The sequence below is a fragment of the Bufo bufo genome, chromosome 8 (genome assembly GCF_905171765.1).
Source record: "Bufo bufo chromosome 8, aBufBuf1.1, whole genome shotgun sequence".
Taxonomy (NCBI): Eukaryota; Metazoa; Chordata; class Amphibia; order Anura; family Bufonidae; genus Bufo; species Bufo bufo.
The window spans coordinates 40,514,256-40,802,613 of NC_053396.1; the positions used below are offsets into that span (position 1 = coordinate 40,514,256).

Consider the following 288,358-nt stretch of genomic DNA (forward strand, 5'->3'; position numbering starts at 1 on the left):
CCTGTCGAGATTACTGTCTGCTCCTCTCCTTGCTGTTAGGCCTGCAGGAGACTCCGGTTTATCCGTGTTGTGGATGAACTAGTCATCTCCTTTTCCTGACCTTTATCCCAGGGATCATCAGGGCTAGTTAGGGCCTGAGGCTTCGGTGCATGAGCCCTCCTACCATCTGGGTTCGCTCATGCGGTTAGGAGGTAAGGGCTAGGATTAGGGTTGCAGTAGGAGGTGATCAGCTCCCTTTTCCCGGAATCCAGACTTACTTGCTACCCCGTCTACCCCTCACTGTACGGTGGGGAGGTTCCCCCACTCCCCACAGTGACACTCAGCTACTACTCTGATGCCACACATCTGATGCCAAGTGCTCCTTATTCCACCCACCTTCGTCAGCGGGTACTGGTATTGCCACCCACCGCCCCCACTCTGTTACCGGGTCACTTTGTGGTCTCCTGATGCAGCTGCTGCTGCCATCTCCAAAATATGTCACCTTGCCACTCTGTGGTCTCCTGATGCTGCTGCTACTGCTACTGCCATCTCCACACTATGTCACTTTGCCACTCTGTGGTATTCTCCTGATGCTGCTGCTACTGCCATCTCCACACTATGTCACCTTGCCACTCTGTGGCCTCCTGCTGCTACAGCCATCTCCACACTATGTCACCTTTCCACTCTGTGGTATCCTCCTGATGCTGCTGCTACTGCCATCTCCACACTATGTCACCTTGCCACTCTGTGGTCTCCTGATGCTGCTGCTACTGCCATCTCCACACTATGTAACCTTGCCACTCTGTGGCCTCCTGATGCTGCCACCACCTCCAAACTATGTCACCTTGCCACTCTGTGGTCTCCTCATGCTGCTGTCAACTCCACAATATGTCACCTTGCCCCTCTGTGGCATCCTCATGATGCTGCTGCTGCATCTACACATTATGTCATCTTGCCACTATGTGGTCTCCTGATGCTGCTACTGCCATCTCCACACTATGTCACCTTGCCACTTTGTGGTTTCCTGATGCTGCTGTTGCTGCTACTGCCATCTCCACACTATGTCACCTTGCCACTCTGTGGTGTCCTCATGCTGCTGCCAGCTCCACACTATGTCACCTTGGCACTCTGAGGTATCCTCCTGATGTTGCTGTTACTGCCATCTACACATTATGTCATCTTGCCACTATGTGGCCTCCTGATGCTGCTGCCATATCCACACTGTCACCTTGCCACTCTGTGGCCCCCTGATGCTGCCGCCACCTCCAAACTACACTATGTAACCTTGCCACTCTGTTGTGTCCTCATGCTGCTGCCAACTCCACACTATGTCACCTTGCTACTCTGTGGTATCCTCCTGATGCTGCTACTGCCATCTACACATTATGCCATCTTGCCACTTTGCGGTCTTCTGATGCTGCTGTTGCTGCTACTGCCATTTCCACACTATGTCACCTTGCCACTCTGTGGTGTCCACATGCTGCTGCCAACTCCACACTATGTCACCTTGGCACTCTGTGGTATCCTCCTGATACTGCTGTTACTGCCATCTACACATTATGTCATCTTGCCACTATGTGGTCTCCTGATGCTGCCGCCACCTCCAAACTATGTCACCTTGCCATTCTGTGGTATCCTCCTGATGCTGCTGCTGCAACTGCCATCTACACATTATGTCATCTTGCTACTATGTGGTCTCCTGATGCTGCTGCTGCCATCTCCATAAAATGTCACCTTGCCACTCTGTGGAATTCTCCTGATGCTGCTACTGCCATCTTCACAATATGTCACCTTGCCACTCTGTGGCCTCCTGCTGCTACAGCCATTTCCACACTATGTCACCTTGCCACTCTGTGGACTCCTGATGCTGCTGCTGCTACTGCCATCTCCACACTATGTAACCTTGCCACTCTGTTGTGTCCTCATGCTGCTGCCATCTCCACACTATGTCACCTTGCCACTCTGTGGACTCCTGATGCTGCTACTGCTACTGCCATCTCCACACTATGTCACTTTGCCACTCTGTGGTATTCTTCTGATGCTGCTGCTACTGCCATCTCCACACTATGTCACCTTGCCACTCTGTGGCCTCCTGCTGCTACAGCCATCTCCACACTATGTCACCTTGCCACTCTGTGGTATCCTCCTGATGCTGCTGCTACTGCCATCTCCACACTATGTCACTGTTACACTGAGCGCTCCGGGTCCCCTGCTGGCCTCGGAGCGCTCACAGCGTATGCCCCAGGCAGCACTCCAGCGTCTCGGCATGTGCGTCCTCGCTCTCTAGGGCGCGGGCGCGCCGGGACTCTTAGATTCAAAGGACCAGTGCACCAGTGATTGGTGCCTGGTCCAAAGGGGTTATTAAGGGTTAAGGTTGTGAGAGGCAGTGCTGACTTAATTAGGCTGCACCTGTGCACTGCCCATTTATACCTTCTCCTCCCACAGCTTTCTGCCGGATCTTTGTGCCTTGTGCCTCAGAGAAAGCGTTCCCTACGATGTTAGTTTGCCTTACCTGTTGCCGTACCCGTTGCTACCGTCCACTCGCCTTTGAACCTTTGCCGCCTGCCCTGACCGCTGCTACGTCCGACTACGCTCTTACCTTCTCCCTGTGTACCACGCCTTATCAGCTGCCAGAGAGGTCGAGTTGTTACTAGGGGACACAACCTGGTAGTTACCGCCGCGGCAAATCCACCCCGCCTTGCGGCGGGCTCTGGTGAAGACCAGTAACTGCTTAGAACCGGTCCTCTAGTACTACCCGCGCCATCGCCTCTCTGGACCAGAGGATTCACTACCTGTCCTGCCGGTTCGTGACAGTAAGATCCGGCCATGAATCCCGCTGATGTTCCACTCCCAAGCCTGGAGGACCTCACCGCCATTGTGGCCCAGCAGGGTCAACAGCTGGCCCAGTTGACCGCTATGTTGCAGCAGCTCCTGCCTTCTCTGCAACAGCCAGCTCCTCCGTCTGCTCCTGCTGCATCACCTCCGCCTGCAGTTACCACCGGTTCCAGAATCCGTTTGTCCTTACCAGACAAATATGACGGAGATCCTAAGCAGTGCCGTGGGTTTTTGTCGCGGTGCTCTCTCCACCTCGAGCTTCTGTCCAACCAGTTTCCTTCTGAGCGAGCCAAGGTAGCCTTTATACTCAGTTTACTGTCCGGGAAGGCCCTGGCCTGGGCTACACCACTATGGGACCGCGCAGATCCTGCCACCGCTTCCGTCCAGAGCTTCTGCCTAGAGTTCCGGAAGGTTTTTGAGGAGCCTGCCCGGGGTACCTCCGCAGAGACTGCCTTACTAAATTTGACCCAAGGAGGTTCTTCCGTGGGTGACTATGCCATTCAGTTCCGCACCCTGGCCTCTGAGCTGAACTGGAACAATGAAGCCCTTTGCACCACCTTCAAGAAAGGACTTAACAGTGAAATAAAGGACATTCTGGCTGCACGTGAGCTTCCTTCCACTCTTAGTGACCTCATCTTGCTGGCCACTAGGATAGACAAACATTTCGCCGAAAGACAAGAGGAACTCCTCCTTGAAAAGGAAAAAGCTCGTCCTAGACGCTTTCCTCGTCTGGCTCCCGTTTTTACGCATCCACCTCAACCCGCTACTGGGTTTTCCGCCATGGAAGCCATGCAGGTGGATCGGTCACGCTTGACTCCGCAAGAACGAAGCCGCCGCAGAAACGAGAACCTGTGTCTGTACTGTGCCAGTACCGAGAACTTCCTTAGAGATTGTCCTCTCCGTCCACCGCGTTCGGGAAACGCTCGCACCTAGTAAGCGTGGGAGAGGCGTTGCTAGGTGTGGATTCTTCCTCTCCACGTCTCATCATACCCGTGCAGTTGATCATCTCTTCCAAGTCCTCTTTCTCCGCAGCCGCCTTCTTGGATTCCGGTTCAGCTGGCAACTTCATTCACGCCTCCTTGGTTGACAAGTACCGTATTCCAGTAATCCATCTACCCAAGCCGTTTTTTATCTCTACTGTTAACGGTGAGAGACTCTCAGCCACCGTGCAGTTTCGTACCCAGCCTCTGCAGATGAACATCGGAATATTTCATACCGAGACTTTAGAGTTCTTTGTCCTTCCCTTCTGTTCCTCCGAACTCCTCCTGGGTCTGCCGTGGCTTCAACGTCATAGCTCTGTCCTGAATTGGTCCACCGGTGAGATCCTGCGTTGGGGCTCCTCCTGTTCGGACCGCTGTCTCAAGCCTGCTCTGGTCAAACAGAACCCGCAAGTTTCTCTGCCTTCTGGGCTGCCCAAGCCATACCATTCCTTCACGGATGTCTTCTGCAAGAAACAAGCAGAGGTTCTTCCTCCTCACCGATCCTATGATTGCCTGATCGACCTGATACTCGGTTCTACTCCACCTCGTGCAGAATTTATCCTCTCTCACCTCCTGAGACTCTTGCCATGTCTGACTATATACGTGAGAACCTACAGAGAGGATTCATAAGAAAATCTTCTTCTCCTGCTGGGGCCGGTTTTTTCTTCATGACTAAAAAAGACGGCTCCCTCCGCCCCTGCATTGACTACAGAGGTCTTAATAAAATTACCATCAAGAACCGTTACCCTCTGCCTCTAATCTCTGAGCTATTTGATCGTCTCCGAGGGGCTAAGATCTTCACTAAATTGGACCTTCAAGGAGGCTATAATCTGATCCGTATCCGTGAGGGAGACGAATGGAAGACCGCCTTTAACACAAGGGACGGCCATTTTGAGTATTTGGTGATGCCCTTCGGCCTCTGCAATGCACCTGCTGTCTTCCAGGAATTCGTCAATGATATTTTCAGGGACTTACTTTACACCTGCGTGGTCGTATACCTGGATGATATCCTCATCTTTTCCTCCAATTTGGATCAACACCGGGTCCATGTGCAACAAGTTCTTACTCGTCTTAGGAGAAATCGCCTGTACGCTAAACTTGAAAAATGTCTTTTTGAACTGACCTCCCTGCCTTTCCTGGGATACATTATCTCAGCCCAAGGACTTCAAATGGACCCAGCCAAACTCTCGGCGGTTCTGGATTGGCCACTTCCCTCTGGTCTCCGAGCCATACAAAGATTTCTGGGCTTTGCGAATTACTACAGGCAATTCATCCCTCACTATTCCACTCTGGTAGCTCCTATCGTGGCCCTCACTAGAAAAGGAGCTAACCCCAAATCCTGGCCTTCCCAAGCCGAGGAAGCCTTCCAGTCCCTGAAATCCGCCTTTGCCTCTGCACCCGTTCTCTCTAGACCAGATTCCACCAAGCCCTTCTCTCTTGAAGTGGATGCCTCCTCGGTGGGAGCCGGAGCTGTCCTCACCCAGAAGTCTTCCCGGGGCAAGACTTCAACTTGTGGCTTCTTTTCTAAAACATTCTCTTCCGCAGAGAGAAATTACTCCATTGGGGACAGGGAACTGCTGGCTATTAAATTGGCACTGGAGGAATGGAGACATTTACTCGAGGGCGCTACACATCCTGTGTACATCTTCACGGACCACAAGAACCTGGCTTATCTCCAGTCTGCTCAGAGATTAAATCCCCGTCAGGCTCGTTGGTCTCTGTTCTTCGCCCGCTTTAACTTTGAGATTCATTTCCGTCCGGCTTGTAAGAACATTAGGGCAGATGCTCTGTCTCGCTCCTCTGATGTGGTGGGCGACGAGTTAACACCTCGATATATTATCCCTCCAGAACGCCTTATTACAGTCGCTCCTGTGGACCTGCGCCTTCTTCCTCCTGGCAAATCCTACGTACCTCCACGTCAGCGGCTGCGAATTCTCCAGTGGGGCCACGCCTCCCCTTTTGCCGGTCATCCAGGGGTGCTAAAGTCTCTCCAACTAATCTCCCAAATGTACTGGTGGTCTTCTCTGGAGAAAGATGTCTCGGACTTCGTCCAGGCCTGTACGATTTGCGCCCAGGATAAATCGCCTCGCCAGAAACCAGCGGGTCTCCTCTTGCCTCTACCTGTTCCTGAAGTTCCCTGGTCTCACATCGCCATGGACTTTATTACAGATCTTCCCTCCTCCCATGGCAAGTCCGTTATTTGGGTCGTGGTGGATCGCTTCTCCAAGATGGCTCACTTTGTACCCCTGCCCGGTCTACCCTCTGCACCCATGTTGGCCAAACAATTTTTCCAACACATCTTCCGTCTCCATGGCCTTCCCAAACATATTGTCTCGGATCGTGGGGTGCAATTCGTCTCCAAATTCTGGAGGGCTCTATGTGCTCAGCTCGGGATCAAATTGGACTTTTCTTCTTCGTACCATCCTCAGTCTAACGGCCAAGTAGAACGGGTGAACCAGATTTTGGGTGACTATTTGCGTCACTTTGTATCCTCACGCCATGACGACTTGGTTGATCTACTTCCCTGGGCGGAGTTCTCCTACAACTACAAACAATCCTCTGCCTCTAACAAGTCTCCTTTCCTTGTAGTTTTTGGCCGTCATTCTCTTCCACCGTCTCCCACTCCTTCTTCTGTACCTGCCGTTGACAGTCTTGTACAGGATTTTTCCTCCATCTGGCGAGAAACCCACGCTGCTCTCCTCAGGGCTTCCGCCCGTATGAAGGTTCAAGCTGACAAGAGACGCAGATCTCCACCGGAATTTCGTCCGGGTGACAAGGTGTGGCTCTCCTCTAGGTACATCCGATTTAGGGTCCCAAGTTACAAGTTGGGCCCTTGTTTCTTGGGACACTATAAAATCAAGAGTCGTATCAATCAAGTTTCTTATCAGCTCCATCTTCCTCCCTCCCTCCGAATCCATAACTCCTTCCATGTCTCCCTTCTTAAACCTGCTGTCTTTAACCGTTTTTCTCCCAAGCTTGTTTCTCCCACCCCTGTCGCCGGTACCTCCGATATATTCTCTGTCAAGGAGATCTTGGCGACCAAGATCTCCCGGGGGAAAAGATTTTTTGGGGTCGACTGGGAGGGCTGCGGTCCTGAGGAGAGGTCATGGGAGCCGGAGGAGAACATCCTGGACCGCAGTCTCATCCGCAAGTTCTTCGGTACCAAAAAGGGAGGGAGACCAAAGGGGGGGGGTACTGTTACGCTGAGCGCTCCGGGTCCCCTGCTGGCCTCGGAGCGCTCACAGTGTATGCCCTCAGGCAGCACTCCAGCGTCTCGGCGTGTGCGTCTTCGCTCTCTAGGGCGCGCGCGCGCCGGGACTCTTAGATTCAAAGGACCAGTGCACCAGTGATTGGTGCCTGGTCCAAAGGGGTTATTAAGGGTTAAGGTTGTGAGAGGCAGTGCTGACTTAATTAGGCTGCACCTGTGCACTGCCCATTTATACCTTCTCCTCCCACAGCTTTCTGCCGGATCTTTGTGCCTTGTGCCTCAGAGAAAGCGTTCCCTACGATGTTAGTTTGCCTTACCTGTTGCCGTACCCGTTGATACCGTCCACTCGCCTTTGAACCTTTGCCGCCTGCCCTGACCGCTGCTACTTCCGACTACGCTCTTACCTTCTCCCTGTGTACCACGCCTTATCAGCTGCCAGAGAGGTCGAGTTGTTACTAGGGGACACGACCTGGTAGTTACCGCCGCGGCAAATCCACCCCGCCTTGCGGCGGGCTCTGGTGAAGACCGGTAACTGCTTAGAACCGGTCCTCTAGTACTACCCACGCCATCGCCTCTCTGGTCCAGAGGATTCACTACCTGTCCTGCCGGTTCGTGACAGTCACCTTGCCACTCTGTGGTCTCCTGAGGCTGCTGCTGCTGCCGCCATCTCCACACTATGTAACCTTGCCACTCTGTGGCTTCCTGATGCTGCCACCACCTCCAAACTATGTCACCTTGCCACTCTGTGGTCTCCTCATGCTGCTGTCAACTCCACAATATGTCACCTTGCCACTCTGTGGTATCCTCGTGATGCTGCTGCTGCATCTACACATTATGTCATCTTGCCATTATGTGGTCTCCTCATGCTGCTACTGCCATCTCCACACTATGTCACCTTGCCACGTTGTGGTCTCCTGATGCTGCTGTTGCTGCTACTGCCATCTCCACACTATGTCACCTTGCCACTCTGTGGTGTCCTCATGCTGCTGCCAACTCCACACTATGTCACCTTGCCATTCTGTGGTATCCTCCTGATGCTGCTGCTGCAACTGCCATCTACACATTATGTCATCTTGCTACTATGTGGTCTCCTGATGCTGCTGCTGCCATCTCCATAAAATGTCACCTTGCCACTCTGTGGAATTCTCCTGATGCTGCTACTGCCATCTCCACAATATGTCACCTTGCCACTCTGTGGCCCTCCTGCTGCTACAGCCATCTCCACACTATGTCACCTTGCCACTCTGTGGACTCCTGATGCTGCTGCTGCTACTGCCAACTCCACACTATGTAACCTTGCCACTCTGTTGTGTCCTCATGCTGCTGCCAACTCCACACTATGTCACCTTGCTACTCTGTGGTATCCTCCTGATGCTGCTACTGCCATCTACACATTATGCCATCTTGCCACTATGTGGTCTCCTGATGCTGCTGCTGCTACTGCCATCTCCACACTATGTCACCTTGCCACTTTGTGGTCTCCTAATGCTGCTGTTGCTGCTACTGTGTCAGGATTCGAACCCGTGACCAGCCATGTCACAGGCAGTAGCTCTAGCCACTAGGCTACCAACCCTTCTGGACTTTTCCTTCTACTGAACTCTTTGATCTACCTTGTTCCAGCCTTGCCTTGTTAATCTCTGTGATTCCTTGCACCTGCTACTTCCTCTTTATAAGCCCAGCCTCTTGCACCTGACCCCTGCTGGTTATTGTTCTTCTGAACTTGATCCTGCTGTACCTACCGCTGTTCCTCTGTTGCTACTACTACCAACTCGATTGCTGCCAACCTCGGAATTGTCCCTGACTACTCTCTTGCCTGATCCTCTACTACCGTCTACCTGTCTGCTGCCAACCTCGGAATCGTCCCTGACTACTCTCTTGCCTGATCCTCTACTACCGTCTACCTGTCTGCTGTCGACCCGGACGCCTCCACCCCGCCTCTCTCCTTGCGGTCTCCCGCTACTGGACTCCACCCGGTACACTGCCCGGTGCCCTCCCCGCAGGTGAGCTAGCACCCTTAACAGAATAACCAGCCCTTAAAATGTGGTCCGCGATGGCCACCCTGCGCATACAAATCTCCGAACTTCAGGAGTTTGGCGCCACTGCCCAAAAGGAAATGGCTCAACTTCAAGGCGCAATCCAGAGCCAACAGAGGGAAATTATCGACTTGCAGCGTCAACTACTGGACGTACGTGGCGGTACAGACACCCGCATGCCTCTCCTGTCAAAGTTTAACGGCGATCGGCGCCAATTTCGGGGGTTCCTCAACCAGTGCCGTATCTACTTTCAGATGCAGCTGGGCTCCTTTTCCTCGGACAGAAAGAAGATCCTGTTTATCATCAACCTTCTAACTGACGAGGCCCTGGCATGGGCATCCCCATATGTGGAATCCCACAGTCCCTTATTGAATAACCTAGACAACTTCACTGCAGCCATGAGCCAAGTCTTCGACGACCCTAACCGCTGCGCGACTGCCGAGGCTAGGCTGCACAGTCTACGGCAGGGAAGACGCTCTGTACCCGAGTATACATCGGAGTTCCGCCGCTGGGTCACCGACACCACCTGGAACCCAGCTGCCCAGAAAAGTCAATTTCGCCGCGGACTCTCCGAACTTATAAAGGATGAGCTCGCCAGGGTAGACGCCCCAGACGATCTGGATGATTTCGTCCAACTGTGCATCCGTATTGACCGGAGACTCGCGGAAAGGAGGAGAGAAATACTCTGGTCCTTAGATAACAGGCCCGCGTACCCTTTCACTCCAATGACTCAGCCGGCTCACCAACCCTCCACCGAGCCGATGCAGGTCGACTCACTGCGCAAGACTTTATCGGCTGCTGAAAAGGAGAGATGACTGGCCGCAGGCCTCTGCCTTTACTGTGGCGAGCCAGGGCACTTCGCTATTAGGTGCCCCAATAAGACTCGCCGAACCATTGCTGTCACTAGATTACGGGAATTACAACAAGCCACAATCTCACCTTTGGCCTCTGAAACCATGGACACTACAGGTACCGGGTCCCACTTCATTATATCCATCCTTATCACCATTGGGGAACGACAGCTTCCCTGCTCTGCAATGCTTGACTCGGGGGCCGGCGGAAATTTCATGGACTTGACCTTCGCCCATGAGAACAATATACCACTGGTAACCAGGGCAGCCCCCATCGATCTGGAAACCATCTATGGGACCCCACTCTCTTCTGGGCCGGTTACGCACCAGACCGCTGACCTTCAACTCCTCGTCAAACCCGATCATCAGGAGACCATTCACTTCTCCCTGATCGCCTCCCCTAAGTTTCCGGTGATCCTAGGCATCCCTTGGTTGGCCACCCACAACCCCTCGGTGGACTGGGACGCCCGCTGCATATTGTTCCGCTCTGACTTTTGTTCTCAGAACTGTTTACGTGAATCCGTCCCTCCTCCGCCCGAAGAACCTACCATATTTGGACTATCCACCAAGGAACTTTTACCCCCTCAATATCGGGAGTTCCAGGATGTCTGTGACAAGAGAAATGCAGACAAACTGCCCCTGCATCGGCCTTATGACTGCCCGATTGAGCTGCTACCTGGAGCCGAAATACCCTTCGGCAGTATATACTCCCTCTCCGAGCCGGAACTCAAGGCCCTGAATGAGTACTTAGACGAAAATCTAAAAAAGGGTTTTATCCAACCTTCCACATCTCCTGCCGGGGCCCCCTTCTTTTTCGTGGAGAAAAAAGACTCTTCTCTACGCCCTTGCATAGATTATCAAAAGCTCAACAACGTTACTGTGAAGAACTGGTACCCTCTCCCCCTGATTTCTGAACTCCTCGAGAGACTTCGGGCGGCAAAAGTCTTCACTAAGCTCGATCTCCTAGGAGCCTACAACCTGGTCCGAATTCGCCCGGGAGACGAGTGGAAAACCGCCTTCCGAACCCGCTACCGTCACTTCGAGTATCTTGTCATGCCTTTCGGCCTCTGCAATGCCCCTGCTACCTTCTAACATTTTATCAACGACGTCCTCAGGGACATGCTTGACCAATTTGTGGTAGCATATCTGGACGATTTTCTCAGAAGACCTTGAACAACATCATGTCCACAGGGTGCTACAGAAACTCCGTGAACAGTTTCTCTATATTAAATTGGAGAAGTGTGAATTTGAACAGACTTCCACCCAATTCCTCGGCTATATTATTTCCCCGGAGGGCTTAAGTATGGATCCCCGGAAGATCCAGGCGGTGACTGAGTGACCCGCCCCGAAGAACGAAAAAGAGGTCCAGAGGTTTGTAGGTTTCGCAAACTTTTATCGGAAGTTCATCAGGAACTTTTTGAAAATCATCGCCCCAATCACTCAACTCACAAAAAAGACTGTCCCCTTCGTGTGGACTCCGGAGGCACAGGAGGCCTTTGCTAAACTGAAGTCCCTCTTAACCTCTGCCCCGATCCTGGCCCACCCAAACCCTGAATTACCATTTACGGTCGAGGTGGACGCCTCCGACGCTGCGGTGGGCGCAATTCTGTCTCAACGTTCCGGAGAAAAGATGCTCCTACACCCTCGCGCTTTCTTCTCCCGCCAGATGTCCCCCGCTGAATGGAATTACGACATCGGAAATAAGGAACTGCTGGCAATCAAGGACGCTTTCACCAAGTGGAGACACTTGCTGGAAGGGGCCCACCATCCCATCTCTGTATACACCGACCACCGGAACCTAGAGTTTATCCGCAGCGCCAAGAGACTCACCGCCAGACAAGCCAGGTGAAGTCTGTTTTTCTCCAGATTCAATTTTGTTATCTCCTATCGCCCTGGGTCGAAGAACGGCAAAGCGGATGCTCTCTCAAGGATGTTCTCTGAACCCTCTCGGATCAATGAGGCTCCAGCTATCACACCACCAGTATAGTATACAGCTATGCACATGGCCTCACTATAGACATTCTGTTTCAGCCACAGTAGTGCACGTCCATTACTTAGTCCCTCTCTGTCATATCACAGCCTCACATGGCGTATCATACATGGCACACTTAATTGCAAAACAATATAATGAAGTAGTGTGTCATTATAGTAATCACATATCAGGTGCAAAATGATGCATTTTGCAGTGGTCGGTCGAATAACAATTCAGCTGGGGTGGCATTGCCACCTTAATAGAAGCAACAGGGTGGACAATGGAAGTAGAGGGCCCCTGTGCAAAAATAGTATGTAGGCCACTTACAAAGTTAAAGTAAGAGTTAGTTTATTAGGACTGAGGGGCCCAGCGTATTGCTTCTTGTCCCCTATCATGACACTCTAGTCTATCCTTCATCTATGGGATCAGAATCTATCAGTAATTTTGAGCCAAGGGAACCTTACTTTCCTTTCCATAGTGTTATGGGCTCTCTTTGTGCAGTTCCCCAGTACAACTGTAATTGTTTTTTTTGCTGTACGTAATGTAATTATAAAACACCTTGTACTCAGTATGTTCCATTTAGGATTGCCAACCAGAATTTTTATTTTTTCTGGACAACTTTTTTTACAGACATATTTACTGAAACCGATTATAAGAAATACAGGTCTATAGCTCAATATACCGATAAGATCTCATTACCAGCATTTACTGTGATCTGTAAAATGATGATGATTACTACTAAAGTAATCTAGTCAAGTACCACCAGCCTCAATAAAATTGCAGACACATCAATTGTTTTTTTACAGAAACAGGATAAAGTCACCTATTTTTATAAGCTGTCCAGAAATTTCTGGACGGTTAGCAATCCTGGTTCCAGCATGTGACCAGAACTAATAATCCTGGTCCAGCCCTCTATGGAGCTTAGGATGGGGGCTGGTGCCTTTCTCTTGTTACAGAAGGGTGGAGGTAAGGAGCAGACATGATATGCTCCTCAACTCCAGAATCCAGCTTTAAGCCCTGAAGCTTTCTACATCACCAAGACCCCTAGGAGATCAAACAGACAAAGTTTTGAAAAAGGATCTGCATGGCTACAGAGTCAGGAAGGTAACCCAGCTTTATGTGTTCCAGACCTTGCTTCTGCAAAGGGATAACATGTTAAGACACCCTATACATCCCAGAATAGAGCCACGGTTGCAAGATTGTACTTGCCAGCCTGATTTCCCAGACACAGAGACTTTAGCCAGAGAAGGAGTAATTAGAGCTCAGTGCACAGATAATTGCTGGGTGTGCTACAACTCCTATTTGGTGCACAGTAAAGCAAGACTTTTGTTAAGTTCAATCTGGCCTGATTATTGACTCTTCTAACACCACATGCTGGCGATTGCACCCATGGAAGTCCCCCGAGGAAACAAAGTGTGCCCTTTTACTGCAACGATCGCTAGGAGCGACTGCCTGAGGGAGTATATACCATGAGACATCATTAGGGCCACTATCACTTCCATCTTCTGTTCTGGCTACTCAGGGTCTCTCTGCATTTGCCTATAGGGCCCCTGGGCAGCTGCACAAGCAGCACCAATGCAATGTCCACCCCTGCATAGCAACATGATTTTATTGGATTAACTTCTGAAAGAATACTGTATGTGTTCTATGGATATAGCCACATGCAAAGTCTGCCACCTTTCCATTAAAGACTGTGTCAACCGGATATGAGATAGAGGGCATTAATGGAATAACTTGTCGACACATGCAGCTATAACACATGTTTTAATGACATGCTAGTCCTTGAATACAATTTACTGACTTTTTTAGGCCACCTCTAAAGCTGTGAATATACAGTATTTTATCTCGGTAATATTGTTTTTACTAATCTATTTCCTGTTTATGACTTCGCTGTTTACTGCAACTCATACATTTATCAAACCTCCTGGGTCTCCGAGTAGATGGTGAATAAATATATAACACAGATAATGCACTCGGACCATGGTACAGTGCACATATATGAAGTGGATCTGGCAGCGCACGTACTAATACTTTGCTTCTATAAACAAGAGTCTGGCTGGAGACTTGTATCATGATATAATAGGCTTACACTAAATCAAGTAGGTCAGGTGAATCTAGCTTTTATGCTTCGAAAACTCTCCCATTCATTTGAATAAAAGATTAAATTGAAATTAAAGGGGTTTTCCAAGACTTACGGTATATACTGATGAGTGATGACCTATGCTTTGTATAGGTCATCGGCTGTTTGAGAAGATAGAAGCACTCGCAGTAGCGCCGCAGCCTTCTCTCAGCGTTCCTTAGGCCAGTGACGACACGTTCATCAGTCACATGGCCTAGGCACAGCTCAGCCCTATTGAAGTGAATGGGGCTGAGCTGTGATACCAAGCACAACTGCTATACAACGGCACTGTGCTTGGTGAGAAAGTTAAAGGTCGTGGTGCTCACAGGAGTGCCGCTACCTTCTCAAACAGCTGATCGGTGGATATGTCATCAGTCTTGGAAAACCCTTTTAAAGTCAGGAACAGTCTAAAAGAGTTGTTCACCCCACATGTGGTGGATCATCCTGCAGATAATCCTGTTACTTTTCAGGCAATACTTAATAGAACCACTGTTTTCATCCCTTACACTGATGAGTATTAAAAAGTTTGGGACAGTTGAATGAAATTTGGGATTGCTGGATGTTTAGCAGGGTTCATACTATTTATAGCAAGCCCCTGAGGATGTGGTGCAGAGGATGGAAGTGGTAGTGGCCCTGATGAGATGTTGCATCATGGTGTACTCCTTCAGGCTGTTGGTCCCTGGGGATCGGTGCAGTGGAAATGTAGTTTGTGGAATCAGGTCAAAAGTAAAAGAATAAAAGTCTCCCTTTAATTAGTGCAAGATAGGAGTTGTAGCACATCCAACAGTAGTTAAATACAGTGCAGTTTCTCTGCCCTGATGATGAGGTATGGTGGCTGGCAAAGCGGCAGATAATGGCACCTCTGGTATGCAATGTTTCTGTTGTTTCTCTCCTGAATTCCTGACTAAAAGCTGAAAACTGGCTGTGGGTGTCCACTGTAACAAACGCAGGCTTTTATTAGTTTGCCTGGCCAGAATATGATCTAAGGTGATGGGTGTCTGATCCATAGTCCCTTGCCTGCAGCAAGATCTGGATAGCTGTGGTTGCTGGCCACACTGTTGACTGTAAACACCGTACAGTAGCTTTGAAGATATCTGTTGTTCTGTATTCTTGCAGTCTTTCTGGAGTAGTGGTCTCACAGAAGAGTTAGTACAAGAACTGGTCCTTAAGACCCTTGGAGCAGGAGCAAATAGACATACTTCCACACTTCTCACTAGTCTAGCTAGAGCTCCCCTTCCTGACCAGCCCACTCCTACAAGGAGAGGAAGAATGGGATGGTTAGTCTGATTCCTAATGCCAACCAATGCCAACTGTATCTTGTCTACTGGTGTACAGGGTATATATGAACATGGAAAAAACAAACTAAAACATTGCAGGTACCGCATGTCTGGGGTACTGCATATTTTCCAATGAAAAATAATAGAACAATTTCGGCACCATTTCCACACATTACACCACAATATGAATTAATGTTGTTTTTTGTATACATAGTTGTTTGAAGCTATGCAAATAGGACCTTGCTGTGTTTTTACAGGGTTGAAAGCAGTCCTGTGTTTTTACAGGGTTGAAAGCAGAGTTGACAGCAGAGTGCTGCCTTTTATATTATTATTAGTGTTGATCGAGCACCAAAGTGCTCGGGTGCTTGAGTAGAACACCTCGGGATGCTCAGGGCACCTGAGTACAGTGGAAGTCAATGGGAGAACACGAGCATTAAACCAGGCACCCCCTGCTCTGAAGAGTGGAGGGTGTCTCTTTTTCACAGGAAAAGGTCAGAAATTGATGGAAGCACTACTGAAATGGTTTGGGAATAGCATGCGGAGGATGTCTGGATGCATGTCGGACTCCCAGGTCGCTGGGAACGATGTTGTCTGAGTAGTACGCCACTTTTACAGACTGACAATAATACGCACAAAACCAAAGATAAAATCTATTTTAGAGGAAAAATTGTTAGGAAACATTCTTTCCTATATATTTACTTGTATATAAGTGCAAGGCACTCTGATACAACCTGTATATCACATAAAGGAAGGCCTCATTCACATTGTGGTACAATTGTTCAGGTAGTGGGACTCCTACACTCATAAAGCCTATGCACTAAGTGAAAGGGCTGCCAAAAATTACAAGGAACCGGCACTACAATACACCCTTTATTGCACATAAAGGAGGGCATCATACATACCCTTAAAAAAATTATGATTGATGGCCTGCTGGTGACCCTCAAAAACATTAGGGGCGAGGGCCTGCTGCTGATCTGACCATCTAAAACATTAGGGGCGAGGGCCTGCTGCTAAGCTGACCAGTTAAAACATTTTGTGGGCGAGGGCCTGCTGCCGAGCTGACCATCTAAAGAATTATGTGGGCGAGGGCCTGCTGCCGAGCTGACCATCTAAAAAATGTTGTGGGCGAAGGCCTGCTGCCAAGCTGACCAGTTAAAAAATTGTGTGGATGAGGGCCTGCTGCCGAGCTGACCAGCTAAAGAATTTTGTGGGCGAGGGCCTGCTGCCGAGCCGACCATCTAAAGAATTATGTGGGCGAAGACCTGCTGCCGAGCTGACCAGTTAATAAATTGTGTGGACGAGGGCCTGCGGCCGAGCTGACCATTTAAAAAATTGTGTGGATGAGGAATTGCTGCCGAGCCGACCATTTTAAAAATTGTGTGGACAAGGGCCTATTGCCGAGCTGACCATTTTAAAAATTGTGTTGACGAGGGCCTGCTGCCGAGCTGACCATTTTAAAAATTGTGTGGACGAGGGTCTGCTGCCGAGCTGACCATTTTAAAAATTGTATGGACGAGGGCCTGCTGCCGAGCTGACCATTTTAAAAATTGTGTGGACGAGGGCCTACTGCCTAGGCGACCATTTTAAAAATTGTGTGGATGAGGACCTGCTGCCAAGCTGACCATTTTAAAAATTTTGTGGACGAGAGCCACAGCTCAGTCTGATCCCTTATCCCCTACCACAGCCCTGCGGCGGTGTGCTGTTTGTCACCTAAGCAAATAAGTTTCAGCACGGCCTGTTGCCGCTTCCCCACTGCAGTGCTACACTGCTTCCAGCTACTGACAGATGGCTGACTGGTGCTGCAAGATGATAATTCAGAGGTGGAAGTGGAGGAGGAGGCAGAGGAGGGGAAGGGGGGGGGGGGGTTGCAGCCACTAATGTAGGTGGCGGCGGAAACCAGATGGAAGTAGGGCCCGCAATCTTTGGCGTCGGTAGCACCTGTCCATCCCAGGGTACGACTCGCTCCCGGCCTCCACAACGTTCACCCAGTGTGCCATCAGGGAAATGTAGTGTCCCTGGCCAAAAGCGCTTGTAATGTTGCTGCCACCACCGCCTAATAAACAATTACACTAAATGAATGTCACTGATATTTAGGATGCGCACACGTTATACATGAGGTATAGCGCAAGTAATGTCGCTGCCACCACCACCTAATAAAAAATGACACTGAATGAATGTCACTGATATTTAGGATGCGCACATGTTATACTGGAGATTTGGCGCTGGTAATGTTGCTGTCCCCACCGACTAATCAAAAATTACACTGAATTAATGTCACTGATATTTAGGATGGGCAAACGTTATACTGGAGATGTAGCGCAGGTAATGTCACTGCCATCAGCAGCAAAAAAATTAGACTGAATGTCACTGATATTTCGGATACGCAAACGTTATACAGGAGAAGTAGCGCAGGTAATTTAACTGTCTGCAGCGGACACCATCTACAGAAAAAGTACACTGGATGTCACAGATATTTTTAGGCTGCACACACGTTACACAGGAGATGTAGCGCAGATAATGTCACTGTCACCAGCGGCAAAAGAAATTACACTGAATGTCACTGATATTTCGGATGCGTTAACGTTATACTGGAGATGTAGCGCAGGTAATGTCGCTGCCACCAGCAGCAAAAAAATTTGACTGAATGTCACTGATATTTCGGATACGCAAACGTTATATAGGAGATGTAGCGCAGGTAATGTAACTGTCCGCAGCGGACACCGTCTACAGAAAAAGTACACTGGATGTCACAGATATTTTTGATGCGCTAACGTTATACTGGAGATGTAGCGCAGGTAATGTCACTGCCACTACCAGCAAAAAAATTTGACTGTCACTGATATTTCGGATAAGCAAACGTTATATGGGAGATGTAGCGCAGGTAATTTAACTGTCCGCAGCGGACACCGTCTGCAGAAAAAGTACACTGGATGTCACAGATATTTTTAGGCTGAGCACACGTTACACAGGAGATGTAGCGCAGATAATGACGCTGTCACCAGCGGCGAAAAAAATTACACTGAATGTCACTGATATTTTGGATGCGCTAATGTTATACTGGACATGTAGCGCAGGTAATGCCGCTGCCACCAGCAGCAAAATATTTGACTGAATGTCACTGATATTTAAGATGCGCTAACGGTATGCTGGAGTTGTAGCGCAGGTAATGTCGCTGTCCGCAGCGGACACCGTCTACGGAAAAAGTACACTAGAGGTCACAGATATTTTTAGGCTGCGCACACGTTAGACAGGAAATGTAGCGCAGATAATGTCACTGTCTGCAGCAGCCAAACAATTGCAATCTATTTAGCGCAGGTTGCGCTAAAAATATATATTGCTGCCAGATACAACTATAGTCCTTAAAAGGACTTTTGTGTCTCTAACAAGTTCTAGCAATTTAGTGCAGATTGCACAAAAAATATATATTGCTGCCACACACACTAGTCCTTAAAAGGACATTTGGGTCTATAAGAAGTATAAAAAATAAAATATTGATATTTTAATCCCTACACTATCTCTCACTTCTGTTCTCCAGCTCTCCCTGACTAATACTGTACCGAACATGTGTCATCGGGTGCTATATACCAGCCAATCACTGTAATGCCAGTAACCAACATAGCTGGGGCATTACAGTGAAGGGCAGTACTTACGTGCATGTTTGTTGGCTGCATTGCAGCCAACAAACGTGCGGGTAGGAGACTCGAGCATCGCGCTTGAGCACACGCGGTATTCGGCCCAAATGCTCGCCCAACACTAATTATTATCACAGGAAAAATCACGTCCTGCGCATTATTAATATTCCTAGAACTGCATCCAAAATATTCTTCACGAAGATTTACATCAATGGAGTTCTCTTATGTTCCAGTGGCTGGAGAGGAAGATTTGTCTTGTAAAACATTCTGCAGTGTTCTAAAGATAAAAGGACATTTCCCTGAAAAAAAAATAATGTGTAGTTATATTCACTACATGGCGAAAAGTATGTGAAGATCCCTCCTAATTATTGAGTTCAGGTGCTTCAGCTTTACATAGACCAACTCTTGTGGTAGTATTGGTTGTACTGAAGAGCTCAGCGACTTAGCACATGGCACTCTTATAGGATGCCAGCTTTGCCAGTCAGAAGCAAAGTTTTTGTCAACTTGTGCTATTATAGTGAAGTGGAGGCATCTAGGTGGAAAAACAGCTCAGCCGCTAATTGGGAGACACACAAACTCACAGAGCAGGGCTGCCAAGTTCTGAACTGGGTGACATATAAAAATCACCTATCCTCTGTTGCGACTACAGCAAGCCCAGAAGGAGTAAGAGGAGGATGGGAGTGACTCTGGCAATGATAGTTGGGGACATGGAACGATCCTCACACTGATGCTCCCTAGAGCCCTGACAGGTATACTGAATCAAAATACTGATCAGGATATGAACTTTTTACAAACAAAACTCAGGTTGAGTTCACATCGTGTTTTTGACATCTGTTTAAAGGGGTTGTGTCATAGTCTCTAACGTGACAGGTGTTAGAAGATCTAAGAGACTGGCTGCATGTGATGTGATCTGACAGCCTCATTTGCTTTCTCTTGTTTCATTTTTGTTGCTGGTAATGACCACATCTCTTGTCTCAGGTGTAGCTTAGTGGTCATTCCAACTCCCCTATTTATTCTGGCTTCACCCATCATGCTATGCAGTTGATAGCTACAGTTAGGTTTTGGAAGTCTGTTGTCCTCTTTTGAGTTCCTGCTCGTCCATTACTTTCAGAAGTTAAGTGTTTCTTCCCTTTTATATTTTGTTGTTTCCCCTCTCTCTTTTGTCACTAGGCATCAGAGAGACGCTGGTTCTTTCATATGGGAAGGAACAGGTCATCTCAAGCCCTGACTCTATTCCAGGGCAATTCAAGGTTTCCAGGGTCATAGGTTACAGTGTATGAACATTCCTACCCTCAAGGTCTGTTCATATGGATAGGAGTCAGGGCTAGGATTAGGGTTTCTATAGGTGGTGTCTGTTCCCTTTCCCTAGCTTTGAGGCCTAGTTCCTTTTCCATTCCCTCCTGTTGTCGGTGTGGTGTTCCCTCCCACACCACTAACGTGACAGGTTGTGTCACTTCAGCAAATGGCATTTATTATGTAGAGGATGTTAGTACATGATAAGAATGAAAATTAATAAAAATTTGTAAAATATTAATATATTGGATATGGAGGTAAAAGAGAATAATAAATATATTTGGCAAAATATAAGATGACCTATGATGTATAAATATTAAACAGATTAAAAAAACGTAATGATAATATAATGCAGTGGGGTTCACTAGAACATGACTGTGGACATCACGGGATCACTGGCACCGGTAGGTATGCACATGGTAATTATAAAGAACTGTTCATAATCCCACGAGAAGCAATGAGAATATAGGTGGGTGCACCCTAGTGAAACAAAATAAGTTTTTTTAAATTTACTAATAGCAGGACACTTGTCATTCACTAAAATAAAGAGCCAGGAGGGAAAGGTGGGTGTTTAAATGATAATTAAGGACATGATTAGTACCATGTTAGAGAAGATACAGACTTATAGCAAATCATCCTTTAAACCATATGGAGTCAGGCTGTTTCTAAATCCTGAACATCTCTCTCCTTTTCAAGGACTGTATTCTGCTACGTAGATGTTCTGGTGTTTTTGTTCGGAATGGTTGTAAAACCACTAAACAAGCCCCCATGACATTCTGCTGCATGCCTGAACACACTAAGTTTCAAAGATGTTTTCTTAATATTGTATTTGTGTTTGTTCAATCTCTTACATAGGGTCTGGATGGCCTACGTATTGGAGGCCTCAAGGGCACTTCAAATACGTACACGACTAAAGTGGAACTTCAATCTAGATCATTATTGATTGTGAATGATTCATCAGTTTCATTATTGTAAAGTGGTTTCTCCAATGGTCTTGCGACATTAGTATTTAGACTTTTTGCAAGTAAAGGTCCCTTTTAAGGAGGTTCAAGGAAAATTCCTCAGGGTTTTCACTTATCTAAAAGTTAAACGAGGCCTGGCCGAAACAATTTTCTTTAAAACAGGATTCTGTGTTAAAATGTGCCGATGTTTTAATATAATGTTTTTGATGGCATTATGGTGATGAAACTTAAACCAGAATTGGATTCCTCTTCATCTGGTTGTTTCTTTGGCATTAAACATTCTGCTTGCATTAGATTGCTTGCCTTTGTGTAGGCTGCATCCACTACTTTCAGAGGATTGTCCATCAGTCTTAATAAATGTGCCCCATTGTGTTTTAAAGGGTAAAGAACACCAGATATCAAGAACACCAGTATTTTGCCTTTTTTTTTCAGCCAAATTTGTATTACATAAAACATACGAAAAATCACATTCCAGAAAATGTATTCAAATAACTAATTTCTTTTGCAGTGTGTTTCAACTTTGTACAGATGTCATGTCTGGTGTCATGTTGGTTTTACTTTACTGAAAAACTGTCTAATAGTGCATAGTACAAACCATATTTTGCTTCTTCCAGACAAATGTGTTTCTAATTTCTTGATCAAAGACAGTAATTCACTGGTTAGGGCAGTGGAGACGAAAGAGCCTCACCATAAAAGCTTCAATGTAAGAGACAAATATTGTTTTTTCACCGTCACTAAAATTAAACTATGGTATGCATACCTGATGGTAATTTCATCCAGCGGCGGAGAAGCTGAACATGCTCCTGACCAAGTTGCTGCTACTACAGTCCCTCCTTTTCCATGTGGTGGATTCTGCACCTTTCAGAGAACTGATGGCTTGTGCTGAGCCAAGGTAGAGAGTCCAAAGCTGTCATTACTCCTCCAAAAAGGCTGTACCATCCCTGCACACGTATGTTGAGCAGAAGGTGAGCCTGTCGGTGTCAGCTAAAGTTCACGGTAGCGTCGATGTATGGAGCTGTAACTACGGTCAAGGACAATATATGTCCTTTACAGGCCACTGGGTAAAGGTGGTTTCTGTCCAGGCACACCAGCAACTTGGCCAGGTGACGGCACTGCTGCCTCCACATTCTCAAGTTGTGAGTCCTGTGCCAATGTCCTCCTCTGCCTCCTCATCCTCAACCTTGTCCTCAGCCTCCACTGCAGGCAGAATTCGGAGTGCTCCTCCAGCATACCACCTATGCAGAGCATGGTGGTGTCACGCTGTTCTGCACCTTGTTTGCCTGGGCAAACAGAGTCACACCGGGGAGTAGCTGCTCTGTGTTCTTCAAGAGCAAATCATATCCTGGCTATCTCTGCAGCACCTGAAGACCGGTGTTCTGTCAGAAATTCTTACCTCGTCAGATTCCCATACCCAACGTGACTTCCGGGGGTGTGCGCCTCCACGCAAGCGCAGTACCACAGCACGGCACCTCTGCGCAAGAGCAGTACCAGGGCATTGGTAAGGTAAAATTACAGTGAGCGTTGACTCATGGACACGCGCAAGGACACCACGCGTGCGCTCTCAGGGGTAAGGAGATCTGACGGTCTTTTGTCTTGTTAAATCTCCTTACCCTCACACTGCGCAAGCGCTGATTGAGCGATGAATCTGAAGCGCTCTCTGTAGTGAGGGTGAGGAGATTTTACAATTCGCGCGTGCGCAGTGTGAGGGTAATGAGATTTAAAAAGACGAAAGACCGCCAGATCTCCTTAACCCTGAGAGCGCACGGGCAGTTTGGCGCACGCGCGTCCATGAGTTAACGCTCACTGTAATTTTACCTTACCCATGCCCTGGTACTGCCCTTGCGCAGAGGCGCCGTGCCATGATACTGCGCTTGCGCGGAGGCGCACACATCACGTGGGGTAAGGGAATCTGACGAGGTAAGGTTTTCTGACAGAACACCGGAACCATCGTCACCGCTAACGGGAAGAACATCGTGTTGGTGCTGTGTGAAGGAGGGCTGACCTCCCTGCATAGCGCCTTTCTTTAATCTGGTTGTAAAGCGGTTCCTGAAGTCTTCCATCCAACTGAAAGATACCTTGAAAATATCAAGAAAACTGTGCATGCACTTCAGCCACTCTTACCCTGCAAAACACGCCCTCCTTGAGCTGCAAAGGCAGAATAGTGTTCCCCTCATATGCAATGTTTCCACCCGTTGGAACTCCATCCTTCACATGCTGGACCCACTATATGAGCAAAGGAAGGCCGTAAACAATTTCTTGCTGATGCCAGCAGACAGGAGCAGTCCCTTGTGTAACTTCGACGTTAGCCAGTTGCAGCTCATGCGTGACACCTGCCGTTTGCTTCGGCCCTGTTAGGAGGCCACTTTATTTTTCAGTTGCCAGGACTACGGGATGAACAACGTCATTCCACTCCTTCACTTCCTGGAGCAGATGTGGATAAATCTGGCTGGCCAGAGCACAGAAGAGAAGGCGCCTACATCTCCCAGCCACCTGAGACCTGTAGGGGCTGAATTGAAAGAGGAGGAAAAGGACATTCACACACAAGCAATGTATACAGACATGGGTGGTTTATCTGCACAAGTGACAGGAGAGGAGCAGGTGGAGCTGAAGGGCGATGAGGAAGGCCAGGCAGATGACCCAACACACCTTGGGTCATCTGCAGTAGAGAAAGAGGCAGGGAGTCCCTTTGAGTTCCTTGCGCAAATGGCCAGATGCATGCTGAGTTGTAGTACTGGCTCTCCACTATATTAGACCCTCGCTACTGGTCAAAAATGGGGGCCTTTTTCCACCTGCTTAGAGGGAGGATAAACTCAACTACTATTGAGACAGCTGGCCGCTGCTTATGTGCGCCATCGCCCATTCTCATTGAGGTCTGACGGGGGGGGCCTCTGCACTCATGCTCCCCGGCCATCACTGCTGGAGGGGGGTGGGGGTGCAGAAGCAGCACTATGTTGACGACTCATGCGGTTGCCACTCTCCCCACTCTGTGATGGAGCCACTATTTTGACTCCTTATGTGGTTGCCACTCTCACTACTCTGTCACTGGGCCACTATGTTGATTCCTCATGTGGTTGCTACCCTCTCCACTTTTTGACTGTGCCACTATGTTGTCTTCTCATGCGGTTGCCACTCTCCCAAATCTGATGAGGCAACTATGTTGACTCTTCTCACTGTTGCCACCCTCACCACACTGTGACAGGGTCACTATGTTGGCTCCTCATGTGGTTGCCACCCTCCCCACTCTGAGACTGAGCCACTAGTGTCCCTGTTTAGCCTTGTTAACATCACCATTTATTTTACCCTTGTTCTGATCTGTCAGAAGGATAGAAAAATGAAAAACACAACGGATCTTGTCTTTGGCGCATCCATAAGGCCTCTATCACCCGAACAGTATTTTGCATCAGGATTTGCTCATGATTTGGAAGCCAAAAGCAGGAGCGGGTACAAAACACAGAAGATATGCAAATATTCCAATCATGTGTCATCTCTGTTTTAGATCCACTCCTGGTCTTTTTTTGGCCTTAGCAATACTGATGGATTACTGACGAAATGCTGACCGTGTGAAGGCGGATTCCCAAAAGACAGGATCTGTCTTTTGGGGGTTGTTCTAGTGACGGATTAGAAGGGATAAATAAACATTGACGTCAACACAAACTTACTGCTGACACCCTCTCCACTCTGTCGGGGGGCTCTACTTGTATCAGCGTGTAACAGAACAGGTTCTGTAGAAATCTATGTGGAATCAGCTGACGACGGTGTAAAAGGAGTGCACTTTTTCACTCTATAGTACAATCTTGGGGCACTGCACGGTTCTTTATACCTGACGCCAACATTGTGTCACGGTGGGGAGAGGGTAAAACCCCCCCACTGTATAATGAAGGGAATATAGGAAGTAACCAGGCCAGTAAGCAAGGATAGGGAAGATGAAAACCTCGAATTCAACCCTCATCCTAGCCCTGATCTCCTGACCGTATGAGCGCCCCTAATGGCGGGAGGACTCATACACTGTAACCTGGGCCCTACTGACCCTAACAATCTCTAGCATAGGAATAAGAGACAACCAGGTTCATCCACGACACGGATGAACCGGAATCTCCCACAGGCCTAGCAACAGAGGAAAAGGAGAGACCATACACAGCAAGAGGATCGGCAGGTAAGAACACAAGATAACACACTTACCTGCCGAAGTCTCCACAATTGGAACCCGTGCATATGTACAGGAGTCCTAACAGCAAACAGGACGCCATACCAGCAACACACACAGGTATCCAGCACACCAAACTCTGCCAGGACCCCCATGCCGCAAGGTGCATGGCAGCCCCAGGCAGCGCTGCATACAGGCTTGTGGTTCACCCCTCCGGGAAACCAACCCCCTTCCGGAGGATACCACACACAGGGAAAATGGCTTACATACACATCCCGAACATAAACCCACACCTAACATACAACAAGTGAGGTAGGGTATGAGGAGCATACAAAAGAAAGACAATTTGTGTCCAACAAGGTGGCCCTCAAGGATTGGGCAGAATCACCCAGGAAAGGAGCAGAGCTCCAACACCAAACAAAGCTGGAGTACCACTGCCCCCAGCAAGGAAGCCACAGATAAAGTCAAGCTAGTGGACACACCCAGGACACACCTAAATCCCCACTAGCTAGAGGATTAACCCCTTGCTCACCAAACCACAGGGAGACACACCTTAAAGGGGAAATGCAGGTGCAAACCGACATCAACACGTTTCCAACGGCAACCAGTCTGCACAGCAACCGCGTCATGGTCAAACAACAATATGACCGTGACACAATGACCTGTATGGCTGAGTTCACACTTGAGTAATTTGGTCAGTTTTAGACCAGTTACTGCCCAAATAAGTAAAGTGTGAACTGATTCTAAGAGTGACGCCAGTCAACTGCCTGTCATACTGACGCACAGTAACTGTTTCACTACCACAGAGGGCTAACTATGCATGTTTCTGCAATGCACAATAATATACAACGATATATAGGCTCCCTCAAGCTGGGAAATAGCAGATTTTTACCACGCTTCGTCACAAATGAATTGGAATAGAATCAAATTTTTGGGGAAAATTCGGCAAAGCTTCCAAATAGAATTTTTTAGAACTTCGCTCATCGCTATTTATCACATCCTTGGGTGAACTGGTAACAGACCCTCCTACCTGGATGGTTTCTGATAATTTTAAACCAGCTCCAGAAGAGGAGCTCAGCTTCATCGTTTTGCAAGGGAACATCTTCCTGGATGTTTGTTTTTCATGTATGTTCTTAGGAACCAAATATACATTTTCTATAATATTCTTCTCTCTCTGTTTTAGGAAATTCACCTGATTGTCTCCATTTTTTCATGCAGCTATCCATATGATTTAACATAGAAAGATGTCAGGAGCTTCCACACATCTATGAAGGGCTCCATAGCAAAACTTAGAATGGCCTCCCCTTCCCCTTTCAGTTTCCCAGTGCAATTGTATCAGTCAAGCAATGCACAATGCAAAGGGCAACACCCTAAACTTCTGAAGAATTTAGGGGTTGGTTTTATTAAGTAGGCAAAATCATGTGTATTCACACAGATAACGGACATAAATACATTGATAAATCTCTTGATTCCCATCTATTATAATTCTAGCTGTCTGCAGCCACCACTAGGGGGAGCTCAGTAAATAAGAATTTATGCAGTTACAATTGATTGAAATGGAAACTACAGTCATCTGCACTGAGTTCCCCCTATTGGTTGTTGCATGAAAATGCAGTGTTTTCACATCAGAAAGAGAAATTCCGAAACCAGGCCCCCCTCCCCCCAGCCCCTATAGCATTGGTCTGCTTCCATTGAATCTAAGTCACTGAAAGGTGCCCTCATTAAAGCCAACACACTAGTACTGTCTTTATCTGATTTTCTTTTACAAAGTGTATTTGGACAACACTGGTAACTACAGCGGCGAGTGGCTATGGTTAATATATCTTACAACTTTATCAATTAACATCATATAGCAGATCCACTGGAAGCAGGCCATAAGATTTGTAAGATATACAATGTTTCTGCTTCTAATGTTGAGGAATGTAAACCGGTTTTGAAAATAAATTGTAGTTTCACTTTTTCTGACCAGTACAATTATTCTAAGCTTTAAAAAAAATTCCTTTTTCACTATGAAAAAGTATAGTTAACCCATGACTTTCTGCCACCTTTTTTACAGTAGGTAATGAGAGGCGGGTCAGAGCTAGTCTTTTCTTTACCTGGTAAATGCCTGTCGATGTTCCTGAGGAGAATTGCCAATTGTCACGAACCAGTGGGTGTGAACCCACTGTGCTACACGTCCTACCTCCTCTAAGGATGTTGTCTAAGTGAACCCCTCGTTCTTCACAGTACCCCTGGTGGTGGGGATAAGCTTTCCCGAGAGGAACACCAGGTTGCTACCTCTTGAGGAGGATTGGCATACGAGGCAGCTGGTCCAGGCGGACCAGTAGGTACCTGAGCAAGGTACCAGAGGTGCAGACGTAGTCAGCAGACCAAATCGTAACCAGGAGCAACAGTTTAGGACCGAAGGATGAAGCAGTGGTGAAGTCAAACAAGCAATAGGTCAGGGCAGGCGGCACAGGTACAGGTCAGACAGTCCAGGTCGGCAACAGGAGAGACAAGGCAAGCAAGCAGGGATTAAACTGGTAGTGGAGTACACAGAAACACAAGCAGATACATCAGTAACCTTTGCAGGACACAAGGACCTTGACACTAAGGCATCTGGGAAAGGGGCTGAGCCACTTATATACATGCAGGAGGGCTAGGATTGGTCATGATCTGAACCATAAAGCACAGGAAGTGATGTGCGCCGGCCCCTAAGGAAGTGCTGCAGGGAAGAAGCAGCAAGCATGCTGTGGCTAGGGCTGAAAGGAAACTGTGGAGTGGATCCCAGAACAACAGTACCTGCAAGGACAGAGCCCAGGACTGCAGCGGTGAATGAGGAAGCACAGGCAGCAGATCATTGCTGAACACGTCGCCCAGGACCACGGTGGTAAGTAGGAGAACAGTGGTGCACAGCAGCCACTGTTACACCAATGTTGGAACCATCCACAAGGAGGGTGGTGGAAAACAAACCTGTGACTACATGGGCGGGTTCACATCAACGTTATGAATTCTGTTATTGCTTGGGGCACTGCACGGTGAATTCGTAAGACGGACTGTGGACAGGATTTTCTTTTCCGTCCTGCATAACGGAAACCAGACGGATCCGTTATGCTTACCCATAGACCTCTATTATGATGGATCAAAACAGAATGCTTAGAAGTTTCCATTTTGAATTTCGTCTTAAGAATTGAATTATTTTCTGTTATAACCATGTTATAATGGAAAGCAATAATGGAATTCATAACATTGATGTGAAGCCATCCTAAAAGGGGTTGTGCAGTGCTAAGATATTGATGACCTATCCTCTGGATAATTCATCAATATCAGGTTTGCAGGAGTCCAACTCTCAGCACCCCCACCAATCAGCTGTTTGAAGGGGTAGTAGCGCTAATGTAATTGCTACTTCCTCTTTAAAATTACCTGTGCTCACATGCAGTGGCTACGCAGTGTAATTATAACTGCTCACTCCATTCACGTGAATGGGAAGAGCGGTTGTAATGACACTGCACCGCCTCAACAAGACCGATGATGTGCAGGTAATTTTAAAGAGAAAGCAGTGCTCGCATGAGAACCGCTACCCCTTCAAACAACTGATCGGTGGAAGTCCTGCGAGTCAGATCCCTGCCAACTTGATATTGAGGACCTATCCTACATCTTTGCATTACACAACCCCTTTAAATAAAATGATTGGTGGTGCACCCCTGATTGTACATGCTGTTAAAATGTGCTCACCAAGTGTTTGGAGCCATGTATTGTATGTACACAGGTATATGAGAGAATGTTAGCTCTCCATGTTATCTACTATAAGGTGTTAAGAGGTGAGTGCCATTTCCAAAAATATACTGATCAGCCTCCCAACAGTCTGCAGCTGGACTACGACCATGTAGAAAGTCTTAAAGAGTGCAGGTTACACAACTAAGGATGTTCTGACTTTCCATTGCATGGATTCAGATGTACACTTGGTTTCTGTTCTAGGCTACATCATGCAACGTACAGTAATTCCCTAATGACTGCACAGGACAGTGTTTAGTTTCATTCTCAGAAAGAAGGAAATGAGAGGTGAAGAGGAGGTATGTGGAGATTGTTGTGGAGATACGGCTGGGTGGGTGGCGGAAAGTCTGCTCTAAAGTGACTGTTCTGCTGTCTCTATGATGGAGGGATAAACATCTAAGTTTAGGAACATTTTCGTTTAGTTTTGTAATAGTGATGATTAATATTTGGACTTCATCCATGACATTTATGTGCATGCTTTACCTATCTGTCATTTCCAGTCAGGGATTAGGTAAATTGTCAAGTAAACTCTGTATTCTTTTTTTTTTTCTTCATAAAAATTCTTAAAGGGGCATTTATGGCATATCTACATGATAAGCCACCACTTTCAGATAGGTGGGGGTCCTATCTCTAGAACGTGGCCTCGTCTTGAAGTTGGGTTGCCATGCATGCACAGTTTTGAAACGTAGCTGACTAAGCGTGCTCGGGTAATTTTGGAACTCCAACAGAAGTGAATGGAGAGAGCAATACATTTATGGCTACCTCTCCATTCACAGTGGGCTGCAAGACAGGGTTGGGGGACCCTTGTTCTCGAGACACGTGTGAAACCTGTACCTATCAGACATTAATGGGGTTGTCCATGTTCAGTGGGCTTTTGGCCTGACACCCCCTGCCCTTCATGGCAGCCACACACCGTGAGGAACACAGGCAACAGCTTGATAAAGGGTCATCTATACCCGAAACGTTGCCAATGTTTTGATTGCACCTCGTGTTAATGTTTTACTGCCCTTCATATGGCTGAACAAAAAGGAAATGAAGAAAAGTAAATGTAAAATGCAAAGTTGGAGTGCCGTCTCGAGTTGAGGTTTAGACCCTCTCCCGTTCCCCACGTCTTAAACCTGCAGAGGGAAGCAACCTTACCTACTCCCCACCACTGGGTTTCTGCTCCTTCAATCCCCCACTGACATATCCCCAATGTGTCACAGCAATGCGTCAGTGGTAGTGAGAGACCGAAGGAGCCAGAACCCAGCAGTGGGGAGCAGGTAAGTATGCTTCCCTCTGCAAGTCCAGCAATATGGAGAGGTCAGGCTGAAATGATTCCAATGTGGACAACCCCTTTAACGGCATATTCAGGGCATAATATATAAATGTTGAGATGGAAATGCCCCTTTAATCTTGGATTATGCCATCTACGTGCTATTATGCACATCTCGCCGTGCTCTGGTCTTACTATATAACTAGAATAGTCAATTTTGTCTGCATGTGGTGTTCTACAGTGTTTAAAGGGGACCTGCCACCCCACCTGACTTGTCTGCTTTAGTAACTACCGTTTGTGCATCCCCCATGAAATATCAGTTCTGGAGCGTCTTGTAACTGTTTTGTAGTGTTCCTCTGTTATTTCTTCCAGAAATGTAGGAATAAATAAACAGATGGGTAGAAGATTACGAGCAGAGACAATCTGCGTACAGCTCTGTGGAGTATGTGCAACGTAAACAGCAGGAAATAATAAAAGTACTTTTTCCTATGTAATATATGTCACATGCAAACCAAATCTGATTGAAAGCATTCTGCAAAACTGAGCCTAGGAGATTACTAGATGCATACAAAGGGGGTCATTTATTATGCAAAGTATGCCACCTTTTGGCGTACTTTTGTCACAGATTCGGTCGCAAAGGGGATTTGCAGCCGAATCTGCGACTTTTCCCGGCTCACGCTACCTTTCCTAGGTGGTGGAAAAAGGGGGTGTGGCGTTGGTGTTAATTCATTTATCATTTTCTACTCTTGTTTTTGGCGTAGAAAATGACTACAATCTACACCAGCAAGTGGGCTGGCGTAGATTTAAGCAAGTCGCATGGGCAGTGCCTAAATTATGTAGAGACCAGCGCCCCTACATAACTTTAGGCGCATCAATATGAGTGTTGAGTGAAGCGAGCTTTGGATGCTTCATCTGAAGTATCTTCATTCAAAACTTCGAAATAATACTGTATGGAGATTCGTCTCCGTACAGTATTAGAATGTATGGGCTCCGATGTGCCGAAATTAGTTATTCAGGGAGTCGAGGTACTAGTCGGAACTGAAGCCAAGTTTGGTTTTAAGTTTTAAAGTGGTTTTCCACTTTAAAAATCAACCACCAAAATTATTCTACTAAGTCACGCGCGACTTCCTGAATAACTAAACTCACGCGCGACTGAATAACTAAATTCTAGTACAGTATTACAGTATTATTCTGAAGTTTTGAAAGAAGCGACTGCGGATGAAGCATCCAAAGCTCACTTCGCTCAACACCAGTGAATATTCTATGTAATCAATTCTTTTTTTTTCTTACCAAAATGGATGGTTTTCTGGACGTTATTTTTTGAAGTCACTCCATTTATTCTCTTTTATGTCCTGTCTAATTTCCTCCTTCGTCTGGAGAAAACTTACCGTAACTTTCTCGTTCTCTGTGCTGCTGTAAAGCTTAATTTACACGTCAATGTTTCACGGATGTGTGCTGTACGTGTTCTCCATGGACAGCACACGTCCCCATTGATTTTAATGTGTGTTTTAGCACGGTCCGTGGGTCAGTGTTTTTACCACGGAAGCATGCTCTATTTTGTCCGTTCAAGGATCCATCACGTCCATTATAGTCCATGGGTCCGTGAAAACCACACATGCAACACGGATGCCATCCGTGTTTCACGGATCATTAAGAAGAGATGCTTTGAAAATTATTTTTCAGCTGTTCAGTGTCAGTGAAACACGGATGGCACACAGACAGCAAAAAAGAGACCCGTGGACCCAACACGGACAACTTCACGGATGCATCACTGACCACCTGAGCATGGACATGGACGTGTGAATGAGGCTTTAGTAAAGTGAATTGAACAGCACTCCTCTAGAGAAAAGGTGGTGCTCAGTAGTAAAACGGATTTCAATACATTCAAAGACCACGGCACTCAATAGTTACATTGCATAAACTATTGAGTGCCGGGGTCTTTGAATATATTGAATCAGGCTTTACACTGTGAACTTCCCTATGGTGGGACTATTAAAGGATTATCTTATCTTATTGACTGCATCCCTGATTACTGCTATTATATAAAACAGCCATCACTCTTCTAGTCTAATTACTAGATTGTAGAAAATTGCTGCAAAGACTGATGTTGAATGATAAAGCCTAGCTCCCAGATACCATTCCTCTTAATCTCAAAGGTGGTCAGTGGGGTCAGGGCTCTGCTCAGGTCGACCGATTTCTTACATACCAAACCATTTTTAGTGGATTCTTGTGTTGTGCATGGAACATATTTATGCTGAAACAGAAAGAGGCCCAAACTTTTGTAAAAAGGTGGAAGGATACGGTTCTCTAGGTCAGAGACAATCTTGCAGAAGGTATGCAAAAGATTGTTTTCTCACTCCCCTGACACAGGTGCACAATGGGGCATATTTTTACCTTATTTGCATCATATCTATCATGTGTTGATGGTAACTATCCAGTTTTTGCCTATTATATTATTATGTGTGTACCTGCTTGTCTAGTTGCATTATCTTTGGGGAATGTGAGAGGGAGGTTGTGAATTGTACAACTCCCAGTTGGGGTTTTTAATTGTTTTTATGGGTCTTTGTCATACTGGGTATGAATTTTTGGGATATTTCAATAAGGCCTCATTCACACGGCCGTTGCCCGGCCGTGGCTGCATTGCGGCCCGCAAACAGCGGGTCCGCAATATGCAGGCACCGGCTGTGTGCTCCCCGCATCACGAATACAGACCCATCCACTTGAATGGGTCCGCAATCCGGAGCTGCGGTGCGGATCCCCACGGAAGCACTACGGAGTGCTTTCTGTCTGTGCCTCCGCACCACAAAAAAATAGAACATGTTCTGTTTTTTAGCGGTGCAGACGGATCACGGACCCATTCGAGTTGAATGGGTCTCGATCCATCCCAGCCGCTGCACGGACGTTGCCCGTGCATTGGGGACCGCAAATTGCGGTCCCCAATGCACGGAACGGCCGCACAACGGCCGTGTGCATGAGGCCTAAAGCTAATTATTGTATACTGTTGGTGCGCCCACAATATTTTTCCACCTCAAGAAGGTGGAATCTACTGGTGTAAGATGGAAGGCTCAATATATCCTCTATATATAAATGAACATGCATGTCACACTGTGACGCATACTACTGTTTGGCCATGATAATGTTGTACCTTCTTTACTAAACAATTTTGAACAGTCTAAAAATGTGCATACATCTTTTCTTTTTGGTGCAGGGCTTCAGTCCACACTAAACTAATTCTTCTGACTGGTATAGAACTCCGACTTTGTCAGTTTTTTTGCAGCACAACTGAAACGAAGTTAAAAGGGTTTTTCCATTAATTTGATATTGATGATCTATCCTCATGATAGGTCATCAATATCAGATCAGTGGCGATCTGAGTTCTGGCACTGCCACCGATCAGCTGTTTGAAAAGCCGCCTGTGCTCACCAGAGCTCCAGTGAGCACTGCAGTCTCTTCACAGTTTACCAAGTACAGTGTCATACATTGTATAGTGGTTGTCCTTGTTATAGCAGCTCAGTCCCATTTACTTGAATAGTTTTTACCTAAATTGGCATGGTTGATTCCCTACAATTCAGTTCAGTGACAAACATTTTGTATCATTGGAAGCAACATCAGGATATGCATTTTATTCCCTATTTTTACTCCTGAACCATTCGTTACAATTGGCACTACACAGTTGAGGAGGTAACCTTCTTGTCTCCACCAATGCCAGGTTCATCAATCCACAAAAGCCCAATAGTGGGATGTTTTCTTCTCTGAAACCAATGCTGTGGACTATACTTGGTGATCTCAGGCTTAGGGCTCATGCACACTAATAGTATTTTCTTTCCGCTTCCGTTCAGTTTTTTTTTTGCGGACCGTATGCGGAACCATTCACTTCAATGGATCAGCAAAAACAACGGAAGGTACTCTGTGTGCATTCCGTTTCCGTATTTCCTTTCCGCAAAAAAGTAGTGCATGTCCTATTATTGTCCGCATCACGGACAAGGATAGCACTGTTCTATTAGGGGCCAGCTGTTTCAATCTGCAAAATACAGAATGCACACAGATGTCATCTGTATTTTTTGCGGACCGCAAAATACATACGGTCGTGTGCATGAGTCCTAAAGGAGTTTTAGATTGCCAGATTTTTTGACAGATGATCTCTAACGAGCGTTCCTATGAACACTCTTAGCGATCATCTGGCTGTCTAATACTGCCTCCAAATGCCCGATGAATGAGCAAACTCATCGTTCATCGGGCAAGTGTGATTTTTAAGCATGCTTAAAAATCACAATGATGCCGGTGGCAGATCATGCTGTGTAGTGATCTGCTGTCGGCACACTGCTCCCCATGCCATGGAGGACATCGCTGCATGTAATAACAGTGGTGTCCTCTGCTAGATATCTGATGATTGTCGGGGGGGGGGGGGGGGGCGGGGGGACACTTCCCTCTCCGACAATTGTCTGCAGCATTGTGGTGTCTAATACACCCTTTAGTCTTCCATTTGCAGACATGCTAGTCTCAGCCGAGTATACAGTGGTGGCCAAAAGTTTTGAGAATGACACAAATATTAGTTTTCGCAAAGTTTGCAACTAAACTGCTTTTAGATCTTTGTTTCAGTTGTTTCTGTGATGTAGTGAAATATAATTACACGCACTTCATACATTTCAAAGGCTTTTATCGACAATTACATGACATTTATGCAAAGAGTCAGTATTTGCAGTGTTGGCCCTTCTTTTTCAGGACCTCTGCAATTCGACTGGGCATGCTCTCAATCAACTTCTGGGCCAATTCCTGACTGATAGCAACCCATTCTTTCATAATCACTTCTTGGAGTTTGTCAGAATTAGTGGGTTTTTGTTTGTCCACCCGCCTCTTGAGGATTGACCACAAGTTCTCAATGGGATTAAGATCTGGGGAGTTTCCAGACCATGGACCCAAAATGTCAATGTTTTGGTCCCCGAGCCATTTAGTTATCACTTTTGCCTTATGGCACGATGCTCCATCGTGCTGGAAAATGCATTGTTCTTCACCAAACTGTTGTTGGATTGTTGGAAGAAGTTGCTGTTGGAGGGTGTTTTGGTACCATTCTTTATTCATGGCTGTGTTTTGGGGCAATATTGTGAGTGAGCCCACTCCCTTGGATGAGAAGCAACCCCACACATGAATGGTCTCAGGATGCTTTACTGTTGGCATGACACAGGACTGATGGTAGCGCTCACCTTTTCTTCTCCGGACAAGCCTTTTTCCAGATGCCCCAAACAATCGGAAAAAGGCTTCATCAGAGAATATGACTTTGCCCCAGTCCTCAGCAGTCCATTCACCATACTTTCTGCAGAAGATCAATCTGTCCCTGATGTTTTTTTTTGAGAGAAGTGGCTTCTTTGCTGCCCTTCTTGACACAAGGCCATCTTCCAAAAGTCTTCTCCTCACTGTGCGTGCAGATGCGCTCACACCTGCCTGCTGCCATTCCTGAGCAAGCTCTGCACTGATGGCACTCCGATCCTGCAGCTGAATCCTCTTTAGGAGACGATCCTGGCGCTTGCTGGACTTTCTTGGACGCCCTGAAGCCTTCTTAACAAGAATTGAACCTCTTTCCTTGAAGTTCTTGATGATCCTATAAATTGTTGATTGAGGTGCAATCTTAGTAGCCACAATATCCTTGCCTGTGAAGCCATTTTTATGCAACGCAATGATGGCTGCACGCGTTTCTTTGCAGGTCACCATGGTTAACAATGGAAGAACAATGATTTCAAGCATCACCCTCCTTTTAACATGTCAAGTCTGCCATTTTAACCCAATCAGCATGACATAATGATCTCCAGCCTTGTGCTCATCAACATTCTCACCTGAGTTAACAAGACAATTACTGAAATGATCTCAGCAGGTCCTTTAATGACAGCAATGAAATGCAGTGGAAAGGTTTTTTTGGGATTAAGTTAATTTCCATGGCAAAGAAGGACTATGCAATACATCTGATCACTCTTCATAACATTCTGGAGTATATGCAAATTGCTATTATAAAAACTTAAGCAGCAACTTTTCCAATTTCCAATATTTATGTAATTCTCAAAACTTTTGGCCACGACTGTTCATGTGTTTTCAATGTGGATAAATGAGAAAGCTCCTTCCAGACACCTCTCATGGTGGCTTATCTCCAGGTAGATCAGGTGTTGTAATTCAATGCACCCAATCCTTCTCTCTCTGAACATCATCTAAAGATCAAGGGCTTCCCATACACATTATATTGTTGGGCAGGTCCTCTGAAAATGGGTCCTTTACAGTCCTTCAGTACAATTTATATTGGTACAGTTTTTATGAAGATTACTTACTACTGAACAGCAATGATGGTGGATAATAGCTGGTGCAGGTGTCCATATACTCCTTTAATATGCAGTTCTGGTCATTGAAAGCAATCTTCAGTCTCAAGTTCAGAAAATAAATCACTGATACATGCTTATGTTGGTTTTTGTGTTCTACCGTAACTCCAGTTTATTCTCTTGCATGTGTGTTATCATTTTTAACTTGATTTATGATATGTTTTCAAAGTGATCATGTGTACATTTTCGAAACTTCAAACCGCAAACACGGAACAGAAACACACTATTCCAAGACCTAATGAAGGATAATCATCATGTGTTAGATCTTGGGTGATATGCTACAGCTGGTTCCAGATCGTAGGTCTGTTTGGGAACCCACAACGTTATTTGCCTTAGTTAGACCACATCCAGTGGGATTTTTATTACCATGTATTGAGGTCACTGCTGCACACAAGAATCTGATATTGTAAACTGTTTTTTAGCTAATGTTAGGATTGGATAGCAAATGGAGAGGAAGTGTATAGGAAAGATTCTACGTTTGTTTTTTAAATTCACTCCTAGTTTTAGCTTCAAATCTACACCATTAAGCTATGCGTGCATATGCACACACATATCTCTATATACAGGGATCAGGCATAACATTAAAACCACCTGCTTAATATTTTTTATTATGTTGATGCCTTGACTTTTTCCGTAAAATGTGCTGCAGTAGTAATTTTGTGGGAATGGACCAGACAACCTCTCCCCATGTGCATGAATAGGCCTTGGGCACCTATGACCCTGTTGCTGGTTCAGTGGTTGTCTTTCCTAACTACCGCATACCAGGAACACCCCACTTGGCCTGCCATGTTGGAGATGCTTTGGGTAACAGCGGCTGCTGTCCGCTGATGTTCCCCTGCTTACAGCTGCAGTCCCGGGCTCAGTGTTCAGCAGTGATCTGCTGCTGGTGTTTTCATTCACCGCTGCAGTCTTAGGCTCTGTCGTTGCTTGCATTGTGTGTTCTGGAGTCCGCTCCATGGCTTCCTTCCAGCCCTAGCCACAGCATGCTTGCTGCTTGCTCCCTGTAGCACTTCCTTAAGGGCCAGCGTGCATCACTTCCTGTGTTTTATAGGTTAGTTCATGTGACCTTGCTGACCGACCCTTACCCTGGCGCACACATTTTAGTGGCTCAGCCCACTTCCCAGGAGCCTGAGTGTCAAGGTCCTTGTGTCCTGCAAAGGTTGCTGATATCTCAGCTCATGTTCCTGACCCGTGCTTGTGTTTCTGGACTCCGCTACCTGTTTGATCCTGTTGCCGACCTGGATTGCCTGACCTATTGCTTGTTTGACTTTGCCTCATCCTTTGGTCCTGCACTGTTGCTCCTGGTTACGACTCGGCCTGCTGACTATGTCTGTACCTCTGGTACCTTGCTCAGGTACCTCCTGGTCCGCCTGGACCATCTGCCTTGTGTACCAATACTCCTCAAGAGGTAGCGACCTGGTGTTCCCCTCAGGAAAGTCTATACCCACCATCAAGGGTACTGCGAAGAACGAGGGGCTCACTTAGACAACACCCTTAGGCTTCATTCTCACAGTCAGTGTTTGGTCAGTGATTGTGAGCCAAAACCAGGAGTGGATCCTACACACACATAAGGTAGAAGGGAAAAATCTGCACCTGTTCTGTGTTTTGGACCCGCACTTGGTTTTGGCTCAAAATCACTGACCAAACACTGACTGTGCGAATAAGGCCTTAGAGGAGGGAGGACACATGGCACAGTGGGTTCCCACCCGCAGATTCGTGACACTCTGTCCCAGTCGTCTAACCATCACAATTTGGTCCTTTGTCAAAGTCACTCAGATCCTTGTTTTCTCATTTTCAGCATCCAGCACATCAAGAGATGACTGTTCACTTGCTGCCTGATAGATCTCTTTCGGGCTGCTTGGTTCTCCTCCTGCGCATCAGGTTGCTGCAACATCCTGGTGCACTCCGTTGATATCATCCAGCCGGGTCATATAAACCCAGGTCAGGCAATAGGATGCCAGCCAATTTTCATTAGTAGAGCTTGCATCCTGCTATTCAGCCCTCAGTTCAATTCTGTTACAGCGGCCCTCAGTACAGCTCTGCTACATCATCCCTCAGTTCAACTCTGCCATGATGGCCCTCAGTACAATACAGCTATGCTACATTGTGTTACACCAACACCACCAATCTGTGCTGCTTCCAGATCTGCTCTACCGGATAAACAACTTAATGAACCAACCCCAACTGGTCAGCACATAACAATATCCTCTGTACTGTATTTCAACCTCCTCATTCTATTTAGGCTTAGCAGAATTTGCAGTGGTCAATGCTGCATCTCACTGCTGTAAACTGCAGAAAATGCAATATACCTGTATTTTTGCACCCTCAGTGGAGAAATTGCTATTTGAGGAATTGTATCAAAAGAAAACAGCATTGCTGCAATTAGAAGACGTTGAAATGTGGTAAATCTAGCTCCAGCTCAGGTAGACCATTGTTGTGAAACTACCTTGCATGACTGTATACCTTCATCTTGTGTTCAGCAACTTGCTATCAAGTATAGAAACCATTTGTTACATGTTCAACTCCATCTCGTTCTTCCGACTACCATTTCGCACAATGGGCATCCACACCTTGCACCAACCAGAAGACCCTTACACAGGGTGAGCCCCAGGAGAACTACTTTCACCTTCATCCTAACTCCAACCCCCTCATCCCTGGACCAATTCTAGGAGTGAGGAAGGTTTGGTGGACAAGGGCCCTGCCGCCGTGACCAGATCAAGGACTAGCACCTCCATCCTGTCTGCTACAACTCTCATTCCTTCCCCACACTATCTATGTCTTGTTGTAAACCAACCCACCAACCAACGGTACAGATTTATGAAGCCGTCTAAAATAAAAACTGTCTTTGCTTCCCATGGCAGCCAACCCCAGCCTGGATATTTCATATGGTGGCCCTCGTGCCAACTCTTACAGATTGTAGATAATAAAGTGTGGTCCTGAGCGCGGGACATACTCTATTATGCCAATATGCTCTGTGTGATGAGGGTCAATGTTTAAATAGGAAATGTGAATACAAGTTTTATTACTATTATAAGTGGATCAACTTGCAGGATACCAGGCTGAACTGGATGGATGGATGGATGTCTTTGTTTCAGCCTTACAAATTTTGTAACTATGTTAAGTGCAGTGTTGTCGGTTAATAAAAACTCAAGGGAATAAAGTGCAGTAAAACCAGATTAAATTATTTTTGGCGGAAATTGGCTGCTCTAGGAGCGCACTGAAAGAGGTGTGTGAGACACCAGGAGTTTATTGGTGGGACAAGGTTCAAGTAATTTTCCAGATGATTATATGGCTTTTTGCCCAACATAGTTTAGGATTACCAAATTTCCTACCTTTTCCCGGACATTCATTCCTCTAGCATTATAAACAGTATAATATATATATCTCATGTTTTAAAATTACCACACAGATAAATGCATCCATTTGAAATTATTTTTCGGCTATTAGGCTGTAAAGATTTCTCTTTTCTCTATCAGCTTTTGATATGTTTTCATTTAATTTTTTTATTATTGCAAAAATATTTTCATACAGTTATACACTTTAGAAAATGTAAAAATTGGCCAATAGTACAGTAAAATGTAATGTGTGAACGCAGGAGCAAAATGACCATAGACCCTAAAGGGAAATTTCCTTTTTTACGAACAGGGGGCCACCGGCTGGGTACATAATGATTAGGGATGAGCGAATAGACTTCGGATGAAACATCCGAAGTCGATTGGCATAACGGAGCGAGCGTTCCCTACAGTATTAGAATGTATTGGCTCCGATGATTTATACTGTAAAAAAACTATTTCCCGAACTTTGGTTCGGTTACAAGGTACCACTTGGAACCGAACCCAAGTTCGGGAAATGTTTTTTTTTACAGTAGAAATCGATTCATGCTTGATGAGCTTCACGAGTAATGTAGGATTGTGGTGGGATGATTATCATCCATAAGCGCTCACACTGCCCAAAGAGCTGGCAGTCTAATACGGTCCAGGTGCACTCTCCCCACATAGACAAGACCTGCTTGTGAATCTGCCAGGAGCTGTAAATCTCTAGCACATACAGTTCCATCTCATTTTTAGAGAAGATAAGGCTGTTCATATGTGTATACTGCAATCAGGTTGTAAATACAAGTGATTTACAACTTCTCTTTACAGATACACAGGAAGATCTTGTGTATGTGGGGAGGAGGGAGAGGCAGCTCCATACAGTATGAACCTGTCAGGCTCCACTTAGTGGGCTTCATAAATGAATGTTGAGATTTCATATTTTTTCCATAACATGCAGTTTTTACAGTATGCACTAAACGTGTTTGTTAGGGTTAGGGTGTCTGCCCGATATTGAATAATAGACTATGTAATGTGCATGATGGTGTAGCTGCCCACCTCAATATGGCAATGACGCACTTGTCCCCTATCTGCTGGTAGATAGGGTCTATTCACACTACATTATAGGTTGAGAGCATTATCGGACGTATAGCCCTGAAAGAAGCCTATAGACTGAGAGTTAAAGAAACAGCCTAGTGTAGTGCAATAACTCCTACAGAGACCTTGGTCCCTCTCTGATCTAACATCACCAGGAGAGTTTAGCCCCAAGTTTAAATAGCACAATTCTCAGTTAGTTTGTGCAAAATATGACAGTATTTTAATAAAAATAATAACTTTAATGGGAGTCTAAAAGGGAAAATATTTATCATGTGCAGTGAATGCCAGAACGGAAAAAAATGATAAAAGTGCTCGATTCGCCATGTTTGGTCACCTTGGCCCTCAAAAAATATTGACCAAAATGCGATCAAAGAGTCATATGTACCTCAAAATGGTACAAATAAAAACTACAGCTCGCCCTAAAAAAACAAGCTGTCACTGAAGAAGATAGAAAAGTTATGGGTGTTTAGCTTTACAATAAAACGTGATGACAAATTTTAAAAGATTGAAGGCAATACCATCGCCCCCCAAAATGCCTGAAGACAACAGTAATCAGTAAAACATGGAACATGCAAACAAGTGTATAAATGGAGATCAGTAGTTACCAGTCCTGATACAACTGATATATTATCAAAGGTCTCTTCCCTGTGCTGTTTGAAGCAGTGCAGGAAAATACACTGCTTCTGTCTCTCACTTCTGGCTCTTGTGGGGTCTCTCCATTAACATGGATTAACAAGTTCAGCCAGCAAACCAAGTTTATGCTTTACTGCATGAATGCTTTAAGGTTGCAACCTATTATCTGGAATCACTCCTTTGTCTGTCGAGTATCACCCCAATCTGTTCGTTTTCTAGCTAACCTACTGTGTTGTTTGAAGTTGTTCAGATGTTTTCTCAGTTGAATTTAATGAGTAGCAAAAAGGGGTTTTCCAGGACCCAACTGCCCACCTTTATAACTTGCCTGCAGAAGAAAGATTTCAATATACTGGATGAATGGATGGGCCATTCTGGAACCCGGTCATGTGATGTTCCTTTTCAGAAAATCCTACACCTGCCAAAATCACATCCTTTATAAACTTGCCAGTCTGGTCTATGGATGGGGATGCCATTTCTGCAGTGCAGGATGGTGGTCAGAATCATTTATCTCCTATGTAAACTCCTGAATCCATCTCATCTGCGTGTGTGCGCCAGGGAGACTAGCAGGTCTGGCCCTATCTACAGCACCTCCCCTGCCCAACAGCCCAGACTGGAACCCTGGTTAATGATGTGACATTGGCGGATGTAGGATTTTCTGAAGAGGAGCACCACATGAGCGGGTTTCAGAGTGGCCAATCCTCACAACACTGAGACTATTTCAGTTTCTTGTACAGGCAAGATATGATTAGGATGGGTTGCTGGGTCCTGGAAAATTCCTTTTGATTAAAAGTAAGGGCTCTTTCACAACGTTGTTAATTCCATTGTTCAAGGAGCAGAACAATGAAAATAATGGAATTCCTGGATTCCGCACATAAATGAGATGAACGGAGCTGAACTGACTCTGTTGACTACAATGGATTCCGTTCTGTTTCAGTTTTGGATTCTATTTTTTACCAGACGAAAAGGTCCTGCATGCATTACTTTCTTTTGGTCTGGTCTTTTTGCCCTTACCCTTTAGTATTAGATGCGCCTCAACTGTTGCAGATTTCCATCAGATACACTGCAGAAAATTCACAACGGACCCGTCCCATGTGGGATGTACTGTAAAGCAGCGTTCAACTCCAGTCCTCAGGGCCCATCTGCCGGTCATGATATGAGAATATCTCACAGAATGAATACCTGTGGTAAGTCTTGACACATGGACACTAATTATGTTACCTACTCAATACTAAAGAAATCATAAAAACATGACTAGCAGGTGGGTCCTGAGAACTGGAGTTAAGGAACAAGCTTCTAATTCTAACAGAATGTCTCCTGTATACCACTTATGGCATTGGGAAGGTAAGAGTAATTTTCTTAATAAAAACACATCAGTAAATGTAAAGTTCTTCCTTTTACTCAGTTAAATGGCCACATATTAAATCGGTTAACTTGTTATTGCATAAATAATCTATTTTTATTGCTCATTCATAAGAAAATGCCATTTTCTGGGTTCAATCATGTGAATTAAACGGTTGTAAAATGGCAGGAAACCTGAAAAAAAAGTTTTTCTACAAAGCTACTTTATCATCCCGAACAATGTGTTTCTGGTCTTTCAGGAAACTGTGGAAATCGTGATAACTGTTGATGCTTTTGACATAGCAAACGGACATTAATTGGCCTGGGACTGTAAAACATCAAACTCAAGGGTTTCTTAGAGACCTTATAATTACGATCTTGAGTATTCATATTAAAGTTTTATTGGTTGGATAAAATAATTTGCATTCCATATTTTTAATAGCGTTTGTTTTTCATATGCTATTGATGTGAAAAGGGCTTGTGTTTGGTCAGCTGTTAGGTTGGTAACCATAGACAATACATAAAAACATTAATGTTTTTGTATTATTGTGGACAAACATATTGCTCTTCTTTTTCCTGTCCTAGGAATAACCCTGGGAAAGTCATGCTATGACTATTCACGATACAGGGTTAAGGTACATTGATGACTTTGATCCAGCAAGGTTGTCACATGTCAGACTATAACTTATTTTGTGCAGTCACTTTTTTCTTTAATAGTTTAGAAAGCATCATAAAATGCACACAGGTTTCAAAATTTAAAGTGCATACAGGTTTTAAAATTTGTATATGTAAATGGCAACCTAGAAAGTTGTGCCAAATTTATGAAGCCACATCTGCCATTTAGATAAATTTGTTACAATTAGCTTAATTTTTTATCAATGGTTCCAGCGGATTAGCCTTTTAAAGGGGTTTTCTGGGACTACAAAACTGATGTCTTATCCTTAGCATAGGCCTTCAATATCAGATCTGTGGGAATCTGACTGCCGATACAAAGACAATCATTACACCAATGGGCAGTGGGCTGCAGGGGCAGAGCGGTGAGGACTCGGTAGCAAAAGCCTGTGGCCTGCATTGGAGCACCTGGGAGCTAGGCCCCATTCGCGCAACCATGTCTGTTTTGCGGAATGCACAGTGCAGATCTGTAAAACGAGGACATCGGTCAAGTGCACCCCACAATGGTTCTGTGGGTCCATTAAAGTCAGAGTCCGCACCTCGATGCGGGGTGCACATTGTCGGTGTCCGTGTTTTGCGTATCTGCGGTTTGTGATTGCCTTAGGTGAATATAATTGTTTTTTATTTTTGGTATTTTAGAGGTCATTATGTACAGTCAGGTCCATAAATATTGGGACATCGAAACAATTTTAACATTTTTGGCTCTATACACAACCATAATGAATTTGAAATGAAACAAACAAGATGTGCTTTAACTGCAGACTGTCAGCTTTAATTTGAGGGTATTTACATCCAAAGCAGGTGAACGGTGTAGGAATTACAACAGTTTGCATATGTGCCTCCCACTTGTTAAGGAACCAAAAGTAATTGGACAATTGGCTTCTCAGCTGTTCCATGGCCAGGTGTGTGTTATTCCCTCATTATCCCAATTACAATGAGCAGATAAAAGGTCCAGAGTTCATTTCAAGTCTGCTATTTGGTTTTGGAATCTGTTGCTGTCAAATCTCAAGATGAGATCCAAAGAGCTGTCACTATCAGTGAAGCAAGCCATCATTAGGCTGAAAAAACAACACAAACCCATCAGAGAGATAGCAAAAACATTAGGCGTGGCCAAAACAACAGTTTGGAACATTCTTAAAAAGAAGGAACGCACTGGTGAGCTCAGCAACACCAAAAGACGTGGAAGACCACGGAAAACAACTGTGGTGGATGAACGAAGAATTATTTTCTTGGTGAAGAAAACACCCTTCACAACAGTTGGCTAGATCAAGACCACTCTCCAGCAGGTAGATGTATGTGTGTCAAAGTCAACAATCAAGAGAAGACTTACAGAGGGTTCACCACAAGATGTAAACCATTGGTGAGCCTCAAAAACAGGAAGACCAGATTAGAGTTTGCCAAACAACATCTAAAAAAGCCTTCACAGTTCTGGAAAAACATCCTATGGACAGATAAGACCAAGATCAACTTGTACCAGAGTGATGTGAAGAGAAGAGTATGGAGAAGGAAAGGTACTGCTTATCCTAAGCATACCACCTCATCAGTGAAACATGGTGGTGGTAGTGTCATGGCGTGGGCATGTATGGCTGCCAATGGAACAGGTTCTCTTGTATTTATTGATGATGTGACTGCTGACAAAAGCAGCAGGATGAATTCTGAAGTGTTTCGGGCAATATTATCTGCTCATATTCAGCCAAATGCTTCAGAACTCATTGGATGGCACTTTACAGTGCAGATGGACAATGACCCAAAGCATACTGCAAAAGCAACCAAAGAGTTTTTTAAGGGAAAGAAGTGGAATGTTATGCAATGGCCAAGTCAATCACCTGACCTGAATCCGATTGAGCATGCATTTCACTTGCTGAAGACAAAACTGAAGGGAAAATGCCCCAAGAACAAGCAGGAACTGAAGACAGTTGCAGTAGAGGCCTGGCAGAGCATCACCAGGGATGAAACCCAGCATCTGGTGATGTCTATGCGTTCCACACTTCAGGCTGTAATTGACTGCAAAGGATTTGCAACCAAGTATTAAAAAGTAAAAGTTTGATTTATGATTATTATTATGTCCCATTACTTTTGGTCCCTTAACAAGTGGGAGGCACATATGCAAACTGTTGTAATTCCTACACCGTTCACCTGATTTGGATGTAAATACCCTCAAATTAAAGCTGTCAGTCTGCAGTTAAAGCACATCTAGTTTGTTTCATTTCAAAGCCATAGTGGTGGTGTATAGAGCCAAAAAATTTAGAATTGTGTTGATGTTCCAATATTTATGGACCTGACTGTATATATGTGAATATTTTGTGAACAGTAAGCGTGCCACTGTTATTTTGGAGGGTGGCAGTATTGTTTAATTATTTGAGACAGTTATTTTTGGGACATTGTGTGACACTTATACTGAAATACGCCTATATTAGGTGTATTTCAGGCACAGATCTGCGACTTCTCCCTGCTCACGCCAGGTCTAAAATTGTGCGCACGGCTTTGGCGGGGTCAGGCCGGAAGGCCCGTCTCATTTACCTCTTTTAGGCATAGAAAATGGTCTAAATGTAAGACAGGTTGGAAGCTGTCTTACGTTTAGAACTGGCAGAGGATCCGCCAAAGTTATGGAGAGGCCTGCCCCTCTTCATAACTTCGGAGAATCCTCCGCCGGCTACGGGACCTTAATAAGACCGGCGTCTAAAATGCCAGTCTTAATAAATGTGCCCCTTAGTTGCTTAGAATTTCAAGTGCAGTGTAGGTTAATTTCTGCTGATTAATATCGTCAAGGACAGGGTCTCTACTTCATAGCATTTTGGCCGAGGTCTAGTTTACTTAGTCTTTTTGAAAAATAGTTAACATTTTCCCTGTGCTGAGGCGAGGTAAGTCTGCAGAGTTCGCTCCTGTAAGTTAGAGGATGAATTTACAATGCAAACTGCTAGAGGTGTAGATCCTGGCCAAAATTGTAAGCATTCTAGAGCCAAAGATTTTTGGAAAGTTTCTTCTAAAAATAATTTTGTTAAAAAAAAGAATTACCCTTTTATAAAACTCTTTAGGCCCCTTTCACACGGGCAAGTATTCCGCGCGCGTGCAATGCGTGAGGTGAACGCATTGCACCCGCACTGAATCCTGACCCATTCATTTCAATAGGGCTATTTACATGAGTGATGTTTTTCATGCATCACTTGTGCGTTGCGTGAAAATCGCAGCATGTTCTATATTCAGCGTTTTTCACGCAACGCAGGCCCCATAGAAATGAATGGGGCTGCGTAAAAAACGCATAGCATCCGCAAGCAAGTGCGGATGCGATGCGATTTTCACAGATGGTTGCTAAGGAGACGAGGGATAAGCGACCCGGGACCCCATTTACTTTATTATTTTCCATTATAACATGGTTATAATGGAACATAATAGCATTCTTTAATACAGAATGCAAAGTTAAATGTCAATTGAGGGTTAAAAAATAATAAAAACATTACTCATCTCATCCACTTGATCGCGCAGCCGGCATCGTCTTCTTTCAGGACCTGCAAAAGGACCTTCGCTGACGTCATCGCTCTCACCACGTGGTGAGCGGGGTGACAACAGCACAGGTCCTGCTGAATGAAGATAGAAGGACCTTCTATCTTCATCCAGCAGGACCTGCGCTGACTTTACCGCGTTCACCACGTGATGACGTCAGTGAAGGTCCTTTTGCAGGTCCTGAAAGAAGAACAAAGAAGAGAATCGCGGCTGCGCGATCAAGTGGATGAGGTAAGTAATGTTTTTATTATTTTTTAACCCTCAAATGATATTTGACTTTGCATTCTGTATTAACCACTTAAGGACCACAGGTTTATACCCCCCTAAAGACCAGTCCCTTTTTTACAAATCGGCACTCCACAACTTTAGCGGTTTATTGCTCGGTCATGCAACTTACCACCCAAATGAATTTTACCTCCTTTTCTTCTCACTAATAGAGCTTTCATTTGGTGGTATTTCATTGCTGCTGACATTTTAACTTTTTTTGTTATTAATCGAAATTTAACGATTTTTTTGCAAAAAAATGACATTTTTCACTTTCAGTTGTAAAATTTTGCAAAAAAAACGAGATCCATATATAAATTTTGCTCTAAATTTATTGTTCTACATGTCTTTGATAAAAAAAAAATGTTTGGGTAAAAAAAAAAATGGTTTGGGTAAAAGTTATAGCGTTTACAAACTATGGTACAAAAATGTGAATTTCCGCTTTTTGAAGCAGCTCTGACTTTCTGAGCACCTGTCATGTTTCCTGAGGTTCTACAATGCCCAGACAGTACAAACACCCCACAAATGACCCCATTTCGGAAAGTAGACACCCTAAGGTATTCGCTGATGGGCATAGTGAGTTCATAGAACTTTTTATTTTTTGTCACAAGTTAGCGGAAAATGATGATTTTTTATTTTATTTTTTTTCTTACAAAGTCTCATATTCCACTAACTTCTGACAAAAAATAAAAGCTTCCATGAACTCGCTATGCCCATCAGCGAATACCTTGGGATGTCTTCTTTCCAAAATGGGGTCACTTGTGGGGTAGTTATACTGCCCTGGCATTCTAGGGGCCCAAATGTGTGTTAAGGAGTTTTGAAATCAAATTCTGTAAAAAATGGCTGGTGAAATCCGAAAGGTGCTCTTTGGAATGTGGGCCCCTTTGCCCACCTAGGCTGCAAAAAAGTGTCACACATCTGGTATCTCTGTATTCAGGAGAAGTTGGGGAATGTGTTTTGGGGTGTCATTTTACATATACCCATGCTGGGTGAGAGAAATATCTTGGCAAAAAACAATTTTGTATAAAAAAATTGTAAAAGTTGTCTTTTGCCAAGATATTTCTTTCACCCAGCATGGGAATATGTAAAATGACACCCCAAAACACATTCCCCAACTTCTCCTGAATACGGAGATACCACATGTGTGAGACTTTTTTGCAGCCTAGGTGGGCAAAGGGGCCCATATTCCAAAGAGCACCTTTCGGATTTCACTGGTCATTTTTTACAGAATTTGATTTCAAACTCCTTACCACACATTTGGGCCCCTAGAATGCCAGGGCAGTATAACTACCCCACAAGTGACCCCATTTTGGAAAGAAGACACCCCAAGGTATTCGCTGATGGGCATAGTGAGTTCGTGGAAGTTTTTATTTTTTGTCACAAGTTAGTGGAATATGAGACTTTGTAAGAAAAAAATAAAAATAAAAAAATCATCATTTTCCACTAACTTGTGACAAAAAAAAAAAAATTCGAGAAACTCGCCATGCCCCTCACGGAATACCTTGGGGTGTCTTCTTTCCAAAATGGGGTCACTTGTGGGGTAGTTATACTGCATTTTCCAGGGGCCCTAATGTGTGGTAAGTAGGTAAATGACCTGTGAAATCCTAAAGGTGCTCTTTGGAATATGGGCCCCTTTGCCCACCTAGGCTGCAAAAAAGTGTCACACATGTGGTATCGCCGTATTCAGGAGAAGTTGGGGAATGTGTTTTGGGGTGTCATTTTACATATACCCATGCTGGGTGAGAGAAATATCTTGGCAAAAGACAACTTTTCCCATTTTTTTATACAAAGTTGGCATTTGACCAAGATATTTCTCTCACCCAGCATGGGTATATGTAAAATGACACCCCAAAACACATTTCCCAACTTCTCCTGAGTACGGCGATACCAGATGTGTGACACTTTTTTTGCAGCCTAGATGCGCAAAGGTGCCCAAATTCCTTTTAGGAGGGCATTTTTAGACATTTGGATACCAGACTTCTTCTCACGCTTTGGGGCCCCTAGAATGCCAGGGCAGTATAAATACCCCACATGTGACCCCATTTTGGAAAGAAGACACCCCAAGGTATTCAATGGGGGGCATGGCGAGTTCATAGAATTTTTTTTTTTTTGGCACAAGTTAGCGGAAATTGATATTTTTTATTTTTTTCTCACAAAGTCTCCCTTTCCGCTAACTTGGGACAAAAATTTCAATCTTTCATGGACTCAATATGCCCCTCACGGAATACCTGGGGGTGTCTTCTTTCCGAAATGGGGTCACATGTGGGGTATTTATACTGCCCTGGCATTCTAGGGGCCCTAAAGCGTGAGAAGAAGTCTGGAATATAAATGTCTAAAAAAATTTACGCATTTGGATTCCTTGAGGGGTATGGTGAGTTCATGTGAGATTTAATTTTTTGACACAAGTTAGTGGAATATGAGACTTTGTAAGGAAAAAAAAAATAATTTCGGCTAACTTGGGCCAAAAAATGTCTGAATGGAGCCTGACAGGGGGGTGATCAATGACAGGGGGGTGATCAATGACAGGGGGGGTGATCAGGGAGTCTATATGGGGTGATCACCCCCTGTCATTGATCACCCCCCTATAAGGCTCCATTCAGATGTCCGTATGTGTTTTGCGGATCCGATCCATGTATCCGTGGATCCGTAAAAATCATACGGACATCTGAATGCAGCCTGACAGGGGGGGGTGATCAATGACAGGGGGGTAATCAATGACAGGGGGGTGATCAGGGAGTCTATATGGGGTGATCACCACAGTCATTGATCATGCCCCTGTAAGGCTCCATTCAGACGTCCGTATGCGTTTTGCGGATCCGATCCATCTATCAGTGGATCCGTAAAAATCATGCGGACGTCTGAATGGAGCTTTACAGGGGTGTGATCAATGACAGGGGGGTAATCAATGACAGGGGGGTGATCAATGACAGGGGGGTGATCAGGGAGTCTATATGGGGTGATCACCCCCCTATAAGGCTCCATTCAGATGTCTGTATGTGTTTTGCGGATCCGATCCATCTATCAGTGGATCCGTAAAAATCATGCGGACGTCTGAATGGAGCTTTACAGGGGTGTGATCAATGACAGGGGGGTAATCAATGACAGGGGGGTGATCAGGGAGTCTATATGGGGTGATCACCACAGTCATTGATCACGCCCCTGTAAGGCTCCATTCAGACGTCCGTGTGCGTTTTGCAGATCCGATCCATCTATCAGTGGATCCGTAAAAATCATGCGGACGTCTGAATGGAGCTTTACAGGGGTGTGATCAATGACAGGGGGGTGATGAGGAAGTCTATATGGGGTGATCACCACAGTCATTGATCACGCCCCTGTAAGGCTCCATTCAGACGTCCGTATGCGTTTTGCGGATCCGATCCATCTATCAGTGGATCCGTAAAAATCATGCGGACGTCTGAATGGAGCTTTACAGGGGTGTGATCAATGACAGGGGGGTAATCAATGACAGGGGGGTGATCAGGGAGTCTATATGGGGTGATCACCAGAGTCATTGATCACGCCCCTGTAAGGCTCCATTCAGACGTCCGTGTGCGTTTTGCGGATCCGATCCATCTATCAGTGGATCCGTAAAAATCATGCGGACGTCTGAATGGAACTTTACAGGGGTGTGATCAATGACAGGGGGGTGATGAGGGAGTCTATATGGGGTGATCACCACAGTCATTGATCACGCCCCTGTAAGGCTCCATTCAGACGTCCGTGTGCGTTTTGCGGATCCGATCCATCTATCAGTGGATCCGTAAAAATCATGCGGACGTCTGAATGGAGCTTTACAGCGGTGTGATCAATGACAGGGGGGTAATCAATGACAGGGGGGTGATCAGGGAGTCTATATGGGGTGATCAGGGGCTAATAAGGGGTTAATAAGTGACGGGGGGGGGGGTGTAGTATAGTGTAGTGGTGCTTGGTGCTACTTTACTGAGCTACCTGTGTCCTCTGGTGGTCGATCCAAACAAAGGGGACCACCAGAGGACCAGGTAGCAGGTATATTAGACGCTGTTATCAAAACAGCGTCTAATATACCTGTTAGGGGTTAAAAAAAACACATCTCCAGCCTGCCAGCGAACGATCGCCGCTGGCAGGCTGGAGATCAACTCTCTTACCTTCCGTTCCTGTGAGCGCGCGCGCCTGTGTGCGCGCGTTCACAGGAAATCTCGGCTCACGCGGGATGACGCCAATTGGCGTTAGCGTAGCCTGGGGGAGCCGCCACAATGACGCCTTTCGGCGTTAGCGTGGCGGCAAGCGGTTAAAGAACGCTATTATTTTCCATTATAACCATGTTATAATGGAAAATAATAAAATCTACAGAACACCTAAGGGTACTTTCACACTTGCGCTGTTTGATTCCGGCAGGCAGTTCCGTTGCCTGAACTGCCTGCCTGATCAGGCAAACTGTATGCAAACGCATGTCATTTTTTCTGACTGATCAGGCACTTTTCAGTCTGAAAAATGCATTGCAATACCGGATCAGTTTTTCCAGTGTCATCAGGCAAAACGGATCCGGTATTTCTTTTTTTTCTCATTTTTAAAGGTCTGCACATGCGCAGACTGGAAGGACGGATCTGGCATTTTGAATGCGTGCCTACTCGTGCGGGTTTCCCGCAATGCACCCTGAACGCATCCGGCCCTTACCTGCGACGCCCTTGTGAAAGAGGCCTTAAAAATGAGCACAGTAAAGCAAAATATTAAAAAAACTACTACTTTGACAGGATATTTGCCTGAAGTTGCAGCAAAGGGTGTAAAAAAATTAAACTGGCAATTTTCAATATGCTCTTGGCAAGCAGCCCGAGGAAACAAAACACAAATGTGTCAAAAATAAATTTTATGAACTGACACTTGGCAGAAATTGACAGTGAAATGTCAGGAAATAAGAGTAAACTGGAGTTGGTCATAATGAAATGCCCAAGTCTCTGGAGTCATATTATCTACTACACAAAGAACAAGGATTTATTTTTAACTTCCTTGAAAATGGTCCTTACTCCTTTACAGTGACATTCCCACATATAACTGTGGTAATTCAAAGAATCATACAGTTGTGTTCAAAATTATTCAACCTCCACTGAAATTGAGTGTTTTGGCCAGTTTGACATTGATTTTGATCATTTCAGTCATCTTGTTTACAATTAAATCAAAGAGGCCCTTGTAAGTCTGACAAATATAACATAACATTTATAATGAAATAACCACAAATGTCTTTTCTGTGCTCACATCATTATCAGTTTCATTCAACCCCCAAGTGACATTCAATCTTAGTACTTAGTACAACATCCTTTTCCATTTATAACAGCTTTTAAACGTGAAGCATAGCTTGACACAAGTGTCTTGCAGCGATCTACGAGTATCTTCGCCCATTCTTCATGGGCAAAAGCCTCCAGTTCAGTCACATTCTTAGGCTTGCGCGCTGCAACTGCTTTCTTTAAGTGCCACCAGAGGTTCTCAATCGGATTTAAGTCTGGTGACTGCAATGGCCACTTCAAAATGTTCCAGCCTTTAATCTGCAACCATGCTCTAGTGGACTTGGAGGTATGCTTGGGATCATTGTCCTGTTGAAAGGTCCAACGTCTCCCAAGCCTCAGGTTTGTGACGGACTGCATCACATTTTCATCCAATATCTCCTGGTACTGAAGAGAATTCATGGTACCTTGCACACGCTGAAGCTTCCCTGTACCTGTAGAAGCAAAACAGCCCCAAAGCCTGATTGACCCCCCACCATGCTTCACAGTAGGAAAGGTGTTCTTTTCTTCATAGGCCTTGTTCTTCCTCCTCCAAACATAGCGCTGATCCATGGGCCCAAACTGTTCTAATTTTGTTTCATCAGTCCACAGAACACTATCCCAAATCTTTTGTGGTTTGTCCACATGACTTTTGGCATACTCCAGTCTTATTCTTTGGAGACAGCAAGGGGGTTGCGCCTGGGAGTTCTGGCATGGAGGCCTTCATTACGCAGTGTGCGCCTTATTGTCTGAGCTGAAACTTCAGTACCCACATCTGACAAATCTTTTTTCAGTTCCTCAGCAGTCACACGGGGACTTTTCTCCACTTTGCGCTTCAGGTAGCGCACAGCAGTCGAAGTCAGCATCTTCTTTCTGCCACGACCAGGTAGCGTTTCAACAGTGCCCTTTGCCTTGAATTTGCGAATGATGCTTCCTATGGTGTCTCTTGGTATGTTTAACATCTTTGCAATCTTCTTATAGCCATTGCCCTTCCTGTGAAGAGAAATCACCTCTTCTCTTGTCTTCCTGGACCATTCTCTTGACTTCACCATGTTTGTAAACACACCAGTAAATGTCTAGAAGGAGCTGAGTATCACAGTCCTTTTAAATCTGCCTAAGGCTACTTTCACACTAGCGTTCGGGGCTCCGCTTGTGAGTTCCGTTTGAAGGGTCTCACAAGCGGCCCCGAACGGATCCGTCCAGCCCTAATGCATTCTGAATGGATGCGGATCCGCTCAGAATGCATCAGTCTGGCTCCGTTTGTCCTCCGCTCAGCAGGCGGACACCTGAACGCAGCTTGCAGCGTTCAGGTGTCCGCCTGGCCGTGCGGAGGGCAAACGGATCCGTCCAGACTTACAATGTAAGTCAATGGGAACGGATCCATTTGAAGTTGACACAGTATGGCTCAATTTTCAAACGGATCCGTCTCCCATTGACTTTCAATGTAAAGTCAAAACGGATCCGTTTGCATTATCATGAACAAAAAACAAAACAAAAAAAAAAAAAATTTTTTTTTGTTTTTTTTTGTTCATGGTAATGCAAACGGATCCGTTCTGAACGGATCTAAACGTTTGCATTATAGGTGCGGATCCGTCTGGGCACATACCAGACGGATTCGACCTAAACGCAGGTGTGAAAGTAGCCTAATTGGTGCTTATTATGCTTGATTGCTGCTCCTTGACATCCACAGGTGTTTTCAATACCTGATCGAAAACACTTGAATGAACCTCTGTTCTTAAGAGTGGTAGTCTTTAAGGGGTTGAATAATTGTGTCACAAAAAAAAACATTTAATACTGTATTACAAAAACAATTGATGTCATTTTAGTTGCATTTGGTTCTTTAAAAAGTCCTTGTAAGATTTCATTCTGAACACAATTACAAATGTACACTAAATTCCCTAAAACCCTTTACAGCATTGGGGGTTGAATAATTTTGAACACAACTGTATGTGCTACCAAAGTTTTATTTTCTCAGAACGTGATCTCTATACATTAGGGCGTCTTTAATTTAACAGAACATGAAATGGGGCAACCAGGCCAAACTGTGGGAGAGCAGGTTGTACCCTGGATTTCAAGCGACCTGAAAAGGAATGAAGAGTGCAACTCTTTAACGCAAGGTAACCACTAAGAGATGTAAAGTTTTTTTTTTTTTTTTAAGTTAAATGTGTCCATAGACTTTAAAGGGAGCCTTTCATCCTGAAAATGCAGGCAGTGTGTTATAAATCAGGAGGAGCTAAGTAAATAGATTTGAATTTAACGTGACAGGTTCCTTTAAAAGCGTGCCTATAACTTCAGGTGACTTTTAGAATAAGCTGTTGTGTGTTTACATGAGGAGCAGCGCTTCTGTACAGTATATGTCATTTTCACCTGTTTCTGTAACTTAAGACTATCTATTTCTCAGTTGTCCCCTGAGCTTGTGATTGGACAGTGAGGTCTCCTATACACTGCACACGAATGAAAGCTTCTGCCCCCTACACAATTATGTCTAATATACAGAGAAACAGTGGCATGCAGTGACGTGCTGAGCAATGTAGATGTAAATCTAATAAATATGAAAACACCAATGGCCCGCAGCAGCACATCTGTATGTTTCTCTCCTTCCTCACTTAAAGCGTACCTGTGTTTAACAAACCCAAAAAATAATAAAAAATAAAAATGCATGACTGATGGGATAGGTCATTTTTTGGGCTTCCCTAATGTTTTCTTCAGCTGCACAGATAGATGCATTTCTCTCAGAAGAATAGGGTGACCCCCTTCTCCAAAATCTGCTGTGACATCCTTCCCACTGTGTTTGTTTTCAGATAAGGAGAGGGACATCACAAGTACAGAAAGGCAGGAGGCTCCTGTGATCTTCACAAGCAGTTCTCTTATCAGGCTCAGGATCTCAGCTAGCTCTGACACGCCCCCACTTCTTCTCTGTCATGTTCTGTGTCTGTTACTTATAGATTGATCTTGCCTGACAACAGGCAGTGGACTGCAATTTAGGTGAAAGTGAGACTCCTAGTGGCCATGAAAGCTTTTTTCTTAGATGGATGCAGGCAGATTTTTGAAATGAAGTAATTTAGAAATTTGCCATTTACACCATTTTATATTAAATGAAATTGTGTGATTCTAACAGCTCGTCCCTCCTCCACAGACTTCTATGGCCAGTATATAATAAATTTGTAAGTCCATCTTTTTTCTCAACATAAACAGTTGAGGGAGAAGAGAAATGAATCCTGATAAGTGATCAACAAGCCATTTTCTCTTGTAAGATACGGTATCTCACAAAAGTGAGTACACCTCACATTTTTGTAAATATTTTATTATATATTTTCTTGGGACAACACTGAAGATATGACACTTTGATAAAATGGAAAGTAGTCAGTGAACAGCTTGTATAACTGTGTAAATTTGGTGTGCCCTTAAATAACTCAACACACGCCATTTACGTCTAAACCACTGGCAACAAAAGGGAGTACACCCCTAAGGACTCATCTCAGGTTAATTTGCATATGTATTAAATCGTTTTTTTTCACACAATAAAAGCACACAGAGCTATGGGGACTGGGTATTGCATGCAGATGTGCTAGCGGCCATCTAGCAGCCCATGTCCTCAGCTCTATTGCAAATTTCAAGGTGACAGGTTTCCTTTAAAACTATTAGCCTACATTTAGATGACTGTATTAATTTGCGGTCTGCAAAACACAGATACCGGCCTGTGTGCATTCCACAATTTTCAGACCGCACATGGCTGGCAGTATGATAGAAAATGCCTATTTCTTACCCGCAATCTTTTTTGTGGAGCTGCGGTACAGAACAACGGATGCGGACAGCACATGGTGTGTTGTCCGCAAAATTACGGAACGGATGAGGACTCATTCACATGGTCATCTGAATATGCTCTTACTAACATATCTGGAGGACTTTCTTTTCTTTCTGTGGCTGGACAGAAGTGCATCTCTCAGGATGTATTGCAATTAGCTCTTATTAACCCCTCCTCCCCTGCATACAATCTAGTCGCTCACATATAGCCCCAGAGATATATATGGTACATATGTAATGATCACACAATTTCCTCTTCCACTGCCTAGAGTCACAATACAGCTACTTATTTCTATGAACGTCAAAGTAAGGATGAAATGAATGAAAGGTGTCTGGACCATGTGCTTCTTTGAGATCAATGTGCCAGGAAAGAGAGGAGGGGAAGGAGCAGTGAAACTACTGAGCATGATAGTCCACCACTAAATACAGAAGATGAATCAGAAGTAAACTGCAGGGGGCACTACCAGATAGGAAAAGGTATTGAATATAAAAAAAACTGAATAATATTTTTACTGCATGTATATTGCTATAATACTCTATTTGAAATGCCCTATTATCTACATACTAATACTGTTCGTGGGATAACCCCTTTATACAAATCCACTGAAATCACACGTTTGGTTCTACAAGTATTTGCAAAATTGTTCACACCAATATAATGTTTGCTTTCGTTCACAGAAAAGTCACAGTAGCTGCTCTTGGCTATAAAAGTTATGGCTTTTGATACGATTTCAATGTCTAGACAAAAGGGTATTATGCATTTGGCGGTGTTCGCAGCTGTGTTGTGTTCACAGCTGTATCCCCTCTTCCTGCATTGCTTCTGTCGTGTCACCCGCCCTCAGTAATGTTGGCCTTTTAATAATTTCGTAATACAGTATAATTGCAACCAGTCTATTTTGTTCTTATTCAGTGCCGAATGCAATAAAAGGGAATTTATCCCATATCACAAGTTAATATCTTTTTAAATTTATTTGAACATTTTGGTTTATTTTAATGTTAATTTTCCACATCACTATCTATATTATTCAATCTCATTGTCATGAGAGTGCAGGATTACAATGAGGTGAAGACAGCTCAGCTCCTCCTCCCATCCTGCACGTTGACTACTGTGCAGAAAACAGCCCATCCCAAAGAGTATGGAAAGCCATAAATATGCATTCATATGCATTGCCCCACGTAGTTTTGCACACGACCATATGTATTTTGCGGTTCCCAAAAATAAACAGATGACATCCTTGTGACGTCCATGCTGCATTCGTTTCTTTTTTGCGTATCCATTGTAAAAATGTCTGTCCTTGACCGCAAAACGAAGAATAGGACATGTTCTATATTTTTTTTTTTTTGTGGAACGGGCTTGCAGACATACGGAAACTAGCGTTGTTTGGATACCAAAATTTTGATTCGGTTTCAATACCATAAGAAAGAATTGCGATACTCGTTACCATGCGAAAAAATAAAAACGCCAAAAAAGCAGCGTGCATTCCGCATTTTATGGAACGTTCGGCCCATAATAGAAAAGAGATTTTTTTATATTTTGGACTTTTCGTGGCGATATGTAATATATTATTTATTGTTTATATATAAAATTGGGAAAGGGGGTGTTTTATACTATTTTGGTGTATTTTTTGAATTTTTTTTTTTTTTACAGTTTATTTAATAACCGTTTCCCCCCTTAGGGGTAGAACATGGGATCTTTTACTTCCTTGTCCTATTCACCCTAATAGAGCTCTATTAGGGTGAATAGGATCTTACACTGTCCCTGCTGCCCCGTGCTCTTTGCACAGGGCAGCAGGGAGCTTGCCAGGGCTTCAGTAGCGTCCTGGCTGCCATGGTAACCAATCGGAGCCCCAGGATTACACTGCTAGGGCTCCGATCACAACAGCCACTGCCACCAATAAGAGTAGGTGAGGGGACTCTGTGGATTTTGCCACCAATTTTTTTAATACAGGGGACAATGGGGGGGGGGGGGGACATTAGGGGGCGCACTGCACCACCAATGATAATTAACGTTTAATATACAAATACAGCTGGCGGCAGAAACACATTGCCGGCACCCAACCTCTGACAGCGTGCTGCGATCAGCAGCAGTTAACCCCCACAGGTGCGGCACCTTAGGGGTTAATTGCCGCGGATTGCAGCACCCTGCACATTAGTTATCATTGGTGGCGCAGTGCGCCCCCCCCCCTCCCTTCCTCCACCCCTCTGCTCTCTCATTGGTGGCAGCGGCAACACAGGGGTAGGGAGAGACTGCTTCCTTCTCCCCGTGCTGCTGAGGGAACATGGCCGCGCTGAGAGCAGCGCTCATGTTCTCCGATACTAGGCTGTGCAGTAGCACCGCCTAGTATCGATAAAAGGCAAATCCCGGTATCGTGTCGATACTTTTGTCCCGGTATCGAAAGTTCGATACCCGAAACAATCCTAACGGAAACAGAATGCACACAGAGTAATTTTGCGGACCTGGCTCCCCGCGCCGCCGCAGCTGCTTCTCCCCATGCGCAGATGAAAACATCCGGTGGGGGGAGGCAATGGGAGCAGCCAATGGCAGGCGGTGACGAGCCTCCTTAGCTTAGGGGGTGCATCGTCACCATTACCACCTGCCATTGGCTGCTCCCCCGGACACCGTATGTTTTCATCCGCGCACGGGGAGAAGCAGCAGCGGCGATGTGGGGACCAGGAGCGGCGCAGCGAGTGAGGAGCCAGGTAAGTAGATTCAGTGTGAGGGGCCTGGGCATATGGGGGGCATTTTTTTGTCTCGGACAACCCCTTTAATTATATATTTACTGATTTCGCAAAGTAAAATTATAAGATGAAGGATTTGATTTCTGGTTTCAACTGAGGATTTGCTGCAATTCTGTATCAAAGTCTAAGTGTTACCTGCACATTTGTCGCAGAATACAACTTATGCACTGAAAGGGGTGAAATCTGCAGCATACCTTGACAAGTTTTCGATTGAAAATCTACAATTTCTACTGCAGATCTTTCCACAGTGGGAATAACATGGTGGAATCTCATCCACTTTACTGGTACCGGAAAACGCTGCCAATTTTTCCACTTTGCTGGTACTGCCATGCTCTGCAGAGATTTCACCTGCAATTCATATGCAGCATATCTGCCCTGTGGGAACATAGCCTAAAAGACCTGAATAAAAATAACTTGCCGTTTTGTCTGTAAAGCAAATGGAGTCCGATTGTGATCATAAATACATTTTGTTTAATAATGTACAGAAAATGTAAAAGTAAAAAATACATTAAATAACACAATAAGTATACAGGAGCCTCCGAGCCATTTCTGTGTTACCACTGGCCTGGTAAATAAGAGATAAATTGAAGGCAATATCTCTCCGAAGATCAACTTGGTCCTCATCAATTCCCTAAAATATGTAAAAAAATAAATAAAAAAAATAATTAATAAAAAAAATCAATCCTATGTTTGATAACAAATTAGCAAACAACTGACCAGTTACATTCATATGAAGCTTAAAATGTGGATTGGTTACTGTACCTGTAACTGAAGTGGTGGAAGATCGAGTGCCTGCTTATAATAGTGTATTGCAAAATGTATTAGACCCATCTGATGCAATGCACGGCCCAGGTTGTAGTAAGTCTCCTGGCAAGGGCCACGTAAATCAATGTATTTATTCAAAAATGAAAACCCCTATTAGAGAAAAAAAAACATGAAATGTGTTAAATGTTAAAATTCATTGCCCACATTTCTACAGCATTCTCCTTAAAGAGGACCTCTCTCTGGTCCTGACATTACAGTATAAATACCTGGAAGTGTAGGGCATATTGAAGAGATCTGATATCACTTTTTTTTTTCCTATGCACCATTTCCCCGCTGTGCCCCCCCGTTCTGGTTTCCCGTCCTGTATGCTAATCCATACCATCGGTACAGGGAGGAGGAGACTGCCGTGTTTCTCAGGGGGAGTCTCCTCCTCCTCCTTGGCTGTGAGCTGGCCAATCGCAGTGGAGAGCGTCACAGGGAGAAAACACATCCACCCCCCCCTACCTGTACCGATGGTATGGATTAGCATTACAGGGCCCTACACTGCCAGGTATTTATATTGTAATGTCAGGACAGGTCCTCTCTAAGGCCTCAAGCACATGACATTGAAAAATGGCCGTGTGATAGTCATTTAAGTAACGGCCATTCATAGGACCAATGAAAGTCTATGGGGCTATTCACATGGCTGCTCTTTTAACGGCCAATGAATAGCGTCCGTCCAAAAATAGGACATGAAATCAATGGAAATCAACGGGAACACTTTAACAATATGGCCATTTAGGGGTTAAAAAACCCTCCCCAAAACCTCACCTCATCCACTTGCTTGCGCTGAAGCAGTCTCTTCTCCCTTCATTGAAAAGGACCTGAGGTATGCGTGGTCGTCGTGCACATCGCAGGTCCTGTTCAATGAAGAGAGAAGAGACTGCTGCAGCGCAAGCAAGTGGATGGGGTGAGGATGAGGGAAAAAAAAGCATTATTAAAGCGGGGGGGGGGGGGGGGGAAGTAAAATAAAAATTGGTATGCTATGGGGAACATTATTTTAGCTGGGGGCCAAATGGTGGGCATTATTAAAACTGGGGGCATTATAGGAAAATAATTTACAGTGTGGGGGAACATTATTTTAGCTGGGGTCACTATGGGGGACATGAAAAACGGATGCAAAATGGATTCAAAGTGGACAATAAAACGGACACGGCCAGAAAATGGATGCACACACTGATGCAAAATGGCCATGAAAAACTGGCAGCATATTTTTATTTTTTTTTAAACTGCGGCCAATGCATCTGATATTCTGAACGTTAAACTGGTAGGGTGACATTACTTGACAACTTGTTGCTTATCCCAGAAAAGCCCTTTAAAAGAGTTTGACTCATGAAGATTACCCCTTTATAGACAGAAGTCGGCCCAACTGGCTGTGCATACCAGGCAGCGCTCTTACATGGCATGTCTTCATTCTGTCCCCGCTCAATCACATATACATGCTCGTGAGATAAAAGTGATAAAAATGCAAATGTTCGTTCGTTACCTGTACTAGCAGAGCGTGTCTTTTTAACACAAATTTCTGGGATGCCATATGGACAAATGTTAATCCAATGCAGAGGCTGTACATAGGATCATCAGGCTTTATTCGATAGGCTTGGACATACTGAGCTGCAAAATATAAAAAAAGCTACCGTATTTTATTCTATTAGTCAAATACAATAAAATTGAGCCCTGGGGCTGAGGCCACACACAGACTTTTGTAGAGATTTTTCTAATTTTAACTATTAAACTAAAGCTGTTCTCTATACCACCACATCAGGCTGCAGGCGACTCTGTCCACTGCTGTGGATTGCAGCTGTCACTTATTGGGGTATTCCCATCACAGACATTAATGGCACAACGCTAGCATATGCCATCAGTCTTAGATAGGAGCAGGTTCCAGCACCAAACTTCAAAACGGGTCCGCCTAAAGTCAAGGGAGGGCGGTCGAAGATGCACAGCCAACCTCAGACTATATTTTAAATATTTGCTTGTTATGCTAATGATCTTTGAAAACTGTGGTAACAATAGAATTGTACTCTTGTCTGAATATGCGAAATCACAGCAATGGGAGTAAGCCCAGTTTGGATCACGGCTGCACAAGAAATGAATCTCTCTTTAAAGGGGTTGTCTCACTGCAGCAAATAGCATTTATCATGTACATAAAGTTCATACAAGGCACTTACTAATGTATTGCGATTGTCCATATTGCTTCCTATGCTGGCTTGATTAATTTTTCCATCACATTATACACTGCTCGTTTCCATGGTTACGACCACCCTGCAATCCAGCAGCAGTGGACGTGCTTGCACACTATAGGAAAAAGCACCAGCCCATGTGCGCTCCCACAGTCGCATATTCCCTAGAGAGGCCAGTGCTTTTTCCTATAGTGTGCAAGCACGACCACTGCTGCTGGATTGCAGGGTGGTCGTAACCATGGAAACGAGCAGTGTATAATGTGATGGAAAAATTAATCAAGCCAGCATAGGAAGCAATATGGACAATCACAATACACTAGTGGGTGCCTTGTATTAACTTTATCTACATGATAAATGCCACTTGCTAAAATGAGAATCCCTTTAAGGCTACGTTCAGATCTGTGTGTTTCTATTTCGTCATAGGAGCAGAAAACGGAATTAAAGATGTGAAAAAATGTGTGACCGAATGTGCCTCCCTCAGAGGCTTCATTATGATTGCAAAACCCAGCACTGCATGCAGGAATATGAGATGCATGCTCATAGCTGTCATAGGCTGTCACAGAAGTAATAAACAAATTACATATAAAGGATGTATAATAGAGACGTTGTACAGGTATACTTGCTTGAGAATAAAAAAAGAAAACACTAAAAAGAGTCTTAACTAAAGGGGTTGTCCGGGTTCAGAGCTGAACGCGGACATACACACATTTTCACCCAGGCAGCCCTCCTAATACGAGTATTGGAGCATTTCATTTATGTTTATGTTTTTGCAATGCTAGGCTGAGGCTTCTGCCCAGCAGTGTGTTCGGTGACGTCACCGGCTCTGATGGGCGGGTTTTAGCGCTGCCCCAGGCTGTTTTACAGGCTAGGGCAGCACTAAAGCCCACCCATTAGTGCCAGTGACATCACCAGCCTCACGGAGAGGTGGAAGCCTCCGCCTATCAGTCCCGATGGAGAGCCCGGACATCACCGAAACACCCAAAAATGATTTTGCTCTATGTGATTCAGCACAGGACAAAGGAGAATATTGGAGCATAAAATGGACAACCCCTTTAACCAGAAGATGGATGGTCAGAGGTTCCACTGGCAGCCGTTAAAGCCTGACACCTTCTCGGAACAGAACTGCACCACAGTCCCCATATTTTATAAAATTTTTGAGGTAAATTATTATGTTTAAAGATTAGAGCTATATATGGTAATATCTGATTAAGCTGTGTCTTTCACATGCTCATTGGGGGTGAATTGGGGATGTACCAACGCAAGGATATGCACTTACAAGCTATAAATAAGGAATCCCGGAGAAGGAATGTCATATAGTAATCAGATTGTTCCTCCTTGAATAGACCTAAAAAGGCACAGCTCAGAAGTGCAAGGGATGGAGATGGACAACAAGGTTGAGAGAAAGTCCGTAACCTCTCTCCAGAAGCTGGAAATGGGTCTGAACGACCACATGATATGCCAAAAATCTGTGACAAACTCTTGCCATCATGGAAAGGCTATGGATGAAGCTCTGCCCAAAACCGTCTATACAGTCTAGTAGGAGTAAGATATGTTTGATGAACAATATACAACTGAATAAGTTTATTGTTAATTGCTGGTGAAACCTTAGAGTAACTAAACTTTTAATGAAGTTTTTTTAAATGTCCCAAATGCCCTAATACTACTTTTTCTAATGTATTTTATATTTTTACTAGAGATATTCCCCTCCCTAAAGCATAGATTCCCTGTGCGCTTTAAAATTCACTATTCTCCACAGCACTGACTTCTCAGCGGTGTACGGGGTCTACACTTTATGAATGGGGCTGCAAAGTACGGGCAGAAGCACACATTGCTGCTTCTCCCTATGCCCCCAAGGTTTACTAACTCCTGGCATAGTACATGGGTACCCTGTAACCATGTGCTATGCCAGGATTAGCTGAGCGGGCTCCTGCTTCACTAAGCTAAGGCTACTTTCACACTAGCGTTCAGAGCGGATCCGTCTGATGTCTGCCCAGACGGATCCTCTCCTATAATGCAGACGTTTGGATCCGTTCAGAACGGATCCGTCTGCATTATAGTTTAGAAAAAATTCTAAATCTGAAAGTTGTTCAGACGGATCCGTCCAGACTTTACATTGAAAGTCAATGGGGGACGGATCCGTTTGAAAATTGAGCCATATTGTGTCAACTTCAAACGGATCCGTCCCCATTGACTTACATTGTAAGTCTGGATGGATCCGTTTGCCTCCGCACGACCAGGCGGACACCCGAACGCTGCAAGCAGCGTTCGGGTGTCCGCCTGCTGAGCGGAGCGGAGGCTGAACGCCGCCAGACTGATGCATTCTGAGCGGATCCGCGTCCACTCAGAATGCATTGGTAGCTGGACGGATGCGTTCGGGGCCGCTTGTGAGCCCCTTTAAACGGAGCTCAAAAGCGGAGCCCCGACGGTAGTGTGAAAGTAGCCTTACAGTCCTGCATGTAAGCTTTTATCTTAGTGAAGCAGGCACAGGCAAGAGCCGCTCCGCTCAGTTAATCCTGGCATAGCACATGGTTACAGGGTACCCATGTACTATGCCAGGAGTTAGTAAACCTCGGTAGGCACAGGCAGGGACAGCAATGTGTGTGTCTCTGCCCGTACTCTGTGCGCTGCGGCACCATTCATAAAGTGTACAGTCCATAAACGTAGAACAGGAAATCTGCGCTTTAGGTAGAATATGAAGTAAAAATACATAAATAAATTACATTAGAAAAAGGGCATTTGGGAAATTAAAAAAACAAAAAAAAAACTCTATTAAAAGTTTAGTTACTCTTTAAGGCTGGGTTCACATCATGTTTTTCCCATCCGTTTAACGTACACGTTAAACGGATGTTTCAGACTAATGCCATACAGGGGCATCCATTCACCATAGAGTTACATTGTTTAAAAAAAAAAAAAACAACGGATAAAAAGGTATACTTTTTTTTTTACCGAACTCTGCAGGATACAAGAACGTGGTGTGCTGGGTTTTTGTATCCTTTTTTTTTTCTAACGTATACATCAAACGGAGGCAAAAACATGATGTGAGTCCACCCCAAGATGAGACTTTAATAAATCCACTATTGATTCATCATAAAGTGTGGGGATCTATCGCTTCCCTTTGTCGGTCACTGCCAGGGGACTGGAGAGAACCGTAGTATGCAAGAAATGAGAATAAACTGCCAAACTAAACCCCTAGGCCTGTGATGGCTAACCTACGGCACTCCAGCCGTGGTAAAACTACAACTCCCAAGATGTACACTTCCTTGGCTGATCTCAGAACTCCATAAAAATGAACGGAGCATGCTGGGAGTCGTAGTTTCACCACAGCTGGAGTTCTGCAGGTTAGCCTTTACTGATTGAGGGAAAAAAAATAATTGTAATCTGTGACAACGAACCCAAGGGCCTAGGGTAGGAAAAGAGGAGCACAATGGTATCCCCCATTTCAGAATCGGATGATTCCCAGCAGTCACCCCCCCCAAGTGATTAGATACTTATCGGATATATTCGATCTCTGAGACATTTACCAAGTGCGTGTTTGAAGCTGCCAGATACAAAGGCGTTATGACCACTAAGGACACACAGTGCAAGGTTTTCTGGATTTTTGAGCATCAACCTGAGGCAGAAGCGGTGATGCCTCACATCTTGAGAATGCATGGTGATTTGATTGAAGATATTCCACAGTTGAGGTTTGTTCACATTTTCCATCAACATTATTCTGGGAAAGAAAATACAGACATTAAATAATTACAGTAACAACTAGACTAAAGCAAAGGAACAAACCGTTTTGTAATTTGCTAGAGGGCTATTAATATTCATAACATTTACATGGAAAATCTCCCTTAACATGGCAAAAGTTGAAACGCTAGACAGTTTTCTATGCTATTAGCCATTTATGCCAAGGGCACCGTCACATCTAGCAAACAAGCAGACCAAACACATTGACAAGCAGTGCCTGCTGCTGTCGGCAACTTTTTATTACAACTCAAATTTTTGGAACGTTTGTTACCTGCCTGCAGACTGTTTTTGGATGTCTCTGCAGAGTCTATAGCTGCATAGTGATTTGGCAGCTGCAGGTGATAAAATCCAGATATCAGACAGCTGGAGACCCCATAGAGAAGGCAGAGACCAGTGAATGCCTTCCTGATCACTGGGAGCACTGTGCTAACCCCCTAGTAACCAGCCTGTTTTGGGCCTTACTGACCAAGCGCTTTTCTTCCTTTTTCATTGTCCTCTTCCAAGAGCTACAGCTTTTTTCTTTTTCTGTCTATATATCTGTATTAGGACTTGTTTTATACAAGACAAGTTGTCGTTTTTAATGGTGTGATTTTGGGGTACACAACTTTCGAATTAACTTTTACTAACTCTGGGAGGGAGATGGGCAAAAACAGCAATACTGCTACTGAGTTTTTACGTTTTAACTTTTACTGTGTTCATTTTTCTGTATAAACAACATAATAATCTTTGCTCTCTGGGTCAGTATGATTACAGCGATAAATACAATTTTTTTTTTTTTTACGTTTCACTACTTTTGTGCAATACAACCCCGCCTTCTTTTTTAAAGGAAGAAAATCTTTTTGCATCGCCGCTTCCCAAGACCCATAACTTTTTTTATTTTTCTTTCTACAGAGTTGTGTGAGGGCTTGATTCATCATTTTGGCTTGTATTAAGTTTTTTCAGTGGCAACTAAGAATAAATGAGCAATTCTGACAATTTTTATTTTTTTAAGGGCGTAAATATACATCAGCTTGTTACAGTAAAAAAATCAAACAAAAATTATGTAATTAATTTTAGAGCCACAAAAGAAGGAATTCATTTAAAAACAGACACTTGGATAATAAGAAAAATACTAACGAAAATGTAACAGAAATAAAGCCCTGTGTATTACAGAAATAAAATGAAGCAACAATTATTTGAATAACCAAATGAGAAAAAAAACAAAAACTGTGCCTGGTTATTAACAGGAGGTTAAAATGGTCTGGTCTTTAACTAGTCAAAGGGTAGTCTGGCTATTAAATGGGTTAATGGGTCAGAATGGCATAAAAAAAGTTATATTAACTGTTCCCGCACTCTTCCCAGGTCTCCCACAGGTCTCTACTTCCTGGCCCTCTCAACACAAGAAATGTGCCTATTAGGGATGAGTGAACTTGTGTTTTACAAGTTTGAGTTCGGGTTTTATTACAATTCCGTTATGGATTCCGTTACCACGGGCCAGAACGGAATTCTCCTCTGCAGACAGATCCATTATGCAACCCATAGACTTCTATTATGACAGAATGCCGCTTAAAGGCTTAACGGAATCTATAACGGAATTGTAATAAGACCCGAACCTCGAGCTTGTAAAACACAAGTTCGCTCATCCCTAGTGCCTATGCATTCAGTTCCTGGCCAAAGCAGTGGAAGGCTGGACAGTCACATTTCTGACGGACCAGAAATAGGGGCTGGCGGAGGACCCAGAAAGTGCGACAGTGGGAGCGATGGAGAACGGTGAGGTACCACTTTGAGTACCTGAAACTGATAACATTTGCTTGTGGAAATTTTGGGCTGTGGTGATTAGTGGCCAGGACACAAGAATCGTATATAGGTAACCACCATGTGGTGATTCCAGCCAGTGTCGCAGACATCCAAGTAAGATATATAGCTACTGGCTGACAATATCTAAGGCTAGGTACCACTATACTTTTAGGTTTTTTAATGTGTAGTGGAAAAATACTACCATGACCATAACACAACCGTGATGTTTCCCTAAGGATAAACAGTTGTAGGCCGCCCTGAGAACATCATAAAATAATCTAATGTCATCCTCTCCTACGCCTGGCAATAACCATTAACCCATAAATTTTATCTTCTTCATTCATCCATATCATATTTATTTAATTCAATCCATCATCTCAGTACATACAATACCTTATGTAATTGTAAGCTTTTCTGAAGTTCTTATCTAGAATAGCAGTGGAAAGTCCAAAATATTCTAGCTCCTTCCGTTTCTGGCGGTCATCATAAAATGAATAATACTCCAAAGAAGAGTCTACCAGCAGCTCTCCCTCTTTATAGCGGTCAAGGTCACATAAAGCGTAAATTGCCTTTAAAAGGAGGTTCCACCAATCATCTTTGGACAGTACACTGGAGAGTATAGTAAATATCGCTGTGAAGGAAAACAAGAGATATTATATTTGTGGAGGAGAAGCTCTTCTTAAATGGAGTACAAAAGTATTTGCAGACTTGCAATGCATACGTACAAATTCATCTAAAACCAAAAGTCCAGTTATACTGTGCCTCGCCAGCATGTAGATCCATAATCATAGAAGGGAACTGGTCACCAGATAGAACCCCTTAGGACCAGTTCTCATGGACGGTTTTGTCGTAGAATTTTTGTGTGGAAAGCCATGCAAGAATTTTGCCGAAAGCCTGCCAACAGCTGCATCCTCTCTCCCTTCTATACTTCTCAATGGAAGAAAGTGCAGAGGATCGCGGAGCGGTGGCTTATTGCCGCAGCCCCGCAGGACATGTCCGTTCTTGGAGTGACCTCGGCTTTATGGCTCCGAAGGGAGGCAGAGAGGATGCAGCTGCCGGCAGGTTTTCTGTTTCACAGTACATAGCAAGTGCAGAATGCGGTTTACTGTGAAATCCTCTCAGACTGGCTGTCTGACGGCTCATTCTCCAGCCCCTCTCTCGTCTCCTGAATTATCTTCTAAGCAGATTTATAACCAATTGGTGTGCTATACTGTATCTATTTGTATTCTTAGGAGGGCGGGGGGGCGCCTACCGCCTGCGCCTGTGCAATCCAATAGCTCCTGAGGGGCAACAGCGATAAGAAGATGTCACTGGGCTCAGCGCATGCCCAGTGACACTTTTGAGGCTGTTGCCCTCAGGAGCGGTTGGATTGCACAGGCAGTAGGCGGTACTGCGCCTGCGCAAGATTTCAGACGGACGAATTGAAGATTCCAGGTGCATGGTTTGAATGAATTAGTTGACGTAGCAGAGGGGGCGGCACCGTTAAACTAGGTTGTGGGACGATACTGCATAACGAGGCGGCGTGCTTAGGCTCTAAATTAAGGCGGTCTAGGCACTGCAGGGGGGCGTTACTGGGCTCAGAGGGTGAAGAATAACGCCCCTCTGGGCACCTTCAGGGTTCATTTGCATAATACAAAAATTGCTTTTTTAGCAAAATTAAAGCATGAAAAGAAAGAAAACCACTGCAGGAAATAAGGTATTTTATTAAACATGGCAATGGTGGCAGCTTAATATGGTCAAACCAGGTGACAGATTCCCTTTAAAAGTGTTAAGTTTAACCCTTTCGCTACCAGCGCTGTACAGTTTCAAATAGCAGAGGCCCCGCGGCTAATGACCACGACCTGCAATGCAGATTGTAGTCTTTACAGCCTTTAGATGCCGTGATCACGCCATCGAAAGAGTGACTACCGGCATCCCTTGTGCGTTGCGTGAAAATTGCAGCAGGTTCTATATACTGATGAACTGAGTGTGCCTTATTCTAAGAGTTAAAACATAACTTTTATTTTTTTCTGTCAATAAAATAAATGAGACACTGAATGTGGTTTATAGCTTTTTTCACTGCGCTTTCCAAAAAGCTATAAACCACATTCATTGTCTCATTTATTTTATTGACAGAAAAAAATAAAAGTTATGTTTTAACTCCTAAAATAAGGTACACTCAGTTCATCAAGATATAGTTTGGAGACCACTGAGGATATCAATAGTAGGTCATACGAATCCTAAATCCTGACCTCTATTAAATATACATTCATTATGTTCTATATTCTGCGTTTTTCACGCAATGCTGGCCCCATAGAAATGAATGGGGCTGCGTGAAAGACGCATTGCATCCGCATGAAAGTGCGGATGCAATGCAATTTTCACACATTGTTGCTAGATGATGTTAGTAAATTGAGGATCTTCTATCTTCATTCAGCAGGACCTGTGCTGACGTCACCATGCTCCCCACGTGGTGAGTGCGATCATGTCAAAGGTTCTTGGGCAGGTCCTCAAAGAAGAAGAAAGAAGACAATGCCGTCTCCGCGATCAAGTGGATGAGGAGAGTTATTTTTTAACCCCTCAATGCACATTTTACTAAGCATTCTGTATTAAGAATGCTATTATTTTCCTTTATAACCATGTTATAAGGGAAAATAATAAAATCTTCACAACACCTAACCCAAACTTCAGTGAAGAAGTCCGGGTTCGGGTCTGGGTGCCACATTCAGTTTTTTCTCACGCGCGTGCAAAACGCACTGCACTCGCGCAGAAAAAAAAACTGAACAACGGAACGCAATCACAGTCAAAACTGACTGAAATTGCATGCCTACTCGCGCGGGTTTGCCGCAATGCATCCGTCACTCACCCACGACACCCGTGTGAAAGGGGCCTTAGGCCCCTTTCACAAGAGCCAGTTTTCTGCGCAGGTGCAATGCATGACGTGAACCCATAACCCCAGCACTGAATCCTGACCCATTCCTTTCAATGTGCATCAGTTCTGCGTTGCGTGAAAAACACAGCATGTTCTATATTCTGCGTTTTTCAGCAGCCCTGGCCCCATAGAAGTGATTGGGGCTGCGTGAAAATTGCGTTGCATCCGCAAGCTGATGGTTTTAGGCCTCTTTCACACGAACGATACGTATTAAGTCCGGATGTGTTCAGTGAAACTTGCACCATTTTGCAAGCAATTTCAGTCAGTTTGGTCTGCGATTGCGTTCAGTTGTTCAGTTTATTCCGCGCGGGTGCAATGCGGTTTGATGCGATTTTCACGCGTTTTGATGCGATTTCATTAGTGTGAAAGGGGCCTTAAGGTGGCCATGCACCTTTAGGGAAAATGCACACAATCAGGATTACGTACAGATTTTCCACGCGGATTTGCGTGTATTCTATGAGAATTTGAAATTCTCATGCACATGATTTGGATTTTTTCCGTGTGGATATTAAAATCCGCAGCACATTTTTATCATATTTTTCCTAAACGGTATTCCTCCATTCACTTCAATGGGGAGAGGGAAATCCGCACCAATTGATGCAAATTGACCTCACGGATTTCAGTGCAGATTGTCTGCACATAAATCCTGAAGGTGTGCATGTATCCTTAATAGCAGTCAACCAAACATCTTTTGCTTCCAGCTTCCCTTAAGGCTCTATTCACACGTCCGCAAAATGGGTCCGCATCCGTTCCGCAATTTTGCGGAACGGGTGCGGACCCATTCATTCTCTATGGGGACGGAATGGATGCGGACAGCACACAGTGTGCTGTCCGCATCCGCATTTGCGGTGTGCGGCCCCGATGTTTGGGTCCGCAGCTCCGCAAAAAGATAGAGCATGTCCTATTCTTGTCCGCAGCTTGCGGACAAGAATAGGCATTTCTATGGGGGTGCCGGGCTGGTGGGTTGCAGACCCGCAATTTGCGGGTCCGCAACACACCACGGACGTGTGAATGCAGCCTTACACATGCATGTTAAGTTCGGCCAAGCATGTATGTGGTATGAGTGGGGACAGGGAAGAAAAAAAAAAAAAGCGGCTGGCAGAGGCTCATCTCCCTTAACGCAAAACTCCATACATGTACGGCGGGGGAAGCTGTGCCAGAGCGTATTCCGCCGTACATGCACGGCGGGCTGATAGGGCGGATGCAGGGGCCCGACAGTCCCTGATAGCGCTGACCACGACATGCACTGCTCTGGCGGGGACCCGATGTGTGACAAGGCAGCCCGATGCCGTGCAAAGGCTGCCCAACACACATATTAGGTATCGCCGCGTCTGTAACGACTGGATATACCTCATACCTATATTCTATAAATATATCACATGATCCTCCCCGTCCGATAAACACCATAAAAAAATAAAAATAAAAACTATGTCAAAAAAGCCATTTTTGTCGCCTTACAACACAAAAAGCGCAACACCAGGTGATCAAAAAGGCGTATGTCCCACAAAATGGTACCAATAAAACCGTAAACTCATCCCGCAAACAATGAGCCCCTAACATATGAAAATCGCTCAAAAGAATTAAAAAACTATAGCTCTCAGAACATGGAGACATTAAAACATTTTTTGTTTCAAAAATGCTATTATTGTGTTAAAAAAATAGACACATTAGGTATCGCCGCGTCTAACAACCAGCTCTATAAAAATATCACATGACCTAACCCCTCAGATGAACACCGTAAAAAAAATAAAAGTTTGTCACCTTACATAGAAAGTGTCGGCAGATAAGAACCATTTGGCCCATTTAGTCTGCCCAATATACTGAATACTATGGATAGCCCCCGGCCCTATCTTATATGAAGGATGGCCTTATGCCTATCCCATGCATGCTTAAACGCCTTCACTGTATTTGCAGCTACCACTTCTGCAGGAAGGCTATTCCTTGCATCCACTACTCTCTCAGTAAAGTAATACTTCCTGATGTTACTTACATCACAAAAATTGCAACACCAAGCGATCAAAAAGGTGTATGCCCCCTAAAATAGTAACAATAAAACCATCACCTCATACCACAAAAATGAGACCCTAACTAAGACAATTAGTCAAAAAATAAAAAAAAGCTATGGCTTCAGACTATAGAGACACTAAAAACGTATTTTGGTTTAAAAAATGCTATTGTGTAAAACTTAAATAAATAAGAAAAAAGTATACATATTGGGTATTGCCACGTCCATAACGATCTGCTCTATAAAAATGTCACATGACCTAACCCCTCAGGTGAACCCTGTAAAAATAAATAAAAACTGTGCTAAAAGAACCAATTTTTTGGTCACCGTGCCCCACAAAGTGTAATAATGAATGATCAAAAACTCATATGTACCCAAAAACGGTACCAATAAAAAAAGTCAACTCTTCCTACAAAAAACAAGCCCCTGCATAAGACTATCTGCAGAAAAATAAAAAAATATGGTGTTCAGAAAATGAAGACACAATTTTTTTTTTTACAAAACTGCTTTGTTATGTAAAACTTAAACAAAGAAAGTAGACCTATTTGATATCATTGCATCCGTAACAACCTGCTCTCGAAAAATAGCATGATCTACCCTGTCATATGAATGTTGTAAAAAATAAAAATGCTACCTTACCTCACAAAAAACGTAATATAGAGCAATTAAAAATCATATGTACCCCAAAATAGTACCAATAAAACTGCCACCTTATCCCCTAGTTCCCAAAATTGGGTCACTTTTTGGGAGTTTCTACTGTAAGGGTGCATCAGGGGGGCTTCAAATGGGACATGGCAGCTAAAAACCAGGTCAGCAAAATCTGCCTTCCAAAAACCATATGGAGTTCCTTTTCTTCTGCGCCCTGCCGTGTGCCCTTACATCAGTTTACGACCACATGTGGGGTGTTTATGTAAACCGCAGAACCAGGGTAATAAATATTAGGTTTTGTTTGGCTGTTAGCCCTTGATGCGTTAAAGAAAAAAATTGATTAAAATGAAAAATCTGCCAAAAAAGTGAAATTTTGAAATTTCATCTCCATTTTCCTTTAATTCTTGTGGAACACCTAAAGGGTTAACAATGTTTGTAAAATCAGTTTTGAGCAACTTAAGGGGTGTAGTTTCTACAATGGTGTCATTTATGTGGGGTTTCCACTATGTAACTTCAGACCTGAACTGATCCTTAAAAAGTGGGTTTTGGAAATTTCCTATTTTTTTTTTTAAAGAATTGTTTCAAAAATTCTAAGCCTTCTAACGTTCCAAAAAATTAAAATTACATTTCCAAAATGATGCCAACATAAAGTAGACATATGGGGAATGTTAAGTAATAAATATTTTATGAGGTATCACTTTCTGTTTTAAAAGCAGAGAAATTGCAAATTTTTCTAAATCTTTGGTAAATTTCTTTTATAAATAAAAGGTGAAATATATTGACTCAAATGTATGACTATCATGAAGTACAATGTGTCGCGAGAAAATCTCTGAATGGCTTGGATAAGTAAAAGCGTTCCAAAGTTATTACCACATGAAGTGACATCTCAGATTTGCATAAATCAGTCTGGTCCTTAAGGGGTTAAAGGGGTTTTCTGATTAATTTTTTTTTTAACAATGGCTCACAGCATGCCCCCTGGAACAGAACATTCATATTTACCTTCTCCCCGCCGCTTCAGACCTCAGCGCTGCCTTCATCTTCTGGTCCCTGCACTGTTTACATCTAGCTGGCCATGGACATGGTCAATGACTGGCTTCAGCGGTGATTGGTCATAGACGTGTTGCTTGTGGACCCGAAGATGGAGAAAGCAGGAGCAGCGTGGAGGACTGGAGCGGCGTGGAGCAGGTAAGTCTAAATCAGGAGCCATGCTGCAGGCACTTGTTAAAAAATTATTATTACGGAAAACCCCTTTTAGGCCTCATGCACACGACCGTTGTTTTATTCCGTGTCCGTTGTTCCGTTTTTCGTGATTTTCTGCGGACCCATTGACTTTCAATGGGTCAGTTGAAAACTCGGCTAATGCACCGTTTGTCATCCGCGTCCGTGATCCGTGGGTTCCAGTCTGTCAAAAAAATATAACAGGTCCTATTTTTTTTTCATGGAAAATGGTTCGCGGACCTATTCAAGTCAATGGGACCGTGAAAAAACGCGGAGGCACACAAGATTGTCATCCGCGTGCGCATCCGTTTTTTTCCTATCATTTGCATGGCAAACTTGAGACTTTTTTTTACTTTCCTTCATGTCTGGTGATCCTCCAAAAATAAAGGAAGACACACGGAAACAAAAACGGTAACGGATCACGGAACAACGCACCCCATTTTGCGGAACAGAACACAACAACAGTCGTGTGCATGAGGCCTAAGGAAAATGGATGGGGAAGAAAATGGGTACAGCTGTCACTCATAGCAGCGGGAAGGGTGAAGCAAGGTCCAGCAGAAAAAATAGTTCCTATTCACACTCTGCAGTCCTCACCGCGCACGGTCAGCAATTTAATGACATATCCAGATGTAGGATCTGCACCTACCTCCAGAACTGAACAAGGCAACTCAAACACAATAACTGTTCTTACCTTTTGCATCAGAATTTGCAGTCTCCTGCTCATCGGTGTCAGAAATTTTGTCCCTAGAGACTTTGATCAGATATAAATGTCTTTCTCCAGATTTTGAACTGGAAATCAAACAGACTTGTGCGCGATTCATTGCAATCTGGTAATCAGATAACAAACCATTAATACAAACTGATTAATTTTTCAATTAATAACTATATCATTCTACATATAAACATGGTCATGGTGACCAGTACACAAATATATGTTTTCAGTATAGACCATGTCCTAATAAAGAGCCATAAAGACCAAAGACCGTACCGATAAATGTATACGGTACATCAAAATAAAAAAATAAAATAGGATTTTTAATCCATTCTGGGATTGTTTTCTCGTGACACACTGTACTTAAAGGGAATCTGTCACTTATTTTGACCATATAAAACCGTTGACATAGCTATGTGCAATAAAGTACCTTCATTCCTGCATGTGTCCTCTTTCTTTTATTCAACTTTTCATTCAGATGAAAAAGCAATTTTTCTGATATGCAAATGAAGTCTCAAGGTGCCCAGAGGGGCGTTATTACTCTGCTCTAGTGCCCAGTAACGCCCCCCTGCAGTGCACAGTCCGCCTTTCTTCCAAGCCCAGCACGCCTACTAAGAAATAAATGTACTCCCACATACTTCCAGAACGGCGCCGCCCCCTCCACTACGTTATTTAATTTATTCACTGCACCGTCCTTGCATCCTCCTCTCTTGGCCTCCGAAATCCCGCGCAGGCGCAGTATTGCTGAGTGCCTGCACCTGTACGATACTCCTGCTCCTGAGGGCAACAGCGCTCTGATTACGTCACTGGGCTCGGCACATGCCCAGTGACATTGAGGCTGTTGAGTGAATAAATTAAATGACGTAGTGGAGGGGGCGGCGCTGTTTGGCAAGTACTTTATTTGCATATCAGAAAAATCGCTTTTTCATCTGAATGAAAAGTTGAATAAAAGAAAAGAGGACACATGCTGGACTGAAGGTACTTTATTGCACATTGCTATGTTAACGGTTTTATATAGTCAAAATAGGTGACAGATTCCCTTTAAGCTTCCTGAGGCTTGCTCTACTAAGTGTGCTTCTTATTAAGTGAAGTTGAAGAAAAGGGATTCTGGTGCTGAGTGTGATTTTGTGGGAGTGATTGCAGGTGGCTGAGATCCTTGAAAGTTAAGTTTTTGCATTTTAGTACGGTTATTTAAAACTTTTTTTTCTCTGCTGTGTGTTGCCATTTAAACCCATTTTTTTTCTCTGCTTGATTAAGGGGAGTGGCCTGGGCAACCAGGTGCTATAAATTTAACCACTGAACTCTCCAGAGCTTGCTCTACTAAGTGGGCTTCTTATTAAGTGGAGTTAAAGAAAAGGAGTTGGAAACTAAGGTTGGATATAATTTCCTTGTGTGTTGTTGGCTTAATTCTAGGTAGTTCTTCAACTACAGCAGACAGGGTCTAATTTTAAATCATATTTATTGTTTTACTTTTTTACTGTTGTAATCCCCATTTAGTATGTGTTGCACAATTGACAACGCAGTCCAGTGCACATCTTGCATGATGTATGCAGTCCTGGAACAGCCGTTCGAGGGTGTATATCTTTGTTCAATATGTGAGTAAATTACCCGTTTGGAATCGCTAATCGAGTCTCTAAACGGGCAAATTACAACACTGAGAGGCATTGACAATTTGCAAAATAGTTTGCTTCTCACCGAGCAAGCACTCTTTGGGGTAGATGAGGGGGAGGGTGACCGAGAGGAGGCTGAGGAAAGTGAGGTAGCTAGCTGGGTAACAGTTAGAAAGCGGGGTAGAGGGAAGAGTGCCAGGGAGGTTAGCCCTGATCTTACACACCTCAACAAGTTTGCACGTTTGGCTGATGAGGGGGATGTCATTCCAGGGACAGCACTGCTGCAGCCAGACACTTCCTCTGCCAGTCAGGGGAATGTCAGCTCCAGTAAGCAGGGAACCAGAAGAGCAGGGCCGGCCAGACAGGTGCTAGTAGTGGGAGACTCAATTATTAGGGGTACAGAAAGGGCAATCTGTCACAAAGACAGTGATCGCCGAACAATGTGCTGTCTTCCTGGCGCTAGAGTTCGACACATCACGGATCGGGTTGACAGATTACTGGGAGGGGCTGGAGAAGATCCAGCGGTCATGGTCCATATCGGAACCAATGACAAAGTTAGAGGTAGGTGGAGAGTCCTTAAAAATGATTTCAGGGATTTAGGTCAAAAGCTTAGGGCAGGGACCTCAAAGGTATTATTTTTCGAAATACTGCCTGTACCTCGAGCCACACAAGAAAGGCAGCGGGAGATAAGGGATATTAACAAGTGGCTCAAGAAGGGGCACCTCAATGGGGAAAAGGCAGCTGTGCTGGGGAGAAAGATGTCTAGAAGGTTGGAGGAGTGTTTAAACTAGGAACTGGGGGGGAGGGAAATTACATTATAGGAGGGCAAGATAAGGCAGATATAGACCGGGGGCAAGGTAGTGGGACTGGGGGAGGAATGGAAGGAGGGACTAGAACAGTTCAGAAGGAAAGGTGTAGGGTAAAAAAATATACATAAACCTCTCAAATGTATGTATACTAATGCCAGAAGCCTGACTAATAAAACTGGGGAGCTGGAATTAGTGATGTGTGAGGAGAACTATGACATAGTGGGAATAACTGAGACATGGCTAGATTTTAGCTATGACTGGGCAGTTAATGTACAAGGTTACAGTCTGTTTAGAAAGGATCGTCAAAACCGGAGAGGGGGAGGGGTTTGCCTTTATATAAAGTCCTGTCTAAAGTCCACACTCCGTGAAGATATAAGTGAGGGACATAAACATGTGGAGTCACTGTGGGTAGAGATACATGGAGCTAAAAACAATAAATTACTAATAGGTGGTTTATAGTAAACTCCTAATATACCAGAGTCCACAGAAAATCTACTACTAAACGAGATAGACGAGGCGGCAAATCATAATGAGGTGCTTATTATGGGGGACTTCAACTACCCAGATATAGACTGGGAAACTGAGACTTGTATATCTCATAAAGGAAACAGATTCTTGGCAATAACCAAAGACAATTATCTCTCCCAACTGGTTCAGGACCCGACTAGAGGGACGGCCATACTGAACTTAGTATTAACCAATAGGCCTGACAAAACAACAGACGTGCAGGTTGGGGGACACCTGGGAAATAGTGACCATAAAGTAATAACCTTCCAATTATCATTCAAAAGAGCGTTTCTACAGGGAGGAACAAAAATACCAAACTTCAAAAAAGCTAAATTTAGCCAACTAAGAGAGGCCATAGGCCTAACTAACTGGGACAAAGTCCTCACAAATACAGACACAAAATGGGATATCTTTAAAAGCATCCTAAAATCTCATTGTGAGAGGTACATACCATATGGGAATAAAAGGTTAAGGAACAAAAAGAAACCAATGTGGATAAATAGAACTGTAAAGAAAGCAATAAATGACAAAAAGAAAGCATATAAATCACTAAAACAGGAGGGTATAAGTACAAAAAGGGAGATATGATATCTGCACACCCTAAGTGGTGGGTGCTCGTAGAGAACATGCGTCAATTGATTCCTAGGAGAAATCCACGGCACACCATATGTATGGTGTGCCGTGGATTTCTCCTAAGATAAAACAGGAGGGTAGCACGGAAGCACTGAAAAACTATAAGGAAAAAAATAGAACATGTAAAAAAACTAATAAAAGCGGCCAAACTAGAGACCGAGATATTAATTGCTAAAGAGTAAAACTAACCCTAAAATGTTCTTCAATTATATAAATGTTAAAAAGTATAAATCTGAAGGTGTCGGCCCTTTAAAGAGTAATGAGGGGGAGTCGCAGAGAGCGACGAGGAGAAAGCAAAGCTGTTAAATATTTTTTTCTCCAATGTATTCACTGAGGAAAATAAACGGTCAGATGACATGCAGAATGTAAAAATAAATTCCCCATTAAAAGTGTCCTGTCTGACCCAGGAAGAAGTACAACAGCGACTAAAAAAGATTAAAATAGACAAATCGCCAGGACCGGATGGCATACACCCCCGTATCCTAAGGGAATTAAGTAATGTCATAGCCAGACCCTTATTTCTGATATTTGCGGACTCTATACTGACAGGGAATGTCCCACAGGATTGGCGCATAGCAAATGTGGTGCCAATATTCAAAAAGGGTCAAAAAACAGAGGCTGGAAACTATAGGCCGGTAAGTTTAACATCTGTTGTGGGTAAACTGTTTGAAGGTTTTCTAAGATGTGCTATCTTAGAGCATCTCAACGGAAATAAGCAAATAACGCCATATCAGCATGGCTTCGTGAGGGATCGGTCATGCCAAACTAATTTAATCAGTTTCTATGAGGAGGTAAGTTCTAGACTTGACAGCGGCAAATCAATGGATATCTGGACTTCTCCAAAGCATTTGACACTGTACCACATAAAAGGTTAGTATATAAAATGAGAATGCTCAGACTGGGAGAAAACGTCTGTATGTGGGCAAGTAACTGGCTCAATGATAGAAAACAGAGGTTGGTTATTACCGGTACACACTCAGATTGGGTCACTGTCACTAGTGGGGTACCTCAGGGGTCAGTATTGGGCCCTATTCTCTTCAATATATTTATTAATGATCTTGTAGAAGGCTTGCATAGTAAAGTATCAATTTTTGCAGATGACACTAAACTCTGTAAAGTAATTAACACTGAAGAGGACAGTATACTACTACAGAGGGATCTGGATAGATTGGAGGCTTGGGCAGATACGTGGCAGATGAGGTTTAACACTGATAAATGTAAGGTTATGCACATGGGAAGGAATAATGCAAGTAACCCGTACATACTAAATAGTAAAACACTCGGTAACACTGACATGGAAAAGGATCTAGGAATTTTAATAAACAGCAAACTAAGCTTCAAAAACCAGTGTCAGGCAGCTGCTGCCAAGGCCAATAAGATAATGGGTTGCATCAAAAGGGGCATAGATGCCCGTAATGAGAACATAGTCCTGTCACTTTACAAATCATTAGTCAGACCACACATGGAGTACTGTGTACAGTTCTGGGCTCCAGTGAACAAGGCAGACATAGCAGAGCTGGAGAGGGTCCAGAGGAGGGCAACTAAAGTAATACCTGGAATGGGGCAACTACAGTACCCTGAAAGATTATCAAAATTAGTGCTATTCACTTTAGAAAAAAGACGACTGAGGGGAGATCTAATTACTATGTATAAATATATCAGGGGTCAGTACAGAGATCTATCCCATCATCTATTTATCCCCAGGACTGTGACTGTGACGAGTGGACATCCTCTGCGTCTGGAGGAAAGAAGGTTTGTACACAAACATAGTAAAGGATTCTTTACGGTAAGAGCAGTGAGACTATGGAGCTCTCTGCCTGAGGAGGTGGTGATGGTGAGTACAATAAAGGAATTCAAGAGGGGCCTGGATGTATTTCTGGAGTGTAATAATATTACAGGCTATAGCTACTAGAGAGGGGTCGTTGATCCAGGGAGATATTCTGATTGCCTGATTGTAGTCGGGAAGGAATTTTTTATTCCCCTAAAGTGGGGAAAATTGGCTTCTACCTCAGTTTTTTTTTTGCCTTCCACTGGATCAACTTGCAGGATAACAGGCTGAAATGGATGGACAAATGTCTTTTTTCGGCCTTATGTACTATGTTACTATGTTAATGTCATAAATTTGAGTCAATATATTTTACCTTTATTTATGAAAAAAATCCCAAATTTACCCAAAATTTGGAAAAATTCACAATTTTTGAAATTTCAATTTCTCTGCTTTTAAAACCGAAAGTGATGCGTCATAAAATATTTATTACTTAACATTCTCCATATGTCTACTTTAGGTTGACATCATTTTGTAAATGTCATTTTATTTTTTTGGACATTAGACGGCTTAGAATTTAGAAGCAATTCTTTAAGAAAATGCCCATAACCCAATATTTTTAAGGACCAGTTCCGTTATGAAGTCACTTTGTGGTGTTTACATAGTAGAAACCCCCCATAAATGACCCCATTTTAGAAACTACACTCATCAAGTTATTCAAAACTGATTTTACAAACTTTAGGTATGCCTCAAGAATTAAAGGAAAATGGAGATGAAATTTCAAAATTTACCTTTGCCAGATTTTCCATTTTAACTGTTTCATGACCAAGGGTCCTTGATGCCACAGTGTCCAGGTCAAATTTTACAAATCTGACATGCGTCACTTTATGTGGTAATAGCTTTGGAACACACTTATTTATTCAAGCCATTGTGAGATTGTTTTCTCATGACACATTCTACTTCATAAATTTGAGTCAATATATTTCACCTTTATTTATGAAAAAATCCCAAATTTACCAAAAACTTAAAAAAATTAGCAATTTTCAAAATTTCAATTTCTCCGCCTTTAAAACAGAAAGTGATTTATTACTTAACATTCCCCATATGTATACTTTATGTTGGCATCAATTTAGAAATGTCATTTTATTTTTTTTAGGACGTTAGAAGGCTTAGAAGTTTAGAAGCAATTCTTAAAATTTTTAAGAAACTTTCCAAAACCCGGACCAGTTCAGGTCTGAAGTAACTTTGTGGGGCTACAAGTGGATACCCCCATAAATGACCCCATTGTAGAAACTACACACCTCAAGTTACTCAAAACTGATTTTACAAACTTTGTTAACCCTCTAGGTGTTCCAAAAGAATTAAAGGAAAATGGAGAAGATATTTCTAAATTTCTCTTTTTTGGCAGATTTTCCGTTTTATTACATCTTGTTCTTTAATTCTTTAACCCATTGAGAAACAAACAGCTAAACAAAACTCAATATTTATTACCCTGATTCTGCGAATTACAGAAACACCCCAAATGTGGTCGTAAACTGATGTAAGGGCGCACGGCAGGGCATAGAAGAAAAGGAGCGCTGCATGGTTTTTGGAAGGCAGATTTTGCTGGACTGGTTTTTAGATGCCATGTCCCATTTAAAGCCCCCCTGATGCACCCTACAGTAGAAACTCCCAAAAAGTGACCCTATTTTGGAAACTAGGGGATAAGGTGCCAGATTTATTAGTACTATTTTGGGGTACATATGATTTTTAATTGCTCTATATCAAGTTTTTTGTGAGGCAAGGTAACAAAAAAAAGGCTATTTTGGCCCAGTTTTGCCATTTTTAATATTTTAGAAGATTCATCTGACAGGGTAGATCATATGCTATTTTTATAGAGCAGGTTGTTACGGACGCAGTGATATCAAATATGTCTACTTTCTTTGTTTCAGTTTTACATAATAAAGCATTTTTTTTAAAAGAAATTACGTATTTGTGTGTCCATTTTCTGAACGCCATTTTTTTTATTTTTCTGCAGATCGTCTTGTGCAGGGGCTCATTTTTTGCAGAAAGAGTTGGTTTTTATTGGTACCATTTTTGGGTACATAGGATTTTTTGATCATTCATTATTACACTTTATGACCAAAAAATTGGCTGTTTTGGAACAGTTTTAATTTTTTTTATTTTTACAGCGTTCATCTGAGGGGTTAGGTCATGTGACAGTTTTATAGAGCAGATCCTTACGGACGTGGCGATACCCAATAGGTCTACTTTTTATTATTTAAGTTTTACACAATAATAGCGTTTTAGTGTCTCCATAGTCTGAGAGCCATAGCTTTTTTATTTTTTGGGCGATTGTCTTAAAATAGGGTATCATTTTTTGCGGGATGAGGTGACGGTTTGATTGGTACTATTTTTTGGGACATACGCCTTTTTGATCGTCCGGTGTTGCACTTTTTGTGGTGTAAGGTGACAAAATGGCTTTTTTACACAGTTTTTATTTTTTTATGGTGTTTATCGGACGGGGTCGATCATGTGATATATTTATAAAGACAGTCGTTACAGACGCGGTGATACCTAATATGTGTATTTTTTTTTTCTTTTTTTATAGGAAAAGGCAATTTATTTTTTTAAATTACATTTTATTTCATTTAAATTTTATTATTTTCACTTTTTTTTTATCAAGCCCCACTTGGATCTTGAAGATTCAGTGGGGCTGATGGCTGTACTATACTTTGCAATGCCGCGGCATCTAACGGGTTACAGCAGAATGTCAGCATACAAACAGCTGACACTCGCTGCCGATGTCGGCGGCTCAGGAATGGAGCCGCCAACATCAAATAAAGCAGGGGGACCGCATCAGGGGCAGTGCTGTAAAGGATGGGCACGGCCAGCATGGAGGGAGCACAGATGGGGGCAGGATGCATGCATGGGGGGGGTAGGGGGGGACCGCATCAGGGGTACGATACATGGATGGGGGGCGTGGACCGCATTAGGGGCAGGCGAAGGCAGGGCTCACAGGAGTGGTGGTGGGGGGGCTGGAGTTTTTCACTGCCGCGATCCGATTGGTTAGTCTGCACAGACTAACCAATTGGATTGATTGCCGGCAAGGGACCACTCTGATTGGTCCCTTGCCGGCATTACTGAACTGTATGTTGTCCGTGACAGCAGCAGGGCAGGGGCAGAAGCTTTGCAGCTCTTGGATTAAAGAGCTGCCTGACGTCTATACACGTGCTAGCTGCACGGGGCATGTGTAATTAGCACATATATAGACGGATTGCAGTCGGGAAGGGATTAATAAAAAAAAATTCTGTAACACATCACTGGTTAACAGCCAAACAAAACTCAATATCTATTACCCTGATTGTGCAGTTTACAGAAATCTCCCATAGGTGGTTGTAAACTGATGTAAGGGCACACGGCAAGGTTGTTTTATCCCCTGCCCGGCGCGATTCTCCACACATGCTTGAAGTCAAGGGGGCAGCAGCCTCCTTGCTTCAAGTCACGTTAACCACGCCCCCTTTCCTGCCCCTTCGCTGTGACTGACAGCGCTTATGCAGAGAGTTCGGCAAAGCCAGACGAACAGCCGGCTGTCAGTCACAGTGATGGGGCAGGGAAGGGGGCGTGGTTAACGTGACTTGAAGCAAGGAGGCCGCTGCCTCCTTGACTTCAAGCATGTGTGGAGAAGCGCGCCGGGCAGGGGATAAAACAAAGTTTTCAGTACTTTTTCTGCCTTCAGAAAAAAAGGCATCAGAAACACGGTGCTGGCGGCTTGGGATGGTTTTGGGAGGGGACAGGTTCCCTTTAACGTCAAGCTACAGGGGAAAGACCTGTATGTGCACGACCTTCAAATCCAAGCTGACTTTTTTTTTCCAGGCAAATTTCAAAGAAAAACTTCTTCATTTTCCCACACTAGCCACACAGGAAAAGGCCATCCAAAATGTGAATAAATATAGCAAATCACTCAACAACCTGCATGAAGAATTCTGCCGTCGGTTTTTAGTATTTTAAAAAAATTGAAAAGTCACTTCAGCTGGCGGACTGTCCCTTGTCACAAGACCCAGAAACAGCACCACAAGAAGTGCAATTGGAACGAATCGATCTTCAATCTGATGCAGTCTTAAAGCAGAACTTCCGCTCTCTTGCACTCAAAGAGTTCTATGCCTCACTTAAGGAAGTCACTTTTTCAAACCTTCGGGGGATGGCACAGAAGATGCTGGCCTTGTTTGGCTCGATCTACGTGTGTGAGCAGACGTTCAGCGTCATGAACATCAATAAATCCCATGGATCCCAGTTAACGGACCAACACCTCAGATCTATTCTGCGAATTGCAACAAAGCTGACTCCAGACTATGACGCCTTAGCAAAAAAGGGAGACCAACAACACTGTTCCCACTAAAATTGAAGGTGAGTTATACCTACTATGTTATGAAAGAAATACATTGCATAAAAGTTTTGTACAATAACTCTTTTTATGCTTTTCCACCTTGAATTAAACTAAACCTTTAATGTTACGGAATTTAATTTATATTAATTCACACAAATGCCCCATCCATCTACTATTAGTCCAACCCCCGGGTCAAATATATGAACCCATTGTGGCCCACGAGTCAAAAAGTTTGCCCACCTCTGGGTTAGATCATGTACTATTTTTATAGAGCAGGCTGTTACGGACGCGAACGATATCAAATATGTCTACTTTATTTGTTTTAGTTTTACATAATAAAGCATTTGATTTTTAGTGTCTCCATATTCTGAGCCAGTTTTTTTTATTTTTTGGGGCGATTGTCTTCTGTAGGGGCTCATTTTTTGTGGGATGAGGTGATGGTTTGATTGGTACTATTTTTGGGTGCATATGACTTTTTGATCACTTGGTATTAACTTTTTCTGATGTAAGGTGACAAAAAATGGCTTTTTTTTTAGCACATTTAATTTTTTTTTTTACAGTGTTTACCTGAGGGGTTAGGTCATGTGATATCTTTATAGAGCTGACTGTTACATATGCGGCAATACCTAATATGTGTGTGTTTTTTTTTTCTATTTTTTTATTATAAAATCAAGGGAGAGGGTCAATGTTCCCTCCATTAATTCCAGATGGGAATGGCCATGGTAGCTAATGGCACCCCACACCATGACACCTGGTGACTACTGCCTTCATGCATTGTGGGAAGACACACAAGACCAACACCAGGTGTCATGGTATTCGTGAAGGTATGTTGACCAGCCTTGGTATGTCCAGAGGAGACGTGATGTTCCAACAAGAGAAATCCCGTCCACACACTGCCTGCACTACACAACATCCTTTCCAAGTTATCCAATAGTTCCCATGGCCAGCTTGATCGCAAAATCTCTCCTCCATCCAGAATTCAAATTTTTTTGGCTCTATACACCCCCACAATGGATTGGCAGCCATAGACGCCCACGCCATGACACTACCACTACACCGTTCACCAGATTTGGATGTAAATACCCTCAAATTAAAGCTGACAGTCTGCAGTTAAAGCACATCTTGTTCGTTTGATTTCAAATCCATTGTGGTGGTGTATAGAGCCAAAAATGTTAGAATTGTGTCGCTGTCCCAATATTTATGGACCTGGCTGTATACCTCTGCTGCAGAACCCAGAATAAAGGGTGCACCATCTTGATTGTGTGACCATTGACCAAGCACCAATAACAGTTTTTTACTTTGTTAATCTCAGCTGTAATTAATGTCCAGGTGTTTTTGTTCTTCATTTTCCAGTAGAACATTGATTTTTGCCCATTTTCTGTGTTTAGTGTTCTCTTAATTATCTAGCAATGTTTACTGCCCTAACTGATAATCTGACAAATTCTTGTAATAAATGGTCATTTTTACAGAGCATCTGTTACCATGATCAACTGCATTAAACTTAAACCAGGCATACTGCCTGGTAGGGTTGATCATGATGACTAAAATGAGCCCTTTTTCTTTGCAATCAGTATTACTGATGCAGAGAGAGTCTTACTATTAGTTGGCCTAAACCCTCGGAGCATGCTTTACAGAGCCATACATCTGCTCCAATGCCTGGCTTTGAAATGTTGCCATTGCACTGTCCAGTATCAGCACCATGTGCATTAAAAACCTGAGTGGAGCCGGGTGACCGCTCAGATCTTCGCTGCAACAGTAAATGTGCAAGATTTCAGGGCCAGACATTGTAGCATGGAGGAAGCCTGGCCATGTCAATCCCACATGGAAAGGGAGTGCAACAGGGAGGGTTGGAGGTGAAGCAGTTCTCCAAGGGGCTAGACCAGACCCTTGGTGCTCAGAGCACCTCACTTCGATAAAACTAAAAGTAAGTATTTATCTGCATCAGTAATACTGATTGCAGAGAGAAGAGGCTCATTTTAGTCACCATGATCAACCCCACCAGTCTGAATGCCTGGTTTAATAGGGGTCATCATGGTGACAAAAGCTCTAAGTTTTGGGTCCTCTTTAAGACAACTTACATCTAGTACTTACTTTTAGTAACATGGCGAGCATTGTAAGTAAAGTGTCCACATAGTCGAACATTTTTCCTTGAGAGTAAAGTAGGGTTGACCGGTGAAGCAATAGTTTCAGTTCCTGGAAGCCAATAATCAAGAGAAAACCTTTTCAATATCTATATATCTACTTTGATATACCAACTAGTACTCACATTTTACACCATGTGATAAACATCTGCACAAATATGGACATGAAGTTGCTAGCTATTTAACACAAAGAAAATGAAAAGTAACACTACTGCTATAACACTGCTGGGAGGCAATTCAGAGGATTTTATTTAAATTATTCTTTTGCAGTATTTCTATCGTTAACTAACTAACCTCCCATAGACCGGATTCCTAAATAAATCTAAACTCAAATATGTCAAATATAAAGTAAGAATATGAAATGTAAGGCAGAAAAACAGTGCTTGATGGAGGAATGTCCTATAAATACAAGTTTATACAGCTGCAAAAATTGTATAGTGGCTCACCTGTTCAGTGACTGGAAATAGGTGCTCCAAGTCGTATCTGATCCACCCAATTAGAAGAAATGTACAAAAAGTATTGATATGGAGACCGCCACTCTGAATCTGGGGTTACGCAGAGGGTTTTATATAATATATATATATATATATATATATATATATATATATATATATATATATATATATACACACACACACACACACACATATATAAACAAACTGCTCAAAAAAATAAAGGGAACACAAAAATAACACATCCTAGATCTGAATTAATTAAATATTCTTCTGAAATACTTTGTTCTTTACATAGTTGAATGTGCTGACAACAAAATCACACAAAAAAAAAAAATGGAAATGAAATTTTTCAACCCATGGAGGTCTGGACTTGGAGTCACACTCAAAATTAAAGTGGAAAAACACACTACAGGCTGATCCAACTTTGATGTAATGTCCTTAAAACAAGTCAAAATGAGGCTCAGTAGTGTGTGTGTGGCCTCCACGTGCCTGTATGACCTCCCTACAACGCCTGTGCATGCTCCTGATGAGGTGGCGGACGGTCTCCTGAGGGATCTCCTCCCAGACCTGGACTAAAGCATCTGTCAACTCCTGGACATCTGCCAACTCCTGGACAGACCTGAATCCAATTGAGCACATCTGGGACATCATGTCTCGCTCTATCCACCTATGCCTTCGTCTTGCAGGAACTGCTGACACACTCCAGCCACATGAGGTCTAGCATTGTCTTGCATTAGGAGGAACCCAGGGCCAACCGCACCAGCATATGGTCTCACAAGGGGTCTGCGGATCTCATCTCGGTACCTAATGGCAGTCAGGCTACCTCTGGCGAGCACATGGAGGGCTGTGCGGCCCTCCAAAGAAATGCCACCCCACACTATTACTGACCCAATGCCAAACCGGTCATGCTGGAGGATGTTGCAGGCAGCAGAACGTTCTACACGGCGTCTCCAGACTCTGTCAAGTCTGTCACATGTGCTCAGTGTGAACCTGCTTTCCTCTGTGAAGAGCACAGGGCGCCAGTGGCGAATTTGCCAATCTTGGTGTTCTCTGGCAAATGCCAAACGTCCTGCACGGTGTTGGGCTGTAAGTACAACCCCCACCTGTGGACGTCGGGCCCTCATATCACCCTCATGGAGTCTGTTTCTGACCGTTTGAGCAGACACATGCACATTTGTGGCCTGCTGGAGGTCATTTTGCAGGGCTCTGGCAGTGCTCCTCCTGTTCCTCCTTGCACAAAGGCGGAGGTAGCGGTCCTGCTGCTGGGTTGTTGCCCTCCTACGGCCTCCTCCACGTCTCCTGATGTACTGGCCTGTCTCCTGGTAGCGCCTCCATGCTCTGGACACTACGCTGACAGACACAGCAAACCTTCTTGTCATAGCTCGCATTGATGTGCCATCCTGGATAAGCTGCACTACCTGAGCCACTTGTGTGGGTTGTAGACTCCGTCTCATGCTACCACTAGAGTGAAAGCACCGCCAGCATTCAAAAGTGACCAAAACATCAGCCAGGAAGCATAGGAACTGAGAAGTGGTCAGGTCACCACCTGCAGAACCACTCCTTTATTGGGGGTGTCTTGCTAATTGCCTATAATTTCCACCTGTTGTCTATCCCATTTGCACAACAGCATGTGAAATTGATTGTCACTCAGTGTTGCTTCCTAAGTGGACAGTTTGATTTCACAGAAGTGTGATTGACTTGGGGTTACATTGTGTTGTTTAAGTGTTCCCTTTATTTTTTTGAGCAGTGTATATATATATATATAATTTAATATCAGTAATAAAAGTACAAAAACACACCCATGAATCAGATACACTCCAATAAAATAAAGTAAGGTAAAATAGAAAAGAATAACCCCCCTGTAATATGCAGGAATTAGCTGTGTAACATTTAACACTGTAATCACCTGAAGAGTTTGAACTATTTAAAACTATATGAAGTATAAAACAAAGAGCACAATCTTGTGCTGTTTAGCTGCCAATGTAGATGCAATATTAGTCCACATCAAATCTGTCTGCAATGGGTTCTGTCCTGTATATTCACCATGTAGTGTTTATAATGTTGCCAAAAGTTCAATATACCGTATAACGCTGCAAGATGAGTTATTATTATTTGTAGAGCAAATATAATTATTACCACAGGGTGGCAGCAAAGACCAGAACAGGACACGTAGTGGGTACTGTATCCCAACTTGCTCCCAATATGTTCAGAGGGTATACACGTATAGCAGCAAGGTTATAATAGTAAGTTCCATCAATTATCTTCATATAGTTATCTCTGTGTGCTCAATATGCTTAATCTTGGTCAATAGTAAAATGCCGCTGCTTTGGTTAATGCAGTAATCAGATACTGCTACTTTTGTTGATGCAATTAATCAAGGATTAGCAGGGACAGTCAGGGGTTTTATTTCAGAATACTTTTTTCACTATTAAGTCCATTTAGCAGATAGAGAAATAGCAGGCCCGTACTCACCGATGTTCGGCAGTGGCGTCCCACTGTACACGGGTGAACTGGCCGCTTACCTGTCCCGGCGTCCAAGCAGAGCTCATACTGTTGGAAAAGGCTAGGTACTTTGCCTGTAATTGGCGTCCCACATGTTGCCTGCAGCTTGGCGTCCCACATGTGTCGGCTCCGTGTGTTCAGCTTGGGCGGATTGTTCCTTGATAATATTAATGGAAGCGCTTCCACATTCAATGCCTGGTGTATTCCTTCTCAAAACTGGGTGTACGGGTGTTCAATCATCTTTTTTGCACCAGACACCACTGTCGAACATCGGTGAGTACAGGCCTACTATTTCTCTATCTGCTAAATGGACTTAATAGTGAAAAAAGTATTCTGAAATACAACCCCTGACTGTCCCTGCTAATCCTTGATGAATTGCATCAACAAAAAGGAGATTTTTGTATAACTTACCAGTAAAATCTCTTTCTCGCTCTTCATTGGGGGACACAGGAACCGTGGGTATAGCCATGTCCTCTAGGAGGCGTTGACACTAGTAAAAGCTGTTAGCTCCTCCCCTGGCAGCTATACCCCCTCCAGCCTGGAGAGAGAGCTTCAGTTTGTGTACAAGCAGAAGGAGAAGCAAGCCAAAAGAAAAAAACATGGAACACCAACCATGCCAAAAGGACCCAACGGGGTTCAAAACAGCAACTGCTCAACTGTGGTCGAACAACAATACTGGGTGGGTGCTGTGTCCCCCAATGAAGAGCAAGAAAGAGATTTTACTGGTACCATATTCATTGGGGGACACAGGAACCGTGGGACGTCCAAAAGCAGTCCACAGGGAGGCAAAAACCACAGACCCATGAAAGCAAATGTCCAGTCAGGCATCTAAGAACTGCCGGCGACAAGACCATGCGGCCCAAGGCAGTGACCGCCTATGCATAAGTATGCACCTGGTAAAAATTGTGAATGTGTGTAAGGAGGACAAGTAGCCGCTCACACAACTGAGCAGCCGAAGCGCGATTCCTCTGAGCCCAAGATGTGCCCACCGCTCTGGTGGAGTAAGTCGTGACCCCTGAGGTCGGAACCCTGCCTCGGGCGCAGTATGCTTTAGCAATTGTAGACCGAATTCGGCGTGCGATTGCCACCTTGGAAGCCGCCAATCCCCTTCGAGGACCCTCCGGAATGACAAAAAGGGGATCCGCATGGCGGAAGGGACCGGAGGCTGCTAAACAGATCTTCAAAGGAATTGTCCTTCCCTCGTTAATATGGAAGTCAGAGACCCCCTTCGGAAGAAAAGAAGACACAGGCCGGCGAACCACCTTGTCCCTATGAAGAACCAGGAAGAGATCTCTGCAGACAGCGCCGCCAACTCAGACACCCGACTGATGGAAGTGATAGCGACCAGAAAAACTACCTTCCAGGACAGGAGTCGAAGAAAAAATCTCCCACAAGGGCTCCAGGGAAAGTCTGGAGCGCTGAGAGGACTAGACTCAGATCCCAAGCGGTAAAGGAGGACGGTACGGAGGAATCGCGGCGTAGTTGAACTGCAGCAATCCAAGATGCTTAGGTATTCCCCTGTAGGCGGATCACTTGTGGAAGGGGAAATGCAACAGGAAGCACGGAGAAGGCTAATACATACGGCAGGTACAGACCCCAGTGGAGATGCAATGCCGCCACCTACCGAAGGGGGGATGCATACGTCCGGCACTAAAACCAGTGTAACTGTACTTCGTCCACCTACCGCAGGGGGCAGAATATAAGGCAAGTACTGTATCCGCAGTAGTGCTATTACCCCGCCTATGGAAGGGGTGATGCATACAACAAGTGCTGCCAGCGGAAGTGGTCATGCTTACGGCAGGAACAGAATGCAACGGTAGAGAGATTACACAGTTTAAGGATGGGCAATGCGTATGGCGAATCCAGTACCCTGTGAGAGTGCAATTACTCCACCAAGGAAGAAGTAATGCCTACTGTAAACGCTGTAACCGGTGATAATGCCATAACGCCACCTATGGAAGAGGCTAATGCATACGGTACGTACTGTACCCAGTGGAATGCAATTGTGTCCCCTAAGGAAGGGGAAACGCCTACTGGCGTCACTGAAACAGCGCTCTAGCAGCTAGTTCACCTATAATGCCTAAGGTAAGTATTCTATGCAGCAGTAGTGTAAATACTCCGCCTGAGGGAGGCGGTAATGCAGACGACAAGGATTGCAACGGATTTGAGTCAGAGCCCGAATTACTGATTCCCCCCACACCCTCCTCCCTCGGACTGAACCTCTCCAGGGATGGAGGATGTCCCTAGGGAGGAAGATGGGGGTGCGGAGGTGGCAGAGGAGAAAATGTTCTGCTCTGGCCCGCTTGCGCGCAGTTCTTCCTTTTAGAAGCTTGCCCGTGGCAGTTGTAGGCCACGCCAGTGGGAATACATCAACCAAACTACCCAGAGGGTGGAGTGGGAACTAGAGGTCTGTCCAGTGGAGTGAGTAGGCAGAGTTTTATCAAACAAACGACCCCAGGGGATGGATGGGAACTTCCAGAGGTTCTGCACTGGTGGAGAATTATCAACCAAACGGCCCCGAAGGACGGATTGGGAATCCAGAGGTCCTTGTGAAGTGCGCTAGAGAACTATCAACCACACGACCCAGAGGGTGGATTGGAATACTTCAGCTGTCCTCCCTGGATCTGCACAGGTGGAGGATTATCAACCAACGACCCTAAACGGCGGATTGGGAACTATGAGAGGTCCTCCTTTATCCGTATAGGACACGGGCCCAGCTTGGTACCACAAAGACAGGTGGGGGTCCTGCGGTGATGAGGCTGAGGGGTGGGGGGTCCTGCGGTGATGAGGCTGAGGGGTGGGGCCCTTATGAACGCGCATCTTTCTCGTCTTTTTATTTTTATAGAAACTAGGATGCCCAACGTCAAGTGGGCAGAGGCAGGAAGGGGTTAACGGTTTTAACTTTCAGGCACCTTGTACTGAAGATAGAATCCTCAGATAATCTGGGGCTGGCCGCAGGAGGTGGCTGGCCAGATGGGGTTAAGCTGTCCTGAGGGGGGTGGCGGGAAGAATTCGTGCCAGAGCGCACCCCCACCCCTGCCAGGGATGTTATTAACCCCCTAGTGCCCTGACACCAGCAATCATATATAGGGGGGGGGAGCTTCCTCTGCTCCCTTCCCTGCTTGTCCGCCGGTGCATGCTCCCGGTTCACAGCGGGGGTGGTCGGGTCCAAGCATGTTGCGCACGGCCGGCCGGGGGGCAGAGGGACTCCGAGCGAGAGTGCATGCCGGGGAGCTCTCTTGCTGTGCAATACACTCTGTTCCTACTTAGTCCCGTCCCTTTTGCTCCACTGATCCCACGGAACAGCGTGGGCCGGAATGCTGCGGCGGCCGGCATCGCTCGGGCGTTAACCCCCTCCGGAGCGGCACTTCTGGTGCCAGCTCCAGAAAGGGTGGAATCCGGTGGTAGCCGCGGGTCGGACCGGCCGGAGGCCGAGGGCAGCGTGCTCACCAGAAATAAGCCCTGCGCATGGCTTCCCGCCGTGCGAGGCAGCGCCTGCCCAGATGCCATTGACCCCCTAGTGTCCGCGAGCCGTTGGCCCAAAGGGAAGCAAGAGGGAGTCTGGTGCTACCTAATAAAAGCAGGTGCCTGTTTTCTGGTGCCCAATTCCTAGGAACAACTGCCACCAAAGAGGGAGGGAAGGAGGGAGGGATACTTAGCTAATCCCGTTTACTCACCTCATCTTCATCCTCTTCTCTTTACCCTCCCTAAGTGGACCCGCAAGGTCACCTTTTCCAGCAGGGTCACCTCCTCAGTAGCTGGCACCGGAGTGGCAGGAGTCTGGCGGCGGGAGGGTCTTCTCTTTAGCAGACCTGGGTCACCCTTCTGCTGGCGGGATGCAGGGAGGGAGAGGCTGCCCTGGTCCACCTTGTCTTCTTGTGGGGGAGGAGGCAGCGTGGCGAACCAATGCTGGCGTGCTTCCCCGGGAGAACAGGGAGGCGAGGCGACGACCACTGTTTCCCACCTGAAAAGAAGGAAAATAAACAAAAAAATAATAATCTTCAGAAGCTAGAAGCTTCAGAAGGAGGTCTTGCCTCCTATTGACACTAGAAAAAACTGAAGCTCTCTCTCCAGGGGAGGAGCCAACAGCTTTTACTAGTGTCAACGCCTCCTAGAGGACATAGCTATACCCACGGTTCCTGTGTACCCCAATGAATATGGGCGAGAAAGTAGCAGTATCTGATTACTGCATTAACCAAAGCAGCGGCATTTTACTATTGACCAAGATTAAGCATATTGGAGCACACAGAGAAAACTATATGAAGATAATTGATGGAACTTACCGTTATAATCTTGCTGCTATACGTATATACCTTCTGAACATATCTGGAGCTAGTTGGGATACAGTACCCACTACGTGTCCTGTTCTGGTCTTTGCTGCCACCCTGTGGTAATAACTGGATTTTTGTACTCACCGTAAAATACTTTTCTCATAGGATACATTGGGGGACACAGCACCATGGGTATATGCCCAGCTGCCACTAGGAGGCTAACACTAGAAAGAAAAGTGTTGGCTCCACCCATCTGGAGGTGTGGGGAAATATCCTTATTAAAATATAACTTTTATACGATATGCAATAAAATACAATACACCAGAGGATGCATCAACATAACACACATACAAACATGTAAAGGGGTCCATACATAGGTACCCCACTGCTGGTAAAGCAAGGGTAGGAAAATAGATCTGCTGCGCCTGTGTGGACGCAAGCAGTCTTACCCGACCAACCAGATGGCTAGGATCAGCTTGGCGATCTGTGGTGGGCCCCTTCACACATAGAATCTTGAAATATCGGTGAGGCTTTTGTAATTATCAGCTACACTCAGTTATTGGCTCCACCCATCTGGGCTATACCCTCTGCACATGCTGGAGCAAACCAGTAGGTAAAAAAGCAGTAGGAGCACAACTGAAAAAGATTAGAAGCCAACATGTCCTAAACCAGAGAGGACCAACAATAGAAAAAACCACCGGAGAATCCAGAAGGCTATAACTCAAAACGATCCACGAGGGTAGGATCTGTGTCCCCCAATGCATCTTACGAGAAAAGGATTTTACAGTGAGTACAACATTTTTTTCTCGTGAATGGCATTGGGGGACACAACACCATGGGATGTCCCAAAGCAGTCCACAAGGGAGGGCAGAAACAGCCATGCAAAGCATCTAACTCACAGCTGCTTGCAAAACCCTGCGACCCAAACTGGCATCAGCAGAGGCCAAGGAGTGGATGTGGTAGAACTTCGAAAACGTATGGACAGAAACCCAGGTGGCGGCCATGCAGGCCTGATGTCGAACCACCCAAGAAGCCCTGACCGCCCTAGTGGAGTGAGCGGTCAAACGAAAGGGAGGAACACTACCCTTTTCCACATAGGCCTCCTTGACAGCCGACCGAATCCAACCGGATATGGTAGCCTTGGAAACTTGCAGGCTCTTACGAGGGCCCTCAGGGACTACAAAGAGTGAGTTCGACCGGCGGAAGGACTCAGTCAACTGAAGGTAGAGGCGAAGAGCCTTAACAGCGTCCAAGCGGTGGAGAGAACGCTCTCTAGGATGAGAGGGGTTAGGGCAGAAGGATGGAAGAACAATCGCCTGATTAATGTGGAATGGGGATACCACCTTAGGGAGAAGGGAAGGGACTGGACGCAGAATAACCGCGTCCTAATGGAACACCAGGAAGGGGGACCTGCAAGAGAGCGCAGCCAGTTCAGAGACTCTGCGGATCGCCAGCTGAAGAGGCCAGGAGTGGAATTGCGCAAAGGGAATCGCCTCGAAAGAGGCAACCATCCGGCCCAAAACCAGCATGCACGTCCGGAGAGGTAGGGGGGACGGCTTGCGAAAGCGAGCCACTCCAGCCCGGAGAAACATCACCTTGTCCTGGGGAAGGAACACTCGACTGAGGCGAGTGTCGATGACCATGCCCAGGAAATCCATTCTCTGGCGGGAAACCAGAGAGGACTTGGGATAGTTTACCAACCACCCAAACTGGGACAGGACAGACAGGGAGCTATGGAGGCTGGCCAGGTGTGTCCTCCAGGGATGGAGCCTTGACCAGCAGGTCGGCCAGGTAGGGAATTACCGCCACTCCACGAGTACAGAGGAGAGCGATAAGGGGAGCCAGGACCTTCGTGAAGGCCCTTGGGGCGGACGCTAAACCGAAGGGTAGAGCCACGAACTGGAAATGTAGAGAACCTACCGCGAAACTAAGGAACCGCTGATGGGCCAAGGCTACGGGGACGTGAAGGCATGCAGCCTGTATGTCGATGGACGACAGAAACTCGCCCTCCTCCAGGGAGGAAATCACTGACCTGAGCGACTCCATGCGGAAGTGTCGGGTCCGGACAAGGCGGTTGAGCGCCTTCAGATCCATAGGGCGGAGGAATCCGTCCTTCTTCCGAATCGGGGACTGGAACAATTACTCCGGGGGATTGAAGAAATTGAATGGCCTGGAAAAAACCTGCTGCCTTTGCGGGAGAAGACATGAAAACCCGACCCGATGGAAGGATGAAAAACTATCTTGTAGCCGGAGGAAATTACCTTCATAACCCATGCGTCGTCCACACTTGCGTGCCAAATCTCCTGAAAGGCGAGCAAGCGGCCCCCCACCGACGGCAAAGCGCAGTCATGCGGACGAGGTTTTTGCAGACTGGGGTTTGGAAGGCTTGGGGAGAGACTGCCAGGCGGGCCTGGCTTTGAAGAAAGGCCCCGCCGACCTTTTGTCCAAGCAGGAGGAGGAGTTGCGAAAGGAACGAACATTTTTGGACCGCGAAGCCGACAAGGGAAGGCGACGGCAGCTTTGGGAGGGAGATTTTTCCTCCAGTGGCTTCGGAAATAAGTTCCCCCAAGCGTTTCCCAAATAATTTTTCGACCTGAAAAAGGAGAGAGAGATGACCGCCTTCTTGGAGGCCGCATCTGCCGCCCATGTACGGAGCCAGACCATACGACGGATGCCAACAGAATTAACAGCCGCCCTGCTAGATCGGCGAGCAGATTCCAGGGAGGCATCACATTGGTACAGGGATGCCTGGAGAAGCTGAGAGGCAAGAACGGAAACCTCACCTTCAGCAGAATCCGGCAGGGACCGGATGAGCTGTTTGGCCCAGACCACAGAGGCTTTAGCGACCCAGGAGGCGGCAAAAGCAGGCTGAACAGCGGAGCTTGCTGCCACAAAAACGGACTTTGCCAAAGAATCAAAACGCTTATCAACGGGATCCAACAAGGAAGCCGCGTCAGCCAAAGGAAGGGTGGTGGCCTTAGCTAAGCAGGCCACCTGAGGGTCTACCTGGGATGGGACTCACCAGAGGTTAACGGACTCCTCACTGAAAGGAAAAAGAGTGTCCGAACCCTTAGAGGTCTGCAGGCGCCTATCAGGCATACGCCACTCCTTGGTCAGGAGTGCGTTGAGATCCAGGTGGTTAGGAAAAACCAACGCAGAGCGTTTGGAACGGCGGAAGGACACAGATTCCCGAGTAGAGGAGAGGAGACAGTCCTGCACTCGGAGAGTGTCTCTAACCGCCTTAACGAGGTCCTGCATGGCCGCAGATAATGTTGAACTCTGCTCTGAATCAGTGACCCGAAGATGAGCGGGGCGCAGCTAAGACTACTCAAGGTCTTTTACGGGACCTGGTGTCAGAGCGGGGGCGTGCCTCTTTAGCAACATGGACCCTGCGTGGGGCTGAAACTGCCGCAATTTGAGCAGGCAAGCGATCAAGCTACTGCACCATGGAACGGGAGAGGCTGGCAAGATTCCCAATGGCTTGGGACAGTGAAGCGGCCCAATCAGGAGGGGTCGACACCACAGAGGGGGCCAGGGCGTCAGAAGAGGGCATGGGGTCAAGGCACTGCGCACAGAGCGAGTTAGATTGTGGGGAAGGCAAGGCCTTATTGCATCGGGAGCACATATAATGAACAGCTACCCGAATAGGCACCCGGGTTTGGGGTTCTTCTCTGGCCGAGGACATACTGGCAGGAGAAGAAAAACTTTGAGGAGAAGAAAAACTTTGAGGAGAAAAAAAAGGGTTAGCCAGGAGAGGCTATCCTACCAGGCCTTAGGTGCTGTCCCAAGATGTGCTGCAGCAGCTAAGAAAGGTCACTGCAAGATGGAGTGTCTCCCTCTTCAGAAACAGCAGAAGATACCGCCCTTCTTCAGAAAAGCACGCGCTTAGCCGGGATAGGAGCTTTGCCTGCCTCATAAGACCCATCCCGATGTGAGGAGGAGGAGCTGAGCAAAAGCTCGGGAAGGAAGAGGGGCGGGACAAGGGCGCGGTCCAGCAGGCAGAAAAGCTGGGGACTAAATTAGAGAAAAAAGGACAATCCGGAGCTCCGGCCGTCGCAGGTGGACGGAAGGGAGACGCGACGCCCCAGGGAACAGAACCGGGGTCCTGGAAAGTACGACCGGCAGGCTGGAGGCCTATTTCCGGCAAAAGCTGGGGACTAAGGTATTTGTGGCCACACGCACTGTCGCAAGAACTGTCTCCGCTGCGGATTGTCCTCCAGGGACGGAATAGACGCCCTGGCCTGAAGGGATCCAGCCGGGAGGGGGAAGGGGTGTTACAGTACTTACCCTCTGTCGTCTTCAGGCGCCGCAGGGTCACCCCATCTGCAGACTCAACACGGGACCTGTGGGAATGCTGGCAAGCCACTGGGGACTGGGTGATTGGCGAGGTACCGAAGTAGTGCGCCCGCAGGGGGTGCAACTAAAGTGGTAGCACATGATGGAGCACCCACCTGCAGCAGGTGAAAAACCTGCAGAAGGAAGAAAAACATCAAGATGAAAAATAAAACAAAATAGCAGCAAGGCCTGCAGAAAAAAAGCAGGTCATGTCTGCCTCCTATGGACACTAAAAAAAAACTGGTGAGCTCCTGCATGTGCAGAGGGTACAGCCCAGATGGGAGGAGCCAACACTTTTTCCTTCTAGTGTCAGCTGGGCATATACCCATGGTGCTGTGTCCCCCAATGCCATTCACAAGAAAATTATATTTGCTCTACAAATAATATTAAGAACTCATCTTGCCACGTTATATATTTAACTTATGGCAACATTATAAACACTACATGGTGAATATACAGGACAGAACCCATTGCAGACAGATTTGATGTGGACTAATATTGGCATCTACATTGGCAGCTAAACAGCACAAGATTGTGCTCTTTGTTTTATATTTTTATATCGTTTTAAATAGTTCAAACTCTCCAAGTGATTACAGTGTTAAATGTTACACAGTTCCTGCATATTACAGGGGGGTTATTCTTTTCTATTTTACCTTACTTTATTTCATTGGAGTGTATCTGATTTATGGGTGTGTTTTTGTACTTTTATTACCGATATTAAATTTATTTATATATATTTATATATATATATATATATATATATATATATATATATATATATATATATATATATATTATATATATAGTACAGACCAAAAGTTTGGACACACCTCATTCAAAGAGTTTTCCTTATTTTCATGACTATGAAAATTGTAGATTCACACTGAAGGCATCAAAACTATGGGGACTGGGTATTACGGATGTGCTAGCGGCCATCTAGACACCCTCAGCTCTATACCCAAAATCCCGGTGACAGGTTTCCTTTAAAGTAATGATGGCCACTCATTTTTCTTTACTTAGCTGCTTTTTTCTTGCCATAATACAAATTCTAACAGTCTATTCAGTAGGACGATCAGCTGTGTATCCACCTGACTTCTCCTCAACGCAACTGATGGTCCCAACCCCATTTATAAGGTAAGAAATCCCACTTATTAAACCTGACAGGGCACACCTGTGAAGTGAAAACCATTTCAGGTGACTACCTCTTGAAGCTCAACAAGAGAATGCCAAGAGTGTGCAAAGCAGTAATCAAAGCAAAAGGTGGCTACTTTGAAGAACCTAGAATATGACATATTTTCAGTTGTTTCACACTTGTTTGTTATGTATATAATTCCACATGTGTTAATTCATAGTTTTGATGCCTTCATAGTCATGAAAATAAAGAAAACTCTTTGAATGAGAAGGTGTGTCCAAACTTTTGGTCTGTACTGTATATATAACCCTCTGCGTAACCCCAGATTCAGAGTGCCGGTCTCCATATCAAAGTTTATATAGCTATTGCTCAGTGCAATCCCATCTCTAGATAGCTTTCATCTAAACACACTAGAGCTCTCTCCCCAATCTTCCCCATACACATACATTCTCTGGTCGGCCAAGCATATATGTATGACAGACATCTCCAGTGATGGCTTATCTCCTTGGAAAACAAAAAGATTAGTTGCAAAGTGGCCGATCCTTTTCCCTCCCTGATGACATCATCTGATGTCGGAGTCAGAAGGCTGGTCCCACCAAAAACGGCAGGTTGAATGAATAAATTAAATGTGGATCCCAGAACTACTGTCTGCAGATGGAGATTCTAACAATCAAGATGGCAGACAAAGCAGATTGTTCTCTTCTAAAAACAGAGATTGTCTGGGGGAAAACGGATGGTTACACAAGGGGATAAAGGACGTTCTTTCCAAATAGGACAAATTATACCTGCTGGGCAGCATTTGCATCCTGTGCCAAGGTATCTGGATCATACATTGGTTCTAATGCCTCCAATGCTTTCTCTGGGTGACCAAGTTGTTGCTCAAGTGTAGACAGGGAGATCCTTGCATCCAAGTGTAAAGGCGCCATGTCCACCACCTTACAGTAACTCTCTGCAGCTTTTGCCATGTGACCCAGACCTTTTAAACAATCTATAAGGAGAAGCATATTAAAGTCAGGTAGGGGGCTACTTATTCTCCAAATGAAGATACACCTACAGTAATATACCCAGAGAAACCTCAGTCATAAACTACAGATCCTAGAGATAAAAGGAGATCTTTGTATAACTTACCAGTAAAATCTTTCTCGCTCTTCATTGGGGGACACAGGAACCGTGGGTATAGCTATGTCCTCTAGGAGGCGTTGACACTAGTGAAAGCTGTTAGCTCCTCCCCTGGCAGCTATACCCCCTCCAGCCTGGAGAGAGAGCTTCAGTTTGCGAACACGCAGTAAGAGAAGCAAGCCAACCAGGAAAAAACATGGAACACCAACCATGCCAAAAGACCCAACAGCAGAGGCGCGATGCCTCAGAGCCCAAGAAGCGCCCACCGCTCAGTGGAGCGAGCCGTGACACCTAAGGGCAGAACCCCGCACCGGATGCGGAATGGTACAACATTTGCAGACCGAATCCATAGTGCAATTGCCACCTTGGAGGCCACCAATCCCTTGGGTGGAACCTCCGGATGACAAAAAAGGGGTTCCGTACGCCGGAAGGGACTGGAGGCTTCCAATAATGATCAGAGCCCTGACGTCAATGACGTAACTCCCTTCCCTAGGGAGTGAAGGAGAGGGACATTAAAGGAAGGACAATTTCTGCATTGATGTGGAAGACAGAGACCACCTTCGGGAGAAAAAAAGGAATGGACCGGAGAACCGCCTTATCCTTGTGAAGACCCAGGAAGGGTTCTCTGCAAGAGAGCACCCCCAACTCGGATACCCGTCTGATGGATGTGATAGCCACAAGAAAAAACTACCTTCTAGGACAGGAGCCGGAGAGAGATCTCCCCAAGGGCTCAAAGGGAGAAGACTGGAACGCTGAGAGAATTATATTCAGATCCCAAGGCGGAAAAGGACGGTACGGAGGAACCATATGTGCCACTCCCTGAAGGAAAGTTTCCATGGGCACCAGGGGAACCAGAGGACGCTGGAAGCTGCCCCAGGATAGAAGCGCGAACACCTGACTCATCAAGAAAACTAAGGGCTAAACGAAGGTCCAACCTTAATTGTAGAAAGGATAGGACCGTGGAGAGAGAAAAAGCGGAGTGAGGGAATGTCCCGGCTTTCACAGAAGCCCAGGAGGACCACCAGGTACCATAATAGATCCGGCCTGAATCATAGTGCGGATGACGTCCGCCAAAAAACCTTTTCCACATCAGGATGATGGTTTCAATAGGGGGCCATTCCGGAGCGACTAGGATTTGTCGGAATGCCCTCCACCTGATCCTCCGTAGAACCCTCGGTAGGAGAGAAAAGACACGTAAGGAGGGAGAACTCCCGCCAAGGAAATGTCAGGGCGTCCATGTCGTATGCTTCCGGAACTCCTGCTCGGGAGAGAAGGTGGGGAGCTTTCGTGTAGATACAGTTAGCACACCCAGACCAATGGAAGGAGTCCCCATAGAAGGAGGGATGTGGAGAGCGCCACAGACCACAGTCGGGACCAGAGCATGTGTGGAATGGAAGGCCACCAAAAGAACACCCCGTGCAAATGCAGATGAGGGAAGATAGTAACATAGGAACTGCCAAGGCATGCGGGGTGTCTATGAACCATGATCCAGAGGAGGAAAAGGACAGGGGAAAAATAGGCTAGGTCCAAGCCCATTTCCCATCTGAGACTGGCGCTATACAGAAGTAGCCAAGGATTAAGTGGCTGCGTAAAAAACTCTGCCTGAGGAGGAAGCCAGGCAAGGGGAGTCACACTGTATTGCTAGCCCCATCCCCAGCAGAGGAGGGGGCCACCGAACACAGTGCTAGAAGAGTCCATCAGCTGAAGAAAGAGCTGAACAGACAGAACCCAAGTATGTAGTGGTAACGCAATACCGCTCCCACAGTAGTAGCCAGCGCTTGCCCCGTCAGCGCAAAACTGAGAGGGAGGCCTGAGACTATCCGTAGAAGCCACGTACCATACTGCCCCAGTTTAAGTAGAGCAACCTTAAAAACTCTACCTGGAACGGCGCTGACCAGGAGCAACTGCCAAGCTAGCGCCAGGGTAGGGCCCCTACCTGAGGGGATGTCCCACTGCAGCGACCACGAACTCGAGCATTAGCGAAAGGCTGCACCTGTGGAGGAGAACAAGCTGTAGCTGCTACCAGAGTGCCAGCATAAGAACTTCCCCAGAGAAAAGGAGTGGTGGATAGAGAATACAGTCAGTGAAGCACTTGACTCGCTGGAACGTACTCACCATATATGTGCAATGGTGTACGCACTACTACTGATGCGGACAATATCATGACCGACTGGAACAATGGAGGCCCATGGAGATGGGAGTCTCTAGGACACAAGTTATGCTAGTAAACCCCCTGTGAAGACAGAGGAGTTATAATCATGCCCAAAACCAGCACCAAAGAACACAATGAGGAATAGCCACCGTATCCACTGGCGGCACTCATATAGGACTAGAGAGAGTACCGGGCACCGTCGAGTACCGAATGCTGCCACGCCCCCTTGTGAAATAAGCGAAGGCACCTAGAGCCGTGGCGCAGTTGAATTGCCGTATTTGAAGATGTTCAGTTATTTCCCCGCTAGTGGATCACTTGCGAAGGGGGTAAGGCAGTCAGGAAGCACAGTGATATGCAACACTCCGCCTATGGAAGGATAGTGCAACAGTGGGACCGTATCCAATGGTGGTGCAATTACCCTACCTATGGAAGGAGGAATGCGTATGGAGTACTTAAGCCAGTGGTAGGGAAAATACCCCACCTAAGAAGGGGGGTTAATGCCCAAGGCGAGAACTAGTGCATATGGCGAGTCCTGTACCCTGTGGGAGTGCAATTAGCACCTGAGTAAGGGGGTAATGCATACAGCACACCTTGTAACCAGTGAGAATGTCATCGTGCCACCTATGGAAGGAGCTAATGAATACGGCAGGTACTGAACCCAGTGGAGATGCAATTCCACCACCTACAGAAGGGGGAATGTATACGTCCAGCACTGAAACCAGTGTTATTGTACTTAGTCCACCTATGGCAGGGGACAATGTAGAAGGTCAGTACTGTATCCCAAAGTAGTGCGATTACTCCGCCTAAGGAAGGGGGTAAAGCCTACGACAAGTACTGCTGGCCACCGTAGACGCAATCTTAGGAGACTGCTTCGGATTCATGTCAGGGTCTGAATCAGTGATTCTCCTCCCCCCCCCCCCTACCCCTCGGACGGGCCCACTCCTGTGAGAGAGGGTGCGCCTGAGCGTGACCCGGGGAGAAAGGGAGGGGGTGTGGAGATATTCGAGGAGCACAGCCGATTAGGGCTTTGCTAGCCCCTGCATCGGCCGGACCACAGAGACTATGCGGAGTTGGAAGCGGTGCAAGAATGCGCCCGTCCGGCAACGGACGGGGGCTCCACCCCGCGAGGCGGCGGACACAGCGCGGGGCGGGCAAACAACATTGAATGGCAGTTAACCCCCTCCGGAGTGGCGTGCCCGGCGTCCGCTCCGAAAGGGGTGCATAATGGCGGAAAATGACGGCCCCAGGAAGAGATCGGGAGCCTTCTGCGCTTCCCTCTCTGCATGTGCTGACCTAGGGAGAGGGACAGCGGTGCGGTCGGACTCCCGCAATTTGGAGAGCCGAAGCGCGATGCCCGTATTAACCCCTTATGTGCCGTTGTCCCGCTTGGAGGACAACAATGAGCACCTGTGCCAGGGGTTATACCAGAGGGGGAGTGAGGTGCTGGGCTTGCTAAAACCCTGTGTCTGTAAATCTATTGCCACCAAGAGGGAGGGTAGGAGGGAGAAGACCAGACGACCCAGGAGGGTTAATCCATGTCAGAATGGACATACTTGCCTAGTCCCGTGTACTCACCTCATCTTCAAGGATAACTGTTGTATTTTTTTTTTTCGGGAGTATTGGATTGTGGTTATTAATATCACCTTGGTGACCCTATTTCAACTTTTCAATGTGTATTCAATTACCCCTTAATTCCACATTTTTGTTCCCTGTACTGCCTATTTTTACCTGTGCTTAAAATAGGGTTGCTAGGCATGGTCCGTCTATCTGTTGATAGACGGAGCACGCAGTGTGCAGGCTCACATTACTGACAGCCAGGGACTGTAAGTAAATGATTAAAGCTATGTCCTCCCCAGCAGCTGATAACAGTGCCTGGGCTGTGTGCACTTCTCCCTGTCCCTGCGCTTGGCAGACGCTCCCTCACTCAGCAGAGCTGGAAAATACAGAGTTGGAGCAGCGCAGAGCAGGGAAGGGAGATCTGCCGTCTGCTCAGTGTATAAATGAAAGCAACATGTGGTGAGAGGACCCCTTTGTGCTGCAGGAGATTAACCCTTTAGGGGGAGGGCTCTGGTTACTGACACTTTTGTGGGGCTATTGTTACTGGCTAGTGCATGTGAGGAGCTCAATGCATTGTGGATAGTGAGGGCAGGCGGGATTAGCCTCAGGGCGAGGGCAGTGGTGGCCATCTTAACTGATTAGTGAAATTGCAGTTTTATGCAGACTGGTTGCTAAGGGCTGAATCTTATTAAATATGGGGTAAGTCAGTCTAATAGTAACGGATTCTGGAATATCATGTTATTAGTAACTACATACAGTACAGACCAAAAGTTTGGACACACCTTCTCATTCAAAGAGTTTTCTTTATTTTCATGACTGAAAATTGTAGATTTAACTGAAGGCATCAAAACTATGAATTAACACATGTGGAATTATATACATAACAAACAAGTGTGAAACAACTGAAAATATGTCATATTCTAGGTTCTTCAAAGTAGCCACCTTTTGCTTTGATTACTGCTTTGCACACTCTTGGCATTCTCTTGATGAGCTTCAAGAGGTAGTCCCCTGAAATGGTTTTCACTTCACAGGTGTGCCCTGTCAGGTTTAATAAGTGGGATTTCTTGCCTTATAAATGGGGTTGGGACCATCAGTTGCGTTGAGGAGAAGTCAGGTGGATACACAGCTGATCGTCCTACTGAATAGACTGTTAGAATTTGTATTATGGCAAGAAAAAAGCAGCTAAGTAAAGAAAAACGAGTGGCCATCATTACTTTAAGAAATGAAGGTCAGTCAGTCAGCCGAAAAATTGGGAAAACTTTGAAAGTAAGGGCTATTTGACCATGAAGGAGAGTGATGGGGTGCTGCGCCAGATGACCTGGCCTCCACAGTCACCGGACCTGAACCCAATCAAGATGGTTTGGAGTGAGCTGGACCGCAGAGTGAAGGCAAAAGGGCCAACAAGTGCTAAGCATCTCTGGGAACTCCTTCAAGACTGTTGGAAGACCATTTCAGGGGACTACCTCTTGAAGCTCATCAAGAGAATGCCAAGAGTGTGCAAAGCAGTAATCAAAGCAAAAGGTGGCTACTTTGAAGAACCTAGAATATGACATATTTTCAGTTGTTTCACACTTGTTTGTTATGTATATAATTCCACATGTGTTAATTTATAGTTTTGATGCCTTCATAGTCATGAAAATAAAGAAAACTCTTTGAATGAGAAGGTGTGTCCAAACTTTTGGTCTGTACTGTATATGAAAATTTTAATTAAGGTCTAAATGTGACAGTTATCCTTTCAGTCTTGCCGCCATCTTCACCCCTTCCTCTGGTCCAGCAAGGTCACCCCTTCAGCTACTGGCACCGTAGTGGCAGGACGCTGGAAAGGGGGGCTTGGATGGGTGACCCCTTGGCTGGCGGGATGCAGGGGAGCGAGAATGCCCTGGTCCACCTTGTCTTCTGTGGGAGAGGCAGCAGTGCGGGTGACCTGCACTGGCGCAACTCGACCCCGGGAGAACAGGGAGGCGAGGCGTCCACTGTTTTCCCATCTGAAAAAAAAGCAAAAAAATAAAAAATATTCAGGAGCTTCAATGCAGAGCAGGGCGGTCTTGCCTCCTATTGACACTAGAAAAAACTGGAGCGCTCTCTCCAGGCTGGAGGGGATATAGCTGCCAGCTTTTACTAGTGTCAATGCCTCCTAGAGTACATAGCTATACCCATGGTTCCTGTGTCCCCCAATGAATATGGGCGAGAAATTTATATTTGTCAAATAATTTATGAGTTTGAGAGTTTCTGTTCCACAAGCTAAACTCTGGCCTTGTATCATCCCGTCTTCATGGCTACAGTTTCCCCATCTGACTTATTACTCCATTATCTCGACTCTGTTTCTGATCATAACAGTAGTTAATACATCAATTTACCTGCATGTCGTAGCCAGACAACAGCCAGATTGTATTTTTCAGAGCACACTAAGCCACTCAGCAGAGGCAAAGCTGAATTATATTCTCCAATGTCCATGAAAGCTTCTGCAACATCTAGATACAAGTCTCCCATTTCTTCTGGGTTCTGCTCCATTAAAGATGTCAGCATGGGCTGAAGACACAAAACAGAAAGCCCTAACGTTATCCTGTGTACAAATGTAAAATGTCATTTGCTAGTCAACTAATCTGTATTTGAGTATTTGCACACCAGAAATGTTTCCACCATCCCACTAAGCAGCATTTTCTTATTCTTACCCCAAAGCTATTATCTGTGATAAGTTTTTCTCCTAGAGAATAGGCACAGATAGATTTATCAGGAGTCCTCTAGGCAGGGCTTGGTGGGGTGCAGTAACCATGACTGCATTTGTTTAGTTTTGATTCCAGTTACATAGTAAGGATAGCCGTTTTTGCATAGTTACTGTGGGTGCTATATGTGCCAGTTGGACCATGTATGTTGCCTAGTTCATGCCTTGGATGTTGGCTAGTTGACGAACATGAGACTGGTAAAATATTAGGGAAAATTATCATTCAAGTCAAGTGCGATTTCTCTTTCCACTGCCAATCAGAACATAAAGGAGCCTTCACCATTAAAAGTTTCTTAAAAGGGTTGTAGCAACAAATGGCATTTATCATGTAGAGAAAGTTAATACAAGGCACTTACGGATTTATTGGGATTGTCCATATTGCTTCCTTTCCTGGCTTGATTCATTTTTCCATCACATTATAAACTGCTTGTTTCTATGGTTACGACAACCCTGCAATCAAGCAGCAGTGGCTGTGCTTGCACACTATAGGAAAAAGCACTAGCCAATGTGCGCACCCACGGTCCCGGCCACCAGAGAGTCCGTCGTCTTTTTTCCCTATAGTGTGCAAGTACGACCGCCGCTCATGGAGTGCAGGATGGTTGTGTATAATGTGATGGAAAAATGAATCTAGACAGCAAAGGAAGCAATAAGGATAATAACAATATATTATAAAGTGGCTTTTATTAACGTTCTCTATGTAATAAATGTTTTTATTTGCTGAAGTGAGACAAACCCTTTAAAATAAAGCAGTATAAAAATAATAAATAGGTGGAAACACTTGATGAAGAACATAAAATAATTGAATTAATCTTCCCTTACACTGACAGGTTCCAGAATATTCAGATGGATCAAGCAAAGCATCATTTTCACTGTAATATCTATAGGAACTCCTTCAGGCACATGACATGTAACTTCTACAGAGGGGACAAAAATCAGCAATGGTTAAATGTGAAAGCAAGATTATCACCAATTTGTACAAGTTTATTTGTAAAGGCTTTGGACACCATGGCAGTGATTTTTCTATTCAAAATTAAGTCTCTTTCTAAACAGTCTTCATTAAAAAATGTACTACCAATTTTGTTTCTGCAGACAGAATGTGTGCACAGAGTCCTTCACAACAGCTCTCGTTTCTGACTGTTCTCCCCATCACTTTTCTCGGTGTTAGAGATAACTATGTGTGTGGGGGAGATTATACAAGGAGGGAAGCTTACACAGGCTGTAAGTAGACAGCAAAGCACACACACAAGACTTTGTGCATGGGGAAGCCAGCAGCATCCTGGACACACAGATCCAGCATGTATTACTGGGAGACATACTCGCATAAGCCTGAAGAAGGAATGCTCAGCTCTTTTTTCTTTAGGTAACCACTAATATATGTAAAAATTCCATGTGGGTTAATTCTACTCTTTTTTTTTAACCCTACTTTTATTATTTTGCTGTTTGATGCCAGGATTTAAAGGGGTTGGCCAGTTTCCTATACTGATGACCTATGCTTAGAACTCCCAGCAGTCCCGCTGTTTGAAGAGAACGAAGTGCTCACTCTGTCTGCTCCTTCCCATTGAAGCGAATGGGACAGGGGAGCTGCAATTACACCTGCTCGCTGTCGATATTGAAATAGCTGATCGGGAAGTGAGAAAAAACTCAGAACTCAGCACTTTCAGGTGCACGATGATGTCATCAGTGCGTACGTAGTAAGCATTTGTAGTGCTGGTGAAACATGCGCTGATACAGACACAAGATTACAGGGCCTGGTGAGATGACTAGCCCTTTAATCAAATGGAATAGGGAGTGGTGTGAGGTGCAGGGAGGTGCAAGTCTGGTGGTCAGAGGGCCTCAGCTCACACTTTGGTGCACCAAGATGCTGATTTGCATACAAATGAAATGGGGATCTCAGTAACGGCTCCACATAACTATATAAAGAAAGTATGATTTTACCCATCAGCATTATGCCTGGTTAAATAACATTGGTCCTTCTGACTGAGCTTTATAAAGACCTAAATAATCCAGAATGCAGCTGATCATATCTCTGACAGCTGGTCTATTATGCTCATACAATAGGATCACAAAACGGTACAACTTGTATGTGTATTATTTAAAAAAAAAAACACACACACAAGCGCTCTCACTGAAGTCTAAATTACCTGAACTGTCTTCTGGAGTGCTGTTTTCTCTTCTATTCAGCGTAATCCCAGAATACTGAGTAATGACCTTTAAAAAAAAAAGAATTTGAAGTTTAGGTAAAACCACAAAGTCCATGACTGCAGGACAACGAGGACATGTCACACTTATGTCTATATAAATACACAATCATTTCTTTTCTCATCAACTTAATTGCAGTAGTTTATTTTTATCCCATGCCACCCAGCTTTACAAAATAGTGGAAAAAATACTGCTGTCCTGAGTGGGAAGCTAGCTATAAATATATTTCACACGTACATCTCATTCACAATTGTACTGCAGGGTTTTCATCCCCCACACAAATACATAACTTACATTTAAAGGGTTTCTGCCACCTGAAAAATTTGTATAAAGCTGGCTGACATTAGCGATGTGCTAATGTGAGCTGAACATTACTATATTAGTGCCGTCTCACTGCCTAAAGCCTTTATTGAGAAAAACAAACTTTTATAAAATGATAATTCGCTTCTAGGAGCGGGGGGGGGGGGGGGGCTGGTGAGGAGAGGGGGTTGTTGCACCTGATCCTAGAGGCTCCGTTTGCCCACCTTTTTTTCACACCCTTCTCTTGATTGACAGGGGCAGGCATCGTTGGTCTCCTACCTCCAGCCGTGTCTGCAGTGTAAATCTCGCGCCGTTCAGTATTCGGCGCAGGCAGGAAGCAGCGTCCTTCCAACTGAACGGCGCGAGATTTACACGATCGGCGGGAGGAGAGCAGTGCTGCCCTGGACCTGTCAATCAAGTCAAGAAGGGCGTGAAAAGAGGTGGGCAAACAGAGCCTCTAGGAGCAGGTGCGAAGTCCCCCCTGCTCCTAGAGGCTAATTAAAATGTTATAAAAGTTTGTTTTTCTCAATAACGGCGGCAGGCAGTGAGATGGCAATAATATAGTTATGTTCAGCTGACATTAGCACATCGCTAATGTCAGCCAGCTTAATACCCATTTTTCAGGTGACAGAAACCCTTCAAAGGCTCATGCATACCAATGTATTTTTCGTCTGCATCCGACCTGGCCAGATGCGGACCCATTAACTGCAATGAGGCCGCAAAAGATGTGGACAGCACTCCATGTGCTGCCCGCGTCCGCACGTCCGTTCTGTGCAGTCTGACAAATTATAGAACATATCCTATTCAGGGTCGGCAATTCCGTTCTGCAGAATGCACGCGGCCGGTATCCGTGTTTTGCGGATCCGCAGTTGGCAGCCCACAAAACGGCCAAAGGTCGTGTGCATGAGCTCTAAACCTGTAACAAGTACAGATTGGCAGGGAATTTCATAGAATTTTCCTTTTACAAAGCTACCAACGCATTGTCAAGATTATATTCTGTCTTCCTGCAGCCAACACAAGGGGGATCTTAGGATCTGACTGCATATTGTCTATACATTAAATGGTGTTCCCAAGATGACGACTCAATGTGCTCTATATGTAAAAATCAATGTTTCCAAATACACTCATTTTTCCATAATCTAATACAGGGGTGCACAACCTTTTCTGGTTGGGGGCCACATTGTCAGCCTGAACCAATTCTGAGGGCCGAAAATAAAACTTAAAGGGGTATTACCAACTGAAATACTAGATTTATGGCATATTGAAGATACAGTATATATCATAAATGTCTAGTTGCAGTTCTAGTACTCCCATCTAATGGGAGAATGCATGAAAGATACATGTGAGCAGCCACAAGATATAGACATACATGTCTGTGACCAGATGGTTGGGGGTCCGCACAGAATGGTATCAAGGGCCGCAGGTTGTGCACCCCTGATCTAATATATAAAGCTGAGTGTATGTGTGTGTGTATGACCGCTAAAGGAATCCGCACCATCGCATTTACAGTCACAAAATTTGGCACACAGGTACATCAGGTGTCGGGGAAGGTTTTAAACCAGGTCCCAAAAAATGTATTAGCCAATAGAAGCTTGGTCACATGACTCTTATCAGCCAATAGAAGCTCGCAGGTCCTCCAGTCTCCACATACACATTTACTCCAGGTTTCCATAACAACCCAGCCATTTATCTTCACTGCTGTAGGAGAGCTTTAAAAGAAAATATGTCACAAGTATAATTGCTATTGAAGTAAAGCCATGGCCTAATAGCACTTAGTACCTTATTTAAAGATGTGCCTTTGTTCCAGCAATAGATGTTTTTATCCTCTGAAAATCCAGTTTATTTGGTATGCAAGTGACCCAGTAAGGTGCCCAGAGGGGCATCACTCTTGCAGGAAGGAGCCCAGACACGGAGTGACTTTCTTTAATTTCTTTCTGCAGCTCACACTCAAGACAGTACAGTACTGTTGTCTTAGAGTGAGCTGTTCAAAAGGACACACCCCTGATCCAGTAAAGGCCACTGTTAAGGGGGCGGGCCCCTGTGGAGGTCACTGTCAAGGGGGTGGTATGCTGTGAAAGTCACTGTTAGGCCCCTTGCAGACGAGCGTGTCCGGATTAGGTCTGGATGTGTTGCGTCTGCGATCAGGGAAAATCGTGTGAGTAGGTATGCAATTGCAGTCAGTTTTGACTGCGAATGCTTTCGGATGTTCAGTCTTTATCACGCGGGTGACTGTAGCACCCAGACCCGAACTTCTTCACTGAAGTTCGGGTTTGGGTTAGGTGTTTTGTATATTTTATTTTCCCTTATAACATAATTATAAGGGAAAAGAATAGCATTCTTAATACAGAATGCTTACTAAAATGTGGCTTTAGGGGTTAAAAAAAAGTAACTTTTTTTTAACTCCCCTCATCCTGTTGTTCGCACAGCAGGCATCATCTTTTTTCTTCTTTTTCTTCTTTCAGGACCTGCCAAAAGGACCTTTGATGACATAATCGCGCTCACCACGCAGCTGGGCTTTCATCAATAAGGTGTAAACTGATGGTAAGCCTGCTCTGGAGAGGACTTTTGTATCTGGCAACTTATCCTGCCACTGGATCCTCATGATTCTACGGAGGAGAGTCATGTGAAAGTGGTTCAGCTGTCTAGCATGCCTTCTGTATACTGTCCAGGTCTCACTAGCATACATCAGTGTGGTTAACACTACAGCCTGGTAGAGTTTAAGCTTTGTAGCAAGGCTTATTCCACAGCGGTCCCACGCAATAGTCCTCAGTCTGCCGAATGCAGAACTTGCCTTTGCAATTCTGCAGTTGACCTCAATGTCAATTTTCACTGCACGGGAGAGGGTACTGCCAAGATACGTATATTGGTTCACTGCATACAGCTTCTGTCCTTTCACTGTGATAGTAGGTTCTTGATATTGGGCTTTCGGAGCTGGCTGGTACATCACTTCGGTTTTCTTCGCGTTAATGATGAGGCCAAAGTTGTCACATGCTGCTGCTGTGAATTTGTCCATACTGGCTTGCATTTCCTGCTCTGATTCCGCATTAAGGGCACAATCGTCAGCAAAAAGAAACTCACGAAGCACAGTCTCTTACCTTGGTGACAGCCTGGAGTCTTTGCAGGTTGAACAGTTTCCCATTGGTTCTATACCTCAGATTGAATTCCAGTGAACTGTTCTGAAAGGCATTTGACAGCATGGCTGAAAACATTATGCTGAACAGGGTTGGTGCGAGCACGCACCCTTGTCTCACACCATTTGTGACAGGGGAGATTCACCATTGCTCAGAACCCAAGCCGCCATACCATCATGGAATTGCCGTACCATCAGGATGAATCTGTCTGGGCATCCAAACGTCGAAATAATGCGCCATAAGCCTTCGCGACTAACTCTGTCAAAAGCCTTGGTAGGTTCTATAAAGGTCGTGTATAGTTCACGATTTTGCTCCAGACATTTCTCCTGAAGCGGTCGAGCTGCAAATATCATGTCCATTGTGCCACGCTCTTTGCAAAAACCACACTGTCTCAGGTAGCAGACCCCGTTCCAGATGATCAGACGATTTAGCAACATTCGTGCCAAGATCTTGAATGCAATTGCTAAAAGTGATATTCCTCAATAATTATCGTAGATTTGTCTATTTCCTTTCCTCTTATAAAGGTATACGATGGATGCGTCTTTCAGTTCCTGAGGTTTGGAACCTTGATTCCAGAAAGACTGGAACACCTGGGTGAGTTTTTCAACAAGCACTGCACCACCAGCCTTATAGACTTCCGCCGGAATTCCATCAGATCCTGGTGCCTTACCGCTGGATAGTTGACTGATGGCCTGTAAGGTTTCAGCCTCTGATGGTGGGACATCCAGGCTATAGTTGATATCCACCTGGGGTTTTCTGTCAATTGCATCATTATTGATGGTAGATAGGCAGTTCAGCACAGAGTGGAAATGTTCAGCCCAACGCTGTAGAATCAGAGTTTTCTCAGTGATAAGAGTTGTACCATTTAAATCCAGTAGAGGAGAGCTTCCTGAAGACTGAGGTCCATACAGGGATCTGATGGGTTCATAGAATCGTTTGGCATAGTTTCTATCAGCAAACTTCTGAATTTCATCTGCTTTGGCACTCAGCCAGGAGTCCTGCATCTTACGGAGTTTAAGTTCTAGAAGGGGGCATTTACTGAATAAAACTTCACTTTTAATAAATATAAGGGTAAAAAGGCCCCTACAGACAAACAAACATGTAAGTGGTGGTGATATAGAAGCTCATTTGGTCATAGATGTAAGACCGTATGGGGCTTCAATAGGACTATCGAAAATAGAATAAGTGCCCACACAATGCATAACACAAAAAGAGTACTAAGCTAATGAACCAAAATTAAAAATTATCGGATCCCAAAAAGAGTGCTGAGGATGTAAATGTAGGCACCTATGGTGGACTAGGGTGTGACTAGAGCAAAGATAAAGGATGGAAGTAGAGGGTGGTATAGTGTGTGCACTGACCCTAAGGAAACCCTACAAGTAAATCCTTCGAACGGGGTCCAAAAGGCCCCGCAAGGGGTGACCCCGACTGGAACTCTGGTCCCACGCTGGACGCCCTGTTAAGGCCCTAGACAGCGACTAACAGGACCGTGTATCAGATATGGGGATGAAAAATGTCATATTTATTAAAAGAAGTTTTATTCAGTAACTGCCCCCTTCTAGAACTTATTTTTCAGCCTTGGAGCAGCATTCAGGAAAGGCTTTACCTGCCTACTCTGACTGACCTACCCTAATTTTCTTACAGAGTTTACTCTGTATAGTCCTGTTAATTGATAAAAGCATTTTTCTCTGCAGTTGACGATGGGTAATTTTGATGAGCACGGTGAAGGAGATGTTTTTCAAACCAGTCCAGCTGTTTCCTGCATGCGGGTCAGAGAGCCTTAGGCCTCATGCACACAACCGATGTTTTGGTCCGCATCAGAGCTGCAGTTTTGGCGGCTTGGATGCCGACCCATTCACTTAAATGGGGCCGCAAAAGATGCGGACAGCACTCTGTGTGCTGTCCGCATCCGCTGCTCTGTCCCGTGGTCCGTAAAAAAAATATAACCTGTCCTATTCTTGTACGCGCTTTGCGGACAAGAATAGGCAGTTATATTAAAGGCTGTCCGTGCCGTTCCGCAAATTGCGGAGCGCACATGGACGTCATCCGTGTTTTGCGGATCCACGGTTTGCGGCCTGCAAAACACACAACGGTTGTGTGCATGAGGCCTTAAATGCAGACGAATGCAAGATGTTCCGGAAGCATTCCCAGTCCTTCTCAGAACTTTCCTGCATTTGCACATAGCACAGTACATGCTGTGGTCACACAACTGCACTGCCAGGACCTTTCAGCAATGGAGCTCAGAGTATCCTGTATCCTGCTTCTAATGCCTGCATTCAGTCTAAAAGACGCACCAGAAGACTGCAGTGCAAGATTCCAGCGCGACAAGTACATCTAATAGTCTGAAAACGTTATAACCGAAAAAGGCATTTTTCTGTAATGAGATACATTACAAAGTTTGTCATGGCTTGTACAATTTATTTCTGGGGGAAAATTAAAACAATGCTCAGAAAATAGCGCTCTGACTCCTTTAAACAGTGCTCCAGACAAAAAAAAATTACCAGGAGCCATTGGCTCCTAAACTAAAAAATTTAGGAGCCAAATTACATTTTTTAGTCGCCAAATTTAAAATGTATATAATTTTTAAAAAAGGACTTTGAGAAGATGAGACGCAGGTGCACTACATATAGGAGAAAACAGCACCACATGCCTCTCACATCCAGGGACATCTTCTGGGGGACAAGGTGACTAAAAATGGCGAATTGCGTTGTTTAGAGGTTTTTTTTCTGTTACGGCCTTTACCGAGCGGGAATATTTTTTAATATTTTAAAAGCTCACATTTTTTGGGACGTGGCGATATGTAATATGGTTTATTGTTTATTGTTTGTAAATTTTATATGTAAAACTGGGAAGGGGGCCATTTAAACTTTTAGTATTTTGGTGTTTTTTTTTTTTTGTTTTTTTTACTTTTTATTTAATAACCATTTCTTCCCTTAGGGACTAGAACCTGGATCTTTTCATCCCTTGTGCTATTTACCCTGATAGATCTCTATCAGGGTGAATAGGATCTCACACGTCTCTCTGCTGCCCTGTGCACACAGCAGCAGGGAGCTGAACATGGTGGCCAGGGCTTCAGTAGCGTCCTGGCTGCCATGGTAACGATCTGAGCCCCAGCAGTGTAATCTCCCACTGCCACCAATGAAGGGGATGGGACCCTGTGGCCACCATATAACAATGAAGGGGGGGGGGGGGGCGACGACTTGTGCAAGTGATAATGGGGGGAGGGGAGAGGCTTTGGGGGGGGGGGGGGGGGGAGCACTAATGAATGTAATTAAAAAGAGGACCTTTCGTGGGTCCAAAGAATATGAACTTAGTAGCAGGCTGCATAGAGCGGCGCCCAGGGATCTAAGTGCACTTACTATTATTCCTGGGCGCCGCTCAGTTCGTCCGCTGTGGCCCCGGGTATTATCAACATTCAGAGCAAGGAGGAGGAGACGCCAGTGTCTCTCCTTCTCCCTGACAGCAACGCTGTCCAATCACAGCACAGAGCTCAGAGCCAGGGAGAAAATAAAACTCCCTGGCTCTGAGCTCTGCGCTGTGATTGGACAGCGCTGCTGTCAGGGAGAAGGAGAGACACTGGCGTCTCCTCCTCCTTCCTCTGAATGCTGAAAATACCGGGGGCCACAGCGGACGAACGGAGCGGCGCCCAGGAATAATAGTAAGTGCACTTAGATCCCTGGGCGCCGCTCTATGCAGCCTGCTACTAAGTTCATATTATTTGGACCCACCAAAGGTCCTCTTTAACTCCTTCATACAATTGTCTGCAGCGGTATAACAGACCCAGCACCCGGCCTCAATAACAGGGCATGCGATCTGTGGCACCTGAGGGGTTAATTGCCGCGTATCGCATGCCCTGTTATTGAGGCCGGGTGCTGGGTCTGTGATACCGCTGCCTATACTTATGTTTTACATTCATTGGTGGCGCAGTGGCGATAGCAGGGGAGGAGGAGGGGAGGAGCTATCTCCCCATTGGTGGTAGTGGCGGCCGCGTCACAGTGGAGAGGGAGGGACTCCTTCCTTCTTCACTGTGCAGTGCTACTGAAGGGAACTTAGGCTGCGCAGGATCGCGGCAGTACAGTCGCAAATGGCGACAAGACTAAAAAGTCTTGTCGCCATCTGCAAATTTTAAGGCGCATTGGCGACCATTTTGGTCGCCATCTGGAGCCCTGTTTAAAGATATATTAGAAAATAATTTGATGCGGGATCTAAAAGGGAGTTAAAAGGTGGGCATTCACCTCAGACACCTCTGATATTAATAAATGAAGAATACTGCTGATGATTCCCGATTTGTCACTTGATGATACTCATCACCGTTCCCCGGCAAACCAGCCCCAGAACGCACTTAGAGGATTCCTGAGCTCACACATAATCAGGAGGGCTGCAGCATGATCCCTCTCTATGCACTACACGCTTGTTTGCAGTAGTTTCGATACCAAAATTTTGATTCAGTTCGATACCATAAAAAAGTATTGCGATACTGATACCACTCGAAAAAAATAAAAACACCAAAAAAAGCTGCCCATAATCGAACAGCTATATCATTTTTTGGGGCGACAAGGTGACTAAAAAGTACGATATCCGAGACAACCCTAGTTTGCAGGAGGGGAAAGGAAAGCACCGACAAATCTGAACTCAGTGACAGCAGCAATTCATGCTCTACTGTACTTAGGGTGGCCAAAGGTCACATATTCTCTTTGTCACAAATCAATGTCACAAATCAAAAGATTGCATTAGCGTCGGTACACTCTACCTAATTTGGCCAAATGCAGCGTAAGTGCCACTGGGAGCCAGTACCTAGCATCCATCAGCAAACATGTACAGCACTGTTATCATGGAGGGTACATAGGTTGCTTCATCTAGCTCTATTACATCATTCTGTCATTAGAATAACCATTGCACCAAATCCTACTTTCTTACGTGACTGATTGAATTATGAGCCTCCATGGTGTCAAAACATGGCAGAAACGGCTACCTACCTGTACCAGGGCCATTACTAAATGTATAACCTGGATAATGAAAGGGGTTGTCTCACGTAAGACACTGAAGGCATATCGCTAGTATAATCCACCACCAGACAGCCACAGGTCTCACCTCTGGGACCCCCCCCACCTATCTCCAGAACATGACTCCGGAGTGAATGGACAAAAGCTGTGTATGTACGGCCACCCTCCATTCATTTCTATTGGAGTTCCGAAAATAGAGCACTCGCTTGGCTATTTCCGGCAGTCCCATAGTCCCAGTGCTTTTTCCATTCATTTCCAGTATTCTTCGTTTTACTATTTTTGAACTCCCAAAGAAATGAATGGAGTGTGGCTGCGCATGTGCGGCTGCTCTCAGTTTACATCGGGGGTCCTGTTCTGGAGCAGTGGGTGGGACCTGCACCGATCGGATATTGGTGACATATCTTAGCGATATGCTACCAATGTCTGACGTTACAACCCCTTTAAGGGAAGCTACAGATTGCCTTTTGTTCGCTTCTTGCTTGCATAAAATAGACATTAGGCCCCAATCACATGACCGTGTGACGGCTGTGCCCGCAAACTGCGGAAAAGTAAAATACGTACACTGGCCATGTGCACCCTGCATCACAGTGCGGACCCATTGACTTCAATGGTTCCGTGATCCGCAAGAGGTGGCCAAATATAGGAAATATCCTATCTTTTGCGGTGTGGCTGTACAGACCTGGAAGTACACGGAAGGGCTCCCATGTGCTTCTGGGTCTGTGCATTGAAGTCAATGGGTCTGCACCATAATGCAGGGTGCACACAGCCAATACTCGTGTTTTGCAGATCCGTGGGTTGTGGTCCACAAAACAGACACGGCTGTCACATGGTCACGTGAATGGGTCCATAACAATTTCTTTGGAAAACCAGAAGTAAGCATATAGTAATACCTCAAGTGCTTTTTCATATTGGTTGTTGGAGATGTACAGCTCAGCAGCGATATTAACATCTTCTATTGCCACAAGGTTCTGATGCTTGGAAAAAGCTTCTTCAATAATCACAATGGCAGAGGCAACATCATTGGTTTCATAATAAATCCTAAAAGAAAAATGAGCAGCACCGCGTCACAGATGTATAGTCAAAATGCTGGTGGCTTTATCTGTGTAGTTCTCCTGTAATTCTCAGGCCGACCATGAATCATGCAGGTATGGCATAACAAAAAGGTGAGAGATGATTATTCCCCATCAGAAGACTGCACGTGGCTGTCCAGCTACTGGCAGCTTTACAAACTGGTGGCACCATGGATGTCATAACAATACTACAACCTGGTACTAGAGTCAACATGATATCACTAGCAGTTAACAGGGGAAAATCCATATTACTAGGCCATTCATTTGGTAGGATTCTTTTCTTCTGAGTCACAGTGTGGCTCAAATTCATATCTAAAAGTGTCACTTCTTACAAAAGATTGGTGTGGCGGGGAGGGTGGGGGGTTACTGATATAACATCCGATATGTCAGTTCCCCTCAGTGGTGGGACAAGCACACAGATCCCTCCTAGAATGGAGTTGTTATTCAAAGTGTTGAAAAAAAAAAAAAAAGAAGGCCAATAAACTTTAGGTCAGTCTACAAGAAGAGATTTTGAAGCGCAAGTGATTGTTTTTAAAAGGGGATCCGTCACCAGTTTTATACTGCCCTAACAGCGCCCCCAAATTCAAGAGTTTCTGGCTATTCCTGACTGCCTCTGCCACTAACAGGAGCTCATGAATATGGGGACTCATCGGCATGCACTGGAGCTGTTCAATACAATACTTTAGCAAGAAAGTGATCCAGCATTTCAGCGTTTTGCTAATGGGATCTGTCATTAGTAGAGTTACACCGGATATCAAACTTTCGATACCCAATTGATGCTTTTCCCCCAGATCAAAATATGATATCAGGATTTGCTTTCTTTTGATACTAGACTGTGCAGCACAATGTTGATTGCAGCACCTGTTAAATGACTGGGTTCGGGTGGATTGCCGTTCCCAGTCATTACGGACGGGTGCTGACTGTAAGATACAGCCGACACCCACCACGTATGGAGAAGGCTCACCACAGCAGCCAGAGGCTACCCCCACAGTATTTTCATTGGTGGCTCTGTGGCAGCTTCCAATCGGAGCTCCAGCAGTGAAATCGGGAGTCTCCAATGGGTTACCATGGCAGCCTGGATGTCACTGAAGCCTTCCATGGCACAAATCACAGGGCAGCAAGGACAAATCATATTCCCTAAGAGATTTCTATTAGGGTGAACAGGACAAGGGATCCAAAGATCCCAGGTTCTAGTTCCCTAAGGGGGTTAATATAGTTTTTACATAAAAAGTAAAAACAAAAAACACCAAAATATTAAATTTAAATCACCCCCTCTTCCCAATTTTACATATAAAACAATAAAAAATAAATATATAAAGGTATCGCCACATGCAAATTATTATAATATTAAAAAACTGAATTAGGGGGGGGGGCGCAGAGCCTGCACGCACATGGAGAAGGCAGCATAGTCCGGAGCTCCTCTCTCACTTGGCGCTTTGTCTGGCTTTTTATTAGCTATCATCAACCAAACATGGGGAAGATTGGCAGAGACAGAAACAAGGAGAGCCCTGGAACTCTGAAACCTTTAAAACAACAAGCGGAGATGGAGAAATGCCTGAAAAAGAAAGTTCCTGCTGCAGGCGCTATGGCATCCAAGATGGCGCTGGCAACTGATGCGCTCGACTCTGAAGCAGCGGAGGACTCCGATACAGACCGCATGACCGAAGGTATGAAAGACTCAGAACCAATCACTCGTGCGTTCCTTAAGCAGATGATCGCACAAGCCATGTTACCTATAATGAGGGAACTGAAAGATTAGAGCGGACCTCCGCCAACCTTGGAGGCCGCGTGGACTCTTTTGAAGATCAACACGCAGCCATGCTCACCTTTGATGGCTCGGTGAGATCCTAATTTCTTGAACAACAGCGTCAGCTTAACGCTGCATTTAACCAGATAGAGGATCTGGAAAACCACAATCACAGGAATAATTTGTGCATAAAGGGCATCTCTAAAGGATACGCACCGGAAGCTCTTTTCCAAGTGGCCACGACCATTTTTTCCACATTACTAGGCCAAGAGAGAGCCTCGTCCATAATAATTGAACGTATTTACAGAGCCGTCCGCCCTAAACCTGGTCCCACGGAGCCTCCGAAGAGACGTAATCGGTAAACTGCTTAACTTTGCTGACACTTCTGCGATCCTGCACCAAGCCCGGGAGGGAGGGGAAGTTTTATTAGACTCAGCCCCGATGCATATATATCAGGACCTTTCACCAACCACTCTGGCCAAAAGAAGAACCATGAGGTCTCTCCTGGAGAACTTAAAAGCACACAACCTAACATACAGGTGGCTCTACCCTTTTGGGATAGTAATTCTCAAAAATAATAAGCAAATAGCCATACACACACCAGAAGACCTACAAGCTGCATAGCGTTAATGCAGTGAAGAGAAAGGAGAAAAATCACCGGATGGCGCCAAACCGCTATTGGAATGGATATATAAATCTATAAAATATACTCCAATAGTAAATAGATGCCCCTTACCATAAAAGAGGGGGGAGGAAAGAGCTTGTTAGTGCTCAGTAACCATATGATTGGTTACTGTGTGCCCTGTCAGGTTTAATAAGTGGGATTTCTTGCCTTATAAATGGGGTTGGGACCATCAGTTGCGCTGAGGAGAAGTCAGGTGGATACACAGCTGATAGTCCTACTGAATAGACTGTTAGAATTTGTATTATGGCAAGAAAAAAGCAGCTAGTGGCTACTTTGAAGAACCTAGAATATGACATTTTCAGTTGTTTCACACTTGTTTGTTATGTATATAATTCCACATGTGTTAACCACCTCCGGACCGCCTAACGCAGGATCGCGTTCCGGAGGTGGCAGCCCTGCGCAGAGTCACGCATATATGCGTCATCTCGCGATGGCCGAGATTTCCTGTGAACGCGCGCACACAGGCGCGCGCGCTCACAGGAACGGAAGGTAAGAGAGTTGATCTCCAGCCTGCCAGCGGCGATCGTTCGCTGGCAGGCTGGAGATGTGTTTTTTTTAACCCCTAACAGGTATATTAGACGCTGTTTTGATAACAGCGTCTAATATACCTGCTACCTGGTCCTCTGGTGGTCCCATTTGTTTGGATCGACCACCAGAGGACACAGGTAGCTCAGTAAAGTCCCACCAAGCACCACTACACTACACTACACCCCCCCCCCCCGTCACTTATTAACCCCTTATTAGCCCCTGATCACCCCTGATCACCCCATATAGACTCCCTGATCACCCCCCTGTCCTTGATCACCCCCCTGTCATTGATTACCCCCCTGTAAAGCTCCATTCAGATGTCCGCATGATTTTTACGGATCCACTGATAGATGGATCGGATCCGCAAAACGCATCCGGACGTCTGAATGAAGCCTTACAGGGGCATGATCAATGACTGTGGTTATCACCCCATATAGACTCCCTGATCACCCCCCTGTCATTGATTACCCCCCTGTCATTGATTACCCCCCTGTAAAGCTCCATTCAGACGTCCGCATGATTTTTACGGATCCACTGATAGATAGATCGGATCCGCAAAACGCATCCGGACGTCTGAATGAAGCCTTACAGGGGCGTGATCAATGACTGTGGTGATCACCCCATATAGACTCCCTGATCACCCCCCTGTAAAGCTCCATTCAGATGTCCGCATGATTTTTACGGATGCACTGATAGATGGATCCGATCCGCAAAACGCATCCGGACGTCTGAATGAAGCCTTACAGGGGCATGATCAATGACTGTGGTGATCACCCCATATAGACTCCCTGATCACCCCCCTGTAAAGCTCCATTCAGATGTCCGCATGATTTTTACGGATGCACTGATAGATGGATCCGATCCGCAAAACGCATCCGGACGTCTGAATGAAGCCTTACAGGGGCGTGATCAATGACTGTGGTGATCACCCCATATAGACTCCCTGATCACCCCCCTGTCATTGATCACCCCCCTGTAAAGCTCCATTCAGATGTCCGCATGATTTTTACGGATGCACTGATAGCTGGATCCGATCCGCAAAACGCATCCGGACGTCTGAATGAAGCCTTACAGGGGCATGATCAATGACTGTGGTGATCACCCCATATAGACTCCCTGATCACCCCCCTGTCATTGATTACCCCCCTGTCATTGATTACCCCCCTGTAAAGCTCCATTCAGATGTCCGCATGATTTTTACGGATGCACTGATAGATGGATCGGATCCGCAAAACGCATCCGGACGTCTGAATGAAGCCTTACAGGGGCGTGATCAATGACTGTGGTGATCACCCCATATAGACTCCCTGATCAACCCCCCTGTCATTGATCAACCCCCCTGTCATTGATCAACCCCCCTGTCATTGATCACCCCCCTGTCATTGATCACCCCCCTGTCATTGATCACCCCTCTGTAAGGCTCCATTCAGATATTTTTTTGGCCCAAGTTAGCAGAATTTTTTTTTTTTTTTTCTTACAAAGTCTCATATTCCACTAACTTGTGTCAAAAAATAAAATCTCACATGAACTCACCATACCCCTCACGGAATCCAAATGCGTAAAATTTTTTAGACATTTATATTCCAGACGACTTCTCACGCTTTAGGGCCCCTAGAATGCCAGGGCAGTATAAATACCCCACATGTGACCCCATTTCGGAAAGAAGACACCCCCAGGTATTCCGTGAGGGGCATATTGAGTCCATGAAAGATTGAAATTTTTGTCCCAAGTTAGCGGAACGGGAGACTTTGTGAGAAAAAAATTAAAAATATCAATTTCCGCTAACTTGTGCCAAAAAAAAAAAATTTCTATGAACTCGCCATGCCCCTCATTGAATACCTTGGGGTGTCTTCTTTCCAAAATGGGGTCACATGTGGGGTATTTATACTGCTCTGGCATTCTAGGGGCCCCAAAGCGTGAGAAGAAGTCTGGTATCCAAATGTCTAAAAATGCCCTCCTAAAAGGAATTTGGGCACCTTTGCGCATCTAGGCTGCAAAAAAGTGTCACACATCTGGTATCGCCGTACTCAGGAGAAGTTGGGGAATGTGTTTTGGGGTGTCATTTTACATATACCCATGCTGGGTGAGAGAAATATCTTGGTCAAATGCCAACTTTGTATAAAAAAATGGGAAAAGTTGTCTTTTGCCAAGATATTTCTCTCACCCAGCATGGGTATATGTAAAATGACACCCCAAAACACATTCCCCAACTTCTCCTGAATACGGCGATACCACATGTGTGACACTTTTTTGCAGCCTAGGTGGGCAAAGGGGCCCATATTCCAAAGAGCACCTTTAGGATTTCACAGGTCATTTACCTACTTACCACACATTAGGGCCCCTGGAAAATGCCAGGGCAGTATAACTACCCCACAAGTGACCCCATTTTGGAAAGAAGACACCCCAAGGTATTCCGTGAGGGGCATGGCGAGTTCCTAGAATTTTTTATTTTTTGTCACAAGTTAGTGGAAAATGATGATTTTTTTTTTTTTTTTTTTTTTCATACAAAGTCTCATATTCCACTAACTTGTGACAAAAAATAAAAAGTTCCATGAACTCACTATGCCCATCAGCGAATACCTTGGGGTCTCTTCTTTCCAAAATGGGGTCACTTGTGGGGTAGTTATACTGCCCTGGCATTCTAGGGGCCCAAATGTGTGGTAAGGAGTTTGAAATCAAATTCTGTAAAAAATGACCTGTGAAATCCGAAAGGTGCTCTTTTGAATATGGGCCCCTTTGCCCACCTAGGCTGCAAAAAAGTGTCACACATCTGGTATCTCCGTAATCGGGAGAAGTTGGGGAATGTGTTTTGGGGTGTCATTTTACATATACCCATGCTGGGTGAGAGAAATATCTTGGCAAAAGACAACTTTTCCCATTTTTTTATACAAAGTTGGCATTTGACCAAGATATTTATCTCACCCAGCATGGGTATATGTAAAAAGACACCCCAAAACACATTCCTCAACTTCTCCTGAATACAGAGATACCAGATGTGTGACACTTTTTTGCAGCCTAGGTGGGCAAAGGGGCCCACATTCCAAAGAGCACCTTTCGGATTTCACAGGTCATTTACCTACTTACCACACATTTGGGCCCCTAGAATGCCAGGGCAGTATAACTACCCCACAAGTGACCCCATTTTGGAAAGAAGAGACCCCAAGGTATTCGCTGATGGGCATAGTGAGTTCATGGAAGTTTTTATTTTTTGTCACAAGTTTGTGGAATATGAGACTTTGTATGAAAAAAAAAATAAAAAAAAAATCATTTTCCACTAACTTGTGACAAAAAATAAAAAATTCTAGGAACTCGCCATGCCCCTCACGGAATACCTTGGGGTGTCTTCTTTCCAAAATGGGGTCACTTGTGGGGTAGTTATACTGCCCTGGTATTCTAGGGGCCCAAATGTGTGGTAAGGAGTTTGAAATCAAATTCAGGAAAAAATGAGGAGTGAAATCCGAAAGGTGCTCTTTGGAATATGGGCCCCTTTGCCCACCTAGGCTGCAAAAAAGTGTCACACATCTGGTATCCCCGTACTCAGGAGAAGTTGAGGAATGTGTTTTGGGGTGTCTTTTTACATATACCCATGCTGGGTGAGATAAATATCTTGGTCAAATGACAACTTTGTATAAAAAAATGGGAAAAGTTGTCTTTTGCCAAGATATTTCTCTCACCCAGCATGGGTATATATAAAATGACACCCCAAAACACATTCCCCACCTTCTCCTGAGTACGGAGATACCAGATGTGTGACACTTTTTTGCAGCCTAGGTGGGCAAAGGGGCCCATATTCCAAAGAGCACCTTTCGGATTTCACTGGTCATTTTTTACAGAATTTGATTTCAAACTCCTTACCACACATTTGGGCCCCTAGAATGCCAGGGCAGTAGAACTACCCCACAAGTGACCCCATTTTGGAAAGAAGAGACCCCAAGGTATTCGCTGATGGGCATAGTGAGTTCATAGAACTTTTTATTTTTTGTCACAAGTTAGTGGAATATGAGACTTTGTAAGAAAAAAAAAAAAAAAAATCATAATTTTCCGCTAACTTGTGACAAAAAATAAAAAGTTCTATGAACTCACTATGCCCATCAGCGAATACCTTAGGGTGTGTACTTTCAGAAATGGGGTCATTTGTGGGGTGTTTGTACTGTCTGGGCATTGTAGAACCTCAGGAAACATGACAGGTGCTCAGAAAGTCAGAGCTGCTTCAAAAAGCGGAAATTCACATTTTTGTACCATAGTTTGTAAACGCTATAACTTTTACCCAAACCATTTTTTTTTTTACCCAAACATTTTTTTTTTATCAAAGACATGTAGAACTATAAATTTAGAGCAAAATTTCTATATGGATGTCGTTTTTTTTTGCAAAATTTTACAACTGAAAGTGAAAAATGTCATTTTTTTGCAAAAAAATCGTTAAATTTCGATTAATAACAAAAAAAGTAAAAATGTCAGCAGCAATGAAATACCACCAAATGAAAGCTCTATTAGTGAGAAGAAAAGGAGGTAAAATTCATTTGGGTGGTAAGTTGCATGACCGAGCAATAAACGGTGAAAGTAGTGTAGGTCAGAAGTGTAAAAAGTGGCCTGGTCTTTCAGGGTGTTTAAGCACTGGGGGCTGAAGTGGTTAATTCATAGTTTTGAAGCCTTCATAGTCAGGAAAATAAAGAAAACTCTTTGAATGATAAGGTGTGTCCAAACTTTTGGTCTGTACTGTATATATTTTTATATATATGTATATAGAATTATTTTCCTCTTATTTATTATAAACTGTTCTTCTCCACTCTGGCCTCCACCTCGTGAATCCCATATCTCCTTCCACAGGAGTACAGGACTAACCCTCTCTTTTTTCTTCCTCTACCTCTAAGCTGCATAGCACAAGCTAAAAATTCCTCCTGTGCAGGTACCTTCATGGATGCAAGTCCCGATGGAAGATGATTTGCCAACCCTTCCTCCTCCGCCAGATCCATGGTCCACCACAGGCGAAAGGAAACAGCTACAGAGGACGAAGAGGGCCCTGATAAAGAACTCTGCTGTGACTGGATATCACCTGATCCACCTGGTGACAGGCCCTGCTATTCTTACTTTCTCTCCATTTCCATACTTGCTTTCCTTCTTTCCCTGTTTCATTTCTTTTCTTATCCCTTCTGTCAATGTTTCTCCATGAATACTGGGTTGGTCTTGTTTGGCTGCCTATGTGGGGCAGGCTTAAGTAATGGTGTTTTATACACACCAACTCCCCCCGTGTGCTATAATGCACTAGACCAGCTCTATCCGGTCGAGTTAGTGGCTGTTCTGGGGTCTCGCGTTGAGTCCCTGGAGTCAGCTCAGCTTGAGCTCGCTATACAAGCACATTTCTTTTCTGTTTTGTTTTATTGCATGGTTAAATTTTTATTTCATATGTATGCGGGGATCCTCCGGGATGAGGAGGGGACACGCCACTTTTGTGCGCTTTTTTCGCCTTGTGACATGACGGAGCATGTGATTTACTCCCTTAATGTAAAGGGGTTCAATGTGCCACAAAAAAGGTCTCAGGTTTTTGCTCTGACACACAGGAGCTCTCCTTCAATACTCTTTTTACAAGAGACACATTTTAATACTTTTTTATTGGATGGGGGGGGGGGGGGGGGTGGAATTCTGTGCCATCAGGGTGGATTCATGGAAAATGAATTACCTGTAAGTTTTATTCAGTTTTTCCCATTTCACCACCATGACGGCAGATAGGAGACCTACCAGGTTACTAAGGGGGAGGGGGGGGCTATGGCTTGGAGGACTTTCCTACCAAAGGATAGTTCTGAAGATTCTGACAAGTCAAGTCTAGTGCTAAATGAAGGTATGAACGTTAGACCAAGTCGTGGCCTTACATATCTGGTTAAATGAAGCACCCGCTTTTTCTGCGTAGGAAGAAGAGACTGCCCTGGTGGAATGGGCACCAACTTTTACAGGGCAAGGAAGATCTTGGATACAGTACCTATCCTAGATCGTCTGTTTTATTCACCTGGCAATGGAGGCCCTAGAGGCAGCTTTCCCCTTATTTTTCCCTCCAAACTGAACTAACAGACTGTCCTTCCTAAATTCTTTAGATACTTCCAGATATCTCAGCACAACGCGTCTAACATTTAATGAATCAAATTCTTCCTCCATTATGTTCTTTGAGTTATTGCAGAAAGATGGCAACACTATTTCCTGGTTTCTTTAGAAGTCAGAAATTACCTTTGGAAGAAATCCTGGATCTGGTTTAAGAATCACCTTGTCATCCATGATAGTTAAATGAGGATGTCTGCTAGATAGGGCCTGAATTTCCCATATTCTCCTAGCAGATGTAATTGCTATAAGGAAAGCCGTCTTAAATGAGAACATTTTAACTGACGCGTCCTCTAAAGGCTCAAAAGGACTTTTTGTTAGACCCTTTAATACTATGTCAAAGAAGACACTTAAGGCAGCAATTTGCACCTTCAGGGTTGAGGGACGGAGGCCTAAGTTCTAGAAATTTCTGTATGTTTGAAGCAGGACCAGGAGCAGAACCTCTTCCAGATTTTTAGATAAATTGCAGAAGTCACTATTTTTCTACTGGCTTTGAGAGTGGAAATGACTCTCTCTGACAACCCCAATTTCCGACTCAGGATCCAGGCTATCAACCTAAAGAATTCTAGATGTGGATGAGTTACTGGACCTTGAGTCGAGATGTCTCTTTTGAGAGGAAGTACCCACGGATCTGACACAGCTAGATTTTTGAGGATCGAGAACCAACTTCGTTTTGGCCAAAATTGAGTATTTGGTATAAGGTTCGGTCTGTCGTGGATACTCTTCTAGATAACCTTTGGGATTAGTTGAAATGGGGAAAATGCGTAAGCCAGAGTCCAATTCCAAGTCAGGGAGAAAGAATCTACAGCCCAAGGGTTGACTCTTGGGTTTAGGGAGCAGAATTTCTTCACTTTTGCGTTTAATCTTGAGGCAAACAGATCTATAACTGAAGAACCATCTCTCTACTATCAGGTTGAATGTTTCTGGATTTAGTAACCATTCGCCCTGGTCTAGGGTTTTCTGGCTCAAAAAATCCACCACCTGATTCTGGGAGCCTTTTAGATGCACTGCCGACACAGATTTTAGGTTTTCTTTGGCCCATGAAAATATTTTCCCTGACAGTTTTATTAGTTGTTTTGATTTTGTTCCCCCTAGTTACATTGTCGGATAAGATTTTTACGTGATAGCCCTTTATGAGATCCGATGCGGTTTTTATTGTCTCCCATACAGCTCTTAATTCTCTGTAGTTTGACGAGTGTTCTGAAATGGCTTCTGGCCAGAGACCCTGAAATAATTTTCCTTCTTTGTTTGCTCCCCAGCTTGTTTTGCTGTCGTCAGTTTGAATCTGAACAAACGGGGTCTTCTGCCAGGCCACTCCCTTTACTAGATTTTCTGACTGGGTCCACCATGTGAGAGACGACTTTACATGTTGTGGGATCAGGACCTTCCTGTCTTAGGCTACTTTTACACTAGCATTCAGAGCGGATCCGTCTGGGGTCTGCCCAGACGGATCCGCTCATATAATGCAGACTTGGGATCCGTTCAGAACGGATCCGTCTGCATTATATTGTAGAAAAAATTCTAAGTGTGAAAGTAGCTTCAGACGGATCCGTCCAGACTTTACATTGAAAGTCAATGGGGGACGGATCCGTTTGAAAATTGAGCCATATAGTGTCAAATTCAAACGGATCCGTCCCCATTGACTTACATTGTAAGTCTGGATGGATCCGTTTGCCTCCGCACGGCCAGGCGGACACCCGAACGCTGCAAGCAGCGTTCAGGTGTCCGCTTGCTGAGCGGAGGCTGAACGCTGCCAGACTGATGCATTCTGAGCGGATCCGCATCCACTCAGAATGCATTAGGGCAGTACGGATGCGTTCGGGGCCGCTTGTGAGCCCCTTCAAACGAAGCTCACAAGCGGAGCCCCGAACGCTAGTGTGAAAGTAGCCTAACGAAGTCAGTCTCCTGTTCCAAAACCTTAGTAACCATAGCTGGAGGGTCCTGAAGTGGAACTGAGCCCAGGGAACCGATGCTATGCATGGCGTTAAAACACCTAAAAGGCTCATCGCCCCTCTGATGGAGCATGAATTTATTTTCCAGAAACTTTGGACCTTTCCTCTTAGGCTCACAAACATCTGTACTCCAAAAGGGCCCGTCATTCTGCACAGCTGAAAATTTTCATGAATTCGAACTGTTTGTTGACCTGAACACCTTCATTAGGAATGTTACTCTTCAAAAACATTTTGCCATCGAAGCTAGACAATGTAAGAACAACAAAGGAGAAAACAGCCCAAGAAAAACAGATTCCCCATCTACCACTCATACTGATCTAAAACCAAAATCAACATTTAACCCCATTCATCATAGGGGGAATCACATTAATACTTTCTTCTCATTAGTTTCTGATGATATGAGAGAAATTTATGTCAACACCAAAACAAAAGAAAAATCTGACTAAGGAAGAAAAGCAGGCATTGGAGGAACTAAACAAAAATTATCTTTTGGGCATTCAATATGCGGACAAAGGAGGAGGAATTGTATTGCAAAATAAAGAGGACTACGTAAAAGAAGCCAATAGGATCCTGGGAGATCCATTATACTACGAACCCCTCCTCGTCAACCCGCTAATTGATGATAAAAGGAACCTCGATACTCTGTTGAAACCAGCTGAGGAAGACCACATTTTAACAAAAAAAGAGAAGGAATATATAACAATAGATCATCCAAATACAGCACTATTTTATTATTTACCGAAAATTCATAAGGATGTCAAGAATCCACCGAGCAGACCCATTATTTCTGGGATCAACTCACTGACAAGAAACCTTTCCCACTATGTATATATATTTCTACAAAAATATGTAGTGAATCTCCATTCCTTTTTAAGAGATTCCTCTCAGTTAATCACATTACTAAAAGACATCACTTGGGAACCTTCTTACAGCTGGTTGACTTTGGATGTGGTAGCCTTATACTCTAACATCCCGCATGAAGCTGGAATTGATACAACGTGCTTTTACTTGGAGACAGATAGCCTCCTCTCCAAGACACACAAAACTTATCTTGGACGCAATCCATTTTATCTTAACATATAACATATTCTCTTTTGAGGGTAAAATATACAAACAGTGGAATGGCACCGCAATGGGGACGCGTTTCGCACCAAGTTTGGCTAATTTATATATGGGCCGCTTCGAGGAGGAATACATCTACAGTGGACACCCCTGGAAAGAAAAAATAGCCTTCTATAAAAGGTATATTGACGATTTGATCCTTATCTGGAAGGGCAACAAAAAAAAAGAGGCCCAGAACTTTATTTCATACTTGAATACGAACACATGGAACCTCAGACTTACAGCGAATAGTTCAACCACCTCTATTGAATACCTTGACTTGAGCCTTTAGCCAAGTAACAAAACAATTATGTCCAAGACTTTTTTTTAAAAAGTGAACAATAATAGTTACTTGGACTACAAAAGCGCGCATCATAAAAAATGGAAAGACAACATTCCATTTAGCCAGTTTAAAAGATTAAGAAGAAACTGCACTATCACGAGTGACTTTGTTGCACAAAGTCAAATTTTACGCTTAAGATTTATTAGTAAAAAATACCCCAGAGGGATCATCGAAGGCGCATTTATGCGCGCTAACAGGCAGAGTCAGGAAGATTGTCTGACAACTAAAGACAAATCCAAAGAACTGGAGACCACTTCAAAATATAAATCTTCCTTTATTACAAAGTTTAATCCGAATCACGAGGCCTTGAGGAACATCTTAACAAAACATTGGAACATATTAAGAAATGACCCTTTTCTTAAAGGGTTTCTGTCACCCCACAAAACTCTTTTTTTTTTTTTTGGATAGTTAGATTCCTCATAGCGCGATATAGCAGAATATAATAGTCTTACTTACTTTCATGCGGCCGATTCTTTATAAAACGAAGTTTTATAATATGTAAATGAGGGCTCTACCAGCAAGTAGGGCGTCTACTTGCTGGTAGCCGCAGCAGAAATCCGCCCCCTCGCCGTGTTGATTGACAGGGCCAGCTGTGATCTCCTCCTCCGGCCGGCCCTGTCAGTAATTCAAAAATCGCGCGCCTCTGGTCATTCGGCGCAGGCGCTCTGAGATAAGGAGGCTCGTCTCCTCAGCACTCCCTCAGTGCGCCGATGACGTCTTCTCTTTCGGTGATGTCATCGGCGCAGGCGCACTGAGGGAGTGCTGAGGGGACGAGCCTCCTCATCTCAGAGCGCCTGCGCCGAATGACCAGAGGCGCGCGATTTTTGAATTACTGACAGGGCCGGCCGGAGGAGGAGATCACGGCTGGCCCTGTCAATCAACACGGCGAGGGGGCGGTTTTCTGCTGCGGCTACCAGCAAGTAGCCGCCCTACTTGCTGGTAGAGCCCTCATTTACATATTATAAAACTTCGTTTTATAAAGAATCGGCCGCATGAAAGTAAGTAAGACTATTATATTCTCCTATATCGCGCTATGAGGAATCTAACTATCCAAAAAAAAAAAAAAAAAGAGTTTTGTGGGGTGACAGAAACCCTTTAAGGAATCTATCCCGCCCAAACCTCAGATCATTTTTAGAAGGGCTGGGACACTGAAGAATATATTAGCTCCTAGCAAACTGAAAAAGAAAGGGCCGACAGCTACAACTGCCCAGGATTTTTTCCAGACCGCGCGGGCAGTTATAAATGTAATCATGCCCAGTGCAAATGTTGCACTAGTATCTCCAACCGGATTAAAAAATTTAAGAGCAATGTAACAGGGGAAGAATTTCAAATAAAGAGCTTCATGAACTGCTCTTCTTCATTTATCGTGTACCTTGCTGAATGTGAATGCGGCCTACAATATGTTGGCCGCACTATACAGTCACTTAGGGAACACCTAAATAAGCACCGGTGGAACATTGTACACGGCTTCCAGAAACATAGCGTTTCGAGACATTTTTTATTATGTCACGACAAAGATCCTTCCAAGCTTAACATCACACCGATTGAATACATTAATGAAAAATTTGGAAAAATTCACAATTTTTTAAAAATTTCAATTTCTCTGCTTTTAACCACCTCAGCTCCCCTAGCTTAAACATTCTTAATGACCAGACCACTTTTTACAATTCTGACCTACACTACTTTCACGGTTTATTGCTCGGTCATACAACTTACCACCAAAATGAATTTTACCTCCTTTTCTTCTCACTAATAAGAGCTTTCATTTGGTGGTATTTCATTGCTGCTGACATTTTTTATTTTTTTGTTATTAATCGAAATATACCGAAATTTTTGCAAAAAAATGAAATTTTTCACTTTCAGTTGTAAATTTTATTTATTTTTTTTAAATACATTTCTATATAAATTTTTCTCTAAATTTATTGTTCTACATGTCTTTGATAAAAAAAAAAAAATGGTTTGGGTAAAAGTTATAGCGTTTACAAACTATGGTACAAAAATGTGAATTTCCGCTTTTTGAAGCAGCTCTGACTTTCTGAGCACCTGTCATGTTTCCTGAGGTTCTACAATGCCCAGACAGTAGAAAACCCCCACAAATAACCCCATTTCGGAAAGTAGACACCCTAAGGTATTCGCTGATGGGCATAGTGAGTTCATAGAACCTTTTATTTTTTGTCACAAGTTAGCGGAAAAGGATGATTTTTTTATTTTTTTCCTTACAAAGTCTCATATTCCTCTAACTTGTGACAAAAAATAAAAACTTCCATAAACTCACTATGCCCCTCACAAAATACCTTGGGGTGTCTTCTTTCCAAAATGGGGTCACTTGTGGGGTAGTTATACTGCCCTGGCATTTTAGGGGCCCTAATGCGTGAGAAGTAGTTTGAAATCAAAATGTGTAAAAAATGCCCTGTGAAATCCTAAAGGTGCTCTTTAGAATGTGGGCCCCTTTGCCCACCTAGGCTGCAAAAAAGTGTCACACATGTGGTATCGCCGTACTCAGGAGAAGTCGGGCAATGTGTTTTGGGGTGTCTTTTTACACATGCCCATGCTTGGTGAGATAAATATCTCTGTCAAATGACAACTTTGTATAAAAAAATGGGAAAAGTTGTCTTTTAGAGAGATATTTCTCTCACCCAGCATGGGTATATGTAAAAAGACACCCCAAAACACATTGCCCAACTTCTCCTGAGTACGACGATACCACATGTGTGATATTTTTTTGCAGCCTAGGTGGGCAAAGGGGCCCACATTCCAAAGAGCACCTTTAGGATTTCACAGGGCATTTTTTACACATTTTGATTTCAAACTACTTCTCACGCATTAGGGCCCCTAAAATGCCAGGGCAGTATAACTACCCCACTAGTGACCCCATTTTGGAAAGAAGACACCCCAAGGTATTTCGTGATGGGCATAGTGAGTTTATGGAAGTTTTTATTTTTTGTCACAAGTAAGTGGAATATGAAAATTTGTAAGAAAAAACTAAAAAACTAAAAAAATCAATTTCCGCTAACTTGTGACAAAAAAAAAAATCTTCTATGAACTCGCCATGCCCCTCAAAAGTGATCTTTTTATAGCGCCGCAGCGATTTTACGGTGTTTTTGCAGTGATCAGAAAAAAATATATTTCTGTCACTGCGGTGGGGCGGACTGAACGCAAGTGTGCGCACAAGATCAGGCCTGATCGGGCGTACACTGCGTTTTTTGTAGAGCTTATAGAACATGTCCTATTCTTGTCCGCAATTGCGGACAAGAAAATACATTTTCTATATAGTTCTGGCAATGTGCGGATCCGCAAAATGCGGAAAGCACATTGCCGGTGTCCGTGTTTTGCGGATCCGCGGTGTCCGTGTTTTGCGGATGCGTGGATCAGCAAAACACATACGGACGTCTGAAGGAGCCTTACAGGAGGGTGATCAGGGAGTCTATATGGGGTGATCACCCCCCTGTAAGGCTCCATTCAGACGTTCGTATGTGTTTTGCGGATCCGCAAAACACATACGGACGTCTGAATGGAGCCTTACAGGGGGGTGATCAATGACAGGGGGGTGATCAGGGAGTCTAATATGGGGTGATCACCCCCCTGTCAGGCTCCATTCAGACGTCCGTATGTGTTTTGCAGATCCGCAAAACACATACGGACGTCTGAATGGAGCCTTACAGGGGGGTGATCAATGACAGGGGGGTGATCAGTGACAGGGGGGTGATCAGGGAGTCTATATGGGGTGATCAGGGGTAATAAGTGACAGGGGGGAATGTAGTGTAGTGGTGTTTGGTGCTACTTTACTGAGCTGCCTGTGTCCTCTGGTGGTCGATCCAAGCAAAAGGGACCACCAGAGGACCAGGTAGCAGGTATATTAGACGCTGTTATCAAAACAGCGTCTAATATACCTTTAAGGGGTAAAAAAAAAAAAAATCGGATCTACAGCCTGCCAGCGAATGATCGTCGCTGGCAGGCTGCAGATCCACTCGATTACCTGCAGCTCCTGTGAACGCACGCGCCTGTGTGCGCTCGTTCACAGGAAATCTCGCGTCTCACGAGATGACGCGTCGGCGCGTCCACTCAGAATAACAGGGCCCCGCAAAGACGCAATCCTGCGTACGGCGGTCCTGTAGTGGTTAAAACAGATAGTGATAACTCCTAAAATAGTTATTACTTTACATTTCCCATATGTCTACTTCATGTTTGGGTCATTTTGTAAATTATATTTTCATTTTTTGGGGACGTTAGAAGGCTTAGAAATTTAGAGACAAATCTTGAGAAATTTTTAAGAAAATTTCCAAAATCCAATTTTTAAGGACCAGTTCAGGTCTGAAGTCACTTTGTGGGGCTTACATAATAGAAACCACCCAAAAGTGACCCCATTTTATAAACTACACCCCTCAACGTATTCAAAACGGATTTTACAAACTTAACCCTTTAGGTGTTCCACAAGAATTAATGGAAATGGAGATGACATTTCCGAATTTCACTTTTTTGAGAGATTTTCCATTTTAATCATTTTTTTTCCGCTAACAAAGCCAAACAAAACTCAATATTTATTACCCCAATTCTGTAGTTTACAGAAACACCCCATATGTGGTCGTAAACTGCAGGGCGCAGAAGGAAAGGAATGCCATATGGTTTTTGGAGGGCAGATTTCACTGGGATCATTTTAAGCTGCCATGTCACATTTGAAGACTACCTGATGCACCTCTACAGTAGAAACTCCAAAAAAAAGACCCTATTATGGAAACTACAAGTTAAAGTGGCAGTTTTGTTGGTATTATTTTAGGGTACATATGATTTTTGGTTGCTCTATATTACACTTTTTGTGAGGCAGGGTAACAAAAAAAATAAATAGCTCTTTTGGCAACGTTTTTATTTTTTGTTATTTAAAATGTTCATCTGACAGGTTAGATCATGTGGTATTTTTATAGAGCAGGTTGTTACGGATGCAACAATACCAAATATGACAACTTTTTTTGGTTGTAACAAAGCATTTTTGGAAAAAAAAATTTTTGGTTCTCATTCTGAAAGCCATAGTTTTTATTTTATTTTTTGGGCTCATTTTTTGCGGGATGAGATGGTGGTTTGATTGGTACTATTTGGGGGGGCATACACCTTTTTGATCGCTTGGTATTACACTTTTTGTAAGATGCCAAAAAATTGCTTTTTTTACACAGTTTTATTTTTTTACGGTGTTCATCTGAGGGGTTAGGTCATGTGATGTTTTCACAGAGCAGGTTATTACTGACGTGGCAATACCTAATATGTATACTATTTTTTATTTTATTTTACTTTAACACAATAATAGCATTTTAGGAAAAAAATATATAAAATGTTTTAGTGTCTCCATAGTCCGAGAGCCATATTTTATTTTATTTATTTTTTTGGGCGATGGTCTCATGTAAAAGGTCATTTTTTGCGGGATAAGGTGATGGTTTTAATTGGTACCATTTTGGCGTACATATGAGTTTTTTGATGACTTATTACCTTTTTTGGGAAGTGAGGGCAAAATTTCAATTTCATCACAGTTTCTGTTTTTTATGGCATTCACCGTGCGGGGAAAGTAACAAGACCCTTTTATAGATCAGGTCGTTACGGACGCGGTGATATCAAACATGTGTAGTGTATTTTTTTATTATATCAGTGATAAATGTGCGGCTAGAAGAAGAAATTCATTTATTTAATTTTTTTCCCAGACCCACTTGGTTCTTGAAGATCCAGTGTGTCTGATGCCTCTATAATACACTACAGTACAATATATAGTGTACTGTAGCGTATTGTGATCCGGCTTAGCTATACCATGGCAAGTTGGAAGCCTGTGCCATGGTAACCATCCGACGCTGCCACAACAGAGCAGCGGCTGATGAGACAGGGAGGGAGCCCCCTGCCTCTGTGATCCCGTCAAGTATCGGGTGGCTGCCACGGCACAGCAGCGCCCTATGGGAGAGGGAGGGAGCTCCCTCCCTGTTAACCCCTTCCATACAGCGGTCCCTATGGACCGCAGCATGGAAGGGGTTAAACGTCTGACATCGGTGCCAGCACCGATGTCGGCCATTTGAAGCAATGTGTCAGCTGTGAAAATGAGGGAATCCTGAAAATGAGGGAAGTGGGGGGGGCGGGGGTATCGGGCGCGGTGGTTCACGGGCCAACCATAAAATGAGGAGGGGGCACATTGAGGGCTGCGGTGGGGGGGGGGAGAAGAGATATTATATGTACACTTATCCCCAGAACCTGTCAGCTGTCATTAGGATCGTCTGATTGGCTAGTCCGTACAGACTAGCCAATTAGAGAGATCGCTGGCCCGGGACTGCCCTCATTGGTCCCCGGCCGGTAAGCTTAGATCTGCAGACATGGTGACAGTTTAATGCCATGATGTGTATACTTGTCATGGAGCGCCAAACAGCAGTGCTCCATGACGAGTATACACATCAAATAGCACTAAGGGGTTAATAAGTCTGCAGAAGAGAAATATAAATTTTTAGCGTCCTCCACAATCGTCGTCCTCCCTTCGCCTAGAACAGGGATGGGCAAACTGCGGCTCTCCAGCTGTTGTAAAACTACAAATCCCATCATTCCCAGTCTGCCTACAGCTATCAGCCTATAGCATGGCATGATGGGATTTGTAGTTTTACAACAGCTGGAGAGCCGCAGTTTGCCCCTCCCTGGCCTAGAAGGCTCTGCTTCATCCATTTCATCCTCGGAATCAGAGGAGGAAGGGACCGCCTTTTTTTTGTCTCTTTGGGGGAAAAGGACCCGGACTGGAGTGTTTAAGCGAACCCAGGGAGGATCTAACTTCGTCAAAAATTATCGTTTTTAGCTCTTCCATCATAGATGGTTGCTCCTCTCTCACAATATCTGAAATGCATTCCTTGCACAATTTTTTTGTATATTGTTCAGGAAGCCTTTTGAAGCACAAGATGCATTTAATGCTCTTTTTGGGCCTTTTTTGCGGCTCTTTAGAACCCTATTAAAAAGAGAGGCTCAATCAGCATATGTGGCCCCCTCCTGGACAGAATGTATAATATTTCTTGCCCATAACCTGAACAATCTTCTAACAATCTATGCAGATAGGGTTCCCCAATGGGGGACTTAGGCCCCTTGCAGACGAGTGTGTCCGGATTAGGTCCGGATGCCTCCTGGTGCATTGCGGCAAACCCGCGCGAGTAGGAACGCAATTGCAGTCAGTTTTGACTGCGATTGCGTTCCGATGTTCAGTTTTTATCGCGCGGGTGCAATGTGTTTTGCACACGCGTGATAAAAAACTGACTGTGGTACCCAGACCCGAACTTCTTCACAGAAGTTCAGGTTTGGGTTAGTTGTAGTGTAGATTGTATTATTTCCCCTTATAACATAGTTATAAGGGAAAATAATAGCATTCTGAATACAGAATGCTAAGTAAAATAGGGCTGGAGGGGTTAAAAAAATAAATAATTTTTTTTTAACTCCCCTTAATCCACTTGTTCGCGCAGCCGACATCTCTTCTGTCTTGTTCTGTGAGGAATAGGACCTTTGATGACGTCACTACGCTCATCACATGGTCCATCACATGATCCATCACTATGGTGATGGATCATGTGACAGACCATGTGATGAACGCAGTGACGTCAAAGGTCCTATTGCTCACAGATGAAGACAGAAGAGATGCCGGCTGTGCAAACAAGTGGATTAAGGGGAGTTAAATTATAATTATTTTTTTTTAACCCCTCCAGCCCTATTTTACTTAGCATTCTGTATTCAGAATGCTATTATTTTCCCTTATAACCATGTTATAAGGGAAAATAATAATGATTGGGTCTCCATCCCGATCGTCACCTAGCAACCGTGCGTGAAAATCGCACCGCATCCGCACTTGCTTGCGGATGCTTGCGATTTTCACGCAACCCCATTTATTTCTATGGGGCCTGCGTTACGTGAAAAACGCACAAAGAGGAGCATGCTGCGATTTTCACACAACGCACCAGTGATGCGTGAAAATCACCGCTCATGTGCACAGCCCCATAGAAATGAATGGGTCCGGATTCAGTGCGGGTGCAATGCGTTCACCTACCGCATTGCACCCGCACGGAAAACTCGCCCGGGCCTTACTGTCACTGATGCAGGAGTGTCAAGCTCTCTAGGCTGTTCAGGGGCCGACATCTTTGTGGATGTGATTCTCAGACCTCAGATCAGTATCTACCATGGCTTCCTGCATTTTTATATTTGCCTCCGGTGAAAGGAAGGCGCGCACGCCCGAAACAGTGCCGGACGCAGGCATCCGATGAACAGATGCGAGGTCCGATGATGGCTCCCCTGCGGCATTTGGCTAAAGCTGAGCAGGGGAGCCATCACACGGATTTCCTGATCCAAGGGAGGCCCCAGCCCCCGATGAGCCCTCCTGTGAAAATAAAATAAGGTAAAAGTCGATTTAATCCATCTTCACCTCCTGACAAGCAGAGAGGTCTTTCTCTGTCCTGGCCACTACAGGGGCAGGAAAACACTGAAGAAGATGGGGGGGGCAGGGCAATTTAATCTTTCTCTGTTTTCCTGCCCCCACAGAGGTCAGGGGTTAATCTCCTGTCTGCCGTCATGGTGGTGAAATGGAAAAAATTATCTCCTATGCGGTGAACGCCATAGCAGAAAAAAGTGAAAAACATGCAATTCGACATTTACCTGATCCCCCCCCAAAAATAGGATAGGACAGCCATGTGCTGGACGTTCTGAAAAATGTGGATTGCACAAGGCTTTTTTTTTTTTTTTCTATAACGTTATATCAAATATCACAATACTTTAAGGTAGCGAAATTGCATCAAGATTTTGGTATCATGAAAACCCTAGTCACTATCTAATGCTGCCATTAGTTAGGACACCATAAAACTGGTGACAGGGATAAATGTCCGATTGCTGGAAATCCCACCGCAGAGACCCCCCCCCCCCCCAATCACAACAATAGAATTCCCACATTGAGCCATGATAATTAAGTGTGGTGCGTACACATGATCACTGCTCCATTCACTTCAGGAACTCACCTATCCTATGGACTTGAGAGTTAAAGGGGTACTCCCTGTTGTATTTGGAATACCTGAGGTGGCCAGGGTTACAGAAACAGCTGAGGGAATTGAGCCATTTCATTTCCATAACTCTCATAGAAGTGAATGGGAGTAATGGAAGCAGCATTTACTTCTATGGGGAACCAGAGCATAAACAGCCAGCTTGGTTGCTTCCTTAACCCAGATGGCCACATAGAGAGGGTGCTACGATCTCAGCGATGAATGGCCAAGATAGGAATACCCCTTTTAATCAATCAGTTGTGCTGGAAAAATACTTTGTGTAGCCTAGGCTAATGCGTGCTTGTAGTTATCTCTCCCTAGTGAAGCAGATAGAAGTCGGTCAGGCACAAGATTAGTTCTGCATCTCCTTCATTCTAGCAATCTGTGGGAACACAACATACAGACCCCACCACCAATCTGTCAGATACACTCTAAAGAGACTGGTACTCAAATGGTCATACGAATACTGAATGCCTGAAATCATCCAGAATCACGTCTCATTTCTTACTGCCCCATTTCAGAAGATAAGGAGATTATTGCATAATTCTGAAGAGGTCTATGATGATGCACTTGTAGACTTGTGCAAAAGGATGAAGTGAGAAGATAAAATTACTTAGCCATATCTCTCGCCAGCTGCACGAAACGTTCGCCATCAGTAGGAGACAACAGATTCAGGATGCGCCGGTATCCATCCATGGCCAGTTTATGTTCCCCAACCTGTTCATATAGGCTTGATCTCTCCCATAAATAACGGACATTAGTAGGATTATACTTCAGAGCTGGAAAACAGCACAAAATGCTCCTCAATGGTGTAAGCAGGTACTTAAAAGGGTTATCTAACCTCTATAACGCCCCCCAAAATGCCCCGGCCACTCATACTGGTTATACTTACCCCGCTCCCCGGCACCTGCATCGCTCCTGATGCCCACATGGCCGCCACTGCATCTTCCTGTCACACGGATCAAAACCTCCGGCAAAGGGTGCAGGGGGGTGTCAGCCAATAGCAGGCCACGACTAGGACGAGCCTTCCTAGCGACACCCGCGATGCTAGGGAGGTTCATCCCTGTTGCGACCTGCTATTGGCTGCTCCCCCCCACCTGTCGAATGTATTGATCTGCTCGACGGGGGGATGCAGCGGTGGCCGTGCTGGCATCAGAAGCAATGTAGGTGTCGCGGAGCAGGGTAAGTATAACCAGTAGGAGGGGCCTGGGCATTTTGGGGGGGCATTATAGGGGTTGGATATCCCCGTTGAAAGGGGCTGCTGTGCTCAGACAAGCACTGTGGCTTATTACGTCATGTCCATTGGTCACATAGCCTTTGTGCAGTTCAGTCCTATTCAAGTGAATAGGAATGACCTGCAATACCAATGGCAGCCACTATACAATGTACAGCACTGTGCCTGGTATAGAATGTAGAGGGCCCTCACTCCTATTGTCTAAATGGTTGACTTTTTAATCTGTAATGTCCACTTTGTCTGTACATGTTCCCTCTGAATTGTAAAGCGCTGGGGAGCAATTTTTGTTTATGAATGCATTTTAATAATTTTTGTCTAAAAAATTATATTTTCAATTGGCCATTATTAAGCCATTCTGTCACGGGTTAACTGTTTTTCTAACTTGTGTGACTGGTACTTTGACTTTGTGTTGGTCATCTAATAACCGTAGAGGTCATAAACACTTCTAAGAATGTGGCTTAACGAAGTACTGTAAGAACTGAGCTGTAATGAGTGCTTATAAGGGTAGAGATAAGGAGTCAGTCTACTCCCTAGTAGATAACGGAAAAGACAGAAAATCCACAGGCAGCTAGTGGAGCATCTCTACTCTATACACAAAAAGGTTTCCATAGTTTTAATAAAGATCAATTGAAAACATGATTTTTAGCTCAAAATAAGTACAAAGCAATAATAAAAAATTGCCCCCAAAAAGGTGTATCTAGCCTTTAACTATTTACTATCTATGGTGCTTACTAGATTATAGCATATTTTAAAAAAAAACTAAAAACTGCTATGGACAGAACAGAAGGAAACATGTTATCTCTTTATATTACACAATACATACCAAAGGTCGTGAGCAACATGTACCCCATCCCTTTGTAGTGGGCCTTTGTTGAGGGTCCTGTACTTCCTGAAACAGCCTAGCCATGTAACTGGGTTTTTGATTATTAAAAGTGTTGGCCTATCTCAAACTAATGGCACCTGCTCCTAGGTCCAGAACAGTGAAGGAGAGCACACACCGCACTCTCCATTCATTGCCATGGGAGTTCCGAAAATGGCCGGGCTCTGGGGTACAGAGAGTGTCTCAGCAATTTTCAGGCAGTCCCATAGCGGTGAATGGAGAGGCAGCCACAGATGCGCGGTCACGGTGCTTGGCTATTTTTGGAACTCCCATAGCAGCAAACAGAGGGAAGGCCATTCTGAAGGTAGGAGCAGGTCCCAGAGGTGAGACCCGCACCTTTCTGATATTGATGGAATATCCTATAGATACGCCAATACATCTAAGTAATAAACTGATAAACTGGATTCATTTTCCAAGGCCATCAACAAACCTTTAGAGTAGCAGAATATAGCTTGTTTGATGTTGTCTTGCTCCAAAGACATCTCTGCCAGTCTGACCCATTCCTCTGTGTCACTGGGGTTCAAATGAGCAGCAATCAGCTCAAACTGCAGAGACTTCTCCATGTCCCCTTGGTCCTCGTATATCATTGCAAGCGTTGAGAATGGCTCATAAGCCAGAGGAGCTGGAAAGAAAACTGGATCAGTTCTACCATAATTGATAGGGTGAGTAGAATGGCGCCTTATTTATTAACCGATCCTGTACAATCAAGTTATGGAATTGGTACCTAGAAATAAAGATATTTATGACCTGTCACCTCTCTTGACATGGCTGTTTTAATGACCACTTGCTTCCCCCCGGGCGATAGAAATTCTGGAGCGTACTTTCATATAAACCATGTTATGCCATTCTTGTTATTCCTACTAGAAGTTTATGAATAAGTTGGCAACTGGGTGTTAAAAGTCGGGTGTGTGTCCCTGCACGGTCTGATGTTGTGAATACAGATTGGGACACACCCCAGCTGGTAACACCCAGTTGGCAATTCATTCATAAAATTCAAGTAGATAAAATAGAGAAATGGCACAACATAATCCTAAGAACAGATGTTCCAGAATGGTTCTTTAATGTGGGATACAATTACTTACTAAAACAGCCATGTCAGGGGTGGTGACAGGTCCTCTTTAAAGGAAACCTGTCAACATATTCATGCCATCTAAACACAGACAGCATGAAATACTGACACGCTTCTTCATTATAAAGAATGCTGCAGGGTATCAGAGAGAACACATGCATGACTGACAGATTCTTGCCTATGCGCAAATAGCAACTTAGGGGCACGTTTATTAAGACCGGAGTTTTAGACACTGGTCTTAATAAACCCCTAAGCTGGCGGTGGTTCCTGCGAAGTTATAAAGAGGAGCTGGCCTCTCCATAACCTCGGCGCATCCAGCGCCAGTTCTAATTGTAAGACAGCTTCCAGGCTGTCTTACATTTAGACCCTTTTCTACGCCTGAAACAGGCGTAGAAGATGGTAAATGAGACAGACCTGCTAGCCTGTCCCCCTTCCCCATCACAGCCTTTTTTTTTAGGCCTGGTGTGAGCGGGGCGAAGTCGCAGATTGTTGCGCAATCTGTCTGAAATACGCCTAATTTAGGCATATTTCAGTATAATAAATGACGCCTTAGTTCTTTGTAATGAGGCAGCGTAAAGGTAGTTCATGCAGCCATGGTTAGGACAGCATAAATCTGCTAACAGGTTCCCTTACATTTTCTTCAGTACATGCTTTCGTACTGGCACTATAAGCACTGGGCAATTAATGAAAAAGAATCTCATTAAGAAAAGGGTTAATTACTCTTACCGGTAATTGGTTTTCCAATAGTCTCTACAATGGCACTCACAGGAGGGTGTCCCCGCCCCCAGGACAGGAAACAATGCAGGAGCACATGATTTAAAAAGGCCTCCTCCCCTTACCCAGTCAGTCAATAAGAGAGGACACGGAAGTGATGCAAGAAACAAAATATGTATTAGCCATTAACAAATTACATTATTTGTAAGACAAAAAGAAAAAAAAAGGGAGGGAAATCCCAGAGCCGTTGTGGAGGCGATTGGAAAAAACAATTACCGGCAAGAGTAATTAACCCTTTTCCCCGCCGCCTCCACAACAGCACTCACAGGAGGATTAACAGAGTAATCAATATTAGGGAGGGCGCAAGGCAGAAAGATCCTTGTTCTTAAGAATGTCTGTCTAATTTATAATGATAGAAAAAAAGTCATAGGGCTTGCCCACGTGGCTGCCTTGCAGATCTGTTCTAATGAGACTGAAGTAGACTCCGCCCAAGAAGAGGACACTGCTTTGGTAGAATCGGCTTTTATCCCGGAAGGGGGATGAAGATTATTTTGGACATAAGAAAAAAGGCGAGAACATCTCTGATCCTCAATCAATAGATGATTTGCTGGCCACCTGTCCCTTATTTGGACCCTGGTATTGGAGGAAGAGATGGTCTGACTGCCTGAAGTTACTGGTGGTATGCAGGTAGGATAACACGCTCCTTCTCACATCCAGGTTGTGGAATTTCCTATCTCTTTCCGTAGTTGGAGATGGACAGAAGGAAGGTAACAAAACTTCCTGTTCACACTGAAACCTGGAAACCACCTTGGGAAGAAAAGCAGGGCAATGTCTGAGAATTATGCGGTCGTCCAGGATCGTAAGATACGGAGGCTTGTGAAAGAAAGCCTGAATTTCTCCAATTCTCCTAGCAGTTGTTATTGCTACAAGGAAAAACGTTTTGTAGGTAAGCATCCTTAAAGAAATACGTTCAACTGGTTCAAACGGAGGTTCAGTTAGGAATGAGAGGACCAAGCACAGGTCCCAGGTGAGAATGATGGAACGGCAGGTAGGTAAACTTCTGGTCGTCCCCTTTAAGAAACGCTTGATGAGTGGGGAGTCTGCCAGCCTTTTATCCAGAAAGGCACTTAAAGGGATTCTGTCATCAGAATTTAGGCCTATAACCTAAACATATGGCGAGGTCCCTACTAATACACTGAATCCTAAAGTGACCTTATCAAATGCGCCTGTGGCTCTATAATCATATAAAACAGGTTTATATAACCTGTCACTCACGTCAAAATGTGTCCAAGGGGACGTCTCACGATGCAGGGTGCCCAGCTGCAGCCATCTCCTTTCGGTGCCCAGCGCCGCCTTCTGAATTGAAATCGTGAGACGTCCCCTTGGACACATTTTGACGTGAGTGACAGGTGATATAAACCTGTTTTATATGATTATAGAGCCACAGGCGCATTTGATAAGGTCACTTTAGGATTCTGTGTATTAGTAGGGACCTCGCCATATGTTTAGGTTATAGGCCTAAATTCTGATGACAGAATCCCTTTAAAGCTGAAAACTGCACCTTGAGCGTTGCAGGCCGGACACTCTTATCTAATCCAGCCTGCAAGAAACTAAGAATTTAAGGAATGTCTGGAGAAAGGTGATTATTTGAGAAGGACAAAAAAGCTTTCCGGGTTCTTTTATACATTTTTGATGTTATGGGCTTTCGGCTCAACATCATTGTAAAGATTACCGCATTAGTCAACCCTTTTTTCTTCAAGGTGAGGCATTTAGCCGCCAGCTTGAGGTGATTTATCCTAGGATGAAATACTGGTCCTTGGTGAAGAAGGTCCGGGGAGTTGTTGCGATAACAAATTTTTGATTCGATTTCGATACCATAAAAAAAGTATTGCGATACTAGATACCATTCGATACCACGCGGAAAAAACTAAACCAAAAAAGCCATGTGCATTTAGTATTTTTTTAAATGGCGAATCGCGCATTTATATATATTTTTTTCACCGCATAGATTTTTTTCTATTTTAATAGTTTGGACTTTTCGGACGTGGCGATATGTGATATGTTTATTTATTGTTTATATATTTTATATGTAATTTATACTTAATATTTTGGTGTTGTTTTTTTTTTTTTTACACTTTTTTATTTAATAACCATTTGCCCCCTTAGGGGCTAGAACCTGGGATTTTTTTCCATCCCTTGTCCTATTCACCCTGATAGATCTCTATCAGGGTGAATAGGACTTCACTCTCCCAGCTGCTCTATGCACACAGAGCGTCCTGGCTGCCATGGTAACCGATCGGAGCCCCAGGATTACACTGCTGGGGCTCCGATCAGAACTGCCACCAATGAAGAGGAGGTGAGGGCACCCTGTGGCCACTGCCAACAATGATTTTAATACTGGGGGGGTTGAGGGGGGGACGGGGCACTGAGCCACCAATGATTTTAATACTGGGGGGGTTGAGCGCACTACGCCACCAATGATAATTAACCTTTAATACATGAGGCGGGTACTGGCAGCAAATCAGCGGCATTTAACCCCTTAGGTGCCACACCTGCAACAAACCTAGTCCGGGGTAGCTGGAAGGGTCCAGAATACTCCCGCAGACAGCCTGAGCAGCAGGGGGAACCAAGACCTCCTTGGCCACAATGGAGCAATGAATGTTACCTGTGCTCCTTCCTCCTCTACAATTAGAGTTCTTGAAATCAAACTGAAGGGAGGGAAAGCATAAAGAAGAGCTTTCGGCCATGGTTGGGATAGTGTGTCTACCCATAACGGTTGGTCCTGTTGGGAGAGAGCAAAATCTTTTGATCTGCCTGTTGCCCCTTGTGGCAAATAGATCTAGATCTGGGACTCCCCATTTTTTGCAGATTTGTTGGAATATTTGAGAATTCAGGGACCATTCTCCCTCCTTCATAGCGAAGCAGCTGAGGAAGTCTGCTATTATATTGTTCTCTCCCTTCACATGAACAGCAGTTAAAGAAAAGATTTCTTTCTGCCCAGAAAAAAAATGTTGAGAGACACTGCCCCTAGGGAACGGCTTCTGGTTCCTCCCTGCTTGTTCAGGTAGGCAACTGCTGTGGTGTTGTCTGATAACACCTTTTTGTGTTTTGGAGACAAGGGAGTATGAAGAGAGACTATGTGGATGGCTGTGAGCTCTCTTAGATTGGATAAAGACTGTAACATATCTTTTCCCCAACAGCCCTGAACTATTCTCCCTTCTGAAAGGCCGCCCCATCCCGAACTGCTTGCGTCTGTGGTTACGACCATCATTTTTCCCTGCCGCCAATAGACACCTGTCTGCAAGTTCTTTTCCATTCTCCACCACATCAAGGATCTTTTTGCGGAATTTGGGATAAGAAGGCGTTTTTCTAGGGCTGAATTTGTTCCGTCCCAGGAGGATAAGATGAAGGCCTGAAGAATCCTCGTATGACTTTGAGCCCATCTGACTGACGGGATTGTAGCCGTCAGAAGACCTAGGATGGTCATGATGTTCCTGATGGAGGAAGTCCTCTGGCTGCTGAACTGAGAGACTTTCTGAAGTAGATTGTTCCTTTTTTCTAGGGGACATTAGAAGATGAGAATCTAAGAGTACTCCCAAGAAGACCTTCTTTCGGTCTGGAGACAGGTCTGATTTTTTTTAAGTTTATAATCCACACCAGGGTGGTAAAGCACTTCTTCACTTGAAAGAGGTGGGTAAGTAGAACTTCCTCTGAGAGTGTGAAGCAATCAGGAAGTCGTCCAGATATGGTACAATCAGAATCTGCTTTAGGTGTAGGTACTTCATTACTTCTGACATGTTCTTCAAAAAAATCCTTGGAGCAGAGGAGAGTCCGAATGGGAGGGCTCCGAACTGAAAATGGCATAGTTGGTCCCCCATGAAGACAGGGATTCTTAAATACTTTTAATGAGTCTGACATATTGGGACATGATCGTAAGCGTCCTGGAGGTCCATGGTTGCCATGAAACAGTCCTGAGGGAGTAAATTGATTGTGGATCTTATAGTTTCCATCTTGAATTTTTGGTATATGATGGATCTGTTGAGGGATTTTAAATTTATTATTAAACGGAAGGTTCCGTTTGGCTTTTGTACCAGAAATATTGGAGAATAGAAATCTTTGCCGTACTGATCTACCGGAACCGTAAAGAGTACCTTCTTGTTTACAAAAGGAGATTTCTAATTTTAGACAAAACTGATTTTCTTTGAGGCAGCTTCTTGTTTATGATAAATCAATCTGGGGTAGTGGAGGAAAACTCTAGTTTTAAACCCTCTTTTAGGGTAGATACTACCCACGGGGAGGCTCCTATTTTTTCCCAGGCCGAGGTGAAGAAAGTTAAATCTTCCCCCGATATGGCATATGGTGTCATTGTGTGGGATGGAAGGAGTTCTCAGGATTAAATAGGAATCCTTTTCCTCTGACCCTAGAAGGCTGCCACCTCCTTGACCCTTCTTTCATCTTCTGATCCAGCCTCGATTTTTTCTGGTTCTGAAAGGACCGTCTTTGATGAAAGTAATGATTTTCAAGGGGAAATCCTTTTTTCTTATCTTAAGGCCATTTCAAGAATATCTAATCCCGAGCCAAATAATCTATCATCTTCACAGCGGATCGAGCAAAGGCAGTTTTTTTACCTGGCGTCACCAGACCATGTATGAAGCCAGTTGCTCTACGAGCCGCATTGGATAGAGCAGCTGACCTGGCGGAAAATCTAACCAGGTCTGCAGACTCATCTGCTAAAAAATGTGATCCTTTTTTTAATACAGGCAGGAAAAATAAGATTTCCTCCCTCGGGGTACCAGCTGCTACATAAGTGCTCTTCTAGCTGAATTAGCCAGATGGATAGAGATCTGGCTGTGCAGGTAGAAGCAATACTGGGACGCAGCATAGCAGTATTTGTTTCCCAGGCCTACTTCAATAAACTTTCAGACTTCTTGTTCATGGGATCTCACAAGAGACCCATGTCCTCAAACTGCAAAGAGGTCTTTTTTGAAATGTGGGCAACCGGGGCATCGATCTTTGGCGTTTTGTCCCACAGATTAGATTCGGTGTCCGCAAAGGGATATTTTCTTTTAAAGGAATTTGTCACAGTTGTTCTTCTTTCAGGATCTCTCCATCCTTTGGATATCAGGGATTTTAAGTTGTTATGGATGGGGAAGACCCTTTTTCTTCTTTCCCCCAGCCCCTGTAACATATGATCCTGTATGGAGTGAGTTTCTTTCACCTCCTCAATGTCCATAGTGGCTCTTAAGTCAGTCTCTTCAGGCAGAAACAAGGGTTTTTCCCGAGCCGTCATCTGAGGAAGCAGAGTCTGGATCAGATACAAGCTCTCCTTCATGCAGCTTAAGCCCCAAGTCCGAAGTAAAGGATCTTTGAGACGTGAATGGGTGTGGGGATCGAGGTTTCATCTTCGATTCAACCGCTGCATTTGCTTCTTCATTAATTATAGCTCTCATGGAATCAAGGAAGGATGGTGACTCTTCTGTGACCACCTTCTCAGTGCATTTTGGACATAAATACTTTTTTGTTATAGAGGAAAAAGTCTTCCTGCAGATGGCGCACTTCTTGCGTCCCGAATCTTCCCCAGCTGGTTTAGGTGCCATGGTCTCTGGGCCCTAAGAAAAAATAAAAAGGGACTAGGGCCAGGAATGTAAAGGACCATGATCTACACCAGGGGTGAAATACTGGGAAAACACCACTGCGACCATGAAACGAAGAAGCCAACCGTAGTGCATAATCATTAGGCATATAGAAGAGAAATATAAAAGCAGGGAGAAAAAACAAAACCCCCACTGGGGAGGAGGCTTACCGGGCTGAGGTAGCGGGATCTCCAGGCTTCCTTGTTGAGTCCGCATCCACCGGGGCAAGCATGCTGCTGGCGGTGATAGAGGGATAGAACAGACTGTTCCTCACTCCTTTTAAACTTCCCGCCGGGAGGAGGCCTTTTTAAATCATGCGCTTCTGCGTTTTTCCTGTCATGGGGGCGGGGACACCCTCCTGTGTGTGCCGTTGTGGAGGCACCGGGAAAAAATTCACCTGATACACCAGTATAAAATCTTTATTCAATAATTACATCATAAAAATATTAAAAAGCTGCAATGAATAAGCAATGTTATAAATAATATTGCAACTACCCAAAATATTTAAAATCAATTTAAAGGGGTTGTCTCACCTCGACAAGTGCCATTTATCATGAAGACAAACAACTTCATTTTAAATTTTTCATTTTAATAATATTTATGAAAGAAATGGGGCCCTCTTATAACATAACACTGCTTATCCACTGCCGCTTTTAAATGTTTTTATGATGTAATTATTGAATAAAGTTTTTATATTTTATACTGGTATATCAGGTGACCTCCCACCCACCCACATCTGTGGTGAGACAACTCCTTTAAACAGAAGAGCCAAATCAGTAGTAGAGGGCCTGTTTGAGCAGCTTTAAAATACAGTATTTTTAGAAAATTGCAAAGCAGATGCAAAAATATGGCACTACCAATGAAAGAAAAAGTTGAGAATACACCTCTGTATGTATTTGATACCTTTATCACCCAATATAAATATAACTTTTGCTTACATTTGATTAACTGGTGAAATCACCTAATTGCCCTTAAACTGATCTCAGCTCTAAAGTCATTCTTTACAGAGATGAATAGGACCCATCGGTACTCTCACTTATGAAATTATATAACTCCAATTATCTTCAACAGATGGGAAAGAAGTATACATGGCTATGTCTTCAAGGAAAGAATGAGACTTATTTCTTTGGTCTAGTAGATGGAGCTCTAATGATCTCACAATTATGTAGACATCCCATGGGCATTATAGATATTTGTCAGCTACTTCCACAGTCCCACTGCTACCAAGTAAGTGCAATTTCTGGCCTGGAAACAATGAAGTATTTAGACCTTCACATTTATATGACTGCATACCTTGCCTAATGATTTCCATACACATCAATATGGCATCTTCTGCCTCCCCTCGGGCAAAACGGATGTTGGCTTCTCCCATGAGGCCTCGGAGAGCTTTGGGGAGCTTACTGCGAGGTCTTTTTGCCTATTAAAAAGGATCATTGACACTTTAGAGTCCTTATGTTTTCACTAAAATCATGAAGATTACGAATAGAGATGAGCGAATTTCCGCTTAGGAAATTCGTTCACACTTAGTTTAGGCCTCTTTCACACGGGCGTCGCGTGTGAGGGCCGGATAGGATGCGGGTGCGTCGCGGGAAAATGCACTTTTGCACGCGCGTGAGAAAAATCGTCATGTTTGGTACCCAGACCCGAACTTCTTCACAGAAGTTCAGGTTTGGGATCGGTGTTGTGTAAATTTTATTATTTTCCCTTATAACATGGTTATAAGGGAAAATAATAGCATTCTTAATACAGAATGCTAAGTAAAATAGGGCTGGAGGGGTTAAAAAAAAGCCTTGATCGTGTAGCCCGGCTTCTCTTCTTTCTTCTTCGAGGACCTGGGAGAAAAGGACCTTTGGTGAAGTCACTGCGCTCATCACATGGTCCGTCACATGATCCATCACCCTAGTGACGGACCATGTGATGAGCGCAGTGACGTCACCAATTTATTTTCTTCCAGGTTTTCAAAGAAGAAGAAAGAAGACAAGCCGTGCTGCGCGAACAAGTGGATGAGGGGAGTTAAAAGTATTATTTTTTTAACCCCTTCATCCCTAATTTACTTAGCATTCTGTATTAAGAATGCCATTATTTTCCCTTATAACAATGTTATAAGGGAAAATAAAGATCGGGTCCCCATCCCGATCGTCACCTAGGATCCATGTGTGAAAATCGCACAGCATCCGCACTTGCTTGTAGGATGCTTGTGATTTTCGCACAGCCCCATTCACTTAAATATTGTGAAAAACACACAATATAGAGCATGCTGCGATTTTAACGCAATGCACAAGTGATGCGTGTAAATCACCGCTCATGTGCACAGCGCCATAGAAATTAATGGGTCCGGATTCAGTGCGGGTGCAGTGTGTTCACCTCACGCATTGCACCCGCGCGGAAAACTCGCCCATGTGAAAAGGGCCTTAGTGGTAAAAGGTGAATTGTGTTACGGATTTCCTTACCACGGACCATAACGCAATTCTATGACGGAATGCATAACGGAATAGAAGTCTATGGCCAGCATAACGGATTTGTTCCGTTTCCATTATGCAGGAGAGGACTCCCCTGCATAACGGAAACGGGACGGATCCGTTTTGCAGCCCATAGACTTCTATTATGACGGCATGAATAACGGAATGCCTCTAAAGCAGGTGTGCACAACGTTTCCTGGTTGGGGGCCACATTGCCAGACTGAACCAATGACGAGGGCCGAAATTAAAATTTAAAGGTGCATTAACAACTGAAATATTGTACTTATGGCATATTGAACACACATTATATAGCAATAATGTCTAGTTACACTTCCAGGACTCCCATCTAATGGGAGAAATACATGAAAAATACATGTGAGCATCCACAAGACATAGGCATACATGTCTGTTACCAGATGGTTGGGGGCCGCACAGAATAGTATTAAGGGCCGCATGTGGTCCCCGGGCCGCAGGTTGTGCACCCCTGCTCTAAAGGAATTCAGTTCTGCATTCCGTCATAGAATTGCGTTATGGTCCCTGGTGACGGAATCCATAGCGCAATTCATTTTATACCGCCAAAGTGTGCATGAATTTCTAAATATGAAATTCGCTCATCTCTAATTATGAACCATGATGAAATGCATTTATGATTAAAGAAACTAAAAACACAAAGAACTGAGAAAAATAAGGCTTACAAATAAGTGCACATTTTGCGCCCGCAGGCTTCCTTTCATGTAGGATACTCAAATATAAACATCATGTACAATACGGATGACAAAACACAAAACATTTCTGTAAATCGATCCCATTATAGTCAATGGGATCTGTTTTGCTTCCTTTGTGACAGTTATGTGCCGACTACGGCACCTTCGTTATTTTCATTCATCCTATAATGGAGCAGAACAGAAGAAATAAATAATACTGATGTAAAAACATATAGCTGTTCTTTCCAGATCTGGCATTAAGGCACCTGTACACAGCGCGGTCCGGCTGAGGGAGCACTGCTAAATGCTGGGAAGCCCTGCAGCGTGTACAGGCGCCCTTAGACTGATCTGTAAAATACCTTCATTATCTTTCTGTTTTCTCTGTTAATTTCCATTTCCAGGGCAAAGACATCACCAGCAGAAGGCTGCTCTGAGATTTCTTCTCCTTCATCTTCCTCATCTTCATCCTCTCCATCATCTTTTTCATCTTCTCCAATCATTGATGCAAATACTCTTTGAACTGACTTGCTGACACCATCTGCTGTTTCACCTTCTAAATGCAACCGGAAAAAACATTTGTGAAAATCCAAACTGAACTGACATTACACCATAATGTACCATTTCACTGCAATAAGGCTATAAGACTTGCTAAAAGCAATATCAGTGGTCATCTCCGGATCCCCCATATGTTAGGAGAATGGCCTTCCTTGACCCAATTTGCCACACTATAAAAAGAGTATAACAGTTAGAGGTGATCATTTATGCACACGGCTCTCTCCATTGTAGTTTATGGGAGCTGGAAGATGCTACACTACAACACTCAATCTATACAATCTTCTCCTCCTGCAGTGCTAAATGTAGCCGAGGACCCTCAGCATGCCAATAGGAGGCAGTTCTGGAAAGGAATATAAAGAAAAATGGTTTAAGCAAAAAAATAAAATGAACAATTCTTATGAGACCCTTACCTAATTTTACACAAAAAGAATAACAAAACATAATTGGATGCCCCATAACTGCAAAAATGTGCAAACTATTAAAATATATAAATATTTATCCTGCATGATAAATGCTGTAACATAGTTAATACGGTTAAAAAAAGACATAAGTCCATCAAGTTCAACCAAGGGATAGGTTGGGACGTGAATCCCAGAAGGAAGTGAGACTCAGATTTCTACACATTTTTATAAGCATTAATGTAATTTACTTTAAAAAATTCATCTAAACCCTTTTTAAAACTCTCCACTATTCCTGCTGTGACCACGTCCTGAGGAAGTCTATTCCACAGATTCACAGTTCTTACAGTAAAGAAGCTTTGATGCTTCTGGAGACTGAACTTTTTCTTCTCCAGTCGGAGGCAGTGCCCCCTTTACATATTTGTATAGGTTAGGCTACTTTCACACTTGCGTTCGGAGCGGATCCGTCTTGTATTGCACAGACGGATCCGCACCTATAATGCAAACTATGGTATCTGTTCAGAACGGATCCGTCTGCATTATATTTCAGAAAAAAATCTAAGTGTGAAAGATAGTCAGACGGATCCGTCCTGACTTTACATTGAAAGTCAATGGGGGACGGAGCCGTTTGAAATTGCACCATATTGTGTCAAAGTCAAACGGATCCGTCCCCATTGACTTCCATTATAAGTCTGGACGGATCCGCTTGCCTCCGCACGGCCAGGCGGACACCCGAATGCTGCAAGCATCGTTCGGGTGTCCGCCTCCTGAGCGGAACGGAGGCGAAACGGAGCCATCCTGATGCATTCTGAGCGGATCCGCATCCACTCAGAATGCATTGGGGATATACGGATGCGTTCGGGGCCGCTTGTGAGAGCCTTCAAACGGAACTCACAAGCGGAACCCCGAACGCTAGTGTGAAAGTAGCCTTAGTCTGACAACGTCTGTCCTTGATAAACCCATGTTGGTTATCACTTATATTATTATTTATAGTCACATACTCTTGTATATAGTCCCTTAAGAGTCCTTGAAACATTTTTCCCACAACAGAAGTTAAACTAACTGATCTAAAATTACCTATGAAGGACCTAGATCTTTTTTTGAATATGGGCACCACATTTACCTTGCGCCAATCACTTGGCACTGTACCAGTCCCTAGAGAATCTTTAAAAATGATAAACAGGGGCACAGCAATGACTGAACTGAGCTCTTTAAGCACTTTTGGGTGTAATCCATCTGGACCCGGAGCCTTGTTCACATTTACCTTATCTAACTTATCTTAGGCCATATCTACAGTTAGCCAAGTGAGTATATCACTGGATGTACTAACAGCCCCAGCACCACAGATATCAGCTCCTTTCTCTTCTTTTGTATATACAGAGCTAAAAAAAACATTTAGTAACTCTGCCTTTTCCTTAATTTCAGTGACTTACCCCCACACATGGTACAAATGACTGCTGGGACCCCCCACCAATCAGTTAGCTATCGCCTATCCTGTGGATAGGGCATAACTTTTAAATTTGCCAAAACCCCTTTAAGTTTTGCGGTCTTTTGGAGTGATTCAATATGACAATGTGGCTCTTGGACTGGAAAAGGTTGTGCGCCCCTGGGTGGTGTGATGTGCCAGGCCTATCACAGCTATAATTATAGATCGTGCTGCCCTAGGCAATTTGGGGCAAGTATACCCTAAAGTTAGCCCCACATATAAGACATGTGCCTCTGAATACAGAATTTTTCAAAACTTTTATTTTTCCAATAGAGGCCTGATAGCAGAATATACTCATTAATAATGCCCCACTGCATGTCTGATATGACCCTCACCGTAGCTACATTTTCAGTTTACGTGCATACAACCGTATAGAAAAACTATAGGCTGGCGACAATTTAGGGGTATGGAAGCCACGGGCTGACAGCTGTGACCCTGGAGGATAAGAAGGACACATACAAAACTCAGTGAGGACAAAGTCACAAGCACATAGAGCTTACAGAATAAAGGTCCTTTACAGGGGACGATATTACAGCAGATAATCGGGAAGGAAACGTTCCTTTCAGACAATCTGTTGATTGCTGGTAGAGGAGACTGCAGCATTTACATGCAGCGATCTCCTTCGGAATATGGGGGGGGGAGGGAGTGATCGCTAATGCCATAAGGACTCGTTTGCCAGCAGGAGATCGTGTTTACACAGTTCACTTTTGGTGCACACTTCGCTCGTTTATGAGGTAATCTGCAGTACATTTACACCGCCCGATCATCGCTTTACGTTACTATGAACGCTCGATAGTGATAATCTGTGCCATTAAAGTGTAACGGTCATCCTTTTTTTAAATTTTTGTAATGTCTAGGGGCAGTGATACAAACAATTTTTGTAATATACTTTAATTAATGAAATTGTACATTTCAATTAGAAAGAAAGCTCTAAAGTGGCCCATTTTGAGCCTTCGCAACGCTCCTCTGTCTTCTGTTTAAATAACTAGAGATTTGCTCAGCACTGACTGCGTTATGTAAACAGAAGACAGGGAGTGTTGCTTAGGGCTCTTTCACACTTGCGTTATTGTCTTCCGGCATAGAGTTCCGTCGTCGGGACTCTATGCCGGAAGAATACTGATCAGGATTATCCTAATGCATTCTGAATGGAGAGTAATCCGTTCAGGATGCATCAGGATGTCTTCAGTTCCGGTACGGAACGTTTTTTGGCCGGAGAAAATACCGCAGCATGCTGCGCTTTTTGCTCCGGCCAAAAATCCTGAAGACTTGCCGCAAGGCCGGATCCGGGATCAATGCCCATTGAAAGGCATTGATCCGGATCCGGCCTTAAGCTAAACGTCGTTTCGGCGCATTGCCGCATCCGACATTTAGCTTTTTCTGAATAGTTACCATGGCTGCCGGGACGCTAAAGTCCTGGCAGCCATGGTAAAGTGTAGTGGGGAGCGGGGAGCAGTGTACTTACCGTCCGTGCGGGTCCCCGGGCGCTCCAGAGTGACGTCAGGGCGCCCCAAGCGCATGGATCACGTGATCACATGGATCACGTCATCCATGCGCATGGGGCGCTCTGACGTCATTCTGGAGCGCCCGGGGAGCCGCACGGACGGTAAGTACACTGCTCCCCGCTCCCCGCTCCTACTATGGCAACCAGGACTTTAATAGCGTCCTGGGTGCCATAGTAACACTGAAAGCATTTGGAAGACGGTTCCGTCTTCAAATGCTTTCAGTACACTTGCGTTGTTACGGATCCGGCAGGCACCTCCGGCAACGGAAGTGCATGCCGGATCCCAACAACGCAAGTGTGAAAGAGGCCTAAGGCTCAAAATGGGTCACTTTAGAGCTATTTTTTCCCGTCCCTCACCACAGCACCACAGAGAGAGGATCCGCTCCCAGGGACAGGACACCTGCAGACTAAAAAGGTGGAGCTTCTCTCCAACCTCAGTGGTTTCCTGTCCCTGGAGCAGGAGACCTGCAGTTTTCTTTACAGGTACCGCTAGCCTAGGAGATCCCAGAAATGTTCTGGAGGGCTATGTGGTAATACCTGGCGGGGTCTATCGCGCCAAAGTTTTGGGCTGACAGGACCCTAGGAGCTAAAAGGGGGGGGGTCTGGGCCCTCTGTCCGGTTCTTGGGGCAGGTGCGTGGGCCCCTCCAGTGGAGTAAGGCCACGTGACGTTTAGAGCCCAGATCCATGGGTAAGAGGAAGCAGCCCAGAAAGGTATTGCATTCCATCGCATGCAGCCCGGATCCATGGAGGGAACATGTATTGCGGTGCATTCTCTGGTATGCAGCTCCCATGGCTGTGAAAGAAGGTACTCCTTATAATGATTGTACTTAGGTTATACAGCAAATATTTATGTGGCCTGGTTGTCTGCTTCTTGGCTTCAGGGCCTGGTTGACTGCCTCATGGCTTCAGGGCCTGCCTCTTGGATTTTGGGCCTGGATGGTCTACCTCTTGGCTTCATGGCTTGGGTGGCCTGCCTCTTGGCTTTCGGGCCTGGGTGGTCTGCCTGTTGGCTAAAGGGCCTGGAAGGCCTGCCTCCTGGCTTCGGGGCCTAGGTCGTCTGCCCCTTGGTTTTGGGGGTTAGATAGTCTACCTCTGTGGCCTGGTTGACAACCTTTGGAGGACTGGATGACCGTCTTCAGGCCTTCCTGCCTGAACAGCTCTGTTATGCTGGTTTTTTCTGATTACTGATTTTCCCTGGCGGGATGAATGCCTGTTGCATCTATACTTGGTTGGCTTACACCTACAGCATCGGACTGGTTGACTGAATGCCTGTCGGCGTCCGGCTGCCTTTGAGCCTGTGCCTGTCGGCGTCCGGCTGCCTTTGAGCCTGTGCTTGTCGGCGTCCGGCTGCCTTTGAGCCTGTGCCTGTCGGCGTCCGGCTGCCTTTGAGCCTGTGCCTGTCGGCGTCCGGCTGCCTTTGAGCCTGTGCCTGTCGGCGTCCGGCTGCCTTTGAGCCTGTGCCTGTCGGCGTCCGGCTGCCTTTGAGCCTGTGCCTGTCGGCGTCCGGCTGCCTTTAACCCCTTAAGGACAGGGCTCATTTTCACCTTAACCTCTTTAGGACACAGCCTTATTTCACCTTAAGGACCAGGCCATTTTTTGCAAATCTGACTAGTGTCACTTTAAGTGGTGATAACTTTAAAACACTTTGAGTTATCCAGGCCATTCTGAGACTGTTTTTTCATCAGATGTTTTTTCCCCATATGTCTACTTCATGTTTGGATCATTTTGGGAATGTCATTTTATTTTTTGGGGACGTTACAAGGCTTAGAAGTTTAGAAGCAAATCTTGAAAATTTTCACAAATTTTCCAAAACCCACTTTTTAAGGACCAGTTTACAGAAACACCCCATATGTGGTTGTAAACTGCTGTATGACCAAACGGCAGGGTGCACAAGGAAAGGAACGCCATATGGTTTCTGGAAGGCAGATTTTGATGGCCTTTTTTTTTTGACACCATGTCGCATTTGAAGAACCCCTGATGCACCCCTAGAGTAGAAATTCCTTATAAGTGACCACATCTAAGAAACTACAGCCCTCAAGGTATTCAAAACTGATTTTGCAAGCATTATTAACCCTTTAGGCCTTCCATAAGATTTAATGGAAAATTTTCGTGAGGCTTACATAATAGAAACCACCCAAAAACTACACCCCTCAAGGTATTCAAAACTGATTCTTTGCGGCGGCCCTGTTCTTCTGGGTGGACGCGCTGGTGCGTCCTCTCGCGAAACGCAAGATTTCCTGTGAACGCGCGCACACAGGCGCGCGCGTTCACAGGATCGGAAGGTAAGAGAGTGGATCTCCAGCCTGCCAGCGGCGATCGTTCGCTGGCAGGCTGGAGATGCGATTTTTTTTTAACCCCTAACAGGTATATTAGACGCTGTTTTGATAACAGCGTCTAATATACCTGCTACCTTGTCCTCTGGTGGTCCCCTTTGTTTGGATCGACCACCAGAGGACACAGGTAGCTCAGTAATATGTTATACCAAGCACCACTACACTACACCCCCCCCCCCCTGTCACTTATTAACCCCTTATTCACCCTTGATCACCCCTGATCATCCCCTGTCATTGATTACCCCCCTGTAAAGCTCCATTCAGATGTCCGCATGATTTTTACGGATCCACTGATAGATGGATCGGATCCGCAAAACGCATACGGACGTCTGAATGGAGCCTTACAGGGGCGTGATCAATGACTGTGGTGATCACCCCATATAGACTCCCTGATCACCCCCCTGTCATTGATTACCCCCCTGTAAAGCTCCATTCAGATGTCCGCATGATTTTTACGGATCCACTGATAGATGGATCGGATCCGCAAAACGCATACGGACAACTGAATGGAGCCTTACAGGGGGGTGATCAATGACTGTGGTGATCACCCCATATAGACTCCCTGATCACCCCCCTGTCATTGATCACCCCCCTGTAAGGCTCCATTCAGACATTTTTTTGGCCCAAGTTAGCGGAAATTATTTTTTTTTTTCTTACAAAGTCTCATATTCCACTAACTTGTGTCAAAAAATAAAATCTCACATGAACTCACCATACCCCTCACGGAATCCAAATGCGTAAAATTTTTTAGACATTTATATTCCAGACTTCTTCTCACGCTTTAGGGCCCCTAGAATGCCAGGGCAGTATAAATACCCCACATGTGACCCCATTTCGGAAAGAAGACACCCCCAGGTATTCCGTGAGGGGCATATTGAGTCCATGAAAGATTGAAATTTTTGTCCCAAGTTAGCGGAAAGGGAGACTTTGTGAGAAAAAAATAAAATAATCAATTTCTGCTAACTTGTGCCAAAAAAAAAAAATTTCTATGAACTCGCCATGCCCCTCATTGAATACCTTGGGGTGTCTTCTTTCCAAAATGGGGTCACATGTGGGGTATTTATACTGCCCTGGCATTCTAGGGGTCCTAAAGCGTGAGAAGAAGTCTGGGATCCAAATATCTAAAAATGCCCTCATAAAATGAATGTGGGCCCCTTTGCGCATCTAGGCTGCAAAAAAGTGTCACACATGTGGTATCGCCGTACTCAGGAGAAGTTGGGCAATGTGTTTTTGGGTGTCATTTTACATATACCCATGCTGGGTGAGATAAATATCTTGGTCAAATGCCAACTTTGTATAAAAAAATGGGAAAAGTTGTCTTTTGCCGAGATATTTCTCTCACCCAGCATGAGTATATGTAAAAAGACACCCCAAAACACATTGCCCAACTTCTCCTGAATACGGCGATACCACATGTGTGACACATTTTTTTGCAGCCTAGGTGGGCAAAGGGGCCCACATTCCAAAGAGCACCTTTAGGATTTCACAGGTCATTTACCTACTTACCACACATTAGGGCCCCTGGAAAATGCCAGGGCAGTATAACTACTCCACAAGTGACCCCATTTTGGAAAGAAGACACCCCAAGGTATTCCGTGAGGGGCATGGCGAGTTCCTAGACTTTTATATTTTTTGTCACAAGTTAGCAGAAAATTATGATTTTTTTATTTTTATTTTTTTCCCTTACAAAGTCTCATATTCCACTAACTTGTGACAAAAAATAAAACCTTCCATGAACTCACTATGCCCATCAGCGAATACCTTGGGGTGTCTTCTTTCCAAAATGGGGTCACTTGTGGGGTAGTTATACTGCCCTGGCATTCTAGGGGCCCAAATGTGTGGTAAGGAGTTTGAAATCAAATTCTGTAAAAAATGACCAGTGAAATCCGAAAGGTGCTCTTTGGAATATGGGCCCCTTTGCCCACCTAGGCTGCAAAAAAGTGTCACACATGTGGTATCTCCGTATTCAGGAGAAGTTGGGGAATGTGTTTTGGGGTGTCATTTTACATATACCCATGCTGGGTGAGAGAAATATCTTGGCAAAAGACAACTTTTCCCATTTTTTATACAAAGTTGGCATTTGACCAAGATATTTATCTCACCCAGCATAGGTATATGTAAAATGACACCCCAAAACACATTCCCCAACTTCTCCTGAATACGGAGATACCACATGTGTGACACTTTTTTGCAGCCTAGGTGGGCAAAGGGGCCCAAATTCCAAAGAGCACCTTTCGGATTTCACCGCCCATTTATTACAGAATTTGATTTCAAACTCCTTACCACACATTTGGGCCCCTAGAATGCCAGGGCAGTATAACTACCCCACAAGTGACCCCATTTTGGAAAGAAGACACCCCAAGGTATTCGCTGATGGGCATAGTGAGTTCATGGAAGGTTTTATTTTTTGTCACAAGTTAGTGGAATATGAGAATTTGTAAGAAAAAAAAAAAAATCATCATTTTCCGCTAACTTGTGACAAAAAATAAAAAGTTCTATGAACTCACTATGCCCATCAGCGAATACCTTAGGGTGTCTACTTTCCGAAATGGGGTCATTTGTGGGGTGTTTGTACTGTCTGGCCATTGTAGAACCTCAGGAAACATGACAGGTGCTCAGAAAGTCAGAGCTGCTTCAAAAAGCGGAAATTCACATTTTTGTACCATAGTTTGTAAACGCTATAACTTTTACCCAAACCATTTTTTTTTTACCCAAACATTTTTTTTTTATCAAAGACATGTAGAACAGTAAATTTAGAGCAAAATTTATATATGGATCTCGTTTTTTTTGCAAAATTTTACAACTGAAAGTGAAAAATGTCATTTTTTTGCAAAAAAATCGTTAAATTTCGATTAATAACAAAAAAAGTAAAAAATGTCAGCAGCAATGAAATACCACCAAATGAAAGCTCTATTAGTGAGAAGAAAAGGAGGTAAAATTCATTTGGGTGGTAAGTTGCATGACCGAGCAATAAACGGTGAAAATAGTATAGGTCAGAAGTGTAAAAAGTGGCCTGGTCTTTCAGGGTGTTTAAGCTATGGGGGCTGAGGTGGTTAAATGGGGTCACTTATTGGAATTTTTACTCTTCAAATGGGACATGGTGTCAAAAAACCAGTCCAACAAAAACTGCCTTCCAAAAACCATATGGCGTTCCTTTCCCTCTGCGCCCTGCCATGTGGCCATACAGCAGTTTACAACCACATATGGGGCATTTCTGTAAATCATAGAATCAGGGCAATAAATATAGAGTTTTGTTTGGCTGTTAACCCTTGTTTGATTAAAATGGAAAATTTGCCAAACATAGCTGTTTTGGCACAGTTTTTATTTGTTATTATTTACAACGTTCATCTGACAGGTTAGATCATGTGCTATTTTTATAGAGCAAAAAAAAAAATCATGTTTTAGTGTCTCCATAGTCTGAGAGTCATAGTTTTTTTAAATATTTTTTGGGCGATTGCCTTATGTAGGGCATCATTTTTTGTGGGATGAGGTGACTGTTAGAATGGCACCATTGTGGGGGGCATACGCCTTTTTTATCGCTTGGTGTTGCACTTTTAGTGACGTAAGGTGACAAAACAAATGTTTTTTTAGCACAGTTTTTATTTTTTACAGTGTTCACCTGAGGGGTTATATTATATGATATTTTTATAGAGCCGGTCGTTACGGACGTGGCGATAGGTAATATGTATACTTTCTTTTATTTTTTTAAGTTTTACACAATAAGATTTTTGAAACAAAAATAAATAAATCATGTTTTAGTGTCTCCATAGTCTGAGAGCCATAGTTTTCAGTTTTTGGGCGATTGTCTTAGGCCTCTTTCACACAGGCGTCATGTTTTTGGGCCGGATAAGATGCGTGTGCGTCGCGGGAAAATGCACGATTTTTCCATGAGAGCGCAAAACATTTTAATGCGTTTTGCATGTGCGTGAGAAAAACCGACATGTTTGGTACCCAAACCCGAACTTTTTGGGTTAGGTGTTTTGTAGATTGTATCATTTTCCCTTGTAACATGGTTATAAAGGGAAAATAATATTATTTTCCCTTGTAACATGGTTATAAAGGGAAAATAATAGCATTCTTAATAAAGAATGCTAAGTAAAATAGGGCTGGAGGGGTTAAAAAAAAAAATAATTTTAACTCACCTTCATCCAATTGTTTGCGCAGCCTGACTGCTCTTCTTTTTTCAGGACCTAGGTAAAGGACCTGTGGTGACATCACTGCGCTCATCACATGATCCATCACCATGGTGATGGATCATGTGACGGACCATGTGATGAGCGCAGTGATGTCACCACAGGTTTTTTCCTACTGCACAGCAAAGATGAAGACAGAAGAAAAGCCGGTCTGCGCGAACAATTGGATTAAGGCAAGTTAAATTATTATAAAAAAATTTGTTTAACCCCTCCAGCCCTATTTTACTAAGCATTCTGTATTAAGAATGCTATTTTTTTCCATTATAACCATGTTATAAGGGAAAATAATAATGATCGGGTCCCCATCCAGATCGTCTCCTAACAACCGTGCGTGAAAATCGCACCGCATCCACACTTGCTTCTGGATGCTTGCGATTTTCACGCAGCCCCATTTACTTCTAACGCACAAAGTAGAGCATGCTGCCATTTTCACGCAACGCACAAGTGATGCGTAAAAAAAAAATCACCACTCATGTGCACAGCCCCATAGAAATGAATGGGTCCGGATTCAGTGCGGGTGCAATGCGTTCACCTCACGGGAAATCTCGCCCGTGTGAAAGAGGCCAAAGGTAGGATATCATTTTTGTGGGATAAGATGACAGTTAGATTGGCACTATTTTGGGGGGGGCATACGACTTTGATCGCTTGCTATTACACTTTTTGTGTTTTAGGTGACAAAAAATGGCTTTTTTGACACTTTTTTTATGGTGTTCACCTCAGGGTTTAGGTCATGTGGTATTTTTAGAGCAGGTTCTTATGGACGCGGCGATACCCAATATGTCTATTTTTTTTTATTCTTTCTTACGTTTAGCATAAAGCATTTTTGAAGCAAAAAAAAATATCATGTTTTAGTCTGAGAGCCATAGTTTTTTTTATTTTTTGGGCCAGTTTCTCATGTAGGGGCTAATTTTTTGCGGGATGAGGTGACTGTTTGATTGGTACTATTTTGGCGTACATACAACTTTTTTGATCAATTTTATTACCTTTTTTGAGAAGGTAGGCAAAATTTCAATTTCATAACCAATTTATTTTTTTTTTATGGCGTTCACCGTGCGGGGAAAGTAACATGACTTTTATAGATCAGGTCGTTACGGATGCGGTGATATCAAACATGGAATTCGTAGGGAATTTTTATTTTTTTTCATTTTTAATCAGTGATAAATGTGTTTTTTTATATTTACTTTTTTTTTCACCTTTTTATTTTTACTTTTTTTGACCCAGACCAACTTGGTTCTTGAAGATCCAGTGGGTCTGATGTGTGTATAATACAGTACAGTACACTATATAGTGTACTGTACTTTCACTTTACTTAGTCTGATCATACTTCTGCCTTTAGCAGAAGTCTGATCAGCACCATGGACAGCCAGAAGCCTGTGAAGGCGTCCGGTTGCCATGGTAACCATCACTCGCTGCCACAACAGAGCAGCGGGTGATGGGGAGGGAGGGGGGCCTCCTCCCTCTGTGATCCCGTCAAGAATCGGGGGCTGAAAAGGCACTGCAGCCCCCGATGGGAGAGAGCTCCCTCCCTGTTAACCCCTTCCATACAGCGGTCCCTACAGACATCTGTGTGATGATGTCAGCCGTTTCAAGCAGAGTGTCAGCAAAGTTTTTAAACATAAAAAAAAAGCATTTTGAAGTTTCTGACCCCCGCGGTCACTGACCGTGGGGATCAGAAACTTCCGAAAGCTCTGCAAACCACAGGTCTGAATTGACTGAATTGAATCTGTGCCCGTCTGGAGGGCTGCCTTTGAATCTGTGCCTGTCTGGAGGGCTGCCTTTGAATCTGTGCCTGTCTGGAGGGCTGCCTTTGAATCTGTGCCTGTCTGGAGGGCTGCCTTTGAATCTGTGCCTGTCTGAAGGGCTGCCTTTGAATCTGTGCCTGTCTGAAGGGCTGCCTTTGAGCCTGTGTCCGTCTGTCTGGAGGGCTGCCTTTGAGCCTGTGCCTGTATGGCTGGTTGTTTTTAAGCCTGTGCCTGTCTGTCTGCCGTTGAGTTTGTGCCTATCCGGCTGGCTACCTTTGAGCCTGTGCCTGTTTGGCTGGTTGACTGCCTTTGAATCGTGACTGTCTGGCTGACCGCTTTGGAATCTGTGCCTGGCTACATTTTAGTATTTGCCTGGTTGGCCTCGTGTACCTAGGGAGCTGATTGCTTCTGTGTTTATGCTTGCTGGGATGACTGCTCTTGCTGTCTCCTTCTGCTGCGGAGTTTATCTAGTATGGATGTGTTGATCAGCAGACAGCTCCACATGGCCAACGGCTTCTACGGCTGTGTCTGCATGAGAGACGGCTCCAGGCGGCCGTGTCTGCATGGCTGGTCTCTTTTGTTGCCATGTCTAAATAGTGGACCACTCATGTAACAGTGTCTGGATGTATGAACTTGGCTCTGAGTAGGTGTCTATGTGACCAGCGGTGCCGCCATGTCTTTAAAGCGGTCTATCTTGGTGGCTATGCATGCAGGGCGAATAAGTTCTGTGCCTATGTTTGGTTGTCAATTTGTAGGTTAATAGTCTAAAATAGGCATAGCACTCCAACAAATCCCTATAATACTCCTGATGAGGAGTGAGAAGATGGGTTGGATCATATTGCTTGAATAGCCTACAGTATGAATGGCGTATCAACAGAGCCCTATATGGCTCCTGGTGAGGAGTAATAAGATGGACTGGAAGATTTAGTCTGGATGGCCTACAGGAGGTATGGCGCACCAGCAAACTCTATAAATACTTCCCGCGGATCTAGAATTCCAAAACTGAAGGGTCCAGTGTGCTCTTTGGACCTCTGGCGGCAGACCTGTGAGCTCCCCTGGGGGATGGATGCCACGGTAGTTTTCCATCATGGATGCCATATTGTGAAGAAGGAGATTTGACGTCTAAAGTTCTTCTGGTAGATGTAACACAAGGCCTCCAGTGGATCCTAGATCAAAGCATCTGTCTCGCAATATATTCTGCACTAAAGGAATAGGTGTTCAGCAGTCATCTTCAGTTGTTAATTCCTTGTCAAGATACGTACTTCTCTAAGATGTTTTGTTAAAATCTGTCACGATTATTTTGATAAAACACTTGATGAGAAACCCATATGAGATTTCTCGTATAAGATTAGGCTAGATTTAAGTATAATGTCTGGTATTAAAAATTCCTAGGATGTTCTTGATCCGACCTTCTTCGGATCTCTACTTAGCTTTTAGATTCCCTATGCTTCCATCTGGGTATCCTTACCTTTGATTACTTTTCAAGCACATCTTATAAGCCCAGGGATCAATAAGTTGCCACTGTCTGGACATTTGGAGATGCCTTTTACATTACCTAGAGGTAACTAAGGATTGGAGAAAGTCCTCAGCGCTTTTTGTGTATATATATGTGTATATATATATATATATATATATATATAGATATATATATATATATATATATATATATACACACATACACACACACACACATATACATACACACACAATTAGATTATCTCTCAGAGCGCCTGCGCCGAATGAGGACTGGTACGGCGCAGGATTTCATGGGCAGAGAGGGCCAGCTAGAAGAGGAGAGCGCTCGCTGGCCCTGTCTATCAAGTGGAGGAGGGGGTGTGTTTATAGTCCGAGGATGCAGCGGCTACCAGCAAGTAACCGCCCAACTTGCTGGTAGTGCAGTAATTTGCATATTATAAAAGTAAGATTTTTACTGAAATTACAGCACAAAGACAGGTAAGAGTAATATATATGGACTCATCTGACATTAGCAAATAGCTAATGTCCGATACTGAAAATTGCTAAATGGGGGGTGACAGAAGCCCTTTAAGAATAAAGTCGCACATGATGCTAATAGATAATATTTAATCACAAATACCGTTATCCTCATTGTAGATGGTAGACTTGGAGAGACATTTTCCAGAGGTAGATGGGACATTAGGATCATCTGGGTCACACGTTGTGGTTTCTAGTAATCCTAGAGCTGAAGAATCCTAAAAAATGCATAATAACAAACTCAAACTTCCAAAAATAAACCAATACTTACAGCAGAAATGATTATGGATGATACAACACAAGAGATGATTTATCAACAGACAATGTTTATGGAGACTGCACTGTCTGCTGCTCCATACCGCACAGGCACTCCATGTGCGGTTGTATAGTGCTCTGTACTTCGCCTTATTACTAGAAGGATTGTTTCTATGCTTCTACTATATAATACAGCAGATGATGGAACAGGTCACAATCTTTTTTTGCTTATGAATCTCATTGAAAAAAATCTCAATATGAAATCAGAGTCATGTAGAACGATAGTGGGGCCCAATATCCATGTAAGGGTGTGGCACTATGGCTCCATACAAGATATGCATGTTAGGCCAAATTCTCCTTCCAGGCAGTCTGAAAATAAACAGTTATGCATGAACTCCTCAACCAGCTTGACACCCCAGAAGACTGGTGGAACCAAAGCGGTCTACTTTTTTTAGTAGGATCCTTTGACAAGAAGATGATAATAAAGTGTCTCCTACACCAATGATCTATTGTAATCTGTGTGGAAATCTAGTCAATGTCCCAGCAATGCCACCACAGGGGAAATTAAGAATAAGTTTACACTTCAGTTATTTGGTCAGTTATTGTGAGCCAAAATAAGTAGTGAAGCCTACACAGAGATAGGTATAATGGAAAGATTTCCTCCTGTTCTGTGTTTTTGACCCAAACCTGGTGTTGGCTCACAATAACTGATGGAAACAACTGATCAAATAATTTCCACCAAGTATTCTGAGCCAAAACCAGGTGCGGCTCTAAACACAGAACAGGTGCAGATCTTTCCCTTATACCTTATACCTGTGGAGGCTCCAGTCCTGTTTTTTTGCTCACAATCACTGATGGAAATCACTGACCACTAAACTAAATCACTAAACACTGATGTGTAAAAGAGGCTTAAAGGGGTTGCCTCATCATAGACAATGGGGGCATATAGCTAGGATATGCTCCCATTGTCTTATCGGTGCGGGTCCCACCGCTGGGACCCGCTCCTATATCGAGAATGGAGCCCCGCAAGGTGGTGGCTGGAGGACTCCGGTCTGGCCGCAACCAAGCCGGCATCCCATATGAGATAGACTCATTACATGCAAAGTGAGATATTTCAAGCCTTTATTTGTTATAATTTGGATGATTATGGCTTACAGCTTATGAAACCCCAAAGTCACAATCTCAGGTCCCCTTTGCTCAGGAGGTATGGATTAATTAACCGACTAGTGTCTGATACTTTGAGCCTAGAAAACCAGGTGCGGCTCTAAACACAGAACAGGTGCAGATCTTTCCCTTATACTTTATACCTGTGGAGGTATAACCTTTTCACAATATTCTAATTTTAAGTTGCATTACTGAAATAAATTAACTTTTGCACAATATTCTAATTTTTCGAGTATCACCTGTAGGTGCCGGTCCCAGCGGTGGGACCCTCACCTATAAGACAATAGGGGCATATCCCAGCGATATGCCCCCTTTGTCTGTCATGAGACAACCCCTTTAAGGCCTCATGCACAGCACTGTATGTGTTTTGCAGTCCCCGAACCACTAATTCGCAATATACGGATACCGGCTGTGTACAAGCTGCATTTTTCTGGGTTCCAATAGTAGAGAGGGCAATTCTTGTCCGCAAAAATAGGACATGTTCGTTAATTTGCGGGGCAGACACATGGATGCGGACAGCACAAGGATGTCCGCATTTTTTGTGGTCCCATAGAAATTAATGGGTCTGCATCAGACGCCTGGCCAAAACTACAGTTGTGTGCAAGGGGCCTGACACACAGTCCATTCAAATGAATGGACTGTCTGTGTAATGCAGGAGAGGACAGGTCCTCCAAAGAGGAGATGCTTTTATAAAAGTTTTTATCTTCGTAATCATGAATATTCTAGCTTTTTTTTTTATCAGTACCCATGATCTCCCACTGCTTCTTGCTTGTGGACCAACGAGAAGGCTGCAATATCTTTGACTTTAGGAGGAGTAGTGTTGATTGCGAATTTTCGTATCGCAAATTTTCCGATTGCCGATTTTCTCAATCAAGAAAATAATGACTGGAGATCACGAATTCTCGAATATATGACGAATATTTGCCCAAATATTCGCAAAATATTGTGAATTCTAATATTGCCCCTGCCGCTCATCACTGATCCTGAGCTCCCAATGTTTTATTCTAGAGGAATCCAGGTGGAGGGAACAATAGCGCAATACGGCAGTGCCGCCCATATATTCTGGCCTGAGCAGACATGACAGTCCTTACATATGTAATGACTGCCTTCTTTTACACCATACCTTTTTCTCACTTGCTTGTCTCTCTTCGCGACGTTTCTCAAATTCCTCAAAAGATATTTTACCTTCCAGGTAGTCAATGAGCTCCGGACTGAACCCAGACATTTTTAGCTTCTACTGGCACAAGCTTTTATAAACTTTCATGACTTTCACCTGGAAAACATAAGGATACACGTCAGAGGAAGGCTTATTGTGCCTGTATGCCTGCTTATGGCCATCTTATAACATGCAAGAAAAATGTAAATTCTCCAAATGGCCTGCAATCTCCCAAAAGTCTGCACATCACAAAGAAAATTTCAACGCCACGCAAGTTCTGGCCTCACTATTTCTAGATAATCAGCTTGGCTTTATAGCACTGTTCTTATTAAAGAGGTTGGCCAGTTCCCTATATCGATGACCCATCCTCAGGATAGGTCATTAATATCACATTGGTGGGGGTCCGACTTACAAGACCCCCACTGTACGACCACTGCCTTCTTGTCACTGGTTCCATGGTCGCTGTTGACATCGCAGCAGCAAGCAGGTGTAATTGCAGCTCCTCCGTCTCCATTCACTTCAATGGGACAGAGTGGACCAAGTGTAACTGCTCCTTCCCATTGAAGTGAATGGGACAAGGGAGCTGTAATTAAACCTGCTCGTCGCTGCGGTGACGAGTGCTCGTACCAGCACTGTGTCCTGTTCAAATCGCTGATAGCGGGGGTGCTGGGAGTCAGCCTCCCGCCAATCTGATATTGATGGCCTATACTGGGGATCAATATGGGAATCTGACCAAACACTTTAATAGAGCAAGGGTCACTTACTACTAGGGTTGTTGCAATACCAAAATTTTGATTCGGTTCTGATACCATAAAAAAGTATTGTAATACTCGAGTCGATACCACGCAAAAAAAATAAAACACCAAAAAAGCCGCGTGCATTCCGCATTTTATGAAACGTCCAGCCCATAATCGAACAGTCCTATTTTTTTGGGGGGGAGGGACAAGGTGACAAAAAAAAAATTGCGAATCGCGCGGCTTTTATTTATTTTTCTGTTACGGAGTTAACCGCATAGATTTTTTAAAATATTTTAATAGTTTGGACTTTTCAAACGTGGCGATATGTAATGTGTTTATTTGTTGTTTATAGATTATATATGTAAAATGGGAAAGGGGGCGATTTATACTTAATATTTTGGTGTTTTTTGTTTACTTTTAATTTAATAACTATTTCCTCACTTAGGGGCTAGTACCTGGGATATTTTAATCCCTTGTCCTATTCACACCGATAGAGCTCTATTAGGGTGAATAGGACTTTACACCCTATGTGTGTACTATGCATAGGGCAGCAGGGACGGTGTAAGGTCCTATTCACCCTAATAGATTACCATGGCAGCCAAGGCTTCAGTAGCATCCTGGCTGCCATGGTAACCGATCGGAGTCCCAGGATTACACTGCTGGGGCTCCGATCACATCTGCCGCTGCACCACCAATGAGGAGGAGGGAACCCAGTGGCCACTGCCACCAATGATTTTAATACTGGGGGTTTGGGGGTGCACTGCGCCACCAATGATAATTAACCTTTAATACAGATACAGGAGGCGGGTGCTGGCCTCTATGTGATCAGCAGCAGTTAACCCCTCAGATGCCGGTTATGTGATTCTGCCGCCGTCACCCGCCTCCTGTATCTGTAGTAAAGGTTAATTATCATTGGCGGCCAGGCCGGGTACCTGCCATGCTAGCTGCTTAACTCTGGGGCTCAGGCTGATGCTGGGGAGGACACAAAACACTCAGGAGGAGGAGGCTGCTGTTCGCCAAGCTCATCAGCTCAGACGGCGCAGCAGTTTATTACCTCCCCCGTCCCGCCTCCTGCTTTAATTAGTAACACATTCATTGGTGGCAGTGGTGCGGGCAGATTCAGAGCCCGCTCACTTCATTGGGCTCAGCGATGGCCGTGTCATAGGAGGGAGGGATTCCCTCCGTCTCCACTGTCTGGACTGAGAACATAGCGCGTGCCGAGCGCCATGCCCTCTCATAAGATGAGATACTAGACTGCACAGTAGCGCAGCCTAGTATCGAAAAAATTAACATCCCGGTACTGAATCGATAGGGTATCGAAATTTCGATACCCGAAACAACCCTACTTACTAGTGACCTCAATGGAAGCCTGGTGAAGTGTAATGACAATTCACAGTACCGTATGTGATGGGAAATCCGTTTAAGAAAAAAATGGTCAATACACATTTACATAGTAAGTATAGATGAAAAAAGACATGAGCCATAAGGGGAGACCAAAGGCATAGTATTGTTTGGTAGCAGTCACACACTCTCTAGTATCCATGTTGGAGGCTGACTGGTACATGTCCTCACATGGCCCTCCATCTGTGGTCAGGACAGAAGCCATGCTACAGATCAGCAAGTTGCCTGTATACACATTTGATTAAGGCTTCTTGCATACGGTCCGTATAGGGAAACATTCATTTCAATGGGTCTGCAAAAAAAAAAAAAAACTGAATGTACTCTGTATGCATTTCGTTTCGTTCAAAGATAGAACATGTCCTATTATTGTCTGCATAACAGACAAGGATAGTACTGTTCTATTAGGGGCCAGATGTTCCATTCCGCAAAATACGGAAAAAAACATACGGTCGCGTGCAATAGGCCTAAAACATACATTAACCTGCCAACCACGGTAAATAGAGCATAAAAGTAATTCGAAAAATGTCAGCGTTCCCCACTGTTTTGATTGTTTTTTCAGTACAGAAACCAAAAAGCAATGTGGTTGGTGGGTATAGGCATCACAGACACGTTCCATGCAAGACAGTCAATGAATAGTGCCATGTTATGGGGGTGCTGTAACCAAAATGCAGCATGGTAGCACCATTGTGTGGGCACTGTGTGACTCCAGCGTGCAGGCAGTTTACTATCAGAGGGCACTACAGGTTTTAGCTGAAGGGGTTGACTGAAATTTTGATATTGATGGCCTATCCTCAGGGTAGATAATCAGCAAGAGTGCGACTCGTGGCAAGCCCCACTGATCAGCTGTTTGAGGAGGCCGCGGTGCTCTGGTGACCATGGCGGTCTCCTCCTAGGCCAGTGATGTCACATTCATCGATCTAATGGCCTAGGTGCATCTCAGACCCATTCAAGTGAATGGGGCTGAGAACGATACCAAGCACAGCCACTATACAATGGCTCCCTTTAACCCTTTCGCTACCAGTGCCGTACATGTACGGAGCTGGAGCAATGTTTAAATATGTAGCAGGCACCATAACTGGCGAGTCTCTGCTGTTTCAAACAGATGAGGCCCGCAGCTAATGACCGCAGTAATTACAGCCTTTAGATGCCGTGATCAAGTGTGATCACAACATCTAAAAGGTGAAAAAAACAGAAGTGCGAGCTTCCGGGTTAATAACGGCATGCCTGTGCGGCAATTGGGGATGCCGATAATGAATTCTAACAGGCTCGGTCTCTCTGAACTATGAATCCTTTCACTACCGAGTCACTTTTCAACTTAACCGCCTCCGGACCGCCTAACGCAGGATCGCGTTCCGGAGGCAGCAGCCCTGCGCACAGTCACTCATATATGCGTCATCTCGCGAGACGCGAGATTTCCTGTGAACGCGCGCACACAGGCGCGCGCGTTCACAGGATCGGAAGGTAAGCGAGTGGATCTCCAGCCTGCCAGCGGGGATCGTTCGCTGGCAGGCTGGAGATGAGATTTTTTTAACCCCTAAAAGGTATATTAGACGCTGTTTTGATAACAGCGTCTAATATACCTGCTACCTGGTCCTCTGGTGGTCCCTTTTGTTTAGATCGACCACCAGAGGACACAGGCAGCTCAGTAATATGTAGCACCAAACACCACTACACTACACCCCCCCCCTGTCACTTATTAACCCCTTATTAACCCCTGATCACCCCATATAGACTCCCTGATCACCCCCCTGTCATTGATCACCCCCCTGTAAGGCTCCATTCAGATGTCCGTATGTTTTTTTACGGATCCGCAATACACATACGGACATCTGAATGGAGCCTTACAGGGGGGTGATGACAGGGGGGTGATCACCCCATATAGACTCCCTGATCACCCCCCTGTCATTGATCACCCCCCTGTCATTGATCACCCCCCTGTAAGGCTCCATTCAGACATTTTTTGGGCCCAAGTTAGCGGAAATTGTAAGAAAAAAAACAAAAAAACAAAAAACAAAGTCTCATATTCCGCTAACTTGTGTCAAAACATAAAATCTCACATGAACTCACCATACCCCTCACGGAATCCAAATGCGTAAAATTTTTTAGACATTTATATTCCAGACTTCTTCTCACGCTTTAGGGCCCCTAGAATGCCAGGGCAGTATAAATACCCCACATGTGACCCCATTTCAGAAAGAAGACACCCCCAGGTATTCCGTGAGGGGCATATTGAGTCCATGAAAGATTGAAATTTTTGTCCCAAGTTAGCGGAAAGGGAGACTTTGTGAGAAAAAAAAATAAAAAATCAATTTCGCTAACGTGTGCCAAAAAAAAAAAAAATTCTATGAACTCGCCATGCCCCTCATTGAATACCTTGGGGTGTCTTCTTTCCAAAATGGGGTCACATGTGGGGTATTTATACTGCCCTCGCATTTTAGGGGCCCTAAAGCGTGAGAAGAAGTCTGGGATCCAAATGTCTAAAAATGCCCTCATAAAAGGAATGTGGGCCCCTTTGCGCATCTAGGCTGCAAAAAAGTGTCACACATCTGGTATCGCCGTACTCAGGAGAAGTTGGGCAATGTGTTTTGGGGTGTCATTTTACATATACCCATGATGGGTGAGATAAATATCTTGGTCAAATGCCAACTTTGTATAAAAAATGGGAAAAGTTGTCTTTTGCCGAGATATTTCTCTCACCCAGCATGAGTATATGTAAAAAGACACCCCAAAACACATTGCCCTACTTCTCCTAAGTACGGCGATACCACATGTGTGACACTTTTTTGCAGCCTAGGTGGGCAAAGGGGCCCACATTCCAAAGAGCACCTTTAGGATTTCACAGGTCATTTACCTACTTACCACACATTAGGGCCCCTAGAATGCCAGGGCAGTATAACTACCCCACAAGTGACCCCATTTTGGAAAGAAGACACCCCAAGGTATTCTGTGAGGGGCATGGCGAGTTCCTAGAATTTTTTATTTTTTGTCACAAGTTAGCGGAAAATTATGATTTTTTTTTTTTTTTTCTTACAAAGTCTCATATTCCACTAACTTGTGACAAAAAATAAAAACTTCCATGAACTCACTATGCCCATCACGAAATACCTTGGGGTGTCTTCTTTCCAAAATGGGGTCACTTGTGGGGTAGTTATACTGCCCTGGCATTTTAGGGGCCCGAATGCGTGAGAAGTGGTTTGAAATCAAAATCTGTAAAAAATGGCCGGTGAAATCCGAAAGGTGCTCTTTGGAATGTGGGCCCCTTTGCCCACCTAGGCTGCAAAAAAGTGTCACACATCTGGTATCACCGTACTCAGGAGAAGTTGGGCAATGTGTTTTGGGGTGTCTTTTTACATATACCCATGCTGTGTGAGAGAAATATCTTGGCAAAAGACAACTTTTCCCATTTTTTTATACAAAGTTGGCGTTTGACCGATATATTTATCTCACCCAGCATGGGTATATGTAAAATGACACCCCAAAACACATTGCCCAACTTATCCTGAGAACGGCAATACCAGATGTGTGACACTTTTTTGCAGCCTAGGTGGGCAAAGGGGCCCACATTCCAAAGAGCACCTTTCGGATTTCACCGGCCATTTTTTACAGATTTTGATTTCAAACCACTTCTCACGCATTCGGGCCCCTAAAATGCCAGGGCAGTATAACTACCCCACAAGTGACCCCATTTTGGAAAGAAGACACCCCAAGGTATTTCGTGATGGGCATAGTGAGTTCATGGAAGGTTTTATTTTTTGTCACAAGTTAGTGGAATATGAGACTTTGTAAGAAAAAAATAAAATAAAAATATCATCATTTTCCGCTAACTTGTGACAAAAAATAAAAAGTTCTATGAACTCACTATGCCCATCAGCGAATACCTTAGGGTGTCTACTTTCCGAAATGGGGTCATTTGTGGGGTGTTTGTACTGTGTGGCCATTGTAGAACCTCAGGAAACATGACAGGTGCTCAGAAAGTCAGAGCTGCTTCAAAAAGCGGAAATTCACATTTTTGTACCATAGTTTGTAAACGCTATAACTTTTACCCAAACCATTTTTTTTTACCCAAACATTTTTTTTTTTATCAAAGACATGTAGAACAATAAATTTAGAGAAAAATTTATATATGGATGTCGTTTTTTTTGCAAAATTTTACAACTGAAAGTGAAAAATGTCATTTATTTGCAAAAAAAAAATCGTTAAATTTCGATTAATAACAAAAAAAGTAAAAATGTCAGCAGCAATGAAATACCACCAAATGAAAGCTCTATTAGTGAGAAGAAAAGAACGTAAAATTAATTTGGGTGGTAAGTTGCATGACCGAGCAATAAACGGTTAAAGTAGTGTAGGTCAGAAGTGTAAAAAGTGGCCTGGTCATTAAAGGGGTTATCCCACTTTGCGTTTTTATACTTACCTGCTGCCACCGCGCGTTCACTTCCTGGATTCTGGCTGGGGGCGGGCTTCATCTTGATTGAAGTCTTCTCCCGGCCGGGCCGCGCACTGGACTGAACGCGCACGCCGCTGCGCATGCGCCATGTGACTTATTTCTGGCCAGTATAGTACAGAGCCGGCGTGCGCGTTCGCAGCTCTGTACTATTCTGGCCGGGAAGAAGTCACCGTCGCGCATGCACGGCAGCGTGCGCGTTCAGGACAGCGAGTGGCCCGGCCGGGAGAAAAGAAGGAGTCTTCTGGGCAAGCGCGACCATCGGGATTTTGCAGAAGAGCGGTGGTCGTAACCAGGGGAGACCGAGTCACAACAATAAGGTAAGTGGGGATGAATTTTATCCTAATCGGTGGGAATTTGTTAATAAAGTATATTTACAAAAATGATCACTGTCAAATCATTAACAGATTTAACAGTGATCATTATGATGGGATAACCCCTTTAAGGGTGTTTAAGCTAGGGGGGGCTGAGGTGGTTAAATCCCAGGCCGATTTTTGCAAATTTGACATGCGTCACTTTGTGGCAATAACTTGAGAACACTTTTACTTATCCAAGCCAATCTGAGACTGTTTTCTTGTGACACATTGTACTTCATGGCAGTGGCAAATTTGAGTCAATATATTCTCCCTTTATTTTAAAAAATATCCCAAATTTACCAAAAATTTAATTTTCTGAATTTGAATTTCTCGACTTTTAAGGCCTCTTGCACACAAACATGTGCACCCCAATGCACGAACACCCATCGTGAGGCAGCCGCAGTGGATCGTGGACCCATTCACTTTAATGGGTTTGCGATCCGGCCGTTCCGCAAAAATACAGGACATGTTCTATCTTTTTGAGGAACAGAAGTACAGGACGAAACCCCACGGAAGCACTCCGTAGTGCATCCGTTGGGTTCCATTCCGCACCTCCAGATTTGCGGACCCATTGAATCCGTGATGCAGAAAGCACACGGAATGGTGCACGTGTATTGCGGATCCACAAATGCGGTCCGCAATACGGCCACAAAGCGCACACGTTCATGTGAAAGAGGCCTAAGACAGATAGTAATACCTCATAAAATAGTTATCAGTCATCCCCCATATGTCTACATTATGTTGGCATCATTTTGTAAATGTAATTTCATTTTTTTTACAACGTTAGAAGGCTTAGAAGTTTAGAAGCAATTTTTTAAATTTTGAACAAAATTTCCAAAACCATCTTTTTTAAGCACCAATTGTAAGTGATTTTTAGAAGCTAACATAATGGAAACCACCCATAAAATGACCCCATTTTAGAAACTAAACCCCTCAAATTATTCAAAACTGATGTTACAAACATTGTTAACCCAGTTTCACAAGAATAAAAAAGACATTTTAATTTTCTATTTAATCTTCTATTCTTACTGTAACATCGCAAGGGTTAAAAGGAAAATAAATTTCAATATTTGTTACCCTGATTCTGCAGTTTACAAACACCCAAAATATGTGCACAAAAAAGGATGTATAAGCGCATGGCAGGGTTCAAAAGGGAAAGAGCGCCATAGGGCTTTTGGAGGAGTGGATTTTGTGAGCTATGTTGCATATTAAGACACCCTGAGGCTACCCCTACAGTGGAAACCCCCAAAAAGTGACCCCATTCTGGAAACTACACCCCTCAAGGAATACTTCAAGGTGTGTAGTGAGCATTTTGACCCATCAGGCGTTTCACAGAATTAGGAAACAATTGGCTGTGAAAATAAAAAAAAATTGTATTTTTTCCCAAAAAAAGTTGCTTTACACCCACATTTTTCACTTTCAAAAGGAGTAACAGGACAAAATGCACCCAACATTTTGTTAACCATTTTCCTCTGAATATGGCAACACTCCACATGGGTGCACAGCAGGCAAACAGCTAAATGTGAATTTGGCTGGCCTGAATTGGCAAGACATGGATTTTAGGTGCCATGTCACATTCAAAAAATTCCTGAGGTCCCCAGAAATTGAAAACCCTAAGAAGTGACCCCATTTTGGAAAGAGCACCCCCGTATGAACATTTTAAGTGGTAGATAAGGTACTTTTCAGCAAGCAGGTGTCTCACAGAAGGCAGAAACACTTGTTAAATGATTTAAAAGCACACGTCTGTAAAAAATGAAAAATTACAAGCAGACCCCTATTTTTGACGTTCACAAGGGGTTAATTAACCGCCTCCGAACCACCTAACGCACAAATGCGTCCTGGAGGCAGTCGATTCATTCCTCCTGGACGCATCCGTGCGTCATCTCGCGAGACGCGAGATTTCGGTCAGAGCCGGCCCGCGCATGCGCATCGCGGGCCGGCAAAAGTTAGATTATTTCGTCAGCAACCTGCCAGCCAATGATCGTCGCTGGCAGGTTGATGATTTTTTTTTAAAATCGAATCACAAGCCATCTAACACCTTATATTTATAAATATAAGGTGTTAAATGGCTTCTCTGCTGGTCCTTTTGGTCAGTTGGTTCCAGCAGAGGAGCAGACATCACAGTGAGTACCCACCAACACCACACTTAGCCCCCAGATCACCCCAATTAACCGCTTGATCGCTCCTGTAAATCACCTAGTGAAAGGGAAAAAAGTGATCAGTGTAAACTGTCACTTTTTTTTTTCACTGGTATTGACTGATAGGTTTTAGGATAGTTTAGGCCCCTTGGTTAGGTAGTTAGCGCCCAGCACACCGCACCGCAGTCACTTATTAGCGTATCGCTAATCAGCATTTGTACTTTTATAGTATCTGTAAGTGATCAAAACTGATCACGGTCAGATCTATAATAGTATTAGTGTCACTTTAGTTCGCCCTCCACCCAAAACACAGTGTTTGCCCGATCAGGCCTGATCGGTCGCCCACACGTGCGTTCACCCACACCCGCCCGCCCCGGTGACAAAAATTTATAGATTTTTTTTATCACTGCACAATCACTTTCCAAGCGCTGCGGCGATAAAAAAAAAATCAGTTTTGATATTTTTTATCAACCGCAGCGGCCTCCGGTACTTCGCTAGCCTCCCCTTTGTAAGACAGGCTTGCTTTTTTTCTTGGGTAGTCTCAGGGAATACCCCTAAATTTAGTAGTCCAAATGTCAAACAGGGGGTATTCTTCTGAAGAGGCCTACAGGATTCTGACCCAGTCGGATGAGGAATGGGAACCCTCATCTGATGAATCTAGCGGGTCAGAATATGAGCTTGTAGAAAGCAGTGGCAGTCTGACCCAAAGTTCGGACAAGGAGGTTGAGGTCCCTGATACCACCAGGCGTACCCGGCCCCGTGTCGCTAGACCACAGGTTGCGCAGGATACGTTTCAAGGGCAGCAGAGTGGGGCTGTCGCTGCCGGATCACGTGGTGAGGCATACACCAGCAGCGCAGCCCATCCTGGACCTAGTACCAGCACTGTCGTACAACATGGTGAAGTGGCGAGCACCAGAAGGGCAGTTGAAGCTGGTACGGTGGCACGTGCAATAGTTACCCCGTCGCAGCCACCGCACAGACAGGCCTGTAGAGCCCCTGAGGTGCTGGCAAACCCTGATTGGCAGTCCCCAACTTCAGCCGCACCTGTAGTTCCCCCTTTCACCGCCCAGTCTGGAGTTCGGGTTGAGACAGCTCAGATCGGTTCGGCCCTGGGATTTTTTGAGCTGTTCTTGACTGCGGAGCTCTTGGACTTAGTCGTGGCAGAAACAAATCGGTATGCCACTCAATTTATAGCCGCCAACCCGGGAAGCTTTTATGCCCAGCCTTTCCGTTGGAAACCAGTCCAAGTTTCCGAAATTAAAATTTTTCTGGGCCTTCCCCTCAACATGGGTCTAACCAAAAAGCATGAATTGCGGTCATATTGGTCCACAACCCCATGTTCTCTGCTGCCATGTCCAGGACACGATTTGAGACCATCCTGCATTTCCTGCACTTTAGCGACAACAGCACCTCCCATCCCAGAGGCCACCCAGCTTTTGACCGGCTCCACAAAATTCGGCCCCTCATAGACCACTTCAACAACAAATTTGCAGATTTGTATACCCCTGAGCAAAACATCTGCGTAGACGAGTCCCTTATACATTTTACCGGGCGCCTTGGCTTCAAACAATACATCCCAAGCAAGCGCGCCCGGTATGGGGTCAAATTGTATAAGCTCTGTGAAAGGGCCACAGGCTATACCCACAAATTTCGGATCTATGAGGGAAAAGATCAGACCCTGGAGCCGGTCGGTTGCCCTGACTACCTGGGGAGCAGTGGGAAGACAGTCTGGGACTTGGTGTCACCCTTATTTGGCAAGGGGTACCATCTTTATGTGGACAATGTTTACACAAGTGTGCCCCTCTTCAGGCATTTGTTCATAGAACAGATTTGCGCCTGTGGCACCGTGCGACCTAGTCGCCGGGGCTTCCCCCAACGGCTCGTTACCACCCGGGGGAGAGGGCTGCCTTGTGTAACGAAGAACTGCTCGCGGTGAAATGGAAAGACAAGCGTGACGTTTAAATGCTCTCCTCCATTCACGCAGACACGACAATACAAATTGAACGGGCAACCAGTGTCATTGAAAAGCCCCTCTCAGTCCACGACTATAACCTTCACATGGGAGGGGTGGACTTCAATGACCAGATGTTGGCTCCCTATTTAGTTTCCCGACGCACCAGACGCTGGTATAAGAAGGTGTCTGTATATTTGATTCAATTGGCTGCATATAATAGTTTTGTTCTCTACAGTAAGGCTGGGAGAACACGATCCTTCCTCAAATTTCAGGAAGAGATCATCAAGAACCTCCTGTATCCAGGAGGTTCCGTGGCCCCATCCACCAGTGTAGTGAGCAATTTACACGAGCGACATTTCCCCAATGTTGTTGCTGGTACCTCAACCCAACCGTCACTCCGAAAAAGATGTTGTGTCTGTAGCAGGAGTGGAATAAGGCGTGACACCCGCTATTTCTGTCCTGACTGCCCTGACCACCCTGCCCTATGCTTAGGGGAGTGTTTCCGGAAGTACCACACACAGGTACACTTAGCATAGGGATTGCATCTCACAGGACAGGCACACAGGGCTATTAGGGCCCTTTTACTCACAGCTGCTGCAAACCTCTCCTTTCACCTGGGATAAAGTGCATAACGTACTTCTCCACATCTTTGGGCGATTTGCGCTTTGCACATTGTCCCATGGGGAAGAAGAGGTTTGTCCTATAAAAGGTAAAAAAAAAAAAAAATCACCGGTAAGCAAAAAAGTTAACGTTCAGTTAAAAAAGTTAAATAAAGTTTATATGTTCCGTTCAAATTTTATTATAAAGTTAATAAATTTATTGCGTTGCGGCCTGGTTTTTTCTTTATTTTTTTTTTTTACCTTCCAGGTGGACCAACCGATCGACTAGCTGCAGCACTGATGTGCATTCTGACAGAAGCATTGCGCTGCTGTCAGATTACACAAAAGTCGGTGTATGCGGCGCTGCAAGACGAGATTTCTCCTCTGCAGTAAAAGATACGTTTGCCGAGGCATATGAGCTGAGGAGGTGGCGGTGTTCATATACTTTGGCAAACACTTGGTAGATAAAAAAAAATATAAAAAATCCCGGCAATGATTTATTCATTCACATCGATTGATGTGAATGGAGAAATCTGGTTTGCCAGGGCATACGAGCTAAGTGGGCATGGATGTCGGGCGGAGCTCCTATGTCCTGGCAGACGCCTTTCCCCTCCATTTTTTTTTTTGGCAGAGATTTTTTCATCCACATTGATCGATGCGAATGAAGAAATCTGTGCCGTTCATTTTTTTCTTTCAGCCCAGAGGCTGAACGGAAAAAAAAAATCTCATTACCCGTATGCTCAATATAAGGAGAATAGCAGAAACTCCTAATGCTGGCCATACATGTAATGATTGCGGAGACCCTCAAATGCCAGGGCAGTACAAACACCCCACAAATGACCCCATTTTGGAAAGAAGACACCCCAAGGTATTCACTGAGGGGCATAATGAGTCCATGAAAGATTGAAATTTTTGTCCCAAGTTAGCAGAAAGGGAGACTTTGTGAGAAAAAACAAAAAAAAATAAATTAATTTCCGCTAACTTGTGCCAAAAAAAAAAAAAATTCTATGAACTCGCCATGCCCCTCGTTGAATACCTTGGGGTGTCTTCTTTCCAAAATGGGGTCACATGTGGGGTATTTATACTGCCCTGGCATTTTAGAGGCCCTAAAGCGTGAGAAGAAGTCTGGGATCCAAATGTCTAAAAATGCCCTCCTAAAAGGAATTTGGGCCCCTTTGCGCATCTAAGCTGCAAAAAAGTGTCACACATTTGGTATCGCCGTACTCAGGAGAAGTTGGGCAATGTGTTTTTGGGTGTCATTTTACATATACCCATGCTGGGTGAGAGAAATATCTTGGTCAAATGCCAACTTTGTATAAAGAAATTGGAAAAGTTGTCTTTTGCCGAGATATTTCTCTCACCCAGCATGGGTATATGTAAAAAGACACCCAAAACACATTGCCCTACTTCTTCCGAGTACGGCGATACCAGATGTGTGACACTTTTTTGCAGCCTAGGTGGGCAAAGGGGCCCACATTCCAAAGAGCACCTTTCGGATTTCACAGGTCATTTTTTACAGATTTTGATTTCAAACTTCTTACCACACATTTGGGCCCCTAGAATGCCAGGGCAGTATAACTACCCCACAAGTGACCCCATTTTGGAAAGAAGACACCCCAAGGTATTTCGTGATGGGCATAGTGAGTTAATGGAAGTTTTTATTTTTTGTCACAAGTTAGTGGAATATGAGACTTTGTAAAAAAAAAAAAAAAAATTATTTTCCGCTAACTTGTGACAAAAATAAAAAATTCTAGGAACTCGCCATGCCCCTCACAGAATACCTTGGGGTGTCTTCTTTCCAAAATGGGGTCACTTGTGGGGTAGTTATACTGCCCTGGCATTTTAGGGGCCCTAATGCGTGAGAAGTAGTTTGAAATCAAAATCTGTAAAAAAATGCCCTGTGAAATCCGAAAGGTGCTCTTTGGAATGTGGGCCCATTTGCCCACCTAGGCTGCAAAAAAGTGTCACACATCTGGTATCGCTGTACTCAGGAGAAGTAGGGCAATGTGTTTTGTGGTGTCATTTTACATATACCCATGCTGGGTGAGAGAAATATCTCGGCAAAAGACAACTTTTCCTATTTTTTTATACAAAGTTGGCATTTGACCAAGATATTTATCTCACCCAGCATGGGTATATGTAAAATGACACCCCAAAACACATTGCCCAACTTCCCCTGAGTACGGAGATACCACATGTGACACTTTTTTGCAGCCTAGATGCGCAAAGGGGCCAAATTCCTTTTATGAGGGCATTTTTAGACATTTGGATCCCAGACTTCTTCTCATGCTTTAGGGCCCCTAAAATGCCAGGGCAGTATAAACACCCCACATGTGACCCCATTTTGGAAAGAAGACACCCCAAGGTATTCAATGAGGGGCATGGCGAGTTCATAGAAATTTTTTTTTTTGGCACAAGTTAGCGGAAATTGCTTTTTTTTTGTTTTTTTCTCACAAAGTCTCCCTTTCCGCTAACTTGGGACAAAAATTTCAATCTTTCATGGACTCAATATGCCCCTCACGGAATACCTTGGAGTGTCTTATTTCCTAAATGGGGTCACATGTGGGGTATTTATACTGCCCTGGCATTTTAGGGGCCCTAAAGCGTGAGAAGAAGTCTGGAATATAAATGTCAAAAAAAATTTACGCATTTGGATTCCGTGAGGGGTATGGTGAGTTCATGTGAGATTTTATTTTTTGACACAAGTTAGTGGAATATGAGACTTTGTAAGAAAAAAAAAAAACTATTTCCGCTAACTTGGGCCAAAAAAATGTCTGAATGGAGCCTTACAGGGGGGTGATCAATGACAGAGGGGTGATCAGGGAGTGTATATGGGGTTATCACCCCCCTGTCATTGATCACCCCCCTGTAAGGCTCCATTCAGACGTCCGTATGTGTTTTGCGGATGCGCGGTGTCAGTGTTTTGCGGATCCACGGATCCGCAATACACATACGGACATCTGAATGGAGCCTTACAGGGGGGGGTGATCAATGACAGGGGGGTGATCAGGGTGTCTATATGGGGTGATCACCCCCCTGTCAAGCTCCATTCAGACGTCCGTATGTGTTTTGCGGATCCAATCCATGTATCCGTGGATCCGTAAAAAACCTACAGACGTCTGAATGGAGCCTTACAGGGGGGTGATCAATGACAGGGGGGTGATCAGGGGTTAATAAGTGACAGGGGGGGGGGGGGTAGTGTAGTGGTGTTTGGTGCTACTTATTACTGAGCTGCCTGTGTCCTCTGGTGGTCGATCCAAGCAAAGGGGACCACCAGAGGAGCAGGTAGCAGGTATATTAGACGCTGTTATCAAAACAGCGTCTAATATACAGGGAGTGCAGAATTATTAGGCAAATGAGTATTTTGACCACATCATCCTCTTTATGCATGTTGTCTTACTCCAAGCTGTATAGGCTCGAAAGCCTACTACCAATTAAGCATATTAGGTGATGTGCATCTCTGTAATAAGAAGGGGTGTGGTCTAATGACATCAACACCCTATATTAGGTGTGCATAATTATTAGGCAACTTCCTTTCCTTTGGCAAAATGGGTCAAAAGAAGGACTTGACAGGCTCAGAAAAGTCAAAAATAGTGAGATATCTTGCAGAGGGATGCAGCACTCTTAAAATTGCAAAGCTTCTGAAGCGTGATCATCGAACAATCAAGCGTTTCATTCAAAATAGTCAACAGGGTCGCAATAAGCGTGTGGAAAAACCAAGGCGCAAAATAACTGCCCATGAACTGAGAAAAGTCAAGCGTGCAGCTGCCAAGATGCCACTTGCCACCAGTTTGGCCATATTTCAGAGCTGCAACATCACTGGAGTGCCCAAAAGCACAAGGTGTGCAATACTCAGAGACATGGCCAAGGTAAGAAAGGCTGAAAGACGACCACCACTGAACAAGACACACAAGCTGAAACGTCAAGACTGGGCCAAGAAATATCTCAAGACTGATTTTTCTAAGGTTTTATGGACTGATGAAATGAGAGTGAGTCTTGATGGGCCAGATGGATGGGCCCGTGGCTGGATTGGTAAAGGGCAGAGAGCTCCAGTCCGACTCAGACGCCAGCAAGGTGGAGGTGGAGTACTGGTTTGGGCTGGTATCATCAAAGATGAGCTTGTGGGGCCTTTTCGGGTTGAGGATGGAGTCAAGCTCAACTCCCAGTCCTACTGCCAGTTTCTGGAAGAGACCTTCTTCAAGCAGTGGTACAGGAAGAAGTCTGCATCCTTCAAGAAAAACATGATTTTCATGCAGGACAATGCTCCATCACACGCGTCCAAGTACTCCACAGCGTGGCTGGCAAGAAAGGGTATAAAAGAAGAAAATCTAATGACATGGCCTCCTTGTTCACCTGATCTGAACCCCATTGAGAACCTGTGGTCCATCATCAAATATGAGATTTACAAGGAGGGAAAACAGTACACCTCTCTGAACAGTGTCTGGGAGGCTGTGGTTGCTGCTGCACGCAATGTTGATGGTGAACAGATCAAAACACTGACAGAATCCATGGATGGCAGGCTTTTGAGTGTCCTTGCAAAGAAAGGTGGCTATATTGGTCACTGATTTGTTTTTGTTTTTGAATGTCAGAAATGTATATTTGTGAATGTTGAGATGTTATATTGGTTTCACTGGTAAAAATAAATAATTGAAATGGGTATATATTTGTTTTTTGTTAAGTTGCCTAATAATTATGCACAGTAATAGTCACCTGCACACACAGATATCCCCCTAAAATAGCTAAAACTAAAAACAAACTAAAAACTACTTCCAAAAATATTCAGCTTTGATATTAATGAGTTTTTTGGGTTCATTGAGAACAAGGTTGTTGTTCAATAATAAAATTAATCCTCAAAAATACAACTTGCCTAATAATTCTGCACTCCCTGTACCTGTTAGGGGTGAAAAAAAAAAATCGCATCTATAGCCTGCCAGCGAACGATCGCCGCTGGCAGGCTGTAGATCCACTCGCTCACCTTCCGATCCTGTGGAAATCTCGCGTCTTGCGAGAGGACGCATAGATGCGTGACTCTGCCTGGAACTGCCGCCTCCGGAACGCGATCCTGCGTTAGGCGGTCCGGAGGCGGTTAATAAGCACACTACTGATCGGTGCTCTGCAGCACGCACGCACACAGATCATGCATTCAAAAACTGTAGTATAAAAAAAATCACTAGTGTTAAAAAGTGGACACTGGCTAAAAATATACATATAAAATATATTTGTATATAGAAATATAGAGCATATATATATATATATATATATATATATATATATATATATATATATATATATAGAACAAAGAAATCGGACTGCACTCCAGTTGTGTCTTCAATGAAAAAAGGTTTATTCACCCATAGGTGGCACAAGCGACGTTTCGGCTCGCAATGAGCCTTTCTCAAGCCTTGAGAAAGGCTCATTGCGAGCCGAAACGTCGCTTGTGCCACCTATGGGTAAATAAACCTTTTTTCATTGAAGACACAACTGGAGTGCAGTCCGATTTCTTTGTTCCGTATCAGTGGGTAAGCACCAGTTACCATACTCCGACAGTGCACCCTCTCTACTTGTTTTCTGGCTTGGTGGTGCTGCTGGTAATTTTTTTCTATATATATATATATATATATATATATATATATATATATATATATATATATATATAATGCCCCAACTATAATTTCTTCTTTTTGAACAAGAAAAAAAAAGAAAAATTGGCAAAATAAAAACAAAAAACACAGATGTGAAAAAAAAAAAAAAAAAAAAAGCACAAAAAATAATCCCCAGGTGCTGATCAGCACTCGGCGGTCACAGCTCACATGCAGAAAAAGTGGTGAAGAGCTGGAAAATTGTATAAAAAGACCCAAAAAAGTGCACCGACCAAATGGCGTCCGTAAAAAAAGGAGGCTTACCACAAGTCCCAGCAAGCCAACAAGCAGCACAGAGAAGCACAGAACCTCTCTGCACGCAGTCACCAGCTACAATGGCTGCCTGCAGAGATGTTCAGCCCTTTCTTGTGCTGCTATAGCACTGCCATTGGCTGGAGCATGGTTCCAGCCAATCGCTGCGCTGGCAGTGGACGCCAAACACTGCAGTCACCGACCAATGGCAGCGATCGGGGCAGAAAAACCTTCCTGTGCCCCTAGGAAAGATGGCTGCCTGCCGTGCAGAGCAGCCATCATATCCCGGTCACCGAGCGATTTCGTTCTGAGTACCGTTACGGCGTTGGTAGCGAACGGGTTGAAATCTAAAAATATTTTTCCAATATGGCAAATGGTGTAACGGAAGAAAGTATCAAAATAGTAGATTCACGATTTTTTTTTATCGGTTCTCTTACCCCAAAATTTTTTTACTAAATGTGATCAAAAAGTCACACACTCCAAAATGATATCAATAAAAACTACAGCTTGTCCTGAAAAAAATTAGCCCCCACACAGCTCAGTAGATATAACTATATTAAAAAATATATATAAACTATGGGGGGTCAGACTACAGTGATAAAAAAATATAATAATTCAATTTCAAAGTTTTATTTATTTTTACAGTAATTAGACATATAAATCCTATACATATGGGGTATCACTGTAATCGTACTGAATAGTGGGCAGCGAACTTGTGTTTCAAGTTTGGCGTACGAGGTTCGGGATATCTAAGAATTCCGTTATGGATTCCACCACCAGGGACCATAACTTACGGTTCGTGGTAGCTGAATCCATAACGGAATTCTTAGATAACCCGAACCTTGTACGCCGAACTTGAAACACAAGTCCGCTCATCACTAGTACTGACCCACTGAACAAAGGGCACGCCGTAGGGACAAAACCAATAAAACCGTGGAGGATTTGCATTTTTTAATCCCCAATTCCACCCCATTTTGAATTCCCCCCCCCCACTTCCCATTATATTGTATGCCATTATTAAATGGTGTTGTTAGAAAGTATAAACTTGTCCTGCAAAAAAAAACAAGCCCTTGTTCAGGATGTGTGAACGGAAATATAACAAAGTAATGGCTCCGGGAAGAAAAATGGAAATGCAAAAAAGAAAAAAAACCTCCGGTATCCTAGGGGTTAATGGGACTATCAGGATTTAAAAAAAAATCCCCTTAGTGCAGGCGAGCAGATTCCTTACAGATATTTCTCCAACTGAAAATGCATTCCATTGGTGTGAATGAGGCAGTGTCAGCAGCACAGACGTATACTACCCACAGATACGGTGATAATACACATACATATATATATCCTGACAGGTAACACTCCGCAGCGCCCCCACACAGGACGGCCGTACCTGCCTCTGACCGCCGCGGGGAGCTCCGCGTCACGTGCAGCACGTCAGCCGCGCTCACATCCTACACACGGCGCGGCGATGTGACGTCACCGGATCACGTGACCAGGTGTCGCCGCGTCACACTAAAATGGCGGGCTGAGGGGAGTAATCATCCTGTGTGCGCCAGGTTTAAACCCTGGCGGAGCGTGCTGCACACTGCAGGTGCTTAACATGTAGAAATGGATCGTGAGGGGAATAATTATAATCTTAACATAAGATATAATCTCTAAACTTCAGCAAGAAAGAAGAAAACATGAAGTGAAAACTTTTTCAGAGAGACTGGGGGGTATAACCTCACATTAACCCTTAGGCAGGGGTGCACCACCAATGAGGCCAGGTGAGGCGATTGCCTAAAGTAGCACGGGGGCGATTGGCTAAAAATAAATAATGGTGTAAAAATAAGATTAACCCCTTAAGGACCCTGCAGCTGGATGTGACTTAAGGACCAGCGCCGTACATATACAAGGTCCGCTGGGTGTTGGGGGGGATCGGGGCACCATGGCTGCCTGCCAGTCAAAACCGGGTATGGGCAGTATGGTGCAGCACCGCCCCCTGCAGCTCCAAGCGCTGCGATTGGCTGGTGAATGAAGACCGGCACATTGCAGCGCTGGAAGCTGTTTAGGGGGAGGTGACTGGTGCTGAGTTAGTCAGCACCTGTCTCCTCCGAGGTGAGGCAGGGGACACCAGTGTTTGGCGTTCCCTTGCAGTGCTGCGATTGGCTGAATCAACGCTCCAGCCAATGGCTGCACAGGAAAGGGCAGAACCTCCGTGCATGCAGTCATTCTAGCTGGTGACTGCATGGAAAGAGGTTCTGTGCTGCTTTTGGCTTACTGGGATGTGTGGTGCACCACCACTTCGCTTTAACACTTTCCTGCTGAAAGAAGAACATCTTGAATTGCTGGACCAATTTATTTTTTTTCATTTGCAGCTGTTCCATATCCCTAAACCACCTTCCGTCCCTACACATTTCACACCCCAATAAAAATGGCCCGTCCATCCCAACAAGTATTCTTAGCTGAAGAGGCATACGCCATGCTTGCCTCCGATACTGAGTCTGCCAGTGAGGGAGAAGAGGATGCCACTTTCCTCTACTACTCTACCCCGTCATCAGCCACTGATGAGGGACCCTCTAAATGGCTCCCCAGGGTAGCTGCGGAGGCAGCCCCCCCAGGGTGAACCCTTGAGCAACCCACCCCCTGACGATTATAAGCCCCAAATTCCAGATTTTGAGGGCAGGTCCAGAATGCAGATAGATAGTGCGGACTTCACTGAACTAGATTTTTTAAAAATCTTCTTCTCTGAAGATTTTGTAAATGTAATGGTGGCCCAAACCAATTTATACGCCCAACAATTTATTGATCAGAACCCTACATCGGCATACGCTAGACCCATAGGTTGGACCCCAGTAAGTGTAGCAGGGATGATGAAGTTTTGGGGACTCGTGCTGCATATGGGCGTTGTAAAAAACAAATGTTAGACAATATTGGAGTTCGGACATTTTCTACCAGACTCCAATTTACAGTAACATCATGACCCGGAAACGATTTGAGTCAATTAGGAAATACCTACACTACAACGACAATGCACAGTGCCCACCCCAAAATGACCCAACATTTGACCATCTGTTTAAGGTTAGGCCTGTCATTGACCGCTTTAACACCAAGTTTGCTGAGCTGTACAACCCAGATAAAAATGTCTGTGTAAATGAGTCTCTATTACTTTTCAAAGGGAAGATTAGATTCCGCCAGTACCTGCCTAGCAAACGGGCAAGCTATGGCATAAAGATATACAAACTTTGTCAGAGTAGCTCCGGGTACACCCACTAGTTCCGCATTTACAAAGGGAAAGATTCCCGGATAGAACCCCCAGAATGCCCCCCCCCCCCCATTCTAGTAGTTAGTGGGAAGATCGTGTGGGACTTACTGCACCTATTGCTGTATAAGGGTTACCACTTCTATGTGGATAACTATTATACCAGCATACCCTTATTCCTGTCCCTAACTGCTGGAGGTACTGTGACTTGCGGCACAGTGCACAAAAATCAGATAGGCCTCCGTAGATCCCTCTTTGGGTAACCACTGAGAATGGGTAAAAGTAGCGCTCTCCTTCATGAGAACATGCTGGCGGTTAAGGACAAGAGGGACGTCCTTGTACTGACCACCATTCACACTAACGCCAGATCCCCTGCTGCTGTAAGGTACCACAACCACTACCCCAAAACCAGTTTGTATCCTGGACTACAACAGGCACATGGGAGGGGTGGATCTTTCAGATCAACTTCTGAAGCCCTATAGTGCCACACGAAAAACGAATGTGTGGTACAAAAAGCTGGCCGTACACATTGTACAGATGGCAATGTGCAATGCGTACGTGCTATTTCAATCTTCAGGCCACACAGGAACTTTCCTTCAGTTCCAAAAGGTGGTCATCAAGGCCCTAATTTTTCAAACCCAGGCCGGGAAGTCATGGTGCCCGTGTTGTGCCAGGACAACATTTTCCAGGTCAAGTTCCCCAGACAGCAAGGAAGGGAAGGACCCAAAAAAATATGCAGGGTGTGTTCCAAAAGGGGGATAAGGTAAGACACCATTTACCACTGCGAAACCTGCACTGAAAAACCTGGCCTGTGCATGCAGGAGTTTGAAAATCTACCACTCATCCATGGAGTATTAATTTAATTACATCCATGATGTACCCTGTAGTTTAACCACCTTATATCTCTGATTTAGTCCGCATAGCTTACAGATCCACTTTTCCCCAACCACTACATATTCATTTCTGTGAAACACCTGTTAGATCAAAAGTTCCCTTTCCACTTCTTAAAATGTTTGTACGGGGGTGCACTTTCCAAAATGGAAATGGGGTTTTTAATTTCTGGGGACCTCAGGAATTTTTGAAATGTGACATGGCAGCTAAAATCCATATCTGTTTATTCAAGCCTATAAAAAAAAACATATTTTGCACTTTGCCTCTAGAGCCCTGCTCTGCGCCCATACAGCAAGGTACAAGCACATATGGGGTGTTTCCTAAATGGGGAACATATACTGAGGTGCATTTTCTCCTTTAACCCCTTGTGAAAGTGAAAAATCGGGGTCTGCTAGTAATTTTTCATTTTCACAAATGTGTGCTTTGAAATACTTTAACAAGAGTTTCTGATTTTTATAACAAACCTGTTTGCTGAAAAGTACCCTTTCTACCCCTTAAAATGTTCGTCCAAGGGTGCTTTTTCCAAAATGGGATCACTTTATTGGGTTTTTAATTTCTGAGGACCTCAGGAATTTTTTTAAATGCGACATGGCACCTAAAATCCATGCCAGCCAAATTCACATTTAGCTGTTTGCCTACTTTGCCCTCATACAGCAGGCTACAAGCACATATGGGGTGTTCCTGAATGGGGAAAACATAATGGGGTGCATTTTTTCCTTTAATTACTAGCAGAAATGTGTGATTTGAAATCCTTTAACAAGTGTTTCTGCCTTCTCTGAGACACCTGTTTGCTGAAAAGTACCCTTTCTAACAGGTACAATGTACGCACGGGTGTGCTTCTTCCAAAATGGGGTCACTTCTTGGGGTTTTTAATTTCTGGGGAGCTCAGGAATTTTTTTTAATGCAACATTGCACCTAAAATCCATGTCTGCCAATTCAGGCCTGTCAGCAAAATCCACATTTTGCTGTTTGCCTGTTGTGCGCCCATACAGCAGGGTACAAGCAAATATGTTGTGTTTCCTGAATGGGGAGAAAATGGGGAACAGCTCCTGGACTGCATTTTCTCCTTTAACCCCTTGTGAAAGAGAAAAATGGGGGTCTGCTAGTAATTTTTCATTTTCAGAAATGTGTGCTTTGAAATCCTTTAACAAGTGTTTCTGCCTTCTGTGAGGCACCTGTTTGCTGAAAAGTACCCTTTCTACCATTTAAAATGTTCGTACGGGGGTGCTCTTTCCAAAATCTGGTCACTTCTTGGGGTTTTTAATTTCTGGGGACCTCAGGAATTTTTTTTAATGCCCCATGGCACCTAAAATCCATGTCTATTTATTCAAGCCTATAAAAACCATATTTTGCACTTTGCTTCTAGAGCCCTGCTGTGCACACATACAGCAGGCTACAAGCACTTATGTTGTGTTTCGAAAATGGGGAAGATATTCTGGGGTGCATTTTCTCATTTAACCCCTTGTGAAAGTAAAAAATTGGGGTGTGCTAGTAATTTTTCATTTTCAGAAATGTGTGCTTTGAAAACCTTAAACAAGTGTTTCTGCCTTCTGTGAGAAACCTGTTGCTGAAAAGTACCCTTTCCACTACTTAAATCAAACAGTTTGGCAATTGGGCTATCAACCACTCTTGTCCCAGACACTAAAACTTAGCTTTTACTTCTTTATTAAAATAAGTGGAAAAGGTGAACATATGTGATCTAACTGAAAGATTAAAACAAGTGCTCTTTAAAACTGGTGTAAAGCGCAGGAGCACAGGCAGGGGTGCACTGACCAGCACTGCCTTTCCTAGATCCCCTGCTATATCAGCTGAGTTATTGCACTGTGCCCTATTACTAATAAACCCCCACAATTGAGGCGTGAACTTGCGGAACAACCATAGTCCGCACTGAATGATTAACACTTAGAACACAGAATTCAGTCTAGCACTGGTGAAGTTCAGCAGATAAAACCTATTTTCTGCCTCCCGACATGTTTCGCCAGCTAGTCTGGTTTCATCAGGGGTAGTGGGCAGACTTGACTAGAGAAGGACGTCATGCACATCAGCAGGCTACAAGCACATATAGGGTGTTTCAAAAATGGGGAACACATGCTGAGGTGCATTTTCTCTTTTAACCCCTTGTGAAAGAGAAAAATTTGGGTCTGCTAGTAATTTTTCCCATTCAATTCTCCCAAAAAGCTTGGTTTGGATGTCAGGAGGCGTATTTTCAACTACCGATTGACTTGTGCCCGTCGGTATGTTGAGTGCGCCTTTGGAATGCTCTCTGGCAAGTGGAGGGTGTTTTTGTCATCCATACAGATGGATCCGGAGAATGCTACCCTGGTGATTCAAGCTTGTGTTGTTCTACACAACTTCACCAGGATTCACTAGACTTCCTCTTCTGTTGACATGGAAGAATTTCCAAAGTCATCAGGTTTGGGTTTGGATCTGTCCCTGCATAGACGACCTGCGACTGCAGGCATTGCAGTTCAGGAACTCTGAACTGCAGAGGGGTCTGTGCCATGGCAGATGGTCGCTATTCGTGGCAGGATTTGATTTCTTCTGGGCTTGTTATTTTATTTTATTTTTTTCACAGATAGATTCTATAGTTTATTATGTTGTAGTTGAGTGTAGGGACTCGCAAGATAAGCAGGACCCTTGACGTGGGCTTGTGGGCAGAGGTTTTGGGCCATAAAAAAATTAAATGTTCAGATAAATAATAAACAACCTTTGCAAACTGTGTTTTTTAAACACATCATTCATCTATTTGCAATATGGACCCAAAAACCTTCTAATACCTCATTAGCAATTGACTACTGTGGCGAAACGAACCTCGCCACTGGGTTTTGGAGGGGCCTGGCTACTAGCCTCTTGCCCCAGGATTATGGCCCATACTAACTTTGAAGGAGAAGACAGACCGGCCGCACAGCTTAAATCTGTGGAACTGTTTTGGGCAGGAAAGCCATGCTTGCGGCCGGCCAAATGTGACTTCCATGGAATTCGGGAACCCCTGCTCGGATCTGGGAGATTTTTGGATATGTTGTTCACCCAGATCAGGGCTATCCATGGATGTATACATTATGGGGATGTGTGGGGTTTTGAGGTGTTTTCTGTGTGTTGGGAAAAAATAGTGTTTTCTGTCTGGTAGTGATTAAGTTAGCCCATTACGTTTGGTAATTGTATTTTGTGGATTGCGTCTCAGACAATGCCAGTGTGTTAGTTAATTGCGTCTCAGACAATGCTCATTGTATTTTGTTTATTGCGTTACAGACAGAGGGAAAGGGATTTTCTGTACAATTGCTGGGAAGGTTTGAATACTGTAAATGCATGTGATTGGCTGTTTTTACAAAACCCTGTGGGTGGTAACCTTGTTGGAAGATGTGTATAAATCAATGCTTGTGTTAAAATAAAGAGAGTTCCTGTTTTTATACCTTCATGAAGTTTTGGCTCATGTTTGGGGAATGGGATAACTACACTCTTGGGGATTGCTATATCACAATACTCCTTTGTGTATAAGCTCTTGTAAGAGCTTGTTCATGGTTCCTGCTCTCTGCATTTAGGAGAGGTTCACCCACTGGAGCCTTGTCGTAGGTCCAGGGTGGGTAGGAGACGGTGAGACCTCCACCAAGCTTCGGCGGTTCGTGGGGTCTGCAGTGCTGACTGTGTCAAGTGGAGTGCTTGGAGTCCTCTAGAAGCACTAGGAGCATCTATCAACGGAGGTACCTGGTCGGGGTGCTAGGCGTTCCGTTACAACTACTTTAAAATGTATATTGATTATATTAAAATTAGAGTACTTGAAGGATTGTGTGTGTATATGTTTTTTGATAGTGTAGAAATGATGACGTAATTTGTGGGACAATCAATAACACAAGGCAAGTGAGTTTTCAAAAACTTCTTTAGAATATAACCCTAGCCCCCAAACAAAAACATACAGACAACAATGTATAACATATTCGGACAATAACATTAAAATAATTAAAAATAAATAAAAAAACAAATTTACAAATCAAATAGGTCCTTGGTGAAGGATCCTGCCGCATATGAGGGTGCTTGCCAAACCTGTCCTGGGCCCCTGTGGGATAAGGGCCAGGATAATTGGTGTGGCCAAAAGAGGGGTTTTGGCTTTGGGACATGGCAACATTTTGGGGTGCGCAAGATGGCCCTTGGCCTGTGGGTGGTCGAGGTTGCAAGCTGGTGTGCTAGGGATTTGGGGGCAACACCACTTGGCGCCTGACTCGATCTGTTACCCCTGGTATTGGTGGCCATACATCTCTAACACCAGGGTCAGGGAAGCCATGCATGTAGCCTGTTTATCTACTGGGATCCGCTGCAATAATGGAGCCAGGCCCCTCAGGAGAATTTCCTCCCGCCCTTCAGTCCTCTTCTGGGCTAGGTACTGAATGACTTGAGAATCTATAATTTCTTTGGTAACTAGTCCAGAAGAAGCCTGAGGGGCAGCCCTCCTTCGCCTTATCTGGTGCCTTTGGCTTTTATAAAGGGAGCACTTCAGCAGGCTTTGCAGGTTCCCTAGGCTGCTGTTCATGTTCTTCAGCCGGGGTCTGTGTTGGACTGGGTTTGGGTGAAAAAACAGCTGGTGTCTCTGCACCTTCACCATCGGAATGCTGCGATTCCTCGAGGTCAGGATCCTCAACACTGTCCACAGTACTATAGGGCAAAAACATCTGAAAATACAGTACAGACCAAAAGTTTGGACACACCTTCTCATTCAAAGAGTTTTCTTTATTTTCATGACTATGAAGGCATCAAAACTATGAATTAACACATGTGGAATTATATACATAACAAACAAGTGTGAAACAACTGAAAATATGTCATATTCTAGGTTCTTCAAAGTAGCCACCTTTTGCTTTGATTACTGCTTTGCACACTCTTGGCATTCTCTTGATGAGCTTCAAGAGGTAGTCCCCTGAAATGGTCTTCCAACAGTCTTGAATGAGTTCCCAGAGATGCTTAGCACTTGTTGGCCCTTTTGCCTTCACTCTGCAGTCCAGCTTACCCCAAACCATCTCGATTGGGTTCAGGTCCGGTGACTGTGGAGGCCAGGTCATCTGGCTCAGCACCCCATCACTCTCCTTCATGGTCAAATAGCCCTTACTTTCAAAGTTTCCCAATTTTTTGGCTGACTGACTGACCTTCATTTCTTAAAGTAATGATGGCCACTCGTTTTTCTTTACTTAGCTGCTTTTTTCTTGCCATAATACAAATTCTAACAGTCTATTCAGTAGGACTAGCTGTGTATCCACCTAACTTCTCCTCAACGCAACTGATGGTCCCAACCCCATTTATAAGGCAAGAAATCCCACTTATTAAACCTGACAGGGCACACTTATGAAGTGAAAACCATTTCAGGGGACTACCTCTTGAAGCTCATCAAGAGAATGCCAAGAGTGTGCAAAGCAGTAATGAAAGCAAAAGGTGGCTACTTTGAAGAACCTAGAATATGACATATTTTCAGTTGTTTCACACCTGTTTGTTATGTATATAATTCCACATGTGTTAATTCATAGTTTTGATGCCTTCAGTGTGAATCTACAATTTTCATAGTCATGAAAATAAAGAAAACTCTTTGAATGAGAAGGTGTGTCCAAACTTTTGGTCTGTACTGTATATATTATACATTTTAAAATAATTACATTTTACAAATATAATCCTATTATTGCAAACATAGTGCTACATGTCCACAATAAGTTGAGCCTGAACAGATCGCACAAGGGTTCTAAATAGGAATGTTCGCACTAAAACCTTTGTGGACACAATATATAATCAAACAATTGTGGGACTGTTGATTTTAAACAGCAAGAAAACATTTTGGAGGTTGCTGGGTGTTTGGAGCTGTCCAACATGAAAACATCTTGACACATTTAAGAGTTAACCAAGTTCTGAAATTTGTGCCGTGTATATAAAGGGAGAGGGTGATTCGCATTGCTTGCCATACTATTCAAAAAGTGATTTTTGGGGCCTTTGCCACAGGTGGGTTGGAAGCCAACATTACAAGCGGCAAAATCCCTACAACCCATAAAGAAGCTAAAGTAGAAATATCATGTGATTAAAAGTAAACGTTTATATACACACATCTCAAGTGCGTTTCCACCTCAACAGTTTAGAAAGTCACACATTTATAGAAAAGAACACTTTATTAAAATGTGTGATCCATATTCTGGGCATAAACACGTTCTGGAGTTACAACCATGGTTACCCATGATTATGCAATTGGTGCCACAAAATGCCCTAACTGTGCATCCTCTGTAAAAACATGATAATCTGATGAATAGACGACCGCCATCATATATTGCAGACCAAACCCGGAAGAAAGGTCTGCAATATTCCATAATGCCCAATGACATAAATATACAGTTCCTAACATGATTTCTTTTCATATAAGAACTTACAGCCTCAAATCCATCACTGGCCTAAGGAAACGCAACTACTGCTGCGTGTACATGTATGGGCATTTGCGGGGGTTGGGCGGCATCACCACTTCGGCCCATCTCCTTGAGTTCTCGACGGAACTGGTCCCTACAATTGTTCCATCTTGTCTTTGTTTTCTTGACTGTGAAAACATAAAACATTACAAAATACATATAATTTCTATCCCCCAAAAATACAACTTAAAACAAGTAACATCAAAAGATGCCAATAACCACATAGCTTTCAAAGCATGCTAAAAGGGGAGAATGCAAAGCACATGGTACAGTAGTGCATCGCTCAATAACAGGTCACACAGGTCCATGGGCCGGCCACAATAAATAAACGGAAGAGGCATGGCCCAGTGTGAGTTAGCTCCGTATGTACAGCTAATGTGTTTCAACATCGTCTGGCAGGGATTACTCTGCTCGTCGTTTATACACTGTAAACTCACCAGCCCAACTCCACACCAGCAAAACAATGTCCTGTCCAACCTGGCGAAGCAGGTGTGGGTATGAGCAGCGTTTTAAAACACACCTGATCAGCAAACGCTACACAAAATACACACCACGGCAATGTTGGACAGTACATTGTGGTACTGATGTGGACCACTGGATACTAATGTTAGAGAATTGCATGAAGTAGGAAAAGATTTGGGGTATCCCTTTTATCAATAATATTTTATGGGAAGGGGACAGATGTTGCCAGATCTATTAGAACAGGGCCACATGAGTCCCAAACGGTAAAGGCCTCAGGCTGTGTAGACATTACTACTGTATGCTGAAGCAAAGGTCGTGACATGCATGAAAACATGGTGTTGATTAGGAAATTTGAACACAAAAAGGACATGAATATGACCTCATGGAACTAGTAGGGCAATCATTAGGGACAACACAGGGCCAGTACACAAAACAACATCGCTTGCACTAACTTAAATCAGCACGACCTCTGCTGTTGGCTCGGTCCTACTCTAAACACCTCAAGTGTCTTGCCACTTCTTCCCTGGAGGCATCTTTTTTAATCCGGTCGTGGTACAGACTGCTCCTCGTGTCCAACAGCTCTGGCCGTTCTTGGACCAGGCTTATAAGTTTATCAACATCCCAGCGGGGCATTACTTTGCAAATGGCTCCAAATCTCTCCTCTCAAATCCAAATGTTGGCTAACTGCCTTTGAACTTCCTGTACAATTTTTTTTGTTGTTAAAAGCTTAAAGGGCCATTGAACATGGGTTGCCAGACAACGCATCCGCATTGGGTCTGCAAAAGTATTTTGCAGACAAGAATAGGACATGTTATGTTTTTTTGCGGGCAACGGAACGAAGCAACGGATGCGGACAGCACATGGAGTCCCCATCTTTTGCGGCCCCATTGAAGTGAATGGGTCCGCATCCAAGCCGCAAAAACTGCGGACCAAAACAACGTCGTGTGCATGAGGCCTTAAAATGTTCGTCCGAGGGTGCTCTTTCCAAAATGGGGTCACTTCTTGGGGTTTTTAATTTCTGGGGACCTCAGGAATTTTTTTAAAGGCGACATAGCATCTAAAATCCATGTCTATTTAGTCAAGCCTGCAAAAAACATATTTTGCACTTTGCCTCTAGAGCCCTACTGTGCGCCCATACAGCAGGCTACAAGCACATATGGGGTGTTTCCTGAATGGGGAGAAAATGGGGAACATATACTGGGGTGCATTTTCTCCTTTAACTTTAGCAAGTGTTTCTGCTTTCTGTGAGACACCTGTTTGCTGAAAAGTACCCTTTCTACCACTTAAAATGTTTAAAGTACCAAATAACAAAAATTTGGATACCAATAACTAATGAACAGAGGTATTAATTGCTAAATCACTATAACCGATACCAAGTAAACACAAACCTCCGTATATAGATAATAAAATGTCTTTATTCAATATGACAAAAATACATAGAATAATGGTCAGTAAAATTAGCAGCAAATAGAACCCCCCCAAAAGACAGGACAAAGAGGAAGACACAGAGTCAGCGGGCCACACAGGTAGCAGCAAGAAACAAAATAAGGGAAATAACACAGCATGCACCTGCCACTACCAGCACAGTGAGCATATCATGGTAAAAAAGACCTTTGAAAGTTAATCGCTGGAAAGGCAGGAGCAAAAGATAAGAAACAGAAAATTCGCTGTACTACCATGTGTGGCATGTCGACCCTGCAGCCTCCTCCACCCAACGCCGTTTCGCCTAACAGGCTTTTTCCGTGGATGCATGAAGTCAGTAGTACCTCCTCTTTCATTGCTACTCTAATGAAGACCATTAAAAACATCTTAACGGGCTGTTAATTCAAAGCCAATCATGGCCCTGTGTTAGTAATCAATCCAATCGGAATAGGCCGTACTGAACACATGATGCTGATGACACATCGTCATGCAATTTGTACTGAGAACATGTAAACAACAAGATAACGCGCACAACATAAGGTGACGCGCCAACATATATGCTAAGGACCCTTGACCCCATATAAATAATAGGTTCCGAGGGGATAGGGTAGACTAAGTAGAAACAGTAATCGTTAATTTCTAACTATAATTTGTTTTCCCTTAGTCCTAACAGTGGCACAGGTGGGGTATTCCGCCCCCCGTGGACTGGTAGGACAGGTGAAAATTTTATTGACACTTAATTAAATAATTGACTAGACCCTCCCACCTCCAATAAAGAGGGGGTTCAACCCCCAGTCTCCTTGTGTAGTTACAAGTAGAAATAAGCAATAATATATAACAACCAATGACTAAGGGGGGGATATTTGTGTGCCACTGTTAGGACTAAGGGAAAACAAATTATCGTTCGAAATTAACGATTCCCTTACGTCCTAACCAGTGGCACAGATGGGGATTAGCAAGTAGAAACCTCCAAGGGAGGGCCCTCATGCCTGGCGGAGGATAACACTGTCTGGCCAAATGAGGAATAGCTATCTATCCTAGAATCCACTCTATAGTGTGAGATAAAAGTGGAGTGAGAACTCCAGGAGGCTGATTTACAGATTACATCCAGTGGAATCGAGCTTCTTTCTGCAAAGAAAGTAGCCAGCGCTCGAGTAGAGTAGGCCTTTACAATCTCTGGTGGCTCAGAACCCTGAGACACATAAGACTCCCAAATTGCCTCTTTAATCCATCGACTGATGCCGGGCTTAGAGGCTTTCCTACACTTGTGGGTACCGGAAAAAAGGATAAAGAGATTTTCATCTTTCCTAAATACCTTGGACTGCTCCAGGTAAATCCTGAGACACCTCAAGACATCGAGGGTATGGAGCCCTCTTTCTTCTGAGGAGGGGAGTGGAGCTAAAACTGGAAAATAAATTACCTGGTTGATGTTACTGAATGAAGGCACCTTTGGAATAAAGGTAGGCAAGAACTTGAGCAGCACCCGGTCTTGCAGGAGGCCGAATGACCACTGGTGCAGGATTTAAATCAGAAAATAGAGGTAACAAACTAGAGGGGAGCCTATAGTAGCTAAATTCGCCACAAATGGCGAAAAAAAAAAAACATTATAAAGGAGGGAAACACTTCCTCCTAAGAAAACAGGTAGTGACGTCACACGCCGGAGACGTCATTCCCAAAATGGCGGCGCCCACAGGAAACACGTGGGGCTGCCGATTCCTAGCTCCCAGCGCTGCCTAGGAGCGTCTAGATAGAGAGGAGCAGCGGCGTGCTACAAGCAGGACCGATCACAAGCATCCTCTCCGCCCCGAGTTGCAGCACGGGAGTGGAGCAGATTACCCTGCGACCAACCGCAGGAAGGAGAAACAGCCACCAGAGATGGCAATGTTAACCCGAAAGGGTAATGTCACGGATAATGTTGGAAGGTATGGATAAACATCCGACTAGCTTTATCCCAAACTAAGGAGCATAAAGGTGACCCCTATAAAACCCTAAGAGCTCACCCTGACTGCTAAGCACATACAAGGGTCTCAGAGGTAGACGATTGCATGCCCTCGTACCTAGACTGTGTGACACCTGAAAACCCTATAATAGTGAGGGGACACGACCTTCGGCAGAAGATCACAAATGGACGTGTCGTTATCTTCTGCTATAGGTACATTTCTTTGTGCTATGGCTTCCACTCTTTCCTCTATTTTTTCAAGTCTCCCAGATATGTCCGACATCCACTGCAGAACAGCTGCCCATTTTCTATCCTCTTTTGCTAGAGCTAAAAAGAAAGGAATCCGTAATAAGTTACCAAGGCCAACTCCAAATGCCTCATGTATTTGATGAGCACTCCATCTGACCATATCTTGACCACTAAACTATGTTTTCCTTTTTTTTTCAGTATAGAAATTATGCAGTACACATAGTATGTACCTCAGTATTCTACTTCAAGAAAAATTTTAGTTTTGGCTTAGGATTTAATTTAAAGCATTTTTTTGGTATAGGTTCGGCCCAAAAGCATATTTCTTTAAAAGACAATTTTTTAAGATTAAATGAAGAGTATGTGATCATTACAGGCCCCATTGTCTCTTGGCTCCCCGCACGCAGCCACCTATGACCACATCACCTGTGTGTGGGGAGAAAACCTGCCAACTCACCACCATCCTGGACCCTGGTGCCTGCACATAGGTCCCCTACGCCACACACCCTACATGCTAGGGCATTAGGCAGTCTAGTCCCCCTGCTGTATCTGCATGTGGATTCCACACATGCAGGCTAGACTGTCACCTTAGCGGGCGCTGCATTGTTCCCCACTTACCATGCTGCTCTCCTTCGCTGGAAACAATGGCCGCGTTCTCAGCTGCAGCCGTACTGAAAGATGGCAGCTTGTTGCCGGCCAGAAGCATTGGGTTGCTCAGTCTTGTTATCATGCCCCAGTTGAGGGGTTACATAACTAAGTTCTCCCCCTGCTCTTTGCCCTGCCAGCGACCCTTCCTAGTGGTCCTTGGCTGCGGCCAGGTCACCTCGACCCCTCTTCACCCTGCACCCAGGACATAGCTAGGACAAGGACCGGCTATAGGAATGAGCGAGAATGGGAAGAGTGTAGGTGAGTGACACGGTCACTAATCCACAGATGACACATGACACATACACAAATGCATAGGGCTCTTATGATGGAAATCACAGTGTTTCTATATAACAGGACAGCATGCATAAATACAGAGATTGAAGAGAATAACCAGTAAGGTAAAATAGGGCTTGCTGCAGTTTTTTTTACATGCTCTGGAACTGAACAATGCGGTGTGAACTAGAGCCCAAAATACCATTGGACTACATTGGACGCAGTTTTGATCCGGTCTGTAACTGCTCTGCTCCTGGAACGCGCTTGGTGTGAACAAGGCCTCAGGGATAAAGCTACAAAAGGAAATTAACAGTATGTAGAAGGAGGGACATTGTAGACATTACACACAATTCAGGAGGCAAATCTAACAATTTATAGACCAACTCCAATACAGCAAAATGGAGGAACCAGTAATAGGGGAACCTTCTTTTTATCTCTCCATTTACTGTCAGGGATATAAGGCATGCCGAAACCAGGATGGTATCATGTAACCTGAGACCTCTGTGGTGTGAGGTACGTAAGCCTGGCATGGATGGTGACAAAAGCATCCACCTTTTCCTTGTTCCCATAAAAAGGATCTCTCTCTATACAGTACACTGGATCTGTATATACAGTAGTGTATAGATTTGTATATATAGTACAATTCTTGGATCTGTAACAATGGCTCTACATATATAGTACAAACTATGAATCTTTATATAGTATAATTCATGGCTCTCTGTACACAGCACAATGCATGGCTCTCTCTGTATACAGCACAATGCATGGCTCTCTCTACATACAGCACAATGCATGGCTCTCTCTGTACACAGCACAATGCATGGCTCTCTCTGTATACAGCACAATGCATGGCTCTCTCTGTATACAGCACAATGCATGGCTCTCTCTGTATACAGCACAATCCATGGCTCTCTCTACATACAGCACAATGCATGGCTCTCTGTATACAGCACAATGCATGGCTCTCTGTACACAGCACAATGCATGGCTCTCTCTACATACAGCACAATGCATGGCTCTCTCTACATACAGCACAATGCATGGCTCGCTCTACATACAGCACAATGCATGGCTCTCTCTGTATACAGCACGATGCATGTCTCTCTCTGTATACAGCACAATGCATGGCTCGCTCTACATACAGCCCAATGCATGGCTCTCTCTGTATGCAGCACAATGCATGGCTCTCTCTGTATACAGCACAATGCATGGCTCTCTGTACACAGCACAATGCATGGCTCTCTCTACATACAGCACAATGCATGGCTCTCTCTACATACAGCACAATGCATGGCTCGCTCTACATACAGCACAATGCATGGCTCTCTCTGTATACAGCACGATGCATGTCTCTCTCTGTATACAGCACAATGCATGGCTCGCTCTACATACAGCCCAATGCATGGCTCTCTCTGTACACAGCACAATGCATGGCTCTCTCTGTATACAGCACAATGCATGGCTCTCTCTGTATACAGCACAATGCATGGCTCTCTCTGTATACAGCACAATCCATGGCTCTCTCTACATACAGCACAATGCATGGCTCTCTGTATACAGCACAATGCATGGCTCTCTGTACACAGCACAATGCATGGCTCTCTCTACATACAGCACAATGCATGGCTCTCTCTACATACAGCACAATGCATGGCTCGCTCTACATACAGCACAATGCATGGCTCTCTCTGTATACAGCACGATGCATGTCTCTCTCTGTATACAGCACAATGCATGGCTCGCTCTACATACAGCCCAATGCATGGCTCTCTCTGTATGCAGCACAATGCATGGCTCTCTACATACAGCACAATGCATGGCTCTCTCTACATACAGCACAATGCATGGCTCTCTCTACATACAGCACAATGCATGGCTCTCTCTACATACAGCACAATGCATGGCTCTCTCTGTATACAGCACAATGCATGGCTCTCTCTGTATACAGCACAATGCATGGCTCTCTCTGTATGCAGCACAATGCATGGCTCTACATACAGCACAATGCATGGCTCTCTCTGTATACAGCACAATGCATGGCTCTCTCTGTATACAGCACAATGCATGGCTCTCTCTGTATACAGCACAATGCATGGCTCTCTCTACATACAGCACAATGCATGGCTCTCTATACATACAGCACAATGCATGGCTCTCTCTGTATACAGCACAATGCATGGCTCTCTCTGTATACAGCACAATGCATGGCTCTCTCTACATACAGCACAATGCATGGCTCTCTCTACATACAGCACAATGCATGGCTCTCTCTACATGCAGCACAATGCATGGCTCTCTCTGTATGCAGCACAATGCATGGCTCTACATACAGCACAATGCATGGCTCTCTCTGTATACAGCACAATGCATGGCTCTCTCTGTATACAGCACAATGCATGGCTCTCTCTGTATACAGCACAATGCATGGCTCTCTCTACATACAGCACAATGCATGGCTCTCTCTACATGCAGCACAATGCATGGCTCTCTCTGTATGCAGCACAATGCATGGCTCTACATACAGCACAATGCATGGCTCTCTCTGTATACAGCACAATGCATGGCTCTCTCTGTATACAGCACAATGCATGGCTCTCTCTGTATACAGCACAATGCATGGCTCTCTCTGTATACAGCACAATGCATGGCTCTCTCTGTATACAGCACAATGCATGGCTCTCTCTACATACAGCACAATGCATGGCTCTCTCTACATACAGCACAATGCATGGCTCTCTCTACATACAGCACAATGCATGACTCTCTCTGTATACAGCACAATGCATGGCTCTCGCTGTATACTGCACAATGCATGGCTCTCGCTGTATACAGCACAATGCATGTCTCTCTCTGTATACAGCACAATGCATGTCTCTCTCTGTATACAGCACAATGCATGGCTCTCTCTACATACAGCACAATGCATGGCTCTCTCTGTATACAGCACAATGCATGGCTCTCTCTACATACAGCACAATGCATGGCTCTCTCTGTATACAGCACAATGCATGGCTCTCTCTGTATGCAGCACAATGCATGGCTCTCTCTACATACAGCACAATGCATGGCTCTCTCTACATACAGCACAATGCATGGCTCTCTCTGTATACAGCACAATGCATGGCTCTCTCTACATACAGCACAATGCATGGCTCTCTCTGTATACAGCACAATGCATGGCTCTCTCTACATACAGCACAATGCATGGCTCTCTCTGTATACAGCACAATGCATGGCTCTCTCTGTATACAGCACAATGCATGGCTCTCTCTACATACAGCACAATGCATGGCTCTCTCTACATACAGCACAATGCATGGCTCTCTCTACATACAGCACAATGCATGGCTCTCTCTGTATACAGCACAATGCATGGCTCTCTCTACATACAGCACAATGCATGGCTCTCTCTGTATACAGCACAATGCATGGCTCTCTCTACATACAGCACAATGCATGGCTCTCTCTGTATACAGCACAATGCATGGCTCTCTCTGTATACAGCACAATGCATGGCTCTCGCTGTATACTGCACAATGCATGGCTCTCTCTGTATACAGCACAATGCATGGCTCTCTACATACAGCACAATGCATGGCTCTCTCTGTATACAGCACAATGCATGGCTCTCTCTGTATACAGCACAATGCATGGCTCTCTCTGTATACAGCACAATGCATGGCTCTCTCTGTATACAGCACAATGCATGGCTCTCTCTGTATACAGCACAATGCATGGCTCTCTCTGTATACAGCACAATGCATGTCTCTCTCTGTATACAGCACAATGCATGGCTCTCTCTGTATACAGCACAATGCATGTCTCTCTCTGTATACAGCACAATGCATGTCTCTCTCTCTGTATACAGCACAATGCATGGCTCTCTCTACATACAGCACAATGCATGGCTCTCTCTGTATACAGCACAATGCATGGCTCTCTCTACATACAGCACAATGCATGGCTCTCTCTGTATACAGCACAATGCATGGCTCTCTCTGTATGCAGCACAATGCATGGCTCTACATACAGCACAATGCATGGCTCTCTCTGTATACAGCACAATGCATGGCTCTCTCTGTATACAGCACAATGCATGGCTCTCTCTGTATACAGCACAATGCATGGCTCTCTCTGTATACAGCACAATGCATGGCTCTCTGTACACAGCACAATGCATGGCTCTCTCTCTACATACAGCACAATGCATGGCTCTCTCTACATACAGCACAATGCATGGCTCTCTCTACATACAGCACAATGCATGGCTCTCTCTACATACAGCACAATGCATGGCTCTCTCTACATACAGCACAATGCATGGCTCTACATACAGCACAATGCATAGATCTCTATATACATCACAATGCATGACTCTCTCTACATACAGCACAATGCATGGCTCTCTCTACATACATCACAATGCATGGCTCTCTCTACATACATCACAATGCATGGCTCTCTCTGTATACTGCACAATGCATGGCTCTCGCTGTATACAGCACAATGCATGGCTCTCTACATACAGCACAATGCATGGCTCTCTACATACGGCACAATGCATGGCTCTCTCTCTACATACAGCACAATGCATGGCTCTCTGTATACGGCACAATGCATGGCTCTCTCTGTATACAGCACAATGCATGGCTCTCTCTGTATACGGCACAATGCATGGCTCTCTGTATTCTGCACAATGCATGTGTAATGACCGGCGTCACACAGAGGGAGGGAAATGGGAAGGCCCTGTCCAAGGGAGAGGGAAAGGTGGTGACCCCTGACTCACCTTGAGGCTGGCACCTGACTGCCCTGACATCCCTAGACGGGTTCCTCACCCGTACGCCGATCACGTGCCTAAACCCTGGCTTTCCCTAAGATGAGCCCTATGTAGTGAACGAGGCGGTGGGATCGCTAGTCCGCACCACTGACACTAAGAGGAAACCACCAAGGAGAGGACAGACAATACAGACAAACATATAATCCCAGGTGGGCGACCACAGCAGACCACAAAGGCCCAACAGGGATCCGGAGGGTAACGTTCTGGAACAACAACCAGGGATCTCAGCTACTCAGCTCCAGTGGGTCAGTATAGAAGTCCAGGCAGGAAGCTCTATATCTGGCAACCAGAGAAGTGGGAGAGGGGAATATAAGGAGGTTGGGAGTGCTGGACAAGAAGCAGCTGAGGAGAAGGAGCTACGGATCCCTGAGTGAGCCAAAAAGGGTTGCAAGGCAAACCCAGAAAGCTACCATAAAGAAACAGCACTGTCTTTCTACATAGAGTGCGCAGCCACACGCTGCGACTTCCTGACCCCGGGTATAACGGAGTCAGGCGTGGCTCTTGACAGCATGGCTCTCGTGACAGCATGGCTCTCTCTACATACAGCACAATGCATGGCTCTCTCTACATACAGCACAATGCATGGCTCTCTCTACATACAGCACAATGCATGGCTCTCTCTGTATACAGCACAATGAATTGCTCTCTGCATACAGCACAATGCATGGCTCTCTCTGTATACAGCAGAATGCATGGTTCTTAACATACAGCACAATGCATGGCTCTCTCTGTATACAGCACAATGCATGGTTCTTAACATACAGCACAATGCATGGCTCTCTCTGTATACAGAACAATGCATGGCTCTCTACATACAGCACAATGTATGGCTCTCGCTGTATACGGCACAATGCATGGCTCTCTCTGTATACGGCACAATGCATGGCTCTCTCTCTGTATACGGCACAATGCATTGCTCTGTATACAGCACAATGCATGGCTCTGTATACAGCACAATGCATGGCTCTCTCTGTATATGGCACACTGCATGGATCTCTATATACAGCACAATGCATGGCTCTCTCTACATACAGCACAATGCATGACTCTCTCTGTATACAGCACAATGCATGGCTCTCTGTACACAGCACAATGCATGGCTCTGTATACGGCACAATGCATGGCTCTTTCTGTATATGGCACAATGCATGGATCTCTATATACAGCACAATACATGGCTCTCTCTACCTACAGCACAATGCATGGCTCTCTCTGTATACAGCACAATGCATGGATCTCTCTGTATACAGCACAATGCATGGCTCTCTCTGTATACAGCACACTGCATGGCACTCTCTGTATACAGCACAATGCATGGCTCTAGCTGTATACAGCATAATGCATGGCTCTCTCTACATACAGCACAATGCATGTCTCTCTCTGTATACAGCACAATGCATGGCTCTCTCTGTATACAGCACAATGCATGACTCTCTCTGTATACAGCACAATGCATGACTCTCTCTGTATACAGCACAATGCATGACTCTCTGTATACAGCACAATGCATGGCTCTAGCTGTATACAGCACAATGCATGGCTCTCTCTGTATACAGCACAATTTCATGGCTCTCTCTACATACAGCACAATGCATGTCTCTCTCTGTATACAGCACAATGCATGGCTCTCTCTGTATACAGCACAATGCATGGCTCTCTCTGTATACAGAACAATGCATGGCTCTCTCTGTATACAGCACAATGCATGGTTCTCTGTATACATCACAATGCATGACTCTCTCTGTATACAGCACAATGCATGGCTCTCTGTATACAGCACAATGCATGGCTCTCTGTATTCGGCACAATGCATGGCTCTCTCTAGATACAGCACAATGCATGGCTCTCTCTACATACAGCACAATGCATGGCTCTCTCTACATACAGCACAATGCATGGCTCTCTCTGTATACAGCACAATGCATGGCTCTCTCTACCTAAAGCACAATGCATGACTCTCTCTGTATACAGCACAATGCATGGCTCTCTCTCTACATACAGCACAATGCATGGCTCTCTCTACATACAGCACAATGCATGGCTCTCTCTACATACAGCACAATGCATGGCTCTCTCTACATACAGCACAATGCATGGCTCTCTCTGTATACAGCACAATGCATGGCTCTCTCTACATACAGCACAATGCATGGCTCTCTCTACATACAGCACAATGCATGGCTCTCTCTACATACAGCACAATGCATGGCTCTCTCTGTATACAGCACAATGCATGGCTCTCTCTGTATACAGCACAATGCATGGCTCTCTAAATACAGTACAATGCATGGCTCTCTGTATCCGGCACAATGCATGGCTCTCTGTATACGGCACAATACATGGCTCTCTGTATTCGGCACAATGCATGGCTCTCTACATACAGCACAATGCATAGATTTCTATATACATCACAATGCATGACTCTCTCTGTATACAGCACAATGCATGGCTCTCGCTGTATACAGCACAATGCATGGCTCTCTGTTTTAAATTAGAGGGGCAAAGGTTTAAAAGTAATATCAGGAAGTATTACTTTACTGAGAGAGTAGTGGATGCATGGAATAGCCTTCCTGCAGAAGTGGTAGCTGCAAATACAGTGAAGGGGTTTAAGCATGCATGGGATAGGCATAAGGCCATCCTTCATATAAGATAGGGCCAGGGGCTATCCATAGTATTTAGTATATTGGGCAGACTGGATGGGCCAAATGGTTCTTATCTGCCGACACATTCTATGTTTCTATGTTTCTATGCATGGCTCTTTCTACATACAGCACAATGCATGGATCTCTGTATACATCACAATGCATGGCTCTCTCTGTATATGGCACAATGCATGGATCTCTATATACAGCACAATGCATGGCTCTCTGTATAAGGCACAATGCATGGCTTTCTGTATACGGCACAATGCATGGCTCTCTGTATTCGGCACAATGCATGTCTCTCTCTACATACAGCACAATGCATGGCTCTCTCTACATACAGCACAATGCATGGCTCTCTCTACATACAGCACAATGCATGGTTCTCTCTGTATACAGCACAATGCATGGAAAACTCTGTATACAGCACAATGCACGGCTCTCTACATACAGCACAATGCATGGCTCTCTCTACATACAGCACAATGCATGAATCTCTCTGTATACAGCACAATGCACGGCTATCTCTGTATACAGCACAATGCATGGCTCTCTCTACATAGTAGAAAATTGGTACCTGGAATTTTACTTTCCTTGAGTCCGAAGGCAGCACAGAATGGGTTAACGTTGACCTCTTTAGTTTCATAGGATCGCCCACTTAGATTTAAACAATCAAACAATTAGTCAATCACATAATCAGTACACCTATAAGGTCTGGTGAATTGCAACTGCCCCTTGTATTAAAAAATAGATCCACACAGTTGCAGAACAAAAAATATAATTTATTTAGGGAGGGTAAGCCTGTGCTGCCTTCGGACTCAAGGAAAGTAAAATTCCAGGTACCAATTTTCTACTTTCCCTTATCGTCCTCGGCAGCACAGAATGGGATTTTTATAGATTCCAAAGGGGGGGATTATACTGAAGCTGAACTTCGAATGCCTGTGCCAAAGGCTGAGCTCCTGGACTTGATGTCAAGGCGATAATGCTTTGCGAAGGTGGAAGAAGTGGACCAGGAGGCTGCGCTGCAGATTTCTTGTATAGACACCTGCCCATATTCCGCCCAAGAGGCTGCTGTCGATCTCGTGGAATGAGCCTTGATGGAAAGTGGTGGAGTTTCCCCCTCTAACAAGTAGGTTTCTGTGATGGTGTTCTTTATCCACCGGGCGAGTGAATCCTTGGATGGCGTTCGCCCTCTTCTCGGTCCAGAATAAAGCAAAAAAAGACTTTAGTCTAAACGGAACTCTTCCGTTCTTCGCAAATATGTTTCTACTGCTCTTTTCACATCCAGCATATGTAATTGCTCCTGTTCTTCATCCGCCGGATTTGGGAAAAATGTAGGCAAGAAGGTTTCCCTATTAATATTCATAGTGGAAGGAACCTTTGGTTGAAAGGAAGGTATGGTTCTAATCAATATCTCATCAGGAAGGATTCGTATATATAGATGGATGTCTGGAAGATAACGCTCGTAGTTCCCCCAATCTTTTCGCCGAAGTAATGGCTACAAGAAACAGAACTTTGCAGGAGAGATATCTGATGTCCACCTGTTCCAACGGTTCAAAGGGTGGTTTTGTGAGTCCCCTTGGTACTAGGTATAAGTCCCACACAGGAAAGGGTTCGTGAATCACCGGTCTTAGCCTCTTCAAGGCCTTGAAGAATCTGACTATCAGAGGATGGAACAGATATTTATTCTCTGTCAAGATATTAATGGCAGTCATCTGGGATTTTAAGGTATTCGGCTTCAAGCCCATATCAAATCCTTCTTGAAGGAACTGAAGAATATTAGAGATGTTTATTTCCGTATATCCTTTCCCCGACAACCAAGACCGGAATTTTCCTAATACTTTGGCATATTTCACATTAGTAGAACGCTTGCGGGAATTCATTAGTATGTCAATGACCGAAGCTGGTAGGCCCTCTTCCTCTAATCTGCTTCTCTCAACATCCAGGCCGTGAGGTGTAACCTGTCTAGGTTCTGATGGAATAGACCCTGCTGGAGGAGAAGGTCGGGGGCACATGGAAGCTTCCAATAGTTCCCTTCGGACAGTTGGAGAAGAAGAGGAAACCATGACCTCCGGGGCCAAAATGGTGCTATTAATATTACTTTGGGTCTTTCTACCGCAATCTTCTGTAGAACCCTCGGTATGAGGGGTGCTGGTGGAAATAGGTAGACAAATAGGTGACTCCAAGACATCGAGAAGGCGTCTACCACTGTCGGCCCGTCGTGCTTGCTCAGGGAACAGAACTTCTGGAGTTTCCGATTTTGTCTGGAGGCCATCAGATCCCAGGTTGGACAACCCCATCTGGCTATGATTTGCTTGAAGTAAATCGGATTCAAACCCCACTCGCTCGGACTGACTGTCATCCGACTCAGACGATCTGCTTGTATATTGTAACAGCCTCTTATATTAATCGCTCTTAATTGTAAAAGATGTGATTCTGCCCAGGTGAAAATCCGTTTGCATAATTTCATCAAGGACGGGCTCCTCGTTCCTCCCTGTTTGTTCAGATAGAACACCGTGGAGAGGTTGTGTGAGCGAACCAGCACCGATTTTCCTTCCAGGAGAGTTTGAAAACGGACTAGCGATTCCAGAACAGCCTTCATTTCCTTGAAGTTCGAGGACTGTCGCAGATCCTGGGGAGACCATTTCCCTTGGATCCATCTGTTCTGCACATGAGCTCCCCAGCCTCTGGCTGAGGCATCCGTGGTCATTATTATCGGTGACAGATACTGAAATGATTTCCCTACTGTGAGCTTCTCCGTCTGTAACCACCAGTTCAGACTCTGAATAACGGATGGCCTCAGGCTGATTCTTCTTTCCAAATCGCAACGACTGGTGCGTCTTGCCTGTATCATATTCCATTGAAGGTCTCGCATATGGATCTATGGTAGAAGTCAGATGACCCAAGGTCTTCATCACTCTGCGTACGGAAGGCTTGTGAATGGATCTCAAGGTTCTCACTTCCTCTCTGATCTTCTGACTCTTGTCTGAAGGAAGGAAAACTTTCATGCAGCGGGAGTCTATCACCATCCCCAAGAATCTTTTTGACGTCGTTGGGGAGAGATGAGATTTCTTCCAACTCATTATGAAACCGAGGGACTGGAGAAGCGAGATGACTGTACGGAGATGAAGCTGTAACTGTTCCTCCGTTGCTGCTGCCACCAGCCAGTCGTCCAGGTAAGGATAGACTTGAATGGCCTGTAAGCGTAGATGCACTGCTGCCACCACTGATATCTTGGTAAAAATTCTGGGTGCGGACGTCAGCCCGAAGGGCAACGCTCTGAATTGAAAGTGCAGGATTCTCCCTGCTCTTCTGACGGCCACTCTTAGGAATTTCCTTGAGGAAGATCTTATGGGCACATGCAGGTAGGCGTCCTCCAAGTCCAGGGAGGCCATGAACTGATCTCGCTGAAGAGTGGACACCACCGATCTTAATGTTTCCATCTTGAAATTGATTTTTCTTAGAAAATGATTTAAGTATCTGAGGTCTATAACGAGACGCCAATCCCCGCTTGCTTTTGGGACTAAAAACAACCTGGAGTAGACTCCCTTTTTTTCTTGACCTCTTGGTACCCGTTCTAAAGCTCCTTTCTTTAGGAATTGGTCCACCAGGTGATCTATACGAGGGTCTTCTCTTTGAAACAGAAATCTGCTTCTTGGCTGATGAAGAAACTCTAGCGAGTATCCGTCTCTTATTAGATCCAGAACCCATTTGTCTGTAGTGATTCTCTCCCAGTTGTTGTAGAAGTAGAATAAGCGACCTCCTACAGACTGGCTTTCGACGTCAGAAATCAGCCTTGGAGTTTTTACTGATGTCTTCCTTTCCTCTTGTTTTTTCAGCAGAACTGGGAAGGACTCTTCTGTCTGACCGGCCTCTGCTAGATCGCCCACGATAGCTTGTTCTGCGGTAAGGCTGCCTACCAAAGGGACGAAAATTCCTTGGACGATTCTTTGTTTTAAACTGAGGGAACTTCAGAGATTTTTCATCCGAATTGGCTTCTAACAGCTTGTCTAGCTGAGAGCCGAACAGTCTCCCAGGCTCAAAGGGTAGAGCGCAGAGGTTGGTCTTTGAGGCAACATCTCCTGCCCATAGCTTGAGCCCCAAGGTCCTTCTTATTGAATTTGAGAGGGCCATATCTTTAGCCAGAAATCTCAGCGAATCCACTGGAAAGTCGCACAAAAACTCAGCGGCCATTTTAAGGGACGGCAGTTGAAGGAGCAGGTCTTCTCTGGAGACTCCGTCCTCGATGTCCCTTCCTAGGTGACTTAGCCAGATTCTGAGGGCTCGAGCCACTGGTACTGCGGCCATGGCTGCCTTACTTAACGTGGCCAAGTAAGAATGCAGTCTCTTTAGCAAGTTATCTGCCTTTCTGTCCATCGGGTCCCTCAGCAGCGCGGAGTCATCTGCAGGAAAGAAGGACCTTTTAGCCAGCCTTGTTACCGCAGGATCAACTCTGGCGGGGACTTCCCAGCTTGAGGACTCAGCGGAGTCGATCTTATAAACGGAACGGAATCTTGAGCCCGGATCCATTTTCCTCAGGGGACATTTACATTCCTTCTGGAATATGAAGTCCAGAACTGGATGGCTTGGAAGGACTGAAGCTTTTTTCTTTGGGAAATAGAAGAGACTCTCCTTGTCCTGTGCGGCAACAGGGTCTTCCTTAGTCTCCATTATTCCCTTTACTTCTTTAATTAAGCGATTCGCATTCTTCCTATCAAAAAGGAAATTTTCCTCCATATTAGAGACTTCCCAATCCGAGCCTGAGTCTTCGCTCTCAGACGTCAGAGACTCGTCAGAGGATGAGGAGATAGGATCGCGCTTTCTCTTTTTGGCCTTCTGTTTCTGCTTTGTCAGAAAGGACTTAAAGAGGCTCATTAGTTTTCTGGACTCTGCGTCAGACTTGTCTTCAGCCTGAGTACAGGAAGCGCAGATATTGGACTGTGAATCCTCAGGTAAGGGCTGAATGCAAGAGATACAGCGGGATTGCTTCTTCCTTGACTTTTTTGATCCAGCAGAAGATCTATGAGAATGGACAGAATCAGCCGCCATACAGTTGTCACAGTAGTCCTCTCGCTGTTCATCAGGTAGGGGCTGCTCACATGACAGGCAATATCTGTGTCTGTGCTTCTTAGACCTCTTTCTCACAGAACCAGGAAGCCCAGACATCTGGAACAGAGAAAACAGACATATAATGAGCAAAACCAGCAAGGTGATCTTAGTCAGAAGGGACCCCAGCTGACACAATACCTTAAATTCACAGGAGCTCGGCTGCCAGGCACTTATGGCAGCTTGCTCCAGCCTGCATCCACCTTAAATATTTTAATTTGGCGCCCTGGACGCCGCCTGGTGACGTCAGCCGCTTCTGCGGATTCCCATTGGCCCCAGAGGGCTCGCTGACTGATGACGTCAGACGCTGCCCGAACCCGGAAGTGCGGCGGCCTCCGATCCTAGAAGAGGCATGCTGGGGATGTTGAATGCCGGGGGTCGGGCGCACATGCGCGAATCATCGGCAGGGTAGCGGCTATCAGACCGCAACGGAGACCTCCTGCCGGCGCGCACATCGTGGATGCGGCATAGTGCCAGCGCCAAGGACACACCCGTGGCACTGCTGGACACTTGGCCTGGAGCCTGGGACACACCCCACGGCATAGGTGGCCGATCTTCACCACACCAGACAGGTGGGCAGATTCCTCAGAAATGAGGACATAAAAAAAATACAAGGGGCAGTTGCAATTCACCAGACCTTATAGGTGTACTGATTATGTGATTGACTAATTGTTTGATTGTTTAAATCTAGGTGGGCGGTCCTATGAAACTAAAGAGGTCAACGTTAACCCATTCTGTGCTGCCGAGGACGATAAGGGAAACAGCACAATGCATGGCTCTCTCTGTATACAGCACAATGCACGGCTCTCTACACAGCACAATGCATGGCTCTCTGTACATACAGCACAATGCATGGCTCTCTCTGTATACAGCACAATGCATGGCTCTCTCTACATACAGCACAATGCATGTCTCTCTCTGTATACAGCACAATGCATGTCTCTCTGTATACAGCACAATACATGACTCTCTGTATACGACACAATGCATGGCTCTCTCTGTATATAGCACAATGCATGGCTCTCTCTGTATATAGCACAATGCATGGCTCTCTGTATACAGCACAATGCGTGGCTCTATCTGTATACAGCACAATGCATGTCTCTCGATGTATACAGCACAATGCATGGCTCTCTTTGTATACAGCACAATGCATGGCTCTCTCTCTGTATACAGCACAATGCATGGCTCTCTCTGTATACAGCACAATGCACGGCTATCTCTGTATACAGCACAATGCATGGCTCTCTGTATACAGCACAATGCATGGCTCTCTGTATACAGCACAATGCATGGCTCTCTCTGCATACAGCACAATGCATGGCTCTCTCTGTATACAGCACAATGCATGGCTCTCTCTGTATACAGCACAATGCACGGCTATCTCTGTATACAGCACAATGCATGGCTCTCTCTGTATACAGCACAATGCATGGCTCTCTCTGTATACAGCACAATGCATGGCTCTCTCTGTATACAGCACAATGCATGTCTCTCTACACAGCACAATGCATTGCTCTCTGTATACGACACAATGCAAGGCTCTCTCTGTATATAGCACAATGCATGGCTCTCTGTATACAGCACAATGCATGACTCTCTCTGTATACAGCACAATGCATGGCTCTCTCTACATACAGCATTAGCATAGCTCTCTCTGTATACAGCACAATGCATGGCTCTCTGTATATGGCACAATGCATGGCTCTCTGTATATGGCACAATGCATGGCTCTCTACATACAGCACAATGCATGGCTCTCTCTGTATACAGCACAATGCATGGCTCTCTCTATACAGCACAATGCATGGCTCTCTCTATACAGCACAATGCATGGCTCTCTCTGTATACAGCACAATGCATGGCTCTCTACATACAGCACAATGCATGGCTCTCTCTGTATACAGCACAATGCATGGCTCTCTCTACATACAGCATTAGCATAGCTCTCTCTGTATACAGCACAATGCATGGCTCTCTGTATATGGCACAATGCATGGCTCTCTACATACAGCACAATGCATGGCTCTCTCTGTATACAGCACAATGCATGGCTCTCTCTATACAGCACAATGCATGGCTCTCTCTATACAGCACAATGCATGGCTCTCTCTGTATACAGCACAATGCATGGCTCTCTGTATACAGCACAATGCATGGCTCTCTCTACATACAGCACAATGCATGGCTTTCTGTATACAGCACAATACATGACTCTCTGTATACGACACAATGCATGGCTCTCTCTGTATATAGCACAATGCATGGCTCTCTCTGTATATAGCACAATGCATGGCTCTCTGTATACAGCACAATGCGTGGCTCTATCTGTATACAGCACAATGCATGTCTCTCGATGTATACAGCACAATGCATGGCTCTCTTTGTATACAGCACAATGCATGGCTCTCTCTCTGTATACAGCACAATGCATGGCTCTCTCTGTATACAGCACAATGCACGGCTATCTCTGTATACAGCACAATGCATGGCTCTCTGTATACAGCACAATGCATGGCTCTCTGTATACAGCACAATGCATGGCTCTCTCTGCATACAGCACAATGCATGGCTCTCTCTGTATACAGCACAATGCATGGCTCTCTCTGTATACAGCACAATGCACGGCTATCTCTGTATACAGCACAATGCATGGCTCTCTCTGTATACAGCACAATGCATGGCTCTCTCTGTATACAGCACAATGCATGGCTCTCTCTGTATACAGCACAATGCATGTCTCTCTACACAGCACAATGCATTGCTCTCTGTATACGACACAATGCAAGGCTCTCTCTGTATATAGCACAATGCATGGCTCTCTGTATACAGCACAATGCATGACTCTCTCTGTATACAGCACAATGCATGGCTCTCTCTACATACAGCATTAGCATAGCTCTCTCTGTATACAGCACAATGCATGGCTCTCTGTATATGGCACAATGCATGGCTCTCTGTATATGGCACAATGCATGGCTCTCTACATACAGCACAATGCATGGCTCTCTCTGTATACAGCACAATGCATGGCTCTCTCTATACAGCACAATGCATGGCTCTCTCTATACAGCACAATGCATGGCTCTCTCTGTATACAGCACAATGCATGGCTCTCTCTGTATACAGCACAATGCATGGCTCTCTCTGTATACAGCACAATGCATGGCTCTCTCTGTATACAGCACGATGCATGTCTCTCTCTGTATACATCACAATGCATGGCTCTCTCTGTATACAGCACAATGCATGTCTCTCTCTGTATACAGCACAATGCATGGCTCTCTACACAGCACAATGCATGGCTCTCTACACAGCACAATGCATGGATCTCTATATACAATGCAAGGATTTCTACAGAACAATTCATTTCTCTCTATATAGAGTGCAGTACGCATGGCTCTCTTATACAGTACAATGTATGGATCTTTGTATACAGTACATTGCATGGATTTGCATATATAGCACAATGCATAGGTTTCTCTATATACAATGCAAGGATTTCTATATACCTAATGCATGGATATCAATATACATTGCATAATCGATTAGTTAGTCGATTATTTTTAAACTAAGTGAAAGTTTTAAAACAAACATTTTATGAATGTATTTATTTTAGGGAGGTAAGATGACTGCTTTACAGATCATTAATTTCTAGAATAGAACAGTTTTCTCAGATGGGAAGCATGTCACTGCAATCCCCTGTTAAGCAAAATCTCAGCCTATGGCCTCATGCACACGACCGTTGTGTGCACCCGTGGCCGTTGTTCCGTTTTCCGTGATTTTCTGCGGACCCATTGACTTTCAATGGGTCCGTTGAAAACTCGGAAAATGCACCGTTGTTCATCCGCGGCCGTGATCGTGTTTCCTGTCCGTCAAAAAAATATGACCTGTCCTATTTTTTTGACGGACAACGGTTCACGGACCCATTCAAGTCAATGGGTCCGTGAAAAAACACAGATGCACACAAGATTGACATCCGCGTCCGTGCCAGTAGGCTACTTTCACACAGATGGATCCGCAGATCAGTCTGCATAAAAGCTTTTTCAGAGCTGAGTTTTCACTTTGTGAAAACTCAGATCCGACAGTATATTCTAACACAGAGGCGTTCCCATAGTGATGGGGACGCTTCAAGTTAGAATATACTACGAACTGTGTACATGACTGCCCCCTGCTGTCTGGCAGCACCCGATCTCTTACAGGGGGCTGTGATCCGCACAATTAACCCCTGAGGGGTTAATTGTGCGTATCATAGCTCCCTGTAAGAGATCAGGTGCTGCCAGGCAGGAGGGGGCACACCCCCCTCCGTCCCCTGTATTACATTCATTGGTGGCCAGTGCGGCCTCCCCCCCAATTAAAATCCCCCCCCCCCCCCCCCCCGGTTAGTTTAATAGCAGTCTGCAACCAGCGCAGGATAAATGTCTGCATTTATCCTGCATATAAATGTATATATATTGTTTGATACCTCCATTTCCAATATAACACGAAAAAACCTAACATGAGCAAAAGCTGTTCCCTTAGACAAAATATAGTCAAAAACAAATATTGACTTAACATCATATCTTCTTAAATATCTCCGTGTCTCACTATCTACACATCGCGCACGTCTGAAATTGATATTAAAAATCTTCACCAAAAAAAATATATGTATATTTTACCTGTTTATAAGCTTATGCTGTTGCTATTTCTCATTGTATATGTACATACAGTACAGATCAAAAGTTTGGACACACCTTCTCATTCAAAGAGTTTTCTTTATTTTCATGACTATGAAAATTGTAGATTCACACTGAAGGCATCAAAACTATGACATCCACACATATGGAATTATATACATAACAAACAAGTGTGAAACAACTGAAAATATGTCGTATTCTAGGTTCTTCAAAGTAGCCACCTTTTGCTTTGATAACTGCTTTTCACACTCTTGGCATTCTCTTGATGAGCTTCAAGAGGTAGTCCCCTGAAATGGTTTTCATTTCACAGGTGTGCCCTGTCAGGTTTAATAAGTGGATTTCTTGCCTTATAAATGGGGTTGGGACCATCAGTTGCGTTGAGGAGAAGTCAGGTGGATACACAGCTGATAGTCCTACTGAATAGACTGTTAGAATTTGTATTATGGCAAGAAAAAAGCAGCTAAGTAAAGAAAAACAAGTGGCCATCATTACTTTAAGAAATGAAGGTCAGTCAGTCAGCCGAAAAATTTGGAAAACTTTGAAAGTAAAGGCTATTTGACCATGAAGGAGAGTGATGGGGTGCTGCGCCAGATGACCTGGCCTCCACAGTCAACGGACCTGAACCCAATCGAGATGGTTTGGGGTGAGCTGGACCGCAGAGTGAAGGGAAAAGGGCCAACAAGTGCTAAGCATCTCTGGGAACTCCTTCAAGACTGTTGGAAGACCATTTTAGGGGACTGCCTCTTGAAGCTCATTAGGGAATGCCAAGAGTGTGCAAAGCAGTAATCAAAGCAAAAGGTGGCTACTTTGAAGAACCTAGAATATGACATATTTTCAGTTTCACACTTGTTTGTTATGTATATAATTCCACATGTGTTAATTCATAGTTTTGATGCCTTCATAGTCATGAAAATAAAGAAAACTCTTTGAATGAGAAGGTGTGTCCAAACTTTTGGTCTGTACTGTATATCTCAGCAAGCATGCACTGACTTCTGTATGGCCTTTAAGTCTGGGCCGGCACCAGGTGTAGATGCCAATCATTGGTGGCAGCGGAGAGTTCCGATCGGAGTCCCAGTTTAATCGTTGGGACTCCGATCGGTAACCATGGCAACCAGGACGCTACTGCAGTCCTGGCTGCCATGGTTACTTAGCAATTTTAGAAGCATTATACTTACCCGCGTTGTCTGTGACCAGCCGGGCACTCCTCCTACTGGTAAGTGACAGGTCTGTGCGGCGCATTGCTTATAGCACAGACCTGTCACTTACCAGTAGGAGGAGCGCCGGCCGGTCACAGACATCGCAGCTCGCAGGTAAGTATAATGCTTCTAAAAATTGCTAAGTAACCATGGCAACCAGGACTGCAGTAGCGTCCTGGTTGCCATGGTTACCGATCAGAGCCCCAGCGATTAAACTGGGACTCCAATCGGAACTCTCCACTGCCACCAATGATGGGGGAACGTGATTTTAACTAAGGGGGGGGAGATGTGAGGCCGCACTGGCCACCAATGATGGGGGATTCGGAACGTGATTTTAACTAGGGGGGGTAAGGCCGCACTGGCCACCAATGATGGGGGAATCGGAATGTGATTTTAACAAGGGGGGGGATGTGAGGCCGCACTGGCCACCAATGATGGGGGATTCGGAACGTGATTTTAACTGGGGGGGGGGAGAGAGGGGAGGCCGCACTGGCCACCAATGAATATAATATTGGGGAGGGAGGGGGTCTGCCCCCTCCTGCCTGGCAGCACCTTATCTATAACAGGGAGGGGGCTATGATACGCACAATTAACCCTTTAGGTGCGGCACCTGAGGGGTTAATTGTGCGGATCACAGCCCCCTGTAAAAGATCGGGTGCTGCCAGGCAGCAGGGGGCAGTCATGTACACAGTTCTCAGTATATTCTAACTTGAAGCGTCCCCATCACTATGGGAACGCCTCTGTGTTAGAATATACTGTCGGATATGAGTTTTCACTTCGTGAAAACTCATATCTGAAAAATCTTTTATGCAGACGGATCTGCGATCCGTCTGTGTGAAAGTTGCCAACGGCCACGGATCACGGACGCGGATGCCAATCTTGTGTGCATCCGTGTTTTTTCACGGACCCATTGACTTGAATGGGTCCGTGAACCGTTGTTCGTCAAAAAAATAGGATATTTTTTTGACAAACAGGAAACACGGATCACGGCCGCGGATGAACAACGGTGCATTTTCCGAGTTTTCAACGGACCCATTGTAAGTCAATGGGTCCGCAGAAAATCACGGAAAACGGAACAACGGCCACGGATGCACACAACGGTCGTGTGCATGAGGCCTAAATATGAGCGCATCTTGCTTTGTAGGAACTGGATATTAGACAGGTTGACACCTTCTGCTACTGCTGTGACATTAGCTATTGCAAACAATCCACAATCTTCAAGAGATGTACTTATCCCTGTAAACAGCTGTCTGTACATTTTGATGAGAGGGTTCGCACTTGCGGTATGGTATTCCGTCATAGGTTCTGTTAGGGCTCATATCTGTTGAGTTCGGGCTCATTCAAACGACCGTATGAAAGAGTCTTCATCTATTCCGCAATTTTGAGGATAGGGTGCCAGAAAATGTCAATGGGGTCGCAAAAGATGCGGACAGCACACAGTGTCCCCGCAAAAAATATAATTGCGGACAAGAATAGGCATTTTCTATTAAATCGGCGGCCATGTGCAGTCCGGACTGCAAAACACTACGGTCGTGTGGATGCACCCTTATAATGAAATATAATGGAATTCTCAGACGGAATGCAAAACGGAAGCCTTTAATAGGCATTCCGCTTTGATCCGTCAAAATAGAAGTCTATGGGCAAGCATAACGGATCCATCTGGTTTCTGTTATGCAGGATGGAAAACAAAGTCCTGTCTACAAGACTTTGTTTTCCGTCCTGCATAACTCTGTTATAACAGAACCTATGACGGAATACCCTAACTCAAGTGCGAACCCAGTACCAGAAACCATTGTGGAAGGTGATGAGTCGTAGAAAAAAAAATGTGTTTTCATGGAGGACGGATATCAGGCAGTGCACCCCTACATGGTGAATTTGAAGAGCCAGATCGCTGTTTGTGGCTTCCATATCTGAATGAGCCAAACGTACAGTGTCCTTCAGGCCAGATATATGTGGGTTTTGTTGTAAAAGCAGATATTGAGGTATGTTTATTGCATGGTCATCAAGCCAACTATTGTTACAAATACTAGTTCTATCCTGTTCTGTTAATTTTATGCCAATTATGATGACCCAAACTTCATCTTTTCTCTCCAGACACAAGTCTTCTTTGTCTTATGTTTCCCAAACGTCAGACTTTTTCTGGTCTGCCTTAAGGCCTACTCTATGTAAGGCTGGGTTCACACGGGCACGACGGATTGACTCAGGATGCGTTAAGTTCAGTTAAAAACGTACAATTTTGTCACCAAAATAAGTCAGTTTTCACTGCGATTGCATTCAGTGTTTGCATTTTTTCTGCGCGGATGGCATGCGTTTTTAACGCGCGTGAAAAAACCCGCAACCATCCTGTTGAGTCACATGTTCATTTGAAACACATAAAAAAAACAGCATACTCTTCTGTTTGTGGCAGCTCCATTTTGTGTGGGTTGTATTTTCAGGTGTTCCTTTTTTAAGCAGGATGTCCTCTTTGCCCGCATCAACTCCTGATCTTATGCTTTTACTCTGGCTGGTGTACCGTTGTTTCGGAGAGAAATGCTTGAGGAGGAACCGCGGAGGAAGAGGATGTGGGTTCATATAATTGCACAGAGGGCTTGCAAAGGGCAGTTTACAAGTCTGTATGCAGACCTGCGTGAGCACCCTGCAAAAATTTTCCGTTATTGTCGAATGTCGATCCCTACATTTGATCGGCTTTTGAGGGAGTTGAGGCCTGGCTTAACGTTCATGAACACCAACATGTGGCGTTGTGTTTCAGCTGAGGAACGGCTAATTATAACTTTGAGGTATGTTAATTTTTAAGCAGTTAGGAAAACAGAAATGTACTTTATTTCCGATATATAGATTAAAAAGCTGCATAATATAATAAAAAATGTGATGGTGATAGTGTTTATAGCGTTTTTTATTTTTTATATGTTTTCACAGATTTTTGGCCACAGGAAACTCATTTGCCTCATTACATTTTGAATTCTGCATGGGGACCTTCACAATAGGTGGGATAGTAAGGGCAACCTGTGCCACCATGTGGTTGCGACTGCGAGCTGCCACAACCAACAAGGCATTTGTTGGCAACAAAGAGAGAAAGGCGCTCATAGGGTGAATATGCAGAGTACTATTTTTCTCACCTAGGGGAGGTAATTTGCTCACCTGTTGGGGTTGCACCTAATTGGGTGCAACTAAAACGAGAGCTGAGAAACAGTGGGAGTTGGTTGGTGCAGCCAGTCTTGTCCAATCACCCTTAGGTCAGGGCCAAACCACCAATTGGGTGGATGTGAGAACTGTAGAATTACTGGACCATAGAAGTCCAATAGATATGCGGACAAAATGGAGGGCGCAGAACCACAACCAAGGTTAAGATAAGTTCAATTTATTCTAACGCGTTTCGGGGTACATGACCCCTTTATCAAGTCTAAAAAAAGGGTAATATCAAAATCACAATAAAATGTCTATCGAAATAGAAATTTACAAAGCGGAACCTAATTGCATAAATATATATAATATGAAAAATTTATGCTCATAATGAATAAATAGTTAATAAAAAACTGTTAAAAAAAAAAGCATTAGCATTTATAGTTTTTTTTATCAACTTTTATTAACTATTTATTCATTATGAGCATCAATTTTTCATAATATATATATATTCATGCATAAGGTTCCCCTTTGTAAATTTCTTTTTCTATAGACATTTTATTGTGATTTTGATATTACCCTTTTTTTAGACTTGATAAAGGGGTCATGTACCCCGAAACGCGTTGTCTTGGAATAAATTGAACTTATCTTGACCTTGGTTGGGGTTCTGCTCCCTCCATTTTGTCCGCATATCTATGGGACTTCAATGGTCCATTAATTCTACTGTTCTCACAATCAACAAGGCAGCAGTGGCTTCAGATTGCACAGGACTTCCTGGAGAGGGCACAAGTCCCCAATTGTATAGGTGCCCTTGACGGGAAGCATATACGGGGGAAGAAGCCACCGAACTCAGGGTCCCGATTCTATAATTATAAACAGTTTTTCTCTGTTGTTTTGTTGGCCTTGACTGACACAAACTACAGGTTTATAGTTGTAGATATCTGGGTGCTCGCATCTTCCGGGCTTCCAGAATGGGTAAGTGGCTTTAGTCCAACCAACTGGACCTTCCCCAGCCAGCTCCTCTGGCCCACCTGCGCCATATGTTATAGTTGGCGAGGAGGGTTTGCTCTATTACAAAACCTGATGCGTCCTTTCCCAGGCGAGGACTGAATGAGGAAAGGCGCACATTCAACTATAGATTAAGCAGGGCCAGAAGGTTTGTTGAGTGTGCCTTTAGAATTTTAGCCAGCAAATGGCGTATTTTTTATTCTGCCATTCAGCTTGCCCCTGAGAATGTCAATAATGTTAATAAAGAATGTGTAGTGCTCCATAACTACACTCGCATGTATGAGGCCAGTCCAGATGAAGATGCGGAGGTGTGGACTTCAGCAGCCCATGGAGACCCTTCTCTACTTGGAAGAGCTTGTTCAGCAGAACTGAGAGAGAGGGAATTATTTTCGGACTATTTCATGTCTCCTGCTGGGTCATTTACATTTCATTACATTCATATGGTCCAAGATAATATTGTTTAATTACCGTCAAGATAACTATACATTGTATGTATCCTGGATGGATAATTTTTTTTGTTAGTTTTTTATTTTAAAGTTAGGGACTCACAAAACTATGAGAACCCTTGACGTGGGTTGCGAGCTTACATAATTCACATGCATAAAATGTTAATAAAAATGTGTGTGAAATATCAACTAATCCCTCATAATGTCTCTATAAAATAAGTCATCTTTACTAATTAATGTACATAAAATGACTGTGTATATTACTTGCAATAAAATAAAACACCAAGTCCATTAGTGTTTTTTTTTGTTTTTACTGAAAAAATATGAACACAAAATATAGTCATATCTGACATAAATAAGAACAATGAAAACAATATATAACTTACATCAGTTACAAGTTGTAGCAACGTGAGGGTGTGTGTGTGTGTGGGGAAGGGGGGGGTTAACATCTGATTGAGTGGACTGGTAACTGTCCTGAGAAGAGGGCAAAGTGCTATGGTGGAGCAGCCTGATATGTATAGTGTATGTATGTATAGGTGGTCATATTGTTGGGGTGGAGGGGGGAATGGTTGCCAAGGAGGAGGAGGGTAGTGGGGAGCCCTGATAGGAATCTGCAAAGGAGGCCTAGGTGGTGGCCCATAGATGTTCCCATATAAGCGCCAATTTTCAAGCGCTGTAAACACTTCTGTAGAATCTTTTGGAGGAGTGGCTGCCTGAATAACGATCCCAAGGGAGCCTTGGGTCCACAGATAAAGATCCTCAGGAACTTTCTTTAAAAGGGTACCAAGACTGCGCCCATGCAACTCATAATTGTCCTCCTACCGGACTCTGGACAAGTAGTCCAGTACCCGAGTATTGACCTACACTTCAGCTGTGGGCATCGACCATTTCCGACGTGCCCCCAGCTGAAGTGAATATGCAGAATTTGCAGGAGGGATGTGAGGCGTGGAGCTGGTGGATGGTCCGGCTTCAGCCATCTCTTCTGTCTCCAGGGAAGGGGGATTCTCCTCCTCAGCAGCAGAAGAATGCTGCTGGGCAGCTTGCTCAGTCTTTTCCTCCAGGTTGTCCTCCGTCCTTCAATAGAGAAAACATTATTAAAATACATGTAATTAAAATGGAACCTGTCAGCAACTTTATGCTGCCCATAATCATGGCAGAATAAAGTACAGAACGGTGAGTTGATTTCTGCAGTCTGTCATTTATAAGTTTATAAAACAATTTTTTGAAAAAAAGCCACATCACAATCATTGCAGACTGGGGCTGGAAAATAGTCACAATCACCTGTGAAGAGTCATGGTTACTCCTAAATTCCTGCTCTCCCTGCCCCCTGCTGATGATTGACAGTCTTCTACTTGGTTTTCTCTCTCTCTCTAGGAGAGAACTGCCTATCATCAGCAGATAGGTCAGGGAGAGTAGGAGATTAGGAATAACCAGGACTCTTCTCAGGTAGATTTGACTCTTTTCAAGGCCTGTGCTTCAATGATTCTGATCCTGGTTCTCAGAAACAACTTACTTTTAGGTAATAAAGGGACATGCCACTGAAATCAGCATTTGTGTCACTAATTTATGCTGCCCTCAGTGAGGTTAGCATAAAGTTGATGACAGATTCCCTTTAAAAATACTCAATTTATTTTGGACCATACAATAATTATTAAGGATTTAGTAAGCATATATGATTACATATGTACTGACTTAGGGAGGTAAGACCTTTCCAGACCTTTCACACCACCCACAACCCCTTCCAACCCCATTAACACACGTAGCCATAATTCTTGGTGTAAAGGCCATAGCAGCCGTTTATTAAACAGCATTAATACTCCAACATCATTTTAAAGTATACATTAATAAATATCAACCAATAAATACAAACATATAAATACAATGTAATAATAACATTCACTTTGCGGAAGGATCCTAGAAGGCAACCCTAGCAAGCTGCGATCTTCACTCCACACATCTTCATCCTTACCCTCGGCCGCACTCGCCGACCCAAGGGCACCAAATCCTCTAAAATCCAAATATTCCTCTACCCCTGTAGGCCTTTTAGCCCAACAGGAGCCCCCAGCTTTCAGCTCACCGAACCACATAGATGCACGTTCCAACGTGTCATGCACCTACTAAACATAGTATTGCCTTCCAGGACCCCCCGTTAACCTGCCAACGACGCACATAGGAGACACCTCACCTATGAACATCCCGCCACACCCTGAACGCTGTCTCCAAACCATCCTGAAGCCCCAGTGCCCACAAATCAATCCCAATCTCATTCAGATGCACCCCGTCAGACCTAAGGAACTGAGGCAAAGCCACCTCCAACTCCCTGTGGCGAACCACAAAACCGCCTTGCCGCCGTACAAAACGCCCCACCTCCTTATTCAACTTCGCCCTAGCCTTGTTGATACGGTCCACTGACCTCGCAAAACGCCACGAACTCCTAGCTACCACCTCCGACCAAACAACCAACAAATCCGGGAACTCCTCCATTAGACGCAACAAATCCAGTTTGATGTCCCTGATAACATCCCTCGAGCGGCGAACACCTAAGTCATTCCCGCCCACATGCAAAACCACAATGTCCGGGCACCTGTCCAAGGAGATAAAAGCATGAAATTCAGGCAACACGCGGCCCCACAACATACCCCGCACACCAATCCACCGGACCTGCAACTCATCCGGCTGGAAACCCAACTGCCGACCACTTCTCCTCACATCCGCTCTCAACGCTCCCCAGTAAACATAAGAATGGCCAAAAATCCACGCCAAACAAGAACGCGAACCTGCAAACAAACAAAGGGAAAAACAGTTACCCAAAAATGCAAATAACATACACAACAACTAAGCTCACTACCTCCACCAACCTCACAACAAGTGAGGACGAATATATGAGTGAAAACACGCAGACTCCCACCGGCCAATCCTCATAATAGCATCCTCGCCCAAACCCCATCTAGCAGCCTCCGTCGCCGCGCCAATACGAAAAGAATGAGACGCAAACTCACTCGCCACAAAAGCCGCTGTTGTCAAACACTTACGAAAAACCGCCACAAACTGATAGCGGGACAAGGCCGAGCCATCCAAATGCACCAGCAATCCCGCGCCTCCAAGCGGTCGAAGGGCCAAAAACTCCTCCAAACAACGAACCGGGCACACCACCGATCCCGGCAAAGGCCGCAACAAAATGCACACCCCCTTGCCCACCTGGTCCGTTTTGGACCTACGCAACACACACCGCAATCCCTCTTCACCAATACTCACATCCTCCCGTAATAAACCTCCCCCACGCAACCGACTAACCGCCACCAGCTCAGAAACCCGGAATGCCCCAAAGAAAGCCAAGGCAAAAGCTGCTGTAAACAAACACACCTCATAACCTGACTCGCACACACTCCCCGCCCGATCCCATAACAACTGCAGAACCTGAAAAGACACAGGACGCCGGGAATCCTTCCTCACCACACTGCGACGATACCCCTTCAAAGCCTGTCTCACCAAAAAACTCAGAGACACATCAGCCAAACCCCGCATCCGTAACCAAAAAGCCACCGCTGCCACCTCTTAGTAGCAACAGAAAAAGACAGACCATCGCTAAACGACCGACCCACAAAATAAACTAACAACGAGTGAAAATCCTCAACCCCCTTGCAGCCCCCCACCTGCTCAATCAAACATTCCCAGTGCGACCACACAGAAGAATAAGCCGACCACGTACTGCTACTCACGGACCGTCGAACCAGATCTAAAGAGACCCCAAGGCCACGCTCCAGAGCCACTGAGGACACAGCAGACCCGACACCTCCGCGCCCGGAACCAGACTGCGAAAACGATCCCACTGGAAACAAGAAAGAGCGTCAGCAATGGAATTATCAATCCCAGGTACATGGACTGCCACAAAACAAGCATTTAACTTCAAACCGTTCAAAACCAAATGACGAAGCAACCGCACCACCGGGGGAGAATTTGCTGACTGACTATTCACCGCCTGCACCACCCCCAAATTGTCGCAACAAAAACGCACCCTCTTATTCCTCAACAAATCCATCCACAACTCGGTAGCCAAAATAATAGGGAACAACTCCAACAAAGCCAAGTTCCCAAGCAAACCAGCCACCCTCCATTCCTCTGGCCAAGCCCCAGCGCTCCATTGACCCTGACAAAAAGCCCCATAACCACAGGAACCTGACGCGTCTGTAAACAACTCCAAATCCACATTACAAATAGGCGCCTCCATCCACACCGAACGGCCGTTAAATTCCCTCAAAAAACGCTCCACCTCCAAGTCCGCACGCACCTCAGCAGACAACCGCACAAAATAAACGGGGCCTTCACTCCCGCTGTGGCCATAGCCAAACGTCTGCAAAAAACCCTACCCATAGGCAATATCCTACAGGCAAATTCAATTTTCCTAAAATGGACTGTACCCGTCTGAGCTGCACCTTCTTCGCATTCCGCAACAAACCCACTTCACAACGCAAATCCTCTACCTTATCCAAAGGCAACCGACACTCCATGGCTACGCTATCAATCTCAATCCCCAAAGGTACCCCAAAACTTGCGGACACCCGCACCATGGTGTGCAACAAAACTGAACACACCCTCGACCCAGCCGGCCCTAAAAACAAAAAATCGTCAAGATAATGCAAAACAGAACTCCATCCCGCCTCCTGCCGCACAACCCATTCCAAAAAGGAACTAAACGTTTCAAACAGCGAACACGAGATAGCACATCCTATAGGCAAACAACAATCCACAAAAAACTGCCCCTCCCATATAAAACCAAGCAAACGAAAACTATCCGGGTGAATCGGCAGCAAGCGGAAAGCAGCCTCAATATCAGTCTTTGCCAACAATGCACCCTGCCCAAAAAGACGCACCCACCTCACCGCCTCATCGAATGACGTATAAGACACCGAGCATAACTCATCATCAATACCGTCGTTCATGGAACAGCCCACCGGGTAGGATAAATTATGAATGAGCCGAAATTTGTTGGGCTCCTTCTTAGGGACCAACCCCAAAGGTGAAACCCACAAATCCGGCAACGGACACTCGACAAAGGGGCCTACTACCCTCCCAGCTGACACCTTCTTTGCAATTTTTTCCGAAACCACCTCCGGCCGCAGCAACGCCGATGACAAATTACGCCCCGCGATTCCCGCTCCCACTGCCGAACACGGAATCCTAAAACCGTCCCGAAACCCAGCCAACAATAAAGCCGCCGCTTCCTTATTTGGGTACCTCTCTAGAAATGGCTCCATCACGTCCACCCTCACCGGGGTCACCCCTCTTCTGCGCAACCTCGAATCCCCTTCCCCTACCGCGCTTGAAACACCGCACAAAGCTATGGGCACCACCACAGCCGGAGCACTCGTGTTTGAAACGACAGTCGGATAGGTATTTACAGTAACCCTCGTTGAACTGCCAACAACAACCTTTCCTGACCCCCCCCTGCTGATTCGGACGCCGAGGAACCCCCGGCCGCCTCCCGAAAGGGCTGGCTCACACCCTTTGGGGCCGGCATCAATCGCATCCACAGACCTATATCCTTATGATCCCAACGAATACTAGGCCTGACCGCCTTACTCTGGCTAAGCTGCTCATCATACCGGAGCCAAGCCACCCCTCCATACGTCCGGTACGCCTCCCCAATGGCATCCATGTAGCAAAACAGAGCCGAACAGTGTTCAGGCGCCTTCTCGCCCACCACACTAGCCAGAATAGCAAACGCCTGCAGCCAATTCAGAAAAGTACGCGGAATCAACCTGTATCTCCGCTTCTCCTCCTCCTCTTTCTTACTCTCGTCTGGCTTCACCCTGTCCAATTGAAACGTATCCAACGGAAGCAACGAGAATATCTCCACGTATTCGTCTTTCCAAATCTTCTCCCTGACCTCAATCTTTAAATGAGCCCCCAACGGCCCTTCAAAGCACACATAGACCTCACCCTTAGCGGCATCCGCCAACCTGACCTCATCCCCCACACCCTGACTACCTCCACTCCCAGCGACTACAACCGCCGCCGCACCCACTCCGACGGCAGGAGAGCCCCTTACACCAGCCGCACACCCACGCTCCCCGTCACCAACCGCAGGCACAGCAGCCCATACTGCGGCCGGAGACGACTCTGCCCCAGACTTCCATTGCGACAACAAAGTCCACATACCCGCCAACAATTCACGTGCTAACCTGTCCTCCCCTGGATCCCACCCCCCCAACAAGATCCAAACCCGACGTCCTCTCACCTGGCTGTCCCTGGGGCGTCCTCCCAGCAGCCGCCGACCGCACCGGTGTACTTCGCCGCGAAGACTCGATCGCCGACCTGGACGTAGAAGGACATGCGCTGACTGCATCGTCCCTCCGACCCTCGATCTCCCAAGCCTCCTGGCTGACTTCACCTTCCTCCAGCGCTTGATCATCCACGAAACCACCACCAACGTCCCGTTGGCGTGGCTGTAACAGCATCGCGTCCCTGCTAGCAGGCCCACCTCCAGGCGGCCGCAGACCACTGGCATCATCAACTTCAGGCCCACCAAACCCCAGCTCCACGGAAGTCCCACTGTGAGCCGCATCCGACCTTCTCACATTTATACTGTCCACCAGCTGCACTGGGGGCGGAGCCGAGCCCATTCCCCCAGCCAGCGCAATCCTCTGTATATCCCTGCCCAGCACCTCAGAGGTACCAGCAGGTGGCGACATTCTGGATCCAACACGCAGCTGCGCACCTGACCCCCGCCGCCGGCCTGTAGACAGAGACCGCGGCGCCGCCAGCAGTCTCCTGGACGAGTCCCCCGCTGCTGCACCCACACCAGCCGAACGTGCCGCCTCCAACTCCGGACTCTGCGATGCCTCCTGACGCCTCTTGCGCTCATACGCCGCCGACCGGTCCTCACCTGGGGTAAGTGAGACCGCATCACCTTGGCCACCATCACCGCCAGCCGCCCGAGACCTAACACTCCGTCCACCTGCACGCGCCAAACCTCGATCTGCCTCACCGCAATGCACACTCCCAGGCAACCTGGATGGAGCCTGACCCCGGCCACTCTGCAACTCAATCGCATGTGTTAGCGCAATTCATGCGCTTCTCCTTCTTCTTTGTGTGGTGCCAAATCAATTAGAAGAATAAGTATGTGTACACCATACTGCTTTATAATGAGACCAGACACGCTAGGTGGTTTCATGAAAGCATCTTCTCATCTTCCCTGAGCCTTGGTAGAAGAGAGAGGGCGAGAGAGTTTTATTCACAGTACATTCACTTAAATAGCAGACATGACATCACAAAAGGGGTGTTCCTTGAGAAGAGACTATTGGCTCCTTAACCTGATAGGAGTGGTTTCAGAATTCCCTCTTCCCCCTCCCTTATTGACCTTCTCATACATATGGTTTGCGGTCATCTAGTGGACAAAAATGTGTACTACAGAATGTTCTAATTATATATGCGTATAAAATAATAAATCCTTCTCTCACAAATCCCTCCTTTTGCGGGCAATAGACCAGAGGTGAACAGGCAAAGTGAGGTACTCTCCCAACGCCCTAAACAGCGAAGAGCTGGACTTTCCTTATTACTTCACCAGGTCCCCTCAACTCCCTTTCGGGTTTGCCTTCACCTTGTCCTATTACCCCGCAACCATCAACAAGGTTTTATTTACTTAAGGATGGAATAATCTGTGTCTTTGACAGGGGCACAGCACATATACATAGTGTGGGCATGGATGTATTATACATTTTCAAAAACAATTTTCCTAAAATGTAGAACTATATGACAGCCTGTTAAAACCAAATTCTAATAACATTGTAGTCACTGAACCAGTTCCCAAAACATTATTCTGGCCATGATATTAATTTCAGAATTTTTCCCGTCAGTTCATTTGATAAAGTTCATCAGTTTCTTCAGATCATTGGTGATCCTTCCATCAGTTTCTTCAGATCCTTGGTGATCCTTCCATCAGGGGCAGTGTTGTCCGGGATGTAGATGCAGCAGTTCCTGTAGACCCCTCCTTTTGCTGCTGTCAAGGACCAGTCGGTTCTGTAGAGTCATCACTGGAAAAGAGCTCAGTTGTTCCACCATTCCCTAACAGCATCACAGATATAATTCACAAATCTCTGTTGATGACAATAGATATGTTAATCCAATCAAAAAAAAAATATTATTAATTTTTTTTATTTTTACTAATCATGGGAGTTAATGACTCAAATCCTGCAACTATCTGACTTTTAGCTTTAAATTAATCAGAAACTCTTCTACAGATTCCTATGGCATCCATGTATAAACGTGAGTCAAAAGATGTAGGGAGTGACCTCCTTAGTCGTGACCGGACAATGTTTTCTGATTTGATCCCACTCAGGAGGTGAGAATAGAACAAATGGCATCAGTACCCGATCAGGACTTGATCAGGGTACATTGACCACTTCATTCCACCTGCATCCTGGGTCGGAGTTTCAAATCTCCACACAATCACCAGATATCTGCGTTTTGATAATTTTGGTTGATAAACCAACTGTCAGAGTAAACGTTAGAGTCACTACTTGTCTTCTTCAGCTGAATTATGTAAGAACAATATCCTGGAGGGAAAACACCAAAGGGCTTTCCTGTATAAATCCTGTCTCTAAGGTCAGTTTGTCATTATATTTTAAATTTGGCCAAATATTTAATGCCAACTATAGGTAAGGATGTAGGAGCCACAGATGCTACTGAACTTTGAGGTTTCTCTCTTACCAACATTCTAGATTTGCCTAGGGGATCTTTGTCACTTACACATGCTCCTAACACATATATCCCCGAATCCTGTTGTATAGGATTTCTAATGGACAGGAACAGAGGATTACACTCATCATGTTTACAACTGTTTGGTGGGGTTCCCTTCAGGATAGTCATCCTTTGCGGCAAACCTTCAGCTTTACTGACTCTAGAGGTAGTTTCCACTAGTTTATATTTCTAACACTTTAGACTAGTACTCCATTCTGTTAATTTCCAATATCCACAGTTGGTATGGTCATATTTAAATACAATTACCATAGACTGGGTCAGTCCCCGTCACACAGATGTACTTATCAGACCAAAACCAAGTGTCCTATCTGTCATCTGTCTTACAGTCCACTATACTGCAAAAGTCAACTTAGTTGTTCCTGACTCGTCTTGATAATATAAAACCGTTGGAATTTGATTTGACTGTGATTTCCCCTTTGTACAATATGGAACAAACAATAAGGCATGAAACAACATTATGGCTCTTATAGTCCTGGCACTTGATTGCAATACGATCAGTCTCTCCTTGCAATTCGACAGCAGTGGCGGCGGTTATCAGGACTTGATGTAGGTCTTCAAACCGTAGCTCTAGGACTTTCCACACGTCTCTTGTTTCACCACTATCCAATTTCCTGATTGTGAAGAATGAATCGCTTCTATATAGTCTGGATTCTAGGAAACAACTAAAACTTGGAAATACACATTAGACAATAAATTGTGCAACAGACAACATCATTTTGGAAAACTACTATGCTGCATCTGGAACTATTGGGTAAATAGACACCTAATCCAGGAGCATTCCCAAAGAGTACTTCATAAGGACTTAGGCCTATCTTCCGGTTAGATGTATATCGGAGGAAGAAAAAACCCCAGGGATAGGTACTCTCACCTCAGTCAGTATCTTTTAGCTGTAGCCTTCGCTACAGGCCAAATCTCCGAATATCCTGGAAAGAGATCAATACAGACACAGACATATTCACACTGTTCCACCTTTGTTCTGAATGTAGTCAATCCGCAGTCTCTGAAATGGGTAAGATGACCTTGGCATATGCCTTCCTGGAACTCCCATAGTTCTCCTATCATTATTACAGCATTCACCTAGTGGCAGCATTGTTGAACCCAGGAGCCATCCACCACAGAACCCAATCACACCTTCTCTCTCTGGATTTGCCTATGTTCTAAATCCATCCTCTTTAGGTAGAGTGCCCTCTGAAGGAAAAGTTTATTACCAACTCTCCAGAGTCCTATTATCACTTCTACCTTTATCCTTTGATGTTTCCTTTCAGCCTCTGTAACCTGTATCTGAAAAAGACAAACTTTTTGGAAGTCCACTGGCCATAAGCCATCCTTTATCACACAGATTTCCACTTAGCGTAGACTTCAGGTAATAATGTAGCCCCTACCTCCTCAGGCAGTATCAGGGCATCAAACATCTTTCATACACTCAGCATTCATTATTGATAAGCTTAGCCATGGATCCAACAAAATCTCTGCTTCACTAGATTAGACCATAATAATGAGTGATACCAAAGGCATACCTGGATGTTAGCAGTCTTACCCTCAGCCATCTTACCAACCTCAGCGAGTGTCTTCAGATCTGTCTCCTGCACTACCATTGCTGGAGGGAGTGGTTCTTTCTTGACAACATCAGATTAAGTAGGAACAGCATATCCTGTCCGAGGTGATCCATCTTCCAGGAACCTGAAATGATCTACCAGAAACTCAAAAATGTGGTTATTAATTGGAGACATTAAATTTGAATTTTTATATTTTATTTACTACTCCCAGAAAGCACTTTTTATTTGGGAAAGTATTTGTATTTACTACTCCCAGCCTCCCCCCTTCCAGATGCAGCAGAGTGATCGGATCTAATTTTGCACACCCTTAAGACGGTGATTAATTGGTGAGAGGAGTAGGAATTGCATTACTAGATGCTCCTACACATGTGATACTACCCTTAGCCATGAGAGATCATGGAACATGTTTGCTATGAGGCAATGTAATTAGATCCCAAGGACTGTATAGAATAACAGGGATCCAGTATTTGATTCTGGGTTGTTAATTTCCTATGGGTGTTTCATTTGAAGGGCTGAACATTTGTCTTCCTCCCACAGGCGAGGAAGTGAGCAAGTACATACAAAGTCTTCCTCCCCCCCCCCTTGTGGGGAGGACTGATAGGCAGCCACGCCCACCTTAGGTCTTTGTTTGATTTAACTTTAACAATATGACAAAATAGGGACAAAATGAACTTCTCTCAAGCCTAGCCAACACTAGACCTTTCTAGATGATTCTCAAGATCATACACAAAGGCAGTACTTAGGATTTTCTCATGCATAGATAAAGTAAGCTCAAAAATCCAAATCTACCCAACTTTTCTGGAGTCTAGTGAAAACTTTCTCCACACACTCTGTGTCCTGAGGACAATATGACTGACTGATGATCTAAACACTTCATCACAGACTCACTGATCTTCACTATGCATTAAATCCCCAGCTCTACATTGGACTCAATTTTCCAAATCTCATAAATAATATGAGAAAACTCTCCATATTTTAACTAATTTTCTATAAAGCAGCATAAGTAAGTCCTCTGAATTTGGAATTCTATTCATCGTGGCAAAATTGATGTTACTACTGGGTGTGGAAGATGTCATACATCATATAATGATGCAGATATCCCTACACTTTCACTCATACCTGAATAAGGACTTAGAATGGGTGCAATCTAGATTGAGTAGACTGGCCTGGAATATTTCTAGTAGGCATCATAGGGGCAATTACTGCAGGTACATTTTTAACTGATGGGACATACAATTGGGAAGGGTTATTTTCAGACATCACTGGATATAATCCAGTGTTGGAACTATGATAGAAATAGTGTCCTGTCTTTGAGATCCACAAACACAACATGTTACTCGCACACACACTCCCATCCCCCATAAGTCCTAAGGAAAGAGTTTTTGGGGGGTGGGGAAGGGCTAGAGGGAGCAGAAGGCACAGTGGGTGGTGCTGATTAGCACATTCCAGCACCTGGTGTAGAGGAGGGGCTGACAGAAAAAGCAATAGGTAGTCTTTGATGGACCACAAGACCCAGGATTACTTAGTTACAACACATGTGGTGGGGGGGGGGGGGGGGGGGGGGGAAGGGAATGCCGCATGGCAAACTTCATTGTTCTGTTCCCTACCACACCCAAATCCTCCATTTTACTATACCAATATTGTCCATTCTCCTCAATTACTTTCAACTTTCCATCTACACACTTATCCACAAACTTTAATTTAATCTATCTCCTACTGCATTTGCAAACTCTAGGGGGAACTTTTACACAAAACTGCATATTTCCGGATAATACCGGAAATCGCTGCTACTTAGTATGACAGAATGCTTTCAACTTTTATTTCTAACTGAAACTTTTCCTTTCTTTTCTCGCATCAACTGAGCCACCGTTAATATCTTTTTACTCTGTCCTGCAACATTCGAATTTCCCATTATTGTAGTTGCACAAAGCTCTAACAATTGCTACTTATCAAACCCGCAAACTTAAGCGTAGTTGCACAAAGCTCAAACGGAATCCGATTACTATAAGTAATCGCCACCGATCCCACAAACTTAAGCGCAGTTGCACAAAGCTCAAATGAAATAATAGTATTGAACCCACAATCTCTCAAAGTGAAGACCCCTAGTCAATTCACCGGGATACAAAATCTTAATAACTTCCAATTGCCTATGGCAATTGGTATTAACCCTTTTCTCCAGATTCTCGTCAGAATCTTGGGCTGGGAACCAATTCTACGTCACAGGATATCCGGCTCAGCTGTCTAACAACTTCCGTTTAGTTTCAGCATGTTCTACCACACAAAGAAGGAATATTTCAACAGGTTCTTTCTAACGGACAGATCAGCTATAACTTGAACCCTTTTATCGCGATAACACCAATTCAACTCTTGAGAACCCACAAAAGCGGAAGTACGCTGCGCCGAATTCCTCCCGCTGCGCCGGCTGGCAGGGACACTTGTCACTCCAGCCGGAGCAAGCGGAGGGTTAACAGGGGGGCTCCTAAGCCGGCGCCGTAACCGGGGTTTTACCTCCGGACTCAAGCGCTCCGGAGGGACAGATTTCCTAGCCCTCACTCGCCCCACCGCAGCCGCCGGAGGCACCGCAGGTGCCCCCACCGCCGCCTGCAGACTACTTACCAGCCAGTCAGAACCATGCTGTTCTGCTGCTGCCCGCACCGCTACCAGCAATTCCTCAAGCGCCGCCATGCTCCTAAATTCGCCTGTGCCCGCAACTTTACCAGAACAATAATGGCCTCTGGTGCCGCCTCCCACCACAGCCCAGAATATAAACGGCCCGCGAAACTGCAGCACCGCCCCCCTTGCACGTCCCCAGCAACACTCCACCCCCCCACTAAATTAACCCTATCCTAGTCTTCCACTTCCCCCCTCAGTCAGTTCTCACTGCGCTACGTCTGTGCCTCGCTCCGTTGTCCTGATTACGGGCGCACGTCCATTATATCTCGTAGGAACATGAGCTGCTCTTTATAAATGTATGGCTTTTCCTTCTGTGGCCCCGAACCACTGCATCCTTGATGGGCCATTTCCTTCCTAAATTGGTCCTGGCAACTCCGCCATCTATTCTTCATCAACTACAAAAAATTAAAACATATGCATAAATTAATACATGACATACTATATGACTACCATGTGGTATTGTAGGGATGTACTCTATAGCATAGCACATGGCAAACTATCTCCTTGGATAACATGTGCTATGTAATGGAGGGCAACGTTAAATATGTGCTATGCTACTTTGAACATAAAGTCATTATCACAAATGTGTATATACACTGCCCGTCCCAAAAACAAACAAAAAAATCGCTACCAAAAATATTTCGTTGGACCGCCTTTAGCTTTGATTACGGCACACATTCGCTGTGGCATTGTTTCCATAAGCTTCTGCAATGCTTCTGTACCAAGGTATAGCAGTGGTATATCACACCCAAAAATTGCTGAATTTCACCCGAAAATTTAAAACAAATTAGTGTTTTTTTTTTTACCTGTCTACTAGTTAGAGCAGTGGTATATCACACCCAAAAATTGCTGAATTTCACCCGAAAATGTAACAGAAAAAATTGTGAAATGACATCAAATAAAAAAAAATACGTACAAATAAAAAAAAAATTAACTTGATTTATGAGGTGGAGGTCCATATAGAGTAGGAGTTTGAGGAGTCGGTGAATGTAGCGGTGTAGGTGGAAGCAGCGGTGGAGGAGGATGAGGTAGCCAACACTGTTTTTTTGTTTTAATTTAATTTTTTTATTAGGGTACACTCCAAAACAGTGTGAAATAACCAAAATACAAGAATGAGCAATTGCGCTGTAGTATTACAATGGATGGTATACATGTCTTTTCTGCACAAGGTACGGACAAGTGCTGTGGGATCCATGCCTGGTTCATTTTAATTAACGTGAGCTTGTCCACATTGGCTGTGGACAGGCGGCTGCGCTTGTCTGTGATGACGCCCCCTGCAGTCCACTCACACAAACACAGTGTCCCGATGTTGTTTCTGAGGATTTCGCTCCACAGTGTAACGGGGTTCCAAAGGTGCACTCGGTCCCCCATTACCCGCAGACCTGTTGCTTAGCTTTGGGAATGAGGATCTGTGTTTGACCTCATTCCCAGGGCGGCGTTACTAGCTGGGTGGCTGCTCCTAAGTCTACCTTGAGTGCCGAACTGATCACTCGGTGCTCGACTGGTTGGTCTGTCGGTCATGTGACGCTGGCCACGTCACATGACCCTCACTCCCCACTATAAATACAGGCAGCCTGCTGGCCACAGGTTGCCTGTTAATTTAGGTTCCACCTGTGATTTGGTCTTTTCTGGCGTACTTACCTCCTGCTGAATTCCTGACGATCCTCTGCCTGCTCCTTGTGTACTTTGCTGCTCTCCTGGTATTTATGACCCCGGCTTCTCCTGACAATTCTCTGCTTGCTCCCTTTGTACTTTGTAGCTTTCCTGGTATTGACTCGGTCCGTTCACGTCCTGTTGTTTGTCTGTCTGTCATCCCTGCACTTATTCCAAGTTAGGGATTGCCGTCCAGTTGTCCCCTGTCATTAGGACTCGTGAGGCAAGTAGGCAGGGCCAGGGGTAAGGGTGGAGCGCAGTGGTCACTTCCCTTCCCCCTGTGTGTGTGTGTACGCGACCGTTACACACAGCTTCCATTCAGCCCTGGACACAGCATGTGTTCGGCTGGTTTCATGTGTCACTGCTCTAAGGGCGGTACGCATCACTCCCTGGGCTGGGCTGGATCAGGTGACCTCGTTGACCAACCCTGGCTCTCCTACACATACTTAAGGGGCTCAGCCCTTTTCCCAGATTCCTGAGTGTCAAGGTCCTAGTTTGTTGCTAAAAAGCTTGATAACCACTTGTGTTCCTGATCTATACTTCGTCCCTGGACTCCGCTTATCGTCTGACCCCTGCCTGTTTGCTTTGTCTCTCCCGTTGCTGACCCGGATTGCCTGACCTGTACCTGTGCCGCCTGCCTTTGCCTTCTACCTGTCTGACTACGCCTCTGCCTCATTGTCACGGCGGGGACACACCTCCTAAAGCATCCCTAAATCTGGCCCTAGTCTCCTATCTGTATGAGCCGATGTAGATGGTAGGAGGGCCCATACGCCGGAACCTCAGAACCCTGAAATCCCTGAATTACACTGAGGAAAGGAGAAAGGGACAAGAGACCAACTGGTTAATCCACGACATGGATGAACCAGAGTCTCCCACAGGCCTAGCTACAAAGGACAACACCAAAGAAATGGCAGGTAAGTAACCAGCGGCCAGAGACAACTGAACAAACAGTAAATCTGGTCACTTACCTGCCGCAGCTGCTGGAAGACACCAATGAAGAACACAGCTGAAGTAACCTTGAACCCAAACAGACGCGCTGCCATGCAAAGACTCTGGATGCAGTCCGTACTGACAAACAGGAACCAGGACTCCAGCAATTGCACATCCTAGGAAAATGGTTCACCCCTCCGGGAAAACAACCTCCTTCCGGAGGGACAACACACATAGGGAAACGTCTTGCACACATGCAGGGACAAACACCAACAATATCCCAGACATGTAACAACAAAGAAAAACGTATAACAAACCCTGAACATAAACCCACACCAAACATACAACAAGTGAGATTGGGTACATAGAGGAGACAAAGGAATGACATTGCTAAGAGACCTCGATGTCCAACAAGGTTGCCCTCAATGACTGGGCAGATGGAATAGCCACAGAATGCAGCATAGCTTGCAGCCCACAGCAAGGCTAGAGAACTAACCTCCAAGCTACAAGCAAAGGCTAAATAGCTAGAAGAGAACACACCCTGATCTAACCAATTCAGGATATTAACCCCACACACACCAAACAGCAATGAGTCTGCACGGCAACCGCATCACGGTCATACACCAATATGACCGTGACACTCCTCCTTTGGTTCCTGCTTTGTTGCTCCTGATGACGACCCTGCCTGTCTACCACGCCTGTACTGCTTTTACCTATCTCAGGTATCTTCTGGTCCGCCTGGACCAGCTGCTACTGACTCTGGGTGTCAGGAATCATCCTGTTGTTTGTTTAGTTCAGACTGTCTTGCCCTTACATTTTCCCTAAGTTAAGATGGTGGATTGTGTCTCAGTGCCATCTTACTTCCTGTTTCAGATATAAACCTCTCAAGCCTGTTACTCATTGCTTGGGTATTGTGTTTTAGATCCTGCTTGTGCAGTCCTCTCCCCTGGAACTTGCTCTCTGGTTTGTTCCTTCTCCTTGCAGTTTACCCCGCTACTCCTGGACACCTGCCGACCGCTCGCTGGGTTTCCCCCTGGCCTCTCGTCTGGATCCCTACCTTCATCTGCATTCCTGCTTCCTCCTGTTCAAGACTCCGGTGCCTCCTGTGTTTAGGCTGTTAACCCTTGTTAACCCTTGTTTTGTAACTGGAGAAAAAATATTAAAATGGAAAATCTGCCAAAAAAAGTGAAATTTTGAAATTGTATCTCTATTTTCCATTAAATCTTGTGCAACACCTAAAGGGTTAACAAAGTTTGTAAAATCAGTTTTGAATACCTTGAGGGGTGTAGTTTCTTAGATTGGGTCACTTTTATGGAGTTTCTACTCTACGGGTGCATCAGGGGGGCTTCAAATGGGACATGGTGTAAATAAACCAGTCCAGCAAAATCTGCCTTCCAAAAACCATACGGCGCACCTTTCCCTCTATGCCCTAATGTGTGCCAGTACAGTAGTTTACGGCCACATATGGAGTGTTTTTGCAAACTACAGAATCAAGGCAATAAATATAGCATTTTGTTTGGCTGTTAACCCTTGCTTTGTTACTGGAAAAAATTGATTAAAATGGAAAATTTGCCAAAAATGTTATCACCATGTGCCATTAACTCTTGTGGAACACCTAAAGGGTTAACGACGTTTGTAAAATCAGTTTTGAATACCTTGAGGGGTGTAGTTTCTAGAATGGGTGGTTTCTATTATGTAAGCTTCACAAAGTGACTTCAGACCTGAACTGGTCCCTAAAAAGTGGGTTTTTGCTTCTAAACTTCTAAGCCTTGTAACATCCCCCAAAAATAAAATATCCTTCCCAAATTGATCCAAACATGAAGTAGACATATGGGGAATGTAAATTAATAACTATTTTTGTAGGTATTACTATGTATTATAGAATTAGAGAAATTGAAATTTGGAAATTTGCAATTTTTTACAAACTTTTGGTAAATTTGGTCTTTTTTTATAAAAAAAAAAAATTTTTTGGACTTCATTTTACCAGTGTCATGAAGTACAATATGTGACGAAATAACAATCTCAGAATGGCCTGGATAAGTCAAAGTGTTTTAAAGTTATCACCACTTAAAGTGACACTGGTCAGATTTTCAAAAAATGGCCTGGTCCTTAAGGTGAAATAAGGCTGTGTCCTGAAGGGGTTAAGGGGGTCAACCCTTTTCCCAGATGCCTGAGTGTCAAGGTCCTAGTTTGTTGCTCAAGAGCTTGATAACCACTAGTGTTCCTGATCTATACTTCGTCCCTGGACTCCGCCTATCGTCTGATCCATGCCTGTTTGCTTTGTCTCTCCCGTTGCTGACCCAGATTGCCTGACCTGTGCCGCCTGCCCTGCCTGTCTGACTAAGCCTCTGCCTCATTCTTCAGTTCCTGCTTTGGTACTCCTGGTAACGACCCTGCCTGTCTAACACGCCTGTACTGCTGGTAACTATCTCAGGTATCTTCTGGTCCGCCTGGACTAGCTGCTACTGACTCTGGCACCTGGCAACTTCCCTAACGGCCCAAGTCTATCCTCGCCATCAGAGGCTCTAGTGAAGAACAGGTAGTTGCTTAGTCACGCCCCTCCAGGGTACAGCTAGTCAGTAGCACAGTGGGTTCACATCCTCTGATCCGTGACAGGGTGGTTTTCTATTGGTTAGACCCAGAGGCTAGGGGATCAGCCTAACCCAGGTAACATCAAAATGTTATCACTAACAATACCACTAAAAAGCAAATGAATAATATTACCATACTGTGACTGAACAAAACACTGTACAAAGATCAGTATTACCAATAATACCATTATTCAACTACCACCTCATAGTGACTGAATATTACCACCATACTGTCTCTATATAAAGACCAATATATACATCATACAGTGGTAGATATTCATGTCACGGGTGCTTCTCAGACTGTATAAGTAAATAAATTGCAGTAAAATACAGAGAAGTTGACACATGTTGACACATGGCTGAAGTCATTCAGTTTTCTGACCTTTTCTATCCAGACCACCATGATGACTTCTTCCATCCATGACTTGTGTCTGGAGAGTTTGCAACAAAGACATCTTTGATGAAAGGATTCTGAAATAGTGAGGAGTCAATCTCATCCTGCCACAATCTCCTAGAAAGCAACAATGTTCCTGGTGTGCCCCCTAGAATGGAACAGTGTGCCCTTTTGCCATAGAGACAGTAATAATGCCCCATGTATGCCATTTTGAAGATAATAGTGCCCCTTAAAAAGTAATAATGTCCCTTGAGTTGCAACTTAAAAAGCAATAATGCACAGTGATCGCCCCTTTAAAAGTGATAATTACCCCTTAATGAGAAATAATGCCCTGTGTGGTTCCCTAAAAATAATGATACTCCCTTCGTGCCACACACTACAATTATTACCTTCTTCTCCAAGGAAAAAAATGAAACTTATATTCACCTCACCCTCAACCTCCCTACAAACAGTACAGTGAGGCATTCTCTTTTCTGCATAGTTAGGATTAGTGATGAGCGAATCGACTTCGGATGAACCATACAAAGTCGATTCGCAGAAAACTTACAATACTGTACAGAGCGAGTGCTCCGTACAGTGTTAGAATGTATTGGCTCCTATGAATAGAGGTTATTGACTTCTACTGTAAAAAAAAACATTTCCCGAACTCTAGTTCGGGAAATGTTTGTTACAGTAGAAATAAATTTATGAAGTTATTACGCTAAGTCTTGTTTCATGTTTCATCCGAAGTCGATTCGCTCATCCGTAGTTAGGATCCTTGTGCAGGCAGTGCAATGCTGATGTCCTGTGTGTGGGCCAAACATTTTGTAGACTAGAGGCCTAAAGTGGACTGCGCCCTACAAGATGTGGCAGGGTAGGAAGCCTTAGGTTTCAACAGTATTAGTAATGAGAAGCATCAGGAATAATATCATAATTACAATATTTTTTGGACTCCAATCTCTTTTTTATTTATTGGTATTGTCATTGATGAATTTTTATTTTTTTATTCTGATCTGTCAGAAGAACAGAAAAATAAAGAAAAAACGGGTCCTTTATTTTAAGGATTCGTTATGCTCATTTATGGACATTTGGCACCCTTTTTAGCCATTTCCATCTGAGATCCGTTAATTTAGACAGAAAGTCTAGACATATCTTATTTATTCCTTTTATTTAACCCAGTAGGCATAAAGGGTTAATCTGGTGCACTTTTTAATTTATCTTCGATGAGCTTCCTGTTTTAAATTGTGATCATATTGATAAGACTTTAGCTTAAATCAGTGTCTATGAGCTGTTAGAAAATACAGATAAGGCCTCATGCACACGTCCGTGTCCGTGGTATCGCGGCCTGGCATCCTGCTGAGAGCAGGAGCGCACGGCGTCATTGGTTGCTATGGCGCCGTGCGCTTCATGCCGCCGCTGCCCTTCAGTAATACACTCGTATAGATCACGGCCGTGTGCATGAGGCCTAAGGGAAACAGTTTGAGCCATTAGAGTAGCTCTCTAATGGGTTCACAGAAAAAAAGGAACAGTCTGCAAACACAGTGAAACTGTACTGAATTAAAAGCTGTAAAAGAAAAAACATACATTTTTAAAGACCAATTGAAAAAATATTTTTAGCCGAAAATAAGTAGAATGCATAAATTATAACCATAGTGAAAATATTTCCCCAAAGGCGTCCCTATTCTTTAGGCTAGGGCTACACAGAGATACTGGTTGTGGTTGTGGCCAGAATTTCCAGGATTGCAGAGTAGCAGTGATCCCATAGGAGTGAATGGGATTGCAGCGCAATTCTCAAATTTTTTTTTTTTTTTTGTGACTTGCGTTGCAATCTAATTCACTTCTGTGGCATCACCTGTATTCTGCAATCCTGGCTCGCCGACACCCGCGCTACTTCTGATCCCTGCACAGCCGCTGCTACATCTCCTGTCACCTGCCAGACGTTTTGATCCACGTGACAAGGTGATACAGCGGAGGCCATGCGGACATCAGAAGCCACACGGGTGCTGTGGAGTGGGGTAAGTATAAACTATATGAGGGGCCCGGGCATTAGGAGGCATAAAGCATTTATTTAGACATATTATGGTTCAACAAATGCAGTCATAAAACAGCATATGTTCATGAACATTGTGTCAAGGAAGCCTATGGGAATTATACCTCACAGGTCCTTATCTGCTCTGCATCTGATATGTAAAGGGGGCAGTTATGAGAGATGAACTGACTAAGGACAACATCTGCGTGGAGCTTGTATGTTCTCCCTGTGTTTTCGTGGATTTCCTCTGGGTACCCCAGTTTCCTGCCACACTCTAAAGACATTCTTAATGGCGGTCATTTACAAAGTCCGGCTTTTTTCGGTGGTCTTTGTTTCCACTTTTCGCTGTCGTAGCTTGAGCCTAATTTATGACGAGGCGTGCATCTCTGGCATCATGCTCCTGTCAAGTAAACCTACTTCACTCCCTGAGTGAATGATTGGAGTAGTTTAAAGCCAACATTTATGCCCTTTTCAGGCGTGAATTTGCCGGCTCCAGGACGCCCCCGGCACTCGTCACCATTTCTAGATGTCAAATTCAGCGTGAAAACACCCATGCGACAATATCTATAAATAACAGGGATTTTGCCATTTTTTCTATGCCTAAAACAGGCATAGATCGCTACTAAATGACCCTCAATGAAATGTCTTTCATTTAATTTAATTTACAGTTTAGATTGTGAGCCCCAAGAGGACAGGGGCCTATGTGGGTGATGACAATCTCTATACAGCACTGCGGAATATTTTTGCGCTATATAAATCATTAACATAAATAAGTATATTAAGGGATTGCAGTTTCTCTCCCTTGGTGAACTTACATATATTTAACATAAGCTCATGTCAGCATATTTGTATAAATGGCACTCACTAAGTAAAATCATGAGAAGGTAAAACACCCCCAATGTTTACATCCCTAACAAGTCATTTATAATAAAATCAATAGACCCTTTAGGTGTTGTAAGTAATTTATTTGGCATATGTTTTGCATCTCAGGGCAGAACAGTAACTTTTAAAGTAGTTTCACATTCTCCTTTGTGACAGCTGCGGCAATGCAGTGTAAGCAGACCGGAGATTCATTTGCCAAGTTTTCTGAACCTTCAGAATGCAGAAAATACCTTCTTCTCGCAGCAACATGGCTGGCATGTCAAGTCTCAGGAAAGATTTCCAATGAGCCTCTGACATCTTTGTGTCAAAAACTGTTACATTACAAGGCGATAGCACCTGGATAGCTGCAGTCCAATTATCTGAGATTTAGGTCAAGGATGTGTAATTGCTTTTAAATAAAGCTGGGTATGCAAGTATATTTTTAACTTTATATACATATTTATGGGCTTTTTTTTTTTTTTAAACCGAAAAAGTAGCATGAGGTTGTCACACTCAGTACATAGAGGAAAAATATAATGTGACTTGAAATGACTAGTTTTTGCATAAGAGTTATAGTAGTAGGCACCTAGTCATGCTTTCTTATGTAGCTTCAAGTTTTTAGAGTTTTACTCTAGAGCTACAGTGTTTGCTTGTTTTAGATCCACAATGTATGAAATACAAAGCAGTAGATTCTAGTCTTACAGTTATGTACTGTGGGGTATTCCTACTAGCAGAATTATTCAAGGTATTGTGCAGTCTCCAAATTTCAGATTAGTGTTACTATGCAGCTGCTATGGCATCACTGGCTATTAGTGCTAGGGGTATGGCTAGGCTTTAAAAGATCTCGGATCTGACCTGCCTGCTTGCAATGCAATGTTGTTACTAGACTGAGTGATTCTCCTATACTGAACTCACATAATACTGTCCTACAGTGCATACATATCTACCTGCTGTAAAGTGCCCAAAATATATTGCTATTGTTCAGGGGCATAATTATATGGCGTGCAGAGGTAGCAGGCCCAGGAGCCTGAGGGGACCCAAAAACCCTTCTGCCGCATAAGAAGATACCGGTATTATAGAAAGTGCATGCTGGTCAAGTTACATCTCTGGCTGGAAGGAAGGGGTTAGGTTTGGTCAAGAAATTGGCATGGGAAGGGGGGAAATTTGTTTCATTTTTTACCTCGGGCAGCACAAAGGCAATGTGCACCCCTGCCCCTGGCCACAAAGCACTGAGAAGGGGGGCCCAAGCTGAACTCTTGCACCAGGGCCCATGAGCCTTTAGCTACGTCCCTGCTAGGGTTTACCGCATGTCGTTCTAGATTACAGTATGTAAATAATACTGCAATAGAATGCTGGAGTATTCTGCTCAGAAACACTGCTATACAATACTCGAATAACGAATCGCATATAAATTTTATTACATAAAATATAACAGGACAGACGGAGGAATTTAAAATACCATGCAGTTTCCCTAAGCATTCTTCAGTGGGCCGGAGACTGTTTTAAATGCAATCTGTCAGCAGTTTTGACCATGCAAAACTTCTGACAGCTCCAGCTTGGGGCCAGGAGAGCAGGAAAATATACTTACCGCATAGCTTTTTTTTTATAACTGTATTTTTATTAAAGTTTTTTTTATACAAATACAATACAAAAGTGTGGTCTGATTCGTACAAAAACAGCAAAACACACATTGACATTATTCAATGAGAAGCATTGGGTATACTATTAGGGATGTAAATAACCATAAAGCATACAAGGTTATGCAGAGATCTGCAAAGTCATAGGAAAGAATAAGGTTGCAATGAAATGAATATCTGATTTGTTCCTCAAACAAAACAATAACTCACTAGCCTATTTTAAGGCTTTACCTAGAAGTGTGGATAAACCATTTGAAGTCATCATACCGCTAACAAGAAGCTAGTAATTGGTTATTATAAGATATATAAAAAGAAAGAAAAAGAGTGAAGAGTAAGCATGTAGGTGAAAAGAAGGTGGACTACAACAGGACATGACACAAGAGGAAGGACAAACAGGGAGGGGAATAGTGTGACCTCTAGAGGCGTGTACAAGAATAATGATCCCACAATTGCCAAACGCGATAAAACCTGTCAACCTGGTTATTCATGATGGCCGTGAGGTGTTCCAATCTTCTAATGTCCCTAACCTTAGTGATGAGATCAAGTTGTGTGGGTGCTACAGTCTTGTTCCAAAAGCTGGCAACAAGGCATCTAGCAGCCTTCAAAATATGTAATATCAATGCCAAAGAGTGTGTGCTCTGAGGTGTAGGGGGAATGTTAAGTAGGTTAAAAAAAAAAAAAAATCTAAAGGAAACCTAGTGTCCAGGAGTTGGTAGAGGATACCCTGAACCATTCTCCAAACATGGCAAATCAATTGGCACTCCCAAAAGATATGTATAAGGGATCCCAGTCCTGTTCCGCACCTCCAGCACCTATCCAAGACGTTGGGGTTGAGACGCCTCAACAGTTGCGGGGTGTGGTACCAAAATATCAATATCTTATACGAGTTCTCTCTATGGGAGACACAAGTAGAAGTCAAGGCGGCTCTCCTCCAAATCGGTTTTCATTCTTCGGGGGAGATTGCACGATCCAAAATGGTATCCCATTTGGTCATATAGGAGTGACGTACAGGAGCGAAGGAGGGAGGAGTGGAGAGAATAACATAGATCTCAGAAATGAGTCCCTTGGTCGAATCCGAAAGTTTGCACAATTTCTTAAATGAGGTTGGGATAGAGACCTGTGGGGATTTAAATATACTGTTAAGAAAGTGTTGTATTTGTAGGTACTGATATGTAGTGGAATCTGGGAGCTGGAAGGTAGATCTAAGAGCATCAAATGGTAAGAGCCGCAGGGTTCTGTGGTCTGTTATGTCTGCAAAGCGGAATAACTTGCTAGAGAACCATGGTCTAAAAAAGGAAGGGAGCATACCCTCTGGAAATATGGAATTGAAAAGGAAAGAAGTCATAGAGGACTTATCTTAGACCAAGGCAAATTGCCATCTGCAGATTTGCCAGATGTTACACCAAAAAAGGACATCGGGCCCAATAGTTGGGACTAAGCTGTAGGCGGAGTGGGTGACCATAGAAGGGAATTTGGATGTATGGGCGCTAGCCATAGTTTTTATATTTCCATCCATCTAGAGTAAGCATAAAGAGAGGACCAGGCTGGGAGTCGTCTCAGGTGCGTGGCCCAATAGTACCTAGTGATATCTGGGACTGACAGTCCTCCCTGCATTTTAAGAGCCGTAAGAACCCCGCAGGCTATTCTATGTCTTTTCCATTCCATATGAACCGCAAGATAGCGGATTGAAGAGCTCGCAATTCCTTCCCAGGTACAGGTACAGTTTGGAAATAATGGACATTTTAACTGTTGCTATTCATCCAAAGAAGGATATCGACAAAGTCATCCATTTGGTCATAAGGGATTTAAGATCATGGAGGAGAGGTGGGAAGTTTGGGGCATAAAGGGAAGAATAAGTGGGAGTTAATTGTATCACTTAGGCTACATTCACACATCAGTATTTTTCTATATCCCGATTTTCGGTCCGTTTTTTGCGGATCCGTTGTTCCTGAAAATGTTTCCGTATGTCATCCGTATGTCATCCGTTTTTTGCGGATCCGCAAAAAATGGAAACATGTATAAATTTCAATAAGCAAATAAAGTTGTTTGGATTTCTTTGAAAAAAATTGAAAAAAAAAAGTGAATAAAAGTTTATAAAATAAAAATTTAATTTCCAGGAACGGAATCCGCATAAAACGGATGACATACGTAATGACATACGAATGTCTTCCGTTTTTTGCGGATCCATTGACTTTGTATTGTACCAGGATCCGATTTTTGCGGAAAAGAATAGGACAAGTTTTATATTTTTTCGGACATGCGGAACGGAACAACGGAAACGGACAGCACACATTGTGCTGTCCGATTTTTTCCAGGACCCATTGAAAATGAATGGGTACAGAACTGGTCCAGATCTGTTCCGCATAAAACGGAACAGATCAGGAAAGAAAAAACGGACGTGTGAATGGACCCTTAAAGTGAAAGTTAGTTTGTAGTAATGCTAACCCATCAGGGCAGGGGCGTAGCTATAGGGGAAGCAGGGGAAGCGGCTGCTTTGGGGCTCTGACCCAAAAGGGGCCCATCCAGGAGGAGGAGGACTAAAAGATTTTGTCAGGGCCCCCTCAACAGTATTACACAATTAAATCATATACAGTGACAGTATAGACAGTGTAGGAAATGGATGGAACAGCTGCCAGGCCTGGTCTGAGAGAGCAATCTTTACTAGCCACAGAAATGGGGGCGGCATGAAAGGAAGGGGTTGCAAAAAAATTAATGGCGTAGGGGGGCCCCCATTCAAAAATTTGCTGTGGGGCCCAGTCAATTCTAGCTACACCACTGCATCAGGAGGGAGGTTAAGTGGGAGGGCTTCACTTTAGGTTGTATTTCCTTTGTTCCCCCGAAATTCTACCGTAGTCCTCCAATAAATGAAAAAGATTTGGAGTGACATGCAAGTCAGACAAGGTGAGAAAAATGTCATCTGCAAACAGTGAACCTTTAAATTCTACATTATTAACTAAAACTCCATGGGTGTCAGGATGAGACCTGATAGCCGCTGCGAGTGGTTCAATGCAAAGCACAAAAAGGAGAGGGGAAAGCGGGCATCCCTGGCGTGTGCCATTACTTATAGGGAATGTACCAGAATGGGCATGGGTCATTTTTATAGTGGCTGTGGGTCTGTTGTGCAGCGTCCCACTAGTGAACGTGGGCACTGCCAAGTTGTTGTATTATATACTGCATATATTTGCTTCTTAATCCCTGTTAACAGGCTGGTAGGGTGCACTACATCACATCCACCACTAGATGGGGATAGCACTAGGATATATATACCTCAGTTCAGGCCTAGTTAGTTGAGTGGAGAGGAGGAGTAGGAGTTGAAGGAGTGAGAGTGCAGCTGCTTGCTGTGCTAAGTGAAAGACAGCTCAAATAAGAAAGAGTGGATAAAGACATAAAGGACAACAGCCATTTTACCAGGCTTTGAAGACCTTTGTGACTAGGTGAAGGATTAATTCGCCTCCGTTAACCTCACCAATTTCTACTGGAAGGAAAGAAACGGGAAGATAGGACCACCTACCAGTAAGGACAATTTTATAACTTGAATCCATGACATCCCTATTTACAAAAGCCTGTTACTTGGGATTACAATTTATTACCTCTGCATACAAGAGAGACTGTGTTATCTGTGAATGTCATTGCTACTGAGAACCAGCAAAACAGTAAAAGTTGTGAGTTGGATTCAACTGATGTCTTACTCCTTAATTCATCTACTACTCTCACCATTGTTGTACCACAACGCTACTGATGTCACTACTAAAGGGACCTAGCCATAAGCACATAAAGCCAAGTTACCACCAAGGGCACCTCAACCACCATCTGGCCTGTGTCCCTCATATCAGAGTGTGCCCCGGAGTATTCCTGTGCTGTTCTCTCCTACACTGCACTGCTGGCCCAGGGAGGCATCTGCTAACTGTGAGTACCCGATGAACTGTTGTACTCTTCGGCCCACCGTAAACCTCATGTGTTCTCCCCTGCAGACCGGCACGTTGCAATTAAATTGGCGTCACAAATAGGATTTCAATATCTTCTGTGCCTTATGTGAATGAGTCCCACTTGTTCGACCATTTGTTCGGGCTAAAGAACTATTCCAAATATTCAAAAAGTGCCTAGATGTGCTATGCTGATTGTCTGCTACAAATCTGCATCACTGAAATTGAGAAATTGTGTATTTTTCTTGTGTTAGTGTCACTGCTTGCTTTATTTGAATGGACATTTGGTGCGTACAAGATGGCCGCCTAAAGTGCTTACAAATATCAACTGCGCCATCACTTTGTAGAAACGCCCTGTCTGGCGGGAGAAATTTGAGTGCCACCCATTTATGCAGAAGAGTCTGGCTGGTCCCTCCTACCTCTACTGTAGCGATCCGGGGAGGCCGATCTGGTATGCTGAACGCAGCGGCGCCTCGCCTGTCAGTCAGTCACACTGAAGGGAGGAGAAGAAAAGATGCTGCAATGGCGCAAATCCACTGGTGGAAACGGACATGAAACTTCGATCTGGATATTCCTTTTTTTAATTATTATTATTATTTATGAAGGGGAATTATCGGGGACTAATAGTTCCCCTTCATCAGGTTAGGTAATAATACATAAAGGTGGGTATTTATACTGGGAAAAGACACCAAAAAAATGCACCCATGTACCGCCCACAATGGGGGGGGCTAGTGCTAGGTGTCATCCTGATGGCAGTTTACAAAGGACACAAAAACCACATAAAAATGGTGAAGTCAATTGTAAGCATATTATAAAAGATATTTAGAAAAATAAAGACAATAATAATGAATAATTTGAGAGCTTTAACATGGTGACAGAGCAAGTGGAGAAGTCACAGTGCTAGTAGGGTCACATGACAGTGCTAGTAGGGTCACATGACGTATTACGTCACTGGGAAGGGCGGGGATATGCCGGCCTATTCAATTCATTAATGCTGGGTCACATGACGTATTACGTCACTGGGATGGGCGGGCATAAGCCGGCCTATTAATTTCATTCCTGCTGGGTCACATGGCGTATTAATTCACTGGGAAGGGCCGGGATATGCCGGCCTATTCATTTCATTACTACTGTGTCACATGATGTGTTACCTCACTGGGATGGGCGGGGATATGCCGGCCTATTCATTTCATTAATGCTGGGTCACATGACGTATTACATCACTGGGAAGGGCGGGGATAAGCCGGCCTATTCATTTCTTTACTGCTGGGTCACATGCCAAAATAGCCCTGGCATAATCTAGCTACATAAAATCATCAAAATTCATAGATCAATAAAACAATAGGTAATAAATAGTAAAACACCACCATAGATGAATTATAATGAAAAAATAATATATATATATATATATATATATATATATACACTCACCTAAAGAATTATTAGGAACACCATACTAATACGGTGTTGGACCCCCTTTTGCCTTCAGAACTGCCTTAATTCTACGTGTCATTGATTCAACAAGGTGCTGATAGCGTTCTTTAGAAATGTTGGCCCATATTGATAGGATAGCATCTTGCAGTTGATGGAGATTTGAGGGATGCACATCCAGGGCACGAAGCTCCCGTTCCACCACATCCCAAAGATGCTCTATTGGGTTGAGATCTGGGGACTGTGGAGGCCATTTTAGTACAGTGAACTCATTGTCATGTTCAAGAAACCAATTTGAAATGATTCGAGCTTTGTGACATGGTGCATTATCCTGCTGGAAGTAGCCATCAGAGGATGGATACATGTTCTCATTCTGTTTACGCCAAATTCGGACTCTACCATTTGAATGTCTCAACAGAAATCGAGACTCATCAGACCAGGCAACATTTTTCCAGTCTTCAACAGTCCAATTTTGGTGAGCTTGTGCAAATTTTAAAACATGACAGGAGGCTTCCTATTTTGCATTAACTCTCTTTACTAACTCCACAGCAGTAAAGAAAAAAATGTAAAGAGTAACAAGTAGATCACTCCGCCGCATAGTATATAAGGGTCATGCTGCCTGTACACTTCCTCTTTCTTTACTGCTCCATCAGCAGACAGGTCAGACTTTTTGCTCCCCTGGAGCTATATTACTTCTTGTGCATTTATTTCTTACTATATCGTATTATTATCATTTACCTCGGGTTCCTCAGGTCCCCCTCTAGTCTGGAGTGCCTCCTGGCTCCCTCCTTTTCGCGGCCATTTTCCCGCCATTTTCGCGGCCGTTTTCCCGCCATCTTCGTGCCGGCCCGCTTCCAAATCACGGCTGGCCCCAAAAAATTGAGTCCCCAGCTTACGGCCTACACTCGTGGCCGCCATTTTGGATTGCGGACATCGCGGGATTTCGCAGCCATCTTAATTTTACCTCATAACATCTCATTGGGGATTCAGTGTGACTGTACTAATTGGCTGTTACTCCCTCATTACTGGTTTTCACCCCTGTGCCTATCTCAGACTACTATTCAGTTCTCTCTGTGCCTCATGTGGCTGGGTCAGTCAGATCAGTGCTGCTGCCTGTTTATTATTGTGACCTGCACTTAAGGGTTTCAACCCTGTGCGACCGGGGTGAGCCCCCACTATTAATACGCTGCTTATTGGGAGACTAGCTGTTGCAGTTCTCTCTAACTGGGTGAGCCCCAGTTTATAAGGTCACTACTTTACCCTGCTGGGGTTTATACTGGGCTTTGTTCCCATACTATTAAAACTAACCATACGCCTGTTCTCAAGACCTGGGTGCCCATTTATTACTGTGCCTTTCAGTGACATACCAGCCGACCCTTATCATGGAGAATTCCCAGAATGTCCCTGTAGACTTCCAGGCTATGATTAACGCAGCTGTCGCTGCCTCTGTGGAGAAGGCACTCTCCAAGGCCCGAGCTTCGGCTCCTGACGTACCTAAAACTCGCAGACGTCCACGACACGAGTCGGATTCCGACCTGTCCGACTATCAGACAGGGGATGAATCCCGCCCTACGAAACGCCATGACAAAAGCGAGGACTATACACCCAAACCACCCAAGGGTAAGGCACCTGCCAAACGTAAAACTGCCAAACTTCACACTCCGGCCCCGCGTCAGGAGTACTCTTCAGAAGAAGAACAGGACCCTACCCACTCCATGTCAGTGCTAGATGAATGGCAAGCTGACGCTTCAGAGTCGGATTACGACGCATGGGGCTCGGACGAGAAGTCTGTTTCCGCTTTCATGCAGGAGACCCTCCTGGGTGCGGCCCAGGCAAGAGGTATCGAAGACACTGCTGATGCAGAACCTCCTCTTGACTCAGACACCATTATGGACCCCTCAGGTCAGGCGATGTTCGATCCTCGCAACATACGACACCCCAGATCGGGTGAATGGTCGCCTCCAGAACACCTTTCCAGGTTCATGCACCTGTGGCTCCGCAAACCTCTGGAGAAAGAGGTCCGCAACCGACTCAGGTCTGAATGCCCACGCCCTTCTCTGCCGGATAAGGTCGCTCAGACCCCAGAATTTGACCAAGTTATGACGACCTTTATGATGCGCAGTGGCAGAGACCCTCAACGGGGGGTAGAGAAAGGCCTATGGGGCGCCCAAGATAACCTACTGGATTCCGTAGGCCCCCTGGCTCGCATTATGTATCTGGCGGATGATGCCTACGCCAAAGACGATTCCTTATCCACCGAGGACTTCAGGGAATGGGCACATGACATTCGTGAGTGGGCACAACGTTGTTTTTGTTTCATCGGAAATGCCAATGTTACGCTCTCTTCGGAGAGACGAAAAGCAGCGTTATTCTGTATTAACGGTAAATTGGCAGACCTTGGCACAAAAGAGATTGGGCCCCAGGCACAAGGGAAACTTTTCGGTGAACCATTCCTTAAGGAATTAAACAAACATGTCAACGTGTTCACCTCCCTTAATAAGGCGCAATCCTCAATGCGCAGTGTCTTCAGGAGCAACCCTACCAGAGGGGTTTTTGGAAGGGCTGGCCGGCAACGGGGCCGTGCTGCCAGCCGATTTTGGCCTTCAGGCCCCCGTACTCAACCAACACCATTTTATCCGACAAGGGATTATCAGCAACGACCCTTTTCCAGAGGCTCGGATAGAGGCCGTGGAATCCGCGGACGTTCCCGCTTTACTGCAGGTAAGGACCCATATTCCTCCGTTGTTACCATGTACCCGCACTGCGGGCCGTATTTCCCTTTCTTTCCACAATTGGGCCGCCCTTTGCTCAGATGCTTGGATTCTACAAACAGTGCAGGGATATATCATAGACCTAGTGGGAACCCCCTTTCAGGTTCAGCCCCCTCACCCCATCCACATGTCGTCTTTCGACCACAACCTCGTCAACGCGGAGCTACGCGAGCTTCGGGACAAAGGGGCTATTCAACCAGTCCACGAACAGGGAGGTTACTTCAGCAACATCTTCCTCGTGCGGAAGAAGTCGGGAGAATACCGCCCAGTTACCAATCTTCGCGCCCTCAACGCGTACGTGGTCTATCGCCACTTCAAGATGGAGGGCATCCACCTCCTGCGGGACCTTCTTCGCAGCAACGACTGGTTCGCCAGGCTCGATCTAAAAGATGCATACCTGTCAGTCCCGGTGCACCCGGACTGTCGAGCACTCCTACGTTTCCTCTGGCATGGTCGCCCTTGGCAATTCACTTGCCTCCCTTTCGGGCTCAGCTCAGCCCCATGGTGTTTCACCAAACTCCTAAAACCGGTGGTGGCCCACCTGAGGTCCAGGGGCATTCGATGCATCATCTACTTGGACGACCTCCTCCTGTTCTGCTCCGACGAACGCAGACTACGCCAACACATTCACCTGGCAGTATCCCTACTGGGATCTCTGGGCTTCGTGGTAAACCAACAGAAATCGGAGCTGACCCCTACCGAGACGATACAATTCCTCGGCTTCGAGATCGACTCGACGACGTGCACTCTGAGGCTACCAACCTCAAAGATCGCAACCATTCGCAAGGAGATTCGCAGAGTTCTCCGACTCGATTCCATCCCTCTACGCAACCTGGCCAGGATTGTGGGACTCCTCTCAGCTTCCATTCAAGCCATATTTCCGGGTCCTCTCCACTACAGGGCCATGCAACGACTCAAGGCAAAATACCTTCGCCACAGACCTACCTACGATCAACCCGTCCCGGTGACGACGGAAGTTCGCGAAGAGCTGTCATGGTGGCTGGACAACGTGCAAGCCTGGAACGGCAAGGCCATATTCGGAGACACTCCAGATTTCGTTTTAGAATCAGACGCCAGCTTGTGGGGATGGGGTGCCACCAACGGAACCATCTCCACGGGAGGAGCATGGACGACGCAGGAGCTCTCCATGCACATCAATTGCCTCGAACTCCTAGCAGGATCCTTCGCGATTTGCAGCCTGGCTCGGGAGAGCTCCAATTGTTGCATCCTCCTTCGCATGGACAACATCTCCGCAGTCCAGTACATCAACCGCCTAGGAGGCGCTCGCTCACGCCTACTGTCGGATATCACGAGGAACATCTTCGACTACTGCCTCCCTCGCAACATCACGTTACAAGCGGAATACTTGCCGGGAGAAATCAACCTCACAACCTACTGGTTCTCTCGCCACTGGAGAGACGTCAGCGACTGGAAGCTGAACACGAGAATCTTCAGGGCCCTGGCAGCCCAGAGGGGTCCCTTTCACCTGGATCTGTTCGCCTCTCGCAACAATCACCAGACCCCGGAGTTCTTCAGCTGGCTTCCGGACCCGGAGAGCAAGGCGACAGACGCTTTTCTCCAACAATGGCCGGCGACAGGAGCCTACGCTTTTCCCCCATTCTCCATGATTGCGAGAACACTACACCAGATGCGGACACAGCAAATCAAACTGGTTCTCATAACTCCCTTGTGGCAGAGTCAACCATGGTTCCCAGACCTCCTGGCCTCCTCCTACATGGATCCTCTCCTCCTTCCAGGACCTGCTCACGGATCCCAAAGGATGTCTCCACCCGCTCATCCTGGAAGATAGACTACCCCTGGTGGCTTGGTCTCTTTCCGGGGTTCCTGGCGAGTCAGCGGACTATCGCAGACTGCTAGGGACCTCTTATGGGACTCATGGGCCCCGGGAACTAGACGCTGCTACCTTTCAGCTTGGGCCTCCTGGTCTACTTGGTGCATGGAACGGGACTCCGATCCATTTACGGCACCTGTTCCCATGATTCTCAATTTTCTTTCCTCCTTGTTTTCTTCTGGCCGCTCTTATCGCTCTATCAACGTCGTTCGCTCCGCGATTTCGGCAGCCCATACTCCCGTCGGGGACCTCCCAGTCGGCAAAGATCCTCTGGTCTGTCGCCTACTCCGCGGCATGCGGCTCCGCCGCCCCCCAGCCCCCAAATACCATCACCTATGGGACGTGGGACTGGTTCTCCGTTTTTTCAGGGATTGGCCTCCGAATGACCGCCTCTCCCTTCGCCAACTATCCGCTAAATGCGCTTTTCTCCTCTGTCTTGTGTCTTTCCGACGGGTATCGGACGTTCGGGCCTTCGATGTCGATGCCTTTGAGGTGACCCCTGAAGGAGTCACTTTCCATATCTCTCGTCGCACTAAATCAGGTTCGACGTCGGTCTCTTATCCCTTTTTTCCAGACGACCCGCAGCTCTGTGTTGTGTCCACCCTTCGCAGTTATGTTTCGGTTACCTCCTCACTCCGTTCCTCTACGTCGGGTCAACTCCTAGTTTCCTACGTGCGCCCTTACGCCCCAGTCTCTGTCACCACACTGGCCCGTTGGATCCGCTGGATCCTTTCCCTCACAGGTATAGACCCCGCTTTCGGCGCCTACTCCGTTCGCGGAGCGGCGGCTTCAGCAGCCCTTATGGCAGGGGCGTCCCTTTCGGATATTCTCCGAACGGCGGACTGGTCTAGGGAATCTACTTTCCGTACCTTTTATTTTCGCACTCCCCCTTCTGCTGGGACATCTCTTCTTCAGCGTTAAAATTGCAAAATAGGAAGCCTCCTGTCATGTTTTAAAATTGAAGATTATGCTAGCTTTAGTGTACTAATAATCTTAATTTTAATAAAGACAGGAGGCGAGTATTTTCCCTCCCTTCTATTCCCTACCCTGACTCTTTGGGGGAGTGAATCTCAAGGTGTCGGATATGGGGCTCGATTTTAATAATCTCTCTGTTTTGGGACATATTCAGAATTTCTCACCCTAAGTATTGCCTCCCTGACGGGCAGTTCTTAGTTGTATTACATACTTACACCTACCATACATTTAGCCACTAGATAATTTGCACGCTATTTGTAATGATTTAATTTTACACTATTCCGTTAAAGCCCATAAGCGTGAATAGTTACGATTCTATACCTAACCTATTTTATACTCTCCTTTCAGCGTAACCCTCTTCAGGTCCTCCACTGGTCGCTGGTTTGTTAATCTTACGACCCCATAGGATGAGATGAGAGCTTCGTTCGGTCTTACCTCCAACCTCGTTTACCAGAAGTCTCCTCAAGTTCTGCTCGCCAGAAACCGCTGTTACAGTTTTCGTTGAATTTCTGGATGTTCGAGCTCAACCTGGACTTTGATGTCGCTTTTAGAAAGAGGAAGTGTACAGGCAGCATGACCCTTATATACTATGCGGCGGAGTGATCTACTTGTTACTCTTTACATTTTTTTCTTTACTGCTGTGGAGTTAGTAAAGAGAGTTAATGCAAAATACTCGCCTCTTGTCTTTATTAAAATTAAGATTATTAGTACACTAAAGCTAGCATAATCTTCAATTGTAGCCTCTTTTTCCTATTTGTAGTGGAGATGAGTGGTACCCGGTGGGGTCTTCTGCTGTTGTAGCCCATCCGCCTCAAGGTTGTGCGTGTTGTGGCTTCACAAAGGCTTTGCTGCATACCTCGGTTGTAACGAGTGGTTATTTCAGTCAACGTTGCTCTTCTATCAGCTTCAATCAGTCAGCCCATTCTCCTCTGACCTCTAGAATCCACAAGGCATTTTTGCCCACAGGACTGCCGCATACTGGATGTTTTTCCCTTTTCACACCATTCTTTGTAAACCCTAGAAATGGTTGTGCGTGAAAATCCCAGTAACTGAGCAGATTGTGAAATACTCAGACCGGCCCGTCTGGCACCAACAGCCATGCCACGCTCAAAATTGCTTAAATCACCTTTCTTTCCCATTCTGACATTCAGTTTGGAGTTCAGGAGATTGTCTTGACCAGGACCACACCCCTAAATGCATTGAAGCAACTGCCATGTGATTGGTTGACTAGATAATTGCATTAATGAGAAATAGAACAGGTGTTCCTAATAATTCTTTAGGTGAGTGTATATATATATATAGATAATTAAATAGGTAAATAGGCCATTTTGCCCTGAGTAAATAAAAAACAATAATAAATAATAATAAACTGAAAAAACATATTATAAATATTTTGAATATATGAAAATAAAAGATGTAAATAGAAATGAGAATGACACTGTAAGTGGCAATAAATTTAGTAGTGGGGCGATTCGCCCCAAGTGGACGGACAGCATAGCAGATAGATTTGTGTGGATGGTGGGAATATTATAACAGGGGGGGGGGACTCTGTGTGGCTTTGGATGGAAGGGGCCACCAAAATATATTGGAGACCGGATATTGTTTATAAATTGATCTCAAAAGCTTAATTTAGCCCGTATGGGCTTAAACTATTTATTTTAAATATCCAGAACATCTCTCGTCGCCTAATGTATTGTGTGTCTTCCTTTAGGTTTGTCGGTATTTGCTCGATAGGTGTAACAGAAAAACCGCATGAACTTCCCTCATGATGAAGTGCTGCATGTCTTGAAACACTGTGTTTGAGATATTTTTTCTTTATATTTGACCGGTGTTCGTTCACTCTATTGCGTAATGTTTGTATGGTGCGGCTAACATACTGTAAGTGACACGGTCATTCTAGTAGGTAAATTACGTAAGAGGATTCGCAAATCAAGGTCGTAGAAATGGGAAAAAATTCCCCACTGCTACGACTCTGAAAGGTTGATTTCTGACATATCATTCTACAGCACAGACATCTTGAGTGGCCGCATTTATAGCTGCCCGTAGACGTTGATAGGTCATGATTTTCATGTTTTTTAATCGGGCCATCAATTGACCTTAATTTGCTAGGCGCAAGAATGTTCTTCAAGGTTTGTGCTCTTCTATAGGTTAGGTGGGGGACTTTTGGGATAATCTGGTTCAGTATAGGATCCCTTCTCAGGATGTGCCAGTGTTTCTCCAATATTGTTCTGACACTATCATGATTTTGATTGTAGGTGGTTATAAAATTGCAATGAAAAAGATTATCTGTGTCTTTTTCTCTTTCTTTTTTCTGTATGGGTGCTAGGTACCTGTGAACGAGATGCCCCAATTATGTGCATTGAGGTAAGAAATGAACTTCTCAATAGATGTTTGGTCTCCATCCCAAATGAAAATCAAGTCTAATGTGGAGGTCGATTTATTATTAACGATCCATGCCTGTGCATCCCCAACATCTACACTAGAACTGGATCTCCCCAAACAAAGCAGTGACACCACTCTGGCTGATAACCTTTCTTCACCAGGACCCTCAACTTCGGTTTCCTTCCTAAATCTACCCCCTCTCATCCATCCTGTAGCCACATACCCTATTCTTAAAAGTCCAAAAACTACAGATATTGTGCATTTCTTTCGCCCACTAGGCCGCAAACCTACCAAACAAAAAAACTCAAAAGAGGTCGCAGAGCAGGCAGAAGCAAAAAGGAATAGCCAAAATCCACGAAATTGACAAACCTTGAGGACCTAACAAAAGAGTATGGCATTTTCAATTTGTCCTCGTATATTCTTACTAGATAAGAAATCTTGGTGTTATCAAAGGGCTTATCCTTCTGCCCTACGAATAAAATCAATGAATTTGATTTGTTTTTGGACCTCAACCGTTACATAAAAAAGCTAACACTTAAGAGACGTTTCAAAATCCTTGAAAACTCCACATCTACAGTACAGACCAAAAGTTTGGACACACCTTCTTATTCAAAGAGTTTTCTTTATTTTCATGACTATGAAGGCATCAAAACTATGAATTAACACATGTGGAATTATATACATAACAAACAAGTGTGAAACAACTGAAAATATGTCATATTCTAGGTTCTTCAAAGTAGCCACCTTTTGCTTTGATTAATGCTTTGCACACTCTTGGCATTCTCTTGATGAGCTTCAAGAGGTAGTCCCCTGAAATGGTCTTCCAACAGTCTTGAAGGAGTTCCCAGAGATGCTTAGCACTTGTTGGCCCTTTTGCCTTCACTCTGCGGTCCAGCTCACCCCAAACCATCTCGATTGGGTTCAGGTCCGGTGACTGTGGAGGCCAGGTAATCTGGCGCAGCACCCCATCACTCTTCTTCATGGTCAAATAGCCCTTACTTTCAAAGTTTTCCCAATTTTTCGGCTGACTGACTGACCTTCATTTCTTAAAGTAATGATGGCCACTCGTTTTTCTTTACTTAGCTGCTTTTTTCTTGCCGTAATACAAATTCTAACAGTCTATTCAGTAGGACTATCAGCTGTGTATCCACCTGACTTCTCCTCAACGCAACTGATGGTCCCAACCCCATTTATAAGGCAAGAAATCCCACTTATTAAACCTGACAGGGCACACCTGTGAAGTGAAAACCATTTCAGGGGACTACCTCTTGAAGCTCATCAAGAGAATGCCAAGAGTGTGCAAAGCAGTAATTAAAGCAAAAGGTGGCTACTTTGAAGAACCTAGAATATGTCATATTTTCAGTTGTTTCACACTTGTTTGTTATGAATATAATTCCACATGTGTTAATTCATAGTTTTGATGCCTTCAGTGTGAATCTACAATTTTCATAGTCATGAAAATAAAGAAAACTTTTTGAATGAGAAGGTGTGTCCAAACTTTTGGTCTGTACTGTAAGTCCATAACTGACCAACAGCATACAGCATTTCCGAAGGAAGAACTTGTTGAGGCCATCCCGTCAGGTTTGATACCCCCATCCAATTTCTATCCCGTTCACCACAAGGGGAATTTCTTGGACACATTCTACTCTGTGGTTTCTAATGACTTCAGACATTTAAATAAAAAACCCAATTGTAAATACATTCTCAAAGCAGCTGAAAAAACGGCTTTGAAAGGTCTCCAAACAAAAAAAGATATTGTCATCAAGAATGCAGACAAGGGAGGTGACATCATCATCCAAAATAGGGAAGATTACATCAAAGAGGATCTGAATATACTTTCTGATGAAAAATATTACCTACCGCTGAGCTGTGATCCATCGAAGCAGGGTAGGGAAGAATTTGAAACATCAAATCGGCTGGATCGATTTTGAATAAAAAAAGAAAAAGAATATATCCTCGTAAAAGAGGAAACACTGGCCACATTCAACTACCTCCCCAGAATCCATAAGAATGAGAAGAACCCACCCGGTAGACCAATTATTTCTGGGGTTTCAGCTTTAACTCATAATCTATCCCACTATATCGATGTCCACCTTCAGAAATAGGTCTTAGGTCTAACATAATACCTAAGGGACTCGACTTCTCTTATCACATCATTAAAAGATATCGAATGGAAGACCAACTATCTGTGGCTAACCCTTGATGTTTCGGCCCTGTATTCCAATATATCGCACAAATTGGGTTTAAAATGCACGTCTATCTTTTTGGAAAAAGATCAAGACATGCCCGTACAACAAAAGGATTTCATTACTAGAAGTATTGAGTTCATTCTCACACATAATGTCTTTCTTTTCCAGAAACAAATTTATAAACAGGTAAGGGGGACTGCAATGGGCACGCACTTCGCGCCGAGCTTTGCCAACCTCTTCATGGGAGCTTTTGAGTTTTGAGGAATCTTTCATTTACCAAACCACCTTTTGGTCTACAAACATTGTCTTTTTTCAAAGATATATAGATGACTTGATTTTCATTTGGGATGGAGACCAAAAATCTATTGAGAAGTTAATTTCTTACCTCAATGCAAATAATTGGGACATCTCGTTCACAGGTACATACAATCCTTGTAAAATCGAGTTTTTAGATCTTGAGATTTACACCCATGGAAATGAAATCAGGACAAGGACTTTTTTTAAGAAGGTAGATAGGAATAGTTATCTAGATTTCAAGAGTACCCATTACAGGAAATGGAAAACTAACATTCCTTTTAGTCAATTTAAGAGAATCCGGCGGAACTGCACAATCGATGAGGATTTTGTGAACCAGTGCGATGTACTCACCACCCGGTTCAGTCAGAAAGGATACCCCACAAACATTGTCTCAGGCGCTAGAAAAGAGGCTTCAGCACTCTCACAATTAGAGTGCCTAGCACCCATACGGAAAAAAGAAAGAGAAAAAGACACAGATAATCTTTTTCATTGTAATTTTATAACCACCTACAATCAAAATCATGATAGTGTCAAAACAATATTGGAGAAACACTGGCACATCCTGAGAAGGGATCCTATACTGAACCAAATTATCCCAAAAGTCCCCCACCTAACCTATAGAAGAGCACAAACCTTGAAGAACATTCTTGCGCCTAGCAAATTAGGGTTATGGCCCGATTAAAAACCATGAAAATCATGACCTATCTACGTCTACGGGCAGTTATAAATGCGGCCACTCAAGATGTCTGTGCTGTAGAATGATATGTCAGAAATCAACCTTTCAGAGTCGTAGCAATGGGGAATTTTTTCCCATTTCTAGCACCTTGAATTGCGAATCCTCTTACGTAATTTACCTACTAGAATGTCCGTGTCACTTACAGTATGTTGGCCGCACTATACAAACATTACGCAATAGAGTGAACAAACACTGGTCAAATATAAAGAAAAAATATCTCAAACAGTGTTTCAAGACATGCAGCACTTCATCATGAGGGGAGTTCGTGCGGTTTTTCTGTTACACCTGTCGAGCAAATACCGGCAAACCTAAAGGAAGACACACAATACATTAGGTGACGGGAGATGTTCTGGATATTTAAAATAAATAGTTTAAGCCCATACGGGCTAAATGAAGCTTTTGAGATCAATTTATAAACTATATCCGGTCTCCAGTATATTTTGGTGGCCCCTTTCATCCAAAGCCACACAGAGTCCCCCCCCCCCCTGTTATAATATTCCCACCATCCACACAAATCTATCTGCTATGCTGTCCGTCCACTTGGGGCGAATCGCCCCACTACTAAATTTATTGCCACTTACAGTGTCATTCTCATTTCTATTTATATCTTTTATTTTCATATATTCAAAATATTTATAAAATGTTTTTTCAGTTTATTATTGCCATGTTAACTATTATTGTCTTTTATTTACTCAGAGCAAAATGGCCTATTTACCTATTTAATTATATATATATATATATATATATATATATATATATATATAATAATCACAGGTCGGCACTGCTGTATATTCACGGTGCACGAGTCTATGGGATGGCGTCCCAATGTAGAATCAATAAAGAAGACCGGCACTCGCTGTTGAAATTATCAACAGCGAGTGCCGGTCTTCTTTATTGATTATATATATATATATATTTATTATTATTTTTTTTTAATTATAATTCATCTATGGTGGTGTTTTACTATTGATCTTGTTTTATTGATCTATGGTGTTGTTTTATTGATCTATGAATTTTGATGATTTTATGTAGCTAGATTATGCCAGGGCTATTTTGGCATGTGACCCAGCAGTAAAGAAATGAATAGGCCGGCTTATCCCCGCCCTTCCCAGTGATGTAATACGTCATGTGACCCAGCCTTAATGAAATGAATAGGCCGGCATATCCCCGCCCATCCCAGTGACGTAACACATCATGTGACACAGTAGTAATGAAATTAATAGGCCGGCATATACCCGCCCATATCCCCGCCCTTCCCAGTGACGTATCACGTCATGTGACCCTACTTGCAGTCACATGACCTCTCCACTTGCTCTGTCACCATGTTAAAGCTCTCAAATTATTCATTATTATTGTCTTTATTTTTCTAAATGTCTTTTATCATATGCTAACAATTGACTTTACCATTTTTATGTGTTTTTTATGTTTTCTTTTGTAAACTGCCATCAGGATGACACCTAGCGCTAGCCCCTCCCATTGTGGGCGGTACATGGGTGCATTTTTTTGGTGTCTTTTCCCACTATAAATACCCACTTTTATGTTTTATCACCTAACCTGATGAAGGGGAACTATTAGTCCCTGAAACGTGTTGTTTACATGGCTATGCACTTTCTTTAAATAATAAAAAAAAGGAATATCCAGATCGAAGTTTCATGTCCGTTTCCACCAGTGGATTTGCACCATTGCAGAATCTTTTCTTCTCGACAAGCACTCTCTGGAGGATTGAACCCCCTTTCCAGGAGAGATATTACCTGCGGCTGCAGCCCTGTGGAATTGGATTTTACTCCATTCATACCTACAATAGAGTTGTGCCTATTCTTAGCACAACTCGATAAGGTGAGCCTTGCTCTTTCTTTTCAATAATTCAATTTATTAGAACGCACTATCCTATTGTGCGCCCCTTTCTCTCTTTCTCCCACCACCCCACTTGTGGTTCGAGTGGAGGTTAGAGATGTCACCTTCTACAACTACACTGAGGGGAGGAGACGCGCATGACTGGAGAGCGTGACGTGCGTACACACGCCCAAGAAGATGCGAGACTTCGCATGTAAGTGACGGGAGGAAAAAAGTGCGATCATTAGCCGTCCTCTACAATTATATCTTAGTGCTCCGATACCCTTGAGCCTGAGAACTCTCCAAAAATAACAGGGAGCGCTGCCAGAAAGGTTAACTTATATAAAAACTGCTTAAGCATTATATTCAGCCAGCCCACGGTTTCTTAAAGGGCCATACACCCGCAAAACAGCAGTTGCCCATAGCAACGCAGTATAAAAAGTGTGTGCAACCAGATTTCACTTGCCATTACTATGTCTGTGCAGGAAGATAATGTGCAACCTGACCTCAATAGGTCCCCTGCAGTAGCCGCAGCCGGTTCCAACGCATCACCAGCCGCTGCAGCACCAAGTATAAAGCCTTTAACAATGCCTTACTACTTTGGTGCACCCTGGTTTCCATGATACTCTTGGGAAGCCCATACTTTAAGGGACTTTAAAGAGAAGGTTTTTGCTGTGTTCAGATTGTACCTTGTCTCAGCAGAACAACAGATGGAGATTCTCCCTGCACAATTAGAAGGAGCTGCTCTTAGAAAAAGTGAAATTCTGGCCAAACTCAGAGAGGGAAACGCTGGAGCAGATATTTGAACGTCTCTACACCACCTTCAAACCCAAGACCTTGTCAGAGGTCAAGATGAGGTTCTTCAGCAAGAAACAACTGGTGAGTCACTAAGAGACTTTGCATTATCTTTACAGGAAGCCCTTAGAGCTGTGGTACAAGTAGATCCCCGTGAGGCAGAAAACCAAGATAAAACACTTAAAGAACAATTCATTGAAGGTGTTAATACAGAAACCTTAAAGAGCCAGTTAAGGATGTTAGCTGCACAGCACCCAAGTTCTACTTCCCTAGACTTTAAAGAGTTAGCAATCAGTATTCCTGGAAAAAAAACCACAACCAGAGCCTGCTAGGCCTGCTGAAATGTCTGTAGATAAGCTAACTACCCCTTCAGAGTGCTACCCTATAGTCAGTCAGGCGAGCCAAGCTCCGGTTCCTGATGCAGTTGCTGCCTTGACAGAGCAAGTCAATTTCCTGACCAAAAGTCTGGAGAAAGTATGTAAGAAACTAGAACAGTGGGGAAAACCCTTAGTTTTAGACGATGAAACAGCCTTACGAAGAGAACTTTTCCCTCCTGATTATAGAGAGACATCCCCCAGAAACTCTAGTGGACGCCCTTCTAACCGCTTCAATGCTCAGAAGCGACTCACTTGTACATACTGTCACAAGTCAGGCCACACAGAAATGATGTGCTGGCAGTTAAAAGGTCGACCCTCGAGGCCAAGGACCACCCCTCGGGAGGTAAACCAGTAGGTCCAGAAGATCCCAACTGGATGGCCAGATATGTAGGATCCCATCAAGAAGTGGTTCTCAGAATCAATGGAATCCCCTTTGTCATTCACGGTGGTTCATGGTGGGCCGAAGGGTACAACAGTTCATCGGGTACTCATTCGATTTTGTGTGGACTACAGAAAAATTTACAAAATTACCCAAAAGGATGCCTATCCTTTGCCAAGAATTGAGGAATCCTTGACCGCATTGGGATCCTCAGCTTATTTTTCTACCCTGTATTTAACCAGTGAATACTGGCAAGTATCTATGGCTCCGGAAGATCATGAAAAAACAGCATTTACTACCCCTATGGGCCTATTTGAATTCAACTACATGCCCTTTGGACTTTGCAATGCACCTGAAACTTTCCAAAGACTGATGGAGTGCTGTTTAGGCCACAGGAACTTTGAAACTATCCTGCTATACCTGGATGATGTCATCATCTATTCATAATCCTATGAAGACCACTTAAAACATCTTAGAGAAGTTTTCCAAGTTGTCATCAAACATGGACTCAAAATCAAACCGTCTAAGTGCTACCTACTAAAACCAGAAGTCAAGTACCTTGTACATGTTGTCAGTTCTGAAGGTGTCAAGCCAGACCCAGAAAAGTTAGCTGCAGTCCGAAATTGGCCTACTCCTACCACAGTGAAAGAGTTGAGAAGTTTTCTTAGTTTTGCAGGATACTACAGACGCTTCATCCCTCACTTCGCACAAATTGCTGAACCAATACAAGAACTCCTGAGAGAACATCCCAAGAAGTAGCAGAAATCCCTGATACTGGTGGAATGGAATGAAGAAAGGGAAATCGCTTTCCAACTCTTGAAGAAGAAGTTGACCAAACCACCTATCTTAGGTTATCCAGATTACCAACAGCCATTCCATCTCTACACTGATGCCAGTAAAAAAGGCCTGGGAGCTGTCCTGTCTCAAATACAAGATGGTAAGGAGAGAGTAATTGCTTATGCTAGTAGATCTCTTAAAGGTGCTAAAAAAAATGATCAAAAGTACAGTTCCTTCAAGTTGGAATTCCTCGCACTTGTGTGGGCCATCACTGAAAAATTAAAAGATTACCTAGCAGCAACACTAATCGTGGCCTATACTGATAACCCACTGGCCCATCTCAACACAGCCAAGTAAGGAGCCTTAGAACAAAGATAGGCCTCTCGTCTTGCTAACTACAAGTTCACTGTGAAATACAGGACAGGCAAGTCAAATGAAAATGCGGATGCCTTATCCCACCTGCTTACCAAAAAAGACCCTGCTTAACAGGTAGACACTTGGGAAGAAGTGGAGATGCCAGCTTTCTACAAAAATTTCACCCAACAAGATGCCATCACCATCAAAGTTAGAGAAGTCCTCAAGTTGAGAAAGAAATGTGGATTAAGTTGCAGTCAGAAAGCAGAGTATTAGGTGAACTACAAGATTTCCTAACTAGTGGAAGAACACCAGAAAGAATCCGCAGGAAGAATGCAGATCCAGACCTACTCAAACTGTGGGAACACAGAAAACAACTCTTCATGCAGAAGGGCCTAATATTAAGAAGAACCCTAGATCCAATCACCAATGATCGGTTGTACCAAATCTTGATACCACGCTGAGACGCCAGAATCATCCTGGAAATGCGCCATGATAAATCGGGACACTTTGGTGTACAGAAAACAGAAGCTACCATCCGCAGAAGATTTTATTGGATTGGAATGAGAGGAGATATTGAAAATTGGTGTTGAGAATGTTCTACTTGTGCCATTGGGAGAAACGAAAGACTTGACCAGAGAGCACCATTGTATCCCATCGTAAGTAAAGCACCTCTAGAAATAGTGGCCATTGATCATGTAAAGTTAGAACCAAGTCACTCAGGGTACACTTATGCTATGACCATGATTGATCACTACACCAAATTTTTTGTAGCCGTACTTATTAAAGACTTGACAGCCCAAACCACCGCAAATGTTTTCTGGAAAAACTTCCTGTTGCCCTATGGATGCCCTGAAAAGGATCTTACAGATCAAGGATCTGCCTTCGAGTCCCAATTGTTCCATGAACTGTGTTCACTTCACAATTGTCAGAAGATCAGAACAGCTTACTATCCTCGAGGTAACGGACTTTGTGAAAAAATGAATCAAACCTTAATTGAAATGTTGAGGGCTGTACCACCTGCTAAGAGAACCGAGTGGCAAACTTTACTACCTCAATTGATGTATACTTACAACAATACCATCCATTGTTCTACTGGATATACTCCATATTATCTTATGTTTGGCCGTCAAGGAAGGTTAATACATCCGATAAACAACAACACACATGTACGTAAATAACAATATATTTTATTAGTAAGTCACATGAAGGACAAAAACGTAGACAATAATAAAATGAAAATGGTGAATAAATAGCAGTAATGTGGTAGCACTGCGAATCAGCGCCACACCAAGGTTCCAAATGGTGGGTCTATCCCCTAAGCATACGTCACCTACTAGTCTGAGTAGACCTAATGGCTAAGAATGAGATAATTAATCTCATATCCAGACCAGATGGTAACGTGAGCTTAATTGATAATACAAATGTTACCATGTCAGCCTCATTGTGAATGTAAAAAGGGTGCAGTGTGTGGATAAAATATCCACAACAACAGGCAAAAGAAGATGCAACATGCACCCAACACATAAAGAACTTACAGCCAGCATGGAAAACATACATAAGAAAAGATAAAGGGGGAACCAACCTTGAGACCTGGGTGAGCGCACCCCTGACGTGCATTTCGCACAGCTTCTTCAGAAGGGGCGTGTCTATTCGGCCGGCATACTGAGCTTTAAATACCGCCACAGCTGAGAGATTGCGCCAATCCCCTATCACAACATGCCAAACTAATTGGCATGATACATCACCTGCACCCATATTGGACTCCAGCTATCAGAGCCCTAACGTCACTATCGCGCCAGACGCCTTGATCCACTGTGCATTCGACACAGCATAGCAACGTCACTTCCGCCCATACTCTAGGCAGGAAGCCTATTCGGCACATCCCTTCCGCCCATATTGCGAGTGGGAAGGTCCGTACCAGTAAGTTGGAACCGTCCCACATCGCGTCCTAACGGAAATTTCTAATCAGTGTCACCAGGCGCGAAGTCGCTTCCCCATTTACGACTTTTAAAACATCTCTGCACACATCATCTCCATAATACGGGTTTACAGTGTCAAAATCGCGATATCGCTGTCAGGGGTGAGATCAACCCAGGGTCCAGTGCTCACAATAAAGGATATAAAATATGGAATATAAAAAGAGGAGAACATTAATGGACAGACAAATGGTTAATCAGTTACTTAACTAATTAACCCTTGAACCCAATTGGGTCCGCAGTGTTGATGTAAAATGCCTATGGTCAAATAGTTAATGTTAAATCATAAATGGTACACTATACTTAATCAGTAAAGGGGGCAACCTCCCAATATATACATGCGGTATGACATTGGGGGTTCCATGCCAGGGATACAATTATAACAATGTAGGGTGATGTATGGGCTGGGCGGCAGAAAAGACTGTCACCCACCCCATCACAGATCCACAACATTGAAATAGAGAATAGGAAAATAATGATTACTGAGTAAATAAATACATAATGCACATAGTATACATGATAAATGCTAAAAAGTTTTAAAAAGTGTAATATACAGTAATTAGTAATTCCACAATTAGCAACTACATACAAATACTAAAATAATGATATTATAACAGTATGTCAAAGAGCTAATAACTTTCCTCAGTATATCTTTATGGATCTATGAAAAACTTCCCACACATGCATAAAATACCCACAGATACTCTCACATACCACCTGTATACAATACCATGTATATATACATGTGTGCAAATGCACACATATACCCTAGCAATACTCGCAGTCAAATAAACAATGTGATTACAATACAGTACATAAATATCTAGGTGTGCAACACCTTACTTTTATAATGATACATATATATTATTATTATGTAATATGAATAAATACCCTTGAATAAAGGTCTAATGTGCCAAAGTGAAAGTGCTCAGTGCGCATGCAGTGCAAAGTGAATACATGTACAGGGCTCATATTAATGCCCTACAGTAACTAAAAATATAATACAAAATCAAACAATCAATAATGTAGAGCAAATATAGGTGTGAATATGCACACCAAACCTAGAAGTGAAAACATGGCTGCGAGTAAATGCATAGATGGATAACCATCAGTATCACACCATATATACAAGGCATTAGCCACCCTATTTAACAAGTCCACTGTCCTTATGCGGGTGCCAGACTGCCTCCCCCCACATTGGTCCCTCTAATTCCAAGGGTCTTGAATCCCAGGTGACGCATCAATGGTGACAAGGATCGGACACACATCTCTCTATCTGCAACATATAAAGTCACATGAGTATATCCAGAATATGACACGAAGTAAATCAAGACCTGTTAAAATACGAAAATCATGATAAAAACATTAAAATGTCAGTTAAAAACAGTAAGTCCTGGGCATTGGACCCAGACCAGGAGCAGATGGAGCACAGAAAGCCTGTTAATCTAAACTGAGAGCACGAAGGAATGCACTATCAACGCATGACTATAATACCTAATGGGAAAATCCCAGGAGGGGAGAGGAAAAGAAAAGAAAGGAAAAACAAGAAGGAAGGGGGGGGGGGGAGGGAAAAGGGGAAGGGGGAGAGAGAGAAGGGGAAGGGGGAGAGAGAGAAGGGGAAGGGGTGCGAAAGGGAGCAAGGAGTAGATATCAAACAGTTACACCATCTAGAGGAATGGCGCAAAACTGTTACCCTCATTCAACCCGAACGGTGCAACTGTATTTAACAGGAATATCCATTTTGTTTCTTTTTGAGCTAGTGTTTTCTTCCAATCTCCTCCTCTTGGGGAGATGAGTGCACGGTCCACACCCCTAATCCTAAGTAGGGTACTGTCCGAGTCATGTTTCTCTTTAAAATGTCTCGGTAAGGTCTTTAATTGTGTGAAATCTTGTTCTTCTCTTGCTGCCTCAATGGCAAGCATGTGTTCCCTAACCCTGCCGTTACGTCAATCCCACATAAATGAGACTACAGGGGCAAATAGCCCAATAGATGACCCCTATAGTTGTGCACGTGATGGTATGTGTGATCTTAAACACTTTATCCCCTGCTGCGTTATGGAAGTGGGTTGCTCTGTCCATATTAGTGCAGGCAACGCACTTCCCACATTCTTTGCTCCCCCATGGTGGGCCTTTATTACCAAACAGCCTCGCTTCCTTACGGACATAATGGCTGCGGACCAATTGGTCACGCAGATTTTTTGACCTCCGGAAGGTTGTTGAAGCATGTGGGGGTATCACCTCCTGTAGCTGGGGATCAGATGTCAACATATTCCAGTATTTGTTTAATGCCGTGTTTACCTCTTTCCACTTGCCGGTAAATCCTGTGATGAACCTGATCTGTTGTGGATCTTGCCGAGTGTGTTTCTTATGAAGTAGATCACTTCTCTTTGAAAGACGTGCTCGCTTATAGGCCGTCTCTATACACCGATTCCCATACCCTCTCTCTCCAAATCTTCTTCTCAGGTCCTCAGCCTGTATCTCAAGCAGCCCATCCGATGAGCAAATCCTGTGTGCACGCAGGAATTGCCCCACCGGTATACTCTTTATTAAGTTGCCTGGGTGTGACGAGCCTGCGTGTAACAATGCATTCACAGAGGTTTCTTTACGGTACAGGTTGGTACCCAGATGGCCGTTGGCATCCACCTGGAAGATCACGTCTAAAAACTCTATATCCGTTCGAGCCACCTTAAAGGTAAGTTTAATATTCTTAGTGTTGTTATTCAATAGCCGAATATAGTTCACAAATTCCTCCTCCGTCCCCTGACAGATAATCAGTATATCGTCGATATACCTACCCAGTATTGAACCTTACTGGACTCTGGCAGGGGACTGGATTGGAGGATGTCCCTCTCCCACAGCCCCAGGAACAAATTTGCATATGAGGGTGCACATGTCGCCCCCATTGCAGTGCCCTGGAGCTGTAGGTAGAAGGACCCCCCAAAGAGGAAGAAGTTATGGGTAAGAACATAATTGAGAAGAGTTAGAATGAAATTACACTTCTCCTTACCCATAATCGTGGTCTTCAAAAAGAATTCCGTGGCTTCCAACCCGTCATGATGTTTAATTGAAGTGTAGAGGGATTCCACGTCACATGTGGCAATCAACATGTCAGGTTCAAGATGTATGCCCTCCATTTTCCTCAAGATGTCCGTTGTGTCCTTTAAGTGTGTAGGTAACCCCTCCACCAGCGGCTGTAAAAAATGATCAATGTATTTACAGGCTGCATCATTTAGACCATTCACCCCCGATACGATGGGCCTACCAGGGGGCTTCATCGCGTCCGTGTGGATCTTAGGTAAGAGGTATATGGTTGGGATCACAGGATAATCCGGCAACAGGTGGGAAATCTGTTTCCCTGAAATAACCCCTTGTTCAAACCCAGATTGCAGGATAGCCTCCAAATCTTGCTTGAATTTTGTTAGGGGATTAAATATAAATTTCTTATAACAGTTGCCATTTTGCAACTGTCTTTGCACCTCCTTCTCATACATACGTGTGGGCCATATCACAATGTTGCCACCTTTGTCAGCCTGTTTTAAAACCACATCATCCCACTTCCCTATCTCTTTCAATGCTTGTCTCTCACCAATCGTGCAATTATCTCTCCCCTTTTGGTCAGAGATATGTGAAAGTTCGTCCTCCACCAGCTTCACAAAATAATGCACATTAGAGTATAGTGACAATGCTGGGAAGTTCTTAGATTTGGGAATCAAGGTTTTGGGGAACTCACCAGATTTTTCTGCTATATCCTGTTCCTCCAAAAGTGCAATTAAATTAGTTAGTGCTTCCTGTTCCATTTGTGTGGCAAAATTAGGATCCCTCCTCTGATGATAGATTTTTTTAAAGATAAGTCGTCTGGCAAACAGGTGTAGGTCCTTCACTGTAGAAAAATAATCAAATGTACAGGTTGGTGAATATGATAATCCTTTCGCCAGTAATGACACTTGGTCATTGGTCAACACATGCTCTGACAAGTTGATTACCTGTAGTTGGCGTCCGGCATCTTGACCCCTCCTCCCTACAGGTTGCTTCACTACCCCAGGTTTACGTTTTTTATCCCTCCTTGGGTATCTGCGTGTGTCCTGACCAGATGTGCTGCCATCCTCACTCCTTGACGTCCGTGAGGACAGTGAGGCAGACCGTGATCTTCCCTCCTGTGTCTTATACTTCCATTTATAGATTCTATTACTTGCCATGTCTTGGTGATCACGTTGAAATTTTCTGGTTTTCACAGCTTTAATTTGTTTCTCCCAGACGAGGAAGGCCTCATCCATTTCTTTCTTAAAACCTTTCAATTCACTCCCATTTAACTTCTGAGAGAGCTGTTCCTCAAGTCTTGCGATCTCACCATCCAATATTATCATGTTCTTACCATTTGATGGATCTGTGATAGGTTGGGTGACAGTCTTTTCTGCCGCCCAGCCCATACATCACCCTACATTGTTATAATTGTATCCCTGGCATGGAACCCCCAATGTCATACCGCATGTATATATTGGGAGGTTGCCCCCTTTACTGATTAAGTATAGTGTACCATTTATGATTTAACATTAACTATTTTCCCATAGGCATTTTACATCAACACTGCGGACTCAATTGGGTTCAAGGGTTAATTAGTTAAGTAACTGATTAACCATTTGTCTGTCCATTAATGTTCTCCTCTTTTTATATTCCATATTTTATATCCCTTATTATGAGCACTGGACCCTGGGTTGATCTCACCCCTGACAGCGATATCGCGATTTTGACACTGTAAACCCGTATTATGGAGATGATGTGTGCAGAGATGTTTTAAAAGTCGTAAATGGGGAAGCGACCTCGCGCCTGGTGACACTGATTCGAAATTTCCGTTAGGACGCGATGTGGGACGGTTCCAACTTACTGGTACGAACCTTCCCACTCGCGATATGGGCGGAAGTGACGTGCCGAATAGGCTTCCTGCCTAGAGTATGGGCGGAAGTGACGTTGCGATGCTGTGTCGAATGCACAGTGGATCAAGGCGTCTGGCACGATAGTGACGTCAGGGCTCTGATAGCTGGAGTCCAGTATGGGTGCAGGTGATGTATCATGCAATTAGTTTGGCATGTGTGATAGGGGATTGGCGCAATCTCTCAGCTGTGGCGGTATTTAAAGCTCAGTATGCCGGCCGAATAGACACGCCCCTTCTGAAGAAGCTGTGCGAAACGCGCGTCAGGGGTGCGCTCACCCAGGTCTCAAGGTTGGTTCCCCCTTTATCTTTTCTTATGTATGTTTTCCATGCTGGCTGTAAGTTCTTTATGTGTTGGGTGCATGTTGCATCTTCTTTTGCCTGTTGTTGTGGATAATTTATCCACACACTGCACCCTTTTTACATTCACAATGAGGCTGACATGGTAACATTTGTATTATCAATTAAGCTCACATTACCATCTGGTCTGGATATGAGATTAATTATCTCATTCTTAGCCATTAGGTCTACTTAGTAGGTGACGTATGCTTAGGGGACCTCTGACCTCTAGCATCCACAAGGCATTTTTGCCCACAGGACTGCCGCATACTGGATGTTTTTCCCTTTTCACACCATTCTTTGTAAACCCTAGAAATGGTTGTGGGTGAAAATCCCAGTAACTGAGCAGATTGTAAAATACTCAGACCGGCCCGTCTGGCACCAACAACCATGCCACGCTCAAAATTGCTTAAATCACCTTTCTTTCCCATTCTGACATTCAGTTTGGAGTTCAGGAGATTGTCTTGACCAGGACCACACCCCTAAATGCATTGAAGCAACTGCCATGTGATTGGTTGACTAGATAATTGCATTCATAAGAAATAGAACAGGTGTTCCTAATAATTCTTTAGGTGAGTGTATATACCTCAGTTCAGGCCTAGTTAGTTGAGTGAAGAGGAGGAGTAGGAGTTGAAGGAGTGAGAGTGCAGCTGCTTGCTGTGCTTAGTGAAAGACAGCTAAAGTAAGAAAGAGTGGATAAAGACACAAAGGACAACAGCCATTTTACCAGGCTTTGAGGACCTTTGTGGCCAGGTGAAGGATTAATTAGCCTCCAGCAACCTCACCAATTTCTACTGGAAGGAAAGGAAAGGGAAGATAGGACCACCTACCAGTAAGGACAATTTCATATCTTGAATCCATGACATCCCTATTTACAAAAGCCTGTTACCTGGGATTACAATGTATTACCTCTGCATACAAGAGAGACTGTGTTATCTGTGAATGTCATTGCTACTGAGAACCAGCAAAACAGTAAAAGTTGTGAGTTGGATTCAACTGATGTCTTACTCCTTAATTCAACTACTACTCTCACCATTGTTGTACCACAACGCTACTGACGTCACGACTAAAGGGACCTAGCCATAAGCACATAAAGCCAAGTTACCACCAAGGGCACCTCAACCACCATCTGGCCTGTGTCCCTCATATCAGAGTGTGCCCCGGAGTATTCCTGTGCTGTTCTCCCCTTTACTGCACTGCTGGCCCAGGGAGGCATCTGCTAACTGTGAGTACCCGATGAACTGTTGTACCCTTCGGCCCACCGTGAACCTCACGTGTTCTCCCCTGCGGACCGGCACGTTGCAGTTGTAAAGCGCGAGCAGTGCGGTTAGAAAAGGGCCAGTGATACCAAAAGTGGAAAACATGAAAGACCAACTTAGACAGTCGAATGTTTTTTCCGCATCCAAGCTTAATAATAGAGCTTGTTGCTTTCGTTTATTGACAACGTTGATCAAGCTTATAGTTCTCCTCGTGTTGTCACCACACTGCCGGCAGGGAACAAAGCCCACTTGGTCCTTATGTATCAATTGAGGGAGCTAATATGAGAGACGGTTAGCAAGGATTTTAGTAAATATTTTTAGGTCAGAGTTAAGGAGGGCTATGGGTTGATAATTTGAACAGTCTAATGGGTCTTTGCCAGGACAGTTAAAATATCCGCGCCACATCTCCAGTTTAAAGTGTGCACATCCCTAAAATATCAGTGACATCCAGTGCACTTTTTCCGTAGACACTGCGAACAGTGACATTACCTGTGGTACCTGTCCTGTATAACGTTTCCTAATCACAATTACCTTTATAAAAAAATGTGCGCATACACTTCCAAATCGCTACACGCTACTGTATGTGTGACATGCTTTCAAGCATATATCACATTTAAAATGAAGAAGGCGAGAAGTAAGGGACAGGGGAGTGGCCGTGATGCTGATGGTGCGCGCAGAGGCCATGGCCCTGGGCGCAGAGAAACTGTGCCTGCTGGCAGAGCACAAGAAAAATAATCATCCACGATACCTAGCTTCATGTCCCAGTTTGCAGGGCGGCGCAGGACAAGTCAGCTCAGTGCGAGTAGGTGGTCGGTTTGATTGCAGCAGATAATGCTTCCATTCGGTTAAACACCACCCTGTCTTCCACCAATTCCAGTCTCAGTAGCCAGGAGTCTGGTCAACACAATCCTCACCCTGATCCTTCTTCCTCCCACCATGTACATTCTGGCCAAACAAGTGATCCCACATATTCCGAGGACCTCTTTTCATCGCCATTACTTGATTTGGCCCTCTCGCCAAGCACGCTTGAAGAGGGACATGAGAGCTTGTGCCCTGATTCACAGTCACAAGAACATGACGGTGGGGGCAATTAGTGTTTAATGAGGTGGATGATGATGAGACATAGTTGCCAATGAGTCAACCGCAATTACTGGCTCAAGAGGTTGATGAAGAGGATGAGACACAGTTGTCAATCACTGAGGTTGTGGATAGGTGAACAAATCAGTAGGATGATCAGAGTGAGGAGGTGGAAGAGGAGGTGGTGGACGATGAGGTCACTGACCCAACCTGGGAAGGTGGAAAGCCGAGCGAGGACAGCAGTACAGAGGGGGAGGGATCTGCAGCACTGCAACAGGCTGGAAGAGACACTGGGGTGCCAAAAGGGAGAAGGCGGGCCACACCAAACAGGCCCGCTACTGTTCTCCGAAGCACCCCCTTGCGGAAATCTCTCTTGCCAAGGGGTAGGTGTTCCGCAGTATGGCGCTTTTTTTGAGGAAAGTGCGGACGACAAAATAATAGTAGTTTTCAACTTGTGCCATACGGGGAGTGAACACCAGCAACCTCACCACCACCAGCATGATTCGCCACATGGCATCCAAGCACTGTTATAAGTGGGACGAATGCCTGGGTCCACAATCTGTGTCTGTGGGTCACACCACTGCCTCCTCTTCCCCTTCTGTTACGTGCTGGCCAATCCCCTGTTGAAGTTGAGGGCCTGGATGCCTCCTGCCCTGCACCTGGACCTTTGCATGCACCATCAGCGACCACATCCACTTCCGTGTCCCAGCGCAGCGTCCAAATGTGCTTATCCCAGGCCTTTGAACGCAAGCAAAAATACCCAGCCACCCACCCACAGGCCATAGCACTAAATGTGCAGCTTTCCAAATGACTGGCCCTGAAAATGTTGGCATTTAGGCTTGTGGACACTGAGGCCTTCCGCAGCCTGATGTCGGCGGCCGTCCCGCGTTACGCTGTCCCCAGCCACCACTATTTTTTAAGGTGTGCTGTGCCCACATTACACCAACATGTGTCCAGTAACATCACACGTGCCCTGACCAACGCAGTTACTGGGAAGGTCCACTTAACAACGGACACATGGACAAGTGCATTCGGCCAGGGACGCTACATTTCCCTGACGGCACACTGGGTTAATGTTGTGGAAGCCGGGAGAGTCATACCCTGGGATGGCACAGGTGCTACCGACGCCAAGGATTGCGGGCCCTACGTCGATCAGGGTTTCTGCCAGCACCTATGTTAGTGGCTCCAAACCCCACTTCTCCTCCACTTCTACGTCTGAATTATCCGCGTGAGGCACCTGTCAGTCATCAGTTGGTAGCTGGAAGCAGTGTAGCACTGCAGTGGGGAAGCATCAACAGGCCGTGCTGAAGCTGATATGCTTAGGGGACAAACAAGAGACCAGACTAAGCTGTGGCTCTCGCCACTCAACCTACAACCAGGCATGGTTGTGTCTGATAATGGCCATAACTTGGTGGTGGCTATGGAGCTCTGCAAGCTCAGATACATCCCATGCCTAGCCCACGTGTTCAACCTTGTGGTTCCGCGGTTTCGCAAAACCTACCCCAATTTTCTTGAGCTACTGGTGAAGGCGCGCCGCGTGGGTGCACATTTCCGCAAGTCATCGACCGCTTCTAGTCTGTCAACGCTGCAGCAGCGCTTGAAATTGCCATCTCACCGGCTGTTTTGCGACATGAGCACACGCTGTAACTCCACGTTCCACATATTGGCCAGGCTTTGTGAGCAGCAGAGGGCATTAGTGGAATACCAGCTGCAACATGGTCGTCGCCTTTCCAGTCAGCTTCCGCTATTCAAGCAAGGAGTGGGCATGGATGTCTGACCTCTGTGGAGTTTTAAGAAACTTTGAGGAATCAACACAGATGGTGAGCGGCGATAATGCTATTATCAGCGTAACCATCCCACTTCTGTGTCTACTCAAACGCTCGCTGCTCACAATTAAGGACGACGCTTTGCATGTGGAAGAGGTGGAAATGGGGGAAGACATTACACAGAGTGATAGCCAGACCACCCTCAGTTCGTCTTCTCAGCGCGAATTGGACAATAAAGAGGAGGAGGAGCAGGAAACGGTTGCCTCCACTACAGAGGGTAGTACCCATGGAAGTTTAATTCCATATGTTCAGCGTGGGTGGGCAGAAGAGGAGGAAGAGGATGAGGAGATTGAGAGTGATCCTCCTGATGACGACAGCAAAGTAAGTATTCTGGCACACATCGCTGACTTCATGTTAGGCTGCCTTTCCCGCTACCCGAGCGTTATATGCATTTTAGACAACACGGATTACTGGTTGTTCACCCTTCTCGATCTCCGCTGCAAAGAGAACGTCTCATCTCTCATTCCTCTGGTAGAGAGGACGAGCAAAATGGTGCAATACCAGAAGATCCTTGTTGAAAAATTGCTCCAAAAAATTCCTTCTGACAACGCTGGCGGCAGAGTCCGTAGTTCCTTGGCCAACCGAGGAGGGGAGACGAGGGGAACACACAGCAGTTCCAACAGAGGCAGGGCAACACTCTCATGACACCCCGCCAGCACCCTCACCCTGATGCGCGGCCTAGTGTCACAAGGAGGGAAACATTTTGGAAGATGGTGAAGGAGTACATAGCAGACCGTGTCAGCATCCTCAATGATCTCTTAGTGCCTTACAACTACTGGGTGTCCAAGCTGGACACGTGGCACAAACTGGCACTCTACGCCTTGGAGGTGCTGGCCTGCCTTGCCGCCAGCGTTTTGTCTGAGTGGGTATTTAGTGCTGCTGGTGGCATTATAACAGATAAGCGTATCTGCCTATCAGCTGATAATGCTGACAGGTTGACTCTTATAAAAATGAACAAGGCCTGGATTGACCATGACTTCTCGACTCCACCAGAGGAAAGCTGATGAACATAAAGGCTTTTTAAATGTGTTGTTTATAATGTACTGAATACACTGTATTCCCATGCACCCCTTCAACCACAAACAAGGGTATATGGTTGAATCTTCCTTTTCTCATTCTCCTTGTCCTCTTCTATCATATCAACACATGCTTATTCGTAGCATGTAATTCCCTCGCATATATGCTCTTCGCATATAATGTTTTACAGGGTCAGCTCACCAGCAGGCCCTCGCATATAATTTTTTAGAGGGTCAGCTCACCAGCAGGCCCTCGCATATAATGTTTTACAGGGTCAGCTCACCAGCAGGCCCTCGCATATAATTTTTTCAAGGGTCAGCTCACCAGCAGGCCCTCGCATATAATGTTTTACCGGGTCAGCTCACCAGCAGGCCTTCACCTACAATCGTTTACAGGGTGATCTCACCTGAAGACCCTTGCATATAATGTTTTGTAATGCATGTAATGCCCTCGCATATATGCCCTTCGCATATAATGTTTTACAGGGTCAGCTCACCAGCAGACCCTCGCATATAATTTTTTAGAGGGTCAGCTCACCAGCAGGCCCTCGCATTTAATGTTTTACAGGGTCAGCTCACCAGCAGGCCCTTCGCATATAATTTTTTCGAGAGTCAGCTCACCTGCCGGCCCTCGCCTACAACCTTTTAGAGGGTCGGCTCACCAGCAGGCCCGCACCTAAAATCTTTTACAGGGTCAGCTCACCAGAAGGCCTGCGCCTCAAATCTTTTAGAGGGTCTGCTCACCTGAAGGCCCTCACATATAATGTTTTAGAGGGTCAGCTCACTTGCAGGCCCTCACCTACAACCTTTTAGAGGGTCAGCTCACCAGCAGGCCCTCGCATATAATTCTTTACAGGGTAAGCTTACCAGCAGGCCTGCACCTAAAATCTTTTACAGGGTCAGCTCACCTGCAGGCCCACACCTAAAATCTTTTACAGGGTCAGCTCACCTGCAGGCCCGCACCTAAAATCTTTTACAGGGTCAGCTCACCAGAAGGCCTGCGCCTCAAATCTTTTAGAGGGTCTGCTCACCTGAAGGCCCTCACATATAATGTTTTAGAGGGTCAGCTCACCTGCAGGCCCTCACCTACAACCTTTTAGAGGGTCAGCTCACCAGCAGGCCCGCACCTGAAATATTTTACAGAGTCAGCTCACCAGCAGGCCCTCGCATATAATTCTTTACAGGGTCAGCTCACCAGCAGGCCCTCGCATATAATCTTTTACAGGGTAAGCTTACCAGCAGGCCTGCACCTAAAATCTTTTACAGGGTCAGCTCACCTGCAGGCCCACACCTAAAATCTTTTACAGGGTCAGCTCACCTGCAGGCCCGCACCTAAAATCTTTTACAGGGTCAGCTCACCTGCAGGCCCTCACCTAATTATACCTAATAGGTCATTTGCACGCATGCTGCCTTGCTTGGATGTGGTAGCCGTAGTTGTTTATCAGGCTCCCTCTCCGGAATCGAACCATAATTCCCCCGTTACCCGTGGGCACCATGGTTTGCGCTGAAAAAAACATTGAAAGTTGATAGGGCAGACATCCGAATGGATCGTCGCCGTCACGGGGACATGTAATCGTCCAGAGGTTATCTAGAGTCACCAATGCGGCAGCAGGCCCTCATCCCTAATGTTTTAGATGGTCAGATCAGCAGTCCCTTGCTCCAAATGTTTTTGAGGGTCACGAGCAGGCCTTCACCTACAATCTTTTACAGGGTCAGCTCACCTGCAGACCCTCACCTAATTATACCAAATATTTAATTTGCGCGCATGCTGCCTTTTTTGGATGTGGTAGCCGTAGTTGTTTCTCAGGCTCCCTCTCCGGAATCAAGCCATGATTCTCCCATTACCCATGGTCTCTATGGTTTGGGCTGAAAATAACATCAAAAGTTGATAGGGCAGACATCCGAATGGATCGTCGCCATCACAGGGACGTGCGATCGGCGCCAGGTTATCTAGAGTCACCAAAGCGGCAGCAGGCCCTCGCCCATAATGTTTTAGATTGTCAGATCAGCAGGCCCTTGCTCCAAATGTTTTTGAGGGTCACCAGCAGGCCATCAATCATAATTTGCCATCAATCATAATTATTTGAGTGCCGATTCCTTGTAATTTTTGGCAGCCCTTTTACTTAGTGCATAGGCTTTATGAGTGTAGGAGTCCCACTACCTGAACAATTGTACCACAATGTGAATAAGGCCCTCCTTTATGTGATATACAGGTTTTATCAGAGTGCCTCTTGTAATTTTTGGCAGCACTTGCACTTTATATACAAGTAAATAGTGATGACGAACATCTGCCGGGACGATTTGCGAACGTGATCAAATGTTCGCTAACCGCAAATTCACTTTAATGGCAGGCGACCCTGAAAAACCTTCAGGTCATATTTGCAGCCACCAAATACTTATTAGAAGTGCACAAATTGTCCCACAACATGCATAATGACATACTAGATGTATTAGGCCTCTTTCACACTACCGTATGGCTATTTCACTCATTTCCATTTTTCACTGATCCGTTGTTCCGTTTTTTTGTTTCCATTGTGTTTCCGTTTTTCTGTTCCGTTTTTCCGTATGGCATATACAGTATACAGTAATTACATAGAAAAATTAGGCTGGGCATAACATTTTCAATAGATGGTTCCGCAAAAACGGAACGGATACGGAAGACATACCGGTGCATTTCCGTATGTGTTCCGTTTTTTTTGCGGACTTATTGACTTGAATGGAGCCACGGAACGTGATTTGCGGGCAATAATAGGACATGTTCTATCTTTCAACGGAACGGAAATACGGAAATGGAATGCATACGGAGTACATTCAGTTTTTTTTGCGGAACCATTGAAATGAATGGTTCCGTATTAGGACCGTATACGGAACGCAAAAAACGGCCCGCAAAATGGAAAACAAAAACGGTAGTGTGAAAGAGCCCTTATGCGAATTTGCGATCTCCATTAATATTTTTTTTCATTGCGAAATATCGGCAATGTAATTTCCGCATTTTGAAGCAGCTCTGACTTTCTGAGCACCTGTCATGTTTCCTGAGGTTCTACAATGCCCAGACAGTAGAAAAACCCCACAAATGACCCCATTTCGGAAAGTAGACACCCTAAGGTATTTGCTGATGGGCATAGTGAGTTCATAGAACTTTTTATTTTTTGTCACAAGTTAGTGGAAAATTATGATTTTTTTTTATTTATTTTTTCTTACAAAGTCTCATATTCCACTAACTTGTGACAAAAAATAAAAACTTCCATGAACTCACTATGCCATTCACGAAATACCTTGGGGTGTCTTCTTTCCAAAATGGGGTCACTTGTGGGGTAGTTATACTGCCCTGGCATTTTAGGGGCCCTAATGCGTGAGAAGTAGTTTGAAATTCAAATGTGTAAAAAATGTCCTGTGAAATCCTAAAGGTGCTCTTTAGAATTTGGGCCCCTTTGCCCACCTAGGCTGAAAAAAAGTGTCACACATGTGGTATCGCCGTACTCAGGAGAAGTTGGGCAATGTGTTTTGGGGTGTCATTTTACATATAACCATGCTGGGTGAGAGAAATATCTCTCTAAAAGACAACTTTTCCCATTTTTTTATACAAAGTTGTAATTTGACAAAGATATTTATCTCACCCAGCATGGTTATATGTAAAAAGACACCCCAAAACACATAGCCCTACTTCTCCTGAGTACGGCGATACCACATGTGTGACACTTTTTTGCAGCCTAGGTGGGCAAAGGGGCCCAAATTCTAAAGAGCACCTTTAGGAATTTACAGGGCATTTTTAACACATTTGGATTTCAAACTACTTCTCACGCATTAGGGCCCCTAAAATGCCAGGGCAGTATAAATACCCCACAAGTGACCCCATTTTGGAAAGAAGACACCCCAAGGTATTCCGTGAGGGGCATGGCGAGTTCCTAGAATCTTTTTTTTTTTTTGGCACAAGTTAGCGGAAAATGATGATTTTTTTATAAATTTTTTCTTACAAAGTCTCATATTCCACTAACTTGTGACAAAAAATAAAAACTTCCATGAACTCACTATGCCCATCACAAAATACCTTGGGGTGTCTTCTTTCCAAAATGGGGTCACTTGTGGGGTAGTTATACTGCCCTGGCATTTTAGGGGCCCTAATGCGTGAGAAGTAGTTTGAAATTCAAATGTGTAAAAAATGTCCTGTGAAATCCTAAAGGTGCTCTTTAGAATGTGGGCCCCTTTGCCCACCTAGGCTGCAAAAAAGTGTCACACATGTGGTATCGCCATACTCAGGAGAAGTAGGGCAATGTGTTTTGGGGTGTATTTTTACATATACCCATGCTGGGTGAGAGAAATATCTCAGTAAAAGTCAACTTTTCCCATTTTTTTATACAAAGTTGTCATTTTAGAAAGAGATTTCTCTCACCCAGCATTGGTGTAGCATGTATGTATGGACAGCAGAGAAATATCTCTCACATGCACATTGAACATTGACAAAGATAAATCATTTCAGAACTTTTTTCACCTCAAATAAAGTTCAGCTGCTCTAGTTGGTCTTTCCTGAAATTTTCTTAGTCGTATCCCACAGCAAAAGCCATGGTCCACAGAGAGCTTCCAAAGCATCAGAGGGATCTCATTGGTAAAATGTATCAGTCAGGAGAAGGGTACAAAAGCATTTCCAAGGCATTAAGTATACCATGGAACACAGTGAAGACAGTCATCATCAAGTGGAGAAAATGTGACACAACAGTGACATTACCAAGAAATGGACGTCCCTCCAAAATTGTTGAAAAGACGAGAAGAAAACTGGTCTGGGAGGCTACCAAGAGGCCTACAGCAACATTAGAGGAGCTGCAGGAATATCTGGCAAGTACTGGCTGTGTGGTACATGTGACAACAATCTCCCGTATTCTTCATATGTCTGGGCTATGCGGTAGAGTGGCAAGATGAAAGCCTTTTCTTATGAAGAAAAACATCTAAGCCAGGCTACATTTTGCAAAAACACATCTTAAGTCTCCCAAAAGCATGTAGGAAAAGGTGTTATGGTCTGATGAAACCAAGGTTGAACTTTTTGGCCATAATTCCAAAAGATATGTTTGGCGCAAAAACAACACTGCACATCACCAAAAGAACACCATACCCACAGTGAAGCATGGTGGTGGCAGCATCATGCTTTGGGGCTGTTTTTCTTCAGCTGGAACTGGGGCCTTAGTTAAGCTAGAGAGAATAATGAACAGTTCCAAATACCAGTCAATATTTGCACAAAACCTTCAGGCTTCTGCTAGAAAGATGAACATGAAGAGGAACTTCATCTTTCAGCATGACAACAACCTAAAGCATACATCGAAATCAACAAAGAAATGGCTTCACCAGAAGAAGATTAAAGTTTTGGAATGGCCCAGCCAGAGCCCAGACCTAAATCCGATTGAGAATCTGTGGGGTGATCTGAAGAGGGCTGTACACAGGAGATGCCCTCGCAATCTGACAAATTTGGAGTGTTTTTGCAAAGAAGAGTGGGCAAATCTTGCCAAGCCAAAATGTGCCATGCTGATAGAATCATACCCAAAAAGACTGAGTGCTGTAATAAAATCAAAAGGTGCTTCAACAAAGTATTAGTGTAATGGTGTGCACACTTTTTTTACATCACAGAAACCTGACATTTTAACAGGGGTGTGTAGACTTTTTATATCCACTGTATATAGCAATAGCACCCCTCAATCAATATTTAGAGGAAGAAGGTATATGGCACCCCTCAATCAGTATTTGGCAGAAACAGGTATATAGCACCCCTCAATCAGGATTTTGTGGAAGAAG

At 44.6% G+C, this 288,358-nt stretch overlaps 1 protein-coding gene across 3 annotated transcripts; it reads right to left on the bottom strand.

Annotated features, from left to right (window-relative positions):
• Nucleotides 1–59,705: 59,705 nt before the first annotated feature.
• GTF3C3 (general transcription factor IIIC subunit 3) lies at nt 59,706–188,953 on the bottom strand. 3 transcript variants are annotated; one of them, XM_040405671.1, is made up of 19 exons: nt 188,839–188,953; nt 169,905–170,054; nt 167,466–167,580; nt 153,521–153,714; nt 151,292–151,415; nt 143,013–143,204; nt 141,082–141,247; nt 118,832–118,979; nt 109,450–109,516; nt 108,128–108,222; nt 106,944–107,115; nt 100,544–100,746; nt 87,014–87,115; nt 75,212–75,347; nt 68,132–68,369; nt 65,752–65,942; nt 61,537–61,661; nt 60,009–60,161; nt 59,706–59,877 (listed from the first exon to the last, which is right to left on the bottom strand). In XM_040405671.1, the coding sequence occupies exons 2-19, from the start codon at nt 170,004–170,006 to the stop codon at nt 59,755–59,757; spliced, it is 2,646 nt and encodes an 881-aa protein (XP_040261605.1). In that variant the 5' UTR covers nt 170,007–170,054; nt 188,839–188,953; the 3' UTR covers nt 59,706–59,754. The 3 variants fall into 3 exon arrangements, with proteins under 3 accessions (XP_040261605.1, XP_040261606.1, XP_040261607.1); XM_040405672.1 differs by having other exon boundaries at nt 188,843–188,921; XM_040405673.1 differs by lacking the exon at nt 188,839–188,953 and adding an exon at nt 188,683–188,835.
• Between the last annotated feature and the right edge of the window lie 99,405 nt (nt 188,954–288,358).

Excerpts from the sequence above, each read along its gene's own strand:
- GTF3C3 (XM_040405671.1), bottom strand. The coding sequence starts at position 170,006 with ATGTCTGGGTTCAGTCCGGAGCTCATTGACTACCTGGAAGGTAAAATA. Across the intron at positions 141,248-143,012 it reads TATATTCTGCTACTCTAAAG|CTCTGAAGTATAATCCTACT; the intron begins GTTTGTTGATGG and ends GCTGTTTTCCAG. Across the intron at positions 60,162-61,536 it reads GACACGCTCTGCTAGTACAG|GGGTTTTCATTTTTGAATAA; the intron begins GTAACGAACGAA and ends TTTCTCTAATAG.